The following is a 288,358-nucleotide window of genomic DNA, read 5'->3' as shown; positions in this document are numbered from 1 at the left end:
GACCGCCTTCCCCCTTATATATAAACTGAGCCTTAGCATTTCCCTATGAAGATTTTCTGGCTTTCCTGCCACGTTCAAACTTCTGACATTCCATCAGTTACAAGTACGTGAAGATACGTGTGTAATAGGAAAACTACCTGTGGATAAATGAAAAGTATGCAATTATAATCTATTTAATACAAAACTACACTTAGTGTAAACAAAGTTATCTTACATGAATACAGAAATAACAGTTATCCTGACTCAGAAGTAATTCGTAGATATAAATATGAAAGAATGAAGCAAAGCTGTATTGGAACCTAAAGAACAAATCAGTATTTCGTTGCATACCCATGGTCTTTGCTCACAACTGCGCATCTATTTGGCACTGAATCCACAAGCTTGTATAATAGGTCAAATAGGAATTTTGACCATTCATACAATCAGGCAGCAGCAGATTGATCCTTGTTTGAGTAGCTTCTACCACGAAAACGTCGATCCAATGCATTGAAGAGGTGTTCACTTCGATTTATTTCCAAGTTCTGGCTTGGACACTACAAAGGTTTGATTTTTTTCTCAAAAGAATTTTTTAAATAGTCGTGTTTTTAATCATTATACTTATTAAATATCAATTCGTCTTCCCATGTGGAACCATATTCTTTTCTAAAATGTCACTGTACAGCAAACGATTCATTTTGCCTACTATTAGGACTATAGGACCAACCCCACGTCTAGAAACACGTCCCCAGACCACGACGCTGCCACACTGTACTTAATGGTCGGTACTTGGCTCTTTGGTTTTCTGGTCACGTATGTGTACATTCAATTTATTTTCATCACTCTACAAAATCTCAGACGAATCTGCAGCATTCCAAGTTTAAAATTTCTTTGCAATCTCTATTCTGGCCTTCCTGTTACATCTACTTATGGATGTTTTACGTAATGGTTGTCTGCCATTTAAATCACCTGCTACTAGGCGGCGCTTTATAGTAGAGACATATAGGTTCAGTTAAGGATGCTGCTCCAGATCATCCCTAATTTGTCGAGCCGATTTTCTTGGTTCAGCAGCCGACTGCTTACAAATCATTCTGTCCTCCCTCCTTGTTATTCTTCGAGGACGACTTAATCTCGGTTTCTCGTTTTCTTTTTTTCTTCTTTATTTTGGGTCATCAGTCTTCTGACTGGTTTGATACGGCCTGCTACGAATTCCTCTCCTGTGCCAGCCTCTTCATCTCAGAGTAGTACTTGCAACCTACGTTCTCAATTATTTGCTGGGTGTATTCCAAGCCCTGCCTACCTCCACGACTCTTACCATCTACAGTTCCTCTAGTAGCACAGAAGTCATTCCCTGATGTCTTAACAGGTGTCCTATCATCCTGTCCGTTCTCCTTGTCAGTATTTTCCACATATTCCTTGCCTCTCCGATTCTGCACAGCACCTCCTCATTCCTTACCTTATCAGTCCACCTAATTTTCAATATTCGTCTGTAGCACCACATCCCAAATCCTCTGATTCTCTTCCGTTCCGGTTTTCCCACAGTCCATGTGTGGCTACTATACAATGCTGTACTCCAGACGTACGCTCTCAGAAATTATTTCCTCAGGTTAAGGCCTATGTTTGATACTAGTAGGCTTCTCTTATCCAGGAATGCCCTTTTTTACAGTGCAAGACGGCTTTTGATGTCGGATTTGCTCCGTCCGTCATTGGTTATGTTGCTGCATAGGTAGCTCAATTACTTAACTTCACCTACTTCGTGACCATCAATCCTGACATTAAGTTTCTCGCTATTCTCATTACTTTTGTTTTTCTTCGATTTACACTCAGTCCATATTTTGTACACATTAGATTGCTCATTCCATTTAGCAGATCATGTAATTCTTCTTCACTTTTAGCCAGGATAGCAATGTCATCATCGAGTAGTATCACTGATATCATTCCACCTTGAATTTTAATTTCACTCATGAGCCTTTCTTTTATTTCCGCCATTACTTCTTCGATGTACAGATCGAACAGTAGGGGGGAAACACTCTGTCTTAAACCCTTTTTAATCCAAGCACTTCGGTCTTTATCGTACACTCTCATTTTCCCTCTTGGCTCTTGTACAGTCATGCTCAAAAGTATCCGAACGACCTGAATTGCATTTCGCCTGATTCGCATGCAACCCGCATTACGCAGATATCTAGCAGGTCCTCTAATCTCTCCTCGGTACAGACCTTTGACTATTGAAAATGCTTCCAACAAGTCACCACTAGGAAACAATACTCTATATCGCAATAACTCTAGATGTAAAGAAATACTAGGATACTACAAATATCAGGGAACACCTTATCACAGATAAGACTGTCCTTAAGGCTTGTAAGCTCACATTTATTACAACAAATGACATACCTGAAATGTCACCACTCTCATTATAACGTCAGATAGGTAATGCACGGCAAACCTACGTTTCTAGCATTTGTAGACTTAGAGAAAGCTTTTGACAATGTTGACTGGAATACTCTCTTTCAAAATCTAAAGGTGGCAGGGGTAAAATACAGGGAGCGAAAGGCTATTTACAATTTGTACAGAAACCAGATGGCAGTTATAAGAGTCGAGGGGCATGAGAGGGAAGCCGCGGTTGGGAAGGGAGTGAGACAGGGTTGTAGCCCCTCCCCAATGTTATTCAATCTGTATATTGAGCAAGCAGTAAAGGAAACAAAAGAAAAATTTGGAGTAGGTATTAAAATCCATGGAGAAGAAATAAAAACTTTGAGGTTCGCCGATGACATTGTAATTCTGTCAGAGACAGCAAAGGACTTGGAAGAGCAGTTGAACGGAATGGATGGTGTCTTGAAGGGAGGATATAAGATGAACATCAACAAAAGCAAAACGAGGATAATGGAATGTAGTCGAATTAAGTCGGGTGATGCTGAGGGTATTAGATTAGGAAATGAGACACTTAAAGTAGTAAAGGAGTTTTGCTATTTGGGGAGCAAAATAACTGATGATGGTCGAAGTAGAGAGGATATAAAATGTAGACTGGCAATGGCAAGGAAAGCGTTTCTGAAGAAGAGAAATTTGTTAACATCGAGTATAGATTTAAGTGTCAGGAAGTCATTTCTGAAAGTATTTGTATGGAGTGTAGCCATGTATGGAAGTGAAACATGGACGGTAAATAGTTTGGACAAGAAGAGAATAGAAGCTTTTGAAATGTGGTGCTACAGAAGAATGCTGAAGATTAGATGGGTAGATCACATAACTAATGAGGAAGTATTGAATAGGATTGGGGAGAAGAGAAGTTTGTGGCACAACTTGACCAGAAGAAGGGATCGGTTGGTAGGACATGTTCTGAGGCATCAAGGGATCACCAATTTAGTATTGGAAGGCAGCGTGGAGGGTAAAAATCGTAGGGGGAGACCAAGAGATGAATACACTAAGCAGATTCAGAAGGATGTAGGTTGCAGTAGGTACTGGGAGATGAAGAAGCTTGCACAGGATAGAGTAGCATGGAGAGCTGCATCAAACCAGTCTCAGGACTGAAGACAACAACAACAACAACAGGTAATGCACGTAGTAAGTTCGTTGAATTCATGATTTCCTCTTCAAAGTAACATACCGTAATTATTATTTAACACAAAACGACATTAAAAATTTAAGTTATTCACGAACAGCTAGTTGAGAATACATATGAACTTCAAATGACACGACGAACCGTCTCGTTCTGCATATGGATTCAAACCCAGGTCATGCAGATTAAGCGAAGATTTCGTGACTGACGGAAACTAACAGTCATTCCTGATTAGGCATACACAGAGTAATATACCTCGATTTTAGACAGTATCAATTAGCAAATACCAACTTTAAATTACATAACGCAAAACATTTTTAACGGACCCGAATTCCTACCCAGCACCTATTGTCCCTGTTAACGAACTACGAGAGATGTTAAATATTGCTTCTTAACAAGTAACTTACTTGAAATGCCGTGAGCTAAAGCTTTGTGTTGGACAGGGATTCGAACCCAGAACCTAATAAGATAGATACCGAAGCACAATCAACTGTGATATATTGCATTTTCTACGCAGTAGCTAGATGTTTTAACTGAAATGACGAGACGAAACATTAATTTTTTCCTTCCGAGGACTCCAACCCAGCACCTATCGCTGTTTTATTCTAGAGAAAACGAATGTTAAATATGGGTTTGTTGCACCAGCAGCGACATGTGAGCATGTTTGAACTAGAAATAATATGACGAAGAGTTCAGTGCTGACTGGGAATAGAGCCCCACACATATCGTTGTTGACTACACGCAAAGAGACGTCAGCTACCGAATTTTTCTCCACCAGCAGCTCGGAATAACATCTTGAACTTACAGTGATGTCGCAAATAGTTGTGTGTCTCACTGGGAGTCAAAAACGTCAAATATCGTTAGTGTTGACAACGAATGAAAATACATTAAAAATCGAAATTATTATCCACTGGCAGATAGGTATTCCTATGCTAGATCTTGATAATACATAATGAAATCTTTAGTGCTGGGCCAGGATTCGAACCCATTCACGCGCAATATGTGGACATGTTGAGGAATCTGCAGTTTTGAACAAACAACAAATTGTAGCCGAGCTGTATTGTCATGAAGGGAATAAATTCCGCGTTAAGGGCGGTCTGAGTTGCATTCCCAGTTCAGGACCAATTTCATCGACATACAGAAGCTCAGATAAAAGATGGAATAAGTGTCCTGTGAGCCTACATAGCGTTTGTTTCGTCACTAGAAATAAATAACTAGTATAAGAAAGGTTGCTGGTGATAGTGTTTCTACACGTCCCCACTCCAGACTTTATTGTGGCTCAACCTAACGTCTACTTGGTAGAGAAGGAATGTCATTTTTAATGTGAATGTCGGACCACAATGCCATTATATCTTCTTTACTTGGTGTAGCCAGAAGAGAATGGAATCTGTCTCTCCCTATCTAAAATCACTGACCGAAGTTGGAATCGAACCCAGACCATAGATATATGAACCACTCACCAGCCCCACAGACCACCAAACCCTCTTCTCAGTTGCTCACTTTTCAACCATAACGCCGTTGTGCCACACTGGCTGAGAATTCTGGCACACAGGCTCCCTGTATCAATTTGCAGCATGTTCAGTAAATTCATTTACTTGGTTGACCGAATCACCATGAACTAGCTGCCTCGGCTACCCAGTGCATACATTCAACTTTATTTTGTAATCACCAAAATAAAATCACGTAACTGCCACCAACACAGAACTGCCAACAGTGTAGGATGCAGAAATTTAAGTAGGAAGTGTTCCTTTCCACTTGAGCTACTCTATTGCGCTATCTGTTTGTGGAAAACGTCGTGCAGTGCAAAAGAAAAGGTATAACTGTTTGTCTCTCATAAGTACTGATCTGGCCATATGCATTATCCCACAGCGCTGTGGAATGCAGAAGTTCTGGAGGAATTGTTGTTGACTTCTGGAGCTGTTAAAGCTACGTGTCGGCTAGTAGCGTAATGGTAAGTATCGTGCAAAGTTCGAGTACATTCAACACTACATTTTTTAAAACGCAATTCTGCTGTCTCCTAAAGTTATCAACGAAATGGAACTTGTAACATAATTTCCTTCACTTCTCAGCCCAAAATAGTCCCATGTGAGAAAATGGCTAACTTCTGTGACATTTTATTCTTTTCAGGTTTAATAGACAACCAGGCAGCAGACGCATCTCGAAACTTTTGTATTATGTATGGGGAGAGCGCATCGGGGCAAAACACGTCGGAAAGTATTTTCTACATTAGCTGTCGTCTGGTAGTGGCATTTTATTCTTCTTCAAATCTTGTTTGAGAGCTTTAACTCAGAACACGTTTTCTACATGCATGTAATCAAAAACTGCATCTGCATTTTCAGGCTGATATAGATAACATCAGAGAATTCGCATATATCGTTGATGATTAACTTCTCTCTCATGTTTACTATTGTTTTAACAACATTAAAGGAAACCTTACGAAAATTGTGAACTATATTATAAAAAATGAAATAAAACTACCCACGATAACCTTACGACGGAAGTTTGTTTTAATAAAACTGAGTATCTGTACACAAGCGCGCCTCTATCATCACGAATTGGTAAAATACTACTCACTTAGACTGTGATTGTGTCTGTGTTTACTTGGCATGCTGTGTCATACTCAAGACGTATGCAAATGTGGCATTTCATAAATAAAGTTATGTATTCCTAGAAACCCAAAATTTGCTTGTCAGCAGCGGAAAGAGGCGTTACCTGTTGTGCAGCATTGTAAGTTTTTCACCATTTCACTATAAGCCGAAAGTATATTCTTGCGCTTTCCTTATCGATGTTTGATGTGACTGTTTGTAGCTCTTTCACAGAAGGGATAAAAACGCTACACTCAGTGAGACTGGAACTGCGAACCATAACAGACGCTGTTTCACAGGGCAGCACGTTACCACAGAGCTGGCGAGGAAACATAGGTCTTACCTTCCTCTTACGAGAAGAATAGGGGCTAGAACTCGTAAACCGCTATTTGAAGGACGAGATTAGTTGCGATTTCCACGTGCAACGACTTTCCTGGGCTGAAAACCGTAAATTTACAATCTTTTGTTACACCTCAAGCGATAATAACTCAGATTATTCAATGGAAATGACAGGTAAAAATCAAGTGAACTTTGAGGTTTAATTCCGTGCACACCAGGAAGTAACTCGTCGATCACAGAGTTGCCAAACATACATTGCCTTGTTGCCAAATCTCAGTTACAATACCAGCAGGAAGAAGACGAACCGATGTGATCTTACAGCGGGCTGGGAAGTGACCATAGCTGGTGTCTCCAAGTCGCGGCTGCAACGGCTTGCAATACGTAATGCGTGTGATTCCCATTTTTGTAACTAGGTTTAGAGACTGGAGCGTAGTTACTAATAATACTCAGAACTGACTGCAAACTAAGCACTAAGCACCATAAATCAGTAACTCTCATAGTTGTTTTTATATTTCTTTCGTAAGTGTACTCAAAACTAGGAAACTCATTCACAGACGTATTCGTGCCTCGCCGATAGTCGACCACAGCAAAAAAAAAAAAAAAAAAAAAAAAAAAAAAAAAAAAAAAAAAGGGAATGTGTGTGTGTGTGTGTGTGTGTGTGACAGAGAGAGAGAGAGAGAGAGAGAGAGAGAGAGAGAGAGATAAAAATCAAAAAGAATAAGAGAGAGAGAGAGAGAGAGAGAGTAAAAAATTGTACAGAAATTTAATCATGGTATGTAAAGAAATTATTCATTAAAATGACACGTTCCATATCATTACGAAATATCGTATTTATGATCTATGAAACAAGAATTAATCTAATCTAATCATATCATATTGATGACTAGTCATGAAGAGTCATGAATTACCGAAACCTTTGCTAATACCAGTAACCAAATCTAAACTTGAAAAAAAAGACGACAATTTTTGTAATAAACCGGGACTTCTGTCAAGACCCTTTCGTCCCTGTTAACTAACCTCGAAACTACTACACACTTTGGAGCACCACTGCAGTACTGTGCTATGGGGTACATTCAGCTTGGATTCTATGGGATCTGTGGACGTAATGAGAGACATCAAGACTGTTGTTGACTACATGAATATTAAAAAATGATTCGCAACTTGAGATTATGGTCCAGCATTAGCTGTAGAATATTTCAGGGTAAAGGAAAATATGTACCCGACCGGAACTCGAACCCGGATTTCCATCTCGCCTCGAGCGAGCGCATTTACAAATTTGGCTACCCGAGCACTCTTCCAGGAGTTGCATGAACTTCCATTTGTCCTTGGGTCTACACTCCCTAGTGCTTGCACTATACTAAAATGTTTCCCGTATCGGTTGAGACACTGTTTCTCGATCGTCACTACCATGATTCCCTCACAGGTTGACACACTCTTTGTCCCGCTATGGCGTGAAACACTGTACTGTAGGGCACTGTCTCTGTTGTACAATATAATTCGAAGCAATGTCCGTTCGAATATGCATGCCCCCATGCTTCCCCGACGGCAATGGCATCTTCCAGCAGAATATCTTCCCGTATCATATGGCAAGAGTGTTGCTGCAATAGTTTAAGGAGCATACTAGTGGAATCAGGTTGATACTTGGACCGCCAAATAGCCTGATCTGGACCCAATGGAACACATTTGGATCTCTGACGGGCGCTAGTTCCACGCCCACAAACTACCGGCCCGTAATTTAGGGGCCTACAGAGAACTTGTCTGCTCCAAGCCACACAGAACTTCTACTATACTGCGTTCCAAAAACGGACCAACACGCTATTATGCGAATGGTTATAGTGTTTTGGCTCATCACTGTATGCCCGGCTCATTACCTGAATGCAAGTGAAACAAGCCTCAGGGTGTATAACGTCTAATATCACCTTGGAAGCAAAAGAACTAGAATCACATTTGAAGGGTCCAGGACAAGAATGAACTAAGTCCAGTTTTATAATTTTTACAGTGCATTAATATTTCTGTTTGAATATTTTCTTGTTCTTATAGTTATGTAACAATATACACTTGTTTAAAAAATACAAACATTGAATAATATTCTGTAAATATATAACAGTATTATAACATATTTATTCAAATTTTTGTTGCTACATGTATTGAAGTTCAGTAAGGGTAACTTATTCAATGAAAAAAAGGGGCTGAGCACATGAATTCAAGGTAGGGAAAGCATTGCTTATTCTTTTAGTACTTGAATTAAGAATCAAACTATATTTGAAAATCAGTTCGAGTTTGCCTGTTCCGATTGTGAGAACTTCAAGCAACAGGATAACTGTCATAATATTCTTGTGCTTCTGTCCCACGGAAACCTTTCAAAACCTGCAGGTGTTTCTCATGAGAGATTGGTAGTTGGTCTGAAAATACAAAGCAGAACATTTTGTACATTTTGTAATTTGAAACTATATCATAACAAAAAAATCAACAAGGTTTGGAGATTAGCTTTAAGTCTTATCGGTGTAAGAAAACTCAGCCAAATCAAACTCTAGTCCATTGGACCCCTTCAGCTGGATGAGCCGATTTTAGCGCAGCAGTCTCCAACGCTCCATTATACGTCGTCCTGAATTTTACAACCGTAGGGTGAGTTCTGTGTATGACGAGTTCTTTGGAAAAGGACACTTCTGCTTGTACAAGGGCTTCAGGAATGCTGTCCATTGGCGAAAATTTCCAGATGTGGCTTCAACAAAATTAAATGGCGAAGGCTTTGACCGAGCTGATATGAACATATCTGTCCAATCTTTGGGAACTTCTGTATGAGCTTTCTTGTTTATAAGTCCCATGTTTTTATCACATTCCAAATAAGAACGTCCTCTTATTGGAAACGTTGCTTTATAGTGTCAAATCTTTTCTCTGCTGTAACTAAATTGTGCAAAAATCGAATAAGTGTGTAGTTCTTACTTTGACCAGAACATGAATCACAAAATATGTCCAGATATTTCACGACCATGTCAAGGTAATTGTAACAAAATGTATGAATCATTGAGCAAACTTCATCTCTACCTCTTTTGGCAACACATTCAGGGTACAGGAAAAATGTACTCTCTGCACTTGATAAACAGTGTATCTTGAAAGAATACATAGATAATTGCCGTTTATAGTACACAACGTTAGTTATAATGTTAGGTAGAGACAGATTCCTTCCAAAACCATCCACATGCTTTCCTTTTCCATGGTCTTTCGACTTTCCCTCTTAGCTTTTTTCTTCCTATCATAAAATGTGTTGGCGTGCTGTTTTTGATAATCGTATGAAGTTTTCAAATTCTTCTATTGAGTTTCAACACCTTTAACTTCTACTGCTTCAGTGCACTTTTGTTTTTCTAGTTCCAGGCATTTCACTTTGGCAGTATATTCGTCATAGGTACTATATGTACCTGTGCAGGTATATCCTAAGAAAATTTTGAAGTTCGTATTCAGAATGTGTCTATATGTTTCATAAGACACTTCAACTGCTCAGTAAGCCTGTTTGAATAAAATGAACATTTTACTTACACCTAGATCCTCAGAGAGATATACTTTACTTGCATCTCTTTACTCAAAATGACTATTTCTACTCGGAAAGGATGCAATATGCTGCTTAATGGTATTAACTTTTTCATCACTTAATTTCTACGGCCTGTTCCCGTGTTTCCCTCTCTTATCAATATGGGCATTCCCAGCGGAGACTATACACTAAATATTGAATCTTACTTTTTGATATGATCTGCCTTACAACAAACTTTAACTTCTTTCACCCTATCCTCTATTCGTCTTCGAACTCTGTACTTCTAGGTTGCTTTCCCAGGGCTTCTACGCTGAACTGGAAATACAGTAATGAGACCACATTGATACGCATTCTGCAAATCTACAGATTCCATCAAATTGAATTCATTTAATATACTTTGTTTGGTCACTTCAGGTACGTTGCCAAAGCGCTGTAGCCTACAATGGCAGTTTTCTCTCTCTTGTGAGACATTAAATTAATCTTGTTTACCTTTTCTTCATCAGTTGCTGACCTCCCTCCATACTTTCACTACAAGCGTTACTTAATGGCTCACCTTCCATATCCGTATTTTTGCGAAGTTGCGGACGCATTAGTGCGCTGTACAAAGGCCTGCACAGAACAGCTTAATGTACCAACGATGCACCTAATTACAACAGTGTTTGACAACTGTTTATCATAGTTGCAACCTACATCATTATTGAAAGACCAGCACTTAACAGACTAAGCCTTTTATTTCCCTGTTTCATACGGACTGAGCTCTTTCTTTTCCTGTACTGCATTTCTTCAAACCTTATTTACAGTGTGACTGAGCTTCTTTTTCCCTATTTACTACAACAGGAAATATTGTAACCCTTCCATACATTCATATACTGTTGAAAACTTCAAAAATGAAAAAAAAGGGACTTACCTCGTTCTTCTCCTCGGCCCTTCATTTTTCGGTTCATAAAGCATTACACTTTTGTGTAGTTTACTATAAGGAACGCTAAAGTCAAAACGACACAGATGGAAAAAAAGTAAACAATCTGTTAATTGTTTTAAAAGTAATTTTCATAACTCTTAAGCCATCTATCCCACTGTGAGACCAGACGGCCAGTGACTTCGTGGAAAAATGTTTGGTGTTGCCTACGGAGCCATGATTTCACCTCTTTGTCCGAAGTAAATCAAAAGCCTCGAATGTATTTCTTCAGGGCCCGAGAAATATGAAAATGGTATAGTGAGAGATCGGGACGGAGAGGAGGAGATGTAAGGGCTTCCCAGCAAAACTGGTGCAGCGTAGTCGAAACAGGCTTGGCAACATGTGAGCGGGAAGTATACTGCCACAGAATGATACCGTATGTCTAAATTCCTGAGTGTTAGGACTTATTGACACTCTTAACTTTTTGCAATGTGTCTATGTACTACTGTACTCTAATTTTGGTGCCGTGTTTTAGGAAGTTAAAGAGCAGTAGGATCTCGCAGTCAAAGAAAGTGGTCGTCATGACTTTCCCGGAGCTATTGTTTCAACTACACTACAGAAGTTTCGCTTGGTAGTCCGTCTACGTCCTCCAGACAGTCCCGATCTCTGGCCATACCATTTACATATGGCTGGAGCCCTAAGGAAATACATTCGTGACCGTCGATTTGCTCCGGACGAAGAGATGCATGCCTGGATGCAATCAAGTTTCCGTAGGAAATGGCAAACATTTTTCCATGAAGGTATTGATGACAATGAAAATGTGTGCAGGACCGGGAGTGGAGCCCGAATTTCACGCTGCGAACTGCAACACCCTGAAGACAGAATTCAGCAAAGGTCATACTGGCATGAAGAGTTCTGTACGCTTCGAAATGCAAATGATTTTAAATCCAACGAAACGGCTCCAAGTCGGTACTGGTCGCGTGTTCTGCATTCTGTACCTAAGAAAGTATTATGCAAAGAGGTTTCTCATTCAGAAATCGCTTTGAAGATTGCTTGTTTGTGATATGTTATGCTTCGTGTAAGAAGTAATGTCTATAAACAAATGTCGGAATTCGATAGCGGAAGCATTGCCACCTACCGAGACTGATGTTTATCAGTCTGTGATGTTGTTCTTTGCGTTGGTCGGTATGCCACGAGTGTCATGTGACTATGGAGCCTGTATACAGTGTACAACGGGTATAAGTGCAGATAGTTTTATATTGTGGTACCTTAATATGTATGTACATCAGTGTGTTGGCTGTTTTTTTCTCTACATCGAACAGTTTTCCCACAGACACATCACAAACTTTACGACTGCACGGGTGTAACTGCATCACTTAGTGGACTACGCCTGTCAGTACAGACTAACTGTTTTGCGTCCATGTGTCCACACTTAAGCACCCAACTTGCTGCCCACTGGAAAATAAGCATTAATGGCTCGCTATTGCCACATGTGTACTTTGAGGTATTAATCAACTTAAAATATGCTACTCCTAATAGCTATCGTTATTAATCTGCAAATGAAGTAAATAGTGATGTAATGTTGTTCAGTACACTGTCGTCAGTCACCAATTGAAGTATCAGGACTTATACCGACGGTCATACTCAGCGTCATTCGTGATGTCAACGGCCCACCATACGAGACATATCGTCCACTTGACTACACAGGATTGTACAATCAAGTCGCGTTCCTACATTCATGAAATGGCTTTGTTAGCTGTATGACAAGTATTTAGAAAGACAGTACGACGCCGTCTGGAACGCCTTGTACAGTCAGAACGGCGAACATTGATGCCTCTTCCCTTAACAACAGAATGAAGCTTGCTGACAGCAGCGCATCTCAAGTAGACGCTTGACTCCTGAGTGACGACAAGTCTTCTTTTCAGGCGAGCCTCATTTCGTACAGCATCACGTTGAACGTGTCCACATGTTGAGAATGAGCGTTGCTAGATTGCATTCGCCATAGTCACATGGGCGCAGCAGGCAACGTGATGGAATTGATCGCCATTGAGTATACATCATGATCGCCTCTGGTTCGCATATGCAGTAATTAGGACAGCAGCTCTTACATTTATGACGGTTTTAGGCCAGATAATGTACACTATCTTATAGTTACCTGTGACGTAATCCTCCAACAAAATAACGCAAGACAATATATTGTATCGCGAATTAACAATATGTGTTCTGCTCCCTCGGACAGGAAACATAAATAGGAAAGAAAAGTTCTAAAAATTTTAAAATAAACATTGAAAACGAAACGCTGTTACAAATCACCCTAGAGTGTTCTTTCACACAGGGAGCGGACTACTGAATGCCAGGAGAAGACATTATCTTGTTTAATGCAGTGGAGCATTTAGGCAGCTTATTGTTCGAATGTGAATCGAAATTTCTTGCCTGTGAGAGGTCGTGGCACAGTACCGCAATTATGGAATGGAAACAGGGAGTTTGGGGTTGTAGCGACGTGGACGTGTTGCGGGCCAGCATGATAGCAGGTGGTGTGGCGAGGGCGGCGGATTTTCCAGAAGCTAATCTTCTTACCGGTGTCCGGCCAGCTTAGAGCTCGCAGCCGCGCTGCAAGCTACGTTCAATATTTAATGCCCCTTTCTGCTCTGAATTCATTTGCAATTGGCTGTCTACGGTGTACAACTCCTACATAACCAGTTTCTCCACTAGAACACCGTAGAAGATTCATTAGCGATTACATACGGCAAGTAAATAAATAAATAAAAATAACTTTGGAGCTCCAAAGTAATTTTTATTTGTTCATTTATTTGCCGTATGTCTGGCGAGAACTTTATAATAACGGAAAGATCAACTGAATGTTAACACAAGCGAAAAAATGGTATCGAACGTAATTCCTAACGGACTGTAAATCCTAATGTGAGTTACAACTCTTACATAATGCGGTGAGAGCTAAATGAGATGTTTGCAAATAATAGGGAAAAGATCAGTGTCCGAGCATGGTTTTCAAAACCATCCACACTGTAAATACAGAAAGTGCCGTTATGACATTGAAAGACATCGGTTGCTGGCATTCTGCCGGTAATGAATCGTATGTGGTGGCTCCCGGTGCAAAGAAATCTAGCTCCACCTCATATAAAAAGACAGAAATCCCTCGATAGATTGTGGACAAGAATGTGGAAGCACCAGTCTTTCCCCATACACGATATGATACAGGAATGTTCCATAACGTGACTGAACTCTCCGTAAACAAGGCTGGAGAGCCACCATGAGTTTGTTCCTCAGTGCTTTCAATCCCAAAGCCAACTAGCAGTCAGAGCAGACTTCTTCAGCCCAGCAATACTTCTTGCGAGTGGAAATCCCTACTATCAGACTTCGGATTTGAGCCTTCCTCACTCCTTCTGCTGTAGAACTGCTGCTGCTACCCACAGCGTAAATGGTCATACTGTTCAAGCCGCAACTACAGTCGGTATTACATATCGTACCGGATTGTCATTGGCGCTCTTTCACAGGATCCCGAAAGAAGTACATCTCCCTGATTTCGAAGCAATAAAATGGTTGCAACCCCTGCGTATTGAACATTAAATTGTACTTAGGTTAGTCTGTTAGATGTTTATATTTTTGGCTGTATATATTACAGAGCCGAAAGCATATGTTTATTTGCGAATGCCCAACAGTGTCGAACTCAGAATAACAATAATAATACACTGATGGAAAAAATGGCAACACCAAAAAATAATTGATCGAGAGTAATGAAATTATGGGAATACATATGTGTAGGTAATATATTTAAGTGATTAATATTGTAAGATCACAGGTTAATGTAAGCGCAACATAAGCCATTGCAAATGTGAAACGCTAGCACATTAATAACCGATGTAACACCCAGAAGGTTGCATTCAAGGATGCAAGAGCGCATGCATTGTGTTGGACAGGTGCCGGACGTCATTTGTGGGATGGAGTTTCATGCCCGTTGCCGTTGGCCGGTCAATGCAGGAAGGTCTAAAGCTGTCTGTGGATGACGCTGGGTTCTTCGTCCGATGATGTCGCATATGTGCTAGATTGGAGGCAGACACGATTATCGAGCTGACCGAGGCAATATCACAACGTTGGGCTTCAACAGCGGTATTTGGGCGAGCTTTACCCTGTTGTACACCCTAGAATGTTGTCCATGACTGGCAGCACACCAGATTGACATACAGTTTTGCTGTCAGGGTATGTGGGATAACCACGAGAATACTCCTGCTGTCATACAAAATCGCATCCCAGACCATAGCTCCGAGTGTAGGTCGGTGTGACAGGTTGGTTGCAGGACCTCAACTGGCCTGCTTCTAACCAACACACAGCCATCACTGGTACCGAGGCAGAAACCAGTTTTCCTTAGAAAGCACAACAGACCTCCAGTCTGCCCTCAAATGAACTCTCGCTTGACACCACTGATGTCGCAAATGGTGGTGATTTTGGGTCAATAGAATGCACTCTACAGAGCATCTGTCTCAGAGCTGTCCTTGAAGTACCCGATTTGTTACAATTCTTTGTGTCACTGTGGTGACAACTGCTGCTCAAATTGCTACTGCAAATGCAGTACGATGTCATCGAGCTATACGCCGATCATGTTGGCTTTCCCTCTCGGTAGTGCGACGTGGCCGTTCGGAGCCCGGTCTTCTTTCGACCGTACATTCTCCTGACCACCGCTGCCAGCTATCGTGAGTAGTGGCTACATTCCTGCTAAGTCTTTCTGCAGTAACGCGGAAGGACCATCCAGCTCCTTTCAGCCCTGTTACACGACCTCGTTCAAACTCAGTCAGGTGTTGATAGTGGCATCTTTCTCGCGTTAAAGGCATTCTTTAATAACATTAATTCACCACGTCCAATCTCAAAGGAAGCTAACGACAGTTACAGCACGTACTTAAAGCAAATTTGATTCGCATCTTAACTCTTATTAGACTGGCACGAAATCTGAATAGACATCGTCTTTCAGATTTAGAAACAAGCCTAGCAACTTTGTTTATGTCGCCGACTGCTTCTTGGTGTTATGATTTTCTTTTCCGTCAGTGTAATAATACAACAGAGAAATTTTAGATAAATATACTGTAACTTCCAGATGATGGAACCTTGTGGTTACATTCGCAACAGTAAGGGCGTATATTTTCACAAGATTTTGAGCTCCATATTTCGGAGCAAACAAATATTTTTGAATCGAAACATCTTCACAACTTACAGCGAGATCCCTTCGATATTTTCAGCCGCCTAGTTGGAGAGGAGTTTCGTTTTCAGCATCAAATGAGTACTTTCCACGCGTTGTGTCTTAAGTGAATCTGGTGAGTGTATGTGTGTATAATGAGTGTGTGTACACTTTGGTATAATGATCATCTTTTATGATGATAAGAAAAATTAGAGGGGGAACCTAGTGCCCACGTACAGCCTACTCTTCTCAAACAGCACCAAGAGAACCACCGGGCTTAATGTCCCCGCCTGACGGCCGAATCACCTTCAATAGCGACACAAATCCTCACTTTTCGTACGTAAATATGTACGTAAATACGTGGCATATGCAGGCATCGGCTTGCATAGGACACGACATTATTAGGAATTTAAGTATTGATAAACCACCAGAGATCGTGTATTATTTGCTCCACTATTAATTTCACTCTACAAACGGGCGCATCGTCTGATACTTATTGTCTTACTGGCTGCTTGGGCGAGGGCGTGGAGCACAAATCGAAAAAAGATCAGAAGCGTCGTTCAATATGCGTTAGACAAACATGTTTCGTGCAAGGGATGGGCCAGACTCTCTATAGTTTAACAGCCGTGTTAGAAAACTACCACGTAAATAAAGAGATATTCATTACACATTCATGAGAAGCCAAAACTAGCTAACAAACAAAAGCCGAACGCAGCAAAAACGAGTGTAAGGAGAGCAATGAGAGAGGCGTCAATTGAATTTGGAAGTAAAATTTCGTCAATTGATCTGACTGAAACCCATGAGAGGTTCTGGTCTTACGTGAAATCGGTATTCAGTTCGAAATCATCTACACACCTGACCATTGAAATTGCTACACCAAGAAGAAATGCAGATGATAAACGGGTAACCATTGGACAAATATATTATACTAGAATTGACACGTGATTACATTTTCACGCAATTTGGGTGCATAGAACCTGAGAAATCAGTACCCAGAACAACCACCTCTGGCCGTAATAACGGCCTTAATACGCCGGGGCATTGAGTCAAACAGAGCTTTGATGGCGTGTACAGGTACAGCTGCCCATGCAGCTTCAACACGATACCACAATTCATCAAGAGTATTGACTGGCGTAATGTGACGAGCCAGTTGCTCGGCCACCATTGACCAGAAGTTTTCAATTGGTGAGAGATCTGGAGAATGTGCTGGCCAGGGCAGCAGTCGAACATTTTCAGTATCCAGAAAGGCCCGTACAGGACCTGCAACATGCGGTCGTGCATTATCCTGCTGAAATGTAGGGTTTCGCAGGGATCGAATGAAGGGTAGAGCCACGGGTCGTAACACATCTGAAATATAACGTCTGCTGTTCCAAGTGCCGTCGATGTGAACAAGAGGTGACCGAGACGTGTAACCAATGGCACCCCATACCATCACGCCTGGCGACACGCTAGTATGACGATGACGAATACACGCTTCCAATGTGCGTTCACCGCGATGTCGCCAAACACGGATGCGACCATCATGATGCTGTAAACAGAATCTGGATTCATCCAATCGTAATATGGCCCCTCCTTTCACTCATCGTAAGAACTTCTAAATGGCAGATTATTGATCGTGGAATAGAAGAAATAACTAAAATTTCTGTGTAGGCGAAAGACATCAGGATCAAGTGAGATACCTGTAAGATTCCACAGAGACTATGTGAAAGAACTTGCTCCCCTTCTATCGGTAGTTTATCGTAGGTCACTGGAGCAAGAAAGGATGCCTAGCATCTCGAAAAAAGCGCAGGTCATACCCGTTGTAGCGTCACTACCAAATCAAATGGCTCTGAGCACTATGGGACTCAACTGCTGAGGTCATTAGTCCCCTAGAACTTATAACTAGTTAAACCTAACTAACCTAAGGACATCACACACATCCATGCCCGAGGCAGGATTCGAACCTGCGACCGTAGCGGTCTCGCGGTTCCAGACTGCAGCGCCAGAACCGCGCGGCCACTTCGGCCGGCCGTCACTACCAGGTTAAGAGTCAGATTTGGGAGAAGGTGCGGTCGGACGTTGCATTAGTCGACTGTGGCCGTCGAACGTTGCGCGTCGACATGTCGGTATAATGTCGTGTGACTATGGCCTTCCGTCGGGTAGACCGTTCGCCGGGTGCAAGTCTTTCGGTTTGACGCCCCTCCAGCGACTTAGGACAACACAACACCCAGTCCCTGAACGGAGAAAATCTCCGACCCAGCCGAGAATCGAACCCGGGCCATGATGATTGACATTCTTTCGCGCTGACCACACAGCCAGCGAGGGCGGACGACATGTCGGGTATGAGAAAAAGCGTTGAAATTGCTGCGAGGCGGGATAGCCTCGCCTGGCATGGCGTGCCAGCGCCGCGTTAATGTACAGTGAAACAAAGCAGATGTCTCCATCATCGGGGTTTCAGTGGCGTTGCTGAGTACGTGACCAGAATAGGAGCATTGGCAAGTCAAGTGTGCTGATATCTGTTGTCAATAAGCGTTGATTTAACAGCAGATTCATTTGCACCCCAGCAGTACCACCAGGATTCAGGAGTACACCAGATGAGGAGAAAACATGGAGTCAACAGCCACAGCCGTAGATTCGAGTTCTCGTCGGGGTACCTGGTCCTTGCATCCAGCAGCAGCCGGACTCCCGCCTGGAGGCAGTGGGTCGTACCTCGGGCACAGCAGCTGCCTTTCGACAACGCGATGGGTGCACCTCTTACCGCTCGCCTTGCCCGCTTTGGTGTGATCATTCATCGGAGAGGGATTACCTCCTCAAGATCCCAGTACATGCCAATGACTTGGGTGTTGTGGCTCATACAACATAGCCGCGCGCCCGGCTTCGAGTGCAGACGTTACCAAAAAGGGCGCCAGCAGGTGTTGCAGTCACTCTGCAGAACCAATGTACAGTGTATAAAGTGTCAATTCTGGCAGCCACTTGTTTCTGGGCCTCATCAGCATCCTGGCCACTCAGTCTCCTGGCAACGTAACTACCCCACGCCACCCACAGGGTTGGCTCTATCGTTTTCAAGAAGGGTCGAAGGAGGCATGCACATAGTTGTAGGCATATATCGTTGTCTTCAATCTGTTGTAGAATTATGGAACATGTTTTATGCTCATATATTGTGACGTTCTTGGAAACAGGAAATGCCGGCCGTTGTGACCGAGCGGCTGTAGGCGCTTCAGTCCGCAACCGCGGTGCTGCTACAGTCGCAGATTCGAATCCTTCCTCGGGCATGGATGTGTGTGATGTCCTTAGGTTAGTTAGGTTTAAGTAGTTCTAAGTCTAGGGGACTCATGACCTCAGATGTTAAGTCTCATAGTGCTCAGAGCCATTTGAACCAAACAGGAGCTCTCGTCTATAAAAATCGACGGGGCTTTGCAACCAGAGAGCTTGCAACAACAGTTCCAGTCTCTCTGAATCTCCTCCATGTCCGAACAACATCGCTTTCCTTCACTCCGAGATGCCTGGACACTTCCCTTGTTGAGAGCCCTTCCTGGCACAAAGTAACAATGCGGACGCGATTGAACCGCGGTATTGACCGTCTAGGCATGGTTGAACTACAGGTGCCCGATTCTCGTGGTCGTGCGGTAGCGTTCTCGCTTCCCACGCCCGGGTTTCCGGGTTCGATTCACGGCGGGGTCAGTGATTTTCTCTGCCTCGTGATGGCTGGGTGTTGTGTGCTGTCCTTAGGTTAGTTAGGTTTAAGTAGTTCTAAGTTCTAGGGGACTGATGACCATAGATGTTAAGTCCCATAGTGCTCAGGGCCATTTTTTGAACTACAGGCAACACTAGCTGTGTATCTCCTTCCTGGTGTAATTACTGGAACTGATCGGCTGTCGGACCCCCTCCGTCTAATAGGCGTTGCTCATACATGGTTGTTTACATCTTCGGGCGGGTTTAGTGACATCTCTCAACAGTCAAAGTGACTGTGTCTGTGATACAATATACACAGTCAACGTCTATCTTCAGGAGTTCTGGGAACTGGTGTGATGCAAAACTTTTTCTGATGTGTGTAGTTGATTGCGTCGGAAGCTCTTTAATGCTGTTTGCAAATGATGTGATAATCTATAAGAACAAAACAACGCCAGAACTCAGTAAAAGGGTACTGATGGATTGTACAGGGATTGGCAGTTGACCCTGACTTCAAATAAATGTAACGTATTGCACAAACGTAGGAGAATATATGAGCTACTGTACAATTACACTATTGATGACAAATTGCTGGTAACCACTGTAAATTACCTATCAACCGATTCCTGAGTATTGTTCATCAGTCTGGGACTATCAGCAGGTAGGATAGAAAGAAGAGGTGGGGAAAATCCAACGAAGAGCGGCGCTTTTCGTCACGGGATCGTAGTCGGAGCGAAAGCGTTACAGTGATGCTCAACGAACTCCAGTGGCAGACGCTACAAGAGAGGCGTTGTGCATCATGAAGAGGTTTACTATTGAAATTGCGAGGGTTTACGTCGCAGAAAGAGTCGTCCGTTATATTACTTCCTCCCACACGCGTCTGGCGAAATAACCGCAGTGACAAAAAACCGAGGAGAAATTAGAACTAATACAGAGGCTTCAAAAAATGGCTCTGAGCACTATGGGACTTAACATCTGAGGTCATCAGTCCCCTAGAACTTAGAACTACTTAAACCTAACTAACCTAAGGACAGCACACACATCCATGTACGAGGCAGGATTCGAACCTGCGACCGTAGCGGTCGCGCGTTTCCAGACTGAAGCGCCTAGAACCGCTCGGCCACATCGGCCGGCTACAGAGGCTTCCCAACAATCATTCTTCCCTACAAGACATTGGACATCCACGCAGTTGTACCACCAGAACTTCGTCCATTGTCGGTATACTATAGAATCACTGAGAAATCGTTTTTCGATAGATGCGATTTAGCGGTATTCGTGAATCACTCAAGCAGTCTAGCGGGTTGATACGTACCAAAAAAAGAAAACACAAAAAATACATTGCAATTTTCCAATATTAGATGCCATAATATGGCCTTTTAGATGACATAAATATTTTTGCGTATTGACATTTTCCTATGCTTCTATGTATTACTCAAAATCACTCTGCATACAAGATGAGATAGCTTTATCTGTTATCATCGGCATAGTTTAATTCTCGGATATCCCAGTTGTATTCCTATGTCCAATAGCAATCTGATACATTGTTGTATTGGTAACGTATCCTAACTTTGCACTTGCCTTTCTTCTTTTTCTCATATAATTACTCAACAGAATAACACTGGAATTAGTGTAATATCGTATATTCATTACTTTAATTACTATAAATCTTATTAATGTCATATTTTCCTCGTCAGAAAATGAGTGAAATCCATATAGAGATTTGACGGAAACTTGATGATCGTACTCAGAATGCTGGTAGTCTACCTACGGTTCCTACCCATGCTGCGTTCCGTGCTAAGTCACACATTGTATATCAGTACAGTACTTTTCACGCAAGTCTCTCGATGTGGTCGTCACCTGATCAGCCTACGTAAAGTTTTCTATTGTTAATGGTATATGGAAAGCAATTGCCAAAGCGGTTTGTACAGCATGACGAAAACTTTACTGATATAATGAATGAAAATACCATTTCTATTAAGTATAACTAAATAAGTACAGGGAAATTACAATGCTATCGTCTTTACTTGCGCCGGCCTGAGCGGCCGTGCGGTTCTAGGCGCTACAGTCTGGAGCCGAGCCACCGCTACGGTCGCAGGTTTGAATACTGCCTAGGGCATGGATGTGTGTGATGTCCTTAGGTTAGTTAGGTTTAATTAGTTCTACGTTCTAGGCGATTGATGGCCTCAGAAGTTAAGTCGCATAGTGCTCAGAGCCATTTTCTTTACTTGCCCCGTGTGTACTATAATGCTACCGCCTTAACGACCGTCGTCGTCGTCGACGTAGCGGTAAACCTTTCTTACTTATGTTCGTTAATAAAACGCAGTCCGAGTACTGTTATGTTTATATTTATTACATCACACATGCTTCGCCTTGTATGTGAAAGGGAACTTTGGTAGTTAATTTGAAACGCACAAATGTTGTGTTTTGCATGAATTTCAACTATGTTGTAAGAGAACTGGTGGGCTTAATGATAGCACTTTTCCCTAATTTTTACTCGCTGTCTGCTTTATATCCATGTACAGTTTTTCCCTTTGAGGAATGGCAACGTTGGCGTAGCTTTCACGAAACTGCGTCTAATATTATTCGCTGAACAATGCGTGATGCAAATTGCGGAATTTTCTATGTAGGATAGAGGATTACTAGCCCAGTGGCTGACCATAATGCAGTTCGCACTCACAGTACTGTTTTATTTGGCCACGGTAACCTTTGTTCTCCATTTATTGTACAGTCTCAGTCCCTTTGTTCGTTTCATACCCACCTCTGTGCTTTGTCTGACAGATAAATCTTCTGTACTTCTGATTTGTATCATTAATACAACACATGCAAGACAATATTATCCTACAAACAGTTCGTCAGAGCATGCGAGTCGCCGCGTTTTTATTTGGGCCAAGGCGGCGGATGTAGTTCTCGTTTTAAACAGAATTTGGCGGAAGTGCATTGTTAAATCACGCGTAGCGCGCACCAGGTTTTAATTGTGGCCGCTGTTCCCAGCCCCGCCACATGCCTCCGCATAAACTCGCAGCGCTGCGCACCCATAAGCATTTAGCATACGTTCTAACTGAATCGCGAATGCATATTTCTGAAAAATTTAATGGCAAAAGAGCTGCCGTAGTAGCGGCCTACGAAGCAACGGAATTCTATTAGTGTCACTTTTTCTACGGCTAGTGTAGGGCGTGACGCTAGTTCTGTTACGAATATTTTTTTCATTTTTATTCGCGTCAATGTTTCGCTAGACACACGCATGACGTGATTACTGGCGAAGGTGATCGAGTGATACGGTGCATTATACAACCAAAAGCTAACACAAACGTGAACTAAACATTACGTCACCTACGCGTACAGGTATACGAGAGTGAGTCAAATGAAAACCTTAAAATGGTTCAAATGGCTCTGAGCACTATGGAACTTAACTGCTGAGATCATCAGTCAGAACTTAGAACTACTTAAACCTAACTAACATAAGGACATCACACACATCCATGCCCGAGGCAGAATTCGAACCTGCGACCGTAGCGGTCGCGCGATTCCAGACTGTAGCGCCTAGAACTGCTCGGCCACTCTGGCCGGCTGAAAACTTTAAATCTTTTTTTTAATATTATTTATTGTGCAGAAGTGGTACAAAGCTGTATAACTTTTCAACATAATCTCCCCCACGCTCAATGCAAGTCCTCCAGCGCTTACAAAGTGCATAAATTCCTTTAGAAAAAATTCTTTTGGTAGTCCGCGCAACCACTCATGCACCGCGTGGCGTACCTCTTCATCAGAACGGAACTTCTTCCCTCCCATTGCGTCTCTGAGTGGTCCAAACATATGGAAATCACTTGAGACAAAGTCTGGTGAGTATGGTGGATGAGGAAGACACTCAAAATGCCAGTCTGTGATTGTTGCAACTGTTGTACGGGCATTGTGGGACCTAGCATTGTCATGTTGCAAAAGGACACCTGCTGACAGCAATCCACGTCGCTTTGATTTGATTGCAGGCCGCAGATGATTTTTTAGGAGATCTGTGTATGATTCATTGGTGACAGTAATCCCTCTAGGCATGTAATGCTCCAAAATGACACCATTTTCGCCCCAAAAGAGAGTCAGCATAAACTTCCCTGCTGATGGTTCTGTTCGAAACTTCTTTGGTTTTGGTGATAAGGAATGGCGCCATTCCTTGCTCAATTTCTTCGTTTCCGGTTGGTGGAGGTGAATCCAGGTTCCGTTCCCAGTAACGATTCTTGCAAGGAAGCCATCACCCTCTCGTTCAAAGCACCGAAGAAGTTCTTCACAAGCATCAACACGTCCTCCCATTTCAGTAGTGGCACCCATCTTGCAGACACTTTGTGAAACTGGAGCACATCATGCACAATGTGATGTGCTGACCCATGACTAATCTGTAAACATGGTGCAATGTCATTCAGTGCCACTCGGCGGTTTTCCTTCACTATGGCTTCAACTGCTGCAATGTTCTGTGGAGTCACAACTAGTTGTGCCTGACCTAGACGAGGAGCATCTTCCACTGAAGTCACACCATTTGCGAACTTCCTACTCCATTCGTAGACTTGCTGCTGCGACAGACATGCATCACCGTACTGAACCTTCATTCGTCGATGAATTTCAATAGGTTTCACACCTTCACTAAGCAAAAACCGAATAACAGAACGCTGTTTTTCCCTGGTGCAAGTTGCAAGTGGGGCGGCCATCTTTATACTGATACTGCGACGGTATGTGTGCATCTGCACTATGCTGCCACCTACAGATCATCCTCCACGCTGTTTGTAGCACGCTTACCAACATAAAGGATAAAGGCGCGAAATTTCGACTTGTTATTACAAATTTAAGGTTTTCATTTGACTCACCCTCGTATTTCATAACAATTTAATGTGGTTTAATACGAACAACCACTGATTATGTACTTAAACAATTATAGGGCTTTATATTTGTTTATGGTCAATGAATAAATATTTTATATTGGTAATGACATGACAATCCCTCCATCAGCATCACTCCTCTGCAGATGTTCCTGCATTTTGCTACAGTTTCCTGTAGTTGTGACTTCCCTGTATACCACAAGATCTTCTTGAGCAGAGTGATTAAGCTTCTATTTTATCACCCTATCTTTTCGAATGTTGATTGCGCAGAACCTTATTACACAATTTGACTTCTGATCATAACCATTCAAATCCCAAACTGCAATGACTTAGTTATTGTTTCTGTTTCCTTTCCGTCACACTCCAGTAGCCCCATCACAAGTTGCAAAGACTCTTTAGAAATAGTGTAACTGATGTGATGTAAGAGTTCTGATTCCCTTTAGATATATAGGCAATAAATTATCATTAAATTTTTTGAATATCTCAATAATGAGTAATGTCTTCTTTTCCTCATTTGAAAATAGTGATAATTTAACATTTCTGCTGTCCCCATTATGTGCAACATGGTTTTAATTGTATTCCGAGGTTTCTCAGCCTACTTTCAAATGCTTTGTGCATCTCTAGTAACACTTCTTGGCCCTTGTATTATTTTCTACTACGAGATGCTGCAGATGGCTTGGCTCTTGATATTACAGTTGTCTTTGACAAATTTCTCCTTTTCTTTGCTCGTTAGTCTACTGTTTTGTGTCACCCATGTTTCATGTTTGTTAGTGGAAAGCAGGTTCCATTAAATGGAATTTATATATATGGACGAAATCATTGTATTACCTCATCGAAGCCGTTTACCCTGCAGACTACTAGCCACTGATTGTCCTTAAAGACTTCACAAGTCTGTTAGTGACTCTAAATTTCTTGCACATCTGTGTATGCTGTTGAATAGGGCGTGAGTCTGCGACCCACACCCACACTGAGGCACTTCACAGGATTAGCATACAGCCTTATCGACTTTCAACGACGTTGTTGCGACGTGGAATCTTCAGAAGCGCTAAGCTCACACAAGTTATATTAGACCAATAAAATTAACTGATAGGTAGGAGTGAAACTGAAACCGTTCTGTACAACTCAGTCGTCATATCCAGCTTGCACCTAGTGGGTCTTCCTTTCGATGACCTATAGCGTTGTTAATTCGTCTTAAAATCGAGCAAACAACATTTATTCGCTGTGATTCTGAAAGAATGGAGTCAAATTCCGCCTCCACTGTATCAGAAATTCGAGAAACGTTTTATCGAAACGTTAAACTTTGGGAAAGTAGATAAAGTATGTACAACAAATAAAAGTAATGGGAATACTGAGGAAACTGATAAAAATAAGACACTATAAGACTAAACCTTTGTTTCCAGCATAGCTAAAATATTTATTGTTTAGTTCCCGTAGTAATAGTAAGTCACTGTCTGCCATTAATCACATTCCGTCAACAACTTGTAATATAAATCTCTATATTGAACTACCAATGCGGTAGCTCTTGTGTAAACATTTGTACATTACTCCACACACTCTTACTGATAGCAATTAAAAGTCCATTCTTCGTGCAGTCTAACAAGGAAACCATTGAGTGTGGGGTCGCAAAACGGCCAATGATGTTTACGGCATTCGACAGACCACATATTGTCTACCATGCAACCACAATATTGGCTGCTATTGGTAACAGGGGTCGGGACTAGATGTATACAATGGTGAGCACAGCACGAGGGTACGGAGCGTAATTGAACTGCTTACTCGGCGAGCAACTGACAACATTGCTACAGTCCTAGTGCTGTTGATACAGTGCAGACCAAACGCTACATTATATCTACAACATTTGTCGGAGTTGACATTTCGTAGGAAAGGACCCCGAGAAATTCCGCATACGAAGAAGAAGGGGCAGAGGAAATATTAGCGTTTCCGCAAGATGAATCATTGGAATGTGCGGTGTCGTATACACTCGATTGTGAGCACAATGTACATGAGAAGTACAATGATGACGATACGTCCTTAACTAGTGAAAGTGATAGTAAAACAGGCGTGGAGCCATTTAGTTCATCATCCTTGTCGGACAGGGAGCCACAAATCTCGTCTCCAGCGAAACGTAGTAAAGGGCAAGGAGCTGATACTAAACATAATTACGTACATGGGAGATCATCCGCGGCATAGTAAAAAAAAAAAAGGTCCGCAGCAATATTACCGTGTAGTGAATAACAAAAATTACGGATATTCAAGGGAAGACAAGGCGCATTTGTTCCAGAAACTGGTTTCTGTATGTTTCAAGGACGCTAGATACAATGATGTGCGTGACAGTGCTCGTCTACGTTATGCACATCAAACTGGGTGAGACATACATTACAGTGATGTCAAGGGAAGCAGTGGATGGTTGCATAACCTCCAATAGTGCTACATAATAGGAGACGTAAGATAACGAAATTTCAAACAAAGCGTCAACTGGACGATGTACAGCAAAGCGTGGGATCGGTCCAAAATTTGTAGTTCAGATACACACTCGTATCCCACCGTTTAGTAAGGAATTTGTTTTCAACTGCGATGAGTTGGAATTTGAAAAGGAAATGCATATGAAATGAAAACTGGAAATCAGAAATATCGACAGAGTTGTATCGAGGTCAACTAACATCAGTGTAGTAACGCATTCGTATACAAGTATTCCAACAGTTAATGCTGCGAGAAGTTGGAGGTGCTCTGCTCCTACGATTGTTTCTCGTGTGCGTGACCTTGCAAGGATAGCAGGGAATATTACGTCACAGCAAGCAAGAGTCGGAAAATGGGAGTAAAAGAACGGCAAGTATGGTATGGACACTGCTTTTGGCCAATAGCTGGCCAAAATAACTTGCTTTTGCTTGATTCCTGGTCTGAGTATAAAAATCATACTCCTTTATAGCGAACTATACCTCCTGAAAAGTAAGTGACATTGCAGTTCATACCACCTAGAACCACTGGACAAATTCAGCCTCTGGATATTTATTTTCTCCGTGCCCCTAAAACATATTATCGCATTATCTGCAGCTACGCCTTAAAGGATAGCCAGTTTGACGATAAGCTCCAAAACGGACGGTTTCGCATTCGGCTGCACGCCAGCACATTCCATCAATTCCCATCGCCCTGTTTCACCAATATGATTCAATATGGATTCGTTAAGAGTAGATACCGTCCACCCGCGGTAGCTGAGTGGTAGCCGGCACGGTAACTCAGCGTGTTCGGTCAGAGGGCTGTGTGCTCTCTGTAATAAAAAAACTGAGTCAAGGAATCAACGATCATCTTGAACGGACGTCTTGTGACGTCCGCTCAGACCAAACACAACGAACTATATCGATCAAAATGAAGAAAAATAAGTGGTTAGCGCGATAGAATGTCAATCCTAAGGGCCCAGGTTCGATTCCCGGCAGGGTCAGAGATTTTTCTCCACTCAGGGACTGAGTGCTATATTGTCCTAATAATCATCATTTCATCCCCATCGACGCGCAAGTCGCTGAAGTGGCGTCAAATCGAAAGACTTGCACCAGGCGAACGGTCTACCTGCCGGGAGGCCCTAGTCACACGACATTTACATTTTTATTTAGAGTAGATACCTAGCTGAACGTCCTGCACGGTTTGTGACTCTTAAGGGGTTTGCCTTCGATCTTGATGGTGCGAACATTTGTGATCACTGTGGCAAGTCATTTTTCATTGGGTGTTCATTATTGTGTCCTGCCTACTCGTCGAATATGGGGTGCCTAGGAAATCTGCTTTCTCAGATCGATCTAAAAATTCAGCCAAATAGTATTAACGAATTTTTATTATAGTAAGATAACTGACAATACTTAAATTTGGGAAATTACAATGGTGTGTCGCATGCAACTGGCAACAGTCATATAAGAAGTCTCTTCAGTGTATACAGCTTCTAATACAAGTGAGACAATACAGTTCATAAGCCGCTACTGTAGCTTTCGTAGGACGGCTAGTCTTCAATTGTGCCGCTGCCAGGCGACGCAGCGCTTATGTCCTTTTCGTTTAGATGGCGCTTGTGTCTCGTTGTCGTCCTAGAGGGGTTGGGGGGGGGGGGGGGGTCGGTCAGCGTACTATTGGCTGACGTCGTCTCACAGCCCTCTCTGCTCTAACGTTCTTGCCCGTCGTGCCAGCGTTTGACTTTACTCTGGAACATTCATGGTGCAAGTTAATGTTTTTTTTTAACTACTTCTTGAATGTCGACAATGTCCGTTTCGTGAAGTGTAATAGATACACCCCATAGAAGGCTGATCTCTGGACCTCCCAGGCGCTAATTTCCTATCGCCCTCCTCATGCACATGGTGAGTCATAAGCAGCTAGTGTTCTTCCTGTCATAACTGTTAACACAACACTTTCAAATGAGCCTTATTAAACCGCGCGACCGCTACGATCGCAGGTTCGAATCCTGCCTCGGGCATGGATGTGTGTGATGTCCTTAGGTTAGTTAGGTTTAAGTAGTTCTAAGTTCTAGGGGACTGATGACCCCAGTAGTTAAGTCGCATAGTGCTCAGAGCCATTTTTTGAGCCTTATTAAAGACCGAAACTCCGACCTCGAACTGAAAGGTCATTGTAAGCATCACACAGGAATTGCCAAATTCTGTCGAAAAGAGAATCGGAGAGATAATGTAGAATATACCGAGCATAAAATAAACAGTGCCCAATAATAGATCACTGATGTGACAGCTACATGTTGTGGCGTGTGTAATACGCACTGCGCAACCCAAGTAAAGAATCACTTTTTCGAAACAATGTAATTGTCTCCCATTGCGATGTAGAAGTTTGACATTTGACTCAAAGGTGACAACATTCATTTGTACTGGTGCAAAACTGCGGCGCCCTGAGACGTCACCTCGGACTCGAACACGCTTGAAAGAGCAAAGCGTCGATATATGCCAAAAAAAGCCGACAGCTCAGAAGTTCATGTGATGTATAAGTAGGTTTAACGGCGTCGCTTTGGAACCAAATTTCACAAAAATTCTGCCAGTCACCGTCATGAACGTGTCACGCGATGGGAAGAGCGCCACACCCCCTCTTATCCACGTTTCATCCGTTCTCTAGACGCCTCTGCCAAGAAGGTCAGAACCGCGCTGCCCAGAGTTAAAATCATGCGGTTTTCTTATGGGTGGCAGAGGAAAACATTTCAGACACACCTCTGCTCAGAACAGACACGAGAAGGCCTCAGGGGATGATATAATGAATGTCATTCACCCACCATACACATGTACTTCCGAGCTCTGGTATTTTTTCGCATGTGTCGACACCTTGCTGTTTAAAGTGACGTTGTGCCTGAGGGTGACATCTCACCGCACCACGCTTTTGCACGGTTACAGAGGAATATTGTAGGTACTTTTGAGCCAAATTTCAAACTTCTGTGTCGTAATGGGAGACAATTATGAGGTTTAGAAAAATTAATCCTATAATTGTGTTGCGCAGTGTAGATTAACATAAGAAATCATTCACGCGGTAACGTCTTTAATACAGTCAATGATTTATATTGAAGAGATAATACAATTCAAAGATCAGTTACAGCATCGTTATCGTCCTCATGATGTAGCTACTTAAATGAAGCTGAGGACCTAGCTTTATTCCCAATTGCATCTCAAGGAACTTGCGTTTGTGATGATATGGTAACGGTACTTGTTTGAAATTAGAGAAACAACTGAGCGTTGCACTAAAGGGTGCAGGCTGGTTTTGTAGGACGTCACCTTTTCGTCCTTGGAGGATACAAAAATTATGAGTATCGTCTGCAATTTTATTTGACTGTATTTCGTTAAGCTGGACGTCACCATAAGAAAACCAATTGGAACCTCCGAGAATTTTTTTCCAATAAAAGGATAGTGCTAGGGTTTTGCTTGATAAAGGGGCTACAGTCTCGAAATCAGTGACAAAGAGAGAAAGTTGAATAAATAAAACAGAAACTAAGTATAGCTGTGGAACGTCAATTTCCAAATCAAATACTTCATCAGTTACAGGCCCTTAAGTAAAACTGTCCTTCAAAAATAACAGAAAAGTTAATGGAAAAACTATTTTTCACTGAGTCTGTCTTCTGGCAGCAACATGAGTATTTTTTAGGTTTAAATTAGTAACTGAACTGCCATAGTTTTGTTGTGGAAGACAGGGAAGGGCTGGGGAGGAGAAACGGAAAAGGCGGCGGTTAGAGGTGGTGTTTGGAGACGAGGGGAGAGTTATACGTTATGGAAGGTGGAGTGGGAGGCGTGAAGGGGCGGGATGATATGTAGAAAAATCACAGGATCTTCAGAGAAGTCTTGATGTGAAACTCTAAGGGCTTATCGCAGATCTAACAACCACACTTTCTGCTTTGTAAGTTATGTATATACTGGATAGCTGAAGTTTCGGGGCAGCACCCAGCAGAAGGTTCTGCTGTTAGGTAGTTCTCATGGTAGAGGTGTAGGCCAGCAGTTGCAGGAAGTTTTGGGGAGTGAGTACCAGGTCACCAGCATTGTGAAGCCTAATGCAGGATTGGCTCAGGTGACTTTTAACATAGGGGGTTATGTAGGGATTTTACAAAAGAGGATCAAGTAGTGATTGTGGGTGGGGCTGGTAATAGTATTGATAGGGATGGGGAGTATGACACAGATGGTGACCTGGAAAAGATAGCCACTCAGACTGGCAACACGAATGTGCATTTCGTGGAACTGTTTCAGCGTCACGATCGGCCTCATCTTAATACAGCTGTCAGGCGTAATAACATGAGACTTGGGGGTGCGCTAATGACAGAAGGCATGAGTCACATTTCAGTGGTGTCGGTGGAGTCTATCAGCAGGACGGGTTTCACTAGACATGGCCTGCACCTCAACAGGTATGGAAAGGGGAGGTTGGCAAAGCTTATAGGTGACAGCATAGGTGGGGGTGGTGGGATTACTCATGGGAAAATTCCGGTAGTTGTGGGTGTTAGAGCTGTACCTTTTTTAGATTGAAGTCAGCTGACAGGTATTCCTGCTTAAGGGAAGTCTCTCTAACAAAGACACCACTTTCGACAAAGCTTAGGTATCCGATAAATGAGGGAATTAGTATATTTCATCAAAACATACAAGGCATTAGAGATAATGTTAGTGAAGTACTTATAGATGTTGACTCTGAAATTATTGGTATATCTGAACACTTCTTAAATAAGGAGATAATTCAGAGGCTTCCTTTACCAGGATACAGGTTGGCTGGCAGATTTTCTAAGAGCTCTTTGCGGTGTGGGGGAGTAGCCATGTATGTGAAAAACGGTATCCCATTTGAGTCAATTGATGTTTCAAAGTAGTGCACCGAAAAGGTGTTTGAATGTTGTGCAGGTGTGGTTAAATTTAGTGGAGCTAAACTTCTTACTGTTGTTATTTATAGATCCCCAGACTCCGATTTCACAACATTTTTGCTAAAGCTAGAGGAGGTTCTTGGTTCACTTTATAGGAAATACAAAAAGTTAGTTATATGTGGTGACTTCAATATAAATTGTATAAGTGATTGTGCAAGGAAAAGGATGCTGGTAGACCTACTTAATTCATATAATCTTATGCAAACCGTATTCTTTCCAAGGAGAGTGCAAGGGAACAGTAGAACAACCATAGACAATATTTTTGTTCATTCGTCTTTACTAGAAGGGCATTCTGTTGGCAAAATGGTGAATGGCCTTTCAGATCATGATGCACAAATTTTAAGTCTAAAAGATTTTTGTGCTGCAACACAGGTTAAATATAGTTACCAAATTTTTAGGAAAGCTGATCCAGTTGCTGTAGAGACTTTTGTAAACCTTATCAAGGAACAAGAGTGGCAAGATGTTTATAGTGCTGATACAGTAGACGATAAATATAATGCTTTCCTCAATACTTTTCTCGTGCTCTTTGAAAGTTGCTTTCCGTTAGAACGTTCAAAACAGGGTACTAGCACAAACAGGCAGCCTGGGTGGCTGACTAAAGGTATAAGAATATCTTGTAGAACAAAGTGGCAATTATATCAAAACTTTAGAAACAGTCACAATCTAAATGCAGTAGCCCATTACAAATAGTATTGTAAGGTGTTTAAAAAAGTTATTAGGAAGGCAAAAAGTATGTGGTATGCAGATAGAATAGCTAAGTCTCAGGATAAAATTAAAACCATATGGTCAGTCGTAAAGGAAGTGGCTGGTCTGCAGAGACAGGTCGAGGACATAGAATCAGTGCGTAGTGGGAATGTCCGTGTTAATGATAAGTCGTATATATGTACAGTATTTAATAATCACTTTCTGAATATAGCAGGTGAACTAAATAGAAACCTAGTCCCAACAGGGAATCATATAGCGCTCGTAGAAAAAAGTGTTCCGAGACTGTTACCTGAAATGCTCCTCCATGATACTGACAAGAGGGAGATTGAGTTAATAATTAAATCACTAAAGACCAAGAACTCTCATGGATATGACGGGGTATCTAGCAGAATACTGAAGTATTGTTCCATGTATGTCAGCCCAGTACTTAGCCATATCTGTAACTTTTCCTTTAGGAGTGGTCGGTTTCCTGACCGATTAAAGTACTCGGTAGTGAAGCCACTTTATAAAAAGGGAGACAGGGATAATGTTGATAATTATAGACCTATTTCTATGCCATCGGTGTTTGCTAAAGTTATCGATAAGATTGTATATACAAGGTTACTGCAGCATTTAAATTCACATAATTTGCTGTCAAATGTACAGTTTGGTTTTAGAAATGGCTTAACACCTGAAACTTCTATAGTCTCTTTTCTCTGTGAGGTTTTGGACGGATTAAATAAAAGGTTGCGAACGTTAGGTGTTTTCTTTGATTTAACGAAGGCTTTTGACTGTGTTGACCACAAAATATTACTGCAGAAGTTGGAACATTATGGAGTAAGGGGAGTAGCTTACAATTGGTTCGCCTCTTACTTTAAGAACAGAAAGCAGAAGGTAATTCTCCGCAATATTGAGAGCGGTAATGATGTTCAGTCCCAATGGGGCACTGTTAAATGGGGCGTTCCCCAAGGATCGGTGCTGGGGCCATTGCTGTTTCTTATTTATATAAATGATATGCCTTCTAGTATTACAGGTGATTCAAAAATATTTCTGTTTGCTGATGACACCAGCTTGGTAGTGAAGGATCTTGTGTGTAATATTGAAACATTATCAAATAATGTAGTTCATGAAATAAGTTCGTGGCTTGTGGAAAATAATTTGATGCTAAATCACAGTAAGACTCAGTTTTTATAGTTTCTAACTCACAATTCAACAAGAACTGATATTTTAATCAGACAGAATGGGCATGTTATAAGCGAGACGGAACAGTTCAAGTTCCTAGGCGTACAGATAGATAGTAAGCTGTTGTGGAAAGCCCATGTTCAGGATCTTGTTCAGAAACTAAATGCCGCTTTATTTACCATTAGAACCGTATCTGAAATAAGTGACATTTCAACACGAAAAGTAGTCTACTACGCATATTTCATACGCTTATGTCATATGGTATTATTTTTTGGGGTAATTCTTCTGATTCAAAAAGAGTATTTTTGGCTAAAAAATGGGCTGTTTGAGCTATGTGTGGTGTAAGTTCGAGAACCTCTTGTCGACCCCTATTCAATAGTCTGGGAATTCTGACATTGCCCTCACAGTATATATTTTCTTTAATGTCGTTTGCTGTTAGCAATATTAGCTTATTCCCAAGAGTTAGCAGCTTTCACTCAGTTAATACTAGGCAGAAATCAAATCTGCATGTGGAATGCACTTCCTTGACTCTTGTGCAGAAAGGAGTGCAGTATTCTGCTGCATCCATTTTCAATAAGCTACTACAAGAACTCAAAAATCTTAGCAGTAGCCCAAACTCAGTCTAAACTGAAGTCTAAACTGAAGAGTTTCCTCATGGCTCACTCCTTCTATTCTGTCGAAGAGCTCCTGGAAGAGCTAAAAAATTAACCAAACTCCAGTGTTACATTCTTGATTTCTTTATTTAAACTAATGACGTGTCGCCTGAATATGTTTCTTATATTTCATTTTATCTGTTTCTACAATCGTGTTATAATTTCGTGTATTGACTCGTTCCATGACCATGGAGACTTCTCCTTCATGTGGTCCCACGGAACAATAAGTAAATAAATAAATAAATAAATAAATAAATAAATTTAAATTTGTAATGATCAAGACTTAACGATAGGGAATATGAGCATGGCTTGTTTTTCGCATTGACATTGTTGAAGGGAAGAGAGTGACTACCTGACACTCCTGCTAGGGAAGCAAGCGTGACGACCGTATGCTAGTGGATGGTCTGAGGAAGGTACTAAGTACCGAAACTGGTAGCTCGTGGACAAAATAGCAAATTGCGATTATAGACTAAGACACATATTTTTCTTATTGTGTTGTTCGCTGTTCCAACGGACTGTGTGTCGGGAATATGTAGCGTACTTTTAATGAAAAACGAAAATATAGTGATCTTACGTAATTAAACGTTACATTTTTCACCCTCGACCCAAAATATATATCAGATCGACTAAAAAGCTGTTGAAAGGGGCTCTAGAAAATCAGAAGGTGGTTGATCTGCAACAAAAACGCACGGATATCGTGAACTGCGTTAGTGTTTCAGTAATTGCAACAGGGTGTGATGGTCTAACCTTGAAACTGGACTTGCAGTATTCAAGCAGTGGGCGAACCAGTGTACTGTAACTTACTTCCTTTGTTTTTGGATTGCATTTCCTTAGGATTCTTCCAATGAATTTCAGTCTGGCATCTGCTTTACTGACGATTAATTTTATATGGTCATTCCATTTTAAATCACTCCTAATGTCTACTCCCAGATATTTTATGGAATTAACTGCTTCCAGTTGCTGACCTGCTATATTGTAGCTAAATGATTAGGGATCTTTCATTCTATCTATTCGCAGCACATTACACTTGTCTACATTGAGATTCAATTACCATTACCTGCACCATGCGTCAATACGTTGCAGATCCTCCTGCATTTCAGTACAATTTTCCATTGTTACAACCTCTCGATATACTACAGCATCATCCGCAAAAAACCTCAGTGAACTTCCGATGTTATCCACTAGATAAAAAAATGGTTCAAATGGCTCTGAGCACTATGGGACTAAACTGCTAGGGTCATCAGTCCCCTAGAACTTAGAACTACTTAAACCTAACTAACCTAAGGACGTCACACACATCCATGCCCGAGGCAGGATTCGAACCTGCGACCGTAGCGATCGCGCGGTTCCACACTGTAGCGCCTAGAACCGCTCGGCCACCCCGGCCAGCTGTCCACTAGATCATTTATGTATATTGTGAATAGCAACGGTCCTACGACACTCTGCTGCGGCACACCTGAAATCACTCTTACGTCGGAAGACTTCTCTCCATTGAGAACATGCTGAGTCCTGTTATCTAGGAGCTCTTCAATCCAATCACACAATTGATCTGATAGTCCATATGCTCTTACTTTGTTCATTACACGACTGTGGGGAAATGTAGCAAACGTCTTGCGGAATTCAATAAACACGCCATCTACCTGAGAACCCGTGTCTATAGCCCTCTGAGTCTCGAAGACGAATAGCGCGAGCTGGGTTTCACACGATCGTCTTTTTCGAAACCCATGCTGATTCCTACAGAGTAGATTTCTAGTCTCCAGAAAAGTCGTTATACTCGAACATAATACGTGTTCCAAAATTCTACAACTGATCGACGTTAGAGATATAGGTCTATAGTTCTGCACATCTGTTCGACGTCCCTTCTTGAATACGGGGAGACCTGAGCCTTTTTCCAATCTTTTGGAACACTACGCTCTTCTAGAGACCTACGGTACACCGCTGCAAGAAGGGGGGCAAGTTCCTTCGCGTACTCTGTGTAAAATGGAACTGGTATCCCATCAGGTCCAGAAGCCTTTCGTGTTTTGAGCGATTTTAATTGTTTTGTCCTCCTCAAAAATATAGCTTGCCTTCTCCCTCACTTTTAACGTCTCAGAGACGTGTGCAATTTTAATAACGATAAAATATATAAACTTTTTAATATAATAAAAGTAAATTAATTAATTACCATAAAATACATAAAATAAACTGTAATTTTTTTAATCCACTGCCACGTTCATCTTACGTTTCATGCTACTTTGTTCTCCAATCGTTAGCCCAGAAATTTGTAAATTGATATAAAAAGTGTGTTCTCAATGTAACGGGAGTTTTTTTATTCCACGTGTTGTATTAGACTGATTCACGCAATTCTTTAGTTATTGCGTTGATGGACATCTCTGAAAAATATCTTTACAGAATTAGCCTTCTTAGTCTGTTGTGAGCTGACAAAAGGTTAGCTGTGTCATACAAGGGGAACCCTCCATCCGTCACTCTCTGAAACAGACGAAATTTCGCAAGGTGAAAGAAAGGTGAAAATTAAGGGACACCTATTTTGGATTTTCATAACAGCCGGGAGAGCGGTGTGCTGACCCCACGCCCATCCTATCCGCATCCTCAGCTGAGGATGACACGTCGGTCGGTTGGTCCCGGTAGGCCACTCGTGGCCTGGAGACGGAGTGTTTTGTTTTATTTTGGTTTTGGTGCCAACATTCAAAAGTTCCCGAGAAAGTAACTGTCAAACTTTCAACATTACTGTATTAGTCTGCTCTCGAAGTATGAGACTAAATACGTCGGTAGTGTAATCCTTGAGAATACAGTTTCTGATTTTTACGCACCATAATCAAATCCAATGTTACACAGGGTGTTCGGAAATTCCCGTCAAACACTTTGAGGACTTGCAGAGGGAAATAAATACATAATATTTTGAATAGGTGCCCATATCCGGAAACGTACCGTTTCCGTTCTACAACGATTTCAGTTCAGATAGTTAGCTCATCCACATTTGCTTGAGGAATTGAATTAGGCGTGACGTAGTACAGTTATTGGGTAACAAGTCGAAAGGAAACATAACTAAACACCCATTTATCACTTAATCATATTTATTTGTATTAGTACTTGAACATTACGTGTTCGCACTATTGCAAAACAAAAAAAGTCCCAGTGTACTGTATGTACAGGACAGTACTGACACGTTACAACAGCGGCTCCATGTAACGCGCAGGAGTGTTGTTCTGGTACACACATTCTATCCGTCCTGGTGTGTTTTCAGTTTCTAGTACAGCGGCCAGAACTCATGGCAGCAGATCTTCATCTGTCTATATAGGAGTCTGATAATTAAACTATGCTTACGATCCGCACAAGTAGTCCATAGTAGTTAAATCCGGCAACCTCGGCAACCACACGGCTGAACCACCTCGACTTATCCGAAACTATGTGACATCAACAGTTTTTATGCCATCGTGGGATACAATGGATTACTGACAAGAGAAATAAGCATTTCAAATTTTGCTGAATATAGGTTTTATGATCAGAAATCTAACGTAATCTTATACCGTTAACATTAATTAAAAACGTATTAAATGCACCATTTAAATTTTTTATTTTATTTTTGATCTTAGACTTCAAGGGAACCAATGTATTTCCAATGGCGATATCTGCTACAAAAACATTTAAAGCATAAATATTCGGAGCACCACACGCAATGTGCGAAGGCACTTATACCGCTGTCACATTTTTCCTCGAAATCTCAAGCCTGGAAATGATAAATGCCTGTATTTAAAAAATTTGAAACTTTTCTCTGTATCACTACGCCAAGGAAGCTTCTTCAGTCATATTGTTCGAGCAGACTGATAAAGTGGCGTCGAAACTTACATGGTCATTTTGTCAGAAGCGATAGAGTGTTGGTACCTACGTCCCAAAAGGTGTTCCTTGAATTTCTCCATTCTTTCACCCTGTGGCGTTTCGTCTCTGTCAGAGAGCGACCTGTGGAGGTTTCCCTACGTTATTAATGTTGGCGAGTATTTATTTTGTATAAACATGTATCAGAGAATTTGCATTACATTTTGTTCTAGGAAGGAAATAAAGTGCAGAAAAGTTTTAGAAACTTTAAGTATTGCTTTTGGGAAGTCTTCTATGAGTAAAACAACGGTTTACAAATAGTATACGAGTTCCCAAGAAGGCAGCGAAGTCCGTGAAGGTGACGAAAGTCCTGGACGTCCCTGCACATCATGTTGTACGCTTAGCAGCTGCGTAGTACTATGAGTGCAAAATGAGCTGCGTATTTATCACACCCACATATAATTAAATATTACGGTATTCATTCATGTATAGACTAGAATAAGGATGTAAATAAGTAATTTAAGGCTGGTGTTGTGTGATGTCCTTAGGTTAGTTAGGTTTAAGTAGTTCTAAGTTCTAGGGGACTGATGACCATAGATGTTAAGTCCCATAGTGCTCAGAGCCATTTGAAGCAATTTAAGGTATGTGTCAAAAAAAATTCAGAAATCATTGGTAACGATGATACATACTAAGATAATATTACTTTCATGTGTGAAATTGCATAAAATATTTTTATTCATTCATATGTAACCCAGAATAAAATTTTGATACTTAGTTAAAGTCACCGAAAAACAGTAATTGAAAAATTACAAAGAGTAATCTAACACACTATGAACCGATTGCCTCTGTGTGTGAAATCGCTTGAAGCAAGTTTTGTGTTCCAGAACACATAAATATACACTGTGTTTTTCGCAATGGATTTTGGTTCTGTTATTATGTGAAGTTAAGCTACATATTCGTGGAGAAGTTAGAATATCAATGAGTGGGAAATCATGATAACCATCAAATCTCTTGCTATCGCACGGAATAGGGACGGGAGGACTGCAATATTTGGATCTTTTAAGTGACCAAGGCTCAGTTTCATATTCAGGACATTTATCAAAGGCAGTTGCTATTTCTATTCGAAATTTCATCAACTTCTTAATCTATTTCTATAGAACTTTATTTCGTTTTCCGGCATTTCTTTGTTCCATCCAGCTGTTCACTGCAGCAAATCGACTAAATGGAGACTTGTCTTCAAAACCCACTTCATTGTCGTAAATCAAGTACGGTAACACTCCATTTGTTGATCACAGATGTTCACCCCACTCGCTGTCTGGTTATACCTGCGTCGACTAGAGAAACATGGTAGCTAAATACATATTTTCCTCCTTTTTGGGCCAGCACTCCATCTTGATTTCTAGGTGAATTCCACAACGTGGACATGCCATTAGAATCCGACTGCTTTCTTTCCGTTGTGCCTAAACTATCTTGTCATAACTTTGATTCATTATTGATTCTCGGATCATGCATATTATTAAATTTAAACCAAATACTGCTTAACTTCATCATGAATCGTACTATTTTTTGCTGCCGAATACATATACAGTGAAGTGCCAAATAAACGTGTATAGGCATGCTTATTCAAATACAGAGAAATGTAAACAGGCAGAATACGACGCTGCGGTCGGCAACGCCTATACAGGGTGATCCATTGATAGTGAGCGGGCCAAATATCTCACTAAACAAGCATCAAACGAAAAAACTACAAAGAACGAAACTCGTCTAACTTGAAGGGGGAAACCAGATGGCGCTATGGTTGGCCCGCTAGATGGCGTTGCCATAGGCCAAACGGATATCGACTGCGTAGTTTTAAATAGGAACCCTCGTTTTTTTATTACATATACATGGGTGTAGTATGTAAAGAAATATGAATGTTTTAGTTGGACCACTTTTTTCGCTTTATGATAGATGGCGCTATAATGATCACAAACGTATAAGTACGTGGTATCACGTAAGATTCCCCCAGTGCGGACGGTATTTGCTTCGTGATACATTACCCGTATTAAACTAGACCATTTACCAATTGCGGAAACATCTAGAGGGTTGGATACCCTCCTTCGAAAACGTCAAATTGCAAAGCCTGGGCTACTCTCAGGGTGGAATCTCCGTCTTCGAAGATTGTTGCTGTTGCTGTCTGTCTGTCTGCCCGTCCGTCCGCCTGCCTGCCTGCCTGCCGACCGTCCGTCGCCGTCGCCGCCGCCTGCTGTCCGTCCATCCGTCGCCGTTCGTCCACCATGAGCGCTTCCACCTCCACTGTCATCTACATCTCCCCCTCCATCTCTTCCACAGTCACTTCCTGGAGTGCCGCCCCTGGCCTCCCTCCTTACACCTCACCTCCCCTTCTCCCACTTACCCATTCCCTTATCTCCTCCCCTGCTGTATACCCACACCTCTACACCCTTCCTCCGGCCTCCACATCCTCAATAGCTCCCACTACTACCCCCGCCCTCACATACGCCTGCGTTGCCGCCTCTGCTGCCATCCCACAGGTGGTCGGCTTCCCCTCTCTCATCCACGCCATCACTTCACCGTCTGCATCCCCCGCACGCTTCACGTCCCGCCGAGCCACCGTCGCCACCACTGAACCGGCTGCTTCTCCCGGCGCCTCCACTACGCCACAGGGATCTGCCACCCACCACCTCCCTCTCCTCCCCGTCCCTCTCCCCTCCTCCTAGCTTCCAGTCTCCAAAAAACCCCAAAAGCGCGTCATTACCGATTCTGCTCCCACCACTTCCCCCTCCTCCTGTCGTCTCCACGGACACCGCCCCTCCTCCAGCCACCTGTACCCCGGCCCCCACCCTCGACACCTTTGTCCTGTCAAATCCCGATCCTAAGTTCCTTGACGCCCATACCCTCACCATGCAGATACGAAAGTATTTACCTGGTGCTCCCATCTCCCAACTCATTCCTTGCAAGGACTCAGTCCTTATCGAGTCACCGTCCCCTCCTTTCACATGGACCTCCCCCGTAAACTCCCACATGTTATGTTTGGCCCCCATGCATCTCTGATACACTTCCTTTCCTCTTCCACTCCTCGTCAGCCCCAGCCTCCCCGTCGCCCCCCCCCCCCCCCCCCACCTACACTGCTGTGATCACCAAGCTCAGCCCGGTGATCACGGAGGATGAGGTGTTGGCGGAGCTAAACTCCCACCCGTACCTAGAAATCCGCTCTGCCCGCAGTATCCACAATGCCTCTGGTCCCCTACCTCATGTTGGTCTTCTCTGACTCCGCCCCCTCCATTGACCATCTCCTCACCTAGGTTGCCCTGATTTACCACCGTCGCCACCCTGTTGAATCCTCAAAATCCCTTTCCCAATCCTACTGCTGCCAGCAGTGCCTGATGTACAATGACCACCTGACCACCAACTGCTAACCCCCCCCCCCACCTGTCCCCTTTGCAAGGCCTCCCACTTTCTTAAGAACTGCCTCAAACTCACTGCTCCTCCTTCCTGTAACACCTGCAATGACCTCCATTCCACCTACTCCCAAAAGTGTAAAGCCAGACCCCCTCCAGCCACCCCTGAGCCTACAGTCCCTGTCCATCCCATTGATCCCCCTGTCCACCCCAACAATTCCCTCCATCCACCCCCCATGTCCGAGGACATCATTCGGTTCCTTACCGTTGTACTCCAAAACATTCACACTTTTCAGCGCCCCCACACCTTCCAACAAATCTCCCTTGCCGCTCGCTCCGTTTTCCACCTGAACACCTTTGCCACTTACTGCCACAACCAACCCACTTCACCTTCACCCGCCTCGAGACCCTAGTTTCAGCCTCTTCCCTTCCCTCTCTTCCCCCCAATCTCTTCCCCCCCCCCTCTTCCCGTCATGGCGCAACACGAGTATCGCATCCTCTTCCAGAACATTCGCTCCTTCTGCTCCAACAAATACCTACTCATGCATACCCTCTCCCACCACCATGTTGTCACCTTCCTCTTGAATGAAACCTTTCTCCAGCCCCACCATTCTATCTGTATCTCTCCCTATATCCTCTACCGCACTGACACTGCCGGTCCTCATGTGCAGGGTTACAATTGGCCACCTTAAGTATATCCCCATCTGGCCACAGCCTCTCCTCAATGACCCCACTGAACACCTTATCCTCAGCGTCTTCTTCCCCTCCCTCACCATTACCTGTGCCACCATCTATGTCCGCTTCACAGCTTCTCTTCCTTATGATTTCGTCTCACACATTGACCACACCTTCTCCATGTATGTGATTGCCGCCGACCTCAACATCCATAGCCACACTCCTGCCGCCCTTCAGCGGTGGCATCTGTTCCTGTCCACGATCCAAGGTGACCTTGTTCCCCTTCCCTAGCACACATGACCCAAAAGTGATACCACCACAGATGTTGTCGTTGCCTCCGCCAACCTCCTTGGGCGTATCGCCATCACCATCCTTGACCCCACAGGTAGCAATCACCTCCCTGTCCTCCTCACCATAATGTCTGCTCACCGCCCCCCTCCAGCTTCCCACCCTGCACCCCCTTCCAAGGTTGTCCATGACTACCACTGAGCCAGCTGGGATGCCTACCAGGAATCCATCACCACCTAGGTCGAAAGCCACCCTCTTACCTATCGCCACCCTGACGACATCCACACCTCGTCCTTCTTTCAGAAGGTAATCACTGACGCCGTGGAGGCCCATGTTCATACTAAAACCATCCACCCCCACCGTCCCACTCTCCCTCCACGGGCTGTCCTCCTCCCCTGTGAATCCCGACGCGTCCATCACTCCTTCCTGTGCACTCGTGACAGGGGTACACTCCAACGCCACTGACAAATACAGCGACAGATACGGAACATTATTACAGCAACGAAACGCCGAGACTGGCGCCAGACCTGCACACGACACAATGCCACCCTCCCTATCAACTCCTCCAAGTACTGGTCTGCCTTCCAACGCCTTACTGGTTCCCTTTCCACTCCCCACTACCCCCTTCTCCATAACGATCGCCCCCTTCCTGACAGCCTCAGTAAGGCCAACCACTTCGCTTCCCACCTTTCCGAGGTCTTCTGCATCCCAGATGATCCCCACTTTGATTATTCTCTTTTCCCCACCCTCATGGAACGTGCCAATACCTCAGTCACTCCATTTGCTCCTAGTCTCCAGTAGTTGGGACAGTTGCCCCCCTGTGACATAAACACTTCCATCACAGCACAAGAAATTAAACTTATCATCCGGTCAAAACGCAACACGGCCCTTCAAGAAAGCCCCTATTCTTTCCTCGCCCACCTCTATAACGTCATCCTCTCTACTGGCTTCCACTCTGACCTGTGGAAGACCTCCTGCGTTCTCTTATTCCTCAAACCCAACAAACCCCATCTTCCTATCGTCCCATCTTCCTCATTTCTGTCTTCAGTAAGGTCTTCGAATCCATCCTCTCCCACCGTATCCATCAGCACCTTAGTCAACACCATCTTCTCCCCCTTACCCACTGTGGCTTCTGACCCTCCTTTTCCACTGAAGACCAACTCCTTAACCTCGTTCACCTTCTGTCCCTCCAGCTCAACTCCCATCGCACACTATTTTTGTTTCCCTTGACCTCCTAAATGCCTATGACCGTGTATGGCATCCCAGTCTTCTCTTTAAACTCCAAACCTACGCCCTGCCTATCAATTTTGTCTGTCTGGTCGCTTCCTTCCACTCGCACTGTCCTTCCTATGTCACCCTCCACATCACAACTCCCGTATCTTTTATCCCACTGCTGGCGTCCCCCAGGGCTCTGTCCTCTCCCCTCTCCTTTATCTCTTGTATACGGCTGATATGCCCAAGCCACCCCCACCTATCCACCTTCTCCAGTAAGCTGATGACACTGCCTTTCTGGCTGTCTATCCTACCTTTCAATGTTCCCAACGTACCCTCCAAACCCACCCTAACCATTTCACCACTTGGTGTAACCAGTGGTTCCTCCGTCTCAACCCCTCCAAAACCCAGGCAATCATCATAGGCCGCACCACCCACTCCTTTCGTCTCTATGATTTCTACCTCACCCTTTATGGTTGTCCCATCCAGCTCACCCCCACCCTGAGATACCTTGGCCCACCCTCGACCCTCACCTCATCTGGACCCCTCACCTCCAGACCATCCAGCAGAAAGCCCACTCCCACCTCTGCCTTCTGAAACTCCTGTCTGGCCAGACATGGGGATTGCATCCTTCTACCATCCTCCACACCTGCAAATCCCTCATGTGTCCTATCCTCTGTTATGCTAACATTGCCTGGATCTCCGCACCCACTCGCTTTTACAAGGCCCTCCAAATCCTCGAACGCCATGCATTCCGTCTTGCCTTCCGTATCCGCCTTCCTTCTCCGACAGGGCTCCTGTATGAACTCATCCCTTCCCCCACCTCCTCCTGTCCCACCAACAACTCTGCATCCTTTACATTGTCTGCAGGCTTGATCCCCCCCATCCTCTGGTTTCCTCCTATCTCTCCACCCCCCGCCCATTGCCGCGCCTCTATCGCTGTATCCCTCCCCCTCTCCACCTCCGCACCTTCCATCTCCTTCATCAGGACAATTTCCAGCGCCTCTCCCTCCTGGATGATGAACTTCGCTGTGACATCTACCCTTCCTTCCATCTATAACCTGGCCATGTTCCCCTCCCCTCCCCAGGGCCCTCATTTTCCTCTCCCCTCCTTCTCCCAGAGTGGATTTTCCTCCTTCCCCCCCTGAGACACTGCACCCCATCCTTGCCTCTTTCCTTCCCACATCCCTCCCTACCTGGCCCTCTTTGGTGTGCCCCCCGCCCACCTCCCCCCTTCTCTTCCCCTCCCTCCCTCCCTTCTTCCAGTCTCCCTTATCTCCTTGCACCTGGCAGATCCTTTGTTTTGATCATCGTCAGTGTGCCATGTCAGTGTTGTGTTTGGTGCTGTTTCTCCTGTGTGTCAAGAGGTGTGATTTTAATTGTGTGCTGGCCTTGTATTTAGTGTCACTGTCAGTGTTTGTTATGTGCTACACCATCTGTCAATACTTTTATGCTCCTGTGATACTATGCCTTGTGTTCTTTTAATTGTCCCAGTGTGTGGTTTTTTGTGTGCGCTACCTTTTTACAGTTTTTACCTCCATTTTACAGTCGCCCTTTTTTCGTCTATTGTCTTCCATGATGTTCCCCGTTTTTTATATCTATGTTCACTATGCTTCCTCCTTTGTATATTTTTAAATGTGTTCTATTGTTTGTTCTATGTCTTTCGGCTGAAGAGCAGCGCATATGCTGCTGCCAGCCCGCTCCGTTGGGGAACTTAAATACAATAAAGGAAAAAAAAAAATTGCGGAAAAGGTCGATATCGTGTTGATGTATGGCTATTGTGATCAAAATGCCGAACGGGCGTCTGCTATGTATGCTGCTCGTAATGCTAGACGGTATGCTCATCAGAGTGTCCGGACCTTTCGCCAGATAGTTACGTTATTTAAAGAAACAGGAAGTATTCAACCACATGTGAAACGTCAACCACGACCTGCAACAAATGATGATGTCCAACTAGGTGTTTAGCTGTTGTCGCGGCGAATCCGCACATCAGTAGCAGACAAACTGCGCGAGAATCGGGAATCTCAAAAATGTCGGTGTTGAGAATGCTACATCAACATTGATTGCACCCTAGCATATTTCTATGCACCAGGAATTGCATGGCGACGATTTTGAACGTCGTGTACAGTTCTGCCACTGGGCACAAAAGAAATTACAGGACGATGACAGATTTTTGCACGCGTTCTATTTAGCAACGAAGCGTCATTCACCAACAGCGGTAACGTAAACCGGCATAATATGCACTATTGGGCAACGGAAAATCCACGATGGCTGCGACAAGTGGAACATCAGCGACGTTGGCGACGTATGGCGACGTATGGTGCGGCATTATGGGAGGAAGGATAATTGGCCCCCATTTTATCGATGCCAATCTAAATGGTGCTGTGTATGCTGATTTCATACGTAATGTTCTACCGATGTCACTACAAGATGTTTCACTGAATGACAGAATGGCGATGTACTTGCAACATGATGGACGTCCGGCAAATAACTCGCGTGCGGTTGAAGCGGTATTGAATAGCATATTTTATGACAGGCGGATTGGTCGTCGAAGCACCATACCACGGCCCGCACGTTCACCGGATCTGACGTCCCCGGATTTCTTTCTGTGGGGAACGTTGAAGGATATTTGCTATCGTGATCCACCGACAACGCCTGACAACATGCGTCAGCGCATTGCCTGTGTATGTGCGAACATTACGGAAGGCGAACTACTCGCTGTTGAGCGGCATGTCGTTACACGTATTGCCAAATGCATTGAGGTTGACGGACATCTTTTTGAGCATTTATTGCATTAATGGGGTATTTACAGGTAATCACGCTGTAACAGCATGCGTTCTCAGAAATGATAAGTTCACAAAGGTACATGTATCACATTGGAACAACCGAAATAAAATGTTCAAACGTACCTATGTTCTGTATTTTGATTGAAAAAACCTACCTGTGACCAACTGTTCGTGTATAATTGTGAGCCATATGTTTGTGACTATTACAGCGCCATCTGTCACAAAGCGAAAAAAGTGGTCCAACTAAATCATTCATATTTCTTTACGTACTACACGAATATGTAATAAAAAATGGGGGTTCCTATTAAAAAAAAACGCAGTTGACATCCGTTTGACCTATGGCAGTGCCATCTAGCGGGCCAACCATAGCGCCATCTGGTTTCCCCCATCAAGCTAGACAAGTTTCGTTCTTTGTAGTTTTTCGTTTGGCTCTTAATTCGTGAGATATTTGGCCCGGTCACGATCAATGGACCACCATGTATAAGACAACAAGTGTCTAGGGCAGTTGTTAGATCGGTTACTGCTACTACAATGGCTCGTTATCAATAACGCGGTGTTATAGTTGGCGCACGAGCGAGGGACCACAACATCTCCGAGGGAGCGATGGAGAGGTGATTTTCCCGTACGACCATTTCACGAGTGTATCGTGAATATCAGGAATCCGGTAAAACATCAAATCTCCGACATCGCTGCGGCCGGAAAAAGATGCTGCAAGAACGGGACCAGAGAAGACTGAAGAGATTCGTTCAGCATGACAGAAGTGGAGCTCTTCCGCAAATTGTTGGAGATTTCAATGCTGGGCCATCAACAAGTATCAGCGTGTGGACCATTGAACAAAAAACCATCGATACGCGCTTTCGGAGACGATGGCTCACTCGTGTACCCTTAATGACTGCACGACGCAAAGCTTTACGGCTCACCTGGGATCGCCAACACTGACATTGGACTGTTGATGATTGGAAACATATTGCATGGTACTAGTCTCGTTTCAAATTGTATCGAGCGGATGGGTGTGGAGGGGTATGGAGACAACCTCATGAATCAATGGTTCCTGCATGTCAGCAGGGGACATTTTAAGCTGGTGGTGGCTTTGTAATGGTGTGGGGCGTGTGCAGTTGGGGTGATATGGGACGCCTGATACGTCTAGATACAATTCTGACAGGTGACACGTAAGCATCCTGTCTGTTCACCTGCATCCATTCATTTCTATTGTGCATTACGACGAACTTTGTCAATTCCAGCAGGACAATGCGACACCCCACACGTCCTGAATTGCTACAGAGTGGCTCCAGGAGCACTCTTTTGAGTTTAAACACTTCCGCTGGCCACCAAACTCCCCAGACATGAACATGGTTGAGTATATCTGTGATACCTTGCAACGTGCTGTTCAGAAAAGATCTCCACCCCCTAGCACTCTTACGTATTTATGGGCAGCCTTGCAGGATTAATGGTGTCAGTTGCCTCCAGCACTGCTACAGACGTTAATCGAGTCAATGCCACGTCGTGTTGCGGCACTTCTGCGTGCTCGTGGGGACCCTACACGATGTTAGGCAGGTGTATCAGTTTCTTTGACTCTTCAGTGTAAGGAGTGTATGTCAGCAAACCTGTTTTCACTCATAAGTTTGGTTATCTTATTACATTACACTATCTTTTACTAGACTTTTGAGTATATTTGATAGAGCAGTTTGTAGATTTATGTAACTTTCCTCGTGCCTGCGCGAGTCATGCTAGACGGTGTTTGTAATCCTATAACGAACTGGCGTAGTACTGAATACTGAAAGACGCGAAGTATAGAATACCAAAGAAAATTGGAGGAAAGTACCAGCTAAACTTAATTTTAAAGCGTTTTTCACCCGTGCACTGTGTAGTTTTTCCGTAGTGGTGGCGAACTGCATAGCGTCCTGCTCGCCTCAGCGTTCGTGCGGATAGGCGGCGGCATTGGCTTATGCGCATTGTTCCTGTCTCCGGCGTCTCAGCCGTTGGAGCTGGCAGCCCATTCCTGTAGAAACCATACTCTCTCAGCCGTTAATTAAACCTTTTGCTCCGTCGAAGTAATCTCAGGCGTATCGTTTCTTTATGAATCTGTACATGACTGTTAATGGAATTGAAGCCGCCAAAGGGACCGGAGCGCTACCAAGAAATTGCCTGCTCAGTAGTAATCTGCATTTGACAACCAAAGGCAGATGTTTTGGCATTTCTTTTTTTTAAAAAAAGGAAACGTCTGTGAGTACGAAAATCTTGTTGCCTCAATGGGACAGACTTATTTCGTCTGATTCAAGGATGAAGGTTATTTCCAATCTTTTAGAAAACAATACCAGTTTTCAAGTGTAATACTATGATACAGAGTTTACGAACGATTGTTTACTGAGCATGAAGTGACTTATTGTAGCAGACAGAATCCATTAACAGCCTAAACATTCACAGAGTTGAAGACATACGTCTTAAGTTATGTCTCTATTACAGAAGTCTGGTTTTTGTGTTAAGAAGAATTCTGTCTGTTAGGTTATAGTGTGCAGAACGTTGACAGCAATGTGTGAGGTACCGCTTGCAGTCGATCAGTAACCAGTAAAACTGCCATTTTCCGTAAGTGTCCTAAAGATTATTTGCCTTTGTGGTTTAAACTTGATAGCATGCCTCATTTAATCCTAAAACTATTCAAAACTTTGACTGCTGTATGACCGATGGCGGCCGCAGCGGATCCTGACGCCTGTCACTGTGTGCCCGGTCTGAACTGGTGGTGAAACATCCATCAATAAACTAGTGGCAGTCACTGTGTTAAAATCCACTTTAGTATTAATTGTGACGTATTCCAATTTATTGTATTACCAACTTTCTTATGAAATGACTCAAGGCAAGAACCAGAGCAATGTGATCTTTATATTGAGTGAATATGGTGTTGGAACACATGAAATGCCGCTAAAATGCAGTCCATACGATTTCATGTATGTTAAGATGTTTTGAATCACATTTCAAACTCAGGCCTTTACGTGTCGAACATCAACTGATTTCTCCTCTCTAAATTTCCACAGGTACATCGGCATTTGTTGACATAAATCATTGTCGGCACCTACAATGACAGATAGCTTCAGAGGTAGCAGAACAGTTTTGATTGTCACTAAAATTGGTGGTTTTATTGACAACATCCAATATTTCGACATATTAATGTTGCTACATATTGATGTAGTTTCCCAGATGATATTGACATTGAATTCTTACAGAACTTCAGAATTTTTAATAGAGAAATTGTGATAAATCGTCAGAACTGAAACGAAACAAGTATCTAAGTATTCGCAAGGATGTTTCAGATGTTTTCCGGCACCATTCAGCAACTGAGAAATGGGATCCAAATTGAAAATATGACAAGAAAAACATAATAACGCGATTCAAAATTCTACAGTCTCCAGTTAATTAGGATTTCTAGTTCTAATGTATGGTACTCTATTTTTAAACTAAGCATAAATTATTCACAATGAATTTTCACTCTGCATCGGAGTTTGTGCTGATTGGAAATTTCCTGGCAGTATAAAACTGTGTGCCAGACCGATACTAGAAACTTGAATCTTTGCCTTTCTCAGACAAGTTCTCTACCGAAATTTTTTCTTTCTTTTTCTTTGTTTTTTTTTCTTTTTATCAGTACACATTGTCTGTCCTGTCTTGCCATGTATTAAATCCTCTTATTTCTTGCATATTGCTAAATAATGAAAAGTAATATTTCTTGTTCAAATCTTCGTTAAATATAGGAAACTCAAAGGTCTTCTTAATATGAGAGAAGAAAATTAAAAGTTATTGAGTAATTAATACATTACTCTAAGTTTATCTTATCGCATTCTCTGTACTTCAAAAACAAACTAAAACATTGCCACTTGTAAAAATTATTATTTCATAGGAATCGACCCCTTAAAAAGAAACTGTTCAATAATATTTTATAGATCATGTGTTTTTCAATATTATGGTGTTCTTTCTCATGCTATTTGATGAAATCTTGCGTGGTACATTGTTTCGTCGTTAGACTGCAGTAGACATAATTTCCTGTAAGCTAGATAACACTTTTTTTTTGTTGCATAAGGGATGAGTTTTCACTGCGGATGGGTCACATGGTTGCTATTTATTGCTCCATGTTCAACCTTGTACGATGAACATTGCGCTCCGAAACAATTGTGCGTGCACCAGCACTGTGATCTTTCGGCAGAGATGCCACAGATCACCATCTATCCTATTTTACAGAGCACACAAGCCTCCGCAGCCCACATTCTGTGAAGAGTTGTGGGCATCCGACAATTTGGCGCTTAGTGATAGTTTCACTGCCCTTCTGTCACTTTCTATACATTCTCATGACAGTAGCACGAAAACATTCGACCAGCCACACGTCGGCACCCAACGTTGCGGTGGACAATGGTCATAATGTTTTGGCTCATCAGTGTATGTGAAACTAGATATACTCTAAGGAAAAAAAGGCGACACACTATGAAGGAATAATTCGAATTAGACGGAAATCGGTAGATGTAATGCACATGTACATACAAACAATTGATTACAATTTCATAAAAACTGGATGATTTATTCAAGAGAATGAGCTCCACAAACTGAGAAAGTCTATAAAATGTTTGTCCACCTCTGACCCTTATGCAAGCAGTTATTCGGCTTGACATTAATTAATAGAGTTGTTAGATGTCCTCCTGACGGGTATCATGTTAAATTATGTCCAGCTGACGCTTTAGAACGTCAAAATCTCGAGCTGGTTGGAGGGCTCTGCCCATAATGCTACTAACGTTCCTCAATTGAGGACAGAATCGTCGATATTGCTAGGCCAGGTAGGATTTGGCGAGCACGAAGACAAGCAGTAGAAAATCTCGTCGTATGCGGGCGGGAATTATCTTGCTGAAATGTACGCCCAGGATGGCTTGTCACGGAGGGTAACATAACAGAACGTAGAATGTCGTTTATGTACCGTTGTACAGTAAGGATTCCGCGGATGACAGCCAAAGGGTTCCTGCTATGAAATGAAGTGGTACCTCAGACCATCACTCTCGTCTGTCGTACCATATAGACGGCGACAGTCAGGTTGATATGCCACTGATGTATGGGGCGTCTCGAAAGACGTCTTAGCTGTTCATCAGGGCTCAGTTCGACGAGGGATTGGTCACTGAAGACAGTTGTACTCCAGTCAACGAGATTCTAGGCTGAAGACGTGTCTGGAGACGCCCCAGACAGCAGTGGGATACCAACACAACTGTCGCCTGTCGTACACTCCAACTACTGGGCTTAATGGGCTGGTGTACTCACATTTCAGCAAAATAATGCCTTCGGCCCTACAACCGTGAGTGATGGTCTAGTGTTTGCATTTCAAAAAAATAATGCCTGTCTGCACACAGCGAGAGTTTCTACTTCTCGTAGTCGTGCTTGTCAGACTATTCCTTGGCCGGTAGGTTCGCCGGATCGTTCCTCAGTTGAGAACGGGCAGGATCCTGCAATCGTCGCCGGATTTTGACGCCCTAAAGCGCCATTTGGGCTAGTTTGGCACGATATTCCTTAGGCGGACATTGCAACAATACCACCACTTGCAAAGTAGGTTAGAAATCAGATTAATAATGTTGCACACGCAGCATATGTTCGCTTTATCGGGCAACAACAAAGTTATTGACTGTGGATGGTATCGTCAGAATGGAAATAATGAAGTCACTGTAAAAAAGTCATTAATTTTGGCATTTATCTTGAATGGATCCCCATGTAGATTTCGGCGAAGTTGTTATGGCTCATCTTGTTGATACTAGGGTGATTCCACTTTGACTGCTAGAAGGTCCAGATCTGTATTTTAGCAATATTTGAAGACCTAACAAATGCGTTTTTCAGGAAATTCTTAAGGATCAAACAATCCCAGATCAGAACAATGGTATGGTAGAAAGAATTTTTGACTTGGTGTTCACGATCCACATTTTTATTAAACTTCTTGTAAATTCATATACAGGGTGAGTCACCTAACATTACCGCTGGATATATTTCGTAAACCACATCAAATACTCACGAATCGATTCCACAGACCGAACGTGAGGAGAGGGGCTAGTGTAAGTGGTTAATACAAACCATAAAAAATGCACGGAAGTATGTTTTTTAACACAAACCTACGTTTTTTTTAAATGAAACCCCGTTAGTTTTGTCAGCACATCTGAACATATAAACAAATACGTAATCAGTGCAGTTTGTTACATTGTAAAATGTTAATTACATCCGGAGATATTGTAACCTAAAGTTATCCGCTGTTCGATCGTGTGTATCGGAGAGCACCGAATTACGTAGGGATCCAAAGGGAACGGTGATGGACCTTAGGTACAGAAGAGACTGGAACAGCACATTACGTCCACATGCTAACACCTTTTTATTGGTCTTTTTCACTGACGCACATGTACATTACCATGAGGGGTGAGGTACACGTACACACGTGGTTTCCGTTTTCAATTACGGAGTGGAATAGAGTGTGTCCCGACATATCAGGCCAATAGATGTTCAATGTGGTGGCCATCATTTGCTTCACACAATTGCAATCTCTGGTGTAATGAATGTCGTACACGCCGCAGTACATCTGGTGTAATGTCGCCGCAGGCTGCCACAATACGTTGTTTCATATCCTCTGGGGTTGTAGGCACATCACGGTACACATTCTCCTTTAACGTACCCCACAGAAAGAAGTCCAGAGTTGTAAGATCAGGAGAACGGGCTGGCCAATTTATGCGTCCTCCACGTCCAATGAAACGCCCGTCGAACATCCTGCCAAGGGTCAGCCTAGTGTTAATTGAGGAATGTGCAGGTGCACCATCATGCAGATACCCCATACGTCGACGCGTTTCCTGTGGGACATTTTCGAGCAACGTTGGCAGATCATTCTGTAGAAACGCGATGTATGTTGCAGCTGTTTGGGCCCTTGCAATGAAGTGAGGACCAATGAGGTGGTCGCCAATGATTCCGCACCATACATTTACAGTCCACGGTCGCTGTCACTGTACCTGTCTGAGCCAGCGAGGATTGTCGACCGACCAGTAATGCATGTTCCGTAGATTCACTGCCCCGTGGTTTGTGAAACCCGCTTCATCGGTAAACAGGTAGAACTGCAACGCATTCTCTGATAATGCCCATTGACAGAATTGCACTCGATGATTAAAGTCATCACCATGTAATAGCTGATGTAGCTACACATGAAACAGGTGAAAGCGGTAACGATGCAGTATGCGCATGACACTATTTTGACTCAGTCCACCGGCTTTCGCAATGTCCCGTGTACTCATGTGTGGGTTCATGGCAACAGCAGCTAACACACCAACTGCACCCGCTTCTCCTGTGACGGACCTGTTACGGACCCGTTTGCGTGCTACGACCATACCTGTTGCATACAGTTGGCGGTAGATGTTTTGCAATGTGCGGCACGTTGGATGCTCTTTGTCCGGGTACCGTTCTGCATACACCCTGCAGGCTTCAGCTGCATTTCGTCGACACTCGCCATAGATGAGTATCATCTCCGCCTTTTCAGATTTCGAATACACCATGGTCACAGTTCCTACAACACTACACTATCACAGACGTCTGGTAACACGGTGTACTACAGTTGGTCTGCGTGCGGGGACGAATGCAGAATAACAATAGCAGCAAGCGCTACCTGCGGACACTGCGACAGCTAGACCAAACCACCACAGTGCACTACAGCCACACTCGTAAACACGGTCGTCATCGTAAACATGTCCCTGCAGGTGCTGCTCGGCGACCGTGGCCCGCGTTTGTTACAACGCGCAACTGAACGTCGGAGGTTTCAAGCGTCAACTTTAGGTTACAATATCTCCGGATGTAAGTAACATTTTACAAGGTAACAAACGGCACTGATTACGTATTTGTTTATATGTTCAGATGTGCTAACAAAACTAACGTGGTTCCATTTAAAAAACGTAGGTTTGTGTTAAAAAACATACTTCCGTGCATTTTTGTATGGTTTGTATTAAACAATTACACTAGCCCCTCTCCTCACGTTCGGTCTGTGGAATCGGTTCGTCAGTATTTGATGTGGTTTATGAAATATATCCAGCGGTAACGTTAGGTGACTCACCCTGTATACTTCTTCTTAATTGTTATATCATCAAGAAAACAGTTTTGTATCGATCTTCATATATTTAATTTCCACTTTAACCAAACGCAATACTTGACTGTTCTTTTACAAAGCGAAATAACAACTTAACTTCTGCAAAGTGAAACAAAGACTGCTGTGTGCGCATACGCGCCAAAACGGTCGCAAGTAAGTCAAAGATTATGACAGTCTCACAGAAATGAATACACACAAGAACCATATCACTGTAATATATCGATACAACGGAGTACCTATATATTAATAAAACCAAATGTGAATATTGTCACAAAAATATGTCTGTTACTTCGCAGAAAAGTAGTACGATATTACTGGTATCGAGAACTGGGGTTGGAGTGCCGCAATGGTCACGTAAATAAAGAACCCTTACAACATCCAACAACTATATCAGTCAATGACAAGCCGAATAACTGCTTGCATAAGAGCTAGAGGTGGACCAACGTTATTGACTTGCTTAATCTGTGTAGCTCTTTCTCTTGAATAAATCATCCAATTTTTTTGAACCTGTAATCATTTTTTTATCTGTACATGCACGTCGCATCTACCGATATCTGTACCATTTGGATAATTCTACCGTGGTGCAGATCACCCCTACATGTTTACATGGGATTCGACCGTCGATCAATGGAAACGTGTAGGCTCTCCGAGTGAATCACATTTTTACTACATTAGGTCGATGGTCGCCTCCACAAACGCCATCATCGAGGTGAACTTCGGCTCGAAACGTGCAGCGCGCCACTGACGCAGGCTTGTGGGAGCAGTATTATGCTATGGGAAACATTCTCCTGCGCTCGCGTGGGACTTGTGGTACTCATCGAAGAAACGCTGACAGCTACGAACCACCTGCATCCCTTCGCGCTTGCTGTCTTCCCTGACAGCGATGTCATGTTTCAGCAGTGTAACTGTCTGTGTCTTGGAGTCAGAACCGTGCTACATTGTTTAGAGGAGCATCATAATGAACTCACGTTGATGTCCCCGCGACCAAATTCGCCTCATGTAAATCCTATGGAACCCATCTTGGTCGCTATCGGGCGCCATCACATGCGCATATCAGCGGTCCGTTATTTACGCGAACGACATGACCTGTGCATACACATCTAATGCCACACATCTCCACATACCTACCAACAAACTGTTGGATCCTTGATACGCAGAATCGGTGGAATCAGTGATATATTTCGCTCCAAATACGGTCACATAAGCTATTAAGCGGTTCGTAATTGTGTTTTTTGCACATCAATATATAACCATCAGCGAATTTCGTTTTTTGAAACCTATCAAACGCTTGTGTACAATAACCTTTAGGCGCTGATCATAAGACGTTAAGTCTATTTTCTGAGTTAGCTTTTGACATTAGTGTTTTATTAGGCTTCAGAATCATAGCCAAGAAAGTTTCAAATGATGTATGTAGAGAACGAGAAACATTAATTTGAGTTTCTAGGCGTTTATTCTGCCTCCGATGCCTTTAGCGAAATATTCAGTTATTCGTTTTAATATTCCAAGTCCCTCATTAGTGTTGACTTCCACAATGGCATAATCTGCGTATGCAATGGAATGGTTTTGATAGTTAACATATCCAAGCCTTTTAACGATGTCCTAAGTTTTCAATTCTTTGATGAAGCTGTTTATTGTATTTGTCAGTATTTCATAGTCTGCGTTCAGGAGACTGACAGGCCCAAAAAACATTGCAGCGTATTCGGAATCACATTTATATAAATAAGAACTAACATTTCACCCGTGAAAAGAGGTACGAGAATCTCGTTGTATAGTATCTCATTAAGCATTCGGGTTGACTTCTAAGAGTAGTGTAACTACGAGGCCTGTGGCACATACCATATGTACTTGTGATGCCACCCGCCTGGTAGCCTATGAACAGAGACAGACTGGACGGCGAGGAGAGACAAAAGGAGAAGAGTTGACGTATGCACGTGTGCAGACCCACACTTGAACCCCATGTGGTGCAAGACACAGTAGACCATCAAATTAAGGGCTACGAAGTTATTTCCAATTCTCGCACACTCACTCTTAATTTCCAAGACAGATTATACAGTAAGCAACTGCAGTCAGCAGGTGAAAACCTTATTCTATTACTGCGAGTCTCGGGAGTAGTAACGTTTTTCGACAAGGTTCGACGCAGAGGAAAGTTCGATCTCTGACTGAATTAAAATTCAATCTGTGCGTCAAAGGCAAAAACAGCGCTTTAAAGAAACCAAAAATTGTGTGTATTATTTATTAAAATACGTAAATATTTGTTCTGTATGTCAGTACAAAACTTATGTGGCTCATTTTATGCTCATTAATGGTGTAACATACAGAGTAACGTACACTTAGCAGCAACTGTGGTTTAATCTTTACTCCCCACTTGATGCAAGGCGCAGTGGCCATACAAATTAAGTGTCAAAATGTTATTTCCACGTCTACATTGTGTGTATTAATGTTCTACAACAGTACAAAACCCATATGGCTCACTTCATTGATACTACTGGTGCATCGTAAAGTTTAACGTACGCTTGACGTCTAAAACACGAATGTGGACCATCAAATTAAATGTCTTAATGTTATCTGCTCTCTCCCTGTCTCTCTCTCTCTCTCTCTCTCTCTCTCTCTCTCTCACACACACACACATACACACACACACACACACACACACAAACACACACACACACAATACATTGTAACTCATTAATCAAACTCACCTGACTATCTCGGTAACTGGTAAAATGCTAATCTGAATTTCAAAACGAAACTCAAATGTTTTTGAATATTATCGGTCGGATGCCAGCGACCAGTTATTTGGGTGCACAAGTGCCACTCTCTTCATTTAGCAGGACGGGCAGCATGCCAACGGGGCCGTCACGTTAGTGAAATGCCACGAGCGCCACAAACCCCAATACTTCACCACCTTGTTGAAAATGTACTCAAACATAGCCCTAATAATACAGTCTCGTATGTACAAAGCGTATATTGTGGTTGGCTGGGAAGGAGGATTCGTTAGCCAGGAATAAATAAAACCAAACTGCAATAAACCTTCAGATGTAATTGAGAGACACACTGTCCGCAAATCAACAGTAGTTATAATAGTGAGTGATTGATAGTTAGAGCTGTTTGTTTTGTTTTGCTTTAGGGCGCAAAAAACAACTGGGGTCATACGCGCTCAAAGGTAGAGCTGTGTTTGGCACCTATTTAAGAGAAGAGCACACGAAAGACAGCGGGATCAGGTGAATATCCTTCCTTGGATGAACTTCCATCGGTCATGGTAAATATGAGACTCTCTTTAACGAGTAACTCACTACAAAGACAACCTTACTCGCGTTAGTCATTTGTAGGACTGCAGAAATCTATCTCAAGGACTTAATACTTTAACACAGGTCCAACACGGAAAAATAATATAAAATGAGGAACATTTCACTTACGTTAATCAATTTTGCACTGCCATGCAGGTCTTTCAATAACGATTGTAAACTATATACTCTTGCTCATCTGCGCATAATAAACGTAATAAAGGACGGCCATTTGCGTGATTAAACCTGAAGACACGACCATGATATCTCTCGCAAGACATGCACCGAAATAACTTGAGACAGCATAATGACTTGAGAACGCGATTCTCCCTTCGTTCTAATAATCGGTACAGTTGGAAATGATACTTGCACACACATTCAAAGTCACTTCCTACTCTACAAGTTACTGCGTGTAATACACTCCTGGAAATGGAAAAAAGAACACATTGACACCGGTGTGTTAGACCCACCATACTTGCTCCGGACACTGCGAGAGGGCTGTACAAGCAATGATCACACGCACGGCACAGCGGACACACCAGGAACCGCGGTGTTGGCCGTCGAATGGCGCTAGCTGCGCAGCATTTGTGCACCGCCGCCGTCAGTGTCAGCCAGTTTGCCGTGGCATACGGAGCTCCATCGCAGTCTTTAACACTGGTAGCATGCCGCGACAGCGTGGACGTGAACCGTATGTGCAGTTGACGGACTTTGAGCGAGGGCGTATAGTGGGCATGCGGGAGGCCGGGTGGACGTACCGCCGAATTGCTCAACACGTGGGGCGTGAGGTCTCCACAGTACATCGATGTTGTCGCCAGTGGTCGGCGGAAGGTGCACGTGCCCGTCGACCTGGGACCGGACCGCAGCGACGCACGGATGCACGCCAAGACCGTAGGATCGTACGCAGTGCCGTAGGGGACCGCACCGCCACTTCCCAGCAAATTAGGGACACTGTTGCTCCTGGGGTATCGGCGAGGACCATTCGCAACCGTCTCCATGAAGCTGGGCTACGGTCCCGCACACCGTTAGGCCGTCTTCCGCTCACGCCCCAACATCGTGCAACCCGCCTCCAGTGGTGTCGCGACAGGCGTGAATGGAGGGACGAATGGAGACGTGTCGTCTTCAGCGATGAGAGTCGCTTCTGCCTTGGTGCCAATGATGGTCGTATGCGTGTTTGGCGCCGTGCAGGTGAGCGCCACAATCAGGACTGCATACGACCGAGGCACACAGGGCCAACACCCGGCATCATGGTGTGGGGAGCGATCTCCTACACTGGCCGTACACCACTGGTGATCGTCGAGGGGACACTGAATAGTGCACGGTACATCCAAACCGTCATCGAACCCATCGTTCTACCATTCCTAGACCGGCAAGGGAACTTGCTGTTCCAACAGGACAATGCACGTCCGCATGTATCCCGTGCCACCCAACGTGCTCTAGAAGGTGTAAGTCAACTACCCTGGCCAGCAAGATCTCCGGATGTGTCCCCCATTGAGCATGTTTAGGACTGGATGAAGCGTCGTCTCACGCGGTCTGCACGTCCAGCACGAACGCTGGTCCAACTGAGGCGCCAGGGGGAAATGGCATGGCAAGCCGTTCCACAGGACTACATCCAGCACCTCTACGATCGTCTCCATGGGAGAATAGCAGCCTGCATTGCTGCGAAAGGTGGATATACACTGTACTAGTGCCGACATTGTGCATGCTCTGTTGCCTGTGTCTATGTGCCTGTGGTTCTGTCAGTGTGATCTTGTGATGTATCTGACCCCAGGAATGTGTCAATAAAGTTTCCTCTTCCTGGGACAATGAATTCACGGTGTTCTTATTTCAATTTCCAGGAGTGTATTTGCTGGTTAAGCTGACGCTACTCAGATGTTGTTTAGGTTGCATGGAGCAGGGCTCGAATTGCGATAGTACTATACCAAATCAGAAATGAACATTTATGCCGAGCGTACATCTACGTGACTTGCCTCTTAGGCAGCCCAGTAGCGACTTACTGTTTCGAGCGCGCCAACACTTTAGCTGGCGTCCCTCCACTACACATATACATCTTTGCTCGCGAGTCACAAGAGATGTAGCCGTTTTTGAAAATGAATGAAAACATATGAACTGAAACAGACGACTCTGACCCATCAGTTATTGTTCCTATTACCATCTTTAGATCCACTTAAAAGGTTAAGAGCTCCTGAGACCACTTTATGTTCGGGTGTGATATCGATCTATTGCATTGCAGACTATTACTGAGACTCCCCTTCGGCATAGCCATTCCGCGTACTTTTAAGCTAAAGCAGAGGTCTATCTATGCGAAGATACTTCTAGAACAATCGAGACGTTCTCTGTGTTCCCGCGCAAACGCCACGCCCATATACCATGCGCCAACTTCAGTCTTCCTTCCCACTCCAAGCAACTTAACGCCTTCTACATGTACCGTTCAGTCATCGTCTTGCCTAGTGGCATTTCAGGATCTCCCTCTTACTTTAATTGGAGTAAAAAGTAAATACTTTACTTCACGTTGTTGCAGAGCTGGTGCGTAATTCTTCTTTTTAAATTTTGGTGAAGTCTTTAGTTATTACTATTATTAAACAATGTAATTAAGGGGAAAAATAGAGGTGGATGCATTTCCACATTACTACATAATGTACAGGGTTATTACAAATGATTGAAGCGATTTCACAGCTCTACAATAACTTTATTATTTGAGATATTTTCACAATGCTTTGCACACACATACAAAAACTCAAAAAGTTTTTTTAGGCATTCACAAATGTTCGATATGTGCCCCTTCAGTGATTCGGCAGACATCAAGCCGATAATCAAGTTCCTCCCACACTCGGCGCAGCATGTCCCCATCAATTAGTTCGAAAGCATCGTTGATGCGAGCTCGCAGTTCCGGCACGTTTCTTGGTAGAGGAGGTTTAAACACTGAATCTTTCACATAACCCCACAGAAAGAAATCGCATGGGGTTAAGTCGGGAGAGCGTGGACGCCATGACATGAATTGCTGATCATGATCTCCACCACGACCGATCCATCGGTTTTCCAATCTCCTGTTTAAGAAATGCCGAACATCATGATGGAAGTGCGGTGGAGCAACATCCTGTTGAAAGATGAAGTCGGCGCTGTCGGTCTCCAGTTCTGGCATGAGCCAATTTTCCGCGGGCTACGCGTGAAACTTGCCCGCAGGCGTTCAACCGTTTCTTCGCTTACTGCAGGCCGATCCGTTGATTTCCCCTTACAGAGGCATCCAGAAGCTTTAAACTGCGCATACCATCGCCGAATGGAGTTAGCAGTTGGTGGATCTTTGTTGAACTTCGTCCTGAAGTGTCGTTGCACTGTTATGACTGACTGATGTGACTGCATTTCAAGCACGACATACGCTTTCTCGGCTCCTGTCGCCATTTTGTCTCACTGCGCTCTCGAGCGTTCTGACGGCAGAAACCTGAAGTGCGGTTTCAGCCGAACAAAACTTTATGAGTTTTTCTACGTATCTGTAGTGTGCCGTGACCATATATCAATGAATGGAGCTACAGTGAATTTATGAAATCGCTTCAATCATTTGTAATAGCACTGTAGTTGCTACATTACACCACACCTCCACTGTATTAAAAGATAATCATTTAATTCAATTAGAAATCAATTTTGAATGAATTAGAAAAAATAAAAAATTATACCTTGAACAAATTTTTAATATTTCCTACATTGTCACTGAATATTCATCAGCTGAGTTTATAAACTTCCCAAAGGCGCAATCAAATGAATTTTCTACTACATTTCATTACTATCGTACGAAAGTTTATTCTTAAATCCATCAAATTGTGTATGCAAACCTTTGGTTGCTTCATATGGCACAAAATTTTTACACTGGAACTTTGACTTTGCTATCAGACAAGTAAGAAATCAAATAATTAAATTCACAGCTCTTGAACCATTCCGGTCACTCACGAAAATTATGCTGCTATGAAAATCATATATATTTTTATTCGGCTGAAATGAACGAACAACTTGTAAACCATTTGGTCACTTCTTGGAAAATTGTACACAAATTAAATATTGACTCATCTTCGAACCAGTCATCAAATGAAATACTTCAACCCTTTAAAAATACTTATTATGTAATTATCATAATGGTTTTTCTCTTATCTCCCAAAAGAAACTTAGGTAACAACCTGTGAACCTATTTGGCCACTTTAGGATTGGGGTTCAAAAAGGAAAACTTGTCTCACGTGCACATAACTTCTTCACAGTTAATTGACGTTTAGGTTTTTCATCGCTACAAAATTCTAAGTCTAACAATTTAAAATCGATGCCTCCAAAGTTTTCTACAAATTGTTAATGGCCGAGCTTTTGTTATTCCATTTTCGTCCACTTTTCTAATTCCGCGTCACTATAAGTATTCACTTATAATTTGTCATAATTCGGTACGTTTCCTAAACACTGATTAAACTTCACGCGTTTGCTGATTCTTGAGATTTACACTCTTTTTGTCTGCAAGAAAAATTATAACTATTAAGCCTCACGATTTTATCACTAAAATAAGAGTCTGTTTCACTCTCATGGTTCTTAAAGTAACAAATTATACTATCTACGACGGTGGAATGTCACATTTCTGCAGTCATTTTCAGCTACAGTGTGACAATTATTGAACTTTATGAAATAAAATTGTTGTAACTTCTGAACGGTTTGCGTTAGGACGTTCAAACGTTACGGTTGGTCGCAGGGAATGATGGGAATTAGTATGCACGTGCATGGTTTGGTTTAGCGACGAAGCCCTGTTTCATTTGGATGGGTACGTCAGTAAGCTAAATTTGATGCATTTGGGGGACTGACAACACGCAGTACACGATCGAGAGATCTCTTCACCCCCAACAGGTGACTGTTTGGTGTGCAACTTCCAGTCATGGAATAATCGGTGCGATATTCGCTGATGGCATGGTGGCTACCGAATGGTATGTGAAAGTTTTGGAAGATGATTTCAAACCCAAAAGCGACCCTGAATTCGACAAGATGTTGTTCATACAAGACGGAGCTTGACCCCATCAAAGCAGGAGAGTGTTTGATGTCCTGAAGGAGCGCTTTGGAGACTGCACTCTAGCTCTGGGGTACCCAGAGACCACTGGCATAGTCCTCGATTGGCCACCATATTCTCCGGATCTGAAAACATGAAACTCATTTTTGTGGGGCCATAACCCCAAAACCTAGGTTAGAAAATTTAATAAGGGAAATGGATAGGTTAAAGTTAGATGCAGTGGGAATTAGTGAAGTTCGGGGCAGGAGGAACAAGAATTTTGGTCAGGTGAATACGGGGTTATAAATACAAAATCAAATAGGGGTAATGCAGGAGTAGGTTTTGATAATGTATAAAAAAAATAGGAGTGCGGGTAAGCTACTACAAACAGCATAGGGAATGCATTATTGTGCCCCAGATGGACACGAAGCCCACGCCTACAGCCGTAGTACAAGTTTATATGCCAAATAGCTCTGCAGATGTCAAAGAAATTGAAGCAATGTATGATGAGATAAAAGAAATTATTCAGATAGTGAAGGGAGACGAAAATTTAATAGTCATGGGTGACTGGAATTCGATAGTAGGAAAAGGAAGAGAAGGAAACGTAGTAGGTGAATATGGATTGGGGGTAAGAAATGAAAGAGGAAGCCGCCAGGTAGAATTTTGCACAGAGCATAACTTAATCATAGCTAACACTTGGTTCAAGAATCATAAAAGAACGTTGTATACATGAAAGAAACCTGGAGATACTGACAGGTTTCAGATCGATTATATAATGGTAAGACAGAGATTTAGGAACCAGGTTTCAAATTGTAAGACATTTCCAGGGGAAGATGTGGCCACAATCTATTGGTTATGAACTGTAGATTACAACTGAAGAAACTGCAAAAAGGTGGGAATTTAAGGACATGGGACCTAGATAAACTGACTAAACCAGAGGTTGTAGAGAGTTTCAGGGAGAGTATATAGGAAAAATTGACAGGAATGGGGGAAAGAAATACAGTAGAAGAAGAATGGGTAGTTTTGAGGGATGAAGTAGTGAAGGCAGCAGAGGATCAAGTAGGTAAAAATACGAGGGCTAGTAGAAATCCTTGGGTAACAGAAGAAATATTGAATTTAATTGATGAAAGGAAAAAATTTAAAAATGCAATAAATGAAGCAGGCAAAAAGGAATACAGACGTCTCAAAAATGAGATCGACAGGAAGTGCAAAATGGCTAAGCAGGGATGGCTAGAAGACAAATGTAAAGATGTAGAGGCCTATCTGACTAGGGGTAAGATAGATACTGCCTACTGGAAAATTAAAGATACCTTTGCAGAAAAGAGAACCATTTCTATGAATATCAAGAGCTCAGATGGAAACCCAGTTCTAAGCAAAGAAGTGAAAACAGAAAGGTGGAAGAAGTATGTAGAGGGTCTATACAAGGGTGATGTACTTGAGCACAATATTATGGAAATGGAAGAGGATGTAGATGAAGATGAAATGGGAGATACGATACTGCGTGAAGAGTTTGACAGAGCACTGAAAGATCTGAATCGAAACAAGGCCCCTGGAGTAGACAACATTCCATTAGAACTACTGACAACCTTGTGAGAGCCAGTCCTGACAAAACTCTACCATCTGGTGAGCAAGATGTATGAGACAGGCGAAATACCCTCAGACTTCAAGAAGAATATAATAATTCCAATCCCAAAGAAAGCAGGTGTTGACAGATGTGAAAATTACCGAACTATCAGTGTAATAAGTCGCAGCTGCAAAATACTAACGCGAATTTTTTACAGACGAATGGAAAAACTGGGAGAAGCGGGGAAGATCAGTTTGGATTCCGTAGAAATATTGGAACACGTGAGGCAATACTGACCTTACGACTCACCTTAGAAGAAAGATTAAGGAAAGGCAAACCTACGTTCCTAGCATTTGTAGACTTAGAGAAAGCTTTTGACAATGTTGACTGGAATACTCTCTTTCAAATTCTAAAGGTGGCACGGGTAAAATACAGGGAGCGAAAGTCTATTTACAATTTGTACAGAAACCAGATGGCAGTTATAAGAGTCGAGGGACATGAAAGGGAAGCAGTGGTTGGGAAGGGAGCGAGACAGAGTTGTAGCCTATTCAATCTGTATATTGAGCAAGCAGTAAAAGAAATAAAAAAACAATTCGGAGTAGGTATTAAAACCCATAGAGAAGAAATAAAAACTTTGAGGTACGCCGATGAGAGACTGTCAGAGACAGCACTGGACTTGGAAGAGCAGTTGATCGGAACGGACAGTGTCTCGAAACGAGGATATAAGATGAACATCAACAAAACCAAAACGAGGATAATGGAATGTAGTCGAATTAAGTCGGGTGATGCTGAGGCAATTAGATTAGGAAATGAGACACTTAAAGTAGTAAAGGAGTTTTGCTATTTGGGGAGCAAAATAACTGATGATGGTTGAAGTAGAGAAGACATAAAATTTAGACTGGCAATGGCAAGGAACGCGTTTCTGAAGAAGAGAAATTTGTTAACATCGAGTAAAGATTTAAATGTCAGGAAGTCGTTTCTGAAAGTATTTGTGAAAGTGAAACGTGGACGATGAATAGTTCGGACAAGAAGAGAATAGAAGCTTTCGAAACGTGGTGCTACAGAAGAATGCTGAAGATTAGATGGGTAGATCACATAACAAATGTAGATGTATTGAATAGAATTGGGGAGGAAGAGAAATTTGTGGCACAACCTGACTATAAGTTGGGATCGGTTCGTAGGACATGTTCTGAGACACAAGGGATCACCAATTTAGTATTGGAGGGCAGCGTGGAGGGTAAAAATCGTAGACGGAGACCAAGAGATGAATACACTAAGCGGATGTAGGTTGCAGTAGGTACTGGGAGATGAAGAAGTTTGCACAGGATAGAGTAGCATGGAGAGCTCCATCAAACCAGTCTCAAGACTGAAGACCCCAGCAACAACAACAATAACCGCAAAACCACTGCTGAGCTGAAAACAGTTTCGACACTTCAGCGGGTCATGCAGAATTTCGTTATTCGTTTGCTCCAAGTCATCGCCAATGATGACAGGCATATCGAACATGCCATAATTTAAATCCTAATATCTACAATGACATTTACCTGTTGGATAAAGTGTGTGCACCCCATAGTTTATAACTAATTTATGTTTCATTTCATATAGTTCAATAATTGTCACCTTATATGTTTTTTAACAATAAGGGAAGAATTTATAAGTCACTGCAGTTCATTTATTATAAAACAGCTCTTTCCAGTTCCTCTGTTAGCTGCACTCACCAGGTAACTGGTCAGTCTGTTAAATGACAGTATTAGGTCGTCGAGTTCAGGATCAGGCCAGACCGTCACCCCTCAGGTATGGGAGAGCCCTGACTTTTTGGGAGATGACGACCACTGCACCTGAAGGCCCTAATAAAACATTAAGAAGCAGGCAGTTATTGGTGTAAAATACATTATGTCTCCATTCATGGTAGCCATAACTGGCCATGGGCATCAGGGCTCTAGCCTCGCCAAGATACACTGACATCTGCTCAGAATTTTTCCGGGCTGTATAGCCGTGGTCCATGCAATTCTTCAATTCCTGACGTTTCGTCCAAGGCTACGTTAGACATCTTCGGAGGTGCTGCTGGATGTGCTGAGTCGGTAAGACCACCCGGAAAAATTCTCAGCAGCTGAAACATCCGGTCGTGAAAGCCTTCATTGTATGGTACTGACATCTACCGGTGTCGCTTCCTCTCGGCCGCTGCAGCGGTTGAGGCGTGTGCTCAGCACCCGAAAACAACATGGCACCTTGGCCCAACTCGGCCAGTATTGTCTGCGCTGCCTCTGGTTAGCAGCGTGGAGGCATCTGATGAGGCGCTGTTGCTGACATCGAAGTCTGCAACCTAGGAAGTATCCACTGGCCCTGCACAGGGCGTGTGACATTGAATGCGTCCAACTGCGACAGTAGTGAGACCCACCGCAGTGGAGTACATCCACAGGAACGGAAGGCAGGATGCGGCTGCGGCATACCTCTAGGATGGTTGAAGACAAGTTGATCAAGCCACTCGATAACACTAAATTTATACAAGAACTGTCTTGTACGTGTTGCTGTTGCAAGGCTACAAAGACTTCAATTGGCTTGAATTTCTTGATAGGTCAGCTTTCTGGATGCTTCGGACATGGTTGATAGGTGCCTTAACTTTCCCTTTCAGTAGCAATCGTGGAAGTATTCTACAGCATCAGTACTCTGAATAAGTGTTCATATGCCCGGTGTATGACTTGTTACTTCATTCTGCCTGATCAACACAATGGTGGAATCCTCGACTCTGTGATGTCATTCTTCTGTATTGTCGTTTTGGGCTCCCAGCTCTTATAGCATGTAACGTAAGCTTATTGACACTCTGTCTGGCAGTTGCATATTCACTTGCTTTGCTCGCCTCTTGCCTTACAAAGGCCAGAGTTGATCCAAATTTTTACTGCCGCTCTAATCTACTTTAAATTCCTTCTTCATGTGTAAGGGTATGAATCGATCTAAATTCTTTATATCAGTTCTGGTATATTACAAAGTGTGATCATTCTCACCAACTTCACAATATTCAGTTGAATTATGATTTGAGTGGATCGTTATTTACTCTAGCAGTCCCTTCTTCTTTTAACAGTATGCGTGGGAGGACATAATTCCGTTCAAACTCATTGTAAACAAATTCATGTAGTTAATTTACGAGAAATTGGAATATTATCATAAATATCCCTTAAAAGAGGTTCAGATAGTGAGTACTCATATGGCTTTACTGAAGCCCTTATAGCTTTCTTTTGCTTCATCACTTCTACGCAGTATGGAACGAGAAATGCGTAGCATTTTCAGTTAACTACCGAACAAATAAAAACGGGAACAGATTTTTATTTAATTTATTTTATTAAGGCTCCTGTTGCTAACCCTGCGGTTGTACGCTTTGTTCATTACAGCTAATAGCCGCTTCATACACTGATCTGGTAGAACTATGTGTGCCAAAATTTTCAGTCATTCGATCATTTATAAAATCTGTCAGACATGACCCCGTGTGGTAATTTTGTAATCTGTGGAAGGTGATCTAACAACTATCAAAATTCAAATGAGACTAGGTTAATATCAGTAACACATGGTGGTCTGAGCCCATTCAGTAGATATATTACAAAAGGGCAGAAATTTCTATAAGTTTATATGGATAAGCTGTTCAATAGGCATCAACATACTAAGTTATCAACTGGTTGAAATATATTTTTAACTATTGTAATCTATTCTTTATTCAAGCCCACATGGTGGCTGATCCAGACAGTCATTATTAGTACAAAGGAAATCTTCCTATAACCGATTGGAACATAAGGATCTCTCATTTGTTACCACCCGCGCAAGAAAAACTGCGATTAGCGACCTCCAAAGCTTATGTGATGTCTGACATTCTCCTCTATGTACCATGAAAATAGCTAATTCAATGGTAATCATTCCTTAGCGAGATTTAACCCATAAATGTCCAAATAAACAAGACTCTTCTGTCCTTCACTTTATCACGAACAAATTCCATCAATATACTTCGGAATATCTGATCAAGTTCCATGTTATTAACGACATTTCTACCAAGGTGTCGGAGCAAGCCAAATGCCTGCGCTACTCCTCATGTGCAGGGCCGAAATGTGGCTTCTGCATTGCCCCCTAGTCCGCCTGAAACTGTCGGAGAAGGGTGAGGCGGGACAGAGAGACGGTTGGGGGGGGGGGGAGGAAGCCACTACCTGTACAATTCACAAAGGTAACTATCCACTGTTGTGCTCAAGGTGACCACTCTGAATCTCCTGTTAGACAGGGTGGTGTCAAGCCCAATATCACAATACTATTCTCTGGCTGTGAAGGAGGTCATCTGAAATGCTCCTGAAGTTTTGGTTGTTAATCCCACTTTCATATAGTATGATAACGATGGTCAGGAGGACGGACTGCAGTAGAGAAAAGAAATGAAGAAACGCACGTGCATTCTCCTTTACAATTGGTAGAGTGACTAAAGCCAGCATTAAAAGAAATTAAATACATACGAGGGTAATCCCAAAAGTAAAGTCTTCTGTTTATTTATAAGCATTTAGACTTGTTTATTTCTACAATGGTTTACATAAGTTTACAGCTTGAACAGTTAGCTATTTTTCGACATAATCACCACTTCTGTCGATGCATTTTTGTAGACGCTGTGGCAGTTTTTGTATGCCCATGTCATACCAGCTCGCCGCCATTCTGTTCAGAAAGTTATGAACCTCTTCTTTCACCTCGTCGTCGGAGCTGAATCGCTTTCCAGCCAAATGTTCTTTTAACCAGTCCAGAAAGTTGTCCTCTTCGGCTGCAAGGCGGTGAAGAATCGCGCGGGAAGCATCAACATGCGTGGCACCCATCTTGCGTACACCTTCCGGTAGTTCAATGTTTCCGTTAAAATTCTGTGAGCGGTGCTTCGGGAAACCTCCGGAACCAACGTGCAGAGATCATCCAGGGTGATCTTCACTCATGCTTTGCTCAACCTTCAACACTTTCTGCTCAGAAATTGACTGTCTCCTGCTCCTCTGTTCGTCGTGAATTTCGGTCCGACCAGCTGCAAACACTCTACACCACTTACGAACATTATTGATATCCATGCACGACTCACCATACACTTCCGTCAATTGGCGATGGATTTCAATCGGCGCAGTGCCCATTGCGTTCAAAAACCGAATGTTGTTGTGGTCTTCAGTCCTGAGACTGGTTTGATGCAGCTCTCCATGCTACTCTATCCTGTGCAAGCTTCTTCATCTCCCAGTACCTACTGCAACCTACATCCTTCAGAATCTGCTTAGTGTATTCATCTCTTGGTCTCCCTCTACGATTTTTACCCTCCACGCTGCCCTCCAATGCTAAATTTGTGATCCCTCGATGCCTCAGAACATGTCCTACCAACCGATCCCTTCTTCTAGTCAAGTTGTGCCACAAACTTCTCTTCTCCCCAATCCTATTCAATACCTCCTCATTAGTTACGTGATCTACCCACCTTATCTTCAGCATTCTTCTGTAGCACCACATTTCGAAAGCTTCTATTCTCTTCTTGTCCAAACTAGTTATCGTCCATGTCTCACTTCCATACATGGCTACACTCCATACAAATACTTTCAGAAACGACTTCCTGACTCCTAAATCTATATTCGATGTTAACAAATTTCTCTTCTTGAGAAACGCTTTCCTTGCCATTGCCAGTCTACATTTTATATCCTCTCTACTTCGACCATCATCGGTTATTTTACTCCCTAAATAGCAAAACTCCTTTACTACTTTAAGTGTCTCATTTCCTAATCTAATTCTCTCGCCATCACCCGACTTAATTTGACTACATTCCATTATCCTCGTTTTGCTTTTGTTGATGTTCATCTTATATCCTCCTTTCAAGACACTGTCCATTCCGTTCAACTGCTCTTCCAAGTCCTTTGCTGTCTCTGACAGAATTACAATGTCATCGGCGAACCTCAAAGTTTTTACTTCTTCTCCATGAATTTTAATACCTACTCCGAATTTTTCTTTTGTTTCCTTTACTGCTTGCTCAATATACAGATTGAATAACATCGGGGAGAGGCTACAACCCTGTCTCACTCCTTTCCCAACCACTGCTTCCCTTTCATGCCCCTCGACTCTTATAACTGCCATCTGGTTTCTGTACAAATTGTAAATAGCCTTTCGCTCCCTGTATTTTACCCCTGCCACCTTCAGAATTTGAAAGAGAGTATTCCAGTCAACATTGTCAAAAGCTTTCTCTAAGTCTACAAATGCTAGAAACGTAGGTTTGCCTTTTCTTAATCTTTCTTCCAAGATAAGTCGTAAGGTCAGTATTGCCTCACGTGTTCCAACATTTCTACGGAATCCAAACTGATCTTCCCCGAGGTCGGCTTCTACCAGTTTTTCCATTCGTCTGTAAAGAATTCGCGTTAGTATTTTGCAGCTGTGACTTATTAAACTGATAGTTCGGTAACTTTCACATCTGTCAACACCTGCTTTCTTTGGGATTGGAATTATTATATTCTTCTTAAAGTCTGAGGGTATTTCGCCTGTCTCATACATCGTGCTCACCAGATGGTAGAGTTTTGTCATGACTGGCTCTCCCGAGTCCATCAGTAGTTCTAATGGAATGTTGTCTACTCCCGGGGCCTTGTTTTGACTCAGGTCTTTCAGTGCTCTGTCAAACTCTTCACGCAGTATCTTATCTCCCATTTCATCTTCATCTACATCCTCTTCCATTTCTAGAATATTGTCCTCAAGTACATCGCCCTTGTATAAACCCTCTATATACTCCTTCCACCTTTCTGCTTTCCCTTCTTTGCTTAGAACTGGGTTGCCATCTGAGCTCTTGATATTCATACAAGTGGTTCTCTTCTCTCCAAAGGTCTCTTTAATTTTCCTGTAGGCAGTATCTATCTTACCCCTAGTGAGACAAGCCTCTACATCCTTACATTTGTCCTCTAGCCATCCCTGCTTAGCCATTTTGCACTTCCTGTCGATCTCATTTTTGAGACGTTTGTATTCCTTTTTGCCTGCTTCATTTACTGCATTTTTATATTTTCTCCTTTCATCAATTAAATTCAATATTTCTTCTGTTACCCAAGGATTTCTATTAGCCCGCGTCTTTTTACCTACTTGATCGTCTGCTGCCTTCACCACTTCATCCCTCAGAGCTACCCATTCTTCTTCTACTGTATTTCTTTCCCCCATTCCTGTCAATTGTTCCCTAATGCTCTCCCTGAAACTCTCTACAATCTCTGGTTCTTTCAGTTTATCCAGGTCCCACCTCCTTAAATTCCCACCTTTTCGCAGTTTCTTCAGTTTCAATCTGCAGTTCATAACCAATAGATTGTGGTCAGAATCTACATCTGCCCCAGGAAATGTCTTACAATTTAAAACCTGGTTCCTAAATCTCTGTCTTACCATTATATAATCTATCTGAAACCTGTCAGTATCTCCAGGCTTCTTCCATGTATACAGTCTCCTTTCATGATTCTTGAACCAAGTGTTAGCTATGATTAAGTTATGCTCTGTGCAAAATTCTACAAGGCGGCTTCCTCTTTCATTCCTTCCCCCCAGTCCATATTCACCTACTATGTTTCCTTCTCTCCCTTTTCCTACTGACGAATTCCAGTCACCCATCACTATTAAATTTTCGTCTCCCTTCACTACCTGAATAATTTCTTTTATCTCGTCATACATTTCATCTATTTCTTCATCATCTGCAGAGCTAGTTGGCATATAAACTTGTACTACTGTAGTAGGCATGGACTTTGTGTCTATCTTGGCCACAATAATGCGTTCACTATGCTGTTTGTAGTAGCTAACCCGCACTCCTATTTTTTTATTCATTATTAAACCTACTCCTGCATTACCCCTATTTGATTTTGTATTTATAACCCTGTAATCACCTGACCAAAAGTCTTGTTCCTCCTGCCACCGAACTTCACTAATTCCCACTATATCTAACTTTAACCTATCCATCTCCCTTTTTAAATTTTCTAACCTACCTGCCCGATTAAGTGATCTGACATTCCACGCTCCGATCCGTAGAACACCAGTTTTCTTTCTCCTGATAACGACGTCCTCTTGAGTAGTCCCCGCCCGGAGATCCGAATGGGGGACTATTTTACCTCCGGAATATTTTACCCAAGAGGACGCCATCATCATTTAATCATACAGTAGAGCTGCATGTCCTCGGGAAAAATTACGACTGTAGTTTCCCCTTGCTTTCAGCCGTTCGCAGTACCAGTACAGCAAGGCCGTTTTGGTTAATGTTACAAGGCCAGATCAGTCAATCATCCAGACTGTTGCCCCTGCACATACTGAAAAGGCTGCTGCCCCTCTTCAGGAACCACATGTTTGTCTGGCCTCTCAACAGATACCCCTCCGTTGTGGTTGCACCTACGGTACGGCTATCTGTATCGCTGAGGCACGCAAGCCTCCCCACCAACGGCAAGGTCCATGGTTCATGGGGGGGAAAAAACCGAATAACTGTGTGCAATTCGCACTTGGCAGTAACATTAAAAGGGAACCTCCATTCTCAACGGCTGCCAAGCCAAGACTGAGCGCCTGAGTGCGGCGCGTGCATGTTTACACACAACGCGTGAAGCATTCTTCATAGCAGTGTGACCAACTGCCACACAAACAGAGTTCTGTACTTATAAAAAAATAGGAGACCTTACTTTTGGGATTACCCTCGTACATTTATTAGCTAGTACGGAACAGTAGAAGCGATTTAGTGGCATATATTCCACGCAAACCACTTAAATACCATGAAATATGGGCCTATTGTCCCCTTTCACTGTGTGAATGTAATGTCCTCATTACAGTCCTCTGTAAAAATGTTGAAGTTCACTGAAGTCTCTGGGCGAAATACGCACAGGCCAATCAGAATCGCGGGCAAGTAGGTCATATATATTTAGCCTCGTCTGGTGGCGCGTATGAGTGGTGTCCTCCCCTGCCATCGCCCCCCCCCCCTCGCAATCCCCCACCCACTGCCAAAATCAAAGGCAGTGAGTAGTGGAAGAGCGAGCACTGGGGGAGTGTTTCAGGCGTGTTATTTCCCGCGTAGCTGTGAGTAGCGTACGGCGTGCGGTTGACGAAGATGCTGTCGATACCGCACTCTTAAGGCCCCCCCCCCCAGAAAAAAAATGGCGCACCGTCATCTCATAGTGTGAGTGTGAACGACGACGAGGTGAAGATCTGTACCATGATGCTGCTGATGGGGATGGTTCTGTCACGGTGACTGATAGTGCCAACCAGCCAAGACCCAGAGGACGCAGAAAGCAATACAGCTGATGCAGGCTTGATGTCCATGACTGCTATTGCTTCGAACGGCGACGGGCGCAGCGGCTGTGGCAGCGGCTGCGGAGGGGCAGTGGCTGCGCAGGTGGGCAGGGGTCGATCTTCACGGCAGAGTCTTTGGAAACACTCATGCGACAGGACGTCAGGTACAGGCAAGGGCCGCTCTACGGCAGCAGACCGGTTTGAAGGCAACGTGTCTGAAAAATGAAAATCTATGTCAGGATCACCACAACCACGATAACAAAGTTGATTCTGGTGCCACCGATGGGTGCCCAGTGTGTTAACTGTGTGATATAATGAGCACGACCAGACTTTTGAGTGACGACGTCAGATTCCAAATTGTGAGGTTTTATACAACTCGATAGAAAAACGGCGTTGCGAAATTAGCATTGGAAAAGGAGTAGTGAGGGTGGAAGAGATGCAGCAGAGTGCGATGGCGACGACCGTGTAAGAGTTCTGCTGGCCACATGTCATGAGTGCGCATACAGCGATAGGTGCTCAGAAACAACATCAAAGCATTTTCCCACGAATGTGAAGTACGAAATTTGGACATCTGAGCCTTGGAAGTGCGAACGAAACATATGACTTCACTGTTCGATTGAGGAGAGAGATTTGCCATTCGTAAATGCTGAATTCCGTTTTGCTGGAAATTTATTTAAATTCCCACAAAGAAAACCACGGACCATTGTCCCAAACAATTGTTTCCGCCAGACTTTCTAAGCAAAAGACATAAGCGAATGCTTTGACAGTGCTAGCGTTAGTAGTAGAATGCACTGGAATGAAAAAATAATATTTTCTGTGTGCGTCAACGTTAATGAACCACACGCTTGTTCATTAGGAGAATGCAATCAATTTAATCCATTGTGAAGAGGAAGACTGTTGCGTTGTGCCTGGTATTTGCGAACTACTGTAGCTGAGATTGATTTTGGATTGAGGTCAACAAATCCGAATGTAGTACTTGGGAAACCACAGTGATTGAGCTTGTTCATTTTCCTCTGTGATCAGCCGAGAATCAGTGGAAAAATCTTGCAATGCTCGCGAATTAGAATGATCAGTTTGAAGAAAAGAAACTCCTGATGATTCGATATTCGGATCATTTCCCATGAGTAAGTGGAACAGAGTGCCTAAAGTTGCATGATGTGCTGTAGGGTGATAACCAATTTCATATTGATAATTGGAAAGAAGCAGCGACCAAAATTCCAGCTTCTGTGCTGTACGATAAGGTGCCACGCGGAGTGGCCGCGCGGTTTGAGGCGCTATGTCACCGATTGCGAGGCCCATCATGCCGGAGGTTCGAGTCCCTCCTCGGGCATAGGTGTGTGTTGTTCTTAGCGTAAGTTAATTTAAGTAGTATGTAAGTCTAGGGACCGATGGTGCAAATGGCTCCAAGCACTATGGGACTTAACATCTGAGATCATCAGTCCCCTAGACTTAGAACTACTTAAACCTAACTAACCTAAGGACATCACACACATCCATGCCCGAGGCAGGATTCGAACCTGCGACTGTAGCAGCAGCGCGGTTCCGGACTGAAGCGCCAGAACCGTTCTGTCACAACGGCCGGCTAGGGACCGATGAAGTCAGCAGTTTGGTCTCTTACGAATTCACACCCATACCATAAGGTACATCTTTCACTGGACGAAAAAGAGCAGTCAGCATCAGTCACAAGAAAAATTTTTCTAAATTACCAATATTAATGGAATTTTTTGACACCGTAAATTATGGCTAAAGCTTCCTTTTGCAGCTGACTGTAGTTGAATTGGACTTCTTTCATCGTCTTAGACCAATGCTACGGAGCGTTCTGTCTTCCCAACATAGTCAGATAAAACTGTGATGATGCGTCAACTGCAAAACATTACCGGCTTTTGCGGCTCGAATACACAACACATGGGTGACTAAGCAATGCATGTTTCCATCTCTGAAAAATTATTCATATTCTGCGTTCCATTTAAAAGGAACATCTTTATGCCAAAGGCTATGTAAAGGAGTGACAATCTGTGCTGAATTCAGAATGAATGAATGTGATAGTACCTTGTCATTTTGCACAGAACAGCTTGGAGTTCAGGCACATATGTAGGATAATGTAATCTCCTCATGTACGCTAAATGCTTAGTCGCGAGATGAGTGCCATGAGCGTCGAAGATATGCCACAAATGTCCGATTTCGGTATTGGAAAATGAACATTTCTGTAAATTATACTCTAGCCCTGCGTCAGTTATATCTTGGAAAAAGGGACTTGAAATTTTTGAGATGCAGTCATGGTGTGTGATTGGAGACAATGATGTCATCTAACTAATTTGAACGGGACGGAACTTTCGACGTCACTTTTTCAAGAAAACGTCGAAATAACGAAGGAGCAGAGGCACTTCCGAAGGGAAAGCGCTGGTATTGACACAAGCCGACATGGATGTTACTAACAAGAAAATTGTTTCGTTCCACATCCAGGAGAAGTTCAAGATAAACATCGGCTAAATAAAGTTCTGAAAAAAATCTTCCGCGTGCCAAGCGATCCATAAGCTCGTCAATACAAGGAAGCGGAAAGAAATCAGTCACTGTCTCAGCGTGAACTATAGCTTTAAAGTCGGCAGAAAGTCTGAGCTTCCCATTCCTCGTGATCACAAGGGGAAATACCCATTGAGTTGCAAAATGTGGTTTCAGAACTTCGATTTGTTCCAATCTGTCGATAAGGAATTACCATTGGCGGGGAACCGCAGTCATGTAGAATTTGATCAAAAAGAAAAAAATAATCTTTTGAGTTCAAATGCAGCTTTATCACGAATGGCGTGAGGTACCTGACAATTGTGGTAAAACTTACGTTCTGCATTGTCCTTGAGTGCAGAATGTGCGCGATAATTCTTCGAGTTCTTTAGTGTGGCGTCAGAGAGATGTTATTTTTCACATAACTGATGAACATTGGTATGGGAAAGAAGCGTATCAATAGCATGAATATTGTCCTAAATATCCAAGCTAAATAAATCAAAAGCACCCATACCAAAAATATTGGGACAAGATCGTTTAAAGGCAATGATGTAGACGTTTTTCTATATTCTGCTTGCAAAGTGCACATTCCGAGAACAGGGGTACTTTCAACACTGTAGGCTATGAGGTGCAGGAATGGTTTTAGTAGGCAAGATTGTTCCGATTGTTCATAAGCGGTTCAAATGGCTCTGAGCACTATGGGACTTAACTTCTGAGGTCATCAATCCCCTAGAACTTAGAACTACTTACCTAAGGACATCACACACATCCATGCCCGAGGCAGGATTCGAACCTGCGACCGTAGCCGTCGCGCGGCTCCGGACTGAGGGGCCTAGTGTTCATAAGTATTTTGATTAATCAGTGTGACTGAAGCATCAGTGACTAATTGAAAAGGTGCAGATTGATTGCAGATCTGCTGAGAGATGAACAGTTTACGGTCCGTCCGCTGGATGTGAACATCTGTTCTGACCCGTGGGAGACTGTCTTTGTGTGAATTGTGATTGACGAAGAGTTTAGCTGTATGTCTATTAGAGAAGAGCTCGTTAGAATGAGGAGAGTTTTGACTGAATATTTCACTGCGTGATTCTGTACTTTCGTCCGTGGCTCCCGTGTGGACTGCGAGGAGGAGTTGGTAGGGATTGAGAATGAGAGGTAACATTGATTTCCACTTTCTCAGGTCGAGATTTGTGTGGATCATTATTTACTTTGCGGTTCTTTTGCATGCAAACTTACTGTGTGTGTTCTGATCTACAGCAGTGCCGGCATTCCACATGGCAACGAGGGTCCGCCCCGTTAGCTGAATGGTCATCGCGTTGGACTGCCACGCACGGGGGGCCCGGGTTCGATTCCCGGCTGGGGAGGGAGATTTTTCCCCCCTCAGGGACTGGGTGTGGCGCTGTCCTCATCATCATTTCATCCCCATTGTCGATGCACACGTCACCCAATGTGGCGTCGCACTTAATAAGACCTGCACTTAGCGGCCGAACTTCTCATCTGTGAACTTCCCGGCCACTGACGCCATAGGATCATTTCCATTTCCAGGGCAGACAGATCAGTTTTGCAGTCATGCGTTATATAACATTTCACACAAGACCTTCAAAGGTTTGAGCTAGTTGAGAAAACGGCGGGAAACGTCTTGTTGTGTTTATACTGTCATCTGGGGCTGCGGTTGTTCCGTGTTATGTGAAACTGGGGCCGCTCGAGCCATCTGCTGCCAGTATTGTAGCAACAGACACATCGAAGTGAAGTTCAACAAAGTCTTGCTCTTCAATTACTTCAAGCACAGCATTGAGACCAGGGTTGTCATGCCTCAGAATCTCAGTCCGTATTCTGTTATCAGCAAGGTTATGAGCTGTTAAGTTTGCATTTCCTAGTCGTACTCTTGAGTTCATTGTTATAACTGATTTTTATGACGAAGCGTATGGAAAAATTTTAAACGAGCAGCAGCTACACTAGTCTGAGTGTCAAACTGGTCATTCAGTTTGTTAACAACATCTTCATATTATAGGGTTCTGGACTCTAATTGGAGGAATATCTTCCTACACAAGCTAAAAACATACACTCCTACCCACGAAAAAAAGAGCGTCGTGATTCACCTGAAATGTTGCATGCAGCGAATTGTTGCTCGTGTGGCAGACGGTGCTCTGTCCATTCCTCTTGCATTGCATCCAGTGGCGAAGAGTGGAGGCGGTACCTGGCCGCTGGCATTTTCTGCTTGAGTCGTTTATGTTTGCTGGGTTTGTTGTGCGTCCATCAATCCGCCAGCAGCAGTGAGCAAGGACGTGATTTGTTGACTCTAAAAGTAATGATAGTGCACTGAGAGTGGCTTGTTTCTAGCTGAAATCTAGATCTGCCAATAAAATTTCAAGAGGACGGCTGATAGCTGAAATCTATTATTTACAAGACTCTAAAAGTGACTAAGTGTAGTCAGTGATAGCTCTACAGAAGTTATCATTGCATACACAAAATAAAGTCACTTGAAATATGTGGGAGTTCCACGAAAAAAATATGAAAAGTTTCCTGAGTGCCGATCGCTGCCACGGTGAAATCAGACTAGTCACCAATGGGTGGAAAAAAACCAAACATATAGCCAATGGATGGTTCAAATGGCTCCGAGCACTATGCGACCTAATTTCTGAGGTCATCAGTCGCCTAGAACTTAGAACTAATTAAACCTATAAAACCTAAGGACATCACATACATCCATGCCCAAGGCAGGATTCGAACCTGCGACCGTAGCGGTCGCTCGGCTCCAGACTGTAGCGCCCAGAACCGCACGGCCACTCCGGCCGGCTCTTGATAGAAGCACATAGCTTTGAATGTAGATACAACCTAACAAGGCACTGTCACCTAGTAATGTTTAGTAGCATCGCACTGTGTCGATGAAATGTCCTCATTGCAGTCTTCCATATTAATATTGGTAAGTCTGTCAGTTCACTAAAGTGTTTGGGCGAAGCTCTGTGTGCGGTTGCTTATAAAGACGCGCCGGCCAGGGTAGCGAGCAGTGAGGTTATGTAAATTTAGCGTCCTCTGCTGGCGTGTATGGGTTGTATCTTTCGTCGGAGACAGCGAGAAATGGAAGGGTAACTTCGCATGGTGGAGTGGTGGTGAGAGGATGAAATGTACCATCTCCCGCGCATCTGTGAGCGCAGCATGGGGTGCTGGGTGCTGTCGAAAAAGACACCGTCGATACCACAATTACCGTATATGGACGCATTCAATTTGCTTATGAAATATGAAATTGAAATAGCTCCTTCTATCGTTCCTCTTACTGAACGGAAAGATTTCTCAATAAGTAATGTAAGTTACTGAGATTAAGTCGTCAAGAAGTTTTGCATAAATAAATACTGTAAGTCACAGTTCCCTTACAAGTATTATTCAAAATCGAAATTCCAACATCTCATAGAGAGATTTCCTGTTATAACGTGTCAACGTAAACATATTTCTCGAAGAAATTTATTAGTATCTTATTTTTTCATTAACACATATCGAGCAAATGTGGAATAAAACATCTCATATTTGATGAATAAGTAAAGTTAAATATGTGCACAATTTTACCATCAACTGTTAACATTACGTTCACACCGCGACTTCTAGAGTACCGCTGCAGCATTGTAGCCAGTCAGCTTGTAAAATACCGTTGACATTGTAAAACTGTGCCTCCATTTGATACTACAGACAGCATGGGACACTTCGCAATATCTGCCAGTAAATGAGCAGTGATAGCAACGTTTTATATCTAATTTGAGGAAGTCATTCTACTAGAGACAGCAAAGTACTGGAAGTCATGTTTCCACACTAAGTTTTATACTCGGCATTTTATTTCCTAAGTAGCTGGGTATCCTGGGTTGCCTTGGTATCTATTTATTCCAATTCTATTCGCCCATCTCCTCCTTTCCCTGTCTATGTCCATCTCCTCCATTCCCCTCTCAGTCCGTTTCCTTCTCCCCCTCTCTCTGTCCACCTCCGTCACCCCTACTCCCTGTCCACACTCTCCTGCTCCTCACTATGTCCGCCTCCTACTCCCCCTCTCTTTGTCCATCTGCTCCTACCGACTCTTTCTCCATCTACTCCTTTCCCCTTGGCCCGCCTACTCTTTCCCCCTCTGCCCATCCCATTTTCCACCCTCTAAATTCATTTCCTCCTGCCCACCCTATCTCCTCCTCATCCCCTGTATCTTCTCTTCGCCCCTCTCTCTTTCCATCTCATCTTCCTCCGTTTCTCTGTCCATTTCTTCCTGCCTCTCTCTGCCCATCACTCCTCCCCACATCTGTGTTCATCTCCTCCTTTCCTCTCTCTGTGTGTCCATCACTTCCTCCTCCCATTCCCTCCCTACGTTATCCCACCTACCCCAATTGAACGTTGCTGGTTCTTATCACCACAATATTTCTTTCTATATAGTAAGTAATAAGTGTATCAAGTTTGGTTGAAATCGAGCCCGAGGCTTAAAATGAATATGTATCCGCCACTTTGCCAACGTATGTATGTAAATGTGACATATACTTCACATACATTTAACATATTTCAAACATAACTGTACACATATTCCATTTGTATCTCTAGCGAAATTCGCCCTGCAGTTTCGTTTTCACACAGTTCAATGTTTATGACGCCGTATACCCTGAACTAGGTGTCATAAAATGATATAATTTTGTAGGTACGTTGAGTGGCACATGTGGATACTATATGCGAAACGCGTTACGAATGGAGCCAGTAGTAAAAAGTAGTAATTTCGAATGCCATGTGCTATGCAGCAATTCTCTGCATATCTCAGTGACAATGACGTCTTGTCTCCTAAACTATGGCCGGCCGGAGTGGCCGAGCGGTTAAAGGCGCTACAGTCTGGAACCGCACGACCGCTACGGTCGCAGGTTCGAATCCTGCCTCGGGCATGGATGTATGTGATGTCCTTAGGTTCTAAGTTCTAGGGGACTTATGACCACAGCAGTTGAGTCCCATAGTGCTCAGAGCCATTTGAACCATTTTTTTCCTAAACTATGTGTCGTACAATGATGTAATTTTACAGGTACGCTCAGTGGTATATGCGAATACTGCCTGAAAAATGTGGCGCCAGTAAATCTAGAAATAAACAAGTAATAAATTAGTGATTCGTGCCTGATGCGGCAGTTCACTGCTTCAACAGCGAAACTATAGAAATCGTTAAACTTCTTTCCTTTCATCATTTTGTGCGCGTTGTCAGCGATAAAATGTTCCTAAAGGTATGTTGCAAGTCACTAAGTGCTGTCATTCTCAGACACTGAGTAAATAAAGTTTTGGTATTCGACTTTCAGGCCCCACCCCTTCGATAAGTAGATTGGTCTTACACCCACAGCGATTCTTTCCAGACAGTAAGTGATATGCGTACCAAGTTTTGTTGGAATGTGCCCAATTGGTTAAGAGGAGGTGTTGAACACATACACATACATATACTGTAAATACATATATAAATACATTTTTAGGCCGGCCGTTGTGGCCGAGCGGTTCTAGGCGCGTAAGTTCGGAACCGCGCTGCTGCTACTGTCGCAGTTTCGAATCCTGCCTCGGGCATGGATGTGTGTGCTGTTCTTCGGTTAGTTAGGTTTAAGTGGTTCTAAGTCTAGGGAACTGATGACCTCAGATGTTAAGTCCCTTAGTGCTCAGAGCCATTTGAACACATTTGTATAACATGTATAAATGTATATTTCACTCTACCCTACGCTATGTATAGTCTGTATTTTGAATAACCCTTGTTGATACTAGGGTGCATGTATGAGCTATACAGTGTGGTGTATACACATCAATTGGTCGGAGTTGTTAGAACCGATACAGCTGATGCATACAACACTGCCGTATGTCACAAAAGGCAGCTTTAATTTGTAGCCGAGTTTTTTAAACATTGTGTACTTATTTCTTCTGTCAGACATAGATAGATGATTGTTTCAAAGTATGAGCAGACAATCTGATATGCTGTTAATATTTGTTTCGAATGAAAATATAATACGTAGTGTTACTAAGCTACAGCAGAACGATTATACTAGATTGTAATATTGTCAGTTTGTTTTTATTTCAGAGAAGCAGTATTATCGATCTGCAATGTTAAAAGATTTACCTGTTTTCCGGGGCGATGATTGTATTGTGATGTAGAGTCGTACAGCTATACACCTCTCCATTTCTTCATATACTATCCCTCCTGTGACCATCCCCTTAAAAACTGTGCACTAAACACGCTGAAAATTGATTAAAAAATTTTCGTTCTGTTTTTCAAACATGCGAACGTGCATCATTACCTTAGCAAAAGGAATGGAGATTTAATCTAATTGTTTGGCCATACGCCATCTGTCTTCAAAAACAGCAATAGGAATGCTTAATGTTTTTAGACATATTTAGCTATTATAAATAAACACCTCGTCAGGTCTTGAAGTCCCTAGGGTTTCTCTACCGGCCGTCGTGTCATCCTCTGCCTTGAGGCGTCATGCGGACTGAGTATGGAGGGCACCTGATAAGCACGCCGCTCTCTCGGCCGTTTCGCAGACTTTCCAGACTGTGGAGCAGTCAAGTAGCTTCCCAATTAGCATCACGAGCCTGACTAAATCCCGTAACAATCCTGTACCCTCCCTCCCCTCCTCGCTAGGAAAAATCCTTGGCAGTACAGGGAATTGAACCCAGATCCTCCGCATGGAAGCCATCTACGATGACCACTCAGCGAGGAAGGCGAACATTTAGCTATCATACTAATACATATTGAATTGATAAAGTCAAATGTAACCAAAATTGTATTCCAGAGCAATGCCTATGATGTAACAGAGCTTGCAGGAGATTGCGATGTGTGCCAAAAATTTATAATCATATGCTAAATAGTTGTTGGTTCACCTTTGGAACGCAGTCTGACGTGGTTTACTTCCATGGTACGCTTCCCGATTTATATGCCAAAAAATGTTTAAGAATAGGTCACAGGATTCTCGTAAATTACAGGCGGGTTGTTTGTGAGCCAGGTGCTGGCGTCCGAAACCGTCCCCGATGTAATCCATAGTGTTCAAATCAGGCGAATCTGACGGGAAACGCATTACCGTGAAATACCTATCATGCTCCTCCACCCATTGTATAATGATTATGATATTCTGACACGGACAGTTATCCTTCTGGAAGATGACATAGCTAGGAGGGATGACATTAAGCATGAAGGGGAATAAATGGCCCACAATAATGTTCACATAGACCACACCTGCCTTGCTTCCTTCGATTACTACTACTGGTCGTACTAAGCCCCAGGTAAATGTCTCCATAACGTAATACTGCTCCAGCGTCCTGAATCCGTGGCGCTGTGCTTATTTCCAGAAAATGGTTGCTAGGGTGACGATGTATCCGGACCCCACCGTCGACCTCGTGTAACAAGAAACTTGTTTCATCCGACCAGGCGACAGGTTTACACTTACCCGCACTCCAATACCGTACCCTCTGCTATCATAACTGACTATGCCGTTTCGTCAATATTGGACGACGAAGGGGTCGTCTGTTGCGGAGCACCATTTTCAACAATATGCGCTGAAAGATGTACTCGGAAACACTGGTGCCTACACCAGCATTGTTCACTGTCGTCAGATCTGCCACGAATAGCCACCTATGCTGCTTTACAGAGTGGGCAAGCCTCCGAACAGCACGGTCTGTGATACGGTGCGGACGTCCGACACCTTGTCAAGTACTAATTGTTCCATCGTCCTTCAACCACCTTCGATATATGCTCATGACAAAAGCACGCAAACAAACGACTAGCTTTGCCGATTCCGAGATGCTTGATCTCAATTCGCCTCTGTTCCGCTTATGTAATTTCCTTGCTGCTTCACGTCTCCGCAACGCCACAATGCGGCGTTCAATCTCGCGATGAGCAATGGTCACAAGATTTTGGCTTATCAATGTACACTAGTGGCCATTAAAATTGCTACACCACGAAGATGACGTGCTACAGACGCGAAATTTGACCGACAGGAAGAAGATGCTGTGATATGCAAATGATTAGCTTTTCAGAGCATTCACACAAGGCTGGCGCCGGTGGCGACACCTACAAGGTGCTGACATGAGGAAAGTTTCCAACCGATTTCTCATACACAAACAGCAGTTGACCAGCGTTGCCTGGTGAAACGCTGTTGTGATGCCTCGTGTAAGGAGGAGAAATGCGTACCATCACGTTTCCGTCTTTGATAAAGGTCGGATTGTAGACTATCGCGATTGTGGTTTATCGTATCGCTACATTGCTACTCGCGTTGGTCGAAATCCAATGACTGTTAGCAGAATATGGAATCAGTGGGTTCAGGAGGGTAATACAGAACGTCGTGCTGGATCCCAACGGCCTCGTATCACTAGCAGTCGAGATGACAGGCATCTTATCCGCATGGCTGTAACGGATCGTGCAGCCACGTCTCGATCCCTGAGTCAACAGATGGGGACGTTTGCAAGACAACAACCATCTGCACGAACAGTTCGACGACGTTTGCAGCAGCATGGACTATCAGCTCGGAGACCATGGCTGCGCTTACCCTTGACGCTTCATCACAGGCAGGAGCGCCTGCGATGGTACATTCAACGATGAACCTGGGTGCATGAGTGGCAAAACGTCATTTTTTCGGATGAATCCAGGTTCTGTTTACATCATCATGATGGTCGCATCCGTGTTTGGTGACATCGCGGTGAACGCACATTGGAAGCGTGTATTCGTCATCGCCATACTGGCGTATCACCCGGCGTGATGGTATGGGGTGCCATTGGTTACACGTCTCGGTCACCTCTTGTTCGCATTGACGGCACTTTAAACAGTGGACGTTACATTTCAGATGTGTTACGACCCGTGGCTCTACCCTTCATTCGATCCATGCGAAACCCTACATTTCAGCATGATAATGCACGACCGCATGTTGCAGGTCCTGTACGGGCCTTCCTGGATACAGAAAATGTTCGACTGCTGCCCTGGCCAGCACGTTCTCCAGATCTCTCACCAATTGAAAACTTCTGGTCAATGGTGGCCGAGCAACTGGCTCGTCACAATACGCCAGTTACCACTCTTGATGAACTGTGGTATCGTGTTGAAGCTCCATGGGCAGCTGTACCTGTATACGCCATCTAAGCTCTGTTTGACTCAATGCCCAGGCGTATCAAGTCCGTTATTACGGCCAGAGGTGGTTGTTCTGGGTACTGATTTCTCAGGATCTATGCTCCCAAATTGCGTGAAAATGTAATCACATGTCAGTTATAGTATAATATATTTGTCCAATGAATACCCGTTTAACATCTGCATTTCTTCTTCGTATAGCAATTTTAATGGCCAGTAGTGTATTTTAGATAGTAGATAACAGTAACTGGGTTTTATTTTCGTAAATAATCTTAATTTTACTGTATGGAACAATCATCATCATTAGTGCCCTTTCCAAAGGCAGGTTTTCACATGATAATCCTCCATGCTGTCCTGTCTTCTGCCATCTTATTCAGGTGTGCGTAATCTCAGCGTCCCTTTATGTCATCTGTCACCTTGCACCTCCTCCTTCCTACCCTTCTCCTTCCGCAAACTGGGGCTTCCAAAGCGTACGTTAGCAAGCACCCCTATCTCATCTTACGCCCCACGCACTTCTACTTCCTTTCTTGTATAAGTTGCAGTAGTCGTCTCCTTCCACCAACCTTTTTCACTCCTCTTTCGTTACTCACTCTTTCCATACAGCGTATCCTCTCCATTCTTCTCCACATCCACATCTTAAATACTTCTAGCTTTTTTCATCATCGCGTCTCATTGTCCACATTTCTGCCCCATAGAGTGCCATATTCCACGTAAAACACTTGCCAAGTCTTCTCTTCTGATCTTTATCCAGTTTGCCATAAATAAACTCCTCTCTCTATTGAGTGGCTCCTCTATAGCAGAGCGTTGTTTCACCTCCTGATGTCATATCAAGTCTTTAGTGATCGTACTTCCAAGATACATAAATAATCTTATCCTACTAATAATAACTTGTCCTTCTTAATATTTGCCAGTCTCCTTCCCTTGCCGATCGCCATACTCTTTGTTTTGCTGTATTGATTCTCACTCCATACCCCACACAAGCTTCATTGAGATATTTTAGCAGTTTATTTACAGTTCGTACAATTTCTGCAGGTAATACCATGTCATCAACAAATCTTATACATTCTGTTCTATTTCCAACAATACCCACTGCTCTTTTTCCATCTAAGCCTTCTGCAATGATGTCTTCCAGGCGTAAGTTGGAAAATGAAGGGGAGAGGCAACAACCTCGTTCAACACCCCATCCAATGCTGCTTCCATATGACATTTGATATCCAATCCTTGTTCTTTCTTTCTGCTGTTGATATAGATTCTGTATCAGTAGTCACCCCTATTAATCTACGCCTTTCCTCTTCAAAATATCCACCAGCTTGTTCCACTTCAACTCTGGCAAAAGCGTTTTCTAAATCAATAAGAACAGAATGCATTTTTCTACTTTTCTCAAAAGATTTAAAATAAAATTTTATGTACTTCCTCTAGCTGAGTGACTTATATCAATGTGCACCACATCTGTGTAACAGTTTCCATCCTTACATTTATACCAATTTCCATCTCGTTTTCATACACATTTCTACTTTGCCTTTCAACATTCTCTAATAAGTTTAAGTTCTCTAAGAAATTTACGATAGTTGTGAGGTACTTTACCTGAACTGTGTATGAAATTAGTCAGTAGATTGCTTTACAGTGTCACTGAAACATGTGCAGAGGTACACATGTAAATCAACTTTTTGAGAGCTATCTTATATTGGGCTAACTGATTCAGGTTTCGTATTTAATAGAAGTGATACCTTTCTGTATTAGCCTTCTGCGACATTACTAAATGTACATTTTTCTGTAAATACATTCAGGAGATATATATTGCGCATTAAGAAATAAGGAGTTTCTAAATGTTTATGATTTGATAAAAAACACAATTGGATTACGGTAAGTTGTACCAAAATTTTATACGAAACACTACTGTTACCTGATTTCTAATTTTGTATTGAATTAAAAATTTTTGTGGTGTGTAAAATACAAGAAGTTTTGTAAGAAGACTCCATCCTGACATCGGAACTCACAGATATGTCGCTCTTTATTAGTCTTCAGTAATTTTGATAACGTCATACATTCCAAGCAATAGGTCGTTACAGTTCACGAATTTCAAATTTACATCTTCAACTTATAACCAAGCCGCAACAGTATCACTTGCCTTATAATAATCAAATCACACTTAATTAGATTACTAAGCGAGGTAACGGAGTGGTTAGCACACTGGCCTTGCATATCCACGTCCGGCCATCCAGATTTAGGTTTTCCGTGATATCCATAAATCGCTCCAGGCAGATGCTGGGATGGTTCCTTTGAAAGGGCACGGCCGATATCCTCCCCCTTCGCTGAAATAGTCCGAGTTTGTGCTCCATCTCTAATGATCTCGATATCGACGGGACGTTAAACCTTAATCTTCCTTCCTAAATCAAATTATTTGGGGAAGTCGTATACAGCAAAAAAGCTAGTTCTTTCGAATATTCCCTTGAATAATTATCAGCCAGGATGTGCTCTTGCTTACAAACCACGAGGTAAATAAATTGAGTTATATTTCTGCATAACCCTGCTAATGTATCTTAGGTATTAATCTTCAGGTCAGCTACCAATTCTACACAGAACTTCTTTGTACTGTGCCTCAATAGAACTAAGAGTTTATCCTCCATTTTCCTTATGGTAAAGTAATCAACCCAATTGATTTGCACCTTTCTCACAAAATTACGTTATTTACTGTATTATCGAAAACTAATGTGTACTCCTGCTGTAATCGATATTTGTAGTTCGCGATTACATATTTTATGTTGCAGTATTCACCTCGGTATAAACCCTTAATACATCTACAAGCGTCTCGTATTGAGTCAAAACTGGCTGTGTAAGTAAAACCACAATATAATTATAAAATGTAGCGTTTAACATGGAGTCAGCAGTTGCAGGAAACTCTCTGATGTTGAACCACTCCCTGAAGAACAAGATATGCCCATCTCTATTTAATCTTTCTCATGGTATACACTATTCGGCTTAATCAGATGCCCCTGTTGTAAAGTCAATCATCCATGTTCATTCACAGTTGACAGAAACATGTCATTACTCCATCTAGAAGAATTTTTCCGTCATTGAGACAGATTAGAAAGGGAAATGGCTTATATTTCGTGTTTGAAATACTATCGGTGTTCTGGGCACTGTGTGTTACAGGATGGTTTGATCGTCGTCGTATCATTACAGAGAAGACATTATTCATCTTATATTTTCCTTTCCGAATACAGTGGATCATGCTCAGGTGCTGAAAAAAGTTAGCGAATGTTGTCGAGTAAGAATGTTGAGTTTGACCAGGCTGTACTGTGATGCTCAGGTGGCTACGACTGCCAGACATTTGTATTCTGCGTGCAACGGTCCCGACGCGCCTCAAACGAAAAGCTGCAAGCACCGCTATATTCTGTGCGAGCAAATGTGTTGAAGTACGAATTTTTGTTAAACCACAAGTTAGTAGTGTTTCTTTGGGTTTCGCTCTGCATACCGAGTGATGCGCGCCTGTGTGTGGCTGACTTAACGCTTCTCGGACCCGCCTTCTCCACAAGCACGTTCCTGCACGCTTCCACAGCAGCAGTAGGCTGTAATTCCACTCGTTTCTGGAAGTACAATTCGCTCACTGTAGCTAAGTTTTCTTACAAGTTGTATTGCACCGTTTTGGTTGATTTTTCTCTCAAAAATTATTGCATAAGTGATTCTTAGAAATCTGAAGTAACAGTATCTAATGGTTGAAAATTACTGAGAAAAACATATTTTTCGAATCGAGAGGAAATATTCTTAAAAATTACTATTGTAAATTGCTCCAAATAGCAGTAGGAACGCGAGGCGCTGAAAATTTGTGCGTAATAGCTGCTTTTTCATTAATTTGACTCTATTGAAAATCTGGAAGATAATGTTATGAATATTTTGTCAATCGAGAATCACAACTTTCTAACATATTTACCTTAAACATGCCCATTTAATATACTAAACCTAAGAGCTCTTGGGGTGGGAGGAGGAGTTTAGTATTTAAAGTCTCGTAGACAACGAGGTCATCAGAGACGGAGCACAAGCTCGTCTGAGGGTATGGGTATAATAGATGCTACAGAATGTTGTGTATAAAATCCCCTGCAAGCACTGTGGAGATGTATATAAGGTGTGCCCAAATGAAGAGGAGACAACAGTTGTATGTAATGAAATTTTAATAACTACCTTATCATTACAGTTTATGTGGAACGGTACAATTTACACATAAATAAATACCGCTGACATTGAATAACAGATCCCATCGCGTAGGAAGGGAGTGGATGTTTATAGAATATTTGAGTAAAAAGTAACTGTACCTGACTTTAGGAGATATCATAAGATATCCGTACAGTGTTGGAGGTTTGGTACTCAATTACGGTAACATAATTTCAGATCGTAGACTATAGTGAAAATTATTTCAAACAATAATTTTATAATACCATGTGTCCTTCACAAATACTGTATCAGCAAGGCATCACGGCACTATCAGTATTTCAAAAATGGTTCAAATGGCTCTGAGCACCATGGGACTCAACATCTTAGGTCATAAGTCCCCTAGAACTTAGAACTACTTAAACCTAACTAACCTAAGGACATCACACACACCCATGCCCGAGGCAGGATTCGAACCTGCGACCGTAGCAGTCCCGCGATTCCGGACTGCAGCGCCAGAACCGCTAGACCACCGCGGCCGGCTATCAGTATTTCCCGAAGATTTTAAATGAATTATCGAGTTGAAATTCCACACTTTTTTCGTACGTGTGGAATTGCACGAAGCAGTTCAAAGGAAAGCTCATACTTACAGTTAAAGACAGGGGACAAAAATAAACACGCGATCATAAAGACAGAGAATGATCGATTGAATTACGTAGATGCAGAGAATTATTTTCGCAGTCTTCTAACTTACTGACCTCAGCTGCCACATGTTGACAGAAAATAATCTCAGACACCGGTATCTAAGATTAGCTGTTGTGGTGCGAACTAGAAATATCATGAAACTTTATTACATTATTCCTGTTTTAGCGCCACAACACTGTTGATTCCTCTCCAAGGAATTTATATTGGTTTCAAATTGGTCAATGTATTCGACCAGTATACTTCGAACGCATCTCTTGTTTGTGTATTTTACTCGATACAAAGCAAGAAGTTTGAAATAGATTATACGCAAAGGAACAGTAAAGGGAAATTACGACAGTCTAAACAGGGATAGTGGAATATTCTTTGTATCGTTAAACATGTACTCGCCTCATTAGTAAGCTTCGTAGCTAGTTATATGTTCTCTCACTTGGCTTGTCTTCGACATCTGCTACCCTACATGGTTTCACTACTTTAACACAGGAAAGTGTAACATATGTTTGTGAAATTTCATCTAAAATCTGTATAGTATTTGATCTTCAAAAGTACAGCCGGAACTACGAAAAATTAGCAAGCATATCTGGCAAAATGCACCGCCGATACATCTCAGCGTACTACCACATCCTCCCCTACTTCCACTGGCATTGTAATTGTACTTCGTGAACATCTCATCCTCATCTGTGTAGAGTATACATGACAGGTAAACATTTTCTCCTTCTTCCCTTAGAAACAATTCTTCTGGTCATGGTTGCAGGAATTATTCACCAAATAGTATGGCAAAAGAATTCACTGAGATTCCGAGCACTCAGCTGGGAAAGGACCATAGAACTAGACTTTGTAAGAATGGGATGAGTACCATTTAGTTATGGAGGTTCCATAACTGACCGGTTTATCAGTAACAGTACTGGAAACGTAGAAGTATATTCGGAAACGGACAGCTGCTTTTCAAATTCCATTCATAATAAAAGGTATGTGAATAATTTTAACATGTCTATATTTTGACTGTAAAATTCTAATGCGAACATCTGACACTTGCAGTACAATGAAGAAATGAAATGATTATGACATATGCAAAATTGGTAATGTGTCCTTACGATTGATCCAGCTAAATATTTTTTGTATTGGCAGGAACCTCTCCCCTAATATTTTAATGCTCAGTCCTCTGGTGAGAACACTTATGTGCTGTAAATGTACAGTCTTCTTCCTTCTTCTTCTTCTTCTTCTTCTTTCACTGGTGCCATGTCCTGCGTTGACACAGGGTCGGCATTGTTAGGAACGGATTTGGCAAGGTTAGTGGAAAGGGGTGGCCAGATGCCCATCCTGCCCCCACCCTGTACCCCCCGGGACGGAATTAGTGTACCCCTGCTGTCTGCGTCTTGTGTAATTCATGGAATAGTGCGAACGTGTTCAGATGTCAGCGAGTCGTGTGACTGAGGCGGAACGTGGGGACCAGCCCGATATTCACCTAGCGGGATGTGGAAAACAGCGTAAAAACCACATCCAGGCTGGCCGGCACACCGACCTACGTCTGTAATCCGCAGGGCGGATTCGATCTGGGACCGGTGCGCCTACCAGAGTCCAGGAAGCAGCGCATTAGCGCTCTCGGTAAACCTAGCGGGTGTGCCATAAATGTACAGACTGTGTTCTGAAACTTTCAGCCATATTAGGTCGCCACCTAGTGTCATTCAGTTTCACTGATAAACGATTTCAGGTATGCGAATTTTATTCTAGTGCTTTCTTCAGTTGAAGGAGGTGGCTAATTCTAATAATATAGCTGCTTACCGTATATGTGTATTTATGTTAGAAGGATATTTTACGTTTTTTACCCACCTCAACGATGTTTCAGTTTTGCATAACACAACTTTATACATTACTGCCCACAAATAAGCTTCAATAAAGAATAGCAAGTTTGAAAGTAGGATGGAAACTAAATTACAGTAAGTCTAAAATAGTGTAAATATAACAAGCAAACCAAACATAAAATATTACAAGTAAACAATGGAGCAATACAACCTGTAGATGAGTCTTTATATTAAGGTCCATTGAATAAAGTGATTAAATGGGTAGGAAAAGCAACAAGCAGAAGAATGAAAGTAGCGTTTACTGCTCTCATCTTTCCTTTGCTTATCTTTAACTTTTATTCTGTCATGTGCTTCTTACTAACATAATTTTAATAATTTTAAACGCCCCTTATTTTCAGTCTGAAGGTCAAGTTTATCTCAAGATTGCTCTTCAATTCCCGTCGCAATCTTTCATTGCGATGAAGATGGTGAGTAGAGTCCAGTTTTGTATTCATTCAAGCACATGCATTCCTACTGTTGTATTTCATTTCTGTTATTTGAATTTCGCTTACACTAATAAAAGTGAAAGTCAACCAAGAAATTGATTGGGTAAAATAGATTCACTACCAGGCTCTGTAGCTTATGTGGCTCAGCGCTATGAAGCTTAGCCCAGAATACGTTAAATTAATCTCATTATCACGTAGGAATAAAGTCAAGTACAGTGGACAACAATATGGGAGTTTAACAAAGGCTAAGATAATATAAAAAAAATAAAACACTGGTGTAAATGGGCACACCATAATTTGACAGACAACTTGTGAGTAGTAATTCCATTCAAAAATCCAGTTGCAATGCCTTTAGAGCTCCCTAGATATTGTTTCGAGTGTGGAACAATGTCTGTAGTAGTTAACATTACCTGTTCGACTGAAATAAAATGAACTCAGAAGCCTACAGTCGCCACATAAGCGTACGTTAAAGAGTAGTTGCTAACGTTACAGTTCGATAGCACATCAGTCACCACCACACCTAACACGTGCCATCTGTAATCATTTCTCCTGAATGTTTGAGGTAGTGAGGATACAGTCAGATCTACCATTAAAATGGCTGCCCCGATATCAACTCTTGATTGCTTCGAATATCTAATAAGGGATCACTTAAAATATCTATTTTATGACCTTCTAAAAGAACCACACGCTCTATGCTGAAGTGCTTTCTGGTTAAATGCACTATACGTTCAAATGACAACCATGGCGTATTGAAAACCACCACCTCTTCCGTTGCCATGTAAGCTCTGAATACGGGGGCTGAACGTACTTCAAAGCCAAAGACCTTCAGAAATTGCACGTGCACATGCCATGATGATATAATTGCACAAAATACAATGACGAAAAAAAACACGACACCAAAAAGTAATTAATGCAGAGTAATAAAAATTCGAGAAACCATTTGTCTAGGGAACACACGTAGGTTATTAACATTGCAAGATCACAGGTTAATGTTAGTGCGTGATAAGCCATTGCAAATGTGAAATACTGGCACATTAATAACCGAGGTAACCGCCAGAATGTTGAATGCAAATACGCAAACATGCATGCATTGTGTTGTACAGTTGCAGGATGTCAGTTTGTGGGATAGAGCTACATATCTGTTACACTGGGTCGGTCAGTACAGAGATAGTTAATGCTGTTTGTGGATGACGATGGAGTTATCATCCGATGATGTCCGATATGTGTTCGATTGCAGGTAGACCGAGTTATCTAGCAGGCCAAGGCAACATGTCTATACTTTGTAGAGCATGTTAGGTTACGATAATAGTGAATGGGAGAGCGTTATCCTGTTGGAAAACACTCCCTGGAATTCTGTTCATGACTGGCAGCACAACAGGTCAAATCACGAGACTGACGTACAAATTTGAAGTCAGGGTGCGTGGAACAACCACGACAGCGCTCCTGCTCTCATACGAAATCGCACCACAGTCGATAACTCCAGGCGTAGGTTCAGTGTGTCTAGACGGCAGATATGTTGGTTGCAGGCCTTCAACTGGCTTCCTTCTGACCAATACACGGCCATAATTGAAACCGAAGTGGAACCAGCTTTCATCAGAAAACATAGGAGACCTCCAACCTGTCCTCCAATGAAGTCGCAAATGGCGGTGGTCTGGGATCAGTGGGATGCACGCTGCAGGGCGTCTGGCTAGGAGCTGTCCTTGAAGTAACTTATCTGTAACAGTTCGGTGTGCGTGTGTCACTGTAGTGCTAATTGCTGCTCAGATTGTTGCTGTAAATGCAGTTCGATGCGCCGGAGCCATACGCCAAACAAGATGGTCGTCCGTCCCACTCGGCAGTGCTACGTGGCCTTCCGGTGCCCGGTCTTCTTACGACCAACCATTCTTGTGGCCAGCGCTGTCAGCAATCATTTATAGTGGCTACATTCCAGCAAAGTCTTTCTGCAGTATCGCAGAAGGAACATCCAGCTTCCTGTAGCCGTATTACGCGACTTCGTTCAGATTCAATAAGGTGCTGACAATGGCCTCTTTATCGCCTTAAAGGCGATAATTAACGCTCATGACCGTTACAGCGTGTAATTTAAGCAAACGTGAGTAACATCCGCATAGTGGCGCTAGTATTGCCACTGTTACGCGACTGGCACAACATCTGAACAGACGTCATCTTTCAGATGTAAATCACCCCTACCAACTTTCGCTTATGTCGCAAAACTCCTTCTTGGTGTTGCTATTTTTTCCCTCAGTGTTGTTCTGCTATGTTCTATACAACAGTTAACCACCTATCACGCTGAATTTCAACTACATAAACTGGAATTTGAGAGTTAGATTGAAATACCTGAAACGCAACTTGCATATGTAAGTCGTCGGATGGTCTTATGTCGCTGATAACGCATCCAGGTGGAGACAGCTTTGAGCATGTACAGTATGTATATTTTCAAAAACACTGTTTCAGCCCAAATATCAGCTACTATAGAAGATACTGCAGGGTGTAGATGGTAACATACACGACATTAAGTGAGAGCAATGATATCCCTCCACCGCCAAAAAATCTAATTCGACTCTATTTCCGTTTCGGTCACCATATGGCTGTTAATGTATTTTATCTGAGTAAGACGTATTCCAGAATCCCAAATCAGGTGCTGAGGGATAATGCAAACCTAATTATAGCATTCAAACAGGACAGTCTGAATTTGAAACACATTTACCAGCCTCATGTAGGAACCAATATGCCGTTCAAATGGTTCAAATGGCTCTGAGCACTATGGGACTTAACATCTGAGGTCATCAGTCCCCTAGAACTTAGAACTACTTAAACCTAACTAACCTAAGGACATCACACATATCCATGCCCGAGGCAGGATTCGAACCTGCGACCGTAGCAGTCGCGCGGTTCCGGACTGAAGTGTCTAGAACCGCAATATGTCGGCAATATGTCGTTGAATGATTTTGTAAAGATATGTGCAGATTGCTGGAATCACTCACAGTGTGGGTTTCTCGTTATCGATAAAATTAGAAAACTGATTGATGGCAGGTATAGACGGAACTTCTAGAGGTTCTTATATATATCCATGCAAAGAGGTGAGTACATCAGTATTCACTTCACCATGGATAAATTCGCACGCATGCCACGAACGTAGTTTGACAGGATGGGTGTGCATAAACAAAATATTTGCTTGTACATGGACGCGAAAATTCAGCCTCTCGAACGTGAAGTTGGAGGCATACGCAGGGAACTAGAGACGTATTGTCATACCATTTTGAGACAGAACAATACGCTGAATGATGGGGTTAATGCAGTCGTAAAGAAATTAAACCACTTAACTGAAGGGGAAATAGCTGATATTGATAAGAGGACATTGTATGAACGGGTTAACGCAATTGAAATGAAAGTAGGTGACTTAACTGAAAAGAAAATAGCTGTTACCGAGAAGGTGAGCAGCATAAAAAGAAGAAGAGCGGGTATATAAAACCTCACGCCGCACAAAAGTCCGATTAGTATACAACAAAATGCCGAGTAAGCATAATGTCATTGAGGCACGGAAGGCTGTTCGAGAGAAGATACTGTTGCTGAGATTAGGGAATGAAGTGGGAACGGAGACTACGAGAAATCTTTAACCCAGTTACTGAATCTCTCGATGAACTTTCAGCGAAATTCCACAACGACAACAATAACGCTATTGGCGATTTCAACACCGTTACAGCGTCGCTAGGATAGACAAAACATTCTGTATAAGTGGTGAAAAACCATACATGTTGGGCATGCAGCCTATAAATTTAAATGAAAAAACTATAAGATCGGTGATAGACGGTTTCAGAGAAACCCGGTCTACTGAACCTTATTTTCCTAAGACGCCAAAACTGTAAATTATTCGCCTAAAGATATGGAAATGTGTCGTGAAATACTGCTTTTGACTGATCTGCATAAGAAGGCAAAAAGCCAAAGCAATGTGAAATCCTAATTCATTATAAAACCTATACTGGATAGTGAAAAAAATAGCGGTGATGATGCTATTGGCATTCAGCATAAAAGAGTAGCAATCGACTCCCGCAGGCAGTATATATAACGACCTAAATGAGCTAACAGACTGGTTACAACTGCTCACGGCATCAGCTGCCACTGTTAATACAGCTCATTTGAATGAAGTTGTTTCAATAGTTTATGAGCTTAGAGAGAGAGGTATCGAATAAGTATGGAGACTGTAGTTCAAGAACTCCACCAAACAGCACACAAAAGATATCCTCGAAGATATATTATGATTAAAGGTTTGGACGACCTGTGGCAGGCGGATCTTGTCAACATGAGGGAATATTCACGTGTGAATAACGGATTACAAAATATATTTTAATGGTCAATGATACTTTTTCTAAATTTACCTGGGCACTACCCGTGAAAGCGAAAACAGGGAAGGATTTCGCACATGTTTCTGAGCGACTGCTGCAGGTGGGGACGAATCGAAGCCCAGATAATCTTCAAATAGATCGTAGCGGCGAGTTTTACAATAGATATTTCAACACTGTATATTCCATACATCACTACTCGACATTCATCCACCTGAAGGCGAGTATCGTGGAACACCTGAACAGAACAGTGAAAGCCCAAATGTGGATGCGATTCAATCCTCGTGGCTCACACAAATGGACCGATATCCTCCCACAAATAATCGCACAATAAAAATGAGACCACTCGACGTTCTTGATAATAGACTTCTAGATACAGTATGCAATAGTCTTAAAGTGCTAAATACACAAACAGCAATTTGATGTAGGTGACTTAGTACACATTTCAAAACGCAAGACGGCATTTGGGAAGCCATATATGCCAAACTGGCCAGCCGAGATCTTCAAAGTGCAGAGAAGGAATCCTAGGAGATACCTCTTAAAGGACAGCAGTGGCACTGAAACTGCGGGATGCTTTTGCACAGAAGAGTTACAGAAGAGCTTGAAACCAGGTATGTATCTCATAGAAAGGATCATACCACAGCGTCGAGGGAATAAAGCGTTACTTAAATGGCTTGGTTTTCCCACATTACAAAACAGATGGATCAACGCTAACGATTTGCTATTTAACAGGGAGCGCAGACCACAACCATCTCAGTAGCAAAACATACGTGATACGAGACGCATTACAGGAGGAGACGGTATTCTCGACAATCTACCAGTCGAATTCCATATTCCTGGATATAGATACTGTGGACATGGAACAAACCTTCAGGAACGATTGGCACGCCGTGATAACGGAATCAATCTGCTCCACGAAGTGTGTATGGAACACGACATCACATCGCCGATCGAATTTTAGCTGATAAAGCTAAGGCAATATGAGCAAGGAGGGATATCAATATAGGTCAACGCATTGCAGCATTTGCAATTGAAAAAATTTTGTATGGTTAATTTGGGCTTGGGTGTGAAGAAGTTCAGCAAAGTTATGTGCGCTGCACGTAGGGCGCTAAGGAAGACGACAAGCAAAGAGTGCATGAAAAACTGTATTCTGGCAGCACTGTATGTAGCTAAAAGTGCCCTAAAGCAGAAAGGAGCGGAAAAAAGGTAGATTACACCACCCAGGGTTTTACCAATCCCCAAGAAGCAGGGTGGAATTATCGCCTACCTCACTCCCTTTCTAGCCGGTCTCTCAGCGGTGGATCCACTGGTTGGGGGTGCTGCGGCTATTGCTACGAGAGTCAAGTATGCACAAAACTCTCAGGAGCAACTGAAGGAGGCACGAAGACATAACCACATGATGGAGTCAGCAGTCATCGGAAAAGGGCTATACTTGAAACCACGCGAGAAATGACTAGATCTCTTCATAAACAAAAAAAAAAAAAGACCCCTAGGATTTCTACCAGACAGGGCACTTACAAATATATATCTGCTGAAGTTTGTTAAGAGGAAATTCAACATTCCGGGATTCCGAGGTGTGTTTATGCTGATATGTTACCGAAGAATACTTGGGAATCAGGATGTAGCAGGAGGACCTGGAACTCACAGGGTGACATACACTCCTGGAAATGGAAAAAAGAACACATTGACACCGGTGTGTCAGACCCACCATACTTGCTCCGGACACTGCGAGAGGGCTGTACAAGCAATGATCACACGCACGGCATAGCGGACACACCAGGAACCGCGGTGTTGGCCGTCGAATGGCGCTAGCTGCGCAGCATTTGTGCACCGCCGCCGTCAGTGTCAGCCTGTTTGCCGTGGCATACGGAGCTCCATCGCAGTCTTTAACACTGGTAGCATGCCGCGACAGCGTGGACGTGAACCGTATGTGCAGTTGACGGACTTTGAGCGAGGGCGTATAGTGGGCATGCGGGAGGCCGGGTGGACGTACCGCCGAATTGCTCAACACGTGGGGCGTGAGGTCTCCACAGTACATCGATGTTGTCGCCAGTGGTCGGCGGAAGGTGCACGCGCCCGTCGACCTGGGACCGGACCGCAGCGACGCACGGATGAACGCCAAGACCGTAGGATCCTACGCAGTGCCGTAGGGGACCGCACCGCCACTTCCCAGCAAATTAGGAACACTGTTGTTCCTGGGGTATCGGCGAGGACCATTCGCAACCGTCTCCATGAAGCTGGGCTACGGTCCCGCACACCGTTAGGCTGTCTTCCGCTCACGCCCCAACATCGTGCAGCCCGCCTCCAGTGGTGTCGCGACAGGCGTGAATGGAGGGACGAATGGAGACGTGTCGTCTTCAGCGATGAGAGTCGCTTCTGCCTTGGTGCCAATGATGGTCGTATGCGTGTTTGGCGCCGTGCAGGTGAGCGCCACAATCAGGACTGCATACGACCGAGGCACACAGGGCCAACACCCGGCATCATGGTGTGGGGAGCGATCTCCTACACTGGCCGTACACCACTGGTGATCGTCGAGGGGACACTGAATAGTGCACGGTACATCCAAACCGTCATCGAACCCATCGTTCTACCATTCCTAGACCGGCAAGGGAACTTGCTGTTCCAACAGGACAATGCACGTCCGCATGTATCCCGTGCCACCCAACGTGCTCTAGAAGGTGTAAGTCAACTACCCTGGCCAGCAAGATCTCCGGATCTGTCCCCCATTGAGCATGTTTGGGACTGGATGAAGCGTCGTCTCACGCGGTCTGCACGTCCAGCACGAACGCTGGTCCAACTGAGGCGCCAGGTGGAAATGGCATGGCAAGCCGTTCCACAGGACTACATCCAGCATCTCTACGATCGTCTCCATGGGAGAATAGCAGCCTGCATTGCTGCGAAAGGTGGATATACACTGTACTAGTGCCGACATTGTGCATGCTCTGTTGCCTGTGTCTATGTGCCTGTGGTTCTGTCAGTGTGATCATGTGATGTATCTGACCCCAGGAATGTGTCAATAAAGTTTCCCCTTCCTGGGACAATGAATTCACGGTGTTCTTATTTCAATTTCCAGGAGTGTATTTTGAAAAAATAAATACAAATAATGTCTGCTATTTTGACTCATTCGACAACCTGCAATCTCCATAAGAATTACGATACTTCACAGGGGGAAGAAATGTGTTCTACAATTTTCGACGCTACCAAGACTTTAATATATTCCTGTGCGTCTATCTATGCATCATGCTCTTCCTGACGTTTAAGAATGATGTATAAGGACGGGTATTAATATCCATTCACCAGTAGATGCAATATCGCACACACTGACTTTTAAAGAACGATCGTCTGTATTACGTACGAATTAGTTCCCACCAACTGATTTAAGCATTGGAGGTTGGACTATCGTACTGATTAGACTGGAGACATACAACGTAATACCAAATATCACAGAGGCTAACGACAAACTGCATTTGGAAATTAATTATAAGAACGAAATTGAGGAAATTGAACCTGATGCATACGATATTGACGAAGTTTTAAAACAGTGTGGAAAAGGGATTGAGCTCCGTGCAAACATCAGTGCACTTAAATCTGAAATAATAAGAAAGTTTCAGTAGACCCAATACTGGGTTTCACAAAGGAACAGGTTTTGAAGGCGGATCCCAGTGGATATTCTCCCTGTCAGTACAATCCGTGTTGAGTGTAACAATGCAACGAACTCATAGCTCAGCGATAGATTGGTTCATTCAGTTTACGGATTCTTCCCATCAGTTGGAACAGGTATAAGATTGTTGAGACTCCTACCAACGCTATATACCTTCCGGTGACAGTTCAGACATTGCAATTTCTGGAGCTTCGTATTGTGGACCAGATTAACCAACTTTTTTACTTTCATGGTGAGAAAATCATTGTGCGATACATCTGAGACGGGATGAGCGTAAGGTATAAAACCAGCGCACAGCACAGCACTTCGCAGCGGATCCGCAAGACGATAACATGTGCTAACTACAAATTTCTTAAATCAGTAGGCTTGAAACCTCGCAATGACGTCGCCGCTCAGTGTATGTCACCAAGTGGAATATGATGAACGAATCATACGCTATGAATTCTTCTCGCATAAACATTATGCTTCAGCGACATGTAACAAGAACGATAAAATTAAGACTGTCATCCAATACCGAGACGCTTTAAATCTTAACTCTTCCACATAGGAGCTTCAGATATTTAGATGAATCATTTAACAAAAAAGACGGTAGTCATACTGTGGGATCAAAGCTTACACATAAGACTTTCCTGTTCCAGGAAACACGATATGAACTTAATGGGGTAGAGATTGATCGTACACGTAATGTCAGTATAACATCAACCCTTAAAACATACATATGTCTCATCCTCAGCCTCGGATCTCAATGGTTTAGAAAATGCAGGGTGGTTCATAGACGAGCCTATGGGCAGAACACCAGAGGAGTACCGCAGATTTGCTGATGCATACCTCCAAATGTAATTATGGGGTACTTTGAGTACGTGCTGCTAATTATTACGAATGCTAAACAGGAGCTTATTCTGGTACGGAGTGCAACGGATAGCAACTCATACATTCAAGGAGTTCAAGAGGAGAATCAGATCATCATCAATAAAATTATGTGGAAAAATGCGACACATCAGTGTGACAGACGACGAACGTTTGAAGCTTGTAAAAGTTCTGAATGCAGGTACATATTTGTCATTAAATTACCGCTTATTGGAGGTGTTTGAGTAGCAGGTGCTACCGACAACTAGTACATAAAAACCCCCGTGCAGCTGGAAACACCGAGATTCATCATATTTGCATTTCAGACCAATAGAAGGGGAAATTTATAAAATGATTCCACCGTATTTGACAACTGTAATTTAATTAATGCCAGAGCCTACCAGAATTCAGAATCCGTATAACAATTTACTGCTACAGTGGGACCAGAATGTCTTCAATCTGGCATTTGACATGTATGCAAGGTTCCATGTTTCTTACTATGAAGGTGTTGAACAGGGAGGATGCCTACTCACTCAATGGAAATTCAGGGAGCTAGGACCAATCATCATAATGGATTGTTGTAAGCAGAACGACATTATAAAATCAGGCTAATACATGTGTGAATAATGCTTCTTACTATGAAGGTGTTGAAGAGGAAGGATGCCTACTCACTCAATGGAAATTCAAGGAACTAGGACAAATCATCATAATGGATTGTTGTAAACAGAATGACATTATTAAATCAGGCTAGTAGATGTGTGAATCGAATTTGAATCCTCATAAAGATTCCCAGAACGTACCGCAGCGTATGCTCTAGTTCTACACGACCGTGTGATTATCTATTGCACACTTACTGGTGTTGTGCAGCGTGCTGTATAAATGCTCAAGTGCTGTGGCATACTCAGAGCATTTTATAATGACAACTTGCAGCATGAACATCGTTGCCGACATTCAAGGTTTCTGTGATGATGAGTGTAGAAAATTCATATTTAAAGAAGTTGCATTCATAGAGTACACAGAACATGCTGGTCTAATAGAAACATTCTCAGCAAGAATTGCATCACCGATCCCTTTCAAGGATGTTAATTGTGCTAAAACACGGAGGAGTGCAAAGTGGTTAACATGTTTCTTTCGTGGATACCACTGGGACGATGCTGGTATACCTTATAAAGAAATGATGACGTCACTTCGAATATAAGATCATCTTGAAACCATCATCTACGTCAAAGGCGAGGAGAAGATCACATGGATGCACGAATCTTCAAGCTTGCATCTATTCAAAGTTCTGTAATTTTACTGGTGGTCTGCTGTCCATCAGCTCAAGAAGAAGAAGGTGTGTGAAAATAGTGTTGTGCCTGCTTATGAAAATGTAAAATTACTTTTAAGTTGGATTAATGATAATAAATGAATGTTTTACCTCACATGATGTGGTTTTATTTCTTCCTATCTAGCTCCTACTTAGACGGTATGTAGCTATGCACATATCCTACGTCTATGACCTTTCTCAAGCACAGGAGATATAATTTCAAACATGTTTGCTACATGTCTTTCAAATCGGACACGATCATGTTTCCAAAAACCTATACGTGCAGCACGATAGGCGAAACCCCATGCAATCAGTACATAGATTTTATTTTCCTCCATCTTAAACGACACCTCCCTCCTAGTTCATATAGGAAATGAAACGGGGTCGCTACGCATTTAACAACCTACTCGTAGTATCAATTTCTGTTCAAGGTCATCCAACCACCCACATCCCAAATCCGAAATACATGCATATAAGTCGTTGTATATAGGATTCGCTTTAGGATTTTTGGTAGGTAAGCAAATGAGACAGGTAAATATTGTTGTACAAAATCTTTACTAACTTTTTACATACAGTTACCTGTAGAAAGCAGCTCTTTCCTTATTTTTGTTAAGTGTTTTTTAATAATGTCTAATTTCATTTTTAAGTTATAACTTAAATCCACATTTGAATCATCTATTTCTTTCACCAGCCAGTAATTTGACAAATACAGAGAAGATATATTCTCGAATCCTAATACCTATCTAAAATTCTTCCTGTAAAATACTTGTTTTATGGCTTTAACTATTAGCTCAGTTCCTTCCCGCACTACTTCTATTTTCCTCTTATCCCCTCCATGACGATATTGTTAAGGCGTTCCACATCTTCCTGTATGTATGTCGGCAACTCTTCTTCTCCGCATTCTTGCTGAATTTCTGTATAGAACTTTAAGTTTACAACTTTTGCAGACGAGTGTCCATTAAGAGTAGTTATTCCATCAGTTTTAAAATCGGTTAATGGGTGTTCTGTTGCTAGGTAGACAACATCAGCTCAGCATAATTAGATAGGATATAACCATCCTTTTTAAGCCGATCGAAATGGGAATAGAGCTTAATAAACACATTTTTTTCGTATATCCCTTAATATAGTTAACATTCTCGATCCCACTGATTTCGGCCAATACTCGAACACGTGACCAGTTTCCACTGCTGTTTACTGTAAATGACATTTTTTATATTCTCCCTTCGTAGCCAGATTTCTGCATAGAGTAAACTTGACCTGCATATCCGCAATAGCTTCATTCTATTCCAATTGCAGCTTAAATTCTTCCTTTATGGTAGTTGACTTCTCCATATACTCTAGTTTCGTTTTTTTAACTTCGTTATCCTCCATTTCCAGTTTTCTTTAAAAGTACGCTTAATACATTAACTGCACTTAAAGAAGTAACTTTTTTAATGGGGAACGGTTAAAGTCTGTTTGATACATTTCTTTTTTTTCTTAAGACTTGCAGAATAACGTTCTTTGCGTGAATCAGTCCCAATTCATCGAGATCCGAATAGGATGGTATTGTGGAGAACAATGTTCTAGACTGAGAAAAGTAAGATTCTCCTGCTTTAACGTAACACTTGTGTGTAATATTTATATTACCTTTGTTGGAGTCAGAGTTAAGAATCTCCACGTGGTTTACAGGTAGATGATTAAAACTGTATGCAGGCATAGCGTAACTTATAAGCTTCTCTCGGTCTTGAGAGTTCTACATACATACCTGCACATCAGGAGTTCTTATTACTCCAGCAGACAAATTGCAGAACGTCGTTAAACACCACACACCATTTGTTCCGTAAATTATTACTTACCTGACGCCACATGTACCTAGATGGCACGGAGCAAAGTGAGCACATTGGAAATACTGCTTGTTGGTGTCTAATATACTTAAACAGCCTTGCACTGCGTTGAAATCACGATCCATTTTTTAGCTGCGTACTGTAGTCTCTATCCCGGTAATTCCATGCTCCTTAGGCAAAGGAGACGTAAAGGTTTCTCGTAGTCGCGTGTCCGAACACTATAAAATTTGTGGGATGGTTACCGTTAACTTCGTTTACTCCAAGTCTTATGATTTGACACATATACTAAATTTGTTACATATATTTGCTCTATAACTGATGCTCGTCCACGCTAAAGAGTCTATTTCAGCTGCCTTATCGTTATTCACAATCAAATTGCTGTTTCCCTGGCGCTCTCTTTCCACACAGAAGTCGTGAGTTGTTATAAGGTAGTCACACATCTCGATTTTATTAAAAATTCCGGCAAAAGTCTTGCGTTATGTCAAAATCCAAAGGTAATAATCGTTTACAAGTACCTGCTGCAATATTCCAAGCAACTCTTCTATTAGAAAATCCAGTTTAAGTCGGAGAAAAGGTACCTTCGCTTTGACAACATGTCTTGCAGTGATGAACTTGGAGAATTTATTACGTAGATAATAGTTAAATGAGCCACACATTTCCTTCTTTAACATTACAGATCGTCCCCTCTTTAGCTGCTCCTGACAGTCCACTTGATCACAGACTGTAACTGCCACAATGTTATCGGAAAATAGTTCTGTAATAGGAGTAAGCGCACTCAAATTCTTCTTGCTAAGGAGTGTACCATTTTCGGTATAATTTACGTTGCCACTGTCAGGAACAAGACTGTCCAGGTTGTCCAGTATTAACGATATACAAAAGCGATCGTTCGTTGGCCTCATCCTCTTCCCTAATAGCTGAGTCATGTGAAGCACTTTGAAGGAATCCATGTTGACACTTTCAACTACCATACTTTCGAGCCTCCTTTTATTCACGATGGTGGCACTTCCGGTTACGTGCTCTTCTGATCATACATTCAAATCTGATTGTACTTACAATCCAATGGTAAACTCCTAGCCGAATTGCACTATTTTGTGTGCAAGGTGTCCGTGGGTTGAAGGGCGACTACCATTCGCCAGTGCCATCTTATCCTGCGCCGCATAATCCCGCTATCGCGCTCGGATACTAGGGTACACAAGTCCGTCCAGTTAATGCTCTGAACCATCCCACGGAAACCATGACCGAGTACACTATACTCCGCTAATGAATACTGAACTGTACCACCCCCTCCGAACCCAAGTTATGGTAGAACCACCCATACTCCGCTGTGGGGATATTGCCCTCCACTATCCCGCCCAAAACCGCGTATTCTCAAGGGCAGTCGCCCTACTTCCCTCGGACATCTTGCACACGAAATTGTTTACAATAAAATTTTGAATGTATGACCTGAAGATCACGTTCCCTGAAGGGCCGCCATCCTGGAACTTTAGGGTATAAAAGGAGGCTTGAAAGCCGCAACCGATCAGTCTTCTGTGGTAGTTGAAAGTGCCAACATGGATTCCTCCAGCGTGCTTAACACGGCTCAGCTACGATTATTAGGAAGGAGGACGAGACCAACAGACAATCGCTTTGGTTTACAGTTACTACTGGAGAACCTGGACAAACTTGTTCCTAACACTGGCAATGTAAATTATACTGATAATGGTACGCTCCTTAGCAAGAAGAATTTAAGTGTGCTTACTCCTATTACAGAACTATTTTCCGATAACATTGTGGTAGTTGCAATCTGTGATCGAGTGGACTGTCATGAGTAGTTAGAGAAGGGACGATCTGTAATGTTAACGAAGGGAATATACGTAATAAATTCTCCAAGTTCACCACTGCAAGACATGGTATTAAGGCGAAGGTACCTTTTCTCCGACGTTGAACTGGGTTTTCCAATGGTAAAGTTGTCTGGAATATTGACGCAGATACTTGTAAGCGATTATTACCTTTGGATTTTGACATAACGCAAGACTTTTGCTGGAATTTTTAATAAAATCGAGATGTGTGACTACCTAATATCAACTCACGACTTCTGTGCGGAAAGAGAGCGCCAGGAAAGCAGCAATGTGATTGTGGACAACGATAAGACAGCTGGAATAGACTATTTAACGTGGACGAGCTCCAGTTATAGAGCAAATATATGTAACAAATTTAGTGTATGTGTCAAATCACAAGTCTAGGAGTAAACAAAGTTATCGGTAACCATCCCACAAATTTTATAGTGTTCGGACACGCGACTACGAGAAAATTTTACGTCTCCTTTTCCTAAGGAGCAGGGCATTATCAGGCCAGAGGCTACAGCATGCAGCTAAAGAATGGATCGTGCGTACGACGCAGTACAAGGCTGTTTAAGTGTATTAGACACCAACAAGCAGTATTTCCAATGTGCTCACTTTTTTCTGTGCCACCTAGGTACATGTGGCTCAGATAAGTAATAATTTACGGAACAATTGGTGTGTGGTGTTTAACTACGTTCTGCAGTTTGTCTGCTAGGGTAATAAGAACACCTGGTGTGCAAGTAAGGCTGTCGAACTCTCAAGACCGAGAAAAGCATATAAGTTACGCTATCTGCATTCAGTTTCAATTATCTACGTGTAAACTGCGTGGAGATTCTTAACTCTGAATCCAACAAAGAGAATATAAGTATTACACACAAGTGTTACGTTAAAGCAAGAGAATCTTATTTTTCTCAGTCTAGAATATTGCTCTCCACAATACCATCCGATACAGATTCAGCCGAATTAGGTCTGATTCCTACAAAGAACGTTATACCACAAGTATTAAGAAAAAGTACAGACTTTAACCATTTCTCACTAAGGAAATTACTTCTTTGAGTGCAGTTTATGTATTAAGCGTACGAAAAAGGAATCTGGAAATGGAGGATAACGAAGCAAAGGAAAGGAAACCGAAATATTGGAGAAGACAACTGCGATAAAGGAAGAATATAAGATGCAATTCGAAAAGAAAGAAGCTATTGCGGATGTCCAGGCTAAGTTTACGTATGGATTTAAACACACTCTGTGTTGAAATCTGCCTACGAAGGGAGAATATAACATGTTGTCATTTACAGTAAACAGGAGTGGAAACTGGTCAAGTGTTCGAGTACTGGCTGAAATCAATGGGATCGAGAATATTAAGGGATACACAAAAAAATGAGTTTATTAAGCTCTATTCCCATTTCCATCAGCTGAAAAAGGATGGTTATATTCTATCTGATTATGCTGAGCTGGATGTTGTCTACCTATCAACAGAACACCCATTAGTCGAGTTTAATACGGAAGGAATAACTGCTCTTAATGGACACTCGTCCGCAAAAGTTGTAAACTTAAAGTTCTATACAGAAATCCAGCGAGAATGTGGAGCAGAAGAGTTGCTGATATACACACGCTTTAACAATAGCGTCATGGAGGAGGTAAGAACCCCCGAATGCTCTCCCTAGAAGAACTGCAGTAAGCAACTGAGCTAATAGCTAAAACCATAAAACAAGTATTTTTCAGGAATAAAATGAGATACATATTAGATTTCGAAAATATATCTTCTCTGTATTTGTCAAATTACTGGCAGGAGGAAGAAGTAGATAATTCAAATGTGGATTTAAGTTTCAAATTAAAAATTATACTGGACATTATTAAAACAACAGCTAACATAAATCAGGAAAGAGTTACTTTCTGTGTGTAAATGTATATGCAAAAATTAAAAAAAGATCTTGTACGATATTATTTACCTGTCTTATTTCCTAACCTACCAAAAATCCTAACACATTTACTATATACAGCGACCTATGTTCATGTATTTAAGATGTGCGAAGTCCTGAAAAGATGACCTTGAAAAGTAGTTGAACCTAGGTAGTATTAGAACAGAAGAGTATTAGAGCAAAAGAGTTGCCGATATACACACAGGAAGATGTGGAACGCTTTAACAATAGCGTCATGGAGGAGGTAAGAAGAAAAATTAAAATGCCCGAATGCTCTCCCTAGAAGAACTGCAGTAAGCAACTGAGCTAACAGCTAAAGCCATAAAACAAGTATTTTACAGGAATAAAATTAGACACATATTAGATCTCTATATCGTAAGTGTTAATAAATAAAGTATTTTCGTTTTATCTTAATTCTTGTAAATTGTACGGCCCTTTGAAAAATGTATATTTTGTAAATAACTCTTAAAACTGTAGAGAACAGAAAAAATATAATAAACCAAAAGGTACTGGAGACCAGGCAGATGTTTTGCGTTAAAGCTGAAATTTGACACACGCACATTTATGGGCTTCCTTTAACTCTCAAAATTAAGAACAAAATGCGAAATTTAAGTTAATTGTTCCAGTTAAAAACTTTTTTTCTAATTTGGGAAGTTACAGAACGCAATCTTTTCTGAATTTCTAGTGTAAAATATGCATATTGGCATCATTGTTCCCAGCGCTCTTCTGTTTAAAACAAATGAGTGAAAATTTGGACATATACCATTTTGTATCGAGTTTTGTGTTTTGTTTGAATTTTTTGTCAGATACAATGTCAGTGAGGAAATACAGTTGGGAAAGAATGAGGTGTGTGGACTATGCAAAAAGACACAAGAAGGGGGTGGTTAAGAAAAGTGAAAAACACTTCACTGTTGTTTGAAATCTGTCAGAGATATTGCAGAAATGTCTTGGTCCTCAAATAACGGTAGTGACATCACAACCATTTGCACGAATTGCTACACTCACTACATGAAGAAATTTAGTGACAACCCACCTGAAGATCACCATCACCCGAATGTGAAACTGAAGAAGACTTTGCAGATCTTTATATTCATGGGTGTGAAGTTGTTGATGCGTTGAATATTAGCATTTCTGAAGTAGCCCCTGTTATATCCTACCTTAAACGTCCAGGAAAGGTAAGAAATGCAAGAAGGAAACAATGTGTGAAAAGAGAAGTGGAAGAAATTGAAAAAGTTTTACACAAGCAACATCTTCAAAACTTTGTGAAGTGTATAATGTATATACACTTATTGCAGAACCTGAAGATAATGAAATGTGCACGAAATGTGATGTGTGGTTTCAAAACCTAAATACTGCTCTCCCATTAGCCAACTATACTGATTAGGTAGGTTACTGACACTGATACCAAGTAGCTACTCTAAGCAGCTGATACAGAAATATATACCCACTTCCTCTCATTGTTTGGTTTCAAAATCTCGTAAAATAGAAAATCAAAAAGGTATTTGGGCTTGCCCAGATACTTACTGTGGTCATCCGTTGCAAGATGATACGCTTACTGTTGCTCTTGAATAATACCTAAGTGATGGCAAAGATTGCAGCAGACAAATTCCCAACCAGGCTAATGTTATATCTGTTAGTGAAAATGGTGAAAAAGTTTAAAAGGTAAAAATATATATTAAGAGATCAATAAGAGAATCATATTTTCTAATAAAAAAGAAGAACCTCAATTTAAAAATCAGTCTCACAAAATTCTACTCCTTACGACCAAATGGGTAAAATGTCAGCCAGTGAAGGAAGTATGCACATTTATTTACTGCCCTAATTTGAAACTTGTTTGTTTCGCCATAAGCAGTAGCACATGAAAGAAGTACACAAAGATGAACCTGATGCTTTTGTGTATATGTCAAGAGCTGTAAGATAAATATCAGTTGCAGGAGTGTGCAATGTGTCCTGATACTGAAGTGATGACTGCTGGAGCAATACACCATCAGGATACTGACAATGACTTAACCTATGCATTGTGGGAGGGAGGACAGTTGGTGAAGAAGACAGAAGAGACAAAGAAGTTTGTTACAGAGGTTAGGCATTGGGGCATGAAAGGGATAGCTCACCATCATGTCCGGAGGATTCAGAGACAGGCCACAGCAGAAGTAAAATCAGCCAAATCACAGAATACTGACACATTAGTTCTTCATTTCGAGTTTGCTGAGAACTGGTCTGTAGCTTTGCAGAACGAAATTCAAAATTACCACTGGCACACTTCACAGGTATCAATATTCACATGTGTTGCTCACTTTCTTGGAACATCACACTGTTTTGCTATTGTCAGTAATGATCTCATTCATGACAGTGCACTTGCTTGCTATGCTGTCAGCATGATAATTGATGACACAGTATCTATAGACCATGCAGTTTTTAAACATAAGTCTGTGACTGGTAGTGCAGCACCTCATTTTAAAAACTGCTTTCAGCTTTATGAGCTTGGTCAACACTGTAGTAAAGGAAATAAGACAAAAAATGGCTATGTTCAGCAACAGGTCATGGAAAAAGTGCATGTGATGGGGTAGGGGGTCTCTGTAAACATCTAGCAGCAAGATTTAATCTCCAGCATGAAGCTGTTGATGCTATAACAGATGCTATTGGATTTGTACACATAATATCAACATTAGTAACAAACATGAAGCTCTTAATTCTAAATGAAAGTACATTAAGGGAATTCCATTTAAAAAAGAGAGAAGAGTGGTCTCTTATGAAGCCTGTGGTAAGAATTCAATCAAGTCACTACTGGGCTGCATCCTGGAGTGGCACATACAGTTCATTGCAAGAACGGCTCTCCACTAAATGCAGCCTGTTACTGTCTGTGAAATGCAGAGACCACAGTATACATTAGAAGACTTCGTAGTGAGCCACTTCATTTTTTGTGTGTATGACAATGAGCGGTCGGTGGGCAAGATAATAAGTGTCTCTCATGAGCTGCAAGATATAACCGCCTCCTTTATCATCTCATGGTTCTGCTAATGCTTTCAAATGCTCATCATCAAAAGATCGGTGTGCAGTTATCATTTACCAAGTATTGCTCTTGTTGGATCATCCTTGTCCATGTGAAAATTCAACACGGCTATACAAGTCAATGAGAAGATAATGAAACAAAAATAACTCTTTAACAGTGCTGAGTTGATTTTTACATTGTAGGCAATTTTAATTCATGGAAAGTCATGAAGAAGTAAAATCGTGACAGAAGACAATAATAATTTATGAATAATATATTAAAGAGAAAAACGGGTAAAAATATTCTATAGCTCATTTTTGTTTAAAATGCTTTCGAAAAAAATTGTGAATTGTTTTCTCACTCACTTACACTGCTGTAAAGTAATTATTTTGTTTTAGAAATACCGGTTTTGCACGACATTTACTTAAAATCAGCGGTCAATTAAAATATTTAAGTGTCCATGAGTTTTTGACCTTGAGAGTACAGGTAGTCTACCCTAAAATTTCTCACATTTTATACAGTCAAGTATTGTCCGCTCTGATCGTGCATTCTCTAAGTACAATGATCAACTAACGTACCATGGACTTTTTAGAACATTTAGGATGAGAGGTTTTGGAGAAAATAATTTCTAAATAACAAAAAAATTTCAGATTCTTTCATCCTTATGTAGAAATATTTTGACAGTTTAAGAATTTCATGCATTAATGTCATAGCTGACAGTTAGCAGTCCTTTCACTTTTTCATTTCTCAAGCTAGTTAACATCCTGTGACTATTCATGTTTTAAAAACATAATTTTGAAATTCGCAAAAAGTCACAAACTGTCATGGTTCATTTTTCCCAAAAAAAAGAAAGAAATGAAAAATGTTCAGACTGTGTATGTATTAATCATGTCCCACAGTATTGGGAACAAAGTATATATTGAAAATAAATTCAGATATCTATAACTTTTGGTTTCCTTATTACAATTTTTCAGTTTCTTTTTCGTTAAATATTTTCACAAGTTCTCTTATTTGGAGGGGTCTATAGCGTTTCAACAAAGCATTAGAAAATCAAAATATATGTTTTTCAGCAAACGTTGAAATAGTGATGTGACACATTCACACTTGATCTGTATGATCTCAGATGAAACCGCCATTATATGAAACGTGGCTACAGCCCTCCTTCAAATGCATGCATATCATACAGCTATTGAAAGCTGCTCTATCCTTTACAATCATTTAATTGATCGAACACATCGCGATGCTTCCACAACGACAGTTCGACACAGACTAAACCTCTTCCACCAATTTTGGTCATGTGATAAGAAAAAAAAATTCTCACCCTGATTGGAATTTCCCGCCATTTTCTCTGTGACGGGGTGATGGTGGGACGTTGGCACAGCCCTGGGACAAAGAAAGTCCCACCAAAATTCGAAATTCTCGCAAAAATTCGAAATTCCCGCCAATAGGGTGGGTGGGGAAGGGGGAGGTGGATGGGACGGGGACCCACGTGCCGGGTGAGGAAAACACATGACATCATCCAGGCCTGCCGTTGTGGCCGAGCGGTTCTAGGCGCTTCAGTTTGGAACAGCGCTGTTGCACCTGTCACAGGTTCGAATCCTGCCTCGGGCATGTCTGTGTGTGATGTCATTAGGTTAGTTAGGTTTAAGTAGTTCTAAGTCTAGGGGACTGATGACCTCAGATGTTAAGTCCCATAGTGCTCAGTGCCGTTTGAACCATTTGAACATCATCTGGGGTTGGTGGTGGTGGTAGAGGGGCTATTAATTGATCAATTTGATATCCAAATTGCATTCAGATGTCTCCCTATTAGTCATGTTCACATTGAGCACTGACAGTTTAAAGAAATCTCACACACAATATTGATCACGAATCCCATTCCACTAATTTGAATTCTTCGAGAACGATGCATACAGTATAGAGTATGAGGTGACTCCAGAAAGTAAGTTACACACTATTAAATCAAGCCAAGTAAATTTTATTGAATGCTGCACTACACTTAAAAGTCACATAGATAGATGACACTATTTTTCAACACAAACACCAAGTCCGGCAATGGCCGGAACCTTCTACCAAGTGTTCAATTCCTCGACGACCGAATTCGGCTACTTGGTTATGGAGCCATTCGATAAATGATGTGTAAGCGTCCTCATCGTTGTAAAACCTCCCCATCCCCCCACTCCCAGATCTTCTTTCAGTTTGCCGAAAAGATGGAAATCGCACGGTGGAAGATCTGGACTTCCCTGTCTCGTCTGCGCGGACTCCGTCAGTTCATAAGCACCAATTCACTACGACTCGACGCGAAATCGCATTTGGTCCATATGCCGCCACAATATTAAAGGTGATTCTGAGCGTAGTTTAGACATTTCGACAACAAGATTCGTACTACCCCGCACACTTCAAATTTGGAGTAGGTTTTCTATTGCCAAGCCATTTCACTGGCATATTGTGATGCACCTATTGTGTATCGCAGCCGCGGAACTTTGTCTGCAGGACAACTGGAACATGCAGTTTCTTTCGACAACGTGCCGTTCTTGTTGCAGACTGGTTTTACCGAGGGATGACATGTGTAACTTACTTTCTGAAGTCTCTGCGTAGTAGCTCTTGACGTTCTCCATATTATATGTAGATGTGTGTATTTCAAAATTGATTCCAATACCACGGCGTTGCATTGTATGGTAGTGCGATTTACTTTTACATTTGAAGAACATTGTAGTTACATAGTTGTGAAGAATTATCTGGAGGCAAACATGGTGGTGCTTAATTTAATTCAACCTGAACAAGTAAAACTTGTGCCATGTAAACCTATAAAGCCCACTATAATACCTTAGTTTTATTGGAGCACGTACCATCCTCGCACTCATGAAAAATCCTAAATTAGCTATAGCTATAAAAAATGACAGCACAAAGAAATATCCTACGCGGCGATACCTTGGGCGGAAACGTATCTGCTATGAATAGTCCGGAAGCCTTCTTGATTTCCAGGATACACAGGATTTTAGAGTATCGGTACTGATTTGCCCGTTGCCAGAATTAGTCACACTCTGGAGCAAGAGGCTGCAGTCAGGCAACTAGCTGTAATTCCACATTCACCTATGCATTCATTTCTGGCACAATATTTTAGCGACTGAAGTAACCATTTTCAACAGTAGTTGCAAAAGAAGATGTCAACTATGCGACAATACGCAATCGATAATTCTATTGAACACCCAGCAATTTATATTTTAATACATTTCTGTCATCCCGAAGATGACTTAAGAACTAAGTCCTTACTCCTTGCTGATGTAATTGTTTTTGTCAGTCAGCGAAGTGGCGCATAGATGGACTCTAGCAGAATAGGAATCATCATATCGATATGGTGCATATTTTACGTATACTTGATGGAAAAGAATGAAAGAGCGGGAGCATGTTGCCACAGGTCTCTCAGTCTTCACAAAACGTTGGAGGTCACATGGCATTTGATCAGCGCAACTGCAGATGGGTCTGGCCCCGCAAAACTAGGCAGCTGAAGAAAGGAACAGCACTGTTTCACATGCTTGGGGAGCATTCCAGACCACAGGCATTGATGCCTGAAGGAGGAGTGGTGGTTGACCACCGTCAATTACATATCCGTACAGCAGCAGCTGACCACCATATTGTGTAACAGGGAAGAAAGGACCCATGTCAGGGCTACAAGGCACCCAATCTCACGCTCCACAGTGACACAGCGACTACATGGGGGTGGTCCCTTTGCCCGGCGACCAGTACGTTGGGTTCCGTTGACACACGCACATCGGCGGCATCATTTACTATGGTGCCAAGAACACAGAGTCTCGGTCGCGTGCTCTTCTCGGACGAGAGCAGTTTCAGTCTGAGTAGTGATTCAGGAAGTACTCCCATATGACGAGAGGTGGGAACACGTAATGTAGCCAGGAACATTGTCAAACATGATCGATCCACGTGTTATAGAGTGGGCAGAGATAATGTTGTATGGGTGTACTGACCTCCAAATCTTTGAATACGAAACAACATGAATAATCGTGTTATTCATAATTTTTGTGAATAACAATGCTCGAAGGCATCGAAAAGCGCACGTTCAAAAGTGGTTCAAATGGCTCTGTGCACTATGGGACTTAACTTCTGAGGTCATGAGTCACCTAGAACTTAGAAATACTTAAACCTAACTAACCTAAGGAGATCACACACATCCATGCCCGAGGCAGGATTCGAACCTGCGACCGTAGCGGTCGCGCGGTTCCAGACTGTAGCGCCTAGAACCGCTCGGCCATCCCGGCCGGCAAAAGCGCAGTTGGATGAGCTCTTGGAACGAGAGGATATTCGGCGAATGGACTGCCCTGGCCGTTCTCCCGACTTAATCCCATTGAGCACGTGTGGGTCGCGGTGGGGAGATGCATTTCAGCACGTCCAAATGCACCAATGACCGACTGGCAGTTGTCAACCGCGTTGAGGAGGAATGAGACGCCCTACCTTAGGAACAGCTTACCAACCTTTTGGCCAGTACAGGACCACGTTACCTCCAAGTAATTATTGTGTCTGAATAAGAATGTCGTTTCTAGTCGTCTCCTTGCGTGTTTCTTTCAGTTACCTACTGTAGTGCACTCTACAGTAGCTGTTCTTTGTATTTATGGTCCAGTTTCATCGATGTATGTCACTTGGCAGTGATACAGCAAGCGAAATTTACTTTCATCCTTAAATTTTTGCACAGAAGTAATTACGAACCCGCCTCCGTGGCTGAGGTCGTTACCGTACGCTTGTGTAGTGGCGCTCGATCCGCGGTTAAACCGATTCGAATCGTGGCGAATGAAAAAAAAATTACTGCCGGTATTTGGCCGGAAAAGAGAAGAGAAGTGGTGGCGTAAAGTTCCTGACCATCTGATTTTGCGCCGGAGTCCTGGTAGAAACACCAAACCTCTGCACAGTGTCTCGTGAAGCGAGGGCATGTAACACTGTGGATGGTGATCCTTCCACCGGATGTGTACCTTAAGCTTGGCGGCCCCCTTAATGCTATTCGCGAGTAGTAGGCTATGTGCCGGCACTGGGTTTCACTCTTTCTCTTCTCTCATCACCATATAACGCACACACACAATACATACACGTAGTATTACAAACACTGTAATGAGCATGTTGTAACTAAATAAACAAAAAGTAATAATAAAATAAAATAAAAAATCGGTTTATGTACTACTCCGCATACCATCCTACTTTTCATGACAGAGGGTACTTCTAGGTCCGCTATCGTTTCTCCTCATCCGTATCGCAATCCTGAGTAGTACGTGAGAAGATTGACAGCCTCCTTTGGCCATGAATTTTTCTGATTTACAACCGTTTTTGTATCACTATTAGTGCATGAGAGGAATTTATATGTTGTTGATTATTCTTGGAATGTACGCTTTTGGAATGTTGCAACAGCAAACCTCTCCATGACGGGCAAGGCCTCTCATGGATCATTTGCCAATGGCGTTGGCGGAGTGTCTCCGCGAAGCTCACGCGCTTACTACATGAATCCGTGACGAATCATAGCGCTCTGATTTGAATCTCGATATCTCATCTATTACCATTAATACTCCCTGTAAGGGCGTCATATTGATGAGAATCAAGAATCGCTCGAACGAATATCTTGTAAGCGACTTCTTCCGGGGTTGAATTACATTTCTTTACAATCCTTCCCATGAATCTCAGTCTGGTATGTGCTATTTGTGCACCTAGTTTTGTGTAGCCATCTTATTTTCGGTCACTTCATATTTATACTCCTAGATATTTTACGGTTTTGAATGTTTGCCGTGTTTTTATCGCCAATATTGTAATCGAACAATGACTGGCCTTCTGTACAATATTTTTCTCTTTTTTACGTAGACGGTCAGCTGCCAGTCTTTCTATCCAACGTTGACCCTCTATAGCTCATCCAGCATTTCAGTAGTCTTATTATGTGTTGCACCTTTTTTGCATCTGTACATAAGCTTACACGCATTTCTTCAGATCCAGATACCTTTCTTCAGTTAAGCAATTTTTGTTGATTTTGTATTTCTGGGTCACGTATCTTAATATTTATCAAAATCTGCACTTTAGGCGTTCGTTTGATGATTGATTGGAAGCCCCAAATTACGATTTTCCTCAATGAAGCCGCTTTGTATGTGTGATTTCTCATTTAGTTAGCTGCAGCACCACTGGGTGATTGAAGCGATGACTTTAAGACTTATATTGATCTATCTAAAACCAAAACGTCTTAGGATTCTATGTCAACCCCAAAACTTTTAGAATTCTTCGTCGGACCTGTCGGCAAAATTTTCGCTTCGCTCATTGCTCCATTCGCTCTGATATTGGTTTTGTCCGGCTTTCATTTGCCAAAAAGGCTTTTAATTCACTTAAATCAGTGATAAAGCTTTCTTTACTTTTGTAGCACCTTTTTAATACGGTTTAAATAATTTAGGATTGAAGAATATTCCTGCTACTAGTGAACCAAATACATTTCAGTGTTACATATAATTCTGAAATTTCGTATGATGCAGCGTCACATTCAGTAATGTTTTAGCATTTTATACCAATATTATTGACTGTAGTATTGTGCCCCTTATCTGTGTTTTAAGCAGCAGTATTTGCCCGTGTTGCAGCAACGTGCATTAGCGCGCAGAAGACGACACCCGAGGGCGATTGCGCCCAGGAGCGGCTGGCACAGTGTTCGTCCTCGTTGGCGATCATAACAGACCAGAGTGACCTCGGCTTCATTGCCAACAAAGATGAACTCGAGAAGGTTTGCCCGTAAGTACTACTCAATATCGGCATATAAGAAAACTTTCTGTTGAGTTTTTCCGCCTCAATGTCTCCTAGAACGGAGCACAGGTAAGAAACTGATTGGGCATCTACAACGGTAAGATGGTATTAAGTACTTCCTGACTAAATTACTAGTAAAATAAGAATAGTGCGCCTATACTCATTAACTTGTGTCTGAGGTTTAATATACATCTGAGCTTTTATTATATATATGTATATAAAATGAAACGCCAAAGAAACTGGTGTAGGCATGCGCATTCAAATACAGAGATATGTAAACAGGCAAAATACGAAACTGCGGTCGGCAACGCCTGTATAAGACAATAAGTGTCTAGCGCAGTTGTTAGGTCGGTTACTGCTGATACAAAGCAGGTTATCAAGATTTGACTGAGTTCGAACGTGGTGTTATAGTCGGCGCACGAGCGATGGGACACAGCATCTCCAAGGTAAAGATGAAGTGGTGATTTTCCCGTACGACCATTTCACGAGTGTACCATGAATATCAGGAATCCGGTAAAACATCAAATCTCTGACATCGTGGCAACCGGAAAAAGATCCTACAAGAACGGGACCAAAGACGACTGAACAGAATCGTTCAACGTGGCTGAAGTGCAACCCTTCCGCAAGTTGTTGTAGATTTCAATGCTGGGCCATCAACAAGTGTCAGCGTGTGAACCATTCGAAGAACCATCATCGATACGGGGTTTCGGAGCTGAGGGCCCACTCGTGTACTCTTGATTACTGCACGACAGAAGGCTTTACGCCTCGCCTGGGCTCAACGCCCACATTGGACTGTTGATAATTGAAACATGTTGCCTGGTCGGGCGAGTCTCGTTTCAAATTGTATTGAGCGGAGGGACGTGTACGCGTACGGAGACAACCTCATGGACCCAGCATGTCATCAGGGGACTGTTCAAGCTGATGCAGGCTCTGTAATGGTGTGGGGCGTGTGCAGTAGGAGTGGTATGAGAACCTTGATACGTGTAGATACGGCTCTGACAGGTACGTAAGCATCCTGACTGATCACCTGAATACAGTCAGCCTCTAGACATGAACATTTCTGAGCATTTCTTGGATGCCTTACAACGTGCTGTTCAGAAGAGATCGCCACCTCCTCGTACTCTTACGGATTTTTGGATAGCCCTGCAGGATTCATGGTGTCAGTTTCCTCCAGCATTACTTCAGACATTAGTCGAGTCCATGTCACGTCGTGTTGCGGCACTTCTGCGTGTTTGCGGAGGACCTACACAGTATTAGGCAGATGTACTAGATTCTTTGGCTCTTCAGTGTATATTATATAGGGTGAAACACTGAAAACTTTTACCGCAAACATTGTAGAAATGTAAAGTGGTACTGATGTACAGTTTTCACAGACTGGATTGGTAGTGGTCGACCATTGTGGCCGAGCGGTTCTAGGCGCTTCAGCCAGGAACCGCGCTGCTGCTACGGTCGCATGTTCGAATCCTGCCTCGGGCGTGATGTGAGTGATGTCCTTAAGTTAGTTAGGTTTAAGTGGCTCTACGTCTAGGGAACTTATGACCTCAGATGTTAAGTCTCATAGTGCTTAGAGCAATTTGAACCATTTTTTGAAATAGCTTGACACTAATCTCTTTCGCTTCAATTTATTCGACAAGATGCGCAGTTCATTCGTTGAATCAGTCTCCACACTACCACGTATACCTTTATATTTTCCTTATAACTGTATCATAACATTACAGTACTCAGTTCTGAGTTACAACTGACTGAACTATTTTATATTATTTATTGCATTAACAATTGTTGAGTTACTTCTTACATCTTGAATAATGTGATAATCCTCTAAAAATAGTACTTTTACGCCTGAGAAGTGGTCCTTTTTACATTCACCCAAATTTCTAACTTATGTTTATTTTGGTGCATAACAATGCGTCATTAGTAAGATGCATATCCAGCTCGGTAAAAGATTAACGTGTACAACTATACAACATACACAACAGGAGTCACGCTAAACATTCGAAAATCGCCTAAGGGCCTGACGTGAAACAAGCGCTGTGTCATTGTAAGAGGAACACAGGCCAGCGAGTGCGCCGGGGCTTACCCCAGTTCTTTACTACCAGCGCAACGTCATCACAACGCGCCAGTGGTTAACGTACGGAGGATTGTATCATAATTGAAAAGTGAAATTAAAAATTCAAATAACTTTTCCAAACTTTGTCAATGTATACTTGAGTGTTAACAGTGTAAAGTTTCATAATGATCAAATGAATATGTTAGACAAAATATACGCTCTTAAGAAAAAAGTCAGTGGCACTGAGCAATAAAATTAGAGTGCTAAAAAGTGGTCATGGTGTGCAAATGTAAGTCACAGTTAGAAGTTGTAAGTCTCAACCTGACCTGAGAAATATTTTGATTAAAATTGGCGTTTTTACGAAAAATTTAAGCCGCTATATATATATTAGACTCAGAAACCTGAAATTTAGTATGTAGCAACAGTTTCATCTAAAAACCTTAAATATGTGACACCAATAAGCTACCGCTAGTAGATTGCAAGTTATTTACTAAAAACCAAATTCGGAAAAAAATGTTCTTATTCATGGTTGATTATCATTTGTGTTTGGAATAGATAGTTCTAATTACAGCACCCGATTACACTCATGCAACAATACAGCTGTGCCAAGTTTCAAAACCCTATTGTAAATAACAGTGATAACAGGGAATCTTAAAGAGAAAGTTCAGAGGTCATGTTCTATTGTCGCTTTCGTTTTAAAAATTCTAGGCAGCAAAGTTTAAATGCAGTCAAGCAAAACCTTTTCAGTAACTAAAGCAAACTTAACTCTATTTATATAAAAATTAAAATGATTTAAATTGTTAAACAGTAGAGCCTTTAATTAATACGTGTCATTTAGATACTGTTACCTGTGCCTAGAGCTGTACAGGTATTCCGTTCGGCGGTCCGCTGCGCCCCTATGTAAGTACTGCCAGAGAGACAATGGGAAGAGACACTTTGTCTCGAGAAGTCAAAATGTGTTCGCGTCAGTCAAACTCCTGCGTGCGCCGGATGACGACAGAGCTGGGCACACTTCAATGCGTTTTCGGTAAAAGTAGAAAGTGAACTCGCGAGAACTGTACACCGTCCTGGATCGATTAGATTTCATGGAAGTAACAGCTGGTGTGCCGCCCATAATGCTGACAAAACCGCGTGGCAAGTGGCGAGGTTATTTTACACTTTTAAGGCGAGAAATTTATCTCCGGTGATAAGAAGTCATGGCGATAGACCATTTTACTTGGAAATTCACGTAGAGGTCGCCTCTAAACAGTTGGTCGTACTGTTCCGATAGGGATATTAATATTCTTGTTAGGGATGTTATTATATTTTGTGTATGTGTGACCTTCTACAGAATATATCAATCTATGAAAATTCAAGCTTTTATTTATAGTCACAGGTCCTGATTCCACTGAGTAAATAGCAAGTAATAACATTTTCTTTCAGTGAACACAAAGAGTATTGTGGACTTGCAGACAGGAAATTACTGTCAGTATGTTCTCTCTCGCGTTCTGACTGGCCGCAAAATTAGTTTTCAGGCTCTTATAAATGACGAAGGTAGGTGTAAAGCACGCACAGATAAATTAACGGTCTTTTCATATGACTTAACTAAGTATCAACCATCTGATACCTGCCATCCTGCGAGCCCGCCAAGCAACTGAACTATGAAAGTGGTCGGTACAAAACTGGGAACTTGATGGGCACAAACAGGATGCCGAAGTGAAATATGCCGAAACCACTGCGAGAACAGTGTTAATATTTGCTCACGAGAGAGGAAACTAAATGGTGAATTTTAGCCACAGTAACCCCAAATCGAGCTTGATTCGGCGAAAAATTTCAGGTTTTACGTTTCCTTAGTCCTTAGTCAACTGTCCCAGATAAAATATTCGTTAACTTTTTTAGACAGTTATTGTTCAACTTTATTTGTTTTCCAGTTACCTACTTGTTGTGCATTGTGTTTGTTTTCGACAGATTTACCTAAAGGTCCACTTTTTCGCTACTTTCTGGTAACCCTTCATAGAAGATTACAATCCTATCGTATTGTTAGCTAAGACTCGAATATCGTCTGTAAATCTCAGCTTAGCCTGGCTTTTCCAATTTATTCTAATTTCTCTTTCTTTCCAATTAACTTTGAACATAGCCATCTGTAGGAGTGCTATAAACAGTTTCAGTGACAGAGTCAACCTACTTTACTCCTCTTCACATGGAAAATTCCCTCATGTGTTTTCCTGTGCTGACAGAACTCAACGAGGTACCATAGATGCTACGTAATATCTTTATGTACTTTGTTTCCACCCCATTTTCGGGCAGTGCATGAATAACTGCAGTGTGGCCGGCAGAATCAAAAGCCTTTTCAGAGTCTGCAAAAGCTGTGCATAGTGGCATTTGAGATTCATTGGCTCCACTAATGATTACGTGCGTAGAATTTTGTTTGTATATCATCTGAGCGTTTATCCAAAAAGTAGCGTAGAAAAGTGCACAGGTGAATTTGGTGTTTGTTAAGAATTATTTGGATGCGAAACGGAAAGGAGACAGAAATTGATACTTTTTATGGAGATAATGACATTAAATGTATGAAAATAAATGTGACGCGACGCTTACTGTCGCCCGTCACGGTACATGGATTCAGGACCCGTTTGTTTAGGATAAGCAGCTACGGACGAGTGATGCCTGTGGACTAAAGCATGAAAGCCATCTGATGATAAATTGTGTAAATTCGAAACCGGTAAATAATGCAACATAAAACCAGTTTGTGGCTGGTTACTGTTCACCTCAACAGTTTACCTATGCAACTATATAAAGACAAATCGTTGTTTAAGTTGTTACCAAGAATCTCGAAACGTCCATGACCGATTAACTTGATATTTTTAGACGATGTCGATGCTCTGACAAACGATCTGACCGAAATACTACATTAAAGCTACTGTGCGATTTATCCATTCATTTTAAGCGACTTGAGTTCCCAGTCAGCGTTTAGTTACGGTAAGAACACACAATGTTCAAGGTCACTGGTTGGGGAGTGGGGGGGGGGGTAGGGGGGAGGGGCTGGAGAGAGATGGACAGAGGTGGGAGGGTAGGAAAATGACATAGGGAGGGGAGAGGAGGAGATGGACAAAGAGAGAAGAGAGGGGGGCCAAGGAGATCAGTACTTGTATCCAATTACCATACGTATTTGGAAATTCTGAAGCATTGCCGAGTTCGCTAGTTTTATATAACAGCAACGTTCTCCAAATATACCTTTATCTGAAAAAACTGCATATTTCTAGTAAGTCTGCGGAGTCTATCTGGGAATCCCAGTTGTCTCCAAAAAGACAGTTGTGATGTATTCTCCTAGGGACACCTACGAACGGTAAGAAGTGGATATCACCAAGAGTTACTGACTGCGGACGACTACTCTGAGACAGATGTTAAGACAGCTGTTGAATTTTCCAAATTAGGTCTTCAAAGGATACGCCAATTCCTTGGGCAACTTCCGGCGCTGACAGCCCCTTTCACCGCAAAGTAACATTTCATCTTTGTGTAAGCATGAATTTGATACTTCGAGATACGACGACAGACTGAATTGTGTACACGACACAAACCGTATTGTACCATTTATGATTGTCACGTGATCTGTGCAAGAGCATGGGACGGTACAAACTTCTTTTTTTTGTGAAAACTTCAGTTGAGTGTCAAAATCAAAATATATCCCTTAACTACAATGTGAGCAGCAGATGCGGATGCAGCTTGTTCGAAAAGATTTTACTTATACAAATGCATAAGCAGCTAACAGGATAGGCATGTTTTATGTTACATAATGCCTCCAGGTATCAGATTATTGTGCGCATCACATGTCGTATAAGTTTTACGTGAAACATTTCGCGGGCAGGAGTTTCACGTCACGGTGTACGGTTTCAGGACCCATTTGTTTAGGATAAGCAGCTACGGACGAGCGATGCAAGCGAAGTCATTTCCATAGTCAGCTGCACAGAGGAACTAGAAATCACAAACCCCCAGTGCAAAATATTGTGACGTTACTACTGCAATACTAAGCTACCAGAAATGGCAAATATATAAAACAAAACTGATGTCTACAAGATCTGTTTACCAGGCCATTTACTCAATATGTATCCTGTTTGAAGAGAACCGGGGTAAAAAATATCTCTTGAGTTAAACAGTTGGTGTAGGTAATTAAAATCAGGACAAGAGACTTCGGCAGCCTTAGCAACGACAAAGACTGAGGGAGGAGACATGAACACGCTGGAACATAACACGGCCAATGAATGACAGGGGGACGCATGTGCATGCATGCGCAGGTATAGAATTACAGGTGATAAATTCCACGAAGAGACAGCCACGGCATCGGACAGACAGGAGGAGTATAGAACATAATCCACAAAGAAATTAATTACGGAAGAATTCATTTGGCTGGAAGTTTATTTATTTATTTTTAAATATAGGCCTTTCCGATTTTAAATATCCTTTCTGTGGAACTTTATTTGATACTTTGGGACATCGTCAGGGAAGAGATCACTTTCACATATAACTGAATCACTTTGACCGAATTAATTTTCTGAGGTTGTAGTGGAACTTACCATTGCTAAGAACAATGCGTCCAAAGAGACGGGACACTAGAGACCAATTACATTACTGAATAAGGAGTATAAAATATTACGACGACTGATCGACAGCAGGGTAAAGCCACTTTTGGCGAATGTTGTGGAGGCTTCTCAAGTAGATGATCTCACAGGTAGGAGAAAAAAACACATGTCTTGGTGGTGTACAGAGACGTTATATTGCTTACATGGACGTATAGATAGAGCTTTGGTGTGACTCACGTCCACTTTAACAAGTAATAAGTAACAGTTTTTCTATTAAAAATCTCGAATGAAATGGATTTTTGTAATACCGTTACAAAAATTATTTGCAACCTAATCAACTTCGTCCAAAGTTGAAACCAACAAAAATTTAATTCGTATTAATACTGAGAGTATAGGAATTCACTTTACGCCCTTTGTTTAGTTTTGGTGTCAAGAGTGTCTGTCAAGATCATGCAAGTGAAGTCTGCTTCACAATCAGCTGCACAGAGCAACTAGAATTCACAAACTCCAACTGTAAAAATATTAAAATATTGTGTGGCTACTACTGCAATACTAAGCTACGAGAAATGGCAAATATATATATATATATATATATATATATATATATATATATATATATATACGCTGCCAATGGGGCGGCGTATGGGAGAACATTCACAGTATGGTCTTAACGTCTCACATAACAGTTGCATAGTTCGAAGAAGTAAGTATATTTCTCCCATGCATGGAAAGTCAGTGAAGATAAAATTAAGAGCAGATGTTATATTCCAGAATGCGTGCAGGAGCTGGACCCGAATACGGGCCTAGGAAAGTAAGAAATTATAAACCACATACAGCGAGTAACAATCACACTTGAGTACTTGCTACTGTCCATTAATTTTACTGAGCAAGTAAATTCTTATTCGGAACTATTAAAATTTCCGTCTAGCCATCCACATTTAGGTGAACTATTGTTTATTCAATTCTCAAGGTGGTTTGAGAATCCAATTTGTTTTTGTAATAATTAATCGTATTGACGATCACTGGAGACCATGCTTCCATGTTATCAATTTATGGATCTTGTCTTCCTCCCCGTCAGAAAATTAGTTCAAACGGCCTGTTGTTGCTCTTAGGAATACTATTCAGCTCCAAACTTAATCTCATAGCTTATCACGAAACTACGCGCAGCTGTTATTACAGTATCTTATGTGAAAAAATCCAATCAAATGATTGTTAATGAAAACTGTATCTCCTTATTTAGTGTAATAGTTAAGGAGCAGATTCCCAGAATCATTTAAAAATTCAGCGTAGTGCATAGCTCTCACTTTCAAAACTTTCTACGCTTAACTAGGGAAAATTCGTCTGTTACGCTAACCACATTGCACTAAGCACGTATACACGGAACCAAACTGCACTGAATCACTGCTCACGAAAGAACCATCAGACCTGCTAATAACGGATTGTGATGAGACTTAAGTATGTTGTAGAGCAACCTGCCCTGCGTACCTGGATAGCGGCTTTTCGTGAGACGGCCGCTAGTTTCCGAGAAAATCGATGGTGTAGTCTTACGCGTATCTTCTATTTCCGTAACGTCGTTATATTTCCACCGAGCAAGTGTAGCACAGGGGTTAAGGTTCACGACTACCACGCTCGCAGTGCAGGGTCAAACTGTATCCATGTACTTTCTTTTTTTTTCATCGTAGAGAATATCATTAAACAGTATGTGTTATGCAAAATTATTCAAGAATACTCATTTTCGTCGTAGTAATTTCATTACTAAATTAATCATTAGAGCACACTTTCTTCAAATGTGTATTCCGTTTGTGGTTAGTAGTTAACACGAATTCTCAATGACGGACTAAGTATTAGCAGTTGCGGAAGGATTCCACATACAGACGAAGATACTCATCCACAATTTTGATCTTAGTTATGTGATTAATGCCGATTAAACAGGCTGCAGGTACCAAATGATGTACAATAGATCCGTTGCGAAACAAGGAGCAAAAACCTATTTGGCCAAGACGAGTCATTCATTGACAGCACAGTATAACTGCGTCAGGAAAAATACCCCTTACGTTTTCTTATGTATACAAGAACCATCCGGGAAATTCGGTCGGAAATGTGCAAAAAATAATCGACGAGTTATCTTATAAATTTAAAAAAAAATCGTAATTTAGACCTACACAAAATCACTAATGTTTACGAAAGCGATGACGAAGAGATTTTGAAACCTACAATTCTTCCATATGAGAGACAAGAAAAATTTCTCTACATTTTACATACATCGGAAGAGCTGACTGATCAGACTCTTTACGATCAAAACTTTGTGGATGAGACGGAAGCAACCACTAGCATCATAAAGAATCATCCATTCGAATGTACTCCACTTTGAGAACCGTGATGTTCATTTTTACCGGTAAGTTGGAATTTTCACCAAAAAACTTAAAAATACTCCCGACTTTCTGAAGATTAATAGAAAAATCGCTTCGAGGAAACATTTCATAAAATAGGTTTTTTAATTGTTCATCAATTTGCCGCGCGGGATTAGCCGAGCGGTCTGCGGCGCTGCAGTCATGCACTGTGCGGCTGGTCCCGGCGGAGGTTCGAATCCTCCCTCGGGCATGGGTGTGTCTGTTTGTCCTTAGGATAATTTAGGTTAATTAGTGTGTAAGCTTAGGGACTGATGACCTTACCAGTTAAGTCCCATAAGGTTTCACACATATCTATTTTTTTTTCTTCATCAATTTAATGCACCAACCTCCACAGTAACGATGAAATCCGCGTGGTTCGCATCGAAGTTGAACGAAGAGAGAATAGTCTGTTTTGAATTAAAACGAACTGTTTCGCTTCTGAAAAATCCGTGTACCTACAAGGCACTAACTTCCATTAAATGTGTGTGGTGCACTACGATTTTGTGTTTCGGCTGCTTCTTTGACCTGGAGCCCTGTTCTAGCATAAGTGATGCAGCGATAACGAGCAAGTCGATTCTGTAATCTATTCTGTAACAAACGGAATATGCGTTTGAAGGAAGTTTGCTCTAATTGTTGATCTATTAAAGATTTTACTACGGCGAAAATTACTATTTTTAAATAATTTTTCATGACATATACTAATTAATGTTATTCTACACGATGAAATAGAAGAAAAATATATGTGTGTGATTTGAACCAATAGTCTCAGCATGGTGGCCGTAACGTATAGCCACTGCGCTACTATCACTTGGTGGACACACAACTTTACTTACAGGTGTAGAGGTACACTTGAAACATCAGCTCGGATTTTCTCAGAAAACATAGGTCGTCATATGAAAAGCCTCTAATCAGGTTCTCTGGGCAGATCCCTCTACAACATACCTAAGCCTAATCGTAGTACGTCATTAACATGCCTGAGGGTCCCCATGTCAGTTTCTATGCATCTAGACGAGAAGATTGTCGTTTTTATAATTTTTTTTTACTGCATTCAGTACAGTTTTTGGTTTCTGCTAATTCATGGCTTACATTTTCTGTGTATATTACCGTATCTGATCTGCCTTCCTTACGCTAAAAGAGTGTTGTACCCTGCAAAACTTTTCAGAGTTCGCTCATCTTTCGATGTCTATACGCTATAGTGAGAGGATCAGGTTGTCTTGGTCTCAGGGTGTGGGTATTTATTATAAATAATAATAAAATTATTATTAGTCTAATTACGTGAGGTTCACCATTTGGGGTTTGTACACGGTAGTTAAAGGAGCATCAGCACCAGAGTCACACAACATATAAAATTAAGGTGATTATTATCATGATTTACGAGATAAGACACTTTGACTATATTTATTATGCATAAATTAATGACCTCATTGGATATTTTGCATTCTGGTGGTTAATAATATCGTAATTTAGTGTGTAGGATACTTTGGTAATGCAGTGTGTGGCTGAATTATTATAGTTTTACGAAATCTACGTCACCTTTACATTACTAGTGTGTGTATGACGTCATAATGTAGTTTATGTGCTGCAATGAACGCATTGTCCTACTGATAAAAAATACCGTAATTTAATGAAGTCATGGCTATTAACAAAATTAATGACGGAAGACGCTTTGACAGTGCTACTGTTGACTGTTGCGTGGGTGAGTTAGCATAATGTAATGAAGTCATGGCAAAATGGCGGAAAAATTTGAAAAACTTGTCCAACACATTCATTACAAAGCATGACATTATTCCTAAATTTTGTTCTTGGGAGTTGATGTGTTGCTAGAGGAGGCCGAAATGCACGCTATAAGCTCACGCAGACTGGCGTGAGGTCTGGAACAGTTATAGGAATTGAGTCTAATAAATAAAATACGAAGCTCTTGGAATACTTAACTTTAATCCATAATTGGAGAACATCGGTCTGACGGTACAGGCTTTATAATCTCAATATAAACTGGTAATGGCGCCTTGCTAGGTCGTAGCAATTGACGTAGCTGAAGGCTATGCTAACTATCGTCTCGGCAAATGAGAGCGTATTTGTCAGTGTAGCTTCGCTAGCAAAGTCGGCTGTACAACTGGGGCGAGTGCTAGGATCTGTCTCTACACCTGCCGTGTGGCGGCGCTCGGTCTGAAATCACTGACAGTGGCGACACGCGGGTCCGACGTATACTAACGGACCGCGGCCGATTTAAAAGCTACCACCTAGCAAGTGTGGTGTCTGGCGGTGACACCACAGGAGTTATTAGATGTTTTACATTCAAATTCCGCAAAATAGCTGAAAAATTTTATCCATTTATTCCTCGAGCCGAATTGTGTGTCCATCACCTTGGTAAGGCTAACCTGGAGGAAACGCCCAGAAATTTCCTTCAGACGTGGACAGAAAAGGCAAAAAGCGAGCAATGCAGTTGACAATATATTCCCCACAGACATATCTAGGACAAGCTCCATTTAGCACTGTGCGTTCAACTTGGGCACGCAATATTTGTCTGTGACCGCCAAGAGCTGTGGTTTCATTCTGAAGAGCTGTCGAGACAATCCTTGTACATAAACAGCAGAAGTTGCTGCAGCATAAATACTACACCTTCGATCGCTATTTACATTTTAGACAAACGTTCCCCAAATACCCACAATTTCAATCGAAGATACGCAAGTAAATGCAATGTCATGATATATTCTGTGAAATGGCCGATAAGATATTAGTCCATCCATTCCTACTTATAACTTCTGCAAGCACACTTTTGAATGATCACCTCCCACCACCACTATTTGCTGGTATCTTCGATGGCTGACGAGAGAGACTGCCGCTCTGAAACAATGACATTCAAGCTCCCCTCTCCTTCCTTATCCTTTTAGTCGATCCGTTTTCAAATCATCATAACGTAGTCGAAAGTGGCATTTCGAAGATGTCAAAAACGTACAATGCACATTTACAGTGAACACAGATAACTGCACTGGTAATCTTAATTGCACATTATTGACATCTTTGGAAATGCCATCGCACATAGGAGAGACTGCCAAAAATGTGACCAGCTAGAATATCGCCCAAGTCACATCGTTGTTATGTGGAGGGTTCGGGTGCCACCACTGAATCAACGGGGCCGCCTGGTACCAATGTGTGACAGCCTGCAAGCGTTTGTCGCCATCCTCTGGTTTAACAGTATTGCAACTATGCATTATTTAAACATAACAAAACAACTAATGGTATAAATTATAACTGGCTACTTTCAGATATGGCTGTTCTGAAGGGCTCGATCAATACTATCTAAAAAAAACTTGGATGTAGGCAATGTGATAATCCTTGCTATGCATCCATTCCCATCGCTCTGTTCAGGTACCGTCTATTCTTCTTAAACAAAAAGCATTTCAAAATCAGTAGACGTATGTATACTATAGAAGACTACTGTTTTAATGGAACAAGAAGTTCAAGAAGATTAAGGATGTGGAGAATATGGAGTAATCTAGTGAACACCATTGTCTAGATAACAGTAAATCGGAGAATTCAAAGAACAGATATACGTCTCTGAACGACAAGATACTAATGTATTTAGACGTCAAAGCGTTTCCATCTCCATAAAAGCCGACAGTAGTAAAGACAGCATGGTAGTATCGCGGTTAAAACATCGCTTACAGATGGATGCCTGCAACTATATCTTGAGCCTTACAAACTGCAACATACGTATTATAAGTTATTCATGTAATCATGGCGTCACTTCAGGCTATGACTGCTAAAATTAGAGCGCATATTGACAAAACTGGTAAAATCACGTTACGTCACTGGTTGGTTCGTAATATTTTCGATGTGGTTTTGGGTGCTCGCTTCCTACTGCTCTAATGCTAGAAACAGACAATGCGTTTCAAATCCATGACGATACGCTAATGACAATATGCTGCCGTAGAAGCACCTATAATTACTTGTCATGATTGATCTAATTTATAATTATTGATTACTTACATAGCACGTTTTCGGAAATAATTTGAATTTGCTTGTCAGCCTGACACCCTCACATGGTTGTGATGATGATGATGTTTGGTTTGTGGGGCGCTCAACTCCGTGGTTATCAGCGCCCGTACAATTTCCCAACCTTTGCTCAGTCCAATTTCGCCACTTTCCTGGATGATGATGAAATGATGAGGACAACACAAACACCCAGTCATCTCGAGGCAGGTGAAGATCCCTGACCCCGCCGGGAATCGAACCCGGGACCCCGTGCTCGGGAAGCGAGAACGCTACCGCGAGACCACGAGCGGCGGACTCACATGGTTGTGTCAATAGATGTGGGATGTTCACTGTCACCTGTATGTCGGAGCGCTTACTGCTCTAATAATAAAAACACAACACATGGGAAACAGGAAAGGACAAAGCAAGGCAATTCTTGATGTCCAGCACCTTAACATGTTCCAGCTGGTGCTGAGAATTGTATTTCGTGTTATGGGGCGGCACACGTATTCATGCTTTCCTTCATCTGGCGGCATTGCTTTTCCTGTCTCTCGTTGTGGTACAGCATTCATATTCAAACGCCCTCGGCTAGTATTTTAATACCTTAATTTTTTATTTCTGAAGTGGAGTAAGTCCACTCTTTTATAACAACGAGAGGTCACATAAAAGAAATTTACAGTACATGAAAATCACGAATTATGTCACATCTCATTTGTTCAAAAACGCTCTCTCATTGATGGGTCTCACAAAATTGTATTTGCAGCTGCTGGTTGCACTTGGCTGACAGGTAGTACATCATACGTTAGAGTATTGCTGGTAGATGTGTGATCCACCGGTGATACACACCACCCAATGGGAACATCTAGCGTGAGCCACCAGTGGTACACGCCAATGTGAACGTGTCTACATCTACTTCAACATCTACAGAGATACTCTGCAAGCCACCGTACTGTGTATGCTGGAGGGTACCCTAAACCACAACCAGTTCGTATGAGCCCTAATGTCTCATTTCTTATCTTCGTGGTACTTATCCGCATTGTATATGATGTCAAAACTGATGATTTTATTGCGGTTTAGGGAGATCACGAGGAATGTGAATACGAACATGGTTACGAATCATGACAGTTCACCTACCGATACAAATTGCTTGGCTGATACACATAGCGGTATGTGTTGCAATGCCAGCCAGTATGCTACATTACTCACCAATAAAAGATACATAAGTTTACTCATCTGGACTCACTTTTAAAAAAATCGATTTATATATACACTGCTTAACAACTATTGAGGAACAAATGACACATGCTAAGGAACAACTGCCAGCTGGTACGGAGCAGTCGACAACTGCTACGGAACACCTGACCAATGATAGTAAATGGAAATGTAGAGGCTGGGACGTGTTAACTGCTGCGAAGAGTGAGCACACAGCTCCGTGTGCAGTTGACTGTTCATGAAGTACGGAGTTTGACGAAGCTTGTTGTGGAACCGATTAGTGCGACATTCCCTGCCTTACGACGACATACCTGCATGACATCATTACGGTGATGGACGAGCAGTTGGACGGCTCTGTCCAAAAGTGTAATCTCTTGATTTAAAAGACAACTGAAGGTGGAAATGCTGCAATTATGTATGGCGGTGTTCGTGGACGGACCAACACTTCGCAGAAAAGGTCGATAAGTAGCCCTAATGGCGAAAAGCAACAGGCATTTCACTCCTATGCAGATCGCTGCAGACCTTGTAACCTCTACCGGTACACGTGTCTCTGCCAGAAACGTTTCGCGGCGATTAAATCAGTCTGGTTATATGCTCGGAAGCCTCTTAAATGCATCTCACTTCAATCACGCCATCACCGAGAAAGGTTCCGTTGGAGTAGGGAGTACGTTGGATTTGGGGTTAGCAAATGTTCCAGAGTGATGTTCTCAGATGAATGCTCCATCGAGAACACTTTACACTGCACAGAATGCTTATGCACATCATCGGCATGGCCTAGGCTTCATGGTGTGGGCAAGCATTATGCATAATGGACAAACACCACTGCACATCATTCCTCGATGTACTGTTACAGCGCAGTGGTATTGCAGGGAGATTATTGTGGATCATGTCCGTCTGTTAAGGGGAGCGGTGGGTCCCGACTTTCTATTTATGGACGACAACGCCAGCCGAAACAGGACCACTGACGTGCCGGACACATTGGATAGTGAAGATACTAAACGATGGAATGGCCTGTATGCTTTCACTATAGAACATTCCTGGAATGCTCTTGGCTTTCATCGAAAACCCCGTCCCTGAAGCGTACAGGAACACTCCTCAACAGTTTTTTAGCCACCATGAATAAAACGTGCAAAATGTGCATTATTGCCCGAAGAGGGCATATTCCTTACTGAGAGTCCGATACCAACATGTATGTTGGGAGACTGAACTGTGTCAAACATTAATGTTGTTTATGTGTCTTTATACTGCTTTCGTTTGTGGTGAAATTTCTACCACTTTTCGTTATGGCTATACCATTCCATATCTATTACGTATGTGCTGTGTTTCATATCGCCCATCAATGACTGTGGCTTATTCCTATCCAACAATGTCTCTGTTCCTTAAAACTGTCATGCAGTATCGATATTAACGTGGAGTGTTATGAGGTGCTTCATAATGAAGGCAACGTTTATAATATGAAACAATGTAGTTGCAGTAATTGTCTCCTTGACAGTAAATCTGTGAATGCAAGGAACAGATACATGTACTAACAAAGGAGAGATCTGACTGTCTCGCTGGCAAGAGAATTTGTGATGTAAAATGTAAGCGCACTCAAAATCGGGTCGGGAAACACCCTTGCCTTCCTCAGACTGTTTGTAACGGAAGAGTTTGACATTGGTACATCTGCTCCACGTGCGTAGGACATAAGAGATAAAACAAAGCGCTACAAAGAGGGAGTCAAAGTACCAGTGCTTAAATGTACAGGAGGCTTTGCTAGTACGCAGAATGTCAATAAAGTTGCATTTTGGAATTATTCTCTGGACTGAAAGAGACGTACAATGAAACTGTTTTAGATCACCTGCATATTGTGTTCTCTGGTTTCTCTGACAACATTCAGCAAGCTACCATTATCAAATGGCTCTGAGCACTATGGAACTTAACAGCTGAGGTCATAGAACATAGAACTACTTAAACCTGACTAACCTTAGGACATCACACACATCCATGCCCGAGGCAGGATTCGAACCTGCGACCGTTGAAGTCACGCGGTTCCTGACTGAAGGGCCTAGAACCACTCGGCCACCGCGACCAGCTGCTACCATTATCACTGCTGCTTCCTATCGGCGGCTCTTATCCACCGTACGTGAGCATTTTAGGAATGCATTTATATCGTTTAGTGGGTAGGGACGAGGAGGGAACTATTCGGGTGTTAGCTATAGTGAGAGTGATCGGTGGTTTCCCATCTCTGGGATGCTTAGGATGGTTCTCCCTAACGTTGACGTCTCACATGCTGTCCTCGACGGCACGCAAATGCTGCAGCTCTCTACAGCTGTGCACTGCCTCACGTTTACCGCACAATGGTACGCTTGGCAGAGTCACCTGTGACTACAAAGAATCAAATACTTGGTACGAAGAATTAGTCTGTCTCTTGCTTTGTGGTCATTGCTCAGTCTCATTTTTGTGGTGGGGTTGTGTATATATTTCAGAGTTTCCGTTGTTAGTTACAAGCCTACTAGGATCAAGATTATAGTGAATTTATTGCTTTAACATACTATAACTTCATTTTTTAGATACTGGTGGTCGTCATTGTTTATACTGTACAATTAGCGATATGTTATAAGTGTACACACTCGAATTTTCCGAAGTTACTTACGAGTCTTATAGAGATGTCACACACTATTAATGTACACTTAGCAACATCACTTTATGCTAATGACGAAGGTGAATTTAGCGACGTCGTACGTGTGTATTTTTCATTGTTATTTATAAACCTTCTATGGACACACGTACAGTGACATCACACACACTATAATGCATATAATGCACTTGGTATTTAGCTAGTGTGTGTTCGTTATTAAATAATACATTGCGTAAATTTTGAAACATTCAAGCAAGTCGTATTTACGTATGTGTCTTGGAATACTGGCTGGGGGCCCACTTTGTAGAGCTTACATAAAAAGTCATGAAATCATTAAATTATTGTAATTCAGTGAATAGAGCAACCCAGCCGTTTTTAACACACACTATGACGCCACAAACACATGACTGACGTAGGCGTGACGTAGATTTGGTATGTAGCAAGAGTTTGTTTGTTTAAATATCGTATTGTGTTAGGTTAGTTGTACTTACAAGTCATCTTACTCCTTTTATTCTGCCTGCGGATGATGGCTTATCCCTGCTGCTGCTGACATTTCATGATTATCGCCTCACTATGGTGAACAGACCTCGAACTATGCAGCCCACGCTATAGTAATAAAGGGATGAAGAAGGGGAGGGGGAACTTGAATCTTATTGGTCCAAAGACAATTAACGCTCGCGACCGTTACTGTGTGTATTTAAAGCAATTCTAGTGCCGCAGAATAGACATCATCTTTCAGCCAACCAACTTTCGTTTATGTCGCGCAACTCCTTCTGGCGTTGGGACTTTTTTTTTTTTTTTTTTTTTTTTCGTTAGTGGAGTATTGATGGGAGGTGATCATTCGTCAGTTTGCCCGCAGAAGTTACAAACTGGAGTGGATGGAGTAAGATGTCGTCGGCCATTTTACTGAATATGCCATAACATTTCATCCACATATATATCTCAGAATGGACATGCTGATGTTTGGGAGAAAATCGCTCTAAAAATGTAAATAGCGATGCTTTTGTTAGTAACGAATTATGATGTGGTCACATTGTCGCTGCAGGATGCGAGCTTAAGTTGCATCAGCAACTTCTGATGTTCATGTTCAAGGATTGTGCTCCGCAGCCCTGCAGCATGACGTCATAGCTATTGGGTGTGGCAGACAAATACTGTGTGCCCAAGTTGAACGTCAGTGCGAATTGTAGCTTGTCCTAGAGATGTCTGGGGAAAAATGTCATGTCCAGTGCACTGCTAGCATTGTACACGTTTGAAGAAATGTGTTGGGTGTTTCCTCCGGGCTAACGTTACCGAGGTGATGGCCACACAATTCTGTAAAACAGAATTTGGAATGTAGAACGTCTAATAACTCTTAGAAACCTAATTTATGAACAGTATCGTGCTTTGTAATGAATATGTTAGAGTCTTCCATATTGCTGGACAAATTTTTCAAAAATTTTCCACCATTTTTCAGAATATGATAAGACATCAGTACATTATAGCAACTCTGCTAGGCAACAGTCACACAATTAATTTCAACACGTCCTAGCCTGACCAATTGCACACATTTACTTCATGCTTTTCCAGCATGACGGCAACGAAACATAAACAAAATAAAATCAGTGAACAAACCAAAATATGATGAATGCCATGTCTGATAACAATAGAGCGACTAACGATTGAGCTGTCAAACAAGGCGACAACAGCGCTGTGTGGCGGCGACTTGGTCACATGACCACCACTTGTGGCTACTACCATTAGTTGTACAAATATGCTCAAATCCTTCTTTTTTTCCTTTATTGTATTTCAGTTCTCCATTGGGGCGGGCTGGCAACAGTATATGCGCTGCTCTTCACCCGAAAGACATAGAACAAACAATAGAAGACAATTAAAAATATACAAAGGAGAGAATATGGTGAGCATAGATATAAAAAAGGGGGAACATCATGGAAGACAATAGACAAAAAAGGGGCGACTGTAAAATGGAGATAAAAACCGTAAAAAAGTAGCACACACAAAAAACCACACACTGGGACAATTAAAAGAACACAACACGCATTATGACTGGAGCATAAAAGTATTGACAGATGGCATAGAACATAACAAACACTGACAGTAACACTAAGTGCAAGGACAGCACACAATTAAAATCACACGCACAGGAGAAACAGCACTAAACACAACACTGACGTGGCACACTGACAATGATCAAAACGGAGGATTATCCAGGCGCAAGGAGATGAGGGAGAAGGGAAGAAGGGAGGAAGGGGAAGAGAGGGGTGGAGATGGGCCAGGGGCGCGCCGAAGAGGGCCAGGTAGGGAGGGATGTGGGAGGGAAAGGGGCAAGGATGGGGTGCAGGGTCTCAGGGGGTGGGGGGTAAGGAGGAAAATCCACTCTGGGAGAAGGAGAGGAGAGGAAAAAAGGGGTCCTGGGGAGGGGGGTGGGGAACAAGGCCAGGCTGTAGTTGGAAGGAAGGGTATATGTAACGGCAAAGTTGATCATCCGGTAGGGGGAGGCGCTGGAAATTGCCCTGATGAAGGAGATGGAGGGTGTGGAGGTGGAGAGAGGGAGGCATACAGCGATAGAGGTGCGGTAACGGGTCAGGGGTGGAGAGGAAGGAAGAAACCAGGGGGTGGGGGGGGGATCAAGCCTGTGGACAATATAAAGGATGTGGAGATGTTGGAGGAACAGGAGGGATTGGGGGAAGGGGATGAGTTCATACAGGAGCCGTGTGAGGGAAGGGAGGTGGATACGGAAGGCAAGGCGGAGCGTACGGCATTCGAGGATTTGGATGGCTTTGTGAAAGCCGGTGTCGGGTGTGTGCAGAGATCCAGGCAACGCTAGCATAACAGGATAGGACGAATGAGGGATTTGTAGGTGTGGAGGATGGTGGAAGGATTCAATTCCCATGTCCGGCCAGGCAGGAGTTTCAGGAGGCAGAAGTGGGAATAGGCTTTCTGCTGGATGGTCTGGAGCTGAGGGGTCCAGGTGAGGTGACGGTCGAGGGTGAGGCCAAGGTATCTCAGGGTGGGGGTGAACTGATGGGATGACCATAAAGGGTGAGACGGAAGGAGCGTGTGGTGTGGCCTATGATGATTGCCTGGGTTTTGGAGGGGTTGAGACAGAGGAATCACTGGTTACACCAAGTGGTGAAATGGTTAAGGTGGGTTTGGAACGTGCATTGGGACCGTTGAAGGGAAGGATAGAGAGCCAGGAAGGCAGTGTCATCAGCATACTGAAGAACGTGGACAGGTGGGGGTGGCTTGAGCATATCAGCTGTATACAAGAGATAAAGAAGAGGGGAGAGGACAGAGCCCTGGGGGACGCCAGCGGTGGGATAAAAGATACGGGAGTTGGTGTTGTGGAGGGTGATATAGGAAGGACGGCGTGAGAGGAAGGAAGCGACCAGACAGACAAAATTGATAGGCAGGGCGTAGGTTTGGAGTTTAAAGAGGAGACCGGCATGCCATACACGGTCGTAGGCATTTTGAGGTCGAGGGAAACAAAAATGGCGGAGCGACGGGAGTTGAGTTGCAGGGAGAGAAGGTGAACGAGGTTAAGGAGTTGGTCTTCAGCGGAGAAGGAGGGTCGGAAGCCACACTAGGTAAGGTGGAGGAGGTCGTGTTGATTAAGGTGCTGATGGCTACGGCGGGAGAACTCACATGCAGTCTTCTCTAGTTTTTAATAGCTGCTAGTCCACTCAGAAGCAGCGAGTACTTCGTCACATGAAGCTCTTATGGCCGTGTAACACGGGGTGGTTTTTGTCACTGCTACTTGAATAGCACCGAGTAATCGCTTCGTTTGACTAATTTCTCGCTGCTAGTGAGTCGACTAGCAGCTATAAAAAACTAACGGCAACTGGTTTTGAGCGTGTGAAATTCTAGTGGCCGCGTTAGTTGTTATGTGAGCTAGTCGCCGCTACACAGCGCTGTTGTTGCCTCGTCGGAGAGGTCTGTCACTGGTTGCTCTCTTGTTGTCAGATGTGACGTTCAGCTTTTTTGGTTTGTTCACTGGTTTTGTAGTGTTTAGCTTTCTTTGTCGCCATGATGGAGAGGCAAGAAATAAGTCTGTGAAAGTGTTGAGCCAATGCCATGTTGAAATCTTTGGATGTTTTTCGTAATCATGAAGAGCTGCGGGACACAAATAACAATAATTAGATGAAAATGGATGCGTGGCAGAATAGTTATAGAAGATTGCTTGTAGAACTGAATGAAATTGGATTGAATATATCATTTGCGGAAGTTCTGAGAAAAAAACTAAAGAATATTAAAACGCATACAGAAATGAAATTAAAAAACAGAAGAAATCGTTGGAACATGGCAAAGGAAATGAAAACGTGTATAACCAAAATTAATTTGGTTCAACAAAGCGGATTCTTTTTTGAGGAATGTTCATCCATCGTGCTCAGATTTGTTAAGTTATACTTCATACAAATTATTGTACATTAGAAGAGCCACTCTTTTAGTCAGTCAACTGCGCTCACATTCCGGAAACAGTCGGAACACTTCGGGTCCACTGCTTTCACTACATCATTACTATCAACGTCAGTGCTTTAACGGTTGTGGCACTATGCATCGCGTGGTATTTCAAGAGTCCCATTGTAATACCATATTGCTTACTTCAAATAAGTGCGGTTCAGTGTGTATTCACGAATCTTCGTTGCTTATGCGTTTAATGTTTACTATAGCAACTCATCGGTACGAGGTGCACACGACCATAAGTAGTCAGCGCTGGGAGAGGAAAGAGAAAACAAATGCCCTCTCGCGTCCTCTCATTCCGCAGCAGCAATGTTATTTCTCCTCTGCGCCCTGCACTCCAGGGATTGGCCAATTAAAAGTGCGGCAGCTTTATTTAATTCATCTCTAGTACTGACACTGTTTATCTCTATATTGTTCTTGAAAATACAATGTTGCTACCTCGTTAAATATAAACTAACAATGGTATTACCAATTTTGCCCTGACTTTAGGCGCCACGGCACAGATACTGTAGCTGTGAGGACCCAGCACAATTTTTCCTCACTGATTCTGTATCACTGGAATAGTAGATAGATAAATAATCCATTATAGTTCGAGTAATTGATTAAAGATGATTTGTCACCTCCTGCCTCCACTGTCCTGCGTTAATTTCGCCTGTACTCAAATCCTCTTCATCAACACATCTGCCTGGATCATAATCTGTCGCAGCTCTCATTCGCAGCTAGTTGTGCAGGCACATGAAGCCTCTACGAGCACTTCTGTTGTCTCAACCTTCAGAACAGTTGCCATTCCAAAGATACGAAATCCTGACGCCAGTGTTCAAAAACCATTTTACTGACTCGTCGCGCTCTTACTAAGCACTAATTAAAAATTTTTTCTTCCCGTGACAGTTGCTTCAGAAAGTTTGTTTGAAGTGGAAAAGTGTCATTTCCCACACCGAGTCCCCCTTCATGCAAACTGACAAAGTACTTCTCAAGTTCTGGAATAGGACATTGCCTGATGCTTTCTTACCGACTCCTTACTAACATTTTGACTGATAATTTTAAACGTGTTTCTATACTACTATGTTTTCATTTATTCACACGACGATGTGTCTGCGATGACAAATGACGGTGCCAACATGTATGAAGATCCTGTCAATGACAGTCCTCTACCAGCTATTACCTGTCAAGGAAATAATATGGTTCAAGTGTCTCAGTCAGATTATTCTTCAACAGTGGACAGTGAGCGTTTAACGACACCACCAGAAACGCAGAAAAAAAGCTTGAAAGGACAATCTGATTCCGTGGCAACTCTGAATCAGTCTATTGCAAAACTTCACGAAATCGTAGCAATGACATCACAAGATATTACTCAAGGTGAATACTACCTATTTGCAATGTAAATTGCATCTCAACTCAGAAAACCTGCGACGAGGTCTTTCATTATACTTCAGGACAAAATACAAGTATCGTCATTGAAGAAAAGTTGAAAACCTTTTTCCTCCCGACGAAAGTGCACACACAAGTCCATCTTCAATTACTCACTTATCATTACAATGTAGTCCACTCAGTGGTTGGCCTTCACCTGTCCTTACTTGGCAGCCTGTCCGCTCTTGTCGTTACGAATTTGACCAGGAAAACAATGATGAGGAGATCACTGTTCTCCATGTAGACGATCTCTCTCTCTCTCTCTCTCTCTCTCTCTCTCTCTCTCACACACACACACACACATACACACGAGCGCTCGCACGAGCGCGCAATCTAGTCAAACGATTATGGACCGTATATCCAGCACGCAATTCTGAACATTTTGCAGTAATGTTACAAAGTGATTTTATATGTTCATGGTCCAAGTTCATTTTCATTATGTCTGTTTCCTAATGAATATCACAAAATTAAGATTATAAAAATGTTAATAACAGCAATAAAGTTTTGCATTCAGATGTATGTCTCCACTTAAACTAGAGTTTTATGTCTAGAACAAATAAGGTAAACAAACAAACCTTATCTTTCAGAATGAAATTTTCACTCTACAATGGGTTGACGTAAAGATCCCACGAAGGTAATTGGCGAAGAAGGTGCGTTAGTGCAGTCCATGCTCGATTTCGTTGTCGCGGTTTGTAAGTACTGCCAGAAGCCAATCCATGATTTATCGCCATCAGTATACAGGGAAGTGATAATCCATCCTTTGACCGATAAAACGACGTGATTTATAGGGGCGGGGAAATTAGTGTCCTCAGGAAGGAGAAAAGTAGAAGAGTCAGTCGAATCCAGCGGAAGACGCAGGTAGCAGGCAACGAATTGACGACCCAGTTTCCAGACACCACTGGTGACAACCAAAGTCAGGTGGTGGGCGTTGTCGTCCACGAGGTGGAAAATTGCACAAAGCGGAGTGTCCCACAATCCAACAATTTTTCACACGCGACATGGTACTATGTTTTCCAGACGTTGGAGGGAAGGACGCCAAACCGTGGACTACCGTGTCGATTGGTGTTCGAATTCGACGTTGTTGCCGGACATTGCAACAAAGTAGTTGGGTGTAGAAATTTTTGGTTTAAGGAAGGCGTATGTTCGGTAAGTGAATGTGAGCGTAACTAAAGTCGATAATGAAATCAAAAATGTGCGCCAGATTGCGTGTGATGTGGCCTACGGGCACTGACGGGGACATGGATGTGTGCAGTCCAGCAAGCTATGTATAGGAGACTGCTTGTGCATGCTGACCATGTACAAAGATGCCGCTCAAAGTCACAAATTTTCAAGGCTGAGGCCCCTCGCTTGCGGGAACAGGGTGACCTTAAAGCTCATACCGGTCATAAGAAAGTATCCGAATGCGGCCCAGAGTACCCGTGTGATGTGGACCATCTTGAACGCATCATATTGATTGGTGTTCAAGACGTTGTAAAGAATAGAGTCGGCGGACGAGATCTTGTCGCATTGACATGCAGAAAAGTTGGAGAGTACGCCGAAAATTGATGACAGCGGAGTGGCGCACGGTGGAGGCGAAGATGATACCAAGGCATCGTAGATTCTATAATTACGGGAGGGGTGCTAAGTCGTCGTGTGAGAGACCTCGTCCAATGGGTATCACCGAGGACTGAGCTGCATTCATGGTACTGCCCGTTGCAGCCCCGAACTTTGATGTCAAATCGAGTACATCAGTGTTTCGACCCGCAAACGAATTAAGAATAGGAGGTCGTCCGCGTATGCTTTAAGCAGAGCTAGGGGGCAGTAATGTGCGGTCGTCACTCCAGGTGTTGGTTTGTGAATGGGTATAGTAATTCCCGTCACAAAGTTTGGCGATGCGGTGTCGTCTGTCAACAGTTCATGACACATTGTCGTCTACCCCATTAGCGCAAGGGAGGCGCGATATAATTCTATCACCAACAAATATGATACGTGGTGAGGTGTTCCTATTCCGCTGAATCTTGACGTCTGGTCCTCACCACTGCCCCCTGCAGCCTACAGCACGTCAGTTTCACGATTTGTACCATAATCCTGCTGCTTTCCCTCTGGGTTTCAGGGATGGGTGACTGGGCACCTAGGAAGCTGAGAATGGCGTAGAAATGGTCGGTAGTGTTTCAGCGCTAAGCAGCTATTTCCTTGCCCTATTGAAGCGAGGTACGTCCAATGACAGGTCTGACACATTCCAGCCACCCAGTCAGGGTTGTGCAGTACTTGGGCAAGCGACGTTCACAGGTGACCCATGTCTTGGTAAAGTGTTGAAGATATTTGGAACCGTGGAGGTGGGAGGTGTTTAACTTCCACGATTCACGACTGCACCAGACCACTTGTTGCGGGAAGAGAATATTGAAAATATAGGCACAGTGGCCCGGAAAGGCCAGCCAAAGTTCTACACCCTGGAGCGCAGGTGTGAGTTCCCTAGAGATATAGATCCTGTGAAGGCGGCTTGAAGAGTGACCCATCTGATAAGGACGTCCAGGTGCATCGCCGTGCCGAACGTCTCAATTGTCGAACAGCAACAACTCATGGATGACAAGTTCGTGACAGGTGTAGTAACGGTGGATTTGATCGTTAGGGTGTAGGACACAATTAACTTCCCCCTCAAGCAAGAAATGGCACAGCGCCCGAGAAATAAAGGAGTGATTTCTTCTGAGTAGAAAAATGCTGTGTCATGTTTGTGGGTGGAGCCTGATGAGACGTAAATGTTGACGATACGCGTCTCCATGAGGGTAATCACCATGCTTCTGTCGGTCGGAAGGTATGTGAAGGTAGCTACTGGGATGCCACTGCAGGCATAGATGGCTATGCCATGTCCTAGGTGGTCACCAGGGGAGGTATAAGTGGCATAGCCCGTGACGTGCGTAAGTGCTGTAGTAGTGAGATATCGTCGTCCGATGCCCATATCATCTCTCGCAGCAGCTGAATTTTCACATGGGAGCTAATGTTAGTGCTGATCGTTGCTGTTCGGTACGTTTGCAGTCGAGCCTCGCCGCGGGGCGGGGGAGGGGTACTCTATCAGCAGGGGGGTGAGGAGAAGTGTGGCAGCGTCAAACTGTGCCGTACGCCAGCTGACGGCATTGGCGTCGGCGCAACTACGTCTCCGTCTGCGTTAACTCCATTCCCAGCGTGTGGTTCGGGTCATCACTGACGTCGTCACTCTACGCCATCGAGGACACTGTCGTTGTGGCGTTCATATGTCCCAACTCATCCGTAGAAACGAAGGATCTCTCGGTGACAGGTTTAACGGTGGAGTCCATTTGTACATGTGCACTAGACAAGCCGGCGGAGTAGCTACCGGCGTAGCCAGATTCGACGCCACGTTGTCGTCACTGTTCTCATCGTGCAGGTTCTACGACGCCTCGTCGGGCCGGACGGTATCGGAAGCGTCAGGGGAAGGTGAGTTGTCTGGTTCCGGGACAACACGACGTCTGCTCTCGTTATTTACGTGTCCGAACCTCTGTGTTGGAAGATGAGAGGGAGTCAAGGCGGACCGGCATGAAGGCCGTCGCTTGGACGATGAGCGACGTGACGTCCACATCATCAGCCGGTAGGGGATCGTTGGTCACAACTGTTGGTAATAGAGCTGGGATCCCGTCAGATTCTGACCATGATGCGTTGACCGCTGCGTTATCCATGGCAGCTCGAAGAGACACTGGTAGGTGGTCCGATTAATGACGGTCGGAGGAAGGAAAAGAGAGAGCCGATGTACAGGTGATCGGTGAAACCGTCGTCGGAGTTGGAGGCACCCCTGTAGCGGGCGGCAGGTGGGTGATGCGCTGCTGAAGACACTCAAATCTGGGTGGACCTTGTTTGCCGTACCTGGAACATGTCTTGGGTTGGCGGTCGTGTGCAGGGTGAATAGCCTGAAACGTACACCGAAAATTTTGCGGAAATGGAAAGAGCTATAGATGTGCGGTTTTCAAAGAATGGATTGGTAGTCAGGGGCTCGTGTTGTTTGCCAATAAATAAGTCGTAATAATACTGCGAAAGTAAATATTTGTGCGACATACACTTCTTTAAATGGACCCATGCCTACTGATATTAACAGACTAAAAGTAGGATTAATCAGGATGTCAGTGATGTTTGTTGCACGATTCTAGTGTAGGTCATTTACAAGATATCGTATTTTTGAAAGTTCCCATACAGACATATGTACAATACCTGTTGTACCACACACTAAAGAACAGCACAAGTGCATACTCTAGTTATGTGGATTAAGGCAAGGAACGAGACAAGTGCCATCACAGGTTGTGTTCAGAATGAACACCGGCAGCGGCAATACATGCTTCCAGTATGATATGGAATGACTGCTATATACATGCTAGCATTTCAGCGGAGATGTCCGAACAGGCTGCAGTAACGCTTCGTTGCATATTATCTGGTGTATTTGGTATGTCCTTGTATACATTGTCTTTCAGCTTTCCCCACAGAAAAATGTCTACAGGAGTCAAATCCGGGGAATGGGCTGGTCAAGGTATAGGCCCTCTGCGTCCAATCTAACGATATGGAAACAATTCGTGAAGTCATGCTGTAGCACTTCGTGCACTATGAACTGGACAGCCATCACGTTGGTGTCGCAGGTTCCTCCTACTCTGCACAGGAACGTCTTTTAGCATCTGTAGAAGATGGTTTGTTAGGAAGCTGCAATACTTGTACACGTTCAGTGTTCCGTCTGTGAAAAACGGGCCTATGGGCTAATGCCTTACTAACCCGCACCACACGTTTACACTTCATGTATGCCGGCGTTCGAACTGACGAAGCCAACAGGTTTGTCAGAACACCAATAGTGCATCTTTCGGCGGTTTACCTGGGCGTGATTGCTAAACATGGCTTCATGATTAAATAAGATACATGATGCATCTGGAGCATCCTGTCTTAATGAACATGTACAGAAATTAAGAGAGATGCGATAGGGATGGAACTACGTCGATGAAGAATGTTTAACACACGTTCCTGACTCACGCCACTTCGCCTTGCGATCGCGCGGAAGCTTACATGCAAATCAACTGCAACAGCAGCAAGAACATTAATTTCTCCCTCTTCTGTCGTCACTTGTTTCCTTCTGTTAGGTTGTTTAGGTGTTACGCTACCACTTTCACGTAACTGGTTGAGGAGGTAGATAAATAATTGCGAAAATAGTTGACGTCTATTAGGATATCTTGCCGCATACACCGTACAAGAACGAACTGCATTCTTCCTACACTCACCATACACCATAAGCCTGTCGGCTTTTTCTGCAGTAGTAAATCCCATCGTCCACTCACGACCTACTGATTGGACTGTCATACACTACCTGACTAGCAAGTTTCATTTCCCTCAAGGAACACACAAGCACGTTGTAACAAACATAACAATATCATAGGCCTACCTAGCAACTAAACAGGTTGAATGGCACAAACAAGTGTCGGTGAGAAAACTTTACAAAATACGATTTCTCGTAAACGACTCGCGCTAGAATATTGCAACAATCTCCACTGACATTCTGACTTAACCTACTATTAGTTTGTTAGTGTCGACAGGCACTGTTCCATTTAAAAAAATGTGTTTGCATAAAAAGTACTCTTTCTAACCATTATTACAATCTGTTTATAGGTTAAAATTACGAGTCCCCAACTAGCAGTCCATTTCCACAATATTTTCAGTCCAAGGTTCAGATAATTCGCCCTGTATAACTAGCGAACGGCACCTACTGATTTGTGGATAAGACGTCACGTGGCAACGGAGACCGCTGGTGATCTGTCGTACACTGTTAACAACGGGTACGTTCGAAACTGTGCCCAGTGTTCGGCAGTGTGACCAAGTACAATGCCATGGGGGTGGAAAGCCACCGGGAGTTCGAATGGTAGTTCGAAAACGCGAATAGTGCGTATGCCCAAGCCATGGTCGACGGTGGCCGCCTATTAAATAACACAAGGCAATTTCTAGTTTGGTCCTACATCGAATAGCACTTCTCAACAGTGTATCTTTTTCCATAAGACGGCAGTAACCAATTCAAGTAATTCATCAAACTTTAGTTTAGTTAACTGTGGTATATTTCTGTAGGCAAGTGGATCCTCCGAAGCTATTTCTTTCAGAACCAACGCAGAAACACCCATTTTTTCGATTAATCAACTTGAAAAAACATATTTCTTTTTGTTTCAGATGTTTATCCAAACAAATCAATCATTTTCTAACTATACGAATTGGTTTGTTCGACATTGTAAACGAGAAATGAGGTTTGTACGACACTCCTCTAACTACCAACTACTCGTACCAACCAAGAGCTCAGTGTGACAACCCACTGCGAGTAATAGCGACAGAAATCGTGCCTAGTTATACGGCTCCTGTTACACGGGGTGTTTTTGTCGTTGCTACTAGCTGCCGCTACTAGCTGGTCACACTGAGCTTTTGGTTTGTACCACTAGTGGAGTGTCGTAAAATCCTCATTCCTCTTTTATAACGTCGAACAAAAGAATTCGGATGGTTTTGGAACGACTGATTCGTTCGGCTTGTGCTGTGTTGGGTGAACATCTGTTAAGTGAAATACAAAGACCTTGAAAGAAACGAAAATGGGTGGATTAGTCGAAGAGACGAAGTGGGTGCCCCTGTGTTATCTTTGAGAGAACTAGCTTCAGAGGATCAGCTTGCCTACAGAAGCAGTCTACGGTTAACTTAAGCAAAGTTTGATGAATTACTTGAATAGATTAGGCCTACTCTGAAGAAAGATACATCAATGAGAAGTGAGATTCCACCTAAGATCAAATTAGAAATCGGTTGCATTATTTAGTGAGTCGTGATTGCCTTAAATCTTTTCAGTATTTATTCAGAATTACTACATGGTGATGACAAGTGAGTAACTGAAATGGAATTGTGTTTGCACTTTCGTGGAGAGAAACTAAGGTGTTCAATCTTTCGTATGTGATGAGACTTTGTATTTTGATCTGATGTATAATGAAACATCTCATCTGAAGTAATCTGCGTTGAGATGCAATGTATTTTGCAAATATGTCGTATTCATCTTGAGTAACATCTTGTGATGTCAGTGCTGTGATTTCGTGAAATTTTGCAATAGTTTGATTCAGAGTTTCCAGGGAATCAGATTCTCCTTTCAAGCTTTTTTCGGTGTATTTGGTGGTGCCGCTAAATGCTCGCTGTCCGCTATTAAAGGATAATGTGACTGAGACACTTTATCCATATTACTTTCTCGACAGGCAGTAGTAGGCAGAGAACTCTGACAGGAACTTCATAGCTGTTGACACTATCATCTGTCATCACAGACCCATCATCCTGTGAATAAATAACAACATAGTGCTACTGCGTTTACAATTATCAATCAACATATTAGTAAGTAGCCGATAAAGAGGCAGGATAAAAGTATACACTACCTAGTGAATACTTGGTCTGATCTAGTGAGTTAAAAACATCACCATAAATAATTTGTTGTTAAGTGAAATATAACATTACGGTTGCTGATCCTATGTGTAGGTAGGTGGGATGATGAAACTTCACGATAAATCGGTCTAGTTTTATTTTCTATTTTTTTCCGGTTCCTGACAAAGTTAAAGATCGGCAAACCATCAAAAGTAATTTGAAGCGAAATGAAACTTTCCTAATTGCTGTAGTGCTTTAGATGTAAAGCATATTAGCATAATGCGTCCCAGCAGCAGCTCTTCAGTATTTTATAATTACAAATACTTTTACAGCATTGTGCTGTTTGGAATGATCGATGCTGGGTACGGCTTCAGATACATAGACGTCGGATTTGATTAAAGAACTTACGACAATACCATATTCCGATTGTCTAAATTGAATATTGTACTTGAGAATAATTTGCTCAGTTGGCATGAACGTGGACTTTGTGTGGGAAATGACGCTTTTCCACTTCGAACAGACTTACTGAAGCCAAACAGCCACAAATAACTTTACTGAAAGAACAAATTTTTAATTATTGCTTGTCAAAATCGCGAAGAGTCAGTGAAAATGGTTTCGGAATACTGGCGTCAGGATTTCGTATCTTTCGAAGGCCAGTTTATCTGAAAATTATGACAAAAGAAGTGCCCGTAAAGCCTGCATGTGCCCTGCACTACTAAAGTGTGCGTCATTTATGTTGGCGGCCGAGTTTAGGTTCGTTCTGCGCATCTGACGTCACAAAACACAGTCGACCAATGAACAGAGAACGACGTTGCCACATCTCGACTGCAGTGCAGAGCATGGACGAGTGTCTTCAGTTTTAGAAACGTTCAGTCATAAATAAAGTAATTGAACGAAATCAATGTCTTGATAGCAGACATTCTTTTATAGAAAGTTTGGAAAAAGCATTCTTTATACCAATTGCTTCATATTCTATTAATTAATTAAACCAAACAAGCAATAAGCCTCCTAATTCAGGCGATAGCAAGGAAAGGTGTTTGTATCATTCTCACGAACCGCTTTTTCGCAATAAAGAACAGCAGTAACTGTTTATTTCCTATTGTATTTCGACGAAGCGTGAGTAATTCATAGCCATACCAACAGTGTTTGTCAGTATTTTGCGTGACGTACTCCTCATGGCGTCATGTAGCAGACGAGGTGCGTTAGCATAACTGTCAAGGTGTTGGGCTGCTATGCGAAAGGTTATGAGTTCAAACCTTACGTGGTGCTTAATCTTTTCATTATTTAAAAACAATATCGAAGTGCCTTACTTCACGAATTATATTCGTTTGAACGCAATTTTTTGAAATTTCTAGTGCTTTGTCTCTTCATTAACCCTTTCGCTGCTGCAGACACGTGCTCGCCGCATTACGCGCTGTGCACGATTTTGTCATCACTGCACTGCTCGCCTGTACAGACACATGGTGTTCCCACTGCTTTGACAAAAACTATTTGGCTCAAAAATTTGATTTTTACACGTCTTCTTGACTGATACCTTCCCCCCATAAATGACTTCATTTTGTTTCGATGTTCAACGCAGTTATTATGCAGCATTAAATGTAGTAAGCCATTGCACGAAATTTTGAAGAGTGCAGGCGAGCAGTACAGTGACAAAATCGCGCATAACTCGGAATGCAGGGAGCACGTCTTTGTAGCAGCGAAAGGGTTAATGCGGCCGTGGTGGCTTTACTCCATGAACTGCGCGCTCCCTCCTAAACGTAAGCTTGCGAACTATGCTATACTAGGCGCTCCTTCTATTGGCGCGTGCGTCGTGTGCAACTGGCAACGCAGCAATCTCCCGCGTCTGGGCGGGCATGCGCGAGCCGCCAAGATAAAAGAATTGAACTATAGCTGCGCATGACGGCCCCGACAGACTATGACTCGGGCAGCTGTGATGATTGTTATGTCTAGACAAGACAGTCTAGACACAAGGCGAGTGAGCCGAAAGGGCACGCGTTAACTCACGCCGGCTTGCGTGAGGTCTGAAACAGGATACGTTATGAATGCTATAAAGAAAAGTACGTAGCTTCTTTAATACTTAACTTTAATTCATCCTTGTGGTACATCGCTCTTGATAATACAAGTGAGACTCTCAGATATGGTTAATGGCGCCTTGCTAGGTCGTAGCCATGGACTTAGCTGAAGGCTATTCTAACTATCTCTCGGCAAATGAGAGAAAGGCTTCGTCAGTGTAGTCGCTAGCAAAGTCGTCGTACAACTGGGGCGAGTGTTAGTCAGTCTCTCTAGACCCGCCGTGTGGTGGCGCTCGGTCTGCAATTACTGACAGTGGCGACACGCGGGTCCGACATGTACTAATGGACCGCGGCCGATTTAAAGCTACCACCTAGCAAGTGTGGTGTCTGGCGGTGACACCACAATGATACAGAGAATTTGGATACAGGCGAAATTAATGCAGGACGCTGGAGGCAGGATGTGGTAAATCCTCTTCCATCAGTTACTCCGATTGTCGTGGAACATTTATCTACCAACAATTCCAATGTGATTCTTGAAGTTTTCCCTGCCTACTGAATGCTCTATAAAGTTTCGGGATTGCAGCCGGATCATCTTGACTTCATGCGAGAATATTTCAGCTGGGAACCGTCCAGTCATCTTCAGATGAGTATCCGACACTCGTGTCGGTGGCGAACACTGAAGATGACTGAACGTTTCACAGACGAATATTCTGGCAAGAAGTCAACATGATCCTGCTGCAATCCCGAAACTTGAATTCCAATTATGGAGAATCAATGTGCAAAAGAGCTACTAGGGCCTTCACAACTACGTCGTGGCAGCTGAAGTCAGTGCGGAATTGTTAACACCATTGTCAGTTTATATTTAACGACATACCAACATTGCCATTTCAAGAACAATACATGAATAAAACAATGTCAGTACTCGAGATGGATAAAATGTAGGCGCCGCACTTTTAGTTGGTTGATTCCAGAAGTGCAAAATGGATTGAGGAATGCGCACTGAACCGACGGTCACCTTCAGGTTGTGGCGCCTATAATGTATAAATTTTTTGTAAAGTGTTACCTTACCAAATTTGAGTTGGACTGACGACAACTCATGACATTTCTCAAGAAAGACTCCGCTTCGTTGAACCAAATTAACTTGGAATTATATACGTTTTCTGCTCCTATGCCACTATTCAAGGGTTTCTTCGCTTTATTTTATTCATTTCTGTATGAGTCCTTAATGCCTTTAATTTTTTTTTTCTCAGATGTTTCTCAGTGGGAATGGTCAATCCAATTTCATTCAGATCTACAGGCAGTCTTTACAGCTATTTTGTTGCGCATTCTTCTTCATGTAGTTATTGTTATATGTGTCCCACAGTCCCTCATATTTCCTATAAACATCCAAAATTTCAACACGTTGCAGACTGACCAATTGCACACATTTCCTTCCTGGTTCTCCATCGTTATGACAAAGAAGAAAAATTAAACAAATCCTACAAACAAATCAAATAAGCTGAACTCCACGTCTGAAAACAACAGAGCGAAAAGTTACCAAGATGTCAGACGATGCAACAACAGCGCTGTGTAGCGGCGACTAGCTCAGATTATCGCTGCGCGCTGCTACCAGGATTGAACGTGCTAAATTCCAGTGGCCGCTAGTTTTTGCTAACTGCTAGTCGAGTCAGTAGCAGCGAGTACGTTGTCACATAAAGCGATTACTCTCTGCTATTCAAGTAGCGGCAAAAATCGCCCCGTGTGACACAGGCTAGGCAGCTCGCCAAATCGCTTTGTACTGCGTTTTTTTAGTTGCGTAAGGAGTTGAGATTGTGTGAGACCGCACAAAGCCAAACCATAAGAAACATCAAGCTTAAATTCTGATGAGAGGTCAACTGTCGAGTCATTACTGAATACCTTAATTGTTGGTTGAGAATTTCAAACTGCTCCGCTTCTCATTATTCGTCCATCTTATTTTACTTGATGATGTGTTTTCTCACTAATATATGGCAGCAGTTTGATTATTGTGGGCGACATTATCCTAAACGGCATACGTTCAGTAACTCTCTAATTAGGCTTCTTCATGCTGCATTATTTCCGTCAACACTCTCCTGCCACGAATCTGCGCTACTTCAAGACAGTTACTCAATTTTCATACTCTGTTAGTTCTTTAGTGTCTCGATTTTCTATATATTCATTTCTGTATGTGGAGATATTTTGTTGCTCACGTTTCAGTGGATGAATTCCAGCCAATATGTCCAAGGTCCAGGGTTCGATTCCAAGTCGGTCCTCGACGTTTTGTGCCACCTATCACTTCTTTCCACTCTGATACTGATTTGTTGAAGTAAAAACCACAAAGTTGTGGCGTAGTGCGGAGTCCTCACCAGACTGTGGGTTTCCTTATAACGGTTGATAAGTCAGTTACAAGTTCGGAAGAAAGGAAGTGCATACCACATACGTTTTGCCCATGCACTTACTGTACGTGTCCACGCGAAACCTGGAGAAAATGTGGCATGTTTACTTACTGCGCGAAATTTGAAGATGTCAGTTGGTGAGACGGGAATGCCTAGACGATGCTTGTGTACCTATCGTTATGCTACCTCATGTAATCAGAATTTGACCGTCACATATGCATGTTCTACATGTTCTCTCGTATTCATGACCTTGTCGCATATTTGCCGTTGTTGTTGTTTTTGTGATGTTCAGCCATAGAGAAAGTTTTATGCAGCTCTCCACTGAAGTCTGTTCAGTTGAACCGTTGAAACATCCATCCATTTTATCCTAGTTACTGTAGTCAAGCCTTGGTATACCTCTACAATTAGACACCTCACGCATCCCTCTGTTACCAATTAACTATCTAAGGATGTGTCCCATCAACTGATTCCTTCTTTTAGTCAGTTGGTGCCATAAGTTTCTTTTGTCCGCAGATATAATCAGTATCTCTTCATTCGTTATACGATAACTCATATTACCTTCTGCATCATTTGGTAGCACCACGTTTCAAAAGCTACAGGTCTGAAATGTTTATCATCTGCCTTTCACCTCCGCGCACAGCTACACTGCAGAGATATATCTTTAGAAAAGATTTCGTAGCAGTTAATCGATGTTTACAGATTTTTGCCTTTCAGGTGCAATTTTCTTGCTATGACTGATCTGTATTTTATAAACTCTGTACTTTTCCCATCGTCAGTTGTTTTGCAACCCAGAAAGGAAAATTCACCTACTACTTTTAGTGTTTCATTTCCAATCTAGTTCCCTAAGCAGTGTCCGATTTAATTAAACTGTGTTCCATTACTCGTGTTTTACTTTTATTCATAACCGAAAAACAAAAGTACATTCAGTAGCAGTCTCTCATGAGGCTCTCATGGAAGTCGCTGTCATCCAACTGGCCAATAGACAGAATACATACAGACAGAAGATCGTCTCTCATAAGTTCACGTACAAACAATTGGCGGAAAGAAGTGTAAAACGCAAAGCGCTTGGCCACTAGCAACGGGACACAGTAAGAGGATGAAAAAGTTTTGGGAAGATAAAAAATACAAAAAGTCTGTACGTAACATGCTCTTTAATCGGGCAAACTAAATGATAATAATAACAGTAAAATAACAACAATAATAATGATAAAACTTCCTGGCAGATTCAAACTTTATGCCGACCCACGCCTCGATTCCAGTACCTATGTCCTACGTGGGCAAGTTATCTACAAACTATTATTTCTTTTTTCTTTTCTCAGAGGTTTCTTCAAGTTACAAACTAAATATAATTTCTCAATGCTCTGAAACAAGTAAATTATCTGTCTTTTAAATTATTTTTTTACGGTCAATGTCAGCTACAGGCTGGACGATACAAGGTGGTCAGGGGTCGAATCCTGAGGCCTGGCCACGATGCCTTCCCCCTCCCATCGATGAGGCTCTCAAAATGGCTCTGAGCACTATGGGACTTAACATCTATGGTCATCAGTCCCCTAGAACTTAGAACTTTTTAAATCTAACTAACCTAAGGACCCAGTCATCACGAGGCAGAGAAAATCCCTGACCCCGCCGGGAATCGAACCCGGGAACCCGGGCGTGGGAAGCGAAAACGCTACCGCACGGCCACGAGCTGCGGACATCAATGAGGTGTATCCTCCTCACACTGTTCTTTTTTTGGCACATTTATACATTTGAAAAAGAAATTAAAACTAGTCCACCCATGCGGAATCCTGAAAAATCCGCAAGGCGGTAAAGGATGGCAGGTGGACCGAATCCAGGGGTAGGCGCGTCATGTTTCGTTCCGAATCGGGAGGACGCCTGCCACGCCGAGAACATGTGTGGCAAAAAAGTTGGTAAGATAATTGGCAAAATATCCGTGATAACGGGAACAGCGTGCAACCTCCGCATGTACAGTCTACAAGTACTGCCAAAAATCAGGGCCCGAGTATCTCTATAGAGATATGCCAAGGTCCATCCTTTTATCTTGAGAACCGCCCGAGACTTTGTCTCAGGAAAATATTCCACCGCTGGATAAAGAAAGGAATCTGTGTCAATAACACGCGGTGGCACTCTCTAGAACTACGCGACCTTTTGTCGCCCCAACAAGCAGTCATCCGTAACGGCTACACAGTTGAAGCGGTGATGATCATCATCGAAATACGAGAGACTGCGCAGAGGGGAGAGTCCACCAGTCCTATAGCACGAAGCTTCCGATTAGTTGGATACTTCCCACAGGTTGCAGAATACCAAATCGATCTGATGATATGATTCAGAAAGAAACTGTGGTGAATGAGCCGCCAAATCGCAGTCCACCGCAACAATGGATCCTTGCGTTATACGACGTTAAAGGCGACGTAGACATCCCTTGCCTGCGGCCGGCACGTTCGTGGAAGTTCGGCGCGAGCATAACTGATGTCCCACAATGAACGCCGCGACGTGTGCAAACGTAGGCATGATGCTACCGACTCGGACCGGCGGCGAGAGTGACACTGGTACAAGGACGGCAAGTAAGTGGTGCGTAATGGAGGCCTCGACACCGCGCCATTGTTTATACATCATGACCATGTACAGTGCCGCTGCTCGGTAGCGTACACTGGTAAGAGCAAGCCCTCCTGCACGCGACGGGCGAGCAAGTGTGTCACAGCGAACTATGAAGATGGACCCAGCGATCAGAAAATACCCGAGTGTCCCTTCAATATAACGTCCTACCGCAATCGGTATCTATAGAACCTGCGCAACATGAACTATTCTGGCTGCCACAAAGGCATTTAGGTAGGCAACAAGCTGCAAAGGATCCAGGCGGCGTAGGAAGCTGTGACTGATCATCATACGTGTAACTCTCAAAACTTGACAAGAGTTGACCGCCGGTTTACGGTATGTTGACAACGTAAAGGTGATTCCAAGATAGCGGAGACGTTGGACACAGGGCAGGATGCCAGATCTTCCGGTGATAGACCGCGACCAGTAGACAGTGCTGTGGATTAGTGCACATTCATCACACCTCCAGCCGCCCTCCTATGAGTCGAAATGGTATCGAAGATCCATGCGACCTCCTCTCGAGACCCAACCAGCAGCAGGAGGTTATCCGCGTATGCGAGATATCGAAAGGTGTAACCGCTTAAGGAGAGCCCGGATAAACGCACCGTCAGCACCCTATAAGCGGCTCCAGTGCCACCACATAAAGATACATGGAAAGGGGCGTGTCTTGGTGGATCGACCGTTGTTGGACCGGTGTCGAACCCACCACACGCCCATTGAGCTGGAGCAACTATTAAAGAGCCGCCGAAGGACGCTGATGAATCACGCAGGGAAGCCCACCCATTCGAAGACATTATAGAAAATACTTGGCGCACCTCGTCAAACGCGCTGTCAGAATCTACGGCTACGATCGCCGCACGAAGTCTTCGTGCCTCTGCCAGTGTAGTAACGTGACGATTACCTCCAGTGGCTGTCTAGACTTTACTGTGTCGCCTGGCGTCGTTTGCTCGGTGGAGAAAATACGTGGTAAGAGGGGTCTGCAGCGGGCCGCCTGTAACCGCGCAAAAATCTTGTAACCAGTATTTAATAATGTGACAGGGCGATAGTACGTTGTCGTAATTCTAGGTGTCAGTTTATGAACGGGAACAATAATGTCCTCGACAAATGCTTGCGGAATCACAACTGCAGACGTGATCAGTTCATTATACATCTCCCTCCATCGTGTAGACATGAGACCACAAAATGCACCACAAAATTCAATAGGGATTCCACCGATGCCTGGCAACTCACACAGCGGAACACACACACACACACACACACAAAAAAAACAAAAAAAAAAAAACTGTAGTGACCTGGGCGGCGATAAGGAGCCTATTAACGTAAACCCCTCCTTATCCGTGACGGTGGTGGAACGTCCTCCATGGCACATCATCGGCACGGTAGAATCTGCGGTAATGTTCGACAAAGCTATCGACTATATTCGCTTGACAGGTGACCCACTGTGCACGGTGATCGACGTGTTCAGTGACTTTTTTGTGTGGTGTCTGCGACCGTGCACAATATGACGCATGGAGGTATTTTCCAACCATAATACATCAGGTTTTGAGGTACATACCGCAGCCCCCAGCAGTTTCCGGTGAGTAATCGCTAGCAGCTTCGCCTTAACCATGTTGCGTTCAGTTTGCACTTCTGTGGAAGGCGGCTAGCCATCGGGTAGCGGACGGCGCTGAAGTAGATATCTGTAGCGCACCCGTGCCAAGCTAAATCACTCCAGGCAAATGCCGGGATGGTTCCTCTGAAAGGGCACGGCAGACTTCCTTCCCCATCCTTCCCTGATCCGATGAGACCGATGACCACGCTGTCTGGTCTCCTTCCCCAAACAACCAACCAACCAACCTACCTGTGCCAAGCGGCCACCTCCTTGCTTTAAGTGATGAATGTTCACGGAGCGTCAGGTTCAAATGGTTCAAATGCCTCTGAGCTCTATGGGACTTAACATCTATGGTCATCAGTCCGCTAGAACTTAGAACTACTTAAACCTAACTAACCTAAGGACATCACACAACACCCAGTCATCACGAGCAGAGAGGAGCGTCAGTATGACACATTCCTGCCACCAGTTGTAAGAGGTCCGTAGGCCGTTACTATAACTTTGCACTCGGCACAGGTCGATAGGGCGAACAATCGATTGTGACGTGTTGAGAGAGCGAGTGTCGTGATGCGCCAGTTGTGGTTGGCGGGAGTAGTGTGTGTGTCAAGGCCATTGTTGAAATACAGGTCTTTAACGGAGAAGGGTGTCGCCATCGCCGTGGTTAGACCCCTATGTAATAGATTAATACCGGGAAAGTGAAGAAGTATCATTACGAAAGTGATCAGTGACGTTACTAGTGTCGATATTTGGTTTCGCGTCTACCGCGCCGGCATAACCTTGGATTGCAGTGTTGGATGCAGTGATGGATTAGCGTGTGACGATAATGGAAAATGAAGAAAGCCTGTGCTGAGATTACCCGTAATTAGATATGTATGTCGAAGGCAGTGGCTATCTCCTTTTTGTGTTTTGAGAAGAATATAAGTTCGTAATTAGTAAAACTGTGTTGGTGTTCCTTTACCAGACATTCAGTATTATAGTATTGAACAGGACGAACTGGAAAGTAACAACTTCCGTAGCAGTCAATTCCGATTGCCAGCCCCATTAGGTTCACGGTCGTGTTAATAATCAATATTGGACCGCTATTCTATCAGATCAGGTCGGGATAAAAACGGAGGTGTTACACAGTCCACCATTGTTGCATAGGATCGGAGACGCTATTCACACCTTGTCCACGTCTCAGTGATACGTTGGCAATGTACGTGCAGTGGTCCGAGAACACCAAAGACCAGCGCTCTACGTCGAGCACCGCATCAACCCGCCCATGGGAGACATAAATGCGATCTAACCGACTTGCCGAATGGCTCGTGTGAAACATGAATCCCGGGTCGTCTGCGAGCCGTGTCTCCCAGGTATCCCGTAAGGCTAGTTCGCGAACATCGAGATGCAGCTATTAGGACGTTGTAAAATTCGGGTATTGATCTTTCCGGTCGAGTACGCAGTTATAGTTACCTCCAAAGAGTAGATATTCATGTCGACCTAAGAACAGTGGGGTCATTTCTTCATCAAATCATGCACATTCACGCCGACGCCCGGCAGCAGAAGGCACATAGACATTAATGACACGTGTGGAGCGAATCATAACCGCCATACCCGTGGCAGACGAGAGAGGTACATGATGTCGTCAATCAGGGTGCCTTCGCGTACATACACCGCCATTCCACGGCCAAGATGACCGCCATGAGAGACATGGAAGTCATATCCTGTTGTATGTGGCAGCGCTTCTAAGTGATCCTCCTGTAATAGTGCAATGTCTAGTTCCGAGCCCCATATCATTTCTTTCAGGAGAGGGGTATTGACGGGCGCGCGGACGCCGTTGACATTCAGTGTCGTGATACGGTATGCGTGGAGCCTCTGGGTTGGCTTGAGTTGTTTTGGGGAAGGAGACAAGACAGCGAGGTCATCGGTCTCATCGGATTAGGAAGGATTGGGAAGGAAGTCGGCCGTGCCCTTTCAAAGGAACCATCCCGGCATTGCCTAGAGCGATTTAGGGAAATCACAGAAAACCTAAATCAGGATGGCCGGACGCGGGACTGAACCGTCGTCCTCCCGTGGAGCCTCGCCCTACCGTGGTGGTGGTGTCGGGGGTGGGGGGCGGAGGGGTGGAGGGGGGGGGGACCAGGTGGCAGGCGCTGCGGGCGCCCCCGTACGGCGCAGAAGTTGTCATCGGCAAGTTTCCACCTCTAACGGCGGAGACTCCAGTACGGGATCTATTGTTTCTTTAAAATCCTCGCTCCTCGCCAGCGGTGACTCCGTCGCCGTGGTATTTATACGTTCAACGCCTGCTGACACCGGCAGGGCGGCAGGTAGCGTTCCTTCTTCGGTACGGACTTCAGAGGCAAGAACATGCTGTCCTGTCCTGCCTGCCACTGAGGGCCGCCGTTCCACAGACGCACTGACGACGCCGTCGTCTACGTTCTCAGACGTTGATACGTTGGTCTGCTCAACAGGCAGTGTACTATCTGGACAGGGAGGAGAGTCCCGTTCCGACGCCGTACTGCGCTTTCTTTTGCGGCTTTTAGGGGAGCGTTGTTTACACAGTCGTCCTTCCGTGTCCGAAGACAGGAGAAAGTCGCGCCTGCCAGGCAAAAAGGACACCATCCGAAAACCAGAGAGTCGCCCAAGGAGTCACGTTCGACATGGGTCAGCTACGGAAGCAGCCGGAGCCACCACCGGAACTGAGGACGCGGCTGAAGTCACATCGTCAGTCACGTTGTCCACAACCGGCTCAGGAAAGATCGGAACACTATCCATCATCAGTTCACGTGATTGCGAGAGCCGCCGGGCAAATGTCGCAGGAATTATCGCAGACGACGAGGGAAGTACCACTCCTCCAGACGGTAGTTGCGTTATCCGTCGCTGCAGACATTCAGATCTGATGCGGTCCTCTTTTCCACACCCAGATGAAGTAAGCGGTTGGCCGTCGTATACGATTACGACCCGACATCCGCTGATGGTCAGTTAAGACGGAACATGGTTGCACAGATCAACCGCGATCTGACGCACACGGTTATGAACAGAATATGTGAGGATGTGCACCCAGCGTTCTGCCTTATCATCATGTACGGCTGAAATGCAGGTACCTCGTACGCCAGTTCGAAAATCAGCGTGACAGAAATGGAGTATCTGCTTGATTACCTTTAAAACGCGCTCGCACTCAGCGTCGTTGATCAGTTTAATGTAACTGTGTTATTGAGAATCGACAGAAGGATACCGGGAAGTTCCGATGGCGGGATCGTCGCCTTCTCACTGAGGAAACGCTCCATATCTAAGGCATTCGGGCGTGCATATTTCGAACTAAAGCTGAAATGTAATGCCGATTTTTCTGAACTTATTTGCAATGATCGCAGAGTGCGAAGCCCGTGTGCAGGCTAAGTCGCAATATAAACGAACGCTAGGTCACACATTTTGCGGGCAGAAGCACGGCACGTCCTCTTCGGGCGGCCGCTGATGCCACAGTGCTTCTTATCGAGCTAACTGAGCGGGAATTTTTATCCGTCCTCAGTACCTATCTTCTTCCTTCCAAACTTCACAGAAGTTCTCTTGTGAAACTTGTGGTACTAACAGCCGTAAAATAAAGGGTACTGCCGAGACATAACACGGCCACTGCCTGGGAGCTTGTTTCCAGAATGAATTTTCTCTGTGGGGCATCTTGATGTGATGCTCACTCGCTGATTATAGCAGCAAAGCTGACAGCGAACGACGCCGATCAGTAATGAACGACCTCAGGCAAGCCGGCCGAAGTGGCCGTGCGGTTAAAGGCGCTGCAGTCTGGAACCGCAAGACCGCTACGGTCGCAGGTTCGAATCCTGCCTCGGGCATGGATGTTTGTGATGTCCTTAGGTTAGTTAGGTTTAACTAGTTCTAATTTCTAGGGGACTAATGACCTCAGAAGTTGAGTCTCATAGTGCTCAGAGCCATTTTCGACCTCAGGCAGATCAAAATGGGCTCCTGTCTTGTGCATACGGTCCTTCTGAACTAAGGCGTTGCCTCGAGAAAGCATAAAATCCATGAAAACTACATTTTACAGGAGAAGCAAAAAACATTTCGTATGTAAAAAGAATTTCTTATTGGTGCAAACTCGTAGCGAAAGGTACAAAACTCTTGGAAAACAATGGAACTCAAGTATCTTGAATGAAACAGTGCATAAAGTCAGTACCAAAGATATGACAAAAAGTCTGTAAACAAATTTTAGATACACAAGCTAATTTGAGGTACAAGTTTCTCTATAAAATAAATGATATTTTTCAACACAAAAATTCAGTCATTGAAACATTTTTTTTTTCACCAGAGATCTCATGTCAGTGATGGTGTCCTATTTTCAAATCATCAGGCTTCATAGAGACGAAGGTGAACGGTTGTTCGTTCGTCGTGTCTCTAATATGACCTTGTGCCAGAAGAAATCGCAAATATGATAAGAGTGGGCAGACACTAGACATTCAGTCACACTGTTTAGAATTTGTTATTAGTTTCAGGCATTTAAATACTATAGGAATGATACGAATTTTATTCTGTCCTGCACAATCGCCACATCAGGTTTCAGGATTTTCAAGTTTACATCTAAGTGATGCAGTAACTTAACAGACAAGACACGACGTCCTTTAGCCGTCGTTCTTCTGATATGCCCTGGTGTTCCGCGCTACAAATACATGACAATATGACAAGTATCACCATTTTGCGACGCAGATTATAGTTGTACAACAGTCTGCCATAAAACGTGTTAGAATTGGTTAACGTTGGTGTGAATACTACTTTCTTCATTCCCATACAAGTGTGCAGATGATCTTTGAAATCATTTGTAATTTATTGTTATCAAATTAAATGATTCTCGCTGATTTATTCGCCTGTTGTAACTGCTGTTCTTTTTTACCTACACCTCTAAACTTCCATGGTCTCATAATTACTTTCGCTTTGGTGGACAGAAGGCCACAAGTCACGCAAGTATCTGAAAGGGGTGACAGAACCGTCGAACAATGATAATTGTGGGATGAGGTAACTGAAATATATGAGAATTCCTTGTGTATGTTTAAATATAAATTTAGGAATAAGTTTGTTGGCTTTTGTACAGCATAACCATTTTTTTCTGTCGGGAAAGAGAAAATGTACGATGTGATTACCTCGACACCCCGGCTTGTGCATTTCAGTTTGTGGCAATGAGGCTAGTAAGTCGTTCATTGGGGCTTGCAATTCGTGGTCTAGTGCCTAGCGTTACTGCCTGTAGACCATGGGTCCTGGGTTCGATTTCCGGCTGGGTTGGAGATTTTCTCTGTCCGGGGACTGGATGTCTGTGTCATCATCATCATTCGTGACAGTGGCTAGATTGGATTGTGTAAAAAATTGGACTGTGTAAAAATTGGGAGTTGGTGTGGGCGCTGATGACAGCGTAGTTGAGCGACTTACAAAAAAAACATCATCAAATTCTTTTTCGAGATTTTAGCGCGACTGACAGAAACTCCCAAAATAATTTTAAATCTATGATCTTGCTCTTGATCGTGGTCTTGAAGCGCTATAAAAGTGGGTGGATATCCGACACGGTCGCCACATGACTATCTTGTTTTTGTTGTCAGAAGGTGAATTAGACGAAAGCCAAAAGGTCCTTTATATGAATGCGTAGTGTCTGTTCTTTCGGATATGATAAGAGTGGGTGTACTCTGGACATTCAAATACACTGTTTACAATTTGTTATTAGTTTCAGGCCAGATAAATACCGTAAGAACCACACGAATCTTATTCTGTCGCACGTTATACACACACCAGATTTCAGGACGAGAGAAAATGTGTGTCGAACCTGGATCCGAACCCGGGATTTCCTGTTTGTTAGGCAGATACTTAAGCACTACGCCACCCGGACACAGTTTTTATCGCAATTTCGCGGACTTGCTCGGCACGTCTCTCGACCGACCCACATTCGGGGGCGACACGTGCCGAGATAGTCTGCGAAATTACGGAGAATACCTTGTGCAAGAGGTGCAGTGGATAACGTAACTTAGTAGTAAGCATCAGATCGCGGTTTGGATGTCGGTCCGGCACACATTTTCGCTCGTCGCCACTAATTCCACGTAAAGTACCGATGCTGATATACAGAATCCCCTCCCTTCTTTTCCCTTTCTCCCCCTCCACCATCAGTTTACATAATCTATAACATGAAAAGGTCTTTGATTTTCAGAAGTTTGTTTTCAAAACTCACGATGTAGTCTTCGTCAGTCGAGCTTTTTTATCTGTTGACACTTGTAACCGCACTTCCATGTGACATTATGAAACATAACAAAACATTTAATGCAGATTTAGTGAGGAGCATAGCCGCAAAGTGTTGGTTAGCCTAGACAAGACTAAAAAGTGTTTACTTACTTGTTGGAAGGGTATCACTTTTTACTTCCTACCCACGTCACTAAATGGCCGAATCACTTCGACTGTAATATCAAAAATAACACTTTCGAGAGCCTGAAATCGATGACAAGTACGCAGGTTACTCTTGGGTAGACGATTATCCTATTCCATACACTTACTGCACTGGTGAGCAAAAGTAACTTTCGCATGAACTGCCAATTAACATAGATCGATGAAATTTGACCATAAATACTCGTAGAAAGAACTGCTACAGTATAGTTCAGAAGGAAACTGAAAGAAATACGCAACGAGACCAGCAGAAGTGACACTTTTATTCAGAGACAGTGATTTCACTGGAGTCACCGCAATTCATGATGATCAGCTAGACATTGCAAAACAGGAAGTGTTTCTAAATAGGAAGTGTGTTCACAAAGGACGGCAGAGCATGCTTTCCAAAGCGTTCCCATGCTGGCACAATGTTGGTAAGAAGTTCTTGTTGTAGGACGTATCAGTCTTCCACCAGCTATGTTGACAACTGCTAGATGGTCCTTGGTGCACGTGGACACGTTGCATTACGTCTCCCCAACATGTCCTCGATGGGATTTACGTCGGGAGAACGGGCAGGGCAGTCCATTCGACGATTATCCCCTCGTTCCAAGAGCTGCTTCACCTGCACCGGTCGATGAGGTCTAGCATTATGATCCATAAAAACGAAGTCAACGCCGAATGCGTCCCTGACAAGGCGCACTTGGAGCAGCAGGACAGTGTCATAATAACGGGGACTGGTGGCTTCACCGTGTTCGACTATTTGAATTCCATTACGCCGACGCAACATTATGCCTACTCATATCATACGGCCTGAATCAACAAAAGGATCATGACTGACAATGTGCCCGTATGCAATACATACCCTCATATGATAAGAGGTGGGAAAAAGTATTTCAGTACGTCCACATGCACCAACGACCATGCAGAAGTTGTCAGCTGAGCTGGTGGAAGAATGGAAAGCCCTACCACAAGAACTGCTTACCAACATTGTAGCCAGCATGAAAGCACGTTGCACAGCAAGCATTGATCCCTGTGATGATCACACACTTTATTAAGAATCATGATCCACCTTTTGTAAAGTCCAGGGGACCATCATGAATCACAGTTACTTCAGTGTAGTTATTGTCTTTGAATCAAAGTGTCATTTCAGTTATTCTTATTGCGTATTTATTTCAATTAGATTCTGTGCAGCCGGCCGCTGTGGCCGAGCGGTTCTAGGTGCTTCAGTCAGGAACCACACGGCTGCTACGGTCGCAGGTTCGAATCCTGCTTCGGGCAAGGATGCGTGAGATGTCTTTAGGTTAGTTAGGAAGCACGCAGTTGTTTATGCATTGGGGCAGTTGAACAGGGCAAAACATAGCTATTGCGCAACATAAAAAATGCTAGCTGTTATTTATGTTATTACCTACTCTCTGCGTTATCTATATGGACAAACATTTAAGATTGTTACGAATCATGTTTTCCTTAAGATACTGATGAGGTTAAAAGACCGTTTCAGTAGTTTAACATGGTGAATGTTGTAGCTATGTGAGTTTAATTATGAAGTGCTGCAAAAACTGGATAAAATCACACAAACGCGGTCACACTTGCATTAAAACTGGAACTCTGTAAGCACAACGTGTCTGTCAGAGTGACAGAAGGTACAAGCTGCAGACATTGACCGTGAGACGCTTAACGGCTTGCTATGGTGAAGTACAAACTGCGAACCGCGCGTGTTCGTTCCCATGTCGTTTGAAAACATAGTACTGCGACAGCCAATTACCATCTGTTGGTAGGTCATGCAGGATGTAGAACAACAGATAGGCATGTAACTGAGAAAGCCTGACGGAGAACCAGAAAACTAGATGTCAGACAGTATTTGAAAGACCGTGTGCCATGTGCGCGAAGAGCGGTTCGTAGCCACCAGAGTATTCCATTAAAAATGTTGTCGGAAGGGTCAAAATCTTTTGGAGAGCTTGTTTTGGATATATTTGGACTATTTAATGGGTAGCAGCTGGAATCTGATGTTTCTAACGCTCTCTCTCGCACAGTCTGCGCTCCTTGTTTGTTTGTGTTCCAGCGCCTCCCGAGTGTTGGTTCTCGTTGAGCCATCATTGCGCAGCCGGCAGGCGCACTACGTCTAAACATAATCTTAGACAACTCAAAAATTTTATTCTTCGCTCTAATACAGTTTTTCTGTGCGACAGTTGTCTTTCCTAAGACCCTCACACTTTTCCGCGAACGCCATCTTTGGGGAACTGCAGAAAGTAAAGCATTACTAAGGTTTCGAAAACAGCAGAATTCGCCCTTTGAATTTTTTATTATAATATTACAATTTTATTATGATAAAAATAGTAAGTGTGTTTTGTGACTGTTTTCGAGAACTTAGTTTTAACAGTCGCACCCCTTGAAGACAATGCCTGCTGTTGTTAAAATATTACATCTAGCGACTTACTGCTTTCGCGATAGTAATGGCACGATGCCTCACTATGTTATCTGTCAAACACTGATGTTCGATATTTTTTGTGATTTAATTGCTTTCCCATGTCGAAGCCTCAGTTATTCGGTCTTCCCCCTTTTGTATCATCTAGGACACCAATTATCTTCAGTTTCCTTTCCGTTAGGCAGAAGTAATGTATTTTTTTCTCCAGTTGTGTAAGCCGTTACTGCTCGTTCAAACTACCTACTGCCATTCAGCTTATCAGCGATGTTATTCTGCACCAACATTTTCTTAGATTTCACCTTAGGGAGTTACTATCGGCTCCCAGGTATAACATATTTTCTTGTACAGAGAAAATGAGTTTTGTCAAGGACGGTGCTTTAGTTAGGCCTCACAGCGTCTGGTGTCCTTACACATCTTCAGGCTGAGCGCAACGTTACGAGACTGAGAAATGTAGCACACTGTCGTTGGCTCCAAAAGACGTTGGGTGCGTAGGTTTCGAAGAAGGAACATTGGGCGACGATGACTTGATAGCTGCCTTCTTGAAAAATTTAGTGAGATGTAATTGTGACTCCCCGTCTTAACGGAAGCTTCACACAGAGATGTACGCATTCCACAGGCAGAAGATAAGTTTTATTATCATATTGCCTGTTTTTTTGTCGTAGCATTACAAATGTAAACAAATGATGGCAGAAAACGCACTTACTTCCTTACACTGAATAGAAAAGTAATGTCACATCAAAATCATCTTTTGTTTGATACATTGCCATTCTCAGATGATATCTAAATTTACCTGATACTAATTTACATGCACTCTCATTTAGCAGAATTTACTGATAGTGGGTCACCACGAGTGACATAAAGTTTATGGCAGAGCCATTCTTGAGGATTTTTCTGTGTGCCTCGGATTGTACCTCTCACCTCAAGTGACTTCTACGAGGCTATGCAGGAAACTACACGTTTGTTGCCCCCACCTTTTTATGCGTTAGTCGCAACTCCCTTGAAGATAATAATGCTACATCAGTATTTATTCATTTAATGCCAATATTTTCAAGAGTTACTCTGTCCATATTCTTCTTCGTCCGCAGATAAAACACAATACAGTTACAAATGGCTCTGAGCACTATGGGACTTAACATTATTATCTACGAGTAATCCTCATACTTTCTCTTTGTCTCCCCCTTGAATCGATGTTTCTGCGGTACACCGTTGACACGGCTACATGAGAAAAGTCCATTGAAAGGCCACGAAATGTGTGCACTTCCGCTGTAATTTACAAAGGTAAAGAACTGGAAGAGTACACTCGAACGTTACAAACATCCGTTGTACTGTAATATAGGTGATTTCTTATTGCTGCATATATTCCAGTTTAAATAGTCAAATCATAAAATTCTGCTAGATATTCGTACTTTGCTACAAAGTGAAACACGTAACATTTGTGTTATATATAACAACGGCAAAGGCTTCGGTGATGCAATGTTATAACTGCCTACGACACGGAAACCTTAGTAAACAACTGAGAAGACATTCAACGTGTAATTACTGTGCGAGTCAGCAGAGTAGTAATATATATGCGAAATATGTAGACTAGTCGGATCCTCCTGTGACCATAAACAGAAGCTACCATACCTTTTAAAAGATAGGGTGAGCGCCGAAAGATAACATATAACATGAATTTCCAGAAAGCAACAGCTGCAGGTGAGATCAGGCCGTTTTCTAGCATGTTCACAGCTTAGACAATATATTCACAGAAAGATGTCATTAACAATGCCAGTATACATAGATAAGACTAGATACTAGCTACATTACATCATCATCTGACTTATAAAGAAAATGAGTAAAGTCGCCTAGATTGCTTAAAATATATATATATATATATATATATATATATATATATATATTAACGGCTTTTTGGCCATTGCCATATCATACTTTTAATATGAGCGCAGAAAAATAATAATGAGAGGTCTTAGCAGTACGTTATCAGATAATAAAGATAAAAGATAGAAAATAAAAATAATTAAAAGATTCAATCACGAAAATTTAAATCCTGTTAACATGTTCTCTCTCAGTTTCAATAAAACCTAAGCTTAAGCAGGGCGTCATCTCAGCATGGGTTTACAGGTTCTAAATTTTGGTGATTGATTTTTTAAAATTATTTTGCTTTTTAATTTTCATCTTTGTTACCCGACAGTGCATGGCTGACACCTGTCATCCCTTTTTGTTCGTTTAATCTGAATCAAAAACCAATATATACCAGTAACGGAAGCGTCGTTGTATATAAAGTAATATATTAAGTGATATAGATAGTTTTATTGACAAAAAATCCTGGCTTGAGTTTACACAGTTGAAAAACTTTCGTTATACTGCCCAAATATTAAAGGCGAAATATAACGTGTCATGTTCCAGAATGGTAACATTCTCATGTTGAGCACGCATCTCGTGGTCGTGCGGTAGCGTTCTCGCTTCCCACGCCCGGGTTCCCGGGTTCGATTCCCGGCGGGGTCAGGGATTTTCTCTTCCTCGTGATGGCTGGGTGTTGTGTGCTGTCCTTAGGTTAGTTAGGTTTAAGTAGTTCTAAGTTCTAGGGTACTGATGACCATAGATGTTAAGTCCCATAGTGCTCAGAGCCATTTGAACCATTCTCATGTTGAGGGTACGAAGTAAACTGCAACAACCATTAGGACAGAAGTCATAGGATAGAGATACTTTCCAAGCATGGAACTGAGTATAAAAGGAAGAAAGGAAGATAAGCTATTAACGTACCGTCAACAGCGAGGACATACGACATGGTGCATAAGCCCGGGTCAGCGAAGGATGGAGAAGGAAATATGTCGTGCCCTTTCAAAGATACTATCCTGGCTTTGCCTTCAGCCATTACGGACATCAGGGAAATTCTAAATGTGGATGACCCGACGGAGATTTGAACCGTCATCATACCGAAAGCGAGTTCGTTGTGCGTTGTAGTAACCACTCCATGTTTTTATATTTTTTTGCCAGCCCGCCACCATACTCAGTGCACTTAATTATACTACTGTTGAACTGGAATTTACGCATTCAAACAAACAAGTTGAGATAATAGCAACGAAATATAAATGAAGAGAGCTGACTATACTAAACACTATTCACTTTATAAATACCGAAACTCAGCTGGAAAACTATGGCAATAAACGAAATATCGAATTCCTATATTGCTGTCAGGAGAGTTCAGAGCACACCACCCACAGAAGAAATGTAGGACGGAGGAATAGCTGGGGTTCAAATGGTTCAAATGGCTCTGAGCACTATGGGACTTAACATCTGAAGTGGCTCTGAGCACTATGGGACTTAACATTTGAGGTCATCAGTCCCATAGAACTTACAACTACTTAAATCTAACTAACCTAAGGACTTCACACACATCCATGTCCGAGGCAGGATTCGAACCTGCGATCGTAGCGGTCGTGCGGAATAGCTGGGGAAATCGGTCGTAGAATTCATAGAAGAAAAATCAACGGACCCCCTACAAGTGAACAAAGAGCAATGGAAACACCATCATAGTAGGCAAGGGCACGCCTACTCCATAATTCGCTGTGGTAGTCAAATGAGAAGCAATTGCAGGTGTCTTAGACACCGATCATGTGCTTGTATTAATTAGAAATCTACGCTCTAAGGAAGAAAAAAGAATCAAAACGAAGAAATTATCCGAATGAGACGGAAATCGGTAGATGTGATGTACGTATAAAGACAAACAAATGATTTCAATTTCAGAAGCAGTGGATGATTTATTGAAGAGAAGGAGCTTCACAAATTCAGCAAGCCAATGACGCGTTGGTCCACCTCTCGCCCGTATTCAAGCAGGTATTCGGCTTGGCATAAACTGATAAAATTGTTGGATGTCCTCTTGAGAGATATCGTACCAAATTCTTCCCATTGGCGCTTTCGATCGTCAAAACCCCGAGGTTGTTTGCGTACTCTACCCATAATGCTCGAAAAGTTCTCAGTTGGGGAGAGATTCGGCGACATTGCAGGCCAAGGTAGAATTTGGCAAGCACAAAGACAAGCAGTAGAAGCTCTCGCCGTGTGCATGCTTGCATTGTGTTGCTGCAATGTAAGCCTAGCACTGCTTGCCATAAAGGGCAACAGTACGGGGCGTACAGTGTCGTCGACTTACGGCTCTGCGGTAAGGGTGCCGCGGATGACAACCGATGAGGTCTTGCTATGAAATGAAATGGCGTCACAGACCATCACTCCTGGTTATCAGGCTGAATGGCGGGCAACAGTCAGGTTGGTATCCCACTGATTCCGGGGCGCCTGCAGACATGTCTTCGCTGGTCATCGGGGCTTAGTTCGAGGAGTGACTCGTCACTTAAGACAATTCTACTCCAGTCAATGAGATTCCAGCCCGAAGACAGTTTGGGGACTCCCCGGACAGCAGTGGGATACCACCATACGCCCGTCATACGGCCGACAACAAGGAGTTATGCTCTGGAGTGCCATTTCTTTTCATAGTAGGAGCCTTACGGTTGCCATCAGCGGCACCATTACAGAACAGTGGTATAACGATAATATTCTACGCTCCTTTTTGTTGTCCTTCATGGCAAGTCAACTTGCCCTTACATTTCAGCAACATAATGCCCTCCGGCACACGAAAGAAGATTCTACTGCTTGCCTTTAGGCTTGCCAAACCCTACCTTGGCCAGCAACGTCACCGGATCTCTGCTTAATTGAGGACATTTGGAGCATTATAGGCAGGGCCCTCCGACCAGCTCGGTATTTTGACGATCTAATGATCCAGTAGGACAGAAGTTGGCACGATATCCCTCAGGACGGCATCCAACAACTCTGTCCGGCAATGACAAGCCGAATAACTTCCTGAATAAGGGGTAAAGGCGGACCATCGCATTATTCAGTTGCTCAATTTATGAAGTTCTGTCTCGTGAGTGAATCATCAAATTTTTCTGAAACTGTAATCATTTGTTTGTCTGTACATGTACATCACTTCTACGATTTCGTTCCCATTCGGATAATTCCTTCATGGTGCGTCCTTTTCGTCCCTTAAAGTGTAATTAGAGATAGTTTGTTGAATAATAACTCTTTCTTTTTCTTTTCTTTTTTTTGAAAATCTTATGGGACTTAACTGCTAAGATCATCTGTCCCTAAGCTTACACTCTACTTAACCTAAATTATCCTAAGGACAAACACACACACACACATGCTCGAGGGAGGGCTCGAACCTTCGCCGGGACCAGCCGCACAGGCCACGATAGCAGCGCCCAGACCGGTCGGCTAATCCCGCGCGGCAATAATAACTCTAACGACAAGGCTGAATACTCGGACGGCAGACTGAGTTTTTTAAGTGTTAAATTAGAAATAAATAAGCTGCGAGCAGTGGCTGACACAGAAGATTCGCTAACCCTGTGGATTACATAAATGAAGATGCGGAAAATACTTAACATTTTCATCAGCCAAAGACGAGTTTGACACAGTTGTACGATGATGAAAGTACTGATGCTGTACATCAACGAAAAGAAGCATTACGGTTATAGAAAACAGCACAAAGATCCATAATCACATCCTCCTCAAGAAGGCACAAGTATGAGCGAAAAGAGTTCTCAAAGCGAAGGGAAGGGAGAACTGGAAGGATTTATGCTCGTCGGTTAATGAATATAAAACGATCTGCTACCTCCACCCACTTACAACTTGTCAAATTATCACGACGGTAAAATCAGAGATATTCGAGCTGATACAGAATAAAAACTTGGCAGTTTGCCAATGATATTTGATTCTGTCAGAGAGGTAGAAGACTTAGGAGTTGGTCGGAGCCGGCCGGTGGGGCCGAACGTTTCTAAGCGCTTCAGTCTGGAACCGCGCGACCGCTACGGTCGCAGGTTCGAATCCTACCTCGGGCATGGATTTGAATGACAATAACCGAGGTAGAGACGATATAAAATGCAGACTGATAATAGGAAGAAAAGTACGTCCGAAAAAGAAAAAAGGTATTTGCTAACATCTAACACAAAAATAAGTGTCTTAAATATTTTCTGACGGTATTTGTATCAAGTGTAGGCTTTGATGGTAGTGAAACGTGGGCGAAAGAAGAAGACAATAGAAGAATGTTGAAAAATGGATGGGTAAATCGAATAAGTTTTCAAAAAGTATTGAATCGAACTTGGAGAAAAAGAAATTTGTGGCCCAACTAGAGTAAAAAAAGCTGTCGGTTGGTAGAAAACATTCTGAGTCATCAATGACTCGTCAGTTTGGTACTGGAAGGAAGTGTGGGAGCTAAAAATTGAAGAGGGAGACCAATGCTTGAATAAAATAAGCAAATTCAAATGGATGTCGGTTGATGTAGTTATTCAGTTACGAAGAGGTTTGCTCAGTGTAGACAAGTGTGGAGACCTGCATCAAGCCACTCTTAGGACTGAAGACCACAGCATTACCACAGTCACTACCACCACCACCACCACCACCACCATCATCATCATCACCACCACCACCACCAACAACAACAACAACAGCAACAATATAGACGTACTCACCACCACCACCACCATCATCATCACCACCACCACCACCAACAACAACAACAACAGCAACAATATAGACGTACTCGCATGTGTTTCGATGTTCACTGTTGATCTTGTAATCGGCTACTGACGTGTTCTTTATCTTTGTAACGTGCAGTAGATCCTAATGTATACACTTCGAAACGTATAGCTGTCGTCTATTAGCTATAGTCTAAGAGAGGAAACTACATCTGTTATTAATTTTATACTGACCATTGGCCACAGTATCAAGAAATTATAAAAAATGGTAAACAGACGGTAAATGAATTGTACAAATACGTTAGTTCAACATACGGCTGAAACATGTCAAAGGTGGTCGAAACCGAGCAGAGGACGAACAGAGGGTATTTCAGCAAAAGAGTTTCTAGTATCTTTGATTAAGAGGAGTATTTGGTGCGGGATGCGTAGCTGACGCTAAGGGAATGACGCTTTCTGACACGAGGAATTGGTCTGATGTTTTGCAGAGACCTGGCCGGCGGGCTGCGCTGTATCGAGAGGTACACCAGGCGCTGCATGAGCGAGGAGCAGCGCAAGCATTTCAACAGGCTGTACGCGGGCACCACCATGGTCATCCAGCAGCTCTGCCGTGACGGGCCCTACCGCGCAGGTACGCTTGCCTCACACATCTCAGTCAAAAAGTGGGCTCTTCTCGGCGAAGTGCTACTGCATGCCATAAATAATAAGCGGTACTGTGAAACATGAGTGATGTTTCACTTATTTAGCAGTACATTGACTGTCGTTTCTGTTGAAACAAATATCCATAATTCTTCGTTCACTTATTAATTATTTAGAAAATAGTCATGCAAAGGAAAAGAAATAATTTTGCTGCGGTTTCAACAGAAACTGAAGACAAGTTTGATTTGCTGAATGTACGAGCCACATATCTGTAGGACATATTCTGTAAACAGACCTACATCGGCATCCGCACTCTGCAGACCACTGAACTAGCAGTAATTAGAGCTTCTTCCCGTTTTATTCACAAATGGAGCGTAAGAATGATGACTGTTTAAACTCCGTTATGCGAGATTTAATTAATCCGTGCTTTTCCTCACAATCGTTACATGGGCGAAGTATTTTCTAAAGTCCATTGTTAAAACTGTTAAAACATTGTAAACAAGCTTTCTACGGATAGTTCGCGTGAATCTTCAAGTGTCTGTAAATTCAGCTTTTCTGCATCTCCGTGATACTTCTGCCTGGGTCATGCAAATCTGTGACCATTCGTACTGCGCTTCTCTGTATAGTGCAGTATTCTTTGTAAGCCCTAATTTTATGGGTCCCACGCACTTAAACAGTATTGTAAGATGGTTCTTATGAATGTGTTGTGAGCAATCTCCATTGTAGTTTTCAAAGGAGATCGCATTTCCGTACCAATTAACCGGAGTCTATCACCTACTTCACCTGCGACTGAGCGTATGTCATCGTTTCATTTCACACCCCTGCTGTTACAACCAGATACACTATGTGATCAAAAGTATAAGGACACCCACAAAAACATAAGTTTTTCATATTAGGTGCGTTGTGTTGCCACCTACTGCCAGGTACTACATATCAGGGACCTCAGTAGCCATTAGACATCGTGAGCGGGCAGAATGTGGCGCTCCGCGGATCTCACGGACTCGAACGTGGTCAGGTGATTGGGTGTCACTTGTGTCATATGTCTGTACGCAAGATTTCCACACTCCTAAACATCCCTAGGTCCACTGTTTCCGATGTGATAGTGAAGTGGAAACGTGAAGGGACACGTATAGCACAAAAGCGTACAGGCCGACCTCGTCTGTTAACTAACAGAGACCACCGACAGTTGAAGAGGGTCGTAATGTGTAATGGGCAGACCTCTATCCAGACCATGACACAGGAATTCCAAACTGCATCAGGATCCACTGCAAGTACCATGACAGTTAGGCGGGAGGTGAGAAAACGTGGATTTAATGGTCGAGTGGCTGCTCATAAGCCACACATCAAGCCGCTAAATGCCAAACAACGCCTCCCTTGGTGTAAGAAGCGTAAACATTGGACGATTGAACAGTGGAAAAACGTTGTGTGGAGTGACTAATCATGGTACAAAATGTGGCGAACTGATGGCAGGGTGTGGGCATGACGAATGCCCGTTGGACGACATCTGCCAACAGTAAAATTCGGAGGCGGTGGTGTTGTGGCGTGGTCTTGTTTTTCATGGAGGGGCCTTGCACCCCCTTGTTGTTTTGCGTGGCACTATCACAGCACAGGCCTACATTGATGTTTTAAGCACCTTCTTGCTTCCCACTGCTGAAGAGCAATTCGGGCATCTTTCAACACGATCGAGCATCTGTTCATAATTCACAGCCTGTAGCGGAGTGGTTACACGACAATAACATACCTGTAACGGACTGGCCTATACAGAGTCCTGACCTGAATCCTACAGAACATCTTTGGGATGTTTTGGAACGCCGACTTCGTACCAGACTCATCGACCGACATCGATACATCTCCTCAGTGCAGCACTCCGTGAAGAATGGGCTGCTATTCCGCAAGAAAACTTCCAGCGCCGGCCGGTGTGGCCTTGCGGTTCTAGCGCTTCAGTTTGGAACCGCGTGACCGCTACGATCGCAGGTTCGAATCCTGCCTCGGGCATGGATGTGTGTGATGTCCTTAGGTTAGTTAGGTTTAATTAGTTCTCAGTTCTAGGCGACTGATGACCTCAGCAGTTAAGTCGCATAGTGCTCAGAGCCATTTGAACCAAACCTTCCAGCACCTGACTGAATGTATGTCTGCGAGAGTGGAAACTGTCATCAAGGCTAAGGGTGGGCCAACATCATATTGACCTCCAGCATTACCGATGGAGTGCTCCACAAACTTGTAAGTCATTTTCAGCCAGGTGTCCGGATAACTTTTATCACATAGTGTATATGAACGTGATGATCGATTCCAGTGTTAACTCATTGATAATGTAGCGAAAGGATACTGTTTTTTCGTTTTCCGAAGTGCACAGTTTTATATTTCTAAACATTTGTAGCAAGTTGCCAGTCTTTGCCCCACTTTGAAATCATCTTTTGATTTCGCTGAATATTGGCTCAATTTTTCTCAGACACTACTTCACTATAGACAACTGTGTCATCTGTGAAAGATCTTATCGTTACTATTAATATTGCCTTCAAGGTCCTTAACATACAACATAAACACCTAAGGTCTCAATACTCTTCCCTGGGGCATACCCGAAATTATTTCTATGTCTGGTGGTGACTCTCTATCCATATTAACATGGTGCGTCCTACCTAACAAGAAATCCTTAATCCAGTCACAAATTTAGCTTGATACCCGACATTGTCGTACTTTCAGCAATAGGCATTGGTGCTGTACTCTGTCAAATGCTTTCGGAAATCAATAAATACATGTACCTGGCTTACAGGTTGTCGTCCAAGAAACGTGCGAGTTAGGTTCCGCAAGACCAATTTTTTCGGAATCCATGTTGGTTGGCATGGAGAAGTCATTCTGTTTGAGATAGCCAACTAGATGTTGATTTATCCTTCAAATATACGTGATCTTCAGTCCAGTATCGTGCTATAACACGAAAAACGTAGGATTCTCATCTAGCAACAGAGATCCATTTGTTCCGAGACAATGAGAAAAATTACGTTATTGATTTTAGATATTCTTTGCATTTCATATATATCCTAAATAAATTTCACAAAATACTGTATGTCTGACATGCTCCTTGGCTCAAACTGTACATTGATATTAATGCTGAGAGGTGTATTAAAGTAAATAACGAAATTGACAAAATTTCTTCAGATTTTTGAATGATCGTGTGTTGTGTATAAACATGATACGAGGAATGCGTGGAAAATAAGGAATGTAAACTTACGAAATACTGGACGATCAGGCAGTACAGCACACGTTTATATGCTATAGTAAAAAAAGAAAAAAATCACCGTTCGAAACCTTCAGCTGCCGCATGCTTGCAATATAGGAGGGAAGAAAAACGGACATATCTCACGTTCCATACCCCAATGGAACATTACGTGGAGTCAGAATTCATGTGGAGGTAAGAAAACGTGTAGCACAGAAAAGAACGTAGCGGTTGGCCTACAAGAGAGACATATAAAACATCTTCAGCAGAACTTTTGTAACGTTAAAAAAGTTAAGCAATGTCAAACGAAACTCGGCCGCAGATCTCTAGACAGAAGGGAATAAAAAATACGTCAACAAGTGGCTCCGAAAACTTCAATAATTTTGTTCTTATCAAAGTATCCGGTAGCCCTTTCTTAAAGGGCTTCATTTTCCACAGAAGGGATTACATCGTTGAAAGGATTAAAAATGATTTCCCGTGCCCATCAATGATGAATGCCACTAATCCATCTCAACCTCGCCAACAACTTTCACGCACTCGCTTTTGAAATGTGAGGCTACTGTGTGTTTCCCGTACCTGCTCCTAAATAATACTGCGGGTGAAGAAGCCGTCAATTGAACTTAAATTCATTCCTTCATTGTGGAGATTTCAACGCTCATATTATATTTTGCGGATTCACCAACCTCTGCCCTAGGGGTTAGAGCTGTTCAGAGCGTCGCGCCTTCATAAATTTAATTTCTTCTGAACATTGGGCAATGCACGGCGTCGATATCGAGCAAAGATCTCTCAACATACTCTCCCACGCTCGATGACACTGCTCAGTGGCAAGTTATCATCGATTTACATTCCAGTGAGCATTTTGTGGTCTGGATACGCCTATAAGATTGAGTAGGAATGCAAAGGATGCCGCAGTTGTGGGAGCTCAGCCATGATAACTGGACGCTGTGCAGGCCGTTGTCTGTGTTTGAACACCATGTCTATAAATATCATTTCCGCATCCACACCACTGTGTTACAACTGCAGTGTTTCCCCTGGTGGAGCAAAGAGTGCTACTCTGCCATCTTAGAAAGGGGTGCTGCTTCACGAAGCTTCAGATATTGACCTGTTATAGAGTACTTCAGGTCACTACACAAAAGAACTGTGAAACTGTTGAAGAGAGCAAAAAGAGTTTGTGAAGAGTGTTCCTTGACTATCTCAGCCATTCTAGTTGCTGTAAACAGTAATGGGTAGCACCGAAGAGGATTTAGAGTGAACCCAGTGGGTCACCTATACAAGTTGTAATGACCGAACAGTGTCTCCAAGCAACATATGGAGACATTTAGAAAAGTATGTAGTATTTCGCCAAAACTGGCTTCAGTATCTGCCGTCTTGGCAATGTTGACTACACTCTTTGAAATTTTAAACGTAGCAGGAGCTAAATACAGGGAGCGAAATGTTATTTACTACATGTACAGAAACCGAACTGCAGTTACAAGGGTCGAACGGCATGAAGAGGAAGCAGTAGTTGAGAAGGGATTGAGACGGAATTGTGGCCTATCACCGAGGGAAATGACGCGGTGGTTAGCAAACTGAACTAATCCCGCTATAAACTTCTAGGACGTGTAGAGGGGAGTGAGTACATAATATTTTAAACAGCAACCCATGTCCGGAAACGTACCGTTTCCGTTCTACGGTGGTTTCAATTCAGATGTTTAACGTGTCCATTTCTGCATGAGGAACTGAATTAGACGCGACGTAGTAAATTATTAGATAACAATTCGCAAAGAAATATAAAGAAGCATCCATTTATCACTTAAGCAAATTTGTTGTATCAGCACTTGAACATTACGTGTTTACATTATTCCAAAACAAAAAAAAGAATCCAGAATATTGTACATACAGAACAGTAATGATACATTACAACAGCGGCTCGATGTGGCTACCACTAACGTTGTTACAAACATTGTACATACTCTCCATCCCACCTTGCGTCTTTTCGATTTCTAGTGCAGCGGCCAGAACTCGTGCTTGCACATTTTCCACTGGCTCTAAAGGAGTCTCATGAATTAAACTTTGCACACGACTGCACAAGTAGTAGTACAGGTCACCGTGTCTACCCTATTGCATACCAGGACAAGCAACTCTGGGGCTTTTCTCTTTCCCTCAGCAGACGTTGATACTTCACACATCTGAACTGAAACCATCGTATAAACGAAATGGTACGTTTCCGGACGTGGGTTTCTGTTCAAAATATTATGTACTCACGGCTTTCTACAAGTCCTACACGTTTGTAACGGTAATTTCCGAACAACTTGTATATATGCTGTATGTTCTTTTGGACATGTCCGAAATAACAGACACCACATATACAATATACAATTAAAGCAAGGACGAACAACTGATTATTTAAGTGCGGATGCATACCACCTTCGAACTATCTGTATCTTTATGGATACTCTGCAAATCACATTTAAGTGCCTGACAGAGGTTTCATCGAACCACCTTCACAATTCTCTATTATTCCAATCTCGTATAGTGCGCGGAAAGAACGAACGCCTATATCTTTCCGTACGAGCTCCAATTTTCCTTATTTTATCGTGGTGATCGTTTCTTCCTATGTAGGTCGGGGTCAACAAAATATTTTCGCATTCGGAGGAGAAAGTTGGTGATTGGAATTTCGTGAGAAGATTCCGTCGCAACGAAAAACGCCTTTCTTTTAATGATGTCCAGCCCAAATCCTGTATCATTTCTGTGACACTCTCTCCGATATTTCGCGATTATACAAAACGTGCTGCCCTTCCTTGAACTTTACGATGTACTCCGTCGGTCCTATCTGGTAAGGATACTACACTGCGCAGCGGTATTCTAAAAGAGGATGGACAAGCGTAATGTAGTCAGTCTCCTTAGTGGACCTGTTACATTTTCTGGCCGGCCGAAGTGGCCGAGCGGTTCTAGGCGCTACAGTCTGGAACCGCGCGCCCGCTACGGTCGCAGGTTCGAATCCTGCCTCGGAGATGGATGTGTGTGATGTCCTTAGGTTAGTTAGGTTTAAGTAGTTCTAAGTTCTAGGGGACTGATGACCTCAGATGTTAAGTCCCATAGTGCTCAGAGCCTTTAAATTTTCTAAGTGCCAATAAAACGCAGTCTTTGGTTAGCCTTTCCCACGCCATTTTCTATGTGTTACTTCCAATTTAAGTTGTTCGGAATTGTAATACATAGGTATTTAGTTGAATTTACGGCTTTTAGATTAGACTGATTTATCGTGTAACCGAAGTTTAACGAATTCCTTTTAGCACTCATGTGGATAACCTCACACTTTTCGTTCTTTAGGGCCAATTTTCGCACCATTCGGATATCTTTTCTAAATCGTTTTGCAATTTGTTTTGATCTTCTGATGACTTTATTAGTCGATAAACGAGAGCGTCACATGCAAACAACCGAAGACGGCTGCTCACATTGCCTCCCAAATCGTTTATATAGATAAGGAACAGCATAGGGCCTATAACACTACCGTGGGGAACGCCAGCAATCACTTCTGTTTTACTCGATGACTTTCCGTCAGTTACTACGAACTGTGACCTCTCTGACAGGAAATCACAAATCCAGTCACATAACTGAGACGATATTCCATAAGCACGCAATTTCATTACAAGCCGCTTGTGTGGTACAGTGTCTTATGGGAATCGGTGAAATGCCGAGAGTAATGAGGACAAGGGGCAAGAGGCAATACGTCAGCAGTGTGTGGATAAATTGAGAATTTGAGTTTGACGGGAGGTGAGCTAGGATCGTCCACATAGTTTCGATGAGCACTGTACGTCCAGGTGACGCAGTAGCCACCGCATTTCCTTAGTAATCAGACGGCTTAGGTCGGAGTCACAGTTCGGCACAAATTATCAATTCGCCTATTATAAGGCATTTTTATGATGTCCTCCTGTCATAATTCAAACGATAGTTAAACTGATGATTCATATGATCTATATTATGTCCAGGACAAGGTCTCATCATCTGTGTTTTAAGAGGAAATAGGCTGACACCTATAATGACGTAAGGAAATTGAATAACTGTGATTGCAGAGTGGACATTTGTAGAACATTCAATTAGCCACGTCGAGTGTTTTATCTAATCCTGAATCGGCGGACATTCTTTCACCACCATCATGTCACGTTTGTTTGTGAATCGACCTGAATTAACTTTTGACATAAACTGTAGACGCATACATGTCCACTTGAAAATAGTAGGCTTAATCTGTGCACTGGTAGCTATAACGAGGTTCGTAGACAAATATTTTCCTAGTTGTATAAGTAGTAACGAAATTCTAACATAAGAATCAGAAACTAAATTCAAATAAACGATATTCCTCATGCAAATGTTCTTTTTCAGAATTCCTAAGACACGCACCCTGCATGCGTAAAGCAAGGACTGACTACGAAGTATGTGCCACTGTATACCAAGAAAGAATCCGGGAGTTGCAGACATCAATGAACGGTAGCTCTTTCGTTATTGCAGGAGAAAATCAGCTTAAACTCGTCTGCTGGTAAGAACAATTTTACGGTAAATTAAAGATGTTTATTGATTAAGTGTAGTGTGATTAAAATTATGTGTTCACTGGATAAGTGTTTATAAGCTATGTGATGAAAAGTATCCGGACACTTGTTACTGGGCATTAATAAAGAGTGTGTACATTTATTATGGTTCGATCTCTTCCACGGACATTTTCAGTGAGATGTCTGAATGTCTGTAGAAGAATTATAGACCACTCTTCCAAAAGAACCGAAGGCAGAGAAGATCGTGACGTTGGGCACTGGAGTCTGTTGAGAAGTCGACGATCTAAAGCACCCCAAATGTGTTTCATTTAGTTCAGCAACGAAGTAGACTTTCTGACTCACCCCAAACGTCTCCCTTTTGTTTAGGTCATGGCTCTGTACAGGCAAGTCCATTTCAGACATGTTATTGTCCACAAACAATTATCTCACGGACACTGCTTTATGACAGGGAAGTATTGTTATGCTAATAAAAAGAATCATCTTCTCCGAACAGTTCCTCAGCGTTACGCTGTACCCCCATTGTGTACCACGTGTTCAAATCCTTCCACCCTAACTACGAAAACCCCTTACCATAGCAACACCTCTTCGATACTTCACTGATGGTAGTATACGGCATAGCAACTAACATTCTCAGGACATACGTCAAATCCAAACCCTTCCTTCGGATTGCCACACAGCATAGCGTGATGCACCACTCCAAATCACTCCTTCCACTCATCCACCGTCCAGTGTCTTTACACCACCTCAGGCGTCACTTAGCATTGACTAGAGAAATGTGTTGCTTCTGAGGAACTGTCAGTCATTGCACCACATACTTTTAACTCCCTGCGCACAGTCATTGTGCTAATTGGAAGGCTGGCAGCACTTTGGAAGAATCGAGATTCCATGCGCTGATTTCATACAACTTTTCAACCAATCTCCGCAATGCTCGACGGTCTGTGTCCGCCAGTACAAGAGTTTTCTGCCTGGTTTTGTTCCGATGACATCCAATGACTAGCTTACATTCGGAGTCTCTAAGCTCTTCTGATCGACCCGTTCTGCTGTTACTGGTTCTGTATTGGAAACACAATACTCCCCGGCTCCTCTTATACTGACCGGTTCGCCTGTTATGTCATCTAGTAGTCAACTTCGCATTACGTAGGCGTGTCCGAATACTTTTCATCAAATGGTGTAGTATTCAGGGGATTTTAATATAGAAGCTACATTAACTGTAAATATCTGTTTTCCATATACAATATTTCAAAAATTCACTTACAGAGTATTAGACGTTATGGAATAAATGTAACTAGATATTTATTAGCATAAAAAATTACCTGTTTTTGCGAAGTTACGAACAGGTAAGTCATTTTTCGGCGACTAATTGGCTCGTTTGTGATTTTAGGACCTTGGATAGTGTTGGTATTGTAGTAATTTCGAATCATGTCGATTCTGCCACGCACCATATAATACCAATTTTGCTCGTTTATACATGATTTCGGTGTATACAAATGCAGGAGACTCATAGGTAAGAAAGAAAGATGAGAGTCGATGAGGGTTAAGCGACCAGTCAGCGACGAGCTTATTAGATATGGAAGGAAATGGGCCATTCCCTTTCAAAGGAACCGTCCCGGAATTTGACGTAACTGAAAATGGTGGAAAATCTAAATTTACATGTCCAGTCAGGGATTCGATCCACCATCTTCCCGAATACGAGTCGAATGTCATACATCGATAGGTAGGCACAAAGACATACTTATCATTACACACCATGATCAAAATGGCCTTGAATTTCACCAACAACCATTGCGTCTTCTGCAACATGTCCAATACGGTCTTTGCAGCATTTATAGAAGTACTGTACAGCAGGCCCTTTGTATCTGTGGGGAAAGAAACGAAGAAGCAAAATAGCAAGGTAGTAGACCGTTCTTGCCGAAACTATCATCTGGATGCCCTCTAATGTCAGCACCCGTGAGTACAGGTGTGCTATTATTTAGCACCGTGTTTTCTGACTGATTTTTGACGCATTAAGTCACATTATCTTTTTACGTGCTTTATCGATGTTTAAGAATTTGAAACGTATTTTTCCGACAACCGGTATGTCTTCTGTAAGTGGCCATCAACTTTCTTATACACTGCCGGAAAAAATTAAAACCCTCAAGGACAAGGTCACTATAGAGACAAGTGATGTGAAAGGTAGTTCATCATTGCAGAAGTACGAGGGCAGTTCAATAAGTAATGCAACACATTTTTTTTCTCGGCCAATTTTGGTTGAAAAAACCTGAAATTTCTTGTGGAATATTTTCAAACATTTCCGCTTTGTCTCGTATAGTTTCATTGACTTCCGACAGGTGGCAGCGCTGTACGGAGCTGTTAAAATGGCGTCTGTAACGGATGTGCGTTGCAAACAACGGGCAGTGATCGAGTTTCTTTTGGCGGAAAACCAGGGCATCTCAGATATTCATAGGCGCTTGCAGAATGTCTACGGTGATCTGGCAGTGGACAAAAGCACGGTGAGTCATTGGGCAAAGCGTGTGTCATCATCGCCGCAAGGTCAAGCAAGACTCTGATCTCCCGCGTGCGGGCCGGCCGTGCACAGCTGTTCTTCCTCATGCAACCTACAGCCCCGATCTCGCACCGTCGGATTTCCATATGTTTGGCCCAATGAAGGACGCAATCCGTGGGACGCACTACGCGGATGATGAAGAAGTTATTGATGCAGTACGACGTTGGCTCCGACATCGACCAGTGGAATGGTACCGTGCAGGCATACAGGCCCTCATTTCAAGGTGGCGTAAAGCCGTAGCATTGAATGGAGATTACGGTGAAAAATAGTGTTGTGTAGCTAAAAGATTGGGGAATAACGTGGTGTATCTCAATGCTGAATAAAACAACCCCTGTTTCAGAAAAAAAAGTGTTGCATTACTTATTGAACTGCCCTCGTATAAGACCACAAATTCAGACCAGATGAACACACATATTACAGTGAAGGGTGAACAAACACTCGCATTAATACACAGTGTACCGCCCTCTAGCGACAACGCTGGCGTGTATTCTCACGTGTAAATAATCATAAGTGTACTGAATAGCATCCTACGATAGACTGACGCAAGTATTGTGCACCTTTTATTGCGATTCGGCAATGGTTCTTCCTGGCTTTGGAGAACGAGTAAGTTTCCGTTTCATCGTGTACCACATGTGTGCAATTGGCAAGTGGTAGAGAGACCCTTCTGGCAGCGCAGTTGTTTTGCACCACGAAGAACACTTTGCGTCACAGCAACTATATGTAGACACTTACTGTTCTGCTGGAAAAGCACATCACCTTCATGTCGAAGAAATGACAATAGGACGGGGATACGCTACGGTCGCAAGTTCGAATCCTGTCTCGGGCATGGATGTGTGTGATGTCCTTAGGTTAGTTAGGTTTAAGTAGTTCTAAGTTCTAGGGGACTGATGACCTCAGATGTTAAGTCCCATAGTGCTCAGAGCCATTTGAACCATTTGAGCACGGGAGTAAGAGCCTGTACAATGTAGCGGGCACGGGTTACTTTATCCTGTAGAAACACCAGACCTGACCGCAAGTTAAAACATGGCTCGCCACACCATACAGCCTGGGTTGGGACTTGTGCGACGTGGAACAACGCACTCCAGAATAGGCAGCTCACCAGGTTGACGTCATACATGTGTACGTCCATCACTCACATACAGACAGAACCTAATCTCATCACTGAAGACAACATAGCGTCATTCCACTCTACAGTCAACTCTTTCACGGCACCAGGGTAGCCATCCCTGGTGATGTCGTGGTGTGAATGGTTGCCTGGCCAGAGGCACACCTGATCTTAGATCTGCTCCAAGCAGACGGTTCCCAGTGGATCTCGGTCACACAGCAGGTACAACATGTGCATAATGCGTCTATCTTGACGGCGCCTGTACTACAATGAAGTCCAGAACCTGGTGTATGGGTGTGGAAGTGTTCCACAGACCTCTGCTCAAAGCAGCGACCCACCAACGATAACATTTACGCGTGCATCAGTCCGTTGATAGCTTTGTCCAGCTTCCTGAAGGCCCACTGTGTGATCCCGTTCAAATGGCTGAAGCTGTTCAACAGCAGTACGCACTCGTCGGTGGGATATGGTTGTATCCTAGAATAAATACTGCAAACGCCGTTCACCCACTATACTCAGCATAGTTACAGCTTGCAGATTCAAAACAGACGGTGCACAGACAGGTCTGTTAATAGCTATCTGATCGCTAAGAACCATGACAAATGAATCATTAATACTAAAACCCCTCACTATGCAAATATTATACCAGGTGCCACTGAATACGTTCCTTGAGGGTCGCATTTTTTTCCGGCAGTATAGGAAGGATTATTGTCACCAGTAAATTGTCACGTCATGAGTCTTGCGAGCGTTATTGCACACTTCCATTTGCTTCGGTAGTGGAACTCATTTCTGATACGTGAGCATGCAGCTACTGTCATACAGTTAACTACAATTTACATGTATAGTAAAGAACAGAAATACATTTTATTGTGCGAATTTCGAAAGACAAGCTTGCAGTTTGGTGGTTATCACAATGAATTTTTGTACTTACAATTCCTGATAGTCAGTAATGAATACATAATGAACGCTGGTATTATAGCAGCTGCACTAACTGGTGAAAAAATAGGGGCTCTTGTTTCATTAACTAGTAGGAAGTGTTGTAAATTTATTTTATACAGGGTGCAGAGTGACCTTTTGCTGTAGTCTCTCGTCTTTCTGAGTTATCTTTCAAAGTTCGTTTAGAAAATAATGGATATTATGAATTGTAAGTGTAGCACGAGAACATCCTCATGAGAATATTCTTTACACGTCTAGCCAACATGAATCAAAATCGGTTTTGTATTAGACTGGTTGCATGTGTGTATACTTCTTATGAAATCGCAGCCGGATATCAAGTTCCTGTTATTCCAGTTGTTCGACGGCTTTTGTTGCGGAGAGAGTATTAGAATAGATTTGTTGGTACAGATGGGATTAAACTAATCCACTTTGATCCTATTCGGTAAGGTACTTACGAGGCCGTGCTTAAAAGTAACGCCTCGGAACTTTTTTTTCTGTTCTCAATATCGATTGAGGTATTACGTGTCATTCATGTTACTCGGTCGACTTTCCCGATTTGCTGACGCTAGTACCGTCCCTCTGCCACTAGAGGGCTCCGAAATGTAGCATGTAACATGGCGGTGTGTAACGTAACTACGTCGCTGCGTGAAAAACAGCGTCCTGTAATCTAGTTTCTAACGACACAAAACGTGCCTCTAATTGAAATCCACAGAAGAATTAAAGCTATGTATGGTGAAGATTGTAGAGATATCAGCAATATTTAACGTTGGATTGTTCGTGCTCGTAATGAAGGAAACGGTGGTGCTAACGTGTGTGATAGAGCTCGGAGTGGACGACACCGTACGGCAACCGACGAGATTTTTCGGAATCAGGTTGATGAGCTCATCAGAGAAAATCTTCTTCCAAGCTGTGGTGCATTTGGAATTCTTGCCTAAACGCACCACCATAAACTCTACAAGGTACTGCGAGACATACAATTCTGACTTGGTCCCATCCGATTCTCATCTGTTTCCAAAACTTAAAGGACACCTTCGAGGAACTCACTTTGATGTTGATCAAGGAGTGCAAGCAAACGTGAAGTTGTGGCTCTGTTAAAGAAGTCAACATTCCACAGTGGCGGTACCAACAAATTGGTCTCCTCTTGGAGAAATTTGTTCGTCGTCAGGGTGACTGTCTTGAGATATAAACACGTATACATGAAGAATAAGGATTTACAATGTTGACAGAGTTTGTTTCATTTAAAAAGCTTTGAGAACTTTTCAGCACGCCTTTCTAATTATCTCTCGTTAGCCCATAACTTCATATTAAATTGGAGTTCTCGTCTGTTAACTATTTGACAGAAATCACAATGTGCTGAATCTAATAATTTTCCAGGCAAAGTTATTGCATTATTTTCTTCCGACTGAGCTATATGCGGCGTACTCTCACAAAATTTAAGTGAAATTTAGCCTTGAGATTGTGTCGCAGATACGTACCATGGCTATTTGAACCTGTCATTGTAGGTATGTGTCTAATAACCGAAGCGTAACAATTCATCACGATGAGCACAAAACTTTTTGTACCTCTGCTTACAAGAAAAAATGCTATTTAAGCTTTTAGCGTCAGAGGGAAGAATTCATACAGTCAATAATACTTGAGTAATTGATGCTGGTGAACTCTAGATGGAGGAATGGTGAACTCCGTCTTCAAATGTTCCTTCAAAACTGAAACTTCAGCAGTACTACTCCCATTCTGTCACTAAACCACTAAAAAGTGTTCGGAGTAGACGTTAAAAACTGAAAACAATCGTTGAACTCCATAAGATATGGGGACATGACTCAAACTTTATATAAGGTTCAAGTGATTCGCTCCCGTTATAAAGATAATTTTCCCTAAAATCCATGTTTGTCAAGAGGAAATGAACAGTAGCATGTTGTACCGTTGTTGCATTAATTTGTTCTGCGAGCGGTGCTGATGTTCAAGATAATAAAAGCGGGTTAAAAGCTGTGAGCTGTCTGGGGAAGTTAACCTTGCATTACTGAGCAACTGTTCCACCAGGTATCCAGTCTAGCTTACTAAATTCCCAACCAGACTAACATTAATTATAATCTTTTAATCGTCATACGACAGCCGGTGATATATATATATATATATATATATAACTGAACTGGTGCCTTATTTAGGATTGTGAAAATGTGATTTGTAATCTTACGGAACACATAAAATATGGAGCCAAGATTGGGAGACTGCATACAACACTGTATTTATAAAATACCACACGAAGAACGTTGAAACATATGCAAGAGGAAATTAACCACAACCAACCGATTCAGTTTTCACCCAAAGAAATTACGTTCGTAGCGCAATCCTGTCCGTCATGTAATTACCACAAACTGGTATACTAAATTCATACTAACTCTCTGTGAAATCTTCCCGAAAAGAATAGCTGAGGGCTACTTTGATGATTACACCACATGCTTCACGTGGTCAACTTGGTTTACACAAAGAGTGTAACTCCACAATAATTTTGATAATTAAAATAAATTAGATCGAAAAGCAATTTACAAAAGAAAAACCTCGAACTGGTTACTATCGTCTTACAATTAACCTGATGGGTCAAACAATTGTATAAGCACGTGGTACTGGTCTCACAAAGTACACCCCACGTGAGTTGAACATAAAGAAAAGTTATATTGAAAAATATTGTCAAGACGAGACCTTATAATCTCACACACATTCGCATTTAAGATTGATGATCTTAGTTAGAGTTACTGATCAACACGTGGTTCCACTTTACTCACAAAGTAGCGACAAAGCAACTACTGGAAGATATTCTGAACTTCACACTCGAAATACACTGCGTTGCAATTTAAGATAACATTAGATATTTTAGAGCTAAACCTGAAATAAAGGTGATTAAAATTTTCAGTTAGGCTGAACATAAGAAATCCATTGTCCTACGGACTTAACAGACACGCACTTAGCCGGAGATCTTACCACTTCAGACACTCGTCGCAGACAGACTGCCGTGGGTCCCTCCTGAGGGGTGCCTCACAAATACAAACGGAAGTGACTAGAGAGGCAGCTTCCTATACCAACATGACAAGGGACGGACAGGACCATACTAAGAATAGAAACCTCTTTGCTTCTAGAAAGCGTAGCTACCTGTTCCGACGTTGGTCCTACTGTTCCCAAGGAGACAGGCTTGTCTGCTACCATCAAGCATGCAACTGGAAATACATTTGCTCATTCATCCTCTCACACAGAAGGGAAGGGGGATAACAGTATCTCATCATATACAGTATACAGGGTGATTCAAAAAGAATACCACAACTTTAAAAATGTGTATTTAATGAAAGAAACATAATATAACCTTCTGTTATACATCATTACAAAGAGTATTTAAAAAGGTTTTTTTCACTCAAAAACAAGTTCAGAGATGTTCAATATGGCCCCCTCCAGACACTCGAGCAATATCAACCCGATACTCCAACTCGTTCCACACTCTCTGTAGCATATCAGGCATAACAGTTTGGATAGCTGCTGTTATTTCTCGTTTAAAATCATCAATGGTGGCTGGGAGAGGTGGCCGAAACACCATATCCTTAACATATCCCCATAAGAAAAAATCGCAGGGGGTAAGATCAGGGCTTCTTGCAGGCCAGTGATGAAGTGCTCTGTCACGGGCTGCCTGGCGGCCGATCCATCGCCTCGGGTAGTTGACGTTCAGGTAGTTACGGACAGATAAGTGCCAATGTGGTGGCGCTCCATCCTGCTGAAATATGAATTGTTGTGCTTCTTGTTCGAGCTGAGGGAACAGCCAATTCTCTAACATCTCGAGATACTGTAGTCCAGTTACAGTAGCACCTTCGAAGAAAAAGGGACCAAAAACTTTATTGGCTGAAATGGCACAGAAAACGTTCACCTTAGGCGAGTCACGTTCATACTGAGTTGTTTCCCGCGGATTTTCAGTGCCCCATATACAGACATTGTGACGGTTGACTTTCCCGTTAGTGTGGAAAGTTGCTTCATCACTAAACACAATCTTTGAAACGAAAGATTCATCTGTTTCCATTTGAGCAAGGATAAAATCACAGAAATCGATTCTTTTAATCTTATCAGCTGCAGACAGTGCTTGAACCAATTTCAGACGATAAGGTTTCATAACTAACCTTTTTCGTAGGACTCTCCATACAGTTGATTGTGGAATTTGCAGCTCTCTGCTAGCTCTGCGAGTCGATTTTCCTGGGCTGCGAACAAATGCTTGCTGGATGCGTGCTACATTTTCATCACTCGTTCTCGGCTGTCCAGAACTTTTCCCTTTGCACAAACACCCATTCTCTGTAAATTGTTTACACCAACGTTTAATACACCACCTATCAGGAGGTTTAACACCATACTTCGTTCGAAATGCACGCTGAACAACTGTCGTCGATTCACTTCTGCCGTACTCAATAACACAAAAAGCTTTCTGTTGAGCGGTCGCCATCTTAGCATCAACTGACGCTGACGCCTAGTCAACAGCGCCTCAAGCGAACAAATGTACAACTAAATGAAACTTTATAGCTCCCTTAATTCGCCGACAGATAGTGCTTAGCTCTGCCTTTTGTCGTTGCAGAGTTTTAAATTCCTAAAGTTGTGGTATTCTTTTTGAATCACCCTGTATAAAAGGAAGCGGATGTAGGTTCCGTATGAGACTGTGTGACATGAATTACATATAAACTGTGTTTAAAAGTGTAGTAATGTGACAGATCGTTCTTGTTTATGTGTAAAAGTAACACGTTTCACTGCTCAGTCTCCTCCCAGATAGTCAGAAACACCACAGTAAATTTAGAAGTGGAATGTATGCCGTAAATGACAACAGATTTAAGAAATTAACATGAAAGGAATCCAACAGAGACATTTCAATGTCACGTCCAGACGTTCCGTAACCACACCAGTAACTGGAAGCGGACAGTTGATTTGATTGTCTGACCTGCATTCTAAATCGTTTCTACACCTGTAGAAATGTAGAAAATATTCAGAGTTCAAACAAGTAACGCAACTAACGTAAAATTGTTTTCTGCTTAGAAATCACAAATACAGAAAAAAAGTTTATACTTTGTTCTATGGTAGTATACATATACAATAAGTGCATGATGCTTTACATTAGTGAATAGCACATTTCATTTACATTATATTTAGTCAAAATTTTAAAACTATGTATCACAGATGTGCCCCCGCTTCAGTTATTGTATGCCCATTATATAGAGGTAATTTTAGTATCTTTGCGTGAAGTATACCGTATTGCACAAGGCCTAGTGAACATACATTTAGTTGTGAGATCCATTCACTTTGGCGACAAAGAAAGAAGTACTGCTTGGTTAGGAGCTCTATATACAGAAACATAGACAACTGACGGATACTATACGTTGGCACAGGAACAAGTGATTCTTCGCAAACAAAATTAGACTCTTAACCACCCACACACACCAATATAAACAAACACATTACCTCTGTAATGTGTCTGAATTACTAAGAAACCAAACTGCTGAGGTCATCGGTCTCTAGTCTTACACACTACTTAAACTAACTTATGCTAAGAACAACACGCATGCCCATGCCCGAGGGAGGACTCGAACCTCCGGCGGGAGGGGCCGCATAATCCGAACATGGTGCTTTATACAGCGCGGCCACCCCGTGTGGCACCCACATTACCTCTGTTCGTAATTGTACTATAGTGGCCGGCATGAAGCTAGGGTTCCAAGGTCATCTCGCCGTCTTACAGCATTGCCAATTTAGGGTAGTGATAATTTCGAATGTTCGTAAAAATTAAAAAAATGTTGGGGAACTCTATTTTTAGTCTAGAATATGATGGAGTACTTTCCAAAAGAAAATTCTTACTATCTGCTAGGGGAAAAAAATAAAAGCCAACGTTACAAAAAATTCTAGAGGAAAATAAATTTTTACATCAACCTGTAGTAGTAACAGAACCACTAATGTAATTGGACTGTAAAGAAAATGTATATATATGGATATCCTCAAAGCTTACAGATGCGTATGCTGCGTCTTTTATTTCGAAAACAAAAATATTCTGAGATAAAAAATAAAATATTTTGAAAGGTGTGAAGCTGTGCCGACTGCGTAGCGAAAAATGTAGTCGCTGATGATTTTCTTTCTGTGGGACTGTGAAGAAACTTCCCGGGAGAAAGTTCTTAATAAATTACAAAAATTATTTTTGGTAACATTTCAGACATCATCATTGTATCGTATCACGTACAAAGGCAAATTACTTCTGCGATATTCCGTGCGCAGCAGCACGCCAGTCGTTGTAGGCCATCGCCAAGAGTTTTGTTCGGGCGGCTCGCTTTAATATGACCGAGAATATTCCCTACCCCCCGAAAATATTTAACTGGTTGCTAATACAAATCATTCGTCACTACATCCATCACTCAAAACGCCAATATACGCTACGCAAAAGCAATTTCAGTTATTTTGAAGCCAATATTTTCACTGAAGTCGAGCAAAATGTTTGTTCGAAAGGTTTTGTGGAACCCGAGTTTTATCTAAATTTGCTGTAAGCCTATTATTCTAAGCACATAATACGTGCTTGGTACAAAAAACCTCGTTCTTACTACTGCAATGTCCCCGTCTTGGGTTACAAATTTCGTCCATCATTACAGTTTCAGAATTAAAAACCAAGTGTGCGGAGAAGACAGTCCATTGAAGTGACTGGCCAGAATAATCAGTTTTATCAGGGACATTACCCCATATTTCTCTATACATCGGATAATACAATTCTACGTTCTAGCTTTTTGTAAAAGTCGTCAGATATCATAGATATCTATGCTCTTCACGGAGAATCAGAAAAGGTGCTGAGAATGTTCTGATGTCACTGCACTTTTTATATACGAGTATACAATCGATACAGAAGCACCACAACGTTTTGTCATTTTATGAACTGCATTTCGCTTACTACGAAACAGCCAGTAAATCCTTCTATGATAAAAAGGAGTTAAATTTCGAATGTACAAGTAAACCAAATACAGTAAGATTATATCCGAATGTAAAGACATTCGATACAGGATTTTAGGAAAAACTGTTATTAATTAATGCAGAATTGACAGTCTTATTTTAACTGACAGTTACTGTAGAGTAAATTAATCGCCACCACTTGTGATAAATTTATCAGACGTCTACTGTAAGGGAAAAACATTCCCTGTATGTCCTCTATAACTGAAATGAATAGACAAACATTTAAACCAAGTCATCTTTTTACATAGACTGCACTTACCTAAACTGAAGAATATTTTGGGTCCGTGTCTTCAGATTGACTGTCACTTGTTTCAGCCAGGTGTATCATCACAGATTGCACTATGGGGTCTCTTAAACCCTGCTTCAAGAAATCAGTTTCTTGCAATGCTTCTGCGTGTTTTACGCACCTCTCCCAGTCCTGCTGAATAACATTGTCAAGAGCTTCGTGTGTTAACTTCTCGACATCAGCATGTTTGAAAGTAGTATTTCTTTTCGCTACTTCTCGCTTTACTTGTGCCCATATCAGTTCAACAGGATTATACTGGCAGTGATACGGTGGTAGACGTACCACTTGGTGTCCCATTTCGTTTGCCAGTTGATCTAGTTCGTAAGTCTTTTTGGCATCTACGATTTCCTCCTTTGACGGGAGTTAAGCCTTCGTTTCATCGACTGAAAACGAAACATTTTTTCTCTTTAACCACTCCATAATATCTGTCTTGCGCCAATTTGAACGTGGCAGGTTTTCCATCTGAATGGAGTGGTAGCTGGTGTTATCCCTCACGATAATGGACCCTTCTTCCAGCGCAGACAACAGTCAAATAAACCAATTCTTAAAAACTTCTCCATTCATTTCTGAATGGTAATCGGATTGGCAAGAACTTTTCCCACCACAAAAAACGAGTTTGGCCACTGTTATAAACCCTGTGGTTAATGAACCAGCATGAGCGATGATTAATCGGCCACCTCTACCAGTAGTCACTTTCAAACCGCCGTTTCCTTTGGAGTCATGCCATATATACTTATTGGTGTGATTCTGTGAAACCCAAGTTTCATCCCAGTACACTACAGGCCTGGTGTCTTCAGCACGCAAGAAGTGCATTGTACTCAAAAACTTCGATCTTGCAGCTGCAATGTCTCTGCGTTCCATTAAGAATTTCCGTCTGTCATTACACCTCTTGAATCGGAAACCAAGGGAGAGGGGAAGACGAAGAGCGAAGGTCTCTGAGCCCCAGTAATTAATTTTTTCACCGGGGTCAGCCTGTATTTTTTTAACCATTTGAACCCTTCTGTGTCATAATATCCAAGTTCAGTTCTACGCACGAGCTCTTTGTTAAAATCGCCGAAGTCAGTTGATTTCCGTTCACGTTCGTATAGCTTTCTTGGAGAATCGAAACACTCATTCATGTCTGGAGATTCTGCCAATGACACAGATTTGCTAATACGGCATTCGGTTGACTTGGAGACACCACACGCTTTAGCAATAAATTTAGTCAAAATTTAAGTTATTCTTCGCTTCTTCACTGTCGGGCAGATCAGTAAAAAACTTGACTGCATTCGATATGATAATTTTCGATTGTCTACGAATGTCTTTCCGCCCTTTACGCACACCGACTGGAGGAGTACCACAAGTAAGCCGTTGCTCCGGCATTGTTGTCCACCACCGAACACACGTCAAATCATCTTTCTAAAGACAGTACGACGCTGAGATCAGACGTGAACACTCGATATAGCACGGCAACACTGAGCTTTTAGCTGCTCTGACCTACCGCACCGCTGACGGTACCTACAGGGCAACAAAGCTGAGAGGCGGGCGAATCACAGCCCGTAGCCCCTGCTGCGGCAGGCAGCGGCCATGACCTTGAGGACTCTAGTGCCAGCCACTTTAAGAAGAAACAGTGAAAATGCTCCCGACACGCCTTATCCATTTCGTTTCTTGAGCTTGTCAGTCCTGTGTGAAGTAGTTAATACAAACTGTGTCTTAAGATTAATTAAAGTAGTTCATTGAGTTCTGGACAGGTACCAGAAATCACATGTATTTTACCTGTATTTTTGAGCCAACGTGAGAACTTCGCAATCTAAATTAATTTTCTTTCGTGTGCAGGCTTCCTGCTGCCCATAACCTTTTATGTGTGTTTCAGCTCTTTTCAGGACTACCTTCAATGTTCGCTGAAAATCGTTCGTCAGATATGTGGGGAGGAAACTGCCAGATTCACGAAGCATTTCCTGGATCGAATGTCATCGTCTTTGATAAAGGTGTGTTGGAAAATTTCTCTTGGTATTTGCTTCGTATTTTGATATAAGCTGTTGATCTCGATGTTATCATTATCATTGATATGTTTGTACAGGGTGATTTCGTGATGCCTTACAGGGATGATGGTGAAGGGCTACTGTGTGAATTTGAGGTAAGGTACCCTGTTCCGTGAACGACCGAATCGAAAATTATAAGCGAAAATCGTTCTGATACCTCTGATAGTGCAATACGTGTAGTGGTATCTTGCTTCTAAGACTGTAGGTTAGGCAACTTTCAGAGGTGGTACTACGAAGCAAAACAAGAAAAAATATGCCGAAAACATGGGCTCTAAAATGCATACCTCAAGAGCTATGAGCACTCGTTCACTAGGAGAGATGTGTTTCACAGTAGCGAAGATGAATATGTGTAAGGTATACGTTTCAGAGTCCATGTTTACTGGACATTGTTTTCTTGTTTTGATCCATACTACCACTTCTAGAAATTTCGTACCCTACAATCTTAGCATCAACCTTATTGGTACAAGCATTCCAGTGTCAGAGGTATCAGAACGGTTTTCCATTGTAGCTTTTGGCTAGGTCGTTTCCGACAAGGTTCCCTTACTGACACTAGTAGGCTTCTCCATCACCCTTTAATGTTTGTAACAACGTCACGAAATTACCCTGTATAATGCACTAATAACTGATATTGCTTCTCCTGAATTTGTTAAATACATATATAGGAATACCGAGTCTCGCAAGCCGAGATTTTGTACACTGCCCTACCAAAAAGCGAAACCCCAGGAAGCCATGGTTTGATGTCAATATAACTTCATACGTGTACACTACATATGCGTGTATGTAAGTGATTACAGTTGCACGTCTCTATTACAGGTAGCACGCCCACCAGAGTGCATTAGTGTTGTTCGCGTTCAGTGTTGTTCAAAAAAATGGTTCAAATGGCTCTAAGCACTATGGGACTTAACATCTGAGGTCATCAGTCCCCTAGACTTAGAACCACTTAAACCTAACTAACCTAATAACATCACACACATCCATGCCCGAGGCAGGATCCGAACCTGCGACCGTAGCAGCAGCGCGGTTCTGGACTGAAGCGCCTAGAACCGCTCGGTCTCAGTGGCTGGCTCAGTGTTGTTACCAGGCCTGGTACGTAATGGGGGAAAACAGCGTCAGATGTTGAATCATCACTGTGAAATACACGGAAGGTACGGCGTTCTCGTCTGAGACAGCGTTATCAGAACTTGACAGACTGTGGAAGGTGCCTTACTGTGAGTCTCCATTTAGTCGGCTGGTCATATCATGCAATATTGAGGTTTTTGGGCCATTCAGATATGACAATGAACCGAAGCTGAGCTACTGGGGAGTGCGCGGGCATGCATGCGCTTCGTCAAGGTTCCAGCGACCATAGCTGAACCAACGTCTGAACACCGCAAAGGATAATAGCCGTATTGTGTACCAAGAACACCATAGTCCCATCACATATGCGCCAGCCAGCCAACAAGTAAGAAATTCTCTGTAAAATTCTGTGACATACAGCACCATTGTTAGGGGACTAGAAGCAGCCGGACTGTTGAATTACCGTCCCATGCCTATGCTGCTTAGCAACTCAAAACATATGTCTGCATTCGGAGTAGTGCCATGACCTGGAAGCACGAGCTGTTGGCGAACGCGTCGCATAGGATTCTGTGATGACCCGCGTTTCTACACTACCCAGATGACTATAGTTGGCTAGTTTGGCGGCGATCTCTTGAGAGATGCCACTCTTACAATATTTTGGAAAGGCGTGACGATATTACTCCTGGCGGCAAAGTGTGGAGAGCCATCGGGCACGATTTCAGGTCATGGCTGGCAGTGATTGAAGGAACTCTGAGAGCGTAAGGGTACGTCACGGGATCCTGCATCCTCGTATGCCACCAGACATGCGACAGCATCGTGTTGCCATTTTCATCAGGATGATGCTCATCCAGACAAGATGCTTGTTTCTATGAACTGCCTATGTTGTGCTGATTTATTCACATGGCCAGCAAGATCCACAAACCTGTTTCCGATGGAACAGTGTGAGACGAACTAGGACGTCATCTCCGTCCTAGCGCCAATATTCGGGATATCTAGAACTCACAGTTGTGGGCCAACTTGCCTGCCATGGTTTTATGACAATCTTCCGAACTGAATCAATGAATGTATCCAAGCAAGAGTGAACGCAGCGCCACAGTGATAAGTTGGTTCATATTGAAAAGTTCTTTGTAAATTTCACTCTGCTTTATAATTACTGACACCGTGACTACTGTGGACTATGTCATCCCTTCGTGTTTGCTTCCTTCCCGGCAGTGATGAAATCTTTTATCAGAATAAATGTCGGCGTCACAAGACCAGAATTGGTCAACAGTGGTTTGAGGAGCATGATTGTGAACTCACGTTCATATTTTGGCCACCAAATTCTCTTGATGTGAACATATCTGTGATGCTATAGGACGCATACACCGCACCCACAAACCGCCGGCCCTCAGTTTACGAGAAATGAACGACTTGTACGGGGAAATCTGGTGCCACATTCCTCTGGAAACCTACCAAAGACTTATCGTATCCATAACACATACAATAGTTGGTGTACTGAATTCCAAAGGTGGACGAACACACTATTAAGCAAGTGGTTATAATGTTTTGTCGCATTCATAATTCGTTGGTACCGTAGTTAGACACAATGTCACAGGGCGTTCCCAAAATTGTAGCCGTGTATGGCCATTAGTCCTAGCCAGGTTACAAGTTTTCATGACGACTACTTCGTGCATCACAATATTAGGAAATATCATAAGAGCTACAATTTTATGTTCTATAGCGTCTACACTCCTATTCACCTGATGTGTCAGATAGTCAGACTTCGTTTTTCCTTTCATTGTCACTGGGCGCCTGAAACAGAATCATTCATAGGAATCTCTATAAATATATCAAACGCTCTCACTTCTTCATCTGAACTAGGACACCATCTCTAATGACCTTGATGGCACGTCCCCAAGAATCGTAAAGTAGAGAAGTCTCATTGAAGCCTTTAGCTATACGCTGTACGGTCAAATGTATCCGGACATCTATTAGTGGATATTAATATTTTTTGTGTCACCCTTCGTCTTTATGATGGCATGAACTCTGCTGAGGACATTTTTAGTATGGGTTCTGAATATCGGTGGAGGAATGACAATCCATTGTTCCACAAGCGCGGAAACCAGAGAGATACTGGTGTTGGACACTGGGCTCTGGAGCGAAGTCGACCTTCTGACTCATCCCAAAAGTGTTCCATTGCATTCAGGTCGGAGCTCACGGCAGGCCAGTCCACTCAGGAATGGTATTTTCAACAAACCATTGTATAACAGCTTCTTCTTTAGGACAGATGGCAAATTCATGCTGATACAAACAAACGTGTCCAAGCTGTTCCTCTACTGCACGCAGTACACAATGCTGTAAAACGTGTTCGTATCCTTCCGCTTTTAGTGTTTTCTCAAGCGCAACTTGGGGGCCACACCGTATCCACGGAAAACACCCCCACACCACGACGTCACCTTCTGCATATTTCAGTGTTGGCATTACACTCAATGACAGGTAACCTTCTCCAGGAATTCGCCAAACCTAAATCCTTCCACCGGATTGCCACAGAGTATAACGCGATTCATCACTTCAGATCATTCCTTTCTAGTCATCCTGGCGTCGCTCTTAACACTGACTATAGAAATGTGTGTGTTATGAGGAATTGATCGTCAGTGTACCCCATAACTTTTATCTCCATGCTCTGTGTCATCGTACTAGTAGGACTGCTGCTAGCACTTTGGAACTCGCAAGTGACTTCTTTCGCTGATTTCAAGCGAATTTATACAACCACTCTCCGCCAACCTTGATGGTCCCTATATACTTATATGGGTGTCTCTTCTTTCGGACATGTCCATTGATGACCTGCAGGCGTCTAGAACGAAATTAGAATTACATATTAATACCTCCAGCTGCCGACGGGCGTTGATATATATCAACGGAGACAGGTGAAAATGTGTGGCCCGACCGGGACTCGAAGCCCGGATCTCCTGCTTACATGGCAGACGCTTTATCCATCTGAGCCACCGAGAGCACACAGGATAGAGCGACTGCAGGGACTATCTCGCGCACGCCTCCCGCGAGACCCACATTTTCACTTTATATGTCCACACACAACATTCGTAGTGTCCCTACACAACACACTCATTACTCGTGGAAGACATTCTTACCAAGTCCCGTAAGAGTTCGGGTAATATGTGTGCATCCGCACAGAAGAGGAAGATCATGGCCGGTATTGCCAGAACTATATACTTATATGGATATGTCCAAAAGAACAGGCACCATATCCATATAAGTATATAGTTCTGGCAGTACCGGCCATGACCTTCCTCTTCTGTGCGGATGCACACATATTACCCGAACTCTTCAGGGACTTGGTAAGAATGTCTTCCACGAGTAATGAGTGTGTTGGGTAGGGACACTATGAATGTAGTGTGTGGACATATTAAAGTGAGAATATGGCTCTCGCGGGAGGCGTGCGCGAGATAGTCCCTGCCGTCACACTATCCTCTGGGCCTTCGATGGTTCAGATGAATAGAGTGTCTGCCATGTAAGCAGGAGATCCGGGGTCCGAGTCCCGGTCGGGGCACACATTTTCACCCGTCCCCGTTGATACATATCAACGCCCGTCAGCAGCTGAAGGTATTAATATATAATTCTAATTTTCATGGTCCCTGTCTGTCAGTACATGAGGTCTAACTGGCTAGGTTTAGCTCTGGTTGTTCCTTCACGTTTCCATTTCACAGTCAGATCATGAACAGCCGACTTGGGAAGCTTTAGAAGGTTGAAATGTCCGTGATTGATTTGTTACTCAGGTGACATCCAGTGACTAGCCCACATTCAAAGTCAGTGTACTCTCCTGTCCGACCCACTCTACGGTTACTACTTCTCTACATGTAACACGATACTCCTCGCCTCTTTTTACATCGGTTGTTCCGCCTCTCGTGACCTCTAGTGGTCAATTTCACATTAGATAGGGACGTCGGGATACTTTTCAAAAAAATGGCTCTGAGCACTATGGGACTTAACAGCTGTGGTCATCAGTACCCTAGAACTTAGAACTACTTAAACCTAACTAACCTAAGGACATCACATACATCCATGCCCGAGGCAGGATTCGAACCTGCGACCGTAGCAGCCGCGCGGTTCCGGACTGCGCGCCTAGAACCGCGAGACCACCGCGGCCGGCGATACTTTTCATATAGTGTATCTCCAGTTGTAGCAACTTTAGAGGACGTTTACTGGTCAGAGGGTAACACGATCAAGGCTCTTTGTAATAGCATTCGTGCTACTAAACTTCGAAGCGAACTCCTTAGTAAAACTGTAAACAGTAACAAGTTACTCTGTGGCATTAAGGAAGCGAGTGGCGTTAGAAGGGCAGTAAATTAACATTGTTTTCTTTAGGACTCATGGCGCCTATACGAGACTTGTTGCGGAAGGATGGCGGTAGGGCTGCAACTGTCCTGTGACGAAGATGTATTGCGACAAGCACTACGCCCCGGGCGGCCTTTATCCTTCCACAGAATGCTGCGTACTTATTTGGACAGCGCGCTGAGGCAAGGAACGAGCTGCCAGGAAGATATCAGCGCGCAGGAACTTTACTACTGCTGGCTGATGCTCAACGGGCAAGCAAGCAGCCACAGCAGAAGAAGACAGTCTGATCACTGATTTACTGCATTTTCATAATGTCTTCAAATAGCGCTCAATAAATTCCATTTCAGTTAATATTGCATTATGAATCGTAGCACATGCACTCTTTAAATTCCATAGGTCATAAAATGGCCAAGCAATTTGCCTCTCTAAATAATTTCTCGATTAAAGACCCGTGTCTAAAGCCTTGACAGGTACGCAGATTACACCAATACACAGAGAGAGAATTATTAAAGCAACCTAAAATATCATAAACGCAGACCACCATCATCGATTTATAGCAGTATTCTGGAATGTCTAACACATAAACAGCACGAATTAAAAAAAAAACTATGAATTTGAAACTCATGTGGGTTGCCATTAGACGATGCAATGAGTGTTATTGACATATTACATAAAGATCATTCCAAATTTCAAGCTTTCTAGAAGGCTTTTGAGACGATTCCTCTTAAGCGACTTACAATCAAATTGCATGTCCATGGAATATCATCTCAGCTAGATGACTGTATTCATGATTTCCAGGCTGACTCTGAGCACTATGCGACTTAACTTCTGAGGTCATCAGTCACCTAGAACTTAGAACTAATTAAACCTAACTAACCTAAGGACATCACACACATCACACACATCCATGCCCGAGGCAGGATTCGAACCTGCGACCGTAGCGGGCGCTCGGCTCCAGACTGTAGCGCCCAGAACCTCACGGCCACTTCGGCCGGCCATGATTTCCTGTAAAAAATGGCACAGTACGTATTAATTGCTTGGAGCTCCCCTAAAAAGTGTGATACGCTCTTTGTGTTCTTGATAAATTTATATTATTTGGAAGACAGTTTGAGCTGTACTCTTAGATTGTCTGTAGAAAATGCCGTCTTTTACCGTTTAGTGAAGTCAGTACGAATTACAAAATGATATAGACACGATATGTGCATGTTGCGAACAATGGCGATAGACCCCTATCATTAAAAATTGTGAGATTCTCCAAGTAAGTACTGAGATATTTCCGTTGAATGTTTGTTACATGATAAATAGCACAAATTAAGAAGTTATCGAATCAACTAAATATCTAAGGATTACAATTAGAAATAACTTAAAAGGGAACTGTCATATAGAAAAGTTTGCAAGGAAATGAAAATAATGACTTCATTTGATTTGCAGAGCCTTTAGAAATTGCAGGTGCGCTAAAGAAACTACTTGCACTACATTTTTTGCCTGATTTTAGAGAAGTAACAGAAGACATCGTAAACGCTCTAAGAACGGGAGCTCGTTTTGTGATATCGCTAACTAGAGTAGAGAGTATCACGGATTTGATGAATGAGTAGGGATGTAAATCATTAAAACAAAAATAGTTTGCTCTAAATGGAAATGGAAAGCTTTCTCTTCCACATATCAAAATATTTTGTTACCTACCAATTGAGGACGGAAGACCATTGCTATAAAATAGGGAAAGTAGGGAAATAAAAGCTATTACGGAAATATTTTTACTTTCCTCACGTGCTATTCCAAAGTGTAACTACAAAGATATAGTTTGAATCTGGTGGCTTACACCCCCTATCGAGAATTTGAGTATGAATTAAACATTACTGTAATAAGTGGCGATGTGAGAAAGAGTTATACAATCCATTATCGAATTACTGCATCAGAAATACGCAGATGTCTAGGAGTTACACATGGAGTTTTTAGTTGTCATGGTTCATCGTTACATCAGCTGCAAGAGCAGCAGTAGATATGATACTGTCCATGAAAATTCCCTGCATCGAATTCAGGTAATAAAGTTTCTTGCCTGTCTTTCTGTAAATATAAGAAATGATGTGGATTTTTCAGAAAGCTCATATACCTGGCAGTATTTTCTAAACGTAGTGAAGTGAGCAACCGAAACACTACATGTCACACAGTTACTGTGTATTACAAATCATTGTTAATATTACAGTCAAGGCATACCCTTCTTAAAATTCACGGTAGTCACAGAGAGTTGTCTGTGATTGCACACAGGTAGGGACTTTGCATTATCCGCAGAGTTGAAGCTTATCTAATGCGAGATATCGCAATTTTTTTCCGCACTCAGTCTTCATACAAGTGTTATAACTTGGGTAATTCGTTAAAGTTTACGGCTGCAGCGTAAATACATACAGTGGTGTTAACAGGAGAATTTGTTTTCTTTATTCATTACAGTAATTCTTAATAATGATAAATAATGTATCGTTTACTATGATTTATCTTTGGAGTCTGTAAAAGGAACCATATGTACCTCTAGCTCTGCGCACGTCGTTTTATGGTATCCACGGCTTTATAAATAGCATCCACGTCGGTCATGCCTATTTCGTAATGTCACCGACCTACCTTACGATAATCTCTGTTGGTCCATTGTCATTGACAATTGTTTTCCAGCAGGTTATTGCGTTGGTCCTTTCTTAACTCTTGGAATCCAGCAAAGAACTTCCTTGATCCACCTACTAACCGTTCACTTCCAGCAAAGAACTTCCTTGATCCACCTGCTAACCGTTCACTTGGCTGTCATGCCCTGCTGTTGTCCACATAATTTTCATCGTGGTCATAATTGTGTCTTCCACTCCAGGCTGCGTCGTGACCAATGTGTTCATTTTTCTGACTATCATAATATTTACCAACTTGAATATATCCATTGGTCACTCATCCACCCCGAGGTTTTGAATGGCTGTAGCATTATGAGACCTTATACAACTGTTACAAGACAAACATGGTAATATACAACGTTGTTAACACTCCATTTCTGAAACACTTGAAGCATGACTTTTGAATATCCTATGTACTTCACCAAAAACATGCTAGGCGTTGTTTGATGGGTTGTTTATTTATTGTTCTTTCCACTCAATCGTCGTCTTTCTGGTTGTAGACACGAAAAATCATATGCCTTGATTTCTAAAAAATACTTTTTTGAGTTTTAATAAACGTAGCTCTACTGTTAGCGTCATTGTTTTCTACCCACAAACTTGCCTTAATAAGTTCTTCCATTAGTGGTTGACGTTTATTTGTGCTAGAGACAAACACTACAGAGTTATCTCTAAAACAAAGGCGATCCATTTATATCCCGCATGTATTCCATCTCCTTGCTCCCACTTCAGTGATTTGAAATATTTATCTAGATATTGTGCGATTAATTTTGGTGGAATAGAAGTTTCTTACGTGAATTTCCTTCTCTGAAGTCTGATGGAAAAAGGAGAACTAATGTATGTATGTTTCAGTGTAATAGTAGACATAGAATCAGTTTCTTATTTCTCAAGTGCGGTTAGTGCCAATGTTATTTAAATAAAATGAAAAGCTTCCTCAGTACCTATAAATAAAAGGCAAAGTGATAATTCATATACATTGTTCCGCTCTATAATTTTCTTGAGAGACTGTGGATTATCCATTCTCTTATATCCACTTTATTTTGCCTGGATGAACGCAATTGTTTTTCTTCGCCGTTGAGGATGATTTTTTTGAATACTTCTGATGTTACAGAGAGGTATCTGTTATGCCTATAGTTTCGTCTTCCTTTTTTGTCCCTTCAAGTTAGAAAACTGTTCCATTCTCGCAAAATTGTCTTACTATAAGTAACTTCCGTCCATATTTTTGCAAATTTAAAAAAAAATTGCTTCCAGATTTAATTATTTGTACTGAAAAAACACAATCTCATACCATCTTCGCTTTCCCTGTTCGTCGAATGGCATTCCCCTCATCTGCTATTAGTTCAAGAACGCCACTGTTTTCACTGTGTTGATGATCCATGTCTTCAAGTGGACAGGCTCAGGAGATATGAAGTTGTAGTATAGATGAACTCGGATAGAACAATCCATATAACATGTGTGAAATTTGTATTGGTTACAGAAATACAACTGTGAGAATGCAGTCCAAATAAAAACACACAAATGAGTTAGGTAAAGGCGGAAGTTTAGGTTCAAAATTGATTTTCATAAATCCCAAGTGCGACTTCAATGTACTTTCGAATTCCTGACAACTCCTCGTGTAGTTGTTATGAGGTCGCCTTGGTGTGCTTATATGATGGTAGAACTATTCATAATCCATACTTTTCATGCCGTTTCTTCAGTTTAATTTTTCTTTATGGAATTCGCCTTTCAAACACCCCACGCGCTAAAATCCGAAGAGGTTATGGTCCTAGGATCTTGACGGTCTAAAAACGTGATCATTTCTGTCGATCCTTTTTCCGGGGAATATATGTTTTAATTTATGTGTCACATGAGACTAAAATGTTAGCGACCCCATCCCGGTGAAAGAACATACGCATCCTTGTAGTCATAGGAATCTTCTCCAATAATGGCGAAAGTTCGTTTTCAACGAATTCTAGATAACGGGGTTCTGTTACACAATACGGAAACACCAACATGTGAAATGAACTGTCGATGATACCACATGACATTTACAGAGATGCGTACATGAACACGTGTCTCCTCAAAGGCATGTGGGCTTTTGTCGGGCGTATGTGTGTTATTGATAGCGTTACGAATGGAAGTGGCTTTGTAGTGATTCAGCGATTAGCAGTTAGGTAACGAGAAAATCCTTGTCTTCTATCTTTATATCCTTCTGAAAGTATTGAAACCACAGTAAAAGATATGACTAGAGATATTGCATACGTAGTGTTCGTCATATTCATTTACGAGAAACGCCGATACCTGTAGAAATTCTGTGAAGCGCTATGTTGTTCCAACTGTATAATATCTACCGCTTCATTCACACCCCATTCATTTGTACGTTCATACGAAATATGACTGCTGGGCACTGCTCCTGTCTCGCGCATTTAATGTGAAAACACGAGTAAACACTCTTGAACCTGAAACTTCCTGGCATATTAAAACTTTGTGCCGGACCAGCACTCGCTCCGAGGACCTTCGTCTTTCGCATTAAGTGCTGTACCGACTCAGGTACCCAAGAACGACTCACGACCCGTCTCCACAACTTTATTTCCGTCAGTACCTCATCTTCTACGTTTCAATGTCACAGAAGTTCTCATGCAAAACTTGTAGGACTCGCACTGCAGGAAGGAAGGATATTGTGGAGACATGGCTTACCTGGAGTATATTTCCAGAATGAATAAAAGCTGTGAGGACTGTCTTGAATCGCACTTCGGTAACTTAGTCGATAGAACACTTGCCTGTGGAAGACAAAGGCCCCGGTTCGGCCTAAAGTTTTTATTTGCCGGTCAGTTTCATATCAGCGCAAAGCCCGCTAAAGAGAGAAAAATTCATTCTTTAAGCACTCTTGAACCTGGTACTCTACGGTAATGTATGCAAGTATTATATACAGTATTGTATTCAAGCAGCAGCACCACTTTGTCCATTACAAAACCCCTACACAAATAACATCCTGGTAGACTGAGAATTTTTAAAGTGCAACATGCTTAAATGATGCAGTAGAGTTAGCCATCAAATCCCAATCAATGTTGAAGCATTCACGGACGTAATCTGAAGCACAACTTCACAACCTGGACTTCAAGTTAAAAATGACAGTCCATAAATGAACCCATAGCAACCGGAGTACCAACACACGAAATCAAAACCCACGTCTGCAATCATTTTTCTCTCTGTAACCACCGGAAATTGAACACATGTTATACACAATGTTTTATTCGAATCTGTGTATATTACCACATCCCAAAATGTTAACTACTTATCCTGAGGCCGGCCGGTGTGGCCGAGCGGTTCTAGGCGCTACAGTCTGGAACCGCACGACCGCTACGGTCGCAGGTTCGAATCCTGCTTCGGGCATGGATGTGTGTGATGTCCTTAGGTTAGTTAGGTTTAAGTAGTTCTAAGTTCTAGGGGACTGATGACCTCAGCAGTTAAGTCCCATAGTGCTCAGAACCATTTGAACTTATCCTGAAACAATCCGTATAAAGAACTTCTGAAATCTTTTAATCCTTGTACTACTGTTGTTACTTTTTGTCCGTACTGCCACCTTAACTGACGGAACGCGAATAATTCCCAAAGTAAGCTCTTTTTTGTTTTCGTCACATTTTTACAATTTTCAGTCTCTTCTTTAATAAAATTGTCATTCCACCATCTCACATCTTCGCAAAGACAACACCTGATGGTTTTGTTTTATACAGCATATTATTTCATATTCCCACTATTGCTTACTCTTAACTCTAGTCTTCCCTTTAAAAGCTGCCTGTTTCTATCAGAAATGTTCTCTTAATTTGCCTTCATCAAATCTGAAGCTCCCTTTGATGTTTATCTAAGTGAATATATTAAATGAATGTCTTTTTAGTCGGTATCTTTACACTGTTCATTTTGTATGATCTTGGTGTATAATTAATACTCGTATATACTCCTTTTATCATATAAATTCTCAAAATCTAAATTTTTTCTATCCTGTCGATCGAGTTTCTGTATCTTAATAGGTGAAAATCACTTTGCGTTGGAAAGTGTATAGGACAGACAGATCTGAAAAATATTTCTACTGTTTTACGATTTAAAAAGTTTAAGTTTTGCTTCTATTCGGCCCTTGCAATGACCGTTTCACATTTGTTATTGGCGGAAGATGTCTTTGAGGACAAACATGCTGATCTTCTCAGCAAATTTCACATATGTCTGGTCTCTATCGTTCCTGTTATCATACACTAAGTTTGCCACAGAAGAAACCTCTTTCGTATACATCTAGTTATGCCTTGAAGCCCCAGTATTAACGATATTTGCTAAATCCGTAAAAACTGGATGCGTCAGTGGCTACCACTCGGTGCTACAATTGAACGGTGCACACTAAAGCGAATTGGCATCTTGATTTCAGATCGAGCGGATTTTATAAGCAAAGAAGAAAATACAAAACTCTTAGTCGTGCTACATGTCGAGGGGTGGATGGAAGGTAAGGCGAAACAGTGGGAAAATGTCTAGGGCACCTGCCACACATAAAATGTAATACGTTCATTCTGTTTGAGTGACGCCTTGTTGGAAATTTACTTTCATAGCTGCTTACGGGACTTATGTTAAACCAAATTCTTCGTTTAAGTACGCTATGAAAGAGATATATATGGATTTACTCAACAAAGAGGGCATTATTGGACAAGGAATTTTGTCTCTCAGTTGTAACATTACATGCTTCATAGAAAATGGTTCTTTCAATTAAGTATCATCATTTTAGTTTCTGAAAGCTTACCGCATATTATGAAAATCTTTATCTATGGAAACAAGGTTTACACACTTCCATTGCCGGCCGAGGTGGCCGAGCGGTTCTAGGCGCTACAGTCTGGAACCGCGCGACGCTACGGTCGCAGGTTCGAATCCTGCCTCGGGCATGACACTACGTGTCCTTAGGTTAGTTGCGTTTAAGTAGTTCTAATTTCTATGGGACTGATGACCTCAGAAGGTAAGTCCCATAGTGCTCAGAGCCATTTGAATCATTTTTGAACACTTCCATTTTGCTTCAAGCTTCACAACTACAGAATGTCTGGTTACTTTGGGATTAACTAATTTTAACTACCTTAGTTTGGACGAGTTACCTTTGTTTAGCCACAATTTAATGAATGTAGGGCTGCAGGGGATGAAAACGAATGGAGCGGGTAAAGTTTCACCGCAATGGAAAATATAATGTAAAGAGTAAATGGTGAGTTAGTGACGGCAACTGCCTTTACAACCACATTTAGCTCTTTGGTCCTGCAACATTTGTAACAGCTTGATTCCCCCGCCTTAATTTGAGACAGTATATTCTAATTCCAATGAAGTACTTTATGTGTCACAACTATGGACGTACTACTTTTAAATGCTATTGCTGTAAAGGTGTCAAAGTTGCATGTTAAGGTGAGATATCTTGTTCACCATCACCACGGGATATCAACCACACTACGTGTCATTCTCTTTGGAGTCGATAGTGCACAATGTATTTTGTGAAGAAGAAGATATAGTAAATAAAGGTCATGAAAAAATTATTGTAATCTGAAAATTACAAACAATATGAGGCCCTAATACATCGAGCGTTTGCGCCTTCATTCCCTTCTAGTGCCCAAACAGAGATGCAACCAAGAGTGTGTGAGCTGAGACTGGCACAGACACCTTAGCCTGGCGATGCCCCTACTATGGTGGATCTGCTAGAAATACGTCAGGAAGGAAGTGGCTAAAAGAGAGACGGTTAAGTCATGAGAACGTTCGTTATAAGTGCTGTCTGACCCATTCAAAACCAGTAGATACTTTGTGCCTACCGAAGGGACTGTTGGACTATGGGCCAACGGTTGATCTTACATTACGAATATAACTGACATCTTCCCAATGATGAACGTTTGGCTTTGTATCAGAACCTTTCACTACTCCTCTGAGGGCGTGACCTCTCAGCGCAAGACTTTCTCCTGTGTGGTCCCTAGCTTGAGGGCCGTTGTGGTGAACACTGATTACGTGTTGACTGTTCCAACAAACTGACGAAAGCGATCCTCCCACTGACCAGGAAAGTGACGCCATCTTGCTACGTGGGCCACGCTGAGCGAAAACCACAGCGGTAAATTCCGCTGCCGCTTTCCCTCCTCCTGTTTATAAAAAAAATAAATATGGTATTCGGATGATGATTGTTTGGAGCACCACGGTACTTTACTAGGAATGGACCTATTGGAACTGACAGATCCCTGGCCTCCTCCGATTCTGAAGTGACTTATTCAGCCAATTACTTAGGGAACTCTAGTTAAATGTGGATTGAGAAACGCAGGGAAGTGTTCTCCAAACCAGGATCGATCCAAGTCCGTATATGTCTCCAGTTTAACGCTCTGCGCCTGGGACAGTTCAGCTGATCATTATGTTTATATTATTGTTGCTCACGTGGGTGCTGAACTGTTTTAAACAAGGAATTCTTTGAGTGCAACGTCGCAAAAGGCCAGTGATGTTCAGGGTATTCGACGTCCCACACACTGCTTACCATGCAACCACACCATTGGCTGCTAATGGCAACAGGGGGCGGGATTGCAGGTATCCCATGTTGAGCACAACATGATGCTACAGAGCGTAGTTGAACAGCTTAGTCGACGACTAACACACAACAGTGCAACAATGCTAATTGTGTTGATACAAAGGAGACCAATGGCATCAATAAATAAAGCAAATATTGCATTATACCAACAACAACAGTTGCCGAAGTTGGCATTTTGTCAGAAAGGAACCCAAGGAATTTCGCAGAGTGAGAAAGAGGTGGAGGATGAAACATTAGCGTTTCTGCAAGATGAGTCAGTAGAATGCGTGGTGTCGTATACGCTCGACTGAGCGGACATTGTGCATGAGGAGTACAAAGATGACGATACCTGATTAACAAGTGAAAGTGACATAGAAACATATGTCAAGCCATGATGGTCGTCATCCTTGTCAGACAGGGAGTCAAAAATCCCGTATCCAGTGAATCGTAGCAAAGGAAAATCGTTGTCCAAGAAGCGAGTACGAATCATAATTACGTACATGGGAAATCATCCGCACCATAGTAAAAAAATAATTATGTACATATTTCAAGTAAGTTCGTGTCAATGTGACCGTGTAGTGCGTAAGAAAAACTATGGATGCTCAAGGGAGGGAAAGGCGCACATGTTACAAAAGCTGATGCTTGCGCGTTTAGAGGATGCTCGAAATAATGTGCCGGATGTGCACGATAGGAAACTCTTACTTGATGCACATCAAGTTGCGAGCGACATAGATTACAGTGATTTCAAGAGAAACAGTGAATGGCTGCATGACTTCAAACAGTGCTACAGAATTGTAAGACGTAACGTAATGAAGTTTCAAATAAAACGTCAACCTGCCGATGCACAGCAAACTGCGGAACAGGCCCGAAAATTTGTAGCTGAAGTACGCAAACTTATCGCATCGTTCAATAAGAGATTCGTTTTCAATTCTGCCAATCGCGATTTGAAGAGAGAATGGATATGAAAAGAACCCTGGGAATTAGAAGTACCAAGAAAACTGTATCAAGATCAACTAACGTCAATGCCTTACAGCATTCGTATACGACTATACCGAGCGTTAATCTAGATGGTAAACTATATGAGAAGTTATTTATTGTGCTGCGAGAAGTTCGAGGTGCTCTGCCTCCCACGACTCTTTCTCGTGTGCGTGACATTGCACGGGCAGGACAACTTACGTCACAGCAAAAAAGAGTGGGAAAATGGGCGTAAGTGAACTTTAACTATGGTAAGAGTACTTTTGCTTCATTTCTGGTCTGTGTATAAAACTCATCCTCCTTTACAGCAAAATATCCCTTCTGAAAAGTGTGTCACATAACAGCTCATACCATCTTGAACCACTGGACAAATTGAGCCTCTGGACGTTTGTTTTTTCCGTGCCTACAAAACGTATTATCGCATTATCTGCAGCTGTGCCTTAGAGGATAGTCATTTTCACTATAAACTCCACGACATACTGTTTCGCATTCAGTTACGTGCCATCAAATTCCGTCAGTTCTTATCACCACGTTACATCAACATGACTGTATATGCTTTCTTAAAGTTTGGTTACCTAGCTGAACGTCCTGTACGATTTATAACTCTCAAGTAATTCGCCATCGATCTTGATGGTGCGAACCTCTGTGATCACTGTGACGCGCCATTTTTCCCTTTTCGTTAGGTGTTCATGGTGCTAGTTAAGCGGTTTTCTTTTTTTTTTTAACATTCTTTGAACGTCGACGGTGTCCATTTTGTGAGGTGTAATGCATACATCTCATAGAAGGTAGATCACTGCACCTCCCGCACATTCATTTTATGTCGCCCTCCTGATGCACGTGGCGAGTCATTCCTTTCGAATGAGCCTTACTAAAGGTTGAACTTGCGACCTTGCACACGAGGGGTTCCTTGTAAGTGTGGTTCACAGGTCTCCTTTAGGACCAGAGGAAGTTTAATGCAGTCAAAGCCGTAAGTTTGTGTAGCATGAGCAAACTTTATGTCAAATGTAGGTTTAGTAATCACTCTCACAGTAACAAACTCAGACTTTTGTGCTACTGCCCTAAACGTTCCTTTCAACAATTGCTTGATCGCGATGGGACGTTAGATACTGACTGGCTATAGGGGTAACTCTAGTGAATTTCTCTGCCATTGGCTGCGCAGTATCTCCTCCGCTGAATTCATACTTCATTATATAATTAACGGGGGAATTGCGTCCTTGTCAGAAATTCTTCTGATCATGGCACAAACAATCGAACGACGGTTCATGGTTCTTACTATCCGAGAAGTTGCGAGGTTCTCTGCCGATCAACACGTTTGTAGTTTTAATGCTGTCATGGCACTTTAAGCATGACGATGAACATCTTAGTACTCTGAGTGCGTGACTTGCGCTCCATTCCTGGTTTGTAATGTGGCACTTTTAGCCCAGATGCTTGCTCTGACGACTTTGGGGCAGCTCCATCAGCGTCTTGATGGACCGTGTAAGCAATATGATCCAGTCATTCTTAGAAGTTGTCTCGATCTTCAAAACAATCCGTTAGCTGCATACCGTCCAGTTCGTCTTGCAGACATCCATTCCGATGTCTTTCTGTGCGATACTGCTCAGTTTGTCACTTGTATCCAGTACAGGATATTGCCACTGGAGAGAAAATCGTTGACAATCTACCACTCAGAAATTTGGGTGAGTACAGGAGAACATATTGAGAAATGGAAGGCAGATGATGCCATTGTAGTGCAAATTTCCGGGTGCTACCCGTGTTCAGATGATATAAAATAGACGATGTAAGGCTGTCAGTAGCTCAACTTTTGAGCAGGAGGTAGTAAAATGCTATACAATATTATGTGCAATAATGGTACAACATAGGAGAATGGAAAGTGCAGATGTGCAAAAAGGCATTGAAGGCCTCTAATTGTGGGAGTTCATATCATATACATGGATTACATTGTCATCTTAAATGGTAGAAGGACCCTAACGTCTGCTAGCAAGATTATATAAGGAATACATGCAGCCCACCCTCTAAGAAGCAGATTATGGTTTACCGTCACTTCGACGACGTCATATGACTTCGAGCCTAAGATCTGATACAACAAGGATGGGCGGAGGATAAATACTATTTCTTGTTAAAGGTATCAAACAAGAATTTACATGCCAGTGCTGTTCACTAAAGTCACCTTTTTGTGAAAGTTATTTTCAGCTAGAGTAGTGGCTTCAGAATCCGAAAAACTTTTTTTATGATATGAAAACAATTGTTTTAAAATTCCAGTTCCTCCAGATGGATTATCAGTCCATTTTTGTTACACTGTAATGTGTCAGCTATATTAACAGTGAGTTAATTCTCTTTCTTTTCCACTATCGATTCTTCGAGTAGAAAACACTGTGGCATCAGGGCATATATTGAGAATCTAATAGTGAAGAAATTTCTCACAACTTATAGGTACATCAGCTTCACGCGCCCTGACGAAAAACTTCAAGTGAAACTTGGAAAGCCGGCCGGAGTGGCCGTGCGGTTCTAGGCGCTACAGTCTGGAACTGAGCGACCGCTACGGTCGCAGGTTCGAATCCTGCCTCGGGCATGGATGTGTGTGATGTCCTTACGTTAGTTAGGTTCAATTATTTCTAAGTTGTAGGCGACTGATGACCACAGCAGTTAAGTCGCATAGTGCTCAGAGCCGTTTGAACCAAACTTGGAAACACAAAAATGGAGCTTGCGCTCGAAAATACGTATAGCAAATAAAAACCGAAACATAGAGTGCTAACGGGCTTTATTCGCAAAACATATCCCTTCAATCCAAAAAAATTCGAGACTGGATTAATAAAAGACAGAGAAAAGTTAATATAGTGGTTTTACTGCATCAGGTGTTCTACATAGTTCCCCCACCTCCTTCACCCACCCCCCACTTCACGCTTGAGTACAACGCACAGAACGTTCACAAAACTATGCGGAAGTGTTAGAAAAGCCCTTCTTTGGAATGTTGTTCTATTCTCTCGTCACGTGCGCAACTTCTTGGGACTCGTCGAGCCACCAAAAACCCATTGTCGTTTTGAGGTAGGTTCGTATTCAGAACACCAAGTCTCGAGAAAAAAGGTTGCCTACATGTTGCAGTTCAATAAAGTTGCGGCAGGAGTCCACGCGTCGTTGTTTTTGGGCAGGAGAAAAGGTGTGCGGGACGAATTTTGCACACTCTTTGTCCTTCTGCGAAACATCCTGGGAAATGTCTTAAAAATTGATTTATAGATGTTCAGTTCGTTACTCTTCGTGATTTGTGACATATCAACGTTGATACACGATGGTGCACGTCCACTACTTAACACTGCCTGCACGTAGCTGCCTGCTCGAATGCGTATCTGTCGTTTGTAGTTTCAAGCTGCCATCTAAGTACTGCGCTGTCGTCGCTTGTACGTCAGTAAGAAAATCAGTCTCGGAGCTTTTTGGGCGGATGGTGTATGTTTCACTGCCACGAAAAACCTGTTATACATTCGTTAAAATTTGCTGCAGTTAGTTGCTTCAGCAGCTCAATGTATTTCTTTCAGTTGAAGTTTTCTTATATGCTGAAAAATTTGGAAAATGCTATCATATTTATTGTTGAGCTGCTAATCTGCAAAAGGGGAGCTGAGATCTTGTGTGTGTTCGCAGATCCACTGCGAGCAGTATCCTGTAGACTCCCTGGTGTGTCGCGGGCCAGCCGATCCGGAGAGCGCCAGCAGCAGCAGCAGCAGGAGGCAGCCACATGCAGCCACGCACTCCTTCCTCTCCCTGGCCACGGCACCAACTGGCATAACCTGCATTTCTCTGCTTCTTGCCGCCATTTCCAGATTCTAAATCTATCCCTTGACCTAATACTGGACTCCGGACACCTGAAGATCAACTAATCTATACGACCGTCACTTTACCTCCTGGTGGCAACTCAGTAGTTGCACAGTATATAAGAGCAAGCAACGAATAATTAATTCTTTGTTTCCGCAAAAACTTTCGGTACCTGCCCCACCCAGAATAATTATCAATTACAACGAGATTATCCGTGTAAGCACTTAGTGCTTTTGTAATTAGAACACCACCTTCCGTCATCTCACGAGCGCGGGAAACCAAAACGGCTGATCGTTTCTGTATGTCAGCTTTCTTCGCATCAGCCCTAGATTCTAGAATTATCTTGCCAAAGCTCCTGTTAATAACGGTTTCCTACACCCTTCAAGCGACTGCCTTACGGTGCTGCTATAGTTACACCAGTAGTATGAACAGCTCACAAAAAACGAAATTTTGTTCCAGTAATTTAGCATTAGTCATACCCTTCCGGAGCTTCATAAGCTATGAAACTGATAGTGTGTCTCTCCATAACTTAAGCGCAAATGATTTCGTGGCTGCCTTTTTGAGATGTTAAAAGGAAAAAAAAACAAAAACTGATCAAACATATAAGCTAAATTACGTAACTTGGACACTGATACATTTTGTAAACAGTCAACAGCGAATGAATGTACGCGAAGAGGCAAGCAGTTTTCTGTATTAGTAACACCTGTAACTTTTTTATCTAACGATACACAGAGCAAAAGTTTTGTTTTAAGGGAAGGATAATCTTTTCTTAATGAAATTCTAAATCTCTTCGACAGATAATTTCACTGACAAAATGTTCGCGGAGGTTTGCAGTGTTTTAAAAAAAGAGTTAGTTAGACAATTATCTAAATGTGCGATAGGAGTCATCCCCTCCACAACGCACCGTTTTTAGCATCCGGCCCGCGCTCTGTTCAGCGATGTTTACAGATGCAGAAAATGAGATATAAAGACTTGACCCCTACCTTGGATCTTGTATTTAGAGAATTACCTATTTATTTTCGGGGAATTTTCACTTCAGTTGTCAACAAATCAGTGAACCTCTCTTTCCGAAAGGTTTCGAATGCCAATAAAGAAAGTGAATGATTCCATTAAAACATAGTTGCGTCAGTATTTCCACAGATAAAAAGACACAAACGTTAAAAATACAAGAAATTACTTGTTGAAAACTTATTTTCGATGCCTAAAACAATTTTCGAATTATGTGAGATGTCCATGTTACGCTGTACACGGTCAGTATCAACAAATGAATATCTTACCGGCCTTTGTGAATTTTCCAGGCAAATTTAAGACAGAAACATATGAGCTTTGTGCTCATAAAAAATAATCATATTCAATAATGTGGAGCCGACACTATCAACAATGAAGCAGAGGAAAATCGTCATGAGAAGCGTGTCAACTTCGATGCTACCATGACTCGCTCAACTTCCTCCTTTGGTAAAAAGGCCAATATTGAATTTTGTAACAGTAAAATCTCACACAATTTCAGTGAGTTTATTGACAACACTGTGCCTATTTTATTTTAGAAGGTTTCTTCTTTGGTATATCTGATTTACGATAAGCATTGACTGGGCGCTCTCCACTTTCGTCTGACCTGTGTATCTTCCTTAATCTTCTGCCAACTCTGTCAATTTTTGGTGCAATATAACATTTCAAACCTTCTTCTTCCTCTTCCTCTTCCTCTTTACCCCGCAATCTTCCCTTCGCTGACCTTTCGTTCCAGAAAATTTAAACGCAATGTGTTCTAGCTAAAATGATTTCCCCGTTCTTATTATTTTCACCACTATCCTATTCTTAGATGTACTTCTTCATTTTTTATTCTGTCAGTCCATTTAACTTTTTTCGTGTCTCCGCAACAGTATTTAAAAATAACCCAGTTTTCCTGTTTCTTTTTGCTTTTCCATGAGTCACTGCCACCTAAAACCGCACTCCAGGCAAATCACGCAACCCATCTCTTCCTTAGTTCTTTGTGATTTCTTTTAGCCTCAACAAATCTTTCGTCTTTGCAAAACTTCTTGCATCATAAATATTCTGCTCCCATTCGCTATCACTAAAAGTGGTGGTACATCCTCCTAGGATTCTGTGAAGGCTGATTGATCGTCTGCCTTCTTAATTATCTTTATCGTTTCTCCTCCTAGAGTTGTGCCTCTTGCGTTTTCTATTCCTGTATAGCGTATGTTAACTTACTATTATAAACAGTGAAAAACGTTGACAACAAACGAACCCATGTCTAACAAGACTTCCGACATCCGTTTTATGTTTCCTCATCACCAGTCTAATGTAAATTTCCTATATCAGTCCTCTGTTCCTCTACGAATATTTTTAAGGTCTGATGGAGGATACTCATACCAAACATATCAACTGCCTTTTCACAATCAACAAAACAAGTGTACATATATCCCTGTTAACTTCTAGCATTATTTGTCCTGAAATCTTCAAATATCGAATGGCATCTCGTTTTTCTTTCCCTTTCCTGGATCAAAAGTAATCCTGCCCCACACTTTACTCAGCTTTTCCTTTGTACAGGCCTATACATTACCTTTCTAACATGACATATGAAATTTATTGTAGTATAATCTGATTCATGCGAGTAAAATGAACGCTATGTTCTAACATCGTGGCCTATTGTGGAACATTCTGGAACAAATTCACTGAGTGTACTCCTAATATATACTTTGACAGATTCTAAGTAAATCTACGTCAGTTTTTTTCTGTCTCTTGTAGTTGCCACGCTACTAATTTCTGGAACCTCGTACGAGTAGACTTGTAAGGCCCTGAACATAGTGAGAACTTATGTCAAGGTATGAATGCAGTTTTAGACGAACACTTGTAGTTCACGCGGTAATTTTTTTATACAGACAAATAAAACATAATTTCAAGATGGTCTGCTACTGATAATTGATATAATTTTCCATCATTTCACTGTAGTAGACTACTACATGAAGAACAGCCCAGTAGCCGCTAAGATGGTTACACCACAAACAGCCAAAAGCAATGCCAACTAAGCTGACGCAGAGGTGATTATCTTGAACAGAAATTAGACCTGGAGATGACGCATGTGTGACATAGATTAGAATTCTGAACCGTGTGCAACGCAGACTGTACTATGTTTTTCGTAATCGTTACGTCGAGATGACACAATAAAACAAATGAAGATGGAAACGCGAACGTTCACTGATATCCTCATAAATCTTTGTTCGTATGTATTGAAACCTGGATGCGTATTCCAAATCTTGTCTGGTATATGAATTACAAAGTAATGCACTGTGTAGTTACAACTAGATATTGTTCAATATTTTAAAATTAATGCTGTATGAAGAGATTCATGCTTATTTTGTAAACTAAGAGAAAGAGAATCTTTTAAAATTCAACTGTATTTCTTACTTTTTCTTATGAAATTTGCATCTTGTTTTATGTCACTAGCTGACTTGTTCACATCATTCTTAAGAGACTGTTAAACGCTTTCCTGATAGGACAGAGGGGCTTCAAATTTCCAATAACTATACCATTTTTGTGAGGTTCCATTAATGTCGTGTGTTTAAATTACACAGAATGTAACAATTATTAACGCTAACATCGAAGCTGAAAAATATTTTTCTTATATTTTTCTCGTGAATTTATACCAAAGGTCTCACCATTTTAATTTAAACCAGCGTATAATGGGAGCTGGTAGATAATTTTAGTTTGTAATTGTCTTTGTCCTCATGCAATTAAATATACTGTATATATACTTTTAAGAAATTCTTATAGTCAAGTAACTGATTTGCTTGACGGTCTTCTAATACTGAAATGTAGATATCACATCACAGTGTAAACTTTGTTTCCAGGCGTTACCCCGTGTTATACACGAAAGTACAATACGAGAGTTACATACAGAATAACTATCTACTTTACGTTTCTTATAGGAACTGTTATAGTATTGATGATAAGACTATTTTGTTTTAAGTAAGTTTATAAGATAAGTAGAATTAAGAAATGTATATTAATTATTGCTCAATTTTGAAAGGCTCTAAAAGTTAACTCGTGATGTTAACTGCAGAGCTATATTAATCTGACACAATGAAATACGACTCTCCATGATTCTGTGAGCCAGATCAAATCTGCAATACATCTGTCCAAATATGAATACAGAAAATAATGTACGTGCTTATTCCTTGCTATGTAAAAAAGCTTTATTGTTACTTGTGGTTGTGTTTCGAAAATTAAACCAGTGCTATGCTCAAGTGTAATAAAGGAAACGTTTGTATAAAACTGTTTGAACCGTACCAATAGCCACGAATCACCTTGTAAATTGCTACACTGAAACTGAAGCTGAACTTGACCTTAACGATAGTTATTTATTCGTGGAAGATTTGTCAGATTAAAGCTGGTGTCTGTTACCAATGAGTTTTCTTTTTCTTTTAAATAACTCCCTTGTTCCATCGTCGAAAGCACGTTGTTAAAATGAAAAATTTCGTTTACAGTACACATCCGAAAACAATGACAACCTGAGGCTATTATTCGATGTTATGCTTAAGAATAGAACTAAAACTGAAGAAAAAATAAAACATTGAAAAGTAGTCTTGAGTATTCTACCACACCGCTATTTCGTTAGCTGTGATTCAAGCAATTAATTATGTAACGTTTTTAAAACCGGATGTTTTTGAGAAATTATTTTATTATCAAAAGAAAACAATTAGTGACGCAATACTTTTTTATTTGTGCCTTTATAACATGGAGTAGTTACGTCCTGTGATTAGCTTGGAAGATGGAATTGTGGATTTCTTTCATGGTAATCCGTGACATGTACACTGTAGAAGCTAATACTTACGTTGTGCAATGCGTCTACCACATCATTATCTGAGGTAAGTGATATTTTCCTATCAACACAGTTACACATTACACTGAAGAAGCGAACTTTCTGTTGCCATGTTCAACACTACATCAGTTACAAAGCTGCATTATATCAATGTGCACTCATGTTCCTAAAGTAAACAATGATCGAGAACCAACAAAAAAGTGTACACTAAAAGGTTGCCGGCGCATTGTCGTAGAACGTCAGCCAAGGGCTGTGCATGCCGAGTGTGATACCCCTATACTGGCGATATACCATAGATTGTAGTGCCATTGCAATTGAACACAGGATACCAGGTGGCTTCCGGTATTTTATATCAAGTTGGCCTGCATGGCTTAATGGAACACCGCCCACTGATGAGACTTCAGCAATGATTTCCAGAGAGAGTACTGCATTTGGAGTCTTTCAGCTTCAAACATTTCCAGTATGTTCAGTAGGAATTTTGTCTGGACGACTAACTCGTGATTCGACACCCTTGATACCCTCGTTTTACAAGTACTTGCCTATGAAGCCCCATGTTATTGGAAATTATGAACCGTATGTGTTCATACACAAAGAAAACAAAGCTGCGAATATCATTGCCGGATGCTATCCTTACAGATCCAACTCATCATAGAACCCTCAGGAACACATACAGCGACAATGTCAGCCCCTTTCCACGATACCAGTACAATTAAACTCGCCCAAATAAAATGTATGAAGTGAAGGAGGATGAAATCAATGAAGATGCGATGATATTAAATGATGTTTGTGGAAACCGTTCAGAAATACTAAAACAGCAGCGTAATTAATATGTTTCATTTTATCCCCTTTCTTGATGTTTCGTCCTACTCACGCCCCATGGACTGGTGTAGGCCGTCAGCTGTACAAAAATTCCAGCTAATGGTATTAAAATACCAGTATATGTACACTGTCCAGTCTCATTAATGTGACCGCCAGTAAGAAACATTTCTCCGTTGAGGATTCATAGTGAGGACAGCCCGGTAGAGGTCGTTCCAGAGACTCTGACTAGGTTTCAATCTGGGGAGTTTGGTGGTCAGGGGAGTACGGTAAACTCACCCTGGTACACTTCGAACCACGCACCTACACTTCGAGCTGTGTGACACGTTTCATTTTCCTGCTGGTAGATCCCATTGTGCCGAAGAAAAACAGACAGTATGCAGGGGTGAGCATGGTCCTCAGTGTTAGATACATACTTATGTTGATCCATTATGACTTCTACAATGACGAGATAATAATTCGCCAGACCATAACACTCCCTCCTCACGCCTTCACCTTCCCGAGAAAATAGCACGGTGTTTGCTTTCAGACGTTTCATGCCTTACACGCCAACGGCCATCTGTCATCTGGAAAGGCCACCTGTCGCCACTCAGTGGACGTCCAGCTGTGGTACTGGTGTGTAAATTATAGCCTCAGTCACCAATTGACGGCATTCAGCACGGTTGCATGAACAAGACGCTGCTGCGGAGGCCTGTGGGCAATAACGTTCGCTGAACAGTCGTTGAGGAGAGATTGTTGGTAGCCCCTTGGTTCGTCTGGGTGCTGAGAAGCTGAACAGTTGGACATCTGTTCGCCTGTAAACAACTCCACAGCTGTCCTTCACCCCTGTCTTCTATGGCCCGTGGTGCACCACCACTGCCTCAGCAACGGTTTTGGATGGTCCCCCCCCCCCCCCGTTAGCTGAGTGGTCTAGGCCCCGAAATGCCACGCCAAGGGGCCCGTGTTCGATTCCCGGTTGGGGCAGGAGACTTTCTCCATTCAGGGACTGGGTGTTGTGCTGTCCTCATCATCTGGGGTTTATGGGTGCTCAACATCGAGGTCATCAGCGCCCTCATAATCATTTCATCCCCATCTCCGACGCGGAAGTCGCTCAATGTGGCGTCGAATGCCATAAGTACTTGCCCTCGGCGGCCGAACTTCCCCGAATGGGGGACTCCCGGCCCACAATGCCGTATGCTCATTTCCCACGGCATTCTGCATTGCACCGTATAGTTTAAGCAAAGCAGTAGGCAAAGCTTACAAACTTCGCCCTTTCGTAAATGCTTCCACCCTTGGCCTGAAAGCCAATGATCATGCCGGTTTCGACGTCAGGTAAATTGCTCTAGCTGCACTGTTTCAGCCCCCCCCTCCTCCCCCACCACCACACGCCCTCCATACACGCCTCATACATATCCTCCATTGCTAATACTGACACCTGCCGTCTGTGAGTGGTTACTGACGGTGGAAATAGAGGGTGGTCACATTAATATGACTGGGCCGTGTAGTAGTACCATGCTGGAAGCTGTTTGTTATCTCTATGAATTCATCCAATCTCCCAGACCACGAAGCAGACTGCTAATGTCAGAATGGGTGGCAGGATGTGTAATACAGTGTTATACCCATACTACGGGAACGGATACGAGGTGTATATGTACTAGTATTATTGTCATCTTCTTCAGCGTCTGAGTCTGCATTTTGGTCATAAAGTGCGGTTCATAGTCAATAAGACCTCTCCTTGGCATAACAGACTAGGCTAAATAATAAAGTACGCAATTGTGGACCTTCACCTTGTCGAACTTCTCTTAGTGCACGTCAACTCACTTCTACTACATTTTTATGGCTGAGAGGACTAGTAAGCAGGGTGTGTTAAGAGCTTATTCACTGGCAAATTATCTCTTTAATTCTATCAGCCCCATAAATGCAGTCGTCTACGATGGGAAATTGTGGGCTGGCTCTATATTTTCTGGATAGGCTGTGACCCTTGAAGCACAAAAGAAGGCGGCTGTCAACAAATTCACCCCAAAAAGCTATCGGTTAAACCGATAAGTCCTTCCAACATAAAAGAAGACCACTTTGGTTACAGCCTACTTTCCTGTTATGCTGATGTCAGATATGAGTTACCTGGCGAAACTGTTTAGCGTTCTCGCTTCCCGCGCCCGGGTTCCCGAGTTCGATTCCCGGCGGGGTCAGGGATTTTCTCTGCCTCGTGATGACTGGGTGTTGTGTGCTGTCCTTAGATTAGTTAGGTTTAAGTAGTTCTAAGTTCTAGGGGACTGCTGTGTTATGACAACAAATCAGTTTCAACGGCGCACTCACTTTTTTCACCAGATAATAATTTCATTTCTCTTGTGCCATGGCTTATCGAGATGTACTGTCTATAATACAGATGAAACTTTTAGACTACTGTAACAGCTCATAGCAGATTCAATGAAATTCCCTTCTAGCAAATGGTTCAAATGGCTCTGAGCACTATGGGACTTAACATCTATGGTCATCAGTCCCCTAGAACTTAGAACTACTTAAACCTAACTAACCTAAGGACAGCACACAACACCCAGCCATCACGAGGCAGAGAAAATCCCTGACCCCGCCGGGAATCGAACCCGGGAACCCGGGCGTGGGAAGCGAGAACGCTACCGCACGACCACGAGACGCGGGCCCCTTCTAGCATCTGGCTTGACTTGGTCTGGTCCTTGCTTAGAAATACGTGTTAAGTCTGGGTATAAAACGTGACATGAAACTTGATCACGCATTAATATTCGCACCAGTATTGCTTGGCTGCTGCAAAACACTTGTTGATTCAACTTCAATGATTTTACCTGCCTTGTTGTTCCACTTCTAGTAAGTATATAATTTGTAAAATTTTTTCTCATTCACACTTACCCTCTAGTCTTTCACACATTAGTATCTGCAACTATTACGAAGTCTGAGACTTCTTGGTTAAATTTCATCATATTGCACCATACAGGTACTATATGGGGTGATGAAAAAGTGTCGGTTTGGAGGCCATATAGTCCAGAATCGGTATGCCAATCAGACAAAGGCACCGTGACAACTGAGATAATCCAAAGGGATTCTGATCGTATGAGAGGTTCATCAACAGCAAGACACAATCCATACCTTAACTGCACAACACCCATGGAAACACTAGCGGTGACAGCGCTACTAAAGCAGAGCTATTAAACACAGTTTTTGGAAATTCCCTTAACGAAGAAGACGAAGTTAATAGTCCAGAACTGAATCTTGATCAGCTACCTACATGCGTCACTTAATAATAGATATCCTCAGTGTAGTGGGGCAGCTTAAATCACTTAATACAGTCTTTCAGTCCAGATAGTACACCAATTAGGTTCCTTTGAGAATATCCTGATACAATGAAAGATTAAGTAACCTTGAAATTTTATCAATTGAAAGAAAAACAAATGTTAGTTTTAACAATGGAATTTGACAATTTGCAAGAATAAAATACAGAATATTTTAAATAAATGCATTTTGTTAACTTAAATGTCTAACATTTAATGTCTTTTCTTTCCCTTTTTCGTTGTTGTATTGTTACCCATAAACTTATACTGTTTTGACGTAAACATTAATAAACTTAAAGAGATAATTCGATCTTATAATTATTATTCTAGGCTTAGAAAATGAATAGTTTTGAAACTGGGTTTTAACAACTCACGCAGGGGCACAAAATTTTATATTACCACGGACGCTCAAAACCAGGCGTCTGGACATCGGAGAGGCCGGTATCGTTCCGCTAAACCGTCAACGTGGCGTGGTTTCCCGAAACCAATGACCACTGGAATTCCTGTGACTTAAGGGGCTCCGGAACGCCCTATACTTGCAATGTTAAAATAACGCTTATAAATTACATCTTTTCTCACAAAGTATTTGAGGTAGGAAGTTGAAATTTTTACAGATTATTTATTGGAATATGGGCTACAACTTAACACAGGGATTTTACAAAATTTTAGTTCAGTTATTAAAGATAATTTTTTTCAATTGTAATGAAAATTCACAACATTTTTTTGCAATTTTTTATTTATATATTCAAAAATATACAGTTTTTTGGATAAAGGCTGTGTTAAATTATGCAGAAGGTACTGTGTAACATTCACTGAAAGTTTGAAACAAATATGTTTGGAAGATCCTTACAAAACATGTAATTAGTATGAGAAAATAAAAGTTTTGGGAATCGAGCGACAAAGATTGCATTAACTTTTTAGTGCATTCCAGATCCATAGGATGGATTATCTTCATCCTCTGCAAACTCCTCCTCCAGCTTCCTCTTGTTCCTCCTCCTGTTTACTCTTGCTTGTATTTCTAGACTCTTTACAGCCCTGTCTGCAGCCCGAAGGCGTTCCTTGTCTAAAGCAAGCATCGCTCGTACCATGTTAGAACCTATCTTCATTCCCATATTTCTAAATACCTTGCAAATGGTTCAAATGGCTCTGAGCACTATGGGACTCAACATCTTAGGTCATAAGTCCCCTAGAACTTAGAACTACTTAAACCTAACTAACCTAAGGACAGCACACACACCCATGCCCGAGGCAGGATTCGAACCTGCGACCGTAGCAGTCCCGCGGTTCCGGACTGCAGCGCCAGAACCGCTAGACCACCGCGGCCGGCCTAAATACCTTGCACCTTACAATGTTGCCATCATTGAAAGTCGCAACAGCAACTTTACTTTTACTCATTATTATACTTCAACAAAACAGAGACTCAAGAAACAGAATTAATTACGAATATTTTCGAGATAACGACAGAGTAAATAAACATGAAACAACCGACAATCACACCAGCGATATATATTGAACCATCACAGGTTAGCCACAACACATACTTTATCTCACATCACTAAAATGTACCTGATGAACACGGACGTTAATAATAACACCATTTGACAGCAGTTTAACAGCGCCACAGTGGGTCACGCCCATGTAGAACACATTTCAAAAAAAATTTAAAAATAGTTGTAGTCTTCGGAATTCAATAAATTATATATCTATTAAAAGGTAATAGTCTGCAGATTCAGAAAACGCAAAAAAGTAAAAATTGAACTGTTCATGATTTTGAGCCTTTCCGGAGCCCCTTAAGCCATATTGAGGAATTTCTGAATTAACTGATACGTGGTCGTTGGACTTCCTCCGTCCCTAACTAATGATTCAGTGGATGACTATTTTCACTTAATACTGTAACACTGAAACCAGCAAACTCAGCCATCCACTCCCTATAGGGAGTTTTGCTTTAACAAGAACCTGTGGGTGCCTGTTGGCTACCACATTAACTTGTGAATGAAAATAGTCCTAAAACACGTTTCCTAATGTTCATAAGTTAAAGCATGCTCTTCTACTTTAGGATTTAACTGCTAAAAGAAGTAACAGACATCAACCCAGGCGTAGGTCAACAAAAAGCGCGCTGTTGGGTATCGCCTGAGATCCTGCGGGCGATGACATGATGCTCAAGGCATGTGACGTAGTTCGCCAGTGGTTCCGTCTTCCTGTCAAATGCCGGGAAGGTGCGGTAGCGATGTCCGGAAGACTTTCGACATGGGGTCAATGAGACAGAGTCGATTGCAGACATCAGGTCATATGGTTGTCTAACACCAGTGACTTTGACTGCTGCACGTTTTGCAAAATCAGTAACACTTGAATGGTCATATCTGTTGATAAAACCGTTCTTTTCATGGATTAGGTCAGGACTGCTCACTCACTGGAATCAACTAGCTTTTCTTCTTGGCTTACCACTTACCATTCACTCACAAAAATAAATAAACGGAAGGCACCTTGCCTTTTCGGTTCAGGTAAGAGATGTAGTAAGTTTGTTTTATACCCCTAGTTTCTGTATTCCCACATTTCATCTACTGTAAAACTTAAAAATATTAAACTAAAGTCCAAAATTCGTTTTATCAAGTGAGAAAAGCTTAAAAGTAAGATTGACTCTTGTTTTGTTTTCATAGTAAAACAATTATAAGATACTTGAAATTAATTTAAGTATCTACAGTCGTAATTTAGCGATGTGGCGCAGTGACCAGCACACCGGACTCGCGTTAGGGAGGACGACGGTTCAAACCCGCGTCCGGCCATCCTGGTTTACGTTTTCCGTAATATCTCTAAATCGCTTCCTGCAAATGTCGGGATGGTTCCTCTGAAAGGGCACGGCCGACTTCCTTTCCCATCCTTCCCTAATCCGATGGGACAGATGACCTCGCTGTTTGGTCCCCTCCCTCAAATCAACAAACTAACCAACCAGTCGTAATTTGTAATCACTATGACTATAATGTCCGCAAGAATGATAAATTAATCAATACCAAGATTTATAAATAAAATTAGGCCTATTTTTCTCAAAGTGAATCAGTTTCTTTTCTCGGTGATATATGCTCTGCTTTTGAAAAGATATGCTCACAGGACACAGACGTAGCTGGAATACATAATACTTTCAGAAACATTTGGTATTGCTTTGGATACAGCAATTATCTGATTTTCCATCATCTTCATGGATCGCTGTTTCTAGGCTCATATGTCTCAGCCCAATATTTATCTAGTTCGACTATCGCGGCACGTCCATTGTCGCGCCTTCCTCAGAGATGAGAACACTTTCCAAACAGTGTCCATATTTGAACTACAACTGTTGTTATATAATCTGTTTACATCTTCAAACGAAGCAAAATTTATGGCTCCCAGGGAACAGAAACCAGTTCCCAACAAAAAGTAATAAACGATCAGAAACTATAAAGAGTAAACTCTTTCAACATATTAGAAAATACTGTCATATTCATGACAGAAATGGACATACAAAAGAAGGTATAAAATATAATTACGTTAACAGAACACCCTATAAAACTCTCAGAACTAAGCTAATAAGGAAATTCTACCTAAGCTGTACAAAACGATCTCAGTACCAATTATGACATTTGGGAGTGAGTGCTGGGCTGTAACAAAAAAGAAATAAATAAAGAATACAAGCAAAGGAGATACATATCCAAAGAAGAGTAGCTGGATACACACTACCTGTCAGGAAGCTGAATGTTGACATCGGTGAAGTCCTGGGAGTGAAAAGCTTAAGTAATACAGGAAAAACTGAAAGGACTATGTGAGAAGGATTGAAGACGACATAATACCACAATAAATGACGAATTATTATTCAGTGGTCAGAATTTGTAAAGGAAGACGCAGGAAAATGTGGAGAGAACAATAATTTCGATCAAGGGGCCGTAACAGACAAATGCCTAATACATGCAGAAAGAAGAAGTCTTCCATTTTTTTTAATTGATGTTTTAAGTACATTGAAGTGAAAAGATTTGTAGTTACATAAAAAATCCTGGACCAATGCATGAAGGTATAAATTTTGTCAGGCTCAATAACTCAGTGAAAAGATAGAAACAAATAATGTACACATTTAATATCATATAGTTAAGTAAAAATAATTACATAAAGAAAAGGAAATAGCACAATCAGGCTGTGAAGATCATGCGATAGTCGACCAATAGCTGCATTATTCTCTGTCATTCATCATCAGATGCAGTAGGGAGGAGCTTGCAGTTCAAATGGTTCAAATGGCTCTGAGCACTATGGGACTCAACATCTTAGGTCATAAGTTCCCTAGAACTCAGAACTACTTAAACCTAACTAACCTAAGGACATCACACACACCCATGCCCGAGGCAGGATTCGAACCTGCGACCGTAGCAGTCCCGCGTTTCCCGACTGCAGCGCCAGAACCTCTAGACCACCGCGGCCGGCCAGCTTGCAGTTAGCACATTGCACTCACTGCATTTGTCAACAATCTTGGAGCTGATCCTTTCAGTCAGTTAGCTCCTCAGTTGGGATTGTGAGGCTGAGTGCACCTCAGACTTGTCCCACAGATGAAAAATCTGTGCAGTATAGAGAATCAAAACCAGGTCCCTTGCATGAGGGTCTGTAGCATTCACATTTCAGCTATGGAGATGGATTTACATGAATACATACTGTTATTATTATAATGAACAATATGCAGTAGAACTGACCTCAGAGAGGTGCTGAGTCAAGAATGCATGTGCTAGCTGAATGAGTGAGAGAGCCAACAGTGCAGAGAACGAAGGGACTCCTGAGTTGCTTTGTCATCCACTCCTTGTGAGTATTTGGGAACAGAGTCACTCTTGAGTCACTTTGAGATCTGGTCCACATGAGCAGCAGTGAGCCAGTGAGCCGAGGAGCCGTTCGCACCCAAGTGACTTTTCAGCCTGCACTGTACGAGCAGTGGCTGATGACTGCTGCTCAAGTGACACACATGATCACTGACAAAATATTCTGTATGTGATGCTATGTTAAAGGATAGGAAGTAACAACTTATCCAAGAATATGAAACGTTTATTGGGGTTCGGAAATTTGAGGTTTTCATTCCAGATCAAGAGCAGAAATATAGGGTGTCAATGACAACTCTTTACAATGTACCACAGTAACGTAGAGAAAGTCGAGATAAATAATTTGATATGGGATACTTGTGGTCTATCAAATCGAGAATAGACTTCAAATTGGCCTACGAAGACTACTTAAGCTACAGCACATGTATATCATGCAAGATTTTCAATATTCTTTCATTCTTTTCACGCAAACTGTTAGTCCTAGAGAAAAGGTTAATAGGAAATTTAACATTATTTGATTTTGTACTAACATACGTTTCCACAGGAGTACTCGTTTTTCGAGCTATTCAAGAAAAATGTACAAAAATTATTTTGAAAGCACACATACCACCACATTCATGCACCATCAGTCCGGATTTCTAGTATGATGTTCGTGGCACTCCCTTCCACCACTATATAAAAAATATAAAAAAAACACACACCAAATGTTAAAAAGAAAGCGTGTGTAAACCGTCTGAGGATGAATCACAACGATTCGAAACCGGTAACGGTTTCCTTTGAATAAAGGAACTCAAAGTAAATTTCTGACTGGTTGCTGTCCTAACACCATCAACATTTGTCTTCAAACAACAGCCACGGTCTCTATCATGTCATCATATGACAAAATTGCATATATAAAAATTGTCGGCTACGTCAATTATATCACACATTCGAAACTGCTTGGTCTTCATTGACTGAGCTACTATGTCACTGCTGCTTTGTTAACATTATTAATTTAAACTTTACTGTGAGAGTAATGAGAGGGAAAACATTTTTGTAAATTTTATGCGGAAACTAAATATGTTTACTGTGGTGTCACCGCCAGACACCACACTTGCTTGTTGGTAGCTTTTAAATCGGCCGCGGTCCGTTAGTATACGTCGGACCCGCGTGTCGCCACTATCAGTGATTGCAGACCGAGCGCCGCCACACGGCAGGTCTAGAGAGACTTCCTAGTACTCGCCTCAGTTGTACAACCGACTTTGCTAGCGATGGTTCACTGACAAAATACGCTCTCATTTGCCGAGACGATAGTTAGCATAGCCTTCAGCTACGTCATTTGCTACGACCTAGCAAGGCGCCATGTTCAGTTACTATTGATATTGTGAATAATGTACAGTCAAGAGCGACGTTCATCATTAATGGATTAAAGTTAAGTATTCCACCAGCTACTTCTGTTTTTCTAAATTCTAATTTCCTTGTCCTGTTCCAGACCTCACACCAGCCTGCGTGAGCTAAAACGCGTGCCTTTCGGCTTCCTCTAATAACCCGGTGTTGGCTCTCCTGCCAACCCACAACATTTACAGTTCGATCTAAATTTGGCCATTTTGTACTAAGAGTGTTAGTCAAATAGAAATATTTAATTGTTAATTTTATGTTGTTAAAATTCACATAACAGCGAGATAAAATTTCCACGAACGTCGCTTTATATTTTGAAAATGCAATACTAAGCCAATGGCGTAATGGCCTATCAATAATGACCAAACATGTCGAATATGTGAAATAATCGGTGCAGTCACACTTTTTTTACAATAGTAGGAAGTAGTACCATAAACAGCGCACCAGAAATTCTGACGTGTGGATGAGTTCTTGCAAACTCGGAAGACGCTGACCCTAATAAAATGCCTCTCGCTATGCATTTAAGCTACATTAAATTTCCTACAAGAAAGTTCTACTCTATTTTTCTATGAGTGAAGTGTTCTGATTTAATGCAGTGTTCTAAAAATTGATCTTCGTTCATTTTCTGTTCTTTCCACGGCTCAGAAAGGCTGCAAACATTTCTAAGGTATACAAATCCATACATACAAATAGTTTACAGCACATTTTTTTGCATCGTGGAAATGTTTCCTTAAACATACGGAGAAAGACTTCCCAGAGGACTGCACGTAAGACTTCCCCAGTTAGCCTAACAAACAGGTTCCAGGTGCTGTCTGTGGCTGTTATTGTCGCTTAGCCAGATGCAGTCGCCTGTCACATTTCAGAGGAATCTTTCAGCCTGCAAGATCCGGGCAATCACATAGAGTAGAATTATTCATAGTTGGGAGCTTCAACGTAAGGTGCTTTATGGGTCATGGATGCCAAGAAGGGGAAAAAGCCAATGTGCACTCCGTGTGCATACTGAGTGGAGTCATTCCAGACGTGGAACGGGTCCTTCCGGATGCCATGAAGAGCACAGGGTACAGCCAGCTGCAGGTGGTCGCTCACGTCGGTACCAATGATTTGTGTCACTTTGGATCGGAAGATATTCTCTCTGGTCTCGAGCGGCTAACAGAAGTGGTAAAGGCTGACAGCCTTGCTTGCCAGATGAAAGCACAGCTGACCATTTACAGCATCGTCGTCAGGACCGATGGCGGACTTATAGTAGAGAGCCGATTGGAGGGTCTGAATCGGAGGCTGAGACGGTTGTGCGACGTGTAGGCTGCAGATTCCTCGACTTGCGCCAAAGGGTAGTTCGATTTCTGGTTCCACTGAACAGGTCAGGAGTACACTACACTCAGGAGGCAGCTACACGGGTAGCAGGGGCTGTGTGGCGTGGACTGTGCGGTTTTTTAGGTTAGAGGGTCTCGGGAAAACACAAGATGGGCTTCAGTCACAAAGGGTGCAGGCCGAACACAGGAGAAACGTAGATACAGGAACCATTGGTATAACAGTTGCAAATTGTCGTAGCTGTGTTGGGAAAGTACCAGAGCTCCAAGCGACAATAGAAAGCACTGATGCTCAAATCGTTGTAAGCACTGAAAGCTGGCTAATGCCCGAGATAAGTTCAGCCGAAATTTTTGCGAAGAGCCTAACGGCGTTCCGAAAGGATAGGCTAATCACAATTGGCGGTGGCGTGTTTGTCGCTGTTAGAAATAGTTTACCATGTCACGAAATTGAAGTAGATAGTTCCTATGAGATAGTATGGGCAGGGGTCATTCTTGGCAACCGGAATAAAATAATAATTGTGTCTTTTTACCGACCTCTCAATTCAGATGATACAGTTTTTGAAAGGTTCAAAGAAAACTTGAGTTTGATTTCAAACACGTACCCAACTCGTACAATAATAGTTGGTGGGGACTTCAATTTACCCTCGATATTTTAGCGAAAATACATGTTTAATTCCGGAGGTACGCATAAAACATCATCCGAAATTGTACTAAACACATCCTCTGAAAATTATTTCGACAGTTAGTTCATGAGCCCACGCGAATAGTAAACAGTTGTGAAAACACACTTGACCTCTCAGCAACAAATAATCCTGAGCTAGTAACAAGCATGAAAAAGGATACAGGGATTAGTGAACACAGGGCTGTCGTAGCGAGATTGAATATTGTTACCCAAATTTACAATGTAAGTGTAGTCCAGATGAGGCTTGAATTCAAAGAGATAGTATCGGCAGCAGTTAAGAGATTTATAACAAATAAATTAACTAACGACGGAACTGATCCTCCTTGGTACACAAAACGGGGAAGAACACTGTTGCAGAAGCAACGAAAAAAAAAAAAAACATTCCAAATATAAACGGATGCAAAATCTCCAAGATTGGCGTTCTTTCACAGAAGGTCCAAATTTATTGCTAACTTCAATGCGAGATTATCATAATAGTTTCCACAGCGAAATTTTTTCTCGAAACCTGCCAGAAAATCCTAAGAGAATCCGGCCGTATGTGAAGTAGGCTAGCGGCAAGACACAATCAATGCCTTCTCTGTGCGACAGCGATGGAAATACACTACTATCGAAGATAGCGCTGCCCAAGCAGAGTTACTAAGCATAGCCTTTCGAAATTCCTTCACCAAAGAATACGAACTAAATATTTCAGAATAAGAATCAAGAACAACCGCCAACATGAGTGACGTAGAAGTAGATATCCTCGGAGTAGTGAAGCTGATTAAATCACTTAACAAAAGCAAGTCTTCCGGAGCAGATTGTATACCAGTTAGGTTCCTTTCAGAGTATGCTGATATAGTATCTCCATACTTAAGAATAATATACAACCGTTAGCTCGACGAAAGATCCGTACTCAAAGACTGGAAAGTTGCACAGATCACATCAATATTCAAGAAAGGTAGTAGGAGTAATCCGCTAATTTACAGGCCGATATCATTAACGTCGATATGCGACAGGATTCTGGAAGATATATTGTGTTCGAACATTGTGAATTACCTCGAAGAAAACGGTCTGTCGACACACAGGAAAAACTGAATTAGAAGACATCGTTCTTGGGAAACACAACTAGCTCTTTAATCGCACGAAGTGTTGAGTGCTATTGACAAGGAATTTCAAATTGATTATGTATTTCTGGATATCCGAAAGGCTTTTCACACTGTACCACACAAGCGGCTTGTAGTGAAATATTGTGCTTAAGGAATATTGCCTCAGTTATGTGACTGGATTCGTGATTTTCTGTCAGAGAGGTCACAGTTCGTAGTAACTGACAGAAAGTTGTTGAGTAAAACAGAAGTAACTTCTGGCGTTCATCATGGTAGTATTATAGGCCCTTTGCTGTTTTTTTATCTATATAAACGATTTGGGAGACAATCTGAGCAGCCGTCTTAGGTTCTTTGCAGATGACGCTGTCGTTTATCGACAAGTAAAGTCATCAGAAGATCAAAAAAAAAAATTGCAAAATTATTTACAAAAGGTGTCTGTATGATGCGAAAATTGACAATTGACCCTAAATAATGAAAAGTGTGATGTCATCGACATAAGTGCTAAAAGGAATCCGTTAAACGTCGGTTACACTATAAGTCAGTTATATCTAAAGGCCGTAAATTCAACTAAATACCTAGGAATGATAATTACGAAAAACTTAAATTGGCAAGAACACCTCGAAAAATTTGTGGGGAAGGCTAACCAAAGAATGCGTTTTATTGGCAGGACACTTAGAAAATGTAACAGATCTACTAAAGAGACTACCTACACTACGCTTGCCGTCGTCTTTTAGAATACTGCTGCGCGGTGTGGGACGCTTACCAGATATGATTGACGGAGTACATCTAAAAAGTTCAGAGAAGTGCAGCACGTTTCGTGTTATTGTTTTTGTGGTCTTCAGTTCTGAGACTACTTTGATGCAGCTCTCCATGCTACCGTATCCTGTGCAAGCTTCTTCATCTCCCAGAACTTTCTGCAACCCACATCCTTCTGAATCTGCTTAGTGTATTCATCTCTTGGTCTCCCTCTACGATTTTTACCCTCCACGCTGCCCTCCAATGCTAAATTTGTGATCCCTTGATGCCTCAGAATATGTCCTACTAACCAGTCCCTTCTTTTTGTCAAGTTGTGCCACATATTCCTCTTCTCCCCAATTCTATTCAACACTTCATCATTAGTTATGTGATCTACCTATCTAATCTGCAGCATTCTACTGTAGCACCACATTTCGATAGCTTCTATTCTCTTCTTGTCCAAACTATTTATCGTCCATGTTTCACTTCCATGCGTATCTACACTCCAAACATATACTTTCAGAAACGACTTCCTTACACTTAAATCTATACTCGATGTTAACAAATTTCTCTTCTTCAGAAACGCTTTCCTTACCATTGCCAGTCTACATTTTATATCTTCTCTACTTCGACCATCATCAGTTCTTTTGCTCCCCAAATAGCAAAATTCCTTTACTACTTTAAGTGTCTCATTTCCTAATCTAATTCCCTCAGCATCACCCGACTTAATTCGACTACATTCCATTATCCTCATTTTGCTTTTGTTGATTTTCATCTTATATCCTCCATTCAAGACACTGTCCATTCCGTTCAACTGCTCTTCCAAGTCCTTTGCTGTCTCTGATAGAATTACAATGTAATCGGTGAACCTCAAATATTTTATTTCTTCTCCATGGATTTTAATACATACTCCGAATTTTTCTTTTGTTTCCTTTTCTGCTTGCTCAGTATGTAGATTGAATAACATTGGGGAGAGGCAACAACCCTGTCTCGCTCCCTTCCCAACCACTGCTTCCCTTTCATGCCCCTCGACTCTTATAACTGGCATCTGATTTCTGTACAAACTGTAAATAGCCTTTCGCTCCCTGTATTTTACCCCTCTTCCCCATGAACCATGGACCTTGCCGTTGGTGGGGAGGCTTGCATGCCTCAGCGATACAGATAGCAGCACCGTAGGTGCAACCACAACGGAGGGGTATCTGTTGAGAGGCCAGACAAACGAGTGGTTCCTGAAGAGGGGCAGCAGCCTTATCAGTAGTTGCAGGGGCAACAGTCTGGATGATTGACTGACCTGGCATTGCAACATTAACCAAAACGGCCTTGCTGTGCTGGTAACTGCGAACGGCTGAAAGCAAGGGGAAACTACAGCCGTAATTTTTCCCGAGGGCAGGCAGCTTTACTGTATGGATAAATGATGATGGCGTCCTCTTGGGTAAAATATTCCGGAGGTAAAATTGTCCCCCATTCGGATCTCCGGGCGGGGACTACTCAAGAGGACGTCGTTATCAGGAAAACGAAAACTGGCGTTCTACGGATCGGAGGGTGGAATGTCAGATCCCTTAACCGGGCAGGTAGATTAGAACTTTAAAAATGGAAATGGATAGGTTAAAGTCAGATATAGTGGGAATTAGTGAAGTTCGGTAGCAGGAGGAACAAGACTTTTGGTCAGGTGAATACAGGGTTATAAATACAAAATCAAATAGGGGTAATGCAGGAGTAGGTTTAATAATGAATATATGCGGTAAGCATAGTGAACGCATTATTGTGGCCAAGATAGACACGAAGCTCACGCCTACTATAGTAGTAAAAGTTTATATGTCAACTACCTCTGCAGATGATGAAGAAATTGATGAAATGTATGATGAGATAAAATAAATTATTCAGGTAGTGACGCGAGACGAAAATTTAGTAGCCATAGGTGACTGGAATTCAAGAGTAGGAAAAGGGAGAGAAGGAAAGATAGTAGGTGAATATGGACTGGGGCTAAGAAATGAAAGAGGAAGCCGCCTGGTAGAGTTTTGCACAGAGCATAACTTAATCATAGCTAACACTTGGTTCAAGTGTCATGAAAGAAGGTTGCATACATGGAAGAATCCGGGAGATACTAGAAGGTATCAAGGTATCAGATAGATTATATACTGGTAAGACACAGATTTAGGAACCAGGTTTTAAATTGTAAGACATTTCCAGGGGCAGATGTGGACTCTGACCACAATCTACTGGTTATGAACTGTAGATTAAAACTGAAGAAACTGCAAACAGGTGGTAATTTAAGGAGATGGGACCTAGATAAACTGACTAAACCAGAGGTTGTACAGAGTTTCAGGGAGAGCATAAGGAAACAATTGACAGGAATGGGGGAAAGAAATACAGTAGAAGAAGAATGGGTAGCTCTGATGGATGAGGTAGTGAAGGCAGCAGAGGATCAAGTAGGTAAAAAGACGAGGGCTAGTAGAAATCCTTGGGTACCAGAAGACGTATTGAATTTAATTGATGACAGGATAAAATATAAAAATGCTGTAAATGAAGCAGGCAAAAAGGAATACAAACGTCTCAAAAATGAGATCGACAGGAAGTGCTAAATGACTAAGCAGGGATGGCTAGAGGACAAGTGTAAGGATGTAGAGGCTTATCTCACTAGGGGTAAGACAGATGCTGCCTACAAGACAATTAAAGAGACCTTTGGAGAAAAGAGAACCACTTGTATGAATATCAAGAGCTCAGATGGAAACCCAGTTCTGAGCAAAGAAGGGAAAGCAGAAAGGTGGAAGGAGTATATAGAGGGTCTATACAAGGGCGATGTACTTGAGGACAATGTTATGGAAATGGAAGAGGATGTAGATGAAGATGAAATGGGAGATACGATACTGCGCGAAGAGTTTGCCAGAGCACTGAAAGACCTGAGTCGAAACAAGGCCCCGGGAGTAGACAACATTCCATTAGAACTACTGACGGCCTTGGGAGAGCCAGTCCTGACAATATTCTACCATCTGGTGAGCAAGATGTATGAGACAGGCGAAATACCCTCAGACTTCAAGAAGAATATAATAATTCCAATCCCAAAGAAAGCAGGTGTTGACAGATGTGAAAATTCCCGAACTATCAGTTTAATAAGTCACAGCTGCAAAATTCTAACGCGAATTCTTTACAGACTAGTGGTAAAACTGGTAGAAGCCGACCTCGGGGATGATCAGTTTGGATTCAAGGACTTGGAAGAGCAGTTGAACGGAATGAACAGAGTCTTGAAAGGAGGGTATAAGATGAACATCAACAAAAGCAAACCGAGGATAATGGAATGTAGTCGAATTAAGTCGGGTGATGCTGAGGGAATTGGATTAGGAAATGAGACACTTAAAGTAGTAAAGGAGTTTTGCTATTTGGGGAGCAAATAACTGATGATGGTCGAAGTAGAGAAGACAAAATGTAGACTGGCAATGGCAAGGAAAGCGTTTCTGAAGAAGAGAAATTTGTTAACATCGAGTATAGATTTAAGTGTAAGGAAGTCGTTTCTGAAAGTATATGTTTGGAGTGTAGATACGCATGGAAGTGAAACATGGACGATAAATAGTTTGGACAAGAAGAGAATAGAAGCTATCGAAATGTGGTGCTACAGAAGAATGCTGCAGATTAGACGGGTAGATCACATAACTAATAATGAAGTATTGAATAGAATTGGGTAGAAGAGGAATATGTGGCACAACTTGACAAAAAGAAGGGACCGGTTAATAGGACATATTCTGAGGCATCAAGGGATCACAAATTTAGCATTGGAGGGCAGCGTGGAGGGTAAAAATCGTAGAGGGAGACCAAGAGATGAATACACTAAGCAGATTCAGAAGGATGTGGCTTGCAGTAAGTACTGGGAGATGAAGAAGCTTGCACAGGATCTGGTAGCATGGAGAGCAGCATCAAACCAGTCTCAGGACTGAAGAGCACAACAACAACAACAACATTTTACCCCTGCTATCTTTAGAATTTGAAAGACAATATTCCAGTCAACGTTGTCAAAAGCTTTGTCTAAGTCTACAAATGCAAGAAACGTAGGTTTGCCTTTCCTTAATCTTTCTTTAAGATAAGTCGTAAGGTCGGTACTGCCTCACGTGTTCCAATATTTCTACGGAATCCAAACTGATCTTCCCCGAGGTCGGCTTCTCCCATTTTTCCATTCGTCTGTAAAGAATTCGCGTTAGAATTTTGCAGCTGTGACTTATTAAACTGATAGTTCGGGAATTTTCACATCTGTCAACACCTGCTTTCTTTGGGATTGGAATTATTATATTCTTCCTGAAGTCTGAGGGTATTTCGCCTGTCTCATACATCTTGCTCACCAGATGGTAGAATATTGTCAGGACTGGCTCTCCCAAGGCCGTCAGTAGTTCTAATGGAATGTTGTCTACTTCCGGGGCCTTGTTTCGACTCAGGTCTTTTAGTGCTCTGGCAAACTCTTCGCGCAGTATCGTATCTCCCATTTCATCTTCATCTACATCCTCTTCCATTTCCATAATATTGTCCTCAAGTACATCGCCCTTGTATAGACCCTCTATATACTCCTTCCACCTTTCTGCTTTCCCTTCTTTGCTCAGAACTGGGTTTCCATCTGAGCTCTTGATATTCATACAAGTGGTTCTCTTTTCTCCAAAGGTCTCTTTAATTGTCTTGTAGGCAGCATCTGTCTTACCCCTAGTGTGATAAGCCTCTACATCCTTACACTTGTCCTCTAGCCATCCCTGCTTAGTCATTTAGCACTTCCTGTCGATCTCATTTTTGAGACGTTTGTATTCCATTTTGCCTGCTTCATTTACAGCATTTTTATATTTTATCCTGTCATCAATTAAATTCAATACGTCTTCTGGTACCCAAGGATTTCTACTAGCCCTCGTCTTTTTACCTACTTGATCCTCTGCTGCCTTCACTACCTCATCCATCAGAGCTACCCATTCTTCTTCTACTGTATTTCTTTCCCCCATTCCTGTCAATTGTTTCCTTATGCTCTCCCTGAAACTCTGTACAACCTCTGGTTTAGTCAGTTTATCTAGGTCCCATCTCCTTAAATTACCACCTGTTTGCAGTTTCTTCAGTTTTAATCTACAGTTCATAACCAGTAGATTGTGGTCAGAGTCCACATCTGCCCCTGGAAATGTCTTACAATTTAAAACCTGGTTCCTAAATCTGTGTCTTACCAGTATATAATCTATCTGATACCTTGATACCTTCTAGTATCTCCCGGATTCTTCCATGTATGCAACCTTCTTTCATGACACTTGAACCAAGTGTTAGCTATGATTAAGTTATGCTCTGTGCAAAACTCTACCAGGCGGCTTCCTCTTTCATTTCTTAGCCCCAGTCCATATTCACCTACTATCTTTCCTTCTCTCCCTTTTCCTACTCTTGAATTCCAGTCACCTATGGCTACTAAATTTTCGTCTCGCGTCACTACCTGAATAATTTATTTTATCTCATCATACATTTCATCAATTTCTTCATCATCTGCAGAGGTAGTTGACATATAAACTTTTACTACTATAGTAGGCGTGAGCTTCGTGTCTATCTTGGCCACAATAATGCGTTCACTATGCTTACCGCATATATTCATTATTAAACCTACTCCTGCATTACCCCTATTTGATTTTGTATTTATAACCCTGTATTCACCTGACCAAAAGTCTTGTTCCTCCTGCTACCGAACTTCACTAATTCCCACTATATCTGACTTTAACCTATCCATTTCCATTTTTAAAGTTCTAATCTACCTGCCCGGTTAAGGGATCTGACATTCCACCCTCCGATCCGTAGAACGCCAGTTTTCGTTTTCCTGATAACGACGTCCTCTTGAGTAGTCCCCGCCCGGAGATCCGAATGGGGGACTATTTTACCTCCGAAATATTTTACCCAAGAGGACGCCATCATCATTTAACCACACAGTAAAGCTGCATGCTCTCGGGAAAAATTACGGCTGTAGTTTCCTCTTGCTCTCAGCCGTTCGCAGAACCAGCACAGCAAATCCGTTTTGGTTAGTGTTACTAGGCCAGATCAGTCAATCATCCATACTGTTCCCCCTGCAACTACTGGAAAGGCTGCTGCACCTCTTCAGGAATTACATCTTTGTCTGGCCTCTCAACAGATACCCCTCCGTTGTGGTTGCACCTACGGTACGGCCATCTGTATCGCTGAGGCACGCAAGCCTCCCCACCAACGGCAAGGTCCATGGTTCATGGGGTTTCGTATTATCGTGAAATAGGAGAGAGGGTATCACTGAAATGATACAGGATTTGGGGTGGACATCAAAAGCAAAGGCGTTTTTCGTTGCGGCGATATTTTCTCACAAAATTTCAATTACGAACTTTCTCCTTCAAATGCGAAAATATTTTGTTGACGCCGACCCATATTGGGAGAAACGATCACCATAATAAAATAATGGAAATCAGATCTCGCATGGAAAGATATAGATTTTGGTTTTTTGGGCGCCCTAAACGAGATTGGAATAAAATCGAATTGTGAAGGTGATTCGATAAACCCTGTGCCAGCCACTTAAATGTGATTTGCAGAGTATCCATGTAGATGTAGATGTATAATAGTGAGATCAGGCGAGATACCACATAGACGTCTCACAGAAATGAAAACAACAAATAAACGAGTGTGAACTATGTCACACCAAAGTAATTCAATAGTGAAAACTTCCAAAACGGAACGCAACTTCAAAAACATTAAAAAAGTTTGTTTTGACAGAACACAGAGAAACTGTGTGATTGTCAAACTGTCGCGTTCATTTGTTGCAGCTTATGTGACAAACTATTATGTTTCCATCATTTCCATGGAACTGACCACATTCACATTCATTCAAACCAAACCATCACTCACTTACCAGTCGTACAAATTAGGTGCGTCTATAAGAGATTACTATCATAGGACTAATGCTGTGTATGACGCACCAAGCATGTATTCCCGGGGAGAATTCGGTTCACCTGTCGGTATTAAACGTTTGCTGTTCCCATCCGAATACTATTTCCTTTCGGTTGCTAATAGAGTAGCTGTGCAGAATCAACTGTCATTATAGGTCCTTACCTTACACCTCGCTGTTGCAAACGGACGTTATACAACGACAGAAAACAAAGTTGAATAACGCGAACGCGAACAGGAGAAGAAGATTAAAAAAAAAGAAAAGAAAATGGCAGGAGAGAGTTTTTAACACGGCTTCTGTGTTCGACAATCCAACTTCGTAACCACTTTTTTTTACATTTACACAGGAATAATAGAAAACAAAAAAACTACCTTTTTGTTGGTATTACAAATTAGGTTAACAATTTCTTTATTTATATATAAATATATAATCTGAACGGAGAACTATAAACCAGACTGACGTAAAATTAACATTGTGGAAGCTTTGGAAGGTAAACATACGTCAGAAAAAAAAATGACAAAAAGAAATACTCCTCTAACTATGCTTCAAATTCCAATGAATATCTTCCACAAATTAAAGCAAATCCTGGTTCACATATAACATTTAAGTGAAGTTAAAATTCGGTAACAATCACTGCCTTTTCATAGCGCAATAACATTACTGTATTGCTTGAAGCTAGTAAACTGCACATTACATAAAAAAACACATCACAATGGAGAATCATATTTCCAATCCCCCCGCTGTTTGTCATCCAGGTATGTCGTCTCCTAAATACAATACATCTACCGATTCTTATCTTCCGTTCATGCTTTCTTCGCATCGATAAATTGACTTCTCCTACCCCGGACGTTCCAGCTATGCGGGGGCTCTTGAAACGCAGTCCATAGAAAGTTAGAGAAATACTGTCAGTATTCCGGATTGTTCACGATCATTAGATGACGTTCCTGTAAAAAGGTCCGAAAATCCATTACATTCTTTGACCCATCTCTGAACAAACAGAGCACCGTCTGGCCTCGAAGCCACATTATGGATTTCGTTTTGGTACGTGGGTAGTAAATCTCGTCCGGGAAGAAACAATCCTTGGTTCAACGTTGTGTTGTCTCATTCGAAGAAAGAAAGTGATCATTCGTGTCGCTAAATGCCACACTTCTGCCGAGGGGCCGCATATGAGGCGGTGTTGATCGATGTCCAGAGTTTGGCACTGGGGGCACAATGGTGAATCTGCCATATGTATCGCATAGGATCTGGATCGGGAGACATTTTTACCATTAGGTACCACGTTGCACATGTCTCTGTGTCTAAGGGAACTTGGTGTATCGATCGCCATGCTACTTGCCAATTGATATGTGGATGCTTCCTCTTAATAGGATTGCTGTGTCGTCCGGTCGTTAGTATCCGATATATGTCGCGCGCTGTTGCAGGTCTGGTTTCCGACAGAGCAGTCTGAACGTAGCTGTACTCTATAAAAGAAGTGCGTATATGTTGGGGTGACTGGGAAATGTGCTGGACCACCACTGGCACCATTCGAGAAACTGGTGCTAGTCCTTCTATTAAGATTCCTGTCAGACAAGTCTGATGTCGTCTCCACAGTTTTAACATCGTGCTGATATATAGTGCCACCGCTCGACCACAACATGCACAAGACCAAGTTGGGGTGACTGGGAAATGTGCTGGACCACCACTGGCACCATTCGAGAAACTGGTGCTAGTCCTTCTATTAAGATTCCTGTCAGAAAAGTCTGATGTCGTCTCCACAGTTTTAACATCGTGCTGATATATAGTGCCACCGCTCGACCACAACATGCGCAAGACCAAGTCCACCCCTACTACAGGAAGGGTAAGAAGTCGTATCTTACATTAAACAGTAGACCTGTAAGACAAAGGAACCGAACGCCGCCAGTATTCGGCGTGCTATCGTCACGGGCATTGGGGGTACTTGAGCAAAATTCGGAATTCGTGACACCAGGTAGGTTTTAACATACATGACCCGCTGGATCATGTCTAATGCCCATGTGATGTTCCCTCTAACGCCCGTCCGGATTGACTACAGTAGTCTCTTATAGTTGTACTCTGCTGTGCGACATATGTCGGTAGTAAAAACAATACCTAGGCATTTCAAGGTATCCATGAGCGGTAAGGGTGCTACACATTCTTCCGTTAGTCCAACACCAATTATCATCACTACAGACTTGTCCATATTTATACGGCTGCTAGTGGCCGCTCCATATCTGCGTATCCAATCTAAAGCCACACTTATATCGTTTTCATTCCGTACCATCAGCACCAGGTCATCCGCATATGACTTGCACCTAAATGTGTATCCTCGCAAAGTCAGTCCTGTCAAGTAGTGTCGTAGGCCGCAAAGTAACGGGTCGAGAGCCAGCGCATACAGTGTCGTTGATAAGGGACATCCTTGTCTGACCGATCTCGCGACGACTAGAGATTTTGTCGTACGCCCATTGACGAGCACTTTGGAGGAAGCATTGCTGTGTAGCCGCATCACGACCGCTATAAATGGTCGTGGAAATTGCATGTGTGTCAAGACTTCTGCAAGATAATTATTGCTAACTCTATCAAAGGCTTGATCAAAATCTACTGACGCTAGTGCTGCAAGGAGGCGGCGCGTCTTGGCTAGGGCGATGAAATTGCGATATTCACTAAGCGCCGTCTGCATGTTGATATCTCCGCCGAGCGGAGTTTGATCAAGTGAGAGTATTTGCCGCAATACTCTTCGGACGCGTGCTGCTTATAATCTGGTGAATATTTTAAAGTCGCAGTTAAGGAGCGTCAGTGGCCGGTAGTCCCGTATCCGTGTACCACCCGAGGGTTTGTGTATCGGGATAATCAGCCCCTCCACAAAAGCCGGCGGTAAGGGTACGTCACGAGACATTAATTCGGAGCAGATAGTAGTCCATCGTGGTGCGATCACATAGCTAAAGGTCCTGTAGAATTCCAGAGAGAGGCCAGCTGGTCCCGGTGATCTGTTCACCGCTCCCCTACCAATGGCCTCCATGATTTCCTCCCCTGTAATCTCCTCCATCAGTTGTGCTTCCGTCTCTGGATTAATTGTGCCGAAAATCATATGCGTAACTTAGGTAATGGCCGCCATATCGGTATCCTTTGCGGTGTACAGTTGAGTGTAATGTTCTACGACGGCATTACCTATTTCTTGTTGCGATGTTAGATGTCCGCCATTATCCGTGCCCACAGCATGTACTAGGGTTCTTCGTCGTCTTTTGCTTTCGTTGATGATGTGATACATCGATGGGCGTTCTTCTACAACCCGATCTACTGTCCGCGCCCTGACCACCGTACCTTCGAGGTGGCGTCGCATGATAAATATAATTTTGGCCTTCGCTCGTTGTACCACTTCCTGCCGCTCATAGAAGGCATTTGTTCAGCGCATTCCCGTAGCACCGTGAAATAGAAGTCCATCGTCTGACGTCGCCACTCTGCCTGCTCACGACCATGTGTCATCATTGCAAGGCGCAGCGCCAGTTTGGCGCAACCCATCCACCAATTGAGGGTCGTGGGATACGACCGAAGGCGTCGTTCGCAAGATCTCCAGAAATCTTCAATGACGTCTCGACAAGCAGGGTCCCGCAGTTGGGCAACGTTCATTTTCCAAAGACCGCGGCTACGTTACACTTGCTGTCGCCGGAAGAAGATTGTACATATTAATGCTGTATGGTCGGTATAGGCTGTAGGCCACAGCTCTGCTTCCAGGCCGTCAGCTGTAAGATCGCGTGTGACATATATTCAGACTGACTTGTTGTATGGGTGTATCCAGGACGGAGGCCATGGACATGCCCCAGATGCTAACCAGATGATTACTACGCACTAACATTCGTATTTCTGGGTACGAGGTACATCGAGAAAATTGGTCTTTCGGTGCAAGTATACAATTAAAATCGCCGCCTAGGATTAATCGGTCATGGTGACCTCGGAAGAGCGGGGCAATCTGGCACGTTACGTGAACCCGTCCTGCAGGCCGTCGTTGGTTATACGTTGATCTTTAGAGGGGCGCCGGCCCCGCCGTGTCTCCGGTTGCGACTGTCGGTGGGTCCCCTTCACAGTCATCCACCCAGTCTCCTTGGGACACGTTTTCGTCGACCGGGGCTCGCAAGCCCCGTCTCTCTTTGGCTCTTCTTCTACTACCTGGGACTGGTAGTGGACTGCTGGATGCTGTGTGTTGTTAAGTTTTTCAGGTCACTCTTGACGTATGTTGCTGTCGAGACAGTGGTGTTCTGGATGAGGAGTCTCGAGACCCTCTGTAAGGTGGCCGTCCTCCTCTGTCGTTTCTTGATCGTCGTCCTGCATTCGTATTAAGGAGTCGTCCGACGGGGTTAGGCGTGGTTTCTTGCGCTGTTTTGGGGGCCGTTGCAGAGGCGGGTGCGTTTCAGTATCGGAACGTGGGCGAGTGTCTCTGTGACCACTGCAATCGGACACGAAGGCAGCCGTTGGCACTATTCGACTGTCGATGTCCATTTGATAAGCCGATCTCTGTACTGGGGTATCGGTCGGTGACGCTCGGTCAGAGACGTCCCCGCCGTCATCATACTCGTGTCGTCATCCGCCGTCGTCGAAATTTCGACTGGCTTCTCCAGAAGTTGGGCGCTGTTACTGTTCGGCGGGGCGTCCTTCCGGAACACATTTGCATATGTGAGAGGGAGAGACGTCGCCACAGGTGCTACTGTTTCACCTGTCGGCATCTGTGTGATTCTTCTTTGGAGACGCACTGAGCGAAGGTGGCCTTCCTGACCACAACCTGAGCAAGTTTTCGGCTGACCGTCGTAAATGACTATCGCTCTGCAGCCTCCAATTGTGAGATAAGACGGCACATGTTTTGATAGCTCGATTCGTATTTGTCGCACACCATTAAGTAGCAGGTACGTTGTAAATTTTGTCCATTTTTCTGCTATGTGGCTAAGTACCCGTCCGTAGGGTTGTAGCGCGTTAACCACGATCTCAGCCGGAAGCTCAAATGGTAGCTCAAATACTATTACAGTTCTCAACCCAAGTCCCGCATGATCAGTAGCTACCGTTCCGACATGGCCGTCTGAATGTTTAAATTAAGTCCATCTGTATGGTCGCGAACGATCTTGTCACACACCTTGTCGCTGATCAATTTGACGTAGAGCACACTGCTTGTGATAGAGAAGTTGATGCCAATCATATCTTGTGGTTCAATTTTGATTTCTTCACGTATAAATCGTTCTACTTCAGATGCCTTCCGTTGTGCAAATTCATTAATAAAGCTGAACTTGATAGTAGATTGTCGGTACGAATGAGCCATTCTAGTTCGAAACCACAAGCACTAGCGAGGACTAACACGAAGTAAACCGCATGCGCTCAAAGCTTTGCGCCAGGGACGTATACAGATGTCCGAGCTGCACGACTGCGGAAAGGAGAATGGCTACCCAATCACCATTTCCAACGCGCCCGTACAGCTTCAGTTCTGCCTGTACCTCGTCTCCTACATTACAAAGTACACAGAGTCTCTCCTGGGAACCTTGCAGAACTAGCACTTCTGGAGGCATTACTTAGCCACAGCCTGGGGGTGTTTCCAGAATGGTATTTTCACTCTGCAGTTGAGTGTATGCTGATGTGAAACTTACTGGGAGATTAAAACAGTGTGCCAGACCAAGACTCGAGCTCGGGACCTTTCCCTTTACGCCGGCAAGTGCTCTACCGACTGAGCTACCCAAGCACATCTCCCGACCCGTCCTCACAGCATCAATTCTGCCAGTACCTCGTCTCATACGTTCCAAACCTCATAGAAACTCTTCTGCGAGCTCTGAGGATGAGTCGTGAGCGGTGCTTGGGTAGCTCAGCCGAGACTGCGCAGTAGCTCAAAAAAATGGTTCAAATGGCTCTGAGCACTATGGGACTCAACTGCTGTGGTCATAAGTCCCCTAGAACTTAGAACTACTTAAACCTAACTAACCTAAGGACATCACACACATCCATGCCCGAGGCAGGATTCGAACCTGCGACCGTAGCGGTCGTGCGGTTCCAGACTGTAGCGCCTTTAACCGCTCGGCCACTCCGGCCGGCGCAGTAGCTCAGCGTGTTCGGTCTGAGGGTTAGCCACCCTCCGTAATTAAAAAAAAAAAAAAAAAAGAAGAGAGAACGCATCAACGAAGAACCTGCACGAGCATCATCCGACGTTCGCTCTGAACAAATTCAACGAACAATAAAGGACAAAATGAGGTTACAAAAATGTTGCCAGAGCACTTACCCGCGATAGGCGAAGGTCCCGAGTTCGAGTTTCGGTCCGGCACACCGTTTTAATTTGCCAGGAAGTTTCATATCAGCGCACACTACGCTGCAGAGTGAAAATTTATTCTGGAAATACCTATGTATCTTCCTGGCAGATTAAAAATGTGTACTGCGCTGGAAACCGAAGTCGGGACTTTTGTCCTTCGTGGGATAATGCCCTACGACTGTGCTATCTTCTTCTTCTTTTTTTTCAGTCGCCAAACACCACATTCTCTTCCCTGGCTTGTCTGCTATCGAAATGGAAATAATAGTCTTCTTGTGAGCAGTCTAAGTGAAACAAATTCCTCTCGGTGAATAAAAATTTCCTTACTAAATTAAATCATTCAGTTTCTCGTGAAATCCTCTTGAAGACCAGCTTGTTGTCTAAAGCTAGGTTACAGAGAAATATTACATTCCTGGAACCATGAAAACTTTTCGCTTACAGTCTTTCTCGTAATTAAAATAATTTTGGAGACCTTCTGCTTGGAAAACGAGAAAACGCAAAAAAAAGATCAGAATCATCCTGGGAAATGAAAATATCTTCGTGAAATGATTATATGAAGGCAGAATTCTTAAGTAAAAAAATAAAATACCTCCTATTTTCCCCAGCATGAGAAGGACCCTTTTCAGAAGGCAAATTAATTTTTTGTTTGTCCAGTTTATGTTCTCACATTATATGAAAAAGGGAAATTTTTTCGTCTTTGAATTAGTATACGTTACGAGCTCTTACTCTCTTACGTCGCATAGCCTGCCATGTGAGAGAGGTAAGCTTAACTCTGGCCCTTTTAATTTGTAAGGAACCTCTTTGCAAGTTGTTGTGGTCGGAGTACATTCCAAACGGTACAAGAAGTAGTATTCGCTACTGATCTTATTTCACGTTGCCTTTACTGTGGCATATTGTTCAATGGTTTTTATAAATTTAGATTTAACGTGCTGCAGCAACCAGTATAGTCGGTTTCTACAATGTGCCTGGTTAGGTACTAGGAGCATTTCATTGGTTAGTTAAGGTTAGTCTTAATTCTGCCTCTACCATAAGCGAGATGTTTAGCTGCCTCAGATCCATATCGCTATAAACTTTTTGGACAATGTCTTTAAAGCGAACACGGTGTGCACGGTGATCAGAAAAGCATACCGACCATAACTTTGGGTTTGACACCTGGGATAAAAGTGTTTTTGATACGTAAGCTGTATGCAACCTGCTGGCCGCCGCAGGCATGGCGAAGGTGAAAGCTGTGTCGTTTAGCCACAATGTACTGTCCTCTCTATGTTCTAATTTTGGTGCCCGATGGCAGGTAGATGTTAACTAACACCTCTTGTAAGCGTACTGGTATTCCTCTCCCTTTTGTTAAAATGCCTATTTTTTGAAACTGGATTCCTTCTTAAAAATTTGGCGCTCCTTCCGGATTGTTCTATGTTAATTAATGATTGGTAGCCGTGTGCGTCGTCCCTGTGTGCAGTCACAACCTCTTCTCGTCTTTGTCTCCTGCGAATAAGTAGTTTTGCAGAGCCATTGAGAGTGGCCTTGATGCCACTGACCTTGGGTGTTGCTATTTTATAATCTTGCTATTTTTATTATAATGTGTAATATGTGTGTAGTAGTTGACTAATTATGCCTCCAAATCTTCGAGCTACAAAATTTGCGAGCCTGACAGATGTAGATCAGCTATTTCCATTTATTCACAGGAAGAGATTGCTGGGGGCATGCTTGGCTCCCGCTCCACGATTCTTGGTTGTCCTTCTTTGACTCCCTCACTTTCTTATTACCTGAATTACCTTTTTTCAACAATTTGCTTGTGCGCATTAGTGTCCGTTCTAACTTCTGTATTTCTTCCTCTGACTGCTATCACGTGATCTTCCTAATTTGCGGTCCTTCTTCGCGGTGCGTCTGGTGTGATGAGTCCATGCACATTTTTACAATTTGAAAGTTTATGGGTTCCGTTGTATGAACAGTCTTCGACCTTTATCATAACTCTATCATCTTTTACTTTAGATTCATTTTGCGTCTTTATTTGTGGTGAAATTTTTGTGTGTTCGTCTGGGAGTGCTCCAGATAGCTGGCGTGTCTCCGTTTAAAACATTTTGTACTCCTGTTCCGACAATATTACCTGGATTTTAAGTTTGACACTATTCCCCAAGTGAGGGAAAATTGTATTGGAGTCGTCCTGCTACACCGCGACCAGAGTTGCGCGTATATTATCCCCCTGTTCACGATGGCTCGGTTGGTTTTTATCTGTTGGAATGGAATCTGCCTTTTAACATAAGGGATTGTTTTACCCTTGGAGAACTGCAATGGCCTTTTGTAAAAATGTCTGAAAGGTTTCACTATTTCCGGTTTCGTTATGGAGTCAATGCAGTGAGTTTCTTTGGATGTACCTGTTAAAATGACATGTTGCCTTAAAATGTTCTGCAGAACCACACTTCGCGCTTTTACCCGTCTGTCTCTCACAGATTATTAAGGCCGTGAAGCCCAGTAGCGTGTAGGTTGACCGCCTTTGCCCCGTTGTTCACACTGAAATGTCTATTATTTCACCATTCTCAGATTGAACCTCTAACATTGCACCGTATTGTGAAAGCATTGTGTTCTATTTCAAACGGTAGATAAGTGCTCGGATTAATCTCAAGCCATCCTGCATAGGAAACATTCACCTTTATTATTCCGCCATTGGATGATCAGAAATCTTCACCGTCGTCATATGTTTGTACGATTATCAATAACGTTTTCTCATCTTTTAATTTGACACAAACTGCGTTGGTTATGAAATTATACTTCGCCATCTCGTAGCCTTATTCCGTCGTGCAACCAGTTATCTATCTCATTTACTTCAGACCTTTCACATCCGAAAGGGAAAAAATTTCAAAGTGTATTTCCACACTGTGTGTTCCAGCGAGCTGCTTGCGAGCGTATCTACAGTTCACAGCATCAGTGCCTCCCCTCGGTAGCGAAGCTTACCTCCGGTGAGCCGAGCGCTAGCACACGCGTCCTCCTTGGTCGGAGCGGAACTCGAGCTATTCAAGCGCTACTCACGACTCACCCACACAGCTTTCTGCGTTAATTATCGTCCAGTTTCCATTCAGTTTCTTAAATATTTCCTTCTTTATGAAATAATCGTAAACGTAATATACTCGAAACTAGTTATACCACTTAGTGCATCGTATTTGATGTCCCGTAAAGGCTTCTCAGTTGGGAATTCCATTTATACAACAAACATTACATACAACAAATAGCAGAAAATCAGTAGTCGATATATATGGATTTACTAGCGAAATTCTTAATACATATCCTTAGCAGTTTGAGTTGAACAGATATGAGATGGAAGGACAAACGTAATCCATAATTGGAGTTTAAAATGATACAAAATGTTTTTATCACTTTCTCAACACCAAAAAATATCTGACCTGTAGAAAAACAAATTTTAATGAATCCAAAATCATATATATACATCACTTTCAACGTGAGTGTGACAAAGAATAATACGTTCATTTTTACTAAATTTGAGCCACTTAATATTTTGTAAATGGCCTCCATACGGCTGTACACACGAACAGTTTATGCAACTATGTCCTGTAAAATGACTAGTTACACATCATTTCGGTTGAAATGGTGCGACTGACTTATGGGGCATGTAACTAATTACCTTACAAAGAGCAGGTCAGCAGACACAGTGCTACTTCTGATTCCAGTTCATTCTTGCATGGCATATTATTCTTACTCTCGGATTATCAGTCTCATTTCAGTTATTGTTTCTGTCACGTAACCATTTTCGTGGAATAACCACGCTTTCATTGAGAAATGTGGTTGACAAGTATTACAAGATTCCTTTTTTTTATTTTTTTCCTGCACTTCTCTTGTTGTTCAATAACTAAAAGTAACTTTATATTACCTTGCTTCTGATTCTCCGTTTTGTTTGGCGGATAAATTTTTGCTCTCGGAACCGGTCACTTACCGTCAGCAATACGTTTTCGTTGTCATAGTTTTCTATGATTTCACAACACAGACCACTTGAGATATTTTCCTCTGGCTGCCCCACAGCCTGGTATCGCATGTTCCACAGAAAGAAAACTGCTGACTGGGCACAGTTATTCTTTGAGGTAAGTGTGCAAACAGTGAATTTAATAATGTTTTCATTTCTCATTGCGTCTCTCTAACAACATTGCCCTGTAGAAAAAATCATTAAGTGTGTTACAAATTTATAAAATTTGCCTTAATTACACGCCAAACGTGAGTGCAAGATACTCTATTATGTTAGATACTCTTGAGCAATCAAGAATAATACCCACTAGGCTAAACAAAGCCTAGTTTTCGAGTACCAGCGATGAATGGGTAAGGAATTCAAGGATGTGATGATGATGATGCAGTTAATAATACGAATATATTTGTGATTCAAAGAACATGATGTTATCGTGTCTAGTACATAAATTTCACTTTAAGCTGAGTTTTAAACCAGTCTAACAACACATTCCCAACGACATGTGAAAGAGAAGGTGATCCTATCGATTGACAAGGTTCTGTAATAGCCTTCCCTCCCTACCCAGCCTGCTCACGCTAAACTCGACCTAAGCCTTACAAACTTCTTATCCTGAGCGTGACAAAGGCACCAGCCTCCTCACGCACTTGCACGAGCTATTTATCTTGGCCTCTCGCTTCATATCTGTCACCATTATGAAGCTACTAACAGAAATTAAGGATACACGGGGAGATTTCAAGGATTTATAAATAAGAGTCGTAGACATATAAACAGACATAGTGAATAAATCTTTCACTTATAGATACAAGAAGTTTAACTAATCAATTAAGATAATATCACACAAATGAGTGGCAAAGTGTGGTTAAGCTGTACATGTTTTACTTTACTGAACCGACAGTCAATGTTCGGTAAACTGGAGGCAATTACACACGACAAATGGTGAAATTTACGAGAAAATTAGGTGAGGCAAGAACTTTCCTGTCAAATGATGCTGCTGTGGGTGTATAGATTTTATCGTTTTCTGAACGTAAATATTGATGACTCCCTGACTTAGATTAGAACAAATTCCTAAACATCTTGAATACTTTTGACACGGAACAGAGTGGAAACACTGCTACAGTAGTTAATTCAGCATCAGTCATGGAATATATATTTGTCTCCCCTAACAGTCATCAGGAGCATTTTCTCTGGTGTTTCGGCAAGTATTTGCAATTTCGTCTTGCAACGTGTAGCTGGAGTGAGCTCATCACGTCTTTCATGTGACCACCTGCGTTGGGGGAATGCGTCGTTTTGTTTCCTATTACAAACAAAATGATTTTTAAAGTGCAGTTTTACGTCCTCAGTCGATGGAGTGGAACAAAATTAGTCTGATATTCGTTTCATCGATAATCATTAACAGCGACGTTAAAACACGCAGAGTAAGACGTACTCCTGCAGCGACGGCACCGCCCTGGCACTCACTGACTGCTACCGCCATGCGGAAGCCCTGTTCAGCCACTGCTCGAGTACTGATTTTTTTCGTGTTTTATTGCCCCTGTTAATGAGTACCGATAGAAAGAATATCGCACTAGACTAACACTAGACCGCTCTATCGACTGGGTTCGTAAAATTTGGCTTTAAAAATCATTTCTTTTGTAACTGAAAAGAAACCGCCACTTTCTGTCGGCACTGGGTGTTGCTTGAAAGACTTTTCGTGTAGTATTTGTTTGGGCCGACTCTAGCTACACATTACGGCTCTGAGCACTATGGGACTTAACAGCTATGGTCATCAGTCCCCTAGAACTTAGAACTACTTAAACCTAACTAACCTAAGGACATCACACAACACCCAGTCATCACGAGGCAGAGAAAATCCCTGACCCCGCCGGGAATCGAACCCGGAAACCCGGACGCGGGAAGCGAGAACGCTATCGCACGACCACGAGCTGCGGACGCTACACATTACAAAAATGCCCGTGATATCAGTAAGTGCATGGTCTAAGACTGTTATACGAGGCTTATTCGGAAATTAAGTACTGATTTCTTATAAAACATCAGCCATCACTGATTTTCTTTTCAGAAAACTGCTTTTACTTAATTTTTTACACGTTTCTCCGTTTTTCTACATAGTTTCTAGGTGTCAGACGTCTATGATCTGGGGATACAAAATCTTGTGCAATAACATTCCACAAGATTTTGTATCCCTAAGTCATAGACGTCTGACACCTGTGAGAATAACCAGTCTGCACCTGCTTCTTTCGCCTCGTTATGTGTTGCGAAGTGTTTTGCTGCCGACAAACTCCTTTAGATAGCGGAACAGGAGGAAACCGCTCGGCGCCAAGTCATGACTTTACGGTGGATGGACAATCTATCCCCATCCAAAAGATCTGATCAAAATTTTGGTGTGAATGGCAGAATGGGATTTGGCATTGTCAGGCAGCAAGAAAACTCAGAAGGCCACGACGTTTATTCCGTATTCAACGTCGAAATTTAGTCAGGGTAGCACATTAGGCGGCTGCGTTAATTGTTGTTCCTTGCTGCATAAACTCCACTAACAAGACTCCATGTCCATCAAAATACACTGTTTCAATAACCTTTTGTGTTAACATAGTCTGCTTGGACTTGATTTAGACTGGTGACTTCGTGCGACGCCATTCCATTGACTGATCTTTGGACGCTGGAGTCATATGAGAAAACAACGTCTCTTCCCCTGTGACAATGTTCACCAATACGTCATCACCTTCCTTATGATATCGGTCCAAAAAAATCAAGAACACAAGCCGTTATTTCCATTTTGTTTCTCATAAGCAGCTGGGAATCCCACGTGCACACAGTTTGCGAAATTGGAACATTTCAGAGAGAGTAAATTGCAATGATAAAGTTGAAATTCTTAATAACCGGTTCTTCACGAATTTTTCGACCACCAGCTTTTAGCGAATCTTCTGAGATCACTGATAGTTGGCTTGATCGCTGTTCAAATTTATCCGTCAGTCCTTGAGAGTTATCGCCCACTACGCGCTTTACTGTCAGTCATCGCTTTGGGGCCACACACCTCACTTATATGTCGATGAATTTCAGCTGCTGCAACGTTTCTTGATGTCAAATCCGAACCACTTACGGTATTTCACAATCGGAGGGCCGATCAGCTGTTGTAAACATTCTGAATTGACTGTAGCTGTTTATACATACTGATAAAATACACATCGCATTAGGCTCATTTGCAACCGCTATATAGAATGGGGACATAAAATTCCGCTTAGACAGTCATTTTTCTGTATTTAATAACACGAGAAATAAATAACAATGTACATAAAATGTGTTCTAATTCGGAAAACATTCGGGGAAGGGGATGTGCTCATTTTAAGTTTTTTGCTTCAAATGACCGTTTTGTGATATCGGTAAATATCGGCCATTTCTCATAGGGCACGCTGTGTCACTGACAAGTAACGCAGCTCGATGAAACTTAGACCATAGGTAGAAACTACCCCTGCCCATTCTCTACAGCAATAGAGAGTTTTTTAAACAGTGTCAGGGAACAAGAGTGGCAGGATGTTTATAGCGCCGATAACATAGATGATAAATATAATGCTTTCCTTAACACATTTCTCATGCTCTTTGAGAGTTGCTTTCCATTAGAACATTCTAAACGGGGTACTAGCAGTAATAGGCAACCAGGGTGGCTGACTAGTGGGATAAAAATATCATGTAGAACAAAGCGGGAATTATATCAAAATGTTAGAAGTAGTCACAATCAAGCTACAGTAGCCCATTACAGACAGTATGGTAAGGTGTTTAAAAATGTTATTAGGAAGGCAAAGAGTATGTGGTATGCAAATAGAATAGCTAATTCACAGGGTAAAATTAAAACCATATTATCAGTTGTGAAGGAAGTGTCTAGTCAGTAGCACAAGTTCGACGATATAAAGTCAGTTCTCAGTAAAAATATTTCTGTTACTGATAAATCAGATATATTTACATTATTGAAAGACATTTTCTGAGCATTGATGGTGAATAAAATAAAATTTAGTTTCTACAGGGAATCATATAACTTCCTGGGCAAATGCCTTTCCGAGACTGATGTCTGAAATACTCCTCTGATATACATACAAAGGGGAGATGGGGGCAATAATTAAATCACTGAAGACTAAGGACTCTCATGGTTATATGGAGTGCCTAGCAGAATATTAAAGTACAGTGCTGCACATGTTAGCCCTGTATTTAGCCATATTTGTAATTTCAAAATGGTCAGTTTCCTGAACGATTAAATCAGTCAGTAGTAAAGCCGCTTTATATAAAGTGAGAAAGGGATAATGTAGTTAATTTTAGACCTATTTTTATGCCATCAGTGTTTGATAAAGTTATTGAAAAGGATGTGTATGTAAGGATAATTGATCATTTTATATCACACGATGTGCTATCATATGTACAGTTCGGTTTTAGAAGTCTTTTAACAACTGAAAATTCTATACTCTCTTTTCTCTGTGAGGTACTGGGTGGGTTAAACAAAAGGTTTCGAGCGCTAGGCATATTTTTTTATTTAACTAAGCCATTTGATTTTCTTGGTCACAAAATATTGCTCCAGATGATGGTCCGTTACGGAATACGGGGAGTAGCTCACAGTTGGTTCACCCCTTACTTTAGCAACAAACAGCAAAAGATCATTATTCACAATGTTGAGAATGGTTGTGATGTGGTGTCTCAGTGGGGTACGGTCAAGTGGGGTGTGCCCCATCGTTCAGTGTTGGGGCCACTTCTGTTCCTTATTTGTATAATTGATATGTCCTGTAGTATTACGGGTAACACAGTTTTAATCTGCCAGGAAGTTTCATATTAGCGCACACTCCGCTGAAGAGTGAAAATCTCATTCTGGAAACATCCCCCAGCCTGTGGCTAAGCCATGTCTCCGCAATATCCTTTCTTTCAAGAGTGCTGGTTCTGCAAGGTCTGCAGGAGAGCTTCTGTAAAGTTTGGAAGGTAGGAGACGAGGCAGAAGTAAAGCTGTGAGGAGGGGGCGTGAGTCGTGCTTGGGTAGCTCATATGGTAGAGCACTTGCCCGCGAAAGGCAAAAGTCCCGACTTAGAGTCTCGGTCCGGCACACAGTTTTAATCTGCCAGGAAGTTTCAGCTCTAAAATATGCTGCTGATAACACTAGCTTGGTAGTAAAGGATGTTGTGTGCAGCATTGGCTTGGTTTCGAATAATGCAATTCATGACCTAAGTTCATGGGTCGTAGGAAATAAACTAATGCTAAATCACAGTAAGACTCTGTTTTTACAATTTCTAACACACAATTCAACAAAACCTGACGTTTTAATTTCACAAAATGGGCATATAATTAGTGAAACTGAACCGTTCACATTTCTAGGTGTTCAGATATATACTGTACTGTCATGGACAGCCCACGTTCAGGATTTTGTTCAAAGACTTAATGCTGGAACTTTTACTATCTAACGCTATCTGAAGTGAGTGATCGTTCGACACGAAAATTAGTCTACTTTGCCTATTTTCATTCGCTTATGTCGTATGGTACTGTCATTTCTTGTTAACAACATTAGCTTATTCCCAAGAGTAAGCAGCTTTCGTTCAATTAATACTCGGCAGAAATCAAACCTGCATTTGGATCGAACTTCTTTAACTATTGTGCAGAAAGGTGTGCAGTATACTGCTGCATCCATGTTCAACAAGCTACCACTAGAATTAAAAAATCTTAGCAGTAATCCACGCGCTTTCAAATCGAAACTGAAGAATTTCCTCATGGGTCACTCCTCCCATTCTGTCGAGGAATTCCTTGAAAAATTAAGCTGATTCTTCTTGTATTGTTGATTGAGTTTACTTAAACTAATGGACTGACTTTTTTGGGTTCATAAACATTTTATTTTTATCTGTTATTACTTTTATGTTGTAATTTCATGTACTGACACGTTCCATGACCTTGGAGATTTGCTCCTCAATATGGTCCTATGGACGTGTAAATAAAAATAAATAAAATAAAGAGCTGCTACAGTACAGTAAAGAACACAACTGAAAGAAATACGCAATGAGACGAAGTGAATTGTCAGTTTTATTCAAAGACAATAATTGCAGTGAAGTAACCGCGGTTTAGGAGGTCTCCTGCCCATTACAAATAGGGGGACGTTTCTTAATAGGGTATGTGATTACCACGGTCGGTAACGCATGCTCTGCAACGTGATGATGTTTGGTTTGTGGGGCGCTCAACTGCGTGGTTATCAGCGCCCGTACAATTTCCCAATCTTTGCTCAGTCCAATTTCGCCACTTTCCTGGATGAAATGATGAGGACAACACAAACACCCAGTCATCTCGAGGCAGGTGAAAATCCCTGACCCCGCCGGGAATCGAACCCGGGACCCCGTGCTCGGGAAGCGAGAACGCTACCGCGAGACCACGAGCGGCGGACGCTCTGCAACGTGATGACATGCTGGACACACGGCTGACAACAGCAGGAAGGTCGTTGATGCACCTGGACTTGATGCAATACGTCTTCCCAATGCATCTCACACGTAATCGTTGGAATCTAAGAGGGGGAACAGGCAGGCCACTCTATTTGTCAAATATCACCATGTAAGGGTACGTAATGTACCCGGGAATCGTGTCAAGGAGGGCAGTTTTCGTAGTCCAGGTGTGGGGAGGTACAAAGTTGGATAGTCGTTATGACCTCGTGTTGTGACACTGCGGTCCCTCCTCATGTAGGTCTTTTCAGAGGTGCATTTTCGACCTTGACTCCATTTTTATGGATGACATTGTGCGAATGCATCGAACTGTTTAGGTGGATGAGCTCTTGCAACGAGAGGATACTCGGTATGTGGACTGGATTGCCCCCCCCCCCCTCCACTTAAATGTATGTCATCCAGCATTTGAGGGATGCATTGGACAGAAGTATTACAGCAAGTCCACATGTACCAACAACCATCCAGCAGTTGTCAACCACCCTGGTGGAGGAATGGAACGTGCTACCACAAGGACTCCTTACCAGCGTTGTGGTGCACGTTGCAGAGTATGCATTGTTCCCGTGGTGATCACACATATTATTAATAATCATGTCCCACATTTTTTAATGTTCAGGGGACATCCTAAATTGTGGTAACTTCAGTAGTGTAATTATTGTTTTTGAATGAAAATATCGTTCCTGTCAGTCTCATTGCTCATTTACTTCAGTTACATTCCGTACGTCATTGGAGTAGTTCTTTCCCTACATGGCCCAAAATTCATCGAGCTGTGTTGCTTGGCAGTGACGCATCACGTGAAAATTACTTCCATGCTTATCTTTGCACACCAGCGTGTGGTAGACTGCTTTGAAAAAAAAAAAGAGTGGAGCATGGAGTAAACGAAATTGAAGTTCACTGGTTGCGATGGTCTGTGATACTATTTCAATGATTGCAGTATCGAGTCAGGTTAACACCGCCCAGTCACATTAATGACCTCGCTTGTCAAAAGCCTGGATAAGCAACTTTCAAGGGACGGACCGCTGCTAGACGTGCAGGAAGAGAGTCAATGAGGTTCTGGAAGGTATCGACAGAGTGGTAGAGTCATTTCGACTAGAGTGCTGTGGTCAATGTGCCGGGTATCTCGGCTGAGCATCCATGACTCTAACAGCCAGATCGAGGCGGTCCCACAGATTCTCGATTGGGCTTTAATCCTTAGAGTTTGGAGTTTGGGGGCCAGGGGAGTCCGGTAAACTCGTCCTGGTGCTCCTAGAACCACGTACGTAGACTGCCATTTGTGTGACACGCTGCAATGTCCTGCTCGTAGATGTCATCGTGCCGAGGAAAAACAAACTGCTTGTAGGAATGGAAATAGACCCCAAGGATAGAGGAATATTTGTTTGATCCAATGTGCCTTCCACGATGATGGTTCAAATGGCTGTAAGCACTATGGGACTTAACATCTCAGGTCACCAGTCTCCTAGACTTACAACTACTTAAATCTAACTGACCTGAGTGTGGTGTCACCGCCAGACACCACACTTGCTATGTGGTAGCCTTTAAATCGGCCGCGGTCCGCTAGTATACGACGGACCCGCGTGTCGCCACTGTCAGTGATTGCAGACCGAGCGCCGCCACACGGCAGGTCTAGAGAGACGTCCTAGCACTCGCCCCAGTTGTACAGCCGACTTTGCTAGCGGAGCTACACTGACAAATACGCTCTCATTTGCCGAGACGATAGTTAGCATAGCCTTCAGCTACGTCATTTGCTACGACCTAGCAAGGCGCCATTACCAGTTTATATTGAGATTGTTATTAATGTATCAACAAGAGGGATGTTCTCCAATTATGGATTAAAGTTAAGTATTCCAGAAGCTATGTACTATTTTTGGCTACTATAATTCCTTGTCATTTTCCAGACCTCACGCCAGCCTGCGTGAGCTTAAACGCTTGCCTTTCGGCTTCCTCCAAACTCCGTGAATTGGCTCCTGCCAATTCACAACACTGAGGACATCACGCACATCCATGCTCGAGGCAGGGTTCGAACCTGCAACCGTAGCAGCAGCGCGGTCCCGGACTGAAGCGCCTAGAACCGTTCCTGATCCACATAAATAATTTAGGAGAAAATCTGAACAGCCCTTTTAGATCGTTTGCAGACGATTTACAATCTGGTAGAGTAATGAGAAGATCAAAACCAATGCAAAATGATTTAGACAATATATTTGCATGGTGCTGTAAGTGGCAGTTGATCCTAAATAACGAAAAATTATAGATCATCCACATAACTACTGAAATAAATTTGTTACATGGTTACACGATACACAGTTACACGATAAATCCCCCAAACTTAAAGTCAACGAAATACCTAAGAATTGCAGTTATGAGAAACATAAACTGGAAATACGATATACAGGACGTCTCGTTCATGAGACCCAGAAAGTAGTAGATACCGGCGTTATGTTAGAGACTGTGTTCCTCGATTTTCGTAAGGCGTTCGATAGAGCTCTCACTTCGCTGCCCAATGAACAAAATATGAACGTACGAAATTTCAGACCAACTGTGACATTGGATTGATAAGTTTCTACCAAAGAGAACACCACAAGTCATTCTCAATGGTTAGAAGTCTTCAGTAACATCGAGTGTACCCCAAGAACGTGTTACAGGTTTCCAGAGTATACAGGGTATTAAAAACGATACCGACTAGCTTTGAGGGCTTATAGAGGGTGTCGTAAGGAAAAATTACTCTAAAATCTCCAGTGTTTTTCGGTATGCAAAGAGAAAAGTAAACGACGGATCGAAACCCATGTCTGCAACTATCATCCACCGAGGCCACAGAGCATCACATTCACAGAAGCAAGGCCTGTCTACGCAGTTGCTAGTTCAGTCTTCCCTACTGCCGATCGTGGCAATCAGTCGCGATCACTGGTTAACAAACAACATTTCGAAACCATCCGTCTGTGGTCTGTCAGCGTACAAAGTCACGTTGTATACTAAAGGAGTGGCCCAGCCGCACGCGCTGACGCCTATAACTTCGACGCTTTGTAGCGTCGTTGGATGATGTTTCCAGGCACGGGTTCCTAAACTAAATTTGTTCTTCACGACACCCTCCAAAACACCTCGAAGTTCGTCAGTATCGTTTCGTAACATCCTGTATATTTGTATTACCACGCTGTACACTCACATTAAAGAGACCACGCGTCAAAAGCCTAAATAATCATATTTTGTAGGGCAGACCCATGTGAGATGCGCAGGAACAGAGTCAAGATTCTCGAACGTACCAACACGGGTGTCGGGATTCCAGTGCCATGTCTAGTTGTGTTAGGTTTCTCAGTTGAAGATCCATGGTTCAGACATTCTGATCGAGGTGGTTCCACTGATTATCGATTGAATCAAATTCTGGGGGGGGGGGGGGGCTCATGGGCAAGAGAAATACGGTAAACTCATCCTCGGCTCCTTCGAACAATGCGCGTACACTGAGCGCTGTGTGACTCATTGCATTGCGCTGTTGGTAGATGCCATCACGTCGAGGAGGAAAAAACTGCATATAAGGGTGGATATGGTCCCCAAGGATAGATGCATACTTGTCTTGATCCATTGTGCCTTCTAGAATGATGAGATCACCCAGGGAATGCACTCAGTTCTGGACCCTTCCAAAGAATATTGTAGAGTGTCACTAAGTGGACTTCAGTTATGGTACTGGCGTGTAAATCCAGCTTTTGTCACTAATGAACACCAGTCAGCATATACATGAACCAGGCGTCTGCTTTGGATGACCATACACAGCAAAGTTCCCTGAACAGTCGTTGAGGAGACAATGTTGGTAGCTTCTTGGTTCATCTGGGCGGTCAGCTGCTGAGCAGTTGCATGTTTATCCGCCCATACACATCTCGACAGCCATTGTTCACACTTGTCATTTATGGCCCGTAGCACACGACAGTTGCCTCAGCGCCGGTTTTGGATAGCACCAATTCTCATGCTCGGTATAGTTTAATCATGGCAGCACTTGATCAGTTTACAAACTTCGCCGCTTCAGAAATGCTTCCACCCCTGGCCCGAAACACAATGATCATGCCCTTTTGGACATCAGATAAATCACTCAATTTCCGCATTATGTAAACGACTGTTCTGCTTACCGCATCTTACTGAAACACTTTCCATAGGCCCTATTGTTAGTGCTGACACCTGCCGTCTGTGAGTGGCTATTTCTACCCAAGTGCAAAAGTGCTGTTTTTCTGTGTGTAAAAGTAGCTGCAAACCGTCCAGCTAACCGCTCAGGTGGTTGCAGGTAACATTGATCTATGCCGAGAGAAACGGCAACAGAAAAACACAGAAAATATGCCGCAAACAGCGACAATAATCTTAAAACCATGTTGTGACGTATATTAAATAATAATTAGGGAGCGCACTGATGATGGCGGTATTTGTAGCTGAAACTAGTTTGGGAAGAAATAAATAAATAACAAAATTATTTTTGCATCAAGGCGGTCCTACAATTCCCGTATTGTTGGTTGTGCACCATATCACTGGACCATAATTGTTAGTGATTGGTCTGAAGAACGATCTGGATTCGAGAGAATGATTTGGCCACCTAGATCGCCCGAGTTGAATCTCATCGAACATTCATGGGGAATAACCGAGAGATCAGTCCGTGCACAAATTCCTGCACCGGCAACACTTTCGCAATTGTGGATGGCTATGGAGACAGCATGGCTCAATATTTCTGCAGGGTGTTTCCAACAACTTTCCAGAATTAAATTTTCGCTCCGGAACGGAGTGTGGGCTGATATGAAACTTCCTTGCAGATTAAAACTATTTCCCAGAACGAGACTCGAAATCGGGGCCTTTGCCTTTCGTTGGCAAGTACGCTATCGACGCAACTACTTAAGCACGACTACGACTCACGACCAGTCCTCACATCCCCCAGGCCGTGGCCAAAGCTATGCCTCTGCAATATCCGTTCTTCCACGCGTGCTAGTTCTGCAAGGTTCGCAGAAGAGCTTCTGTGAACTTTCGAAGGTAGGAGACGAGGTACTGGCAGGACGTTGTGCTTAGATAGCTCGATTGCAATCCGCCAGGAAGTTTTGTTTCTCTGTAAGCACCAATAGGTTGGTATAGCTGCGCTGGACAGCGAGGCGAGTCGGCACGCACATTGTCGGTCTCCATTCTTTGTTACGCATATGGTGTACAGATGTGGTCGCCATGGAAGTCGACGATGAGCGTGGCTGCCCTCACGTTCGTACGCAATCCAGCAATGGAACACACTAATATCAAAATGTGCCACAGATCTGTATACTGTAGACTCCTTTCAGGTTCTGTTAGGTGCTGATAATGCTGTTTGACACCTGTACGCTGCATCCCCGTGTCCTTCACAGTGATCACTAAACATCAGATTCTGTTCAAGCCTCATTTACAATCCACCAGGCCTCTTAACACAACTAATGCTTTCAGGTGGCCGTTCTACCTGTCACAACGAGATGTGTCCTGATTTAGTAAAATCACCCTCTATATTTATACAGGGTGGTCCATTGATAGTGACCGGACCAAATATCTCACGAAATAAGCGTCAAACGAAAAACCTACAAAGAACGAAACTTGTCTAGCTTGAAGGGGGAAACCAGATGGCGCTATGGTTGGTTCGCTAGATGGCGCTGCCATAGGTCCAACGGCTATCAACTGCGTTTTTTTAAAAATAGGAACCCCCACTTTTATTACATATTCCTGCAGTACGTAAAGAAATATGAATGTTTTAGTCGGACCACCTTTTTCGCTTTGTGATAGATGGCGCTGTCATAGTCACAAACATATGACTCACAATTTTAGACCAAGAGTTGGTAACAGGTTGGTGTTTTAAATTAAAATACAGAACGTAGGCACGTTTGAACATTTTATTTCGGTTGTTCCAATGTGATACATGAACCTTTGTGAACTTATCATTTCTGAGAACGCATGCTGTTACAGTGTGAATACCTATAAATACCACATTAATGCAATAAATGCTCAAAATGATGTCCGTCAACCTTAATGCATTTGGCAAGACGTGTAACGACATTCCTCTCAACAGCGAGTAGCTCGCCTTCCATAGTGTTCGCACATGCATTGACAGTACTCTGATGCATGTTGTCAGGCGTTGTCGGCGGATGCCGGCCGCGGTGGTCTTGCGATTCTAGGCGCTGCAGTCCGGAACCGCGGGACTGCTACGGTCGCAGGTTCGAATCCTGCCTCGGGCATGGATGTGTGTGATGTCCTTAGGTTAGTTAGGTTTAAGTAGTTCTAAGTTCTAGGGGACTGATGACCTAAGATGTTAAGTCTCATAGTGCTCAGAGCCATTTGAACCAATTTTGTCGGTCGATCACGAAGGCAAATATCCTTCAACTTTCCCCACAGAATGAAATCCGGGGACGTCAGATCCGGTGAACGTGCCGGCCATGGTATGGTGCTTCGACGACCAATCCACCTGTCATGAAATATGCTATTCAATACCGCTTCAACCGCACGCAAGCTATGTGCCGGACATCCATCATGTTGGAAGTACATCGCCATTTTGTCAGGCAGTGAAACATGTTGTAGTAACATCGGTAGAACATTACGTAGGAAATCAGCATACATAGCACCATTTAGATTGCCATCGATAAAATGGGGGCCAATTATCCTTCCTCCCGTAATGCTGCACCGTACATTAACCCGCCAAGGTCACTGATGTTCCACTTGTCACAGCCATCGTGGATTTTCAATTGCCCAAAAGTGCATATTATACCGGTTTACGCTACCGCTGTTGCTGAATGACGCTTCGTCGCTAAATAGAACGCGTACAAAAAATCTGTCATCGTCCCGCAATTTCTCTTGTGTCCAGTGGCAGAACTGTACACGACGTTTAAAGTCGTCGTCATGCAATTCCTGGTGCATTGAAATATTGTACGGGTGCGATCGGTGTTGATGTAGCATTCTCAACAGCGACGTTTTTGAGATTCCAGATTCTCGCGCAATTTGTCTGCTACTGAGTTGCGGATTAGCCGCGACAGCAGCTAAAACACCTACTTGGGCATCATCATTTGTTGTAGGTCGTGGTTGACGTTTCACATGTGGCTGAACACTTCCTGTTTCCTTAAATAACATAACTATCCGGCGAACGGTCCGGACACGTGGATGATGTCGTCCAGGATACCGAGCAGCATACATAGCACACGCCCGTTGGGTATTTTGATCGCAATGGACATACATCAACACGATATCGACCTTTTCCCCAATGGGTAAACGGTCCATTTTAACACGGGTAATGTATCACGAAGCAAATACCGTCCGCAGTGGCGGAATGTTACGTGATACCACGTACTTATACGTTTCTGACTATTACAGCGCCATCTATCACGAAGCGAAAAAATTGGTCCAACTAAAACATTCATATACACGAATATGTATTAAAAATGGGAGTTCCTATTTTTAAAAAACGCAGCTGATATCTGTTTGGCCTATTACAGCGCCATCTAGCGGGCCAACCATAGCGCCATCTGTTTTCCCCCTTCAAGCTAGACGAGTTTCGTTCTTAGTAGTTTTTTCGTTTGATGCTTATTTTGTGAGATATTTGGCCCGGTCACTATCAATGGACCACCCTGTATAAATATACAGGGTGATTTTACTAAATCAGGACACATTACTGGAAACAATCCCTGAGAGGATAAGGAGCATAAAAGACAATATGTACATGTGACCCGAAATGCGTTCCAAAGAAGAGACACCCACTTGAAGGTGCAGATAAAAGATCTTTGATAGAATAGGTTTCCAAGGTTGAAAGCAGACATGGCAAACACAAGGCAAATGGGAATGCTCTGCCTGTGTTAGCATCTTAGATCCAACTTCAAGAGGGCACTGAGCTGGAACACCAGCATTTTGTAGCCACATTACCCTTTGTGCCACCAAAGTCACGTCTTCCAGCAGATGAGGCAGGTTCATCTGCACAAGGTTCAGATACGCCTCTAATGCTAGGCGGTATGAGAGGATCAATGGTCTGACAAGGCATTCACCAATAATTCCCGTCAATATAGTGGGGCTGAATTGGTGATGATGATTCGCTGCCACCTAACCACGGAGATTCTCCGTAGAATATAAGTGAGAGTTGTGTAGGATGGTGATACTGTCCCTCGTGAACGAAGCATACTCTGTGAATGCAACAGTAATCCCAGCACTGTGGTAGTCTGTGAGACGGTCAATTACATGGAGGCAGGTCCATAAGTACTAATGACTACATGCATTGTAAGTGATGTAGATAATGCCACTTGTCGTGGAAAATGTTCTGTACGGTCTTCTGGCTTATCCCATACCTGCTGTCCACCTGCCTGGTAGTGATACTTACGTCATTACCAAATATCTTTTATCTCCATCTTCAAGTGGGTGCACCTCCCTTTTAGTGCCAAATAATAAAGCTAAATCCAGGATTGGAAAATCCAAAAAAACTGCAAGCAGACATATTGGGGTTACAAAAGTCATGGAATAGTGATATTCACGTATACAGATGTGCGGTAGTATCGCGTACACAAAGTATAAAAGGGCAGTGCATTGGCGGAGCTGTGCGGCTGGTCCCGGCGGAAGTTCGAGTCCTCCCTCGGGGATGGGTGTGTGTGTGTTTGTCCTTAGGATAATTTAGGTTAGACAGTGTGTAAGCTTAGGGACTGATAACCTTAGCAGTTAAGTTCCATAAGATTTCACACACATTTGAACATTTTGAACATTGGCGGAGCCCTCATTTCTATTCAGGTAATTAATGCGAAAAGGTTTCCCACGCGTTTATTGCCGCACGACAGTAATGAATAGACTTTGAACGCAGAATGGTTGTGGGAGCTATATGGATGGGACAGTCCATTTCGGAAATCGTTAGGGAATGCAATATACCGTGATCAACAGCGTCAAGAGTGTGCCGAGAATAACAAATTTCAGGCATTACCTCTCACCGCGGACAGCGCAGTGGCCGATGGCCTTCACTTAATGACCGAGAGCAGCGGCGTTTGCGTAGCGTTGTCAGTGCTAAAAGAGGCAACACTACGTGAATTAATCGTAGAAATCAATGTGGGACGTACGACGAACGTGTACGTTAGGACAGTGCGGCGAAATATGGCGTTGATGAGCTATGGCAACAGACGACCGACACGAACGCCTTTGCACGACTTCGCCTGCAGCATTGTCAACAAGGGACTGTGCAAGCTGGTGGTGGCTCCATAAAGGCGTGAGCTGTGGTTACGTGGAATTGACTTGGTCCTCTGGCCAAACTGAATGGGTCATTGACTGGAAATGGTTATGTTCGGCTTCTTGGAGACAGTTTTCAGCTATTCACTAACTTCATGTTCTCAGACAAATGTGGAATTTCTTTGGATAACAATGCGCGATGTCATAGGGCCACAATTCTTCGCGATTGGGTTGAAGAACATTCTGAACAATTCGTGCGAATGATTTGACCTGCCAGATCTCCCAAAATGAATCCCCACCAACAGTTACAGCCCCCCAGGGGGTCCACAACTCTTTTGTGGATACGTGCGTAGCGAGCACGGAGCCCCGAGCTATTGCAGCCTTCCTTCTTTTCAGGGCGGCATTTCCTTCCCCCTTCCCCCTTCCCCTCCTTTCCCCTCCTTGCTCCTTTCCCCTCGCCCTCTCCTCTCCCTCTCTTGGTGTCCTTGCTTATGTTGGCCCCCGCTATCCTCCTGGTTCTGTTGGTTTTACAATTTGGCTTTGTTGTGTAATCACCTCCTCCTTTTGGCACTCCCTGGTCCCCCTCTGGGGTTTGACCTCCATTACTAAATTTTTCTTCCGTAGTGTCAGCCATTTGGCGAAGAACACCTTACCTAGTGTCTCCGACGTGTGCCCTCCTAGTACATTCCACCTTTTCTTTCACTTCGTTGTCTGATGCTAGGGTACATAGCCAGCACGGTAGCCAGCCCCTGTGGTCGGGTCGCTATGTACGCTTTTGGTTGAGCCCCCTGAACACACAGGGATCACACTTCTGATACCTCAGCTGCGACCTCCTCATGCAAGCCTTGGAGTGGTTGCTCTTCATCCTGGGGCCGGCCGGAGTAGCCGAGTGGTTAAAGGCGCTACAGTCTGGAACCGCACAACCGCTACGGTCGCAGGTTCGAATCCTGCCTCGGGCATGGATGTGTGTGACGTCCTTAGGTTAGTTAGGTTTAAGTAGTTCTAAGTTCTAGGGGACTTATGGCCACAGCAGTTGAGTCCCATAGTGCTCAGAGCCATTTGAACCATCTTCATCCTGGAGCAACGGAACTCCCGGCAATGGCCGCCATGGGAGACGGCCCTTGCTGTGGCTGGGTGGCGCCCGTGAGGAGAGCCCCTGATCGGAATGGGTGGTATCAGGGCGGACGCTATGCAAATGAAACGCATACGGGTCCAGAACTCTGGCCGTTCTCTGCGTGGAACTGATTCTTCGAGTGCTGCTTCTCTTGCCCCTTCGGCCCTCCCTTCCATAGCTACCCCCTGGGAAGAGGGTCAGGCCCGTCGGCTAGGGGCGAAACCTTTCCCCCGTTATCTGGTTTGCACCAGGACTGATGGGGATACTTAAACCAATACCAAACCTTTATTCTTTGCGGAACACATTGAAGACAATGTAAATAAGTTATACACAACTGCAACCAGTAACTTTTTTTCAATGATAATGCTTTATTTCATGAACTGGTTTTCGAACCTTTTAGTTGGGTTTGGGACCTGAAAAAGTTATTTTCAAGGTCATTGATATATATCTCTGCTAGCAAGCCTGCAAGACTACTTCCCATTGCCAGTCCATCTTCCTGAATGTAAAACTTGTTGTTGAACAGGAAGTAGTTGTGTGACAATATAAGTTCCAGGATCTCTGAGTTCATAGATTTCAACTTTACCCATTGTCCCATGTTTCAGTAAGTTATTCCTTGTGTAACTAATTGTTTCCTTGACAGGAATGTTTGTATATAGGTTTACTATGTCAAGAGTTAAAGAATTTTTGTTCATGATTTTTTAAATATTAAATGTACAGCCATACAAACAGCTTTAATCCATTACAGTCACTGTAACTCTTATACATATACCTTTAGCTAAAATAAACTGAATCTGCTCTTCATAATACCCAGATCATATTAACGTAACAACAGAAATAAGCCAACAGTTCATCTGAAGATTTGTTATTAATTTAAATATACAGGTCCTAGTCATACAGACAGCTGCACCTCACTGCAGATACAATAACTCTGTGTTATTGATTCCTTTGGATTCATGTTAATGCCAAACATGATAATTGCTATAAAAAAACTGCCTGTAATATACAAGTAGAAATAAGATATCAGATCACCTGAAATTTGTTCTTGTAGGAATTTATTTATTTATTTTATCTTGTGCTCTCATGTTATCGCCACTCTGATTAAAATACTTGCCCTTATATCGACTTTAACACACGTAAAGAACAAAAAATTACATCTCTGTACAAAGGCTTATGCCACATCATTCTGTCAAGATTTTTGTTACATGCAACAGTTGTAAAGCGCATGCTGGATGCTGGTAAACTGTCACTGTCAAAGTGTAAACTAATATAGTTTGTGTGAAAGTGTTCTGGACATCAAAATGGAGGCAGACAGATACGAAAAAAGCCGCCTATACTGTCGCAGTAAGTAAAACCTAAATTTACATCCGTAACGACAGATAAGCTATAGTCATGGCGATACACTAAAGTGTGACCCATCTTTCTGCCGTAGAACCAAAACCCAGCATTATGCTACTACCAGTAATGATGTAACTTCCCGGATCCTTCCGAAACCATCTGAAGATGAACCTGAAAAGGTTCGAAAACCGGTTCATGTAATAAAGCATTATTATGGAAAAAAGTGACTGGTTGCAGTTGTGTATAACTTATTTACATTCAATATACAGTCACGGTTCTAAAATATCCGTAATGGATAAGCATAATACATTGAAGACAAGTTTATCGAAGTGGACTCCCTGAGCAAGATGCGGTCGGGTTCGTTGCTGATCAAAACTGCTTCAGCTGCCCAATCTGCGGCCCTTCGCACCTGTACCCATCTTGGCACCTTTCCTGTGTCCATTACCCCCAACCAGTCTCTAAATATGGTCCAAGGTGTGATTTTTCACAGGGACCTCAACCTTCAAATTGATGAGGAACTTGGGGACAATCTCAGACAGCGGGGTGTTCACTTTGTTCGGCGTGTTCAGAAGGGTCCTAAGGACAATCGCATTGCTACTGTTGCCTTTATCCTGGCCTTTGAAGGGGATACCCTCCCTGAGAAAGTAAAGAGTATGGTTTATCGATGTGAAGCCGTACATCCCATCTCGTATGAGGTGTTTCAAGTGCTTGCCTTTTGGACACATGCCTTCCCGCTGTTCACAGGCCCCTCTCTGTGGTGACTGTGGACATCCACTCCATGAGGGGAGTCCCTGTGTTCCCCCTCCTGTGTGTGTTAATTGTCATGGAAATCATTCTCCACGTTCACCAGATTGCCCAGTATATAAGAAGGAAAAGAAGATACAGGAGTATAAGTCCCTCGATCATTTAACCTACACAGAGGCTCGAATGAAGTATACACGTCTTCACCCTGTGTCCATGTCGTCTAGTTATGCTTCAGTTACATCTTCACCCCTTCCTCTCCCTTCGTTAGCCCAATCCCGGACCCCTCTCCTCCCCCCCACCCCTGCGGCTCCCACACCTTCTTCTCTGAGCGCTGCTCCCCCTCCCCAGCCGGAGAAGTTTCCCACTCCTTCAGCGTCTGCCGGTCAAGGGCGCCTCTCCCAGGATTCCCTTTCCTGGCAGCTTCCAGGACAAAGGTCTGCTGCCACGCGACGACTGCGAGAGCCGCGGTCTCTCGGCCCCCAGGTCGCCCGGTCTCTTTCTGTTCTCGATCTTGCTGCAGATGGCTCCTTTATGCCACACAGCCCTCTTCGATCTCAGCCTGAAAAAAAGAAGATACATAAGTCCCGGGACAAAGAGCCTCTGGTGTCACCAGAGGTCCCATCACCTGCTTCACAACCGGATTCTGACCTGTCGTTCGTGGATGTCGCTCCCTCCTTGTCGATGACGGGTGGTGACCCGGAGGTATGACTGGCTTTAGCGTGTTCAGCCCCCATTTAAATAATCGTTCTGTGGTTATCCAATGGAATTGTAATGGATACTATTGTCACCTTCCGGAATTGAAATCCCTCCTTTCGTCTTACTCTGCAGCTTGTGTGGTTGTACAGGAATCTCATTTTACTGATGCTCACTCACCGACCTTCCGTGGGTTCCGTGTTTTCTGTCGAAATCGGGTCGGAAACCTGCGGGCTTCTGGTGGCGTTTGTACATTGGTCCGTACAGACATTGCTAGCACGTGGATTCCTCTTCAAACTACATTGGAAGCGGTTGCTGTTAGGGTCCACCTGGACTCTGAGGTCACGGTTTGCAATCTTTATCTCCCTCCTGACAGGACTCTTACACCTGCTGCCTTAACTACCCTTCTTCAGCAACTTCCTCCTCCCTTCCTCCGCCTTGGGGATTTTAATGCTCATCATCTTTTGTGGGGCAGTGCACTTCCATCTAGACGAGGTCTTCTTAGAGACCAGTTTATTGCAGACCACGACTAATGCCTTCGTAATGACGGCTCCCCTACTCATTTCAGTGCCGGTCATGGTACCTTTTCTGCCATTGATCTTTCTCTTTCTTCTCCCTCTCTCCTCCCTTCATTACACTGGTCGCCATACGACGACCTTTGTGATAGTGACCATTTCCTGTTGATTCTCTCTCTCTCCCTTCCCACTCCCCGATAGACAGGTTACCTCGTTGGTCTTTCCACCGCGCCGATTGGCTTCTATACACTGCACAGGTCATGTTTTCTCCCTCTTTGTCGGGTTGTATTGATGACGTCCTACGTGACGTGTCTGACGCGATTGTTCGCGCTGATAGCCTTGCTGTCCCACGCTCATCTGGACCATTTCGTCGCCGGCAAGTCCCGTGGTGGAGTACGGCCATTGCCATTGCCATCTGTGATCGCCGTCGAGCTTTGCAACACTTGAAGAGGGACCCATTCGTAGCCAGCCTTACTACCTTTAAACGCCTTCGCACTAAAGCCCGTTATTTAATCAAACAGAGCAAGCAGATATGTTGGGAACGATTTGTTTCTTCCCTCGGTTCTACTGTCCTTCTGTCACGCGTATGGACTACACTTCGCTCTCTCCAAGGTTGCCATCGGCAGTCCACCCTTCCAGGTCTTCATCTCCCAGATGGCCTTTGTACGGACCCGTTAGTTCTTACGGAACATCTTGTGACCCAATTTTGCAATGGCATCAGCATCTGCTCCTATCCATCTGCTTTCCTTCACCGGAAACAGCGGGCCGAAGCTTCCACCTTACGTTTTACCCCTTGTGAGTCAGAATCTTACAACGAACCTTTTACTGAATGAGAATTTCTTTCTCCACTTTCTTCTTCTCATGATACGGCCCCTGGCCCAGACTCCATTCATAACCAACTACTTCAACATCTCAGTGCTCCACAACGGCAAAATCTTCTTCGGGTGTTTAACCGTATCTGGCTCCAGGGTGACTTCACTTCTCAGTGGAGGGATAGCATCGTGGTTCCTGTCCTTAAGCCTGGTATGAACCCCGTATTTGTTGACAGCTATCGGCCAATTAGTCTGACCACTGTTGTCTGTAAGTTACTTAAACGGATGGTAGCCCGTCGGCTCAATTGGGTCCTCGAATCTCGGGATCTATTGTCCCCTTACCAGTGTGGCTTCCGAGAAGGACGGTCTCCAATCGATCATTTACTTCGCTTGGAATCCGCAGTTCGGTAGGCTTTTTCCCAGCGCCGCCATTTGGTTGCAGTATTTTTTGACCTTCGCAAGGCCTATGACACGGCCTGACGCCATCACATCTTACTTACCCTTCATCAGTGGGGTTTTCGGGGCCCACTCTCGATTTTTATCCGCCAGTTCCTGTTCCATCGGTCATTCAGGGTTCGGGTTGGTAATGCTTTTAGTTCTCCACAGACCCAGGAGACAGGCATCCCACTGGGTTCTGTCTTGAGTGTCCTTCTTTTCCTCATTGCTATCGATGGACTTGTGGCCTCTGTCGGTCCTTTGGTCTCCCCTGCCCTGTATGTGGATGATTTCTGCATTTGGGTTAGTTCCTCTTCAATGGCCTCTGCAGAGCGGCAGCTCCAGGGAGCTATACGGCGTGCCCTCTCACATGGGTTTCAATTCTCTCCTCTAAAATCGCGGGTGGTCCACTTCTGTCGCCGTACTTCGATCCACCCTGATCCAGAGCTCTATCTCGATGCACAACGATTACCTGTGGTCCCACAGCTTCGTTTCCTGGGTCTTCTTTTCGACAACATGCTCACTTGGTTGCCCCATATCAGACTTCTGAAGGTAGGATGTCTCCATAAACTCAATGTCCTTCGTTTCCTTTCCCACTCCTCTTGGGGTGCGGACCGTTCCCTCCTTCTCCGTCTTTATCATGCTCTAGTTCTGTCTCGCCTGGACTATGGTTGTCAAGTTTATGGTTCAGCTGCTCCTTCCACACTGCACGTGCTGGATCCAGTCCACCATCGTCATATCCGTTTGGCCACCAGTGCCTTCCCTACTAGCCCTGTTGATAATCTCCTGGTTGAAGCTGGGATTCCCCCCCCCCCTTTCTGTTAGGCGGTCCCAGCTTCTGGTGTCTTATGCACTCGCTATCCGTTCCTCTCCCACTCATCCTTCATATTCTCTCCTGTTCCCAGACCATGGGCGTCGCCCACCCGATTCCCGCCCTCGGGCAGATTACCGGTTGGGCTCCGTCTTGCGCCTCTTTGCCGTGATTTTCAGCTTCCTTCTTTGTCCTGTATTCCTCGCTCCCTCCCCTCCACCCCCCTTGGTTAGTTCCTCGGCCTCGAATTCGGATGGATCTCCGCCGAGGTCCGAAAGATTCCATCCCCCCGATGGTGTTCTGTTCCTTTTTCCGCCAAATTCTATGGGAGTTTCGGGATGCTGTTGTTTTTTACACTGATGGCTCTAAATCTGCTGATCGTGTGGGGTATGCCTTCACATCCTCCGTTGGAACGGAAAATCATCTGCTGCCACCTGCATGTGGGGTGTTTACTGCAGAATTGATGGGAATTTCCCAGGCCCTTACCTTTACTAAACAGTCCCAACACAACAGCGTTTTGTTATGTACGGACTCAATGAGTGGCCTTCTGGCTATTTACCGGTGTTTTTCGCACCATCCCTTGGTCTCTGCCATCCATGACCATCTCGCTGATCTTCACCTTGCTGTTTGTTCCGTTGACTTTCTTTGGGTGCCTGGCCATGTGTGTATCCCAGGTAATGAGCTTGCTGATCGTTTGGCTGGGGGAGCAGTCACTTACCCCTCCTTCTCTGTAACCCCTCCAGCAGCGGATTTACGGCTTCACATCAAATCCCATTTCGCACAGTCGTGGGCCAACTCTTGGGAGGCTACTCCCCTGTCTAATAAACTTCGTGTGATTAAGGTGACACCAGGCCCGTGGCGTTCTTCCTTTCGCCTCTTCCGAAAGGACTTGACCACACTGTGTCGTCTCCGCATTGGCCATACCAGGCTGACCCATGGTTTTCTTTTGCGTGATGAGCCACCCCCACTTTGTGGTTGTGGAGCCTTCCAGTCAGTAGCCCACATTTTGGTTGAATGCCCCCTTCTTTTGGCCCTGCATGCTAAGTACAGACTCCCCCGCACTTTATCTTTGATGTTGGCTGACGATTCCCGGATGGTCTCTCTGGTTCTCGGTTTCCACTGGGAAAGTGGTTTTTATTCTCAGTTTTGAGGTTTTTAATCTCTCTCTGGTGTTGGGGCAGGGAGGTGAGTGTTGGGGTATCTCCCACTGTAAGCCGTGTTTGGAGATTCCCGACTCCCCTCCCTGACCGAGATCCTCTTTTCTTCCCCTTTTACTCTGTTTTTAACCTTTTTTTTTTAAGGATTGGTTGGTCTCCTTTTCCCATATGTACTTCTACATTCTGGCGGTTGCACCTTTTAAGTCGCAGGTGGTCTTGCCTCTGTTGCTTCAGCACAGCATTGGGTTCGTTCTCTTGTTGACTTCCCTCATTTTGTTTTTACCATTGACAACATGACGGCACTTTTACATTTTTAGCCTTTTCCCTTTTATTGTTCTGACTTTCCTGAGATACCACACTCGCGGAATGGACCACATTTGAAACAAGGGACTGATGACCTTGCTGTTTGGTCCCTTAACCCCAAACAACCAACCAACCAACCAGCAGTTACAGGATTTAATCAAGAGTCAATTCGTGCACAAGCTCCTGCACCGGCAACACTTGTGTAATTATGGACGGCTGTAGAGGTAGCATGGCTCCATATTTTTGCAGGGAACGTCCAACGACTTGTTGAGTCCATGCTATGACTAGTTTCTACACTACACAGGGCAAAAGGAGGTCTGAAACGATATTAGGAGGTATCCCATGACTAGTGTCACCTCAGCGTAAAGCTTAAAGTGCATACTTTTTCGGGAGTTTTGGCAAGTCAACCGATGGACGAAGTGTATACAGAAAACTATGTAGACGCAAAATTTTCTAAGTCCTGATCATTATTCAAACTAATTTTTGATGAGACATTTTGGAAAGTGGCCTCCTCAAATAGCAATAGCGAAGAAAAATAGATCGATATCTGTAAGTGTTAGAGTGTCCTATGAGACTCTTAAATACCTCATTTCTGGAGAGAAACAGTCTATAATCTAGCGTTCCTAAATTATTATCATAGTCATAAAAATAGTCGTATATGTAAGAGGATTTTGCTTGCTGCAAAATAGTCTTTTAGTGGCACAATGATAAAATATACAAAACTGAATGGCAAATAGTAAAGGCCGTTCTAAAACAAAACAAAAAAATATCGAAAAGGTAGACAGAAGTCAAAAACATGCAAATCAACGATGGGAGTAGATTAACAGAAAATATACAGGAATTAGGAATTTCTGTGAATGACTAATTGTAAGGTACCTACTAGAGTGAAGCGGCAAGAAAATTAGCCTAAGAAAGCTTAGGAACTAAAAATAATTACGTTGTCAGCAGAATTGTTGTATTCCATGGCAGAGCAGGAAGTCAGGAAGCCATCATTAAAATTTAAAACTAAGAAATCAGACGGCCGACATGGTGTGCTAATTACTATTCTGAAGATAAGCACAAAAACGCCATTAATTAATAAAATACGTGAATCTTTTAGTTCAGGTATTTTTCTAGTCTATTTAAAGCAAGTTGGAATTGTGCCCTTAATAATGAAAAATAATATGGAAAATTCTGAAAACTACATGTCAGTTTTCTTGTTCTCGTCATTCTCAAAAATAACAGAACCAGTCATAAGAAACAGACTAATGAGTTACGGGACTAACTACATTCTTACACAAGAGCAATTTTGCTTCTGATGTAATAGAAGCACAATATCGGCCATAAAACAGTTTACAAAATTGGTATTCTAAGCTCTGGACAGATCGGCTGTATTACCGGCATTTTTATAGACGTGATGGTGCTGGCAGCCCTGACGGCGGCTACGAGCGCTTTTCGCTTGCTGTGTTACGAGATACGTAATTTGGCTAGTAATTAATCGTTTTTGCTGTATATTCTATAGTATTTACGTGCATTAGTGTCAGATAGATGTGATAAATTCATGGTTTCAGTTTTATTTGCGTCTCAATAAGATAGGCGAAGTTTCTGTTTAATATACGTGTACGCAAACGTTTGTTTACATTATAAATACGAGGGTTAATCAATTTAAGTTAGTGTACAATATTCAGTATTCACGTTTATTAGTGTCATGTAGACTCGTTATACTGATGGTAGCAGTTTTTATATGTTTTATTAGGAAAACTGATACTGACAGTGAATTCTAACCTCACTTGTATACGTTTGACTAGCGCAATCTGCGACCGTTAACAGTTAAGCAAACGTAAAATACGTGGTAAATTAGAGTTGTACTACAATATCTGAGTAAATCAGTGTTACAATACAACTTCTGAGCCCTTCTTACATACGGTTTAGTTAGCAGAAAGCTAAAATTCACCTCACCGTCTGCTTAAATATCTAAGCTTGTTTTGGGCTCTAGTGATAGTGTACTGTAAGCCCATCGGTTCCTATAAAGTAGAGTTCGTATTTGTGCTTTACATTCTGAATTCTTATTGTTAGCTAAAGGTTCTGTTGCAGATTGTTGCACATGTCGGCACCAACGATGCCTGTCGTCGGGGTTCCGAGGAAATCCTTGGGTCCTTTCGACGGCTGGCTAAATTGGCGAAAGCGGCCTCCATCTCTAGCGGAGTGGAAGCCAAGCTGACGCTCTGCAGCATCGTGCCCAAGGTGGACTGGGGTCCTCTGGTATCGAGTCGAGTGGAGAATCTAAACCAGAGGCCACGTCGACTCTGTGACGAAAATGGTAGATTCGACCTATGCTATGGGGTGGAAGGTTGTAGGACGCCTCTCGACAGATCATGGGTGCACTACACACAGGAAGCAGCTACATGGGTAGCACAGTACTTGTGGCGTGCACATGGTTTTTTTTAGATTGGCCTGAAAAATTAACAGTTCATGACACTGATGTAGGTGTGTCAACTGTAAAAACTGTTAGTTCACCTAAACAGGTCATTCCAAAGGAATTCAATTTGCTAAATCTCATGTTAGTAAATTGTCGAAGTGACTGTAGCAAGATCCCCGAGTTACTCTCCGAAAGAAACAGTAGCAATGCCAATATTGTATTAGGTACCGAAATTAGATATCTTGGCGACAAACAGATCTGATCGATCTTTTTTAAGGAAGTTAATCTAGAAGGAGGTATTAGCGACCATAATGTCGTTGGAGCTTCTATGTTAGTGGAGGCTGAAAAAAAAACAGCGTAGGGTTTTCTTGTTTGGAAAGCAAATAAAAGTGTCATTAATGAATATCTTCATAGTGAGCTCCAAGCATTCAGAGCGGGACACAAAGTTACTGAGCATCTTGGGTTGGAATTTAAAAGTATTGTCCACCACGTTCTAGAGAACTATGTGCCTAGCAAAAATATAGGGGAGAGAAAGGATCCACCTTGGTACAACTAACATATTAGGAAGTTGCTGTGAAAGCAGAGAATTTTGCACAGTCGTTGTAAACGTAGTCGCCAGCCGCGGTGGCCGAGCGGTTCTAGGGGCTTTAGTCCGGAACCGCGCTGCTGCTGCGGTCGCAGGTTGGAAATCTGCCTCGGCCGTGGATGTATGTGATGTGCTTACGTTAGTTAGGTTTAAGTAGTTCTAAGTCTAGGGGACTGATGACCTCAGATGTTAAGTCTCATAGTGCTTAGAGCCATTTGAACCATTTTTAAACGTAGTCATTGCCCCACTGAGAAACAGAAATTATGCAAAATGAAAGCAGCTGTCAAAAGGTCAATGAGAGATTCTTTTAACGAATTTGAAAGCAATATTTTATCTGCAGATTCTAAAAATAACCCCAAAAAATTTTGGCCGTACGTAAAATCTATGAACGCTACATGTAATTTAATACATTCTCTTGCTGACAGTACGGGTAATGTAAGGGATGATGATAAACAGAAGGCCGAAATTCTAAACCTAGCTTTCAAAAACTCGTTTACGGTAGAGGACTGCAGCACCATTCCCAAATATTGTTCAAATGGCTCTGAGCACTATAGGACTTAACATCTGAGGTCATCAGTCCCCTAAAACTTAGAACTACTTAAACCTAACTAACCTAAGGACATCACACACATCCATGCCCGAGGTAGGATCCGAAGCTGCGACCGTAGCAGCAGCCCGGTTCCGGACTGAAGTAGCCGGCCGGAGTGGCCATGCGGTTCTAGGCGCTGCAGTCTGGAACCGAGCGTTCGCTACGGTCGCATGTTCGAATCCTGCCTCGGGCATGGATGTGTGTGATGTCCTTAGGTTAGTTAGGTTTAATTAGTTCTAAGTTCTAGGCGACTGATGACCTCAGAAGTTAAGTCGCATAGTGCTCAGAGCCATTTGAACCATTTGAACCGGACTGAAGTGCCTAGAACCGCTCGGCCACATCGGGAGGCAGCACGATTCCCCCTTTCAACTATCGAACAAACGCAAGGATGACTGACATAGTGTTTAGTGTATCTGGGATTGTAAAACAGTTAAGATCCTTAGACGCCAGGCAGGCATCTGGCCCAGACGGTATCCCCGTAAGATTTTATACTGACTATGCTACAAATATAGTGCCATTCTTATCCATCATCTATCAGAGATCATTGGAACAGCGGAAAGTTCCACGGGACTAGAAGAACGCCCAGGCCATACCTCCATACCAAAATCAGATGCATATAATTACCGGCCAATTTCACTGACATCGATTTGTTGTAGAATCATGGAACATATTTTGTGTTCAGACATAATGACCTTTCTAGACACTGAGAAGCTCATCTGCAGAAACCAGCACGGTTTTAGGAAACAGCGGTTATGTGAGACACTGCTGGCCCTTATTGTGCATGATATACAACAGGCTCTAGATACCAGCTCGCAGGCTGATGCCGTATTTCTCGACTTCCGAAAGGCGTTCCACTCAGCTCGGCACTGTCGCTTGCTCCAAAAAGTGTACGCTTACAGTCTATCGGATGACATATGTGGCTGGATAGAAGATTTTCAAACAGACAGAGAGCAGTATGTCGTCCTGAATGGGGTCACTTCAACAGAAACAAGCGTAACTGCAGGTGTGCCCCAGGGCAGCGAATAGGTCCGCTGCTTTTTACGATTTACATAAACAATCTGGTTAATGGAATTGACAGCGACATTAGACTGTTTGCCGATGATGCTGTAGTGTGTGTGTGTGTGTGTGCGTGTGTGTGTGTGAAATCTTAAGGGACTTAACTGCCAAGGTCATCAGTCCCTAAGCTTACACACTACTTAACCTAAATTATCCTAAGGATAAACACACACACCCATGCCTGAGGGAGGGCGCGAACCTCCGCCGGAACAAGCCGCACAGTCCATGACTGCAGCGCCTAAGACCGCTCGGCTAATCCCGCGCGGCGATGATGCTGCAGTCTACAGGAAAGTAGTAGCACACGAAAGTTGTGAACAAATCAATGAGTATTTGCAGAGAATAAATGCGTGGTGTAATGAGTGGCAGTTATCTCTCTATATTAGTAAGTGTAACCTACCGCGAATAACAAGGCGAAAAACCCCATTAATGTAAGAGTACAAAATAAATGCCCAGTCTTTGGAAGCGGTAACATCCGTCAAGTATCTGCATGTGACTATTCGAAATGATATCTACATCTACATCTACATCTATACTCCGCGAGCCACCTTACGGTGTGTGGCGGAGGGTACTTATTGTACCACTATCTGATCCCCCCTTCCCTGTTCCATTCACGAATTGTGCGTGGGAAGAACGACTGCTTGTAAGTCTCCGTATTTGCTCTAATTTCTCGGATCTTTTCGTTGTGATCATTACGCGAGATATATGTGGGCGGTAGTAATATGTTGCCCATCTCTTCCCGGAATGTGCTCTCTCGTAATTTCGATAATAAACCTCTCCGTATTGCGTAACGCCTTTCTTGAAGTGTCCGCCACTGGAGCTTGTTCAGCATCTCCGTAACGCTCTCGCGCTGACTAAATGTCCCCATGACGAATCGCGCTGCTTTTCGCTGGATCATGTCTATCTCTTCTATTAATCCAACCTGGTAAGGGTCCCATACTGATGAGCAATACTCAAGAATCGGACGAACAAGCGTTTTGTAAGCTACTTCTTTCGTCGATGAGTCACATTTTCTTAGAATTCTTCCTATGAATCTCAACCTGGCGCCTGCTTTTCCCACTATTTGTTTTATGTGATCATTCCACTTCAGATCGCTCCGGATAGTAACTCCTAAGTATTTTACGGTCGTTACCGCTTCCAATGATTTACCACCTATGGCTTAATCGTACTGGAATGGATTTCTGCCCCTATGTATGCGCATTATATTACATTTATCTACGTTTAGGGAAAGCTGCCAGCTGTCGCACCATGCATTAATCCTCTGCAGGTCTTCCTGGAGTACGTACGAGTCTTCTGATGTTGCTACTTTCTTGTAGACAACCGTGTCATCTGCAAATAGCCTCACGGAGCTACCGATGTTGTCAACTAAGTCATTTATGTATATTGTAAACAATAAAGGTCCTATCACGCTTCCTTGCGGTACTCCCGAAATTACCTCTACATCTGCAGATTTTGAACCGTTAAGAATGACATGTTGTGTTCTTTCTTCTAGGAAATCCTGAATCCAATCACAAACCTGGTCCGATATTCCGTAAGCTCGTATTTTTTTCATTAAACGTAAGTGCGGAACCGTATCAAATGCCTTCCTGAAGTCCAGGAATACGGCATCAATCTGCTCGCCAGTGTCTACGGCACTGTGAATTTCTTGGGCAAATAGGGCGAGCTGAGTTTCACATGATCTCTGTTTGCGGAATCCATGTTGGTTATGATGAAGGAGATTTGTATTATCTAAGAACGTCATAATACGAGAACACAAAACATGTTCCATTATTCTACAACAAATGGAATGATCAGATTACACAAGTAACGGGCAAGACGAACTCTAGATTGCGGTTTATTGGTAGAATCCTGAAGCGATGCACTCCTTCAACAAAGGAAATTGCTTACAATACGTTAGTCCGTCCAGTCTTAGAGTATTGTTCGTCTGTATGGGACCCTTACCAGTTGGGTCTGATTCAAGAGATTGAGAAGGTCTAAAGAAGAGCGGCAAGATTCGTGACTGGTACATTTAGCCATCGCGCGAGCGTTACAAATCTCATTGAAAGTTTGAAGTGGGACACACTTGCAGATACACGACGCGCTAAACGGAAGGGGCTGCTCACTAAATTCCGAAAACCGATCTTCGCCGAGGATGTAGAGCACATACTATTACCACCAACGTTCAAATCGCGCAATGGTCACCATTCAAAGATAAGGGAAATTAGAGCTCGTACTGAGGCGTTCAGACAGTCGTTTTTCCCTCGCAAGATCCGCGAGTGGAACAGAGGTGGGGAAATATGACTTTGGCTTAATTGTGCCCTCTGGGCCTTGGTGGCTGTGCGGTTCTAGGCGCTCCAGTCCGGAGCCGCGTTACTGCTACGGTCGCAGGTTCGAATCCTGCCTCGGGCATGGGTGTGTGTGATGTACTTAGGTTAGTTAGGTTTAAGTAGTTCTAAGTTCTAGAGGACTGATGACCACAGTAGTTGAGTCCCATAGTGCTCAGAGCCATTTGCACCATTTTTGTGCCCTCTGCCCCACACTGCTTGGTGGCTAGTGGAGTGTATATGTAGATAGGGTTGTAGGACATGGCTTTTGATATTGTTGACCGTGAAATATTACTAAAGAGAGAAGAAGCAGAAGAGAAGTAGCGAATGAAAAATTACACCCATACTAGCCCGCCCAGCTAGCCGCGCGGTCTAACGCGCTGCCTCCCGAGCAGGAAGCCGTGCCGGTCCCCGGCACGAATCTGCTCCGCAGATTAGTGTCGGACTCCGGTTTTCCATCTACCTCGGCGAATGCCGACTGGTTCAACTTATTCAGCCTCAGTTACACTATGTCGGTGGTTGCTGTGCGAACACTGTCTCCACGTACGCGTACACCTTAATTATTCTACCATGCAAACATTTGGGGTTACACTCGTTTGGTATGAGCCGTTCCCGATGGGAGGGGGGGGGGGGGAGGGGCTCCACTGGTGGCCGAACCGAACAATAACCCTGGGTTCAGCGTGGGGCGGCGGTGGGGTGGGTGGACTGCTGTGGCCTGTTGTTGGGCTGTGAACCACTGAGGCCTACTGCAGGACGAAGCCTCTCCGACATGTCTAGGTCCCCAGTTGAATACACAATACACAATACACAATACACACACACACACACACACACACACACACACACACACACACACACACACACACTTCGAAAATGGGGTGCAGAAGGTAGAGGAAGCCCACATATCAGATGATGCTAATTTTTTAGAGAAATTATTATAAGACCCCAAAAATTTTTAACATAGGTTCTTTTCTTAATATATGTAATAGCTTTCCACATAATGTACGCGATGGATAAAGAATTCACTCTGTTGATGAAAGAAATATTGCACTCACCGTTAAAATACCACACGTCCTATTTGAGAACTGAAACTCTCAAGGATCTGATGATGATGTTTGGTTTGTGGGGCGCTCAGCTGAGCGGTAATCAGCGCCTGTACGAAGTTCCAATTTTTACACAGTCCATTTTTTTTCACAATCCAATCTAGTCACTATCACAAATGATGATGATGATGATGATGATGATGAAACGGTAACACATACACCAAGTCTCCGGGAAGAGAAAATCCCGAACCCGGCCGGGAATTGAAGCTGGGACCCCGTGATCCAGAGGCAGCAACACTAGCCCCTAGACCACCCTGCGGACTCTGAAGGATGTGTCCAGTTACTAGTGAACACGAAGAAAATAATTATCAAGAATTTGAGCTTAATGAGGGAAAAGCTGGATACTACAAATTTACGACGACTTAAACGGAGTAGGGGCTAATAACATAAAAAAGTGATTGTTGTACCATAATACCAGTGCGCCACAATTTTTCTGAGTTCAATATCTTAATCATCATGTGGGGATGCTGGCTTAGTTTTTTAGGCTGGCAGAAGGAAAGATATGGAAACGTGACAAAGGTGTGACACTAATGTCGCTGTTTTAAAGTCACGTTCTTACGTGTGTGGCTGTGGCCCGTGAAAAGCATGAAGGTATTAAATTAAGAATGCATGATTTTATGTTATTAAGACAACAGCTTCTTAAAATATAGAAACAAAACAGAACTGTAAATTAGTTGTAACTGAATGAGGTAGCGCTTTTGTTGAGACGTTGGCATGAGATTCGGGAGGAATGCAGCTCATGCAACGTTCGCAGATCCTGATTTAAGTTTTCTCTGGTTTACTAAATCACTTCTGGTATATGCGGTAGGGTTGCTCCAACAAGTCCACGCCCAACCACCTGTCCTGTCTCGTCCTCTCCTTGTTAAATGGAGCTATATACTCATATTTCCATATGTGTGACATGTTTTTCTTGTATGAAGTTGACGAACCCTTTATGATGGAAAACTATCTTTGAACCAATAGATTACTAATACTGACAGTAAAAACAGGAAATTTATTCTATACATCCTAGATATCAACACAAACATTACTGACCTTGAACAGTAATTAGCGACGAAGAACATGCTTTTGACAACATGCATTATAATTTAATAATATTTCGTAAAAATTTGTAATATTTTGTAAAAAGGACACAAACTGAGCCTCTGTGAAGAAAGCGAAATTTTTATTCACAACAGAAAACATGAGCGGAGCATGCTCAGTGACCAGGTCGAGATAGTGGCAATGAACTTCTTTAGAAGCTTCTCAAGTATACTAGGTGACTTATGACAGTTTCACAGTGACCTAAATCATGAAAACAACACACAGCTCACCAAACCGATACACTGACACATAAATAAGCAGAAATATAGGTTTATCCGGCCGGGGTGGCCGAACGGTTCTAGGCGCTACAGTCTGCAACCACGCGACCACTACGGTCGCAGGTTCGAATCCTGCCTCGGGCATGGATGTGTGTGATGTCCTTAGGTTAGTTATGTTTAAGTAGTTCTAAGTTCTAGGGGACTGATGACCTCAGAAGTTAAGTCCCATAGTTCTCAGAGCCATTTGAACCATTTTGAATATAGGTTTATAATTCTTTGAATTCTTTTATCTTTTTACATTTTTTACATTAGTTATATTCTTAAGCGAAAAGGATATAAGCATTTATACATCTAATATATCTGTTGCGCGTATCTTAGATTCGAAATGTAAGCTGGTAAGCTGGTAGTGAATGCTCTTTGACTTACAAGGCACTCTACTTTGACATCTGAACCATCTCTGGAATGTTTATGTTGCTTTTAATTTCGTGTTTGTGTATCATCTATAGTTAAAAATTTTTATAGATATGACGACTCTCAGGGTTGCTTCGACTGGGAAGTATTGTAAGCAGCTTAATTATTGCTTGAAACTGTAATTCTAGGCAGTAACACGTTAACAACAGCTATTTATACATTATTGAAAACGAAATGAAATTCAAAATAGACAACTGGCTGCATGCAGCAAACAAAATGGAATGAAATCCTCTGATCCACCTGAAGATAAAGGTGAAAGCACTCGAAACGCGTCGCCGGAAAAAATGAAAAGTGACAGAGACAGTCAATTGTTTTACTTTGTTTTTGTGTGATAAGATGTCATAGATTCGAAACCACACTCCAGCATGGACAACATAAGGTTATAGAAAGTGACAGAGTTGGCTCGTGAGAAAAAAATGTGATAACCTTTTCAGGATAAACAACAAGTATGTACACTTATTTGAAACCCAGTTAACTAGAGAAACTGGTCATTATTAAAATAAATTGTGTTCCTCGCAGTCCGTTAATCGCTTGTACAATGCGTAATTACATTGTGATAATTGATTTAGTTTTAGTGCTACAGTATGAAAACGTCTGGGTGCATAGCGTGTAGTTATGTCAGTGGTGCAATCCATTAACTAAAACACAGCTTGTGCATCACACCGTAATTTTCAAATGTAGTTATTTACTGTGAAAGTAAATTCTCCATATCTTTAGCTGTTTTCAGTGACAAGCAGTTATCAGCTTTCAGTCTCAACGATTTTGATCGGCAACTTCAAGCTTGTTTAAGTTCACAAGAATTGTAACTTTGGTTCGTTATCTGTATCTAATACTAAATTTCTCACCATAAACTATGAAGTAAATATTGTCATCCTGTCTCTGCTAATTTAGAAATTCTTACAATACAGTTAATCAAAAACAGAACTGCAAGTATAGGAACCAACTTTATATCGAATCAGTAATACATGACATGATGACACAAAGAACAGAAGCGTTTAACACCTGAAAGCTAATAATCAGACACGTTACGTTGTTGGTGGGATCGTCACACTTACGAGTTTTCGATAAAATCGATATTATGTTCTGCACTCGAAGCTTAATACATCTTAATTTTTCGAGAGAATGAAGCTTAACACCAGTGCTCTTCAAATTCAGGTAATAATCGAAATAAAATGAAATTTACTCTGTTAAGACAAAAATCAAGGACATACTCCGAAAGACTCTCTGTGGACACATAGACAGTTTGTTAAAAATAGAAATTCTCCCAGCTATATTGCGACGAGTGGGTGTCCACCCACAGAAAGTTTAAAAACATATGTTGTTAATTTATAACGCTGGTCCTCTTTGACCATGATTACTTCCGAGTGGATTTCGTGGAAATCAAGTACAGGGAGCACGTACCTCTCTGTAGAAAGTTCTGAAAGCTATACTACCTTCATCCATATCATTTTCTCCTTGGTTTCTGTTTCGTATCGAAAGTCGAGTAACAATAACAAAACTTCCATTGAGGTATAGGCTCTTTCGCGCGACTTGGGTGAACGAAGCAGTGAGAACTGAATCAGTCCGCAATATCTATAGCAGAATGCGTGCAAATTCTCGTGAAACTTCAGCCTGTGCTGTGACACAGCTACCTGGAGCCTTGTTGTCGTTTCACCATGCGCGACTCTTTATTAAATTCTTCGGTTCCACCCGATCGACGGGACATCTTGTGAAAGATCAGCACGACTTTCCACAAAGTAAAAAGGAGAAACATGAGGCAGATCGTCAGGGAGCGAGTGGTAGCAAATAAAACGCTGCTTGTGTTTGTGTCGTATTGGTATTTGTAATAAGGACTGATTTTCATTAATTAGGTCAATTGCAGCGTTAATAAACAGTCCGGTTTCGTTTTTGTTTTTTGCTTGCACAATTTGGCTACAATAGCCAAATTGTGCGAGAAAAATTTAAGTAGATCCCCAGAGTTTGAAGAAAGTTGAAATAGCTTGTTTTGCTCGTTAACATTAAGAGAATTTATGAATAGACGAAATACAGAAGCAGAAGTTAAATACACTCTTTAACAAAGCTCGCATATCCCCAAAAAAATACTAATACACGTGCACTCACCAAAACCACAACATCCAGCACCCGCTCAGAACTATATACACTAATACCAAGGAAAGGTCCTAGAATTAGTATCGCTTACTGAAGGTTATCATGCACAGATAGTATTGGGAACAGAAAGCTGTTTGAAAGCAGACGTCAATGACAACGAAATCCTAAGTTCAGATAGGAATGTTTATCGTAAGGTTAGGTTAGTCGCCAATGGTGGCGGCGTGTTTCTTGCAGTAAAAAGTCCGATAAAATCTAGAGAGGTTATCACGTATTCCGAATTTGAATTAATCTGGGTGAAATTGAGTATCAAAGAACGCTCAAAAATCGTGATTGGATGCTTTTCTAGACCACCTGGGTCAGGATCTGTAGTTGAAGAGCGCTTCATGCAGAACTTGCAGAGTATCATTAGTAATTTTCCTGATCGTGCCGTTGTAATAGGGGGTGACTTCAACTTGACACATATAGATTGGGAGTGTTATACCATCAAAACTGGTGCCAGAGACAGGGAATCGTGTGCCATTGTTCTGGATGTCTTGTCCGAAAATTACCTTGAGTAGATATTTGGAGAACGAACTCGTGAGGGTAACGTCTTAGACCTCCTGGCAACAAACAGACCTGAACTTACCGAATCAGTTAACGTAGAGGAAAGTATCTATGATCACAAGGCTGTGACAGCATCTATGACGACGGGTCCTACAAGGGATGTTAAGAAACGTAGGAAGATATATTTGCTCGTCAAGAGTGTCAGGATACAAATTTCAGAATATCTCAACAAAATGGTTCAAATGGCTCTGAGTACTATGGGACTCAACATCTTAGGTCATAAGTCGCCTAGAACTTAGAACTACTTAAACCTGACTAACCTAAGGACATCACACACACCAATGCCCGAGGCAGGATTCGTACCTGCGACCGTGGCAGTCCCGCGGTTCCGGACTGCAGCGCCAGAACCGCTAATATCTCAACAGTCAGCATCAGATATTCGGTGATGCGGACGAAGATGTAGAGAACAAATGGAAAAAAAATTCAAAGGCATCGTTCAATATTCCCTAGACAAGTATGTTCCGAGTAAGGCTAGGTGCAAATTGAGACGCGTATAGTGCGTGTGGCGCGATGCAGCGCAGCGCACATTTTTGTAACTTCACTGGTTCGAATGGGACCGCGCCAATTGCGACGCGACGCGACTGGGACGCGACACGCGCCTGCGCCAGGTCCCGCGGCGTTGTGGTTGTGGCACAGTTTCTCGCAACGCGCGCCACGCGAGTACTGCGGGAGGGATGAGGCGGACAGCGGGAAGGCAGTCCTGCCGTATGTTCACGTCGACATGGCGCATATGGGCAGAGGAAGTAAAATACGGCCTTACTGTCTACTGAATTTTATTATTACTGAGTAGTGTTTCGTTTTTCCCCGTTTAAGCGCTCCATCTCTTTTCGTTAGTATATAATAGTTTTCAGTTACACATATCTGCACAGTTCTTTCGTTTTGTTTATTCTTTTGTCAAGAACAATGTACAGTTCAATAACTGATGAGCCATTAGCCACTGGGATTACATCTTCTACCTCCACAATGTTTTCAGATCGTACGAAGGGACAGAAGATTCATCGTGGAGGTAGAGAATTAGGAAGTAAGGAATATTATAAAATCACGTCATTTAGAAGTAAGGCAGGAAAGTAAAACAAAGTTATCTATGTGGTGTCACCGCCAGACACCACACTTGCTAGGTGGTAGCCTTTAAATCGGCCGCGGTCCGCTAGTATACGTCGGACCCGCGTGTCGCCACCGTCAGTGATTGCAGACCGAGCGCCGCCACACGGCAGGTCTAGAGAGACGTCCTAGCACACGCCCCAGTTGTACAGACGACTTTGCTAGCGATGCTACACTGACAACTACGCTCTCATTTGCCGAGACGATAGTTAGCATAGCCTTCAGTTACGTCATTTGCTACGACCTAGCAAGACGCCATTACCAGTTTATATTGAGATTGTGAAACATGTACCGTAAAGAGCGATGTACACCAATTATGGATTAAAGTTAAGTATTCCAGCAGCCACGTACCTTATTGGCTATATTAATTACATTGTCATTTTCCAGCCTCACGCCAGCCTGCGTGAGCTTAAAAGCGTGCATTTCGGCTTCCTCCAAACTCCGTGAATTGGCTCCTGCCAATTCACAACAATCTACTTGCTGCCTGTTATGCTGACATATCTCTACGATCTGTTGCAAACAGTCGAAAAGGCGTAATGTCCACAGATATGACCCCTTTGTGCATCTGGTAAAAAGCGTCCAAGGAATGAAGTACAAAGTTTCACTATCGTTACTTGGATATGGATGTAATAAGAGACATTATACAGTGTGATCAAAAAGTCAGTATAAATTTGAAAACTGAATAAATCACAGAATAAATAGATAGAGAGGTACAAATTGACACATTTGCTTTGAATGACATGGGGTTTTATTAGAACCAAACAAATACAAAAGTTCAAATAAGGTCCGACATATGGAGATTCATCTGATCAGAATAGCAATAATTAGCATAACAAAGTAAGACAAAGCAAAGATAATGTTCTTTACAGAAAATGCTTAATATGTCCACCATCATTCCTCAAAAATAGCTGTAGTCGAGGAATAATGTTGTGAACAGCACTGTAAAGCAAGTCCGGAGTTATGGTGAGGCACTGGCGTCGGATGTTGTCTTTCAGCATCCCTAGAGATGTCGGTCGATCACGATGCATTTGCGACTTCAGGTAACCCCAAAGCCAATAATCGCACGGACTGAGGTCTGGGGACCTGGGAAGCCAAGCATGACGAAAGTTGTGGCTGAGCACACGATCATCACCAAACGACGTGCACAAGAGATCTTTCACGCGTCTAGCAATACTTCGTTTTTCTTTTTTTTGTTCTAATAAAACCCCATGTCATTTCAAGCATGTGTGTCAATTTTTACCTCTCTATCTACATTATTCCGTGGTTTATTAATTTTTCAAATTTATACTGACTTTTTAATCACCCGGTACTATCTACATTGGGACATCACATTTTCACTGCAAGCTAGAAACAGTCGAAAATCAGACACAAATAATGTTTTAATTGGCTCGCTGTATTGAGAAAAAGCATTTCAATTGTTGCATACACATTACCAGCATTAATAAACTAATCATATAACAGGCTACACAAATAAAAAAATTGTCGGTATCATTACGAAAGTGGGAGTATCCTGAAGGCGTGTGGTGATTAGATATATTTAATTTGTTGAAATGTATTGCTGACAAAGGCAGATCTACTTTCGGGACTATGGTTTTCGAACTCCCGCTCACAAGGCACACATGGCTAGCTTCCGCATCCCTTTCGCGCTCATTATGCTCAGCTGCCGATAATGCACTGACCATTGTGT

The 288,358-nt window shown here is 42.7% G+C and overlaps 1 protein-coding gene across 1 annotated transcript; it reads left to right on the top strand.

The window, feature by feature from the left end:
• Positions 1 to 113,966: 113,966 nt before the first annotated feature.
• Positions 113,967 to 213,538, top strand: LOC126184324 (uncharacterized). Its single transcript, XM_049926700.1, has 6 exons — positions 113,967 to 114,015; positions 117,825 to 117,972; positions 172,424 to 172,566; positions 180,145 to 180,298; positions 194,020 to 194,134; positions 213,353 to 213,538. The coding sequence occupies exons 1-6, from the start codon at positions 113,967 to 113,969 to the stop codon at positions 213,536 to 213,538; spliced, it is 795 nt and encodes a 264-aa protein (XP_049782657.1).
• Positions 213,539 to 288,358: the final 74,820 nt, after the last annotated feature.

The sequence above is a fragment of the Schistocerca cancellata genome, chromosome 4 (assembly GCF_023864275.1).
Source record: "Schistocerca cancellata isolate TAMUIC-IGC-003103 chromosome 4, iqSchCanc2.1, whole genome shotgun sequence".
Classification (NCBI taxonomy): Eukaryota; Metazoa; Arthropoda; class Insecta; order Orthoptera; family Acrididae; genus Schistocerca; species Schistocerca cancellata.
This window is presented reverse-complemented; position numbering and strand designations above follow the sequence as displayed.

Excerpts from the sequence above, each read along its gene's own strand:
- LOC126184324 (XM_049926700.1), top strand. The coding sequence starts at position 113,967 with ATGGTGGTGCTTAATTTAATTCAACCTGAACAAGTAAAACTTGTGCCA. Across the intron at positions 180,299-194,019 it reads CAGCTTAAACTCGTCTGCTG|CTCTTTTCAGGACTACCTTC; the intron begins GTAAGAACAATT and ends TGTGTGTTTCAG. Across the intron at positions 194,135-213,352 it reads TGTCATCGTCTTTGATAAAG|ATCCACTGCGAGCAGTATCC; the intron begins GTGTGTTGGAAA and ends GTGTGTTCGCAG.